The sequence below is a fragment of the Leptosomus discolor genome, chromosome 3 (genome assembly GCF_034619465.1).
Source record: "Leptosomus discolor isolate bLepDis1 chromosome 3, bLepDis1.hap2, whole genome shotgun sequence".
NCBI lineage: Eukaryota > Metazoa > Chordata > Aves > Leptosomiformes > Leptosomidae > Leptosomus > Leptosomus discolor.
Window position 1 is genome coordinate 27154481 of NC_141393.1, and position 284669 is coordinate 27439149.

The 284669-nt window shown below is 41.3% G+C and overlaps 12 protein-coding genes and 1 long non-coding RNA gene across 25 annotated transcripts; 6 read left to right on the plus strand and 7 right to left on the minus strand.

The window, feature by feature from the left end:
• Positions 1 to 2090: 2090 nt before the first annotated feature.
• On the minus strand, positions 2091 to 49170 carry LIN52 (lin-52 DREAM MuvB core complex component). The gene is made up of 6 exons (XM_086462264.1): positions 49152 to 49170; positions 48987 to 49061; positions 48821 to 48858; positions 48270 to 48336; positions 47169 to 47252; positions 2091 to 4521 (listed from the first exon to the last, which is right to left on the minus strand). Exons 1-6 carry the CDS (start codon positions 49168 to 49170, stop codon positions 4466 to 4468), a joined length of 339 nt encoding a protein of 112 aa, XP_086318390.1. The 3' UTR covers positions 2091 to 4465.
• Positions 49171 to 49558: 388 nt separating this feature from the next.
• ALDH6A1 (aldehyde dehydrogenase 6 family member A1) lies at positions 49559 to 61641 on the plus strand. Of its 2 annotated transcripts, none has more exons than XM_086463381.1 (12): positions 49559 to 49621; positions 49884 to 49949; positions 52448 to 52522; positions 53901 to 54062; positions 54650 to 54728; positions 55290 to 55592; positions 56305 to 56426; positions 56677 to 56866; positions 57575 to 57756; positions 59217 to 59396; positions 59596 to 59694; positions 60105 to 61641. In XM_086463381.1, exons 1-12 carry the CDS (start codon positions 49559 to 49561, stop codon positions 60207 to 60209), a joined length of 1626 nt encoding a protein of 541 aa, XP_086319507.1. In that variant the 3' UTR covers positions 60210 to 61641. The 2 variants fall into 2 exon arrangements, with proteins under 2 accessions (XP_086319507.1, XP_086319508.1); XM_086463382.1 differs by having other exon boundaries at positions 49574 to 49621; positions 49884 to 49946.
• Positions 61642 to 63685: 2044 nt separating this feature from the next.
• On the minus strand, positions 63686 to 66361 carry LOC147415809 (uncharacterized). Its single transcript, XR_015183430.1, has 3 exons — positions 66324 to 66361; positions 65163 to 65337; positions 63686 to 63936 (listed from the first exon to the last, which is right to left on the minus strand). It is a non-coding gene; the product is annotated as an uncharacterized LOC147415809 (long non-coding RNA).
• A 2981-nt stretch (positions 66362 to 69342) lies between these two features.
• ENTPD5 (ectonucleoside triphosphate diphosphohydrolase 5 (inactive)) lies at positions 69343 to 98873 on the plus strand. Of its 5 annotated transcripts, none has more exons than XR_015183429.1 (15): positions 70202 to 71746; positions 74721 to 74998; positions 76251 to 76330; positions 78318 to 78461; positions 78824 to 78899; positions 80529 to 80564; positions 81346 to 81434; positions 84102 to 84181; positions 85697 to 85758; positions 87015 to 87116; positions 88007 to 88147; positions 88504 to 88560; positions 90082 to 90197; positions 90384 to 90534; positions 98843 to 98873. XR_015183429.1 is itself a non-coding variant. In XM_086463385.1 (14 exons), the coding sequence occupies exons 2-14, from the start codon at positions 74782 to 74784 to the stop codon at positions 90468 to 90470; spliced, it is 1287 nt and encodes a 428-aa protein (XP_086319511.1). In that variant the 5' UTR covers positions 69343 to 69373; positions 74721 to 74781; the 3' UTR covers positions 90471 to 93976. The 5 variants fall into 5 exon arrangements, 3 of the variants coding, with proteins under 3 accessions (XP_086319511.1, XP_086319509.1, XP_086319510.1); XR_015183428.1 differs by lacking the exon at positions 98843 to 98873 and adding an exon at positions 94041 to 94438; XM_086463385.1 differs by lacking the exons at positions 70202 to 71746; positions 98843 to 98873 and adding an exon at positions 69343 to 69373 and having other exon boundaries at positions 90384 to 93976.
• COQ6 (coenzyme Q6, monooxygenase) lies at positions 94482 to 103800 on the minus strand. The gene is made up of 12 exons (XM_086463386.1): positions 103641 to 103800; positions 101838 to 101972; positions 101088 to 101146; positions 99827 to 99950; positions 99254 to 99384; positions 98775 to 98882; positions 98610 to 98672; positions 98171 to 98278; positions 97617 to 97819; positions 96371 to 96486; positions 95777 to 95943; positions 94482 to 94629 (listed from the first exon to the last, which is right to left on the minus strand). The coding sequence occupies exons 1-12, from the start codon at positions 103798 to 103800 to the stop codon at positions 94600 to 94602; spliced, it is 1404 nt and encodes a 467-aa protein (XP_086319512.1). The 3' UTR covers positions 94482 to 94599.
• A 481-nt stretch (positions 103801 to 104281) lies between these two features.
• On the plus strand, positions 104282 to 112547 carry FAM161B (FAM161 centrosomal protein B). The gene is made up of 8 exons (XM_009948139.2): positions 104282 to 104430; positions 105560 to 106122; positions 107833 to 108170; positions 108551 to 108678; positions 108945 to 109112; positions 109594 to 109693; positions 111119 to 111249; positions 111494 to 112547. Exons 1-8 carry the CDS (start codon positions 104282 to 104284, stop codon positions 111582 to 111584), a joined length of 1668 nt encoding a protein of 555 aa, XP_009946441.1. The 3' UTR covers positions 111585 to 112547.
• A 995-nt stretch (positions 112548 to 113542) lies between these two features.
• On the minus strand, positions 113543 to 132073 carry ZNF410 (zinc finger protein 410). 4 transcript variants are annotated; one of them, XM_086462260.1, is made up of 10 exons: positions 132048 to 132073; positions 130640 to 130836; positions 121764 to 121899; positions 121232 to 121465; positions 120756 to 120947; positions 119753 to 119936; positions 118749 to 118930; positions 115954 to 116043; positions 114736 to 114861; positions 113543 to 114171 (listed from the first exon to the last, which is right to left on the minus strand). In XM_086462260.1, exons 2-10 carry the CDS (start codon positions 130670 to 130672, stop codon positions 113987 to 113989), a joined length of 1362 nt encoding a protein of 453 aa, XP_086318386.1. In that variant the 5' UTR covers positions 130673 to 130836; positions 132048 to 132073; the 3' UTR covers positions 113543 to 113986. The 4 variants fall into 4 exon arrangements, with proteins under 4 accessions (XP_086318386.1, XP_086318387.1, XP_009946418.1 ...); XM_086462261.1 differs by lacking the exon at positions 132048 to 132073 and having other exon boundaries at positions 119753 to 119888; positions 130640 to 131011; XM_009948116.2 differs by lacking the exon at positions 132048 to 132073 and having other exon boundaries at positions 119753 to 119912; positions 130640 to 131011.
• Positions 132074 to 135874: 3801 nt separating this feature from the next.
• On the plus strand, positions 135875 to 156140 carry FBXO33 (F-box protein 33). The gene is made up of 4 exons (XM_086462386.1): positions 135875 to 136407; positions 143067 to 143177; positions 148998 to 149683; positions 153726 to 156140. The coding sequence occupies exons 1-4, from the start codon at positions 135875 to 135877 to the stop codon at positions 153995 to 153997; spliced, it is 1602 nt and encodes a 533-aa protein (XP_086318512.1). The 3' UTR covers positions 153998 to 156140.
• Positions 156141 to 159649: 3509 nt separating this feature from the next.
• MIA2 (MIA SH3 domain ER export factor 2) lies at positions 159650 to 199424 on the minus strand. Of its 3 annotated transcripts, none has more exons than XM_086463448.1 (30): positions 199310 to 199424; positions 197636 to 197769; positions 196248 to 196334; positions 194751 to 195903; positions 194421 to 194540; positions 190519 to 190734; positions 190295 to 190395; positions 186942 to 187073; positions 184684 to 184705; positions 184462 to 184550; positions 183997 to 184068; positions 183071 to 183181; positions 182681 to 182752; positions 182154 to 182258; positions 177985 to 178107; positions 177272 to 177395; positions 176426 to 176472; positions 176140 to 176230; positions 174710 to 174848; positions 172710 to 172811; positions 171313 to 171373; positions 170928 to 170963; positions 169908 to 169975; positions 169105 to 169187; positions 168612 to 168743; positions 166568 to 166720; positions 165084 to 165215; positions 161499 to 161575; positions 160957 to 161182; positions 159650 to 160204 (listed from the first exon to the last, which is right to left on the minus strand). In XM_086463448.1, the coding sequence occupies exons 1-30, from the start codon at positions 199422 to 199424 to the stop codon at positions 160053 to 160055; spliced, it is 4275 nt and encodes a 1424-aa protein (XP_086319574.1). In that variant the 3' UTR covers positions 159650 to 160052. The 3 variants fall into 3 exon arrangements, with proteins under 3 accessions (XP_086319574.1, XP_086319573.1, XP_086319576.1); XM_086463447.1 differs by adding an exon at positions 193500 to 193931 and having other exon boundaries at positions 190519 to 190737; positions 194493 to 195903; XM_086463450.1 differs by lacking the exon at positions 194421 to 194540 and having other exon boundaries at positions 190519 to 190737.
• Positions 199425 to 205613: 6189 nt separating this feature from the next.
• PNN (pinin, desmosome associated protein) lies at positions 205614 to 216057 on the minus strand. Its single transcript, XM_086461928.1, has 9 exons — positions 215925 to 216057; positions 215468 to 215539; positions 214568 to 214636; positions 213342 to 213414; positions 213167 to 213261; positions 211137 to 211212; positions 209280 to 209435; positions 209059 to 209197; positions 205614 to 207994 (listed from the first exon to the last, which is right to left on the minus strand). The coding sequence occupies exons 1-9, from the start codon at positions 216035 to 216037 to the stop codon at positions 206706 to 206708; spliced, it is 2082 nt and encodes a 693-aa protein (XP_086318054.1). The 5' UTR covers positions 216038 to 216057; the 3' UTR covers positions 205614 to 206705.
• Positions 216058 to 217376: 1319 nt separating this feature from the next.
• Positions 217377 to 224389, plus strand: TRAPPC6B (trafficking protein particle complex subunit 6B). Of its 2 annotated transcripts, XM_086462177.1 has the most exons (6): positions 217377 to 217457; positions 217540 to 217607; positions 218759 to 218876; positions 220331 to 220414; positions 221512 to 221605; positions 222220 to 224389. In XM_086462177.1, exons 1-6 carry the CDS (start codon positions 217377 to 217379, stop codon positions 222249 to 222251), a joined length of 477 nt encoding a protein of 158 aa, XP_086318303.1. In that variant the 3' UTR covers positions 222252 to 224389. The 2 variants fall into 2 exon arrangements, with proteins under 2 accessions (XP_086318303.1, XP_086318304.1); XM_086462178.1 differs by lacking the exon at positions 220331 to 220414.
• Positions 224390 to 224647: 258 nt separating this feature from the next.
• On the minus strand, positions 224648 to 232640 carry GEMIN2 (gem nuclear organelle associated protein 2). Its single transcript, XM_086462482.1, has 10 exons — positions 232519 to 232640; positions 232265 to 232349; positions 230991 to 231080; positions 228815 to 228874; positions 228548 to 228658; positions 227917 to 227961; positions 227111 to 227179; positions 225692 to 225802; positions 225419 to 225477; positions 224648 to 225091 (listed from the first exon to the last, which is right to left on the minus strand). Exons 1-10 carry the CDS (start codon positions 232638 to 232640, stop codon positions 225052 to 225054), a joined length of 792 nt encoding a protein of 263 aa, XP_086318608.1. The 3' UTR covers positions 224648 to 225051.
• A 3575-nt stretch (positions 232641 to 236215) lies between these two features.
• On the plus strand, positions 236216 to 266030 carry SEC23A (SEC23 homolog A, COPII component). 2 transcript variants are annotated; one of them, XM_086462070.1, is made up of 20 exons: positions 236216 to 236234; positions 240561 to 240802; positions 242598 to 242655; positions 242934 to 243020; positions 244193 to 244429; positions 244538 to 244617; positions 245520 to 245664; positions 246016 to 246174; positions 246988 to 247103; positions 249171 to 249294; positions 250456 to 250536; positions 252317 to 252406; positions 253704 to 253810; positions 254821 to 254974; positions 255683 to 255760; positions 256856 to 257017; positions 258300 to 258386; positions 260139 to 260294; positions 260951 to 261016; positions 264568 to 266030. In XM_086462070.1, the coding sequence occupies exons 2-20, from the start codon at positions 240582 to 240584 to the stop codon at positions 264655 to 264657; spliced, it is 2298 nt and encodes a 765-aa protein (XP_086318196.1). In that variant the 5' UTR covers positions 236216 to 236234; positions 240561 to 240581; the 3' UTR covers positions 264658 to 266030. The 2 variants fall into 2 exon arrangements, with proteins under 2 accessions (XP_086318196.1, XP_086318197.1); XM_086462071.1 differs by lacking the exon at positions 264568 to 266030 and having other exon boundaries at positions 260249 to 260294; positions 260951 to 260987.
• The last annotated feature ends 18639 nt before the right edge of the window (positions 266031 to 284669 follow it).

Sequence of the window (284669 nt, forward strand, 5' to 3'; positions counted from 1 at the left end):
GAATGGCATATGAAAATGAGGGTACAGCACCAAGAAGTGAGGATTATATTCACGTTGTTAAGATCGCATGCCATGTTCAGATAGTTCAAAGACATGATGCATTTCCCCATTGTGAGCACCCTTGTTGCCTGGGGTTCCTCCTTAGGAGGAACTCAGAGTGAACATGAGGATGCCTGAAATACCTCTATCCAGATCCTATTTCCAGTGTTTTGAATGACTGCCGGCTTTAGGAAAGCATAGTTATCAGTCCGTGGATTTTCTGCAATAGTAACTTGGAAGTTGTCTTTTTCTTTTGATTGCGTATGTCTAAAAATTGATATTACTTTGATATTACAGAAATGTTTATGCAATGTCACTGAACTTGTGGTAGGAGTCCAGGATTTTGGACCATATGACAAAGATGTAATATATCTTTTCTATGTACTGCACAGGCTGATGATGGAATTACCCAGTATCACTTCCTCAACATGAAGTGGTTGGTGTAAGTGTCATCATGATTTGGAAGAAGTGTTGTTTGCCTAAGACAAGTTACTGTGGGTGAAGATGAAGTGGATGAGATTAGCTCCATGCACAGACTGCAAATACAAGTGATGATCCTGTTCTTGGAGATACACAAAACAGGATTTAGCCCATGATGATGTGGGAGAAAACAGCAGAGGAGCAAGCTGTAATTCGGACTTACACATCTCCACAGTATGCTCACACTCTAAATACTCTGCAATTTTGATTATTCCATCTCAGGCTGTAACAGAAGACAGACAGTTGAACATTGTGAACATAAGGTGAACATAACCATGGAATCAAAAACATAGCAGGACCTGAAAAATCATGAGTAGTACACAGACAGCAAAGAAGAAAAAAACCAAACAACTGTTTCTCACAATAAAAGAAATGAAAGGTTCAAAATGGAATTATCAGGCAAGCAGGTTAAAAAAATCCCAATTACTTCCCCCCCCCCTTTTTTTTCCCCAAACTTTTCTTTGTATAACTGAATTATGGAACTTGCAGTCCAGAGGCATTTTAGAGGCCAGAAGTACAGACAAATTAGGACTAAGACAAATTTATGAAGGGTAGGGTCTACTATAGACCACAAGCAACTAAAAAAGATTGCTGGATGCTGTGTAAGTTACCCTAAAGCAAAATCACTCTGTGTAAGCTTTTTATTTATATCCTTCCCTATCCTTCTACAACTGTTTATAATCAAAGAGAAGATTACAGGTAAGACGGGCTTGTGATTTGACTTGTAATAGCACCTTACATTTTCATGTAATGTAAAAATCAGTAAAATAAACCAGAATAAGGTTCAAACACTATCGCCAAGTTGGATTAGTCAGTTTTCACTAATCTGTTATTTCTAGCTGACTTCCTGTGGGAAATACAAAGCGAAGTTGAGAACTGTAGGTTATAGGATTGTTCCAAAATTGTTCATTTTGTAACGGCAAAACACTGAGTTAAACGAAATACTATGCTCTTCAATTGCCAGCGCAACTAAGACTTTTGATAATGATTAACATAACAAACAAGAATTTCTTCTCAGTTGGATTAAACAGCAAAGCATTTGATACTCCAAGACTGAAGCGACTTTACAACTGAATATATGTAACACTGTCATTTAAAAGAACTAAACACATGTTGGGTTTATTTCCAAGAACCTCACAGTAACATTTAACATACCAACACATGAAAATATTTTATAAAGCAATGCATTAGCTTGATTAAAACTACCAAATCTCGATTTTCTTATACTCTTCATTCCCATAATTTAATTTATAAAAACTTTTTTGTTGTTTCAAAATACAGAAGGTTATCAGCAACAAAAAGTTACCCAGATTTTCCTGTATAGATAGATACTGCAGGGATGTCAGCAAGGACATCACTGAAGGAAAAAAATAGGGTTCAAAAGGGTATGAAAACCCTTAGTACCATTTGCATATTGCCAAATATTTATTTACTGATGGGAATAGAGCTTCCACAGGCCAAACCATGAGGTGGTGGCATGCACAAGTGTGAAGAAGAGCCTGAAGAAGAGTATTGCCTAGGTGGCTAGGCAAAATCTTTCGCACTTCAGAGGGCTATTTTGGAAACCCAGATGAATCTCCAAGCTTTACATTTTTTTATTATCAAACCACAAAGCAATAACAGACAGATTACAATTCTCCGGCTAACACACAAAAATACATATAAATACTACCATTAACAAGATACATCACTGACTCATCTCTACAGATGACAAGTACAAAGCCAATAAATACCACAATTCTAAAGCATATGTTACTGGCTGCCCTATAGAAGATAAGTACTGCATATGGTAAAAGGCATTTTTTTGTTTGGTTGGCTTTTTTAAAACATGCTTGTTACTAAAAACTACTTAAAGTTCGAAACTCCATACTGAACATGTCAGAAAATATACATATACTTCCATGCCAGGCTTTCATATCTTCTCCTATATTCCCGCTCCTTTCAGATTTCGATTCCTTAATGGACCAACGAACCTCTATAAAATACACAAACTCATATTGGTGATACAGACAAAGTATCCCATTACATCATATAGGTGTATATATATTATATATATAGTATACAAACTTAAAATTGCATTCAAAATGTATAATTTAATACTTAAAGCTACATCAACAGCAGTTTGCACCAGCAGGTTTTTTTCTCCTGTCTCTGAATTATCACTTTCAGCTTCTCTTCACATTCATCTGTCTTAACTCTCATGTTCTCAAGGGATGGAGTTCCTGTTAAGCTCAGCCCTGCCTAAACTGTGAAGTACAGAAATAAATCCATTGTTTAAAATCAGACTCCTGACATTCCTAAATAGTCAGTATTTGTGCAGGGTCTTTCCAAGATGTGGGATTTAACTGCTTAAGCTTAGTTATCAGGAGCTGTCCAAAACGAGCCTAGTTCTGACTGGTAATAACCAAGACCGCAGACTGCAAACCAACAGGCCACCAGCATTTTAGTAAAAGGTCAGAGAAGTCTATCTGATTAAAACACCTCCTCCTCTTTATTGCACACGCATCTGGAAAGAGTCTCCCTTCTCTGCAAAGACACAAAAAAGCAATGCTCTAAGGACAGCCTGTTACATGTATTATTTTCAATTCATTTCTCCTCTCACATATGACTGCAGCCTGGGAAATGACAAGTTTTGAAAAGCCTGCATGCTAAAAATAACATTTCTAAATAGAGAAAAAACCCTGCTCTTCATTCAATGATTCAATATTATGTTGTACCCTAAAAAGAATATATTTACTAATGCTTAAAATGTTGTTTTCTAGGAAAACAAAAGAAGACAAAATGAAAAATTCTTCTCTAACAAAATAAAAAGTCTGAACATGCTTCTTACCTCTTCTCAGGGGTGAACATGTAGAAGTGCATTAACAGAAGGAAAAGGCATTAAACTGTAAGACAAATAAAGCCCAAAACCATGTGCTGAAAGAGACAAGATCACAGAAAATAAAAATTCTGGGTTTGTAGGGGAAGAAAGTTTTGAGGTTGCTGGTTTATAAGTAATTAAAAATACCACAAAATGTTATTTTCAGAAACGTTAAGATCCTGTACAAAAAGTTCATGTGGCTAACAATCCTGTTGCTCCTTCTTGGAGTGCTAACTGAAAATATTACCACCTTTCAACTTCATAATGTTCTTCAGTTTCTGGCTCTGTAAGAAGCTGAGAATTGCAGTGGACTGACAGAGCTGTTTCTTTGCGTACTGGTTGAAGTTTCCATAGGGGTATTTTCGTTTATGACACAGCAACAGCTTTTACTCCCTGTGGTCTGTCAGTCTCATTTTCGCTAGAGAAGCATTTAGTGGTGAGATGAAGCTCCTGGCACACCGAAGGTCTGGAGGTTCTCCTTCTCTGAAGGCAGTGAGTATCTGGAATCTAATGCACAGACTACACTCAGCTTCTACAGTAAAAGCATATGCTCCTGCTGAACCAGTGCTATTGGTCAGTCCACACCCCAAACTCTACTCAAATCTTTTAGCACAGAAGTTGCACACAGGAAATCAATGCATCTAAGACAAAAAGACACACAAAAGGGTCAATGCGTCACGATGCACACTGGTCAGTGCCAGATCTGCTGTGTACTTCAAACAGGTGCTGCCACTGAGAGCAACTGAGTAAGGTCACTATGGCTGTTCACTTCGAAGAGCTGATTAAAACAGGTAACTCTGTCACAGCATGTCAGGACTGAGCCCTTCTGTTGGACATCTTATGGTCAGACAAAGTCCGAATTCCCATGGAACCAATGCAGTCCTTGTGACCTGTGTATGCAGTATGTCCCCCCCATAAAGAGATGAGCTGTGGAAGCAAAAAGAGATGTTTGCTTCTGAAGGTCTAGAGCAAGAGTTTTGTACTTCTTAGAAGTGCTGGGGTTCCTCTGGATCCGCACTACGTAAAATGATCTAGTTGGAGTAATTTTGTCCAAAGGTAATTTTGTCCAAACTCCAGATGTGGCAGCTACTTTTTGGGTTTCTCTAGGATGTTCAGGAATTTCCCTCGAGTCATTTCTCTAGCTGAAATCACAAGGGAGGAAGAAGAGATTAATATTTTTATAAAAGCCAAGAAACCCAAACAATTGAATAATTTACAGATTTTAACCATAGGATAAGAAGTTAATTTAGATTAGTGCTTATACCAATAGTGAGTAAGGATTATTTCATTATTTTTTTTTTTTTAAACATGGAAAACAAATAAAACTGCATTCCAGCTTGAATTCCTGACATCCTAGAAATGCAGGCAGGGCCTGGAATCTTCTAAACTCAGCAATAATTCCCACAGGCTGTCTCATTACATACAATCTATACTTTCTATTCCTACTGCATTATGCTCTTGCAGCATCTCTTTTTCTCTGTACTATCCATCTCTGAATGGTGTAATCCAGATCTCCATCACTCTATCTCAGAGCAATTGTTCCTGGATGTTATAATCCGTCAGAGATTATGGAACTCTCTCTTTCTCCATTTCAGGATTATTGGTCCCTGGATGCTATGATCTTCAGCAGAAATTAGACAGCATTTTCTCTCTCTCAGCAGTGTCAGTCCCTGGATGCTGTAATATAATGGGGTTTATATTCCTTCAATGCAGTTCATCTATGGATGGTGTAATAAAGTAAAGTTTATAGAGCTTTGGTCTTCTCTCTCTCTCTGCATTGTCAGTCCTTCGATGTTTAATACAGCAAGGCAAGGTTTATATGTATGCCTCTCACTCATGGCATCATCAATCTCTGGTAGCTGTATTACAGCAGGGTTTACACAGCCACTTTTCTGCACAAGACATTTCTGACTTGTGAGCCCATAAGCTCACAAGCTGGCAGAGCAGCCCTAATACTATCTTTGTCTTGCAATAACAATACAATGCATCAAAGACAACACAATTAGCAATTGAGTCCTGGAGAAAGACAATCTTCCCACCAGTGCTTCCCTTCATTTCTTTTAGATAACGGTGTAAGCTTTGTGCTGGACTGACAGGCATCAAAACATGGAGGTTTTTATTCACAGGATTGATGAAAGCGTGCATGTTTCCCACACCTAGCCTAGAAAGACTCTGGAAGGAGATGGGAATTAATTTTCTGTTTTATCCATTCAATTCCTGATCTCTCTACTGAGAGGAACAATGGAAATTACAATTAGCATAAAAACTGGAGGTGGGTTTGTTGCTAACGTTAGGTTTTCTGTTGCCATTACTGATTATCTGTTAGAACAGAACTAAAATGTAATAAAAACGTTCAACTTAAAATACTCAAAACACACCCTCAGGTAAAGACATTTTGTTGTTCTTTACCTAAAGGTTAGAATTTGTGCCTTAAAGCCTCTTCTTTTAATTATTACATTCTAATTTGTCTACCCAAAATTGTACCACAAGGTATTGTCATCAAGAAGATCCCTGTAAAACAATTACTGGTATTATGAACTGTCTGTACACATTGATATTCATAGGCTGCAAAGTGCAATGCCGTGAGTAGAACGTGCTTCAGACTGGCTGCAGACTGAAGCAGATCACTGCATTATTCGCTTGGTTCATGTCTCCAGCTGTGAGTTATATCATCTGGGATCCATTCCCAGCTCTGCTTCTGATTCACAGTGTGAACTACCACAAAAGTACTTATTTGTACCCCTACTTCCCCATCCGCAAGATAGCTTGTATCTTTTAAGTGCTGCTGAAGTGGCACATGGATAGAAGGTGCTGCAGAAGGGCAGAGCAGATTATTATTTTGTCAGGAACTAAGTTGTTATGCACAAAGAACATCATTAAATAAAACCACAAGTTTTTAACAATTTCAGCTAGGAATAGATTTTTGGCACTAGCTCTTTGACACCTCCCTGCCTTGCACCATCAACAACGCATGTTTTTCGAACATTCTTAAGAGAGAAAGCACAAAGCAGAACTGTAGTTGATAGAGTGGAAAGTTTTCCAGAGTGCAAGTCCCATATAGGAGATATACGAATGCATGACAATTCTGTTTCCCCAAAGAGGGCTGCACCCTATAAATCAGGCAGAGAGCATAGACTCCTTCTGTGCGCTGAGTGAAATTACTGTGGGTTGGGGGTTGCTCCAGAGCACGTGCCCTCCTGTTCACTTGTCATCGGAGATGTTAACATTTCTGATTAATTCACAGACCTCTCATTTTATTCTTCATTCCTTTATCCTTGCTATCCTGTTCCACTGCAGCTTAAAGATTCTTACCGACCTGCTACAATAATCACCGCCCGCTCTCCCCCCCCAACCTGGTGAAATTGTTTAGTGATGCCAACCGCGCTTTTAATTTGCAAGACATCAGACACAGAGGTAATTTATACCAACATCTGTTCATTTCTGACTTCTGAAACAAACTCGCACATGCTGCTACAAAATCCCATTAGGAGCAGGAGACAGCCTTCTGCTATTCTGTATTCCTCTTCTCCTCACATACTCAGGCTTGAATCAGGGCTTTATTTTTAAAGATATGATGCCAAACTGAAAGAAAGCACCTTACATCTTTGTGTATGTATGAAAACGGCCAGGAAATACATCCTCATATTACAAAAACATCACAGCCAGACTAAAGGTAAGTTTCCACAAACATCAACAGTCTTGTTTCCCCTGCTTCAGCTGCTTATCTGCCCAAGAACCACAGTTCAATGTATTCCTGGTAAACACAGGCCAAATATGTATTACATGGTACTGTGTTCAAGCATCTTGACGATTCCTTACCCTTTGTTCCTCTTTAATCTGCGCTGGAGTGATTTGAGCTTGAGTTTTGCACAGAAAAGCCTATAATATTAAACTGACTCCTCTGCTCAGTATTGCTTCTGATAAATGAATTCTTAATAATGCAAATATCTTTTCCAATTGGGCCTTTTGGAGCTTGCTGGAGTGAGGGAAGAGCTTGTGAATGAAGAAACCATCACCCACATTCTAAATATGATCGCAGTTTAAGAGAGACGCTACGACCTGCCTTAAGCAACTACCCAAGGGACCAGCAGAAGCCAGCTGCATAGTAGACAGAGGTGGATTTTTTTAATTAAAAGGTTGGTCAAAACTGTAGTGAAAAACCTTAGGGGCTTTTTCTTTAAAACGGTTGCTTAAACCACGGATTTCAAGTGAAGGGAGGGCATGAGTGCAGGTTTCATTGTATCAGGAAACAGACACTACAGAGGCTGTGCAGCATGGAACAGAAACATGAATCTCCACGTCAAGTCATGACTTACAACCTTGCCTACGCTGTGCATCTACTACAATAGAAAAATCAGCAATGGATACGATCGCAATAGCTTGGATACAAATTAATCTCACCTACTAGGGAGGAGGAAGAGGATACCGAAGACCACAGAAAAAACAAGATGTTATCAGCACTGGTTGGAAGTGCTTAAATAGATTCTTTCACAGAAATGTATTGAAAAGTGGTATCAGGCTATTGTAATTAACAGAATGCTGTACTGTATGAATTAAGTTTGCTGCCTGACAAGATCTGCCAAGCAGATCTCAAGAACAGGTATTGGATAGGAAAGGCTGGGGCTGAAAGGAGGAGATATTTCTACTTGATAGGGGAGCAGAATAAGGTTTAATATAATCTCCTCTTTAAAACTTCAATCCCTCAATCCTGCATTTAGCCTTGTTGCCTGGGGCTCCTTTTCTACTACAATTGTCCCCAAGTTGCCTCTCCGCAGTAAATTTTGTGGTTGCTGGTTGAAAAGATTCAGTAGTACAGATTGATTTCCTACAAGTGAGGAGATGAGGGATTACCAAAAGCAGTCCTGGTTAACAAGATTGGGTGCAGAATCTCCTGCTAGAGCAGCCCACTCTGCCAGTGCTTTGCATCCTTTCACTATGACATATGGGTTTCATTACAAAAAGATTTTCCTGATTTTAACTTGGAGGCGATTACATTGGAAACTCAGAGCTATCTTTACATCTGTAGCAATTTAAAGGTTAAGTAACTTTTAATCAAATGACAAAGACTCATAACGTTTTTTTCCTCGATTGAAAATGAAAACCGCTGTTCCAGATATTCCTTCCGGTGACAATTTAATTAGAAAAAAACACTGCACTGGAGATTGGGATCCAGACTGATTGCTCCCCATAAAAAGCCTTCTCACACATACGACAGCACAGGACATACTGTGTCGTAAGGTCTGGATAGCCAGGGAATAATGGAAGGATTTACTGCTATAAAATCGGTAACGAAAACAGTGATTTAAACTTACATAAGCAACTTTCATCCAGGAGAATCCATAAGCAACACACATACGTACACACTTTTTTAACATAATACATACTTAAATGCAAAAGCACAGCACACGTGGTGATAAAGTCTATGTAAAAGATATAGGTGACAAACTGTATTTACCACAATCATTACACCTTCCACTACTTACTACTTCTGGGCTTATCTAAAAATCTCAAAACAAAGCCTGTAAGCATCTTTAAATCACAGATATTTTAAAATTAAGCCACCCGCTAAAGAAGCACTTCTCTGCCTCTTGTACAACTTAGCAGACAAATTTGACTGTGCTCCTCCTCTTGACCTGAAAACGTAGCCATGTTGAAATCTAAAGGTCTTGCTACTAAAAGAACCTGGAAATACAATTAATGTCCTGTGAAGAGAACATGGTTTTAGCCCTGAAATGTCTTCTAGTATCACACTTTGAATGCTACATTCTTGACTACAAAATGGTTATTTTCGGCACTGTCATACTCGGTTAGCTGATCAGTTATTCCTCCCATTCAGTTCTATTTACGGTAACTAAAGAACTTGTTTTTCAACATTAAAGATTCCTTTAAAGTACTAATCATGCACTCTCAAACTACTGGTGTGTCTTAGGACTACACAGAAAACAAACTGAAAGGGTTTACTTCTGAAGAACTATTAGTGGAAATTACCAGTCCAGGGCAAAAAACATGAATGGCAGAGAGACAGCAGAATGCTCCTCCGGTTTTTAACCCTTCTATCACAAGGGTCTGTTGTATCAGAAATTATTTCTTTTGTCCTGAGACACAATGTTAGGACAAGAAGACACAACTATTCTTTTTCTTAGTTGGTAGGACATAAAAAAGGCCTAGAGGAATCTGCCTGTGAGTAACTGTGGGAGTCTTCCTTCACTAGACTTGGCAAAGCCAATGGCAAAGCCACATCTTTTGGCTGGGCTCAACTAGTATTGCATTTGGAAGGGAAATTAAAAAAAAAAAAAAAAAAAAATCAGCCACGGGGTGGGTGGGGGAGTGATGGCAAAAAGGCAATCTAAAAGCAGCAAAAATATTTAAGACTGACATTATTACTAAACAGCCCTCAAAGAAAAAAGAGGCTCATGTCAGACAAGACCAACAGAATATTATTACCAGTCAACATAATCTGAAATTCTATCAGAGAGAAAGATTTGTATGGACCACTTTCTATCTCAAGACCAGACCCCCAAAATCCTACCACCACCTGGATGTCTGCTGGCAGCAGGTTGCTCCTCTCCCTTCATAAAAAGAGCTCAAATTACGCTGCTAACTGCATACTTCTTTAACGTAATTGTCAAATGAACTGCTACTTGATGACTGTGGGCCTTCGACAAATAGTTATCAGTGAATGCTACACTAAGCCCGATTTCATAAAGAGCTGGAACTGCCATCTCAGGAGAGCAGTGGTTTCCAAAAGCAATGTCAGTTGCCTTTATTGAAGGTAGAACTGGCACATACAGATACTCAGACCTGTGCTTCAGGAACCGTTATATTTACACTGAAGACCAGTGTAATCATCTAGCACTCCTGAAACGCATTTTTCAGGTAAGACGACAGAATCAGCATAAACCTTCAAGTGGAATACGCTTGCATTACTGCAGCATCTTTCAATAATCAATATCAAAGCACTTGCAAAGTTTATCAAGCTTCACGATATTCTTGAGACATACGGTGATTTAATTCCCATCTTACAGATGGGGTCACAGCCTCAGTAAGGAGTGATGTACAGATGTATACTAAAGGAGTCAGCAACCATGCTAGATTCAGGCTCTGAAAGATGAGCTCTGTCAAGTCTTGCTGCAGCATTTTAAAATATGGACACCACCCTCAGTACAAAACATCACTGTCCTTCCCTTGGTGAATGAGACAGCAGAATCTGCCCTTACTTCAACTGTAGTTCACAGTCTAGCATGACCTGTTTTGAAATGCCAAAGAACATGGAGGCTTGCACGAAGCTAGGCTGTGAATCAGAGCAGGTGAGGCATATGGATCGCTCCTTCCACTGTGCCATGAAAACAGTAATCTCTGACAGAGAAGTGGTAAATAGCTGAGACTGATAAAGTTTTAAACCACTGAAACCATTTAGTGAGTGTTAGCTAGAGCCTTAAGAATTGGAATCAAATATCTAATGCTTTCCTGAATCATGAAATCCTCATGTGACCTCTTTCCACCTCATTTCTCTCCACCTACAGTAGCGGTGTTTTATCATATACCTGATAAGAGATCTCAGAGATCATTCAGGATTATCCAGAATGGTGATAACAGATCTGCTGCAGATTAAGATACCCTCAAAAATGTTATTGTTGCTATCAATAAATACTAAAATTATATCCGCTCTAAAAAAAATTAGATTCCTTCTCTGCAGAATAGTTTACCTTGTTCTCCTAATCAGATTTCCCTACCTTGCAAGGCAGTACCATTCTGTTTGCACTCCGTTGCAAACAGTGATGTTCACTGAGCTTTGAATGCAAAAACTACAAACAGTATTTGTTCACATACAGATGGGCAAAGCCAGTCAATGAAAACACTCAAAGCAAGGGGCACTGACATCCCTGCCAATGCCCAGGGAGCTACTAAACTTACATTCCAGGTCACGGATATTAAGATGTGCAGGCACTCTGTCCTGAGTGACCCCCATACTAAAGGAAGCTCCTACAGTACCTCCCTCTTCTAGGAGTCCTGCAGCCAACATCCTGTGGTGCCAAAGACCTGATCCCTTTGACCCCCAAAGCATGGAAAGAGTTACATCTTCTCTCTGTGAAGCCAATGAAAACCTCTCTTGATTATAATTTAGATAAGAGCCACTGGATTGAATAATAATGTCTGAAACTCCCCCGGCTGTCTCACCTTGAGACGTCCATCACTGGGTTAAACATGATGCTAATTGCATTTGGATTGATTAATTTCTCTCACTCCTGTCTATTCGAATAATGCTTAACAAAATAATCACAGCACCCAGAGCCAAATCTTCTCCGTCAAAGGAATGAAGCCATCAGAACCAGCAGAGATGAAAGAAATGAAGATGACCCGTAATTACTGCTACGGTGATATCATTACCATATTATAGAAAATGAGTGTACGTCGGGGGAGCGGGGGCTGTGATTATTATTTATTTTTTAATGGAACCTCACATCCCAAGAATACAGATCTGACAGTGGAGCATACAGAAATACAGAACTAAAAAAATTATTGTACATTAAATTGCAAAATACAGTGAACACTGGGACTCTAGATACACTGAGTATCCTGTACTGTGAGCTGCTGTTTATTCACTTCACTATATTTCCATTGCAATAACACTTCGTATATGACTAGCATAGAGATTTAAGATGCCTACCTTCCCAAAAAGATCCTCAAGTATCTGCAACAGAACTCACCCATAACTTTGACGCTAAAGCCACTCTCCTTTAATATCATTACAAGTCATTTTACTTCGAACATTGGCATTCAGATTTTAAACCACAAGACCTAACTTGGTGGTCAAAGAAAAGCTAACACACAAGAAATTTTTGTTCTTCAATGCCGATTCCTGTCTGAAGGCAGTTATAAATTCCATCAGCAGCCACAGCAGATTACTTTCAACCATTCATTATCCTGTTCTGTAAAGATATCAAGTCTGGAAGAATTTAACCACAACCCTAACATCCAAACGGAAGGCCTTCTGCTCCCTTTATTCTCCAAAATACACTCCCAAAGCCCCTCTCGTTTGAGAAACAAATAGCTTGGCAATTGTGTAAGATCTTCAGACACCTGTGCAGTGCAATTCTAATTGTGGTTTATACAGTTCACTTCTCTCAGTGCTGCTTATGTCTGCCCCCTAGTCTCAGACCGAAGACAAAAAACAAACACACAACTAGCAGCTTAAAATATTTATTCTGGAACAAAGCCAAGGTCAAATACACAGAAAAATTTCACACGCCAAAAATGTCAAGACCTAAGACCAGGTGCTGACTCATGAAGCTAATTAAACCCAGAAAAATGATGTTCAAGTGTTTTATAAGGCTTAAAGAAATTCAAGTTATGTTTCTAATATCAAAAGCAGTATGAAAGGCAATTTTATATCAAAGTTGAGGATATTTTCAAGTATACCTGAAAGGGACTTCACTAGTGTAAGTTATCACTGGAACAGCTACAGCTTGGGAGAGCTTTGACCACCAAATCCCACAGATGCTGGAGGCAAATAGCAGGATAGAAATGGGATATGTTTTAACAGCATGCACTCTAAAGGGTTTTTTTCCTACCTGCTTGTACTAAAAGGAAAATAAACTCCTCCTGGCCTCCCAACCCCTGTGGAGGACCAAGAATCTTGATGATTTACGTTTTCTCGCCACAGTATCTCAAAGAGGAATCTTCCTTACTGAGCAACATGGAGAAATGAGATAAAACCAGTTTGATCAAAGGACTCCTGAGCATAAAACACAGGAAGAAGCCAGGCAGTGAGGTCTGCCCTGAATATACATGCACGCAGCTGGGTATGAAAGGTTTCTGGAGGTGAACGGACCCTTCTCAGAAGGCATGCAAGCAGAAGTGCTGCCCAAGCTCCCACAAAACAGCAGACCATGATGCAGTGCCCCTGCCTATGCTGGAGAGCAGGTATTACCAGTCAGGAGCAAAGCAGGCGAACCTTGAAAGTAACAATTTTTTCAAGTCTTATCAGTGGCTGGGGCACGCAGGCCATGGCAAAATCTGAGCCCAGGAGCCAATAGAAACAAAGGGATTAAGAGTTATTAGGAGTAGAGAGAATTACATATTTACAGTACAGTTACTGAAAAATAATCGTGTAATGATTATGTAAGTCCCTATACTCCTCTTGGCTAATAATGTTGGGATACAAGCTGTGTGGTTATGCAAGCCAGGGCACACAAATCCAATAGAAGACATCAAGGCGTGTTTATGGGGAGGCTTGCAGCTCTGCTTCAAGAATGGTACAGCTTCCTTGACCTCCAAAAGGCAGAAACAAGCCTCTGTCAGTAGGTTAGCTCACACCTTGAGCTGTGAAGCAGAACTGAGTTTTTAAACTTAACTTCTATCAACAAGTTTCATGGGAAGAGATATCTGGATGAAAGAAGCTCATAGTATGGTAGTCTGTATTTGTCCAGAGGTATGTCTTTACTTTAAAAAGCAGACTAATTTTTTTTAAATGTTTTCTAATTCCAAGATTCCTTATTGAAATATTTTTCCATGTAGATGACTGCATTCCTTGATATGACAATGAGTTATCAATATTGAAGGTCTCTATGAAAAGAACATTCACACTTTTTATGACTGAACAATATTATTTAATTTACACATGAAGTAAACCAAGATTCCTTTTCTCATTAGTACAATGATACAATACATTAAATTACATAGAGGACTTTCACAATTTCCAAAAGTCTAAGTGAAAAGTCTGTATGACCAAATACAAGTAAACAATTGAAATCTCAGTGTTCCAAGGCCAAAGTCTCTAACCTTAAACTAGAATTATTGAAGAGGAGCAATACGCAGTTTGTGGGCTGCAAAAGAAAACCTTCACAACTGCCTCCATAATTCCATTCTTTCCTCCACATGAATCAAAAGCACTTTCTTTAATGACTAACCTTATCCCTACCCTCATCTTTCCCAGTATATTCACTGTTTGTTTTAGTCCAGCTTTTTCAGTTATACTACTGACTAGTTTCACATGCTCTGCCCACCACAATCCTCTTCTCCTGGCAATAATATCCTGATCTAAGGAATATTTGAAAGTCCAGAAGAGGTTTCAGGGAATTCAAAACCATCTGTACCAACTCCCAAGTTGGTCACAAGACATCTGAGGAAATGCACTGATTTAGAAACGTTACAGTTTTTACAGCGTCCACATGCTACCAGAGTAAAGTTTAAATGAATAAAGAAAAAAATAATCTGTATTTGGAAGACTTAAAAATCACGGGAAAATTGTTGTTACTCAGAGAAACTATCCCTAGTTTTAACATGACCTACTTGATAATGAAATTGTAATGCCACTCAGGGATGTTTGGAATAGATATAAAACATAAACTATGCAGGCTCTGCTACAATTATTACAATTTAGCTGTTAATGAGCAAAAAGGCAACCAGGCAAGGCCCAGTTGTAAAAGCAGATGCACCCAAAAGTAAACCCTCCCAGACTCATGAAGAAATGTTAGAACACTTTTCATAAACACCCTCACACTTCTAGTACCCATGGGTTTTGAAGAAAAGCTTAAATGTATGATTCAAATACAAGAAATACAGAGGTATCAGAGTCCACAGATATCTCCTGAGAGTAGTGGCCAGAAGAAACTTCAGTTCCTTGAAATCCAGAAACAAAGCATACTAGTCAACTATCATTCCTAAAAAACAAGCCAAAACAAACAAAACAACATTATTTTTGACTCCAAAAGGTCTACTGAGAGCAGCCTGGTAAGCTTCGGTACTCTTTTGATTCCAAAAATCTCATGTTTATTCCCAGTCCACGCATACCACTGGTCTGAGGCCATGTCTACCATAACTTTCTTCTCTTACGGAAGCTGAATACAGTGACATAGCTGTCCTTTACAAAGAACAGAGGCACTGCAGCAAAGCAGAGAGCAAATCATTTACGAGACCGCTCAGGAAGTAAAGCAGAACATGGTGATGGCCATGAGGAGTCTCCACAGATTTAGTGAGTGGTGAGTTTGCTCTGAGGGGCATTGAAGAGAACTTTGGAAGCCAGGAGAACCCAGAAGACTCCATGATCCAGTGACAACGGGACTATCAGACATATCTGGAGGTAGAAAAGCACAGCAGAGTAGAAGAGGTGTAAACAAAAAGAGGATATAAGGAAAAAGTGATGAGTGAAGAAAATTTAATCTACGAGAAGAGAACAGATCAAATGATAGAGTATGCAGTACAATATCATATGGGGAAAACTGTAGAGAATCATTCATTTGAAAGGACCTTGACAGATCTCTAGTCAACCATCTGTTCAGAACAGACAGGCTGCTCAGGGCTTTAGCCAGTCAAGTCTTAAAAACATCCATGAATGGAGACTGCACAACCTCTCTTGGCAATCCTTCCAATAATTGACTATTCCACACTGAAAAAATGTTGTCTTTAATTCTTGCGTCAACTTCTGACTGTTGTCCTCCCACCATGCAGCACTGTGCAGTGCCTGACTCCATCTTCTCAATAACCTCCTTGCAGGTACCAGCAGGCAGCTATCAGGTCCATGTGATGTCACCTCCTCTCCATGCTGAACAAGCCCCATTCCCTTGGCCACTGTTCACTAGGCAAGTGCTCCAGCCCCCTCATCATCTTGGTGGCCCTCCATTGAACTCACTTCAGTTTACCAATGTCTTCCTCATGCTAGGGAATGGAGGACACCACTGGATGTGGCATTGCAGATGCAGTCTAATGATGGCTGAGTAGAGGTGGACAATCATCTCCCTTGATTTACTGGCCATGCTCCTAGCAACAGACATATATGCAATCCTACATTCCTTTCCCAAATATTACCTACTTGCTATACCCCTAGCCTTTAACCCTCCACCTAGCCACCGCTTTGCATATTGTTCCAGGAAACCTGAGCACCACAGTCAAGTGTCTATGCATTTCATGCCCTGAGAAAGGGAAGGAACTGTTTGTTCCTACAAGTTCTATATGTATACATTAGTAAACAGAACTTTTTTTAAAAAAATAATATGCTCTGTTTTCAAATAAGCTGAGTACTAGGCATGAAAATCTTGAGGCAACCCAGAGAACTATCTGTTGAAAACCAAATGACAGCTTGGCCTGCTACCCAGAAGCATCCATCACCCAGCCCTTTACTGTTGGGATTTGTGTTGAATGACGTCTTCTGCAGGTTAACAATTAGTTTTAGCATAAGAGTCCTGTGTCATCGTCACCATCTCCCCAGGAGAGAGAAACAGGCTCAGTGGTTTTTAGATTATATGCTCTGATAAGACACAGGCTCCTGGCTGCCTGTGTGCTTGTGCAATGCAGGCCACCTGCTCTATGGAGCTGCCACCAGGGACCCTCAAAAAGGTTTAATAATAATGTTCTCTCTAGAGATGTAACTCAGAGCATGCTCTGAATTTACATTCTATATCACTGACTAAAATCTTGTATATAAAATCCTATCAATAGATAGGATCTACGACTAGTTGCTATTGTAGAAACGTTATTTCCTATTAAACAAGAACCTGTCAGGTCTGTAGTCCTAAAAATTGTAAATGAACACAGAAATTGATAGAGCAGGGCAGATCAGTGATCTGCCCAGTCAGGTATCCTGTCTGACTGCACCCAATATCAGAAGCATCACCAAAAAAAAAAAAAAAAAAAAAGGCAAGGAACCTCATTACAAAGACAAATGGAATAATGGTCTCAAAGATTCCTCCTCTTCCTAAGTGCTTGTTTTATACCCTGAAGCAGTTGATATTTCCTACTTCATTTTAGTTTATTCTGCTCTAACTGGAAGTGTTATCATCCATTTAATTGCCTGATTCCTTTTCAATAGCTGCTAAGTACTTGGTCTAAAAAAAAAAAAAAAATCCCATTGTCGTATCATTCCACATCAAATTATTCATTGTGTAAAAAACATCCCTTTTTGCTACTTTTATTCTAACTAGCTTCCATTACTTTTTTCTGAATTCCCCCTCTCTTGCTCTTTTCAGGGTTGGGAGTCAATAAGAATTTTCAATTTCTCTTCTCAATTGTAGAGATGTAAAATAACAATTGTGCTACATTTCATAATCAAAGAGATCCACTTTTTTCATGTTCTCTGAAGAAAACTCTTGATTTATAAGCAGCTCTTTGGAAGTGAATTGTGTATTTCACACTACCTCAAAATTACTCCTACCAAAAGACTGTCTGAAGTGACAGGGTGTGTGAAGTCACAAAAGAGAGAATGAGACTAACTTCCTTTCTGAAAAAAGATTATGAAGTCTTATGCAGAAATAGAAGTTGTAAAGCGCAAACAATTATTAAAGTCAAGCAGAAGAGGTAGAAAACAGCACAATAATTTGTTGTCGTGTTAGAGATTTGCTCAAGCCTGAAAACATACAGGGGTAGAACAATCCTTTCTGCTTCACCATGCTGAGGACTGTGCTTCTACCTGGCTGTTCTGGACCATCCCAGGAGCTCCAGAGGCTTGACAGATACATGCAAAACATCGTTAAATGCTGTGGCATTCACCAACTGCACACAAACTCCAATGACTTTGTGTAAGCAAGTTTAGATAGATTTGTCAAGAAAATCCTGCTAAACAGCAAGTTTTTAGTTCAGAAACATCAAAATCCTATTAAAAAAAACAACATACAGAGAAGCTAGCCCAAGTACAGATCTTTGCGTTACCACCTTCTATCCAACTCATGACGGTTATTTTGAAACCTACTCTTTACAAAAGTGACAAATCTTTGTTAAGGAAACAAACTGTATCAGTGTAGTTTACCTAAAACTTTGTGATTACAAACGCATAAAAAGATCACACTTAATTTGTTAACTTTCTCAGACTTACCTAACCAGAATTAACAACAAACTGCAGTTACTTTACAACTTCTTGAAAAAAAGATTTTGCTATGTACCCACACGACATAAAACATTTAAAGATGTTATGGCCCTTCAAGCAGCCTGCAATTTATAAGAAAGTAAAGGTCCAGAGAAAAAAATTTTACTCCATACTGTCTTCCATTTTATAATAGAAGAAAAAGCAAGGCTGCGACTAACTGTTGCCATATTTGAACTTCAAGTATGTCCTCTTCTGTTTCTGATAATAGTTCTGACTGATATTATTTTCGTTTCAGAAAGCATTCTTTCAAATACAAGAGTTGTGTTATTTATTGGTAAAGTTTTCTTTGACACATACAGTTATTGGGCTAGAATGACAGGATGCCCCTGCAGACAGCACTTCAGCCTGCAAATGGAAATCTGGTTTCTATTGCTGATGCAGTCACTGCTGCTAATGTGACTTCTCTATCCATCCCTCAGGTTCCCCCACCCATGAATTGGTATATAATTTTCTCTGTCAAATTCAAAGATTGAGGGAATGGAATTATTATGAAACAAGGAAATCCCATTTTAATCTCATGAATAGTGTTTTAGATCCAAGGCTTAGATCCATGCCAAGTAAATTAAAGTTCCAGACTGATGTGTCTAAGCTGAGAACCTCATATAAATCTACAGAAAGACACAAATGCCCCCAAAACAGCAGTTCAGCTTATTTAAGATCTGACTATATGTACAGCTTTGAATGCTTCTACTTCTTATTTGGAAAGCCCAGACAGCTGTCAAAAGGCAACAGCTGCAGACAGTGGTCCTAAACATCAAGTGCATATTTTTTGTGGCATTTCCTAGAACTGCTTTCTTAAGCAGTTGGTCAAAAGAGCCTTGAACACTCCTGCAGAAGACTGGTTTTATGTCATCAAAGCCCTTCAAGGAAGACTAGGGAAAATGTGAGCCCTCTCAAGAAGGAAATAGGACACCTGGTTATCCAGGATATAGAGAAGGCTGAGGTACGCAATGACTTCCCCCCCCAGTCTTCACTGACAAGTGCTCCAGCCACACCGCCCAAGTCGCAGAACACAAAGGCAGGGACTGGCAGAATGAAGAACTGCCCACTATAGAGGAAGATCAGGTTCAAGACCATCTAAGGAACCTGAAGGTGCACATGTCCATGGGACCTGATGAGATGCATCTGCGAGTCCTGAGGGAACTGCCAGATGAAGTGGCTAAGCCACTGTCCATCATATTTGAGACGTCGTAGCAGTTAGCGAAGATCCTGCTGACTGGAAAGGGGAAAACATAACCTCCATATTTAAAAAGGGAAAAAAGGAAGACCCAGGGAACTACAGGCCAGCCAGTCTCACTTCTGTGCCAAGCAAGACCATGGAGCGGATCCTCCTGCAAAATATGCTACGGTACATGGCCGTAAGAGATGATTGGTGACAGTTAACATGGCTTCACTAAGGGCAAATCGTGCCTGACAAATTTGGTAGCCTTCTATGATAGGGTTACAGCATTGGTGGATAAGGGAAGAGCAACTGACACCATCTACCTGGACTTGTACAAAGCATTTGACACTCCCCCCATGACATTCTTGTGTCTAAATTGCAGAGATGTGGATGTGACGGATGGACCACTCGATGGATAAGGAATTGGCTGGATGGTTGCACTCAAAGAGTTACAGTCAATGACTCGATGTCCAAGTGGAGACCAGTGACAAGTGGCATGCCTCAGGGATCAGTATCGAGACAGGTGCTGTTTAACATCTTTGTCAGTGACATGAAGAGTGGGATTGAGGACACCCTCGGCAAGTTTGTCGAGAACACCAAGCCGTGTGGTGCAGTTGACACGATGGAGGGAAGGGATGCCATCCAGAGGGACCTTGACAGGCTGGAGAGGTGGGCCTGTGCAAACCTCATGAAGTTCAACAAGGGCAAGTGCAAGGTCTTGCACCTGGGTCAGGGCAATCCCAAGCACAAATACAGGCTGGGAGATGAGTGGATTGAGAGCAGCCCTACGGAGAAGGACTTGGGCGTGCTGGTGGATGAAAAACTGAATATGAGCCAGCAAGGTATGCTCGCAGCCCAGAAAGCAAATCACATCCTGGGCTGCATCAGAAGTGCAGCCAGCAGGTCGAAGGAGGTGACTCTCTCCTTTTACTCTGCTCTGGTGAGACCCACCTGCAGTGCTGTGTTCAGCTCTGGGGCCCCCAGCGTGAGAAAGACACAGACCTGCTTGAGCGAGTCCAGAGGAGGCCATGGAGATGATCAGGGGGCTGGAGCACCTCCCCTGTGAGGACAGGCTGAGAGACTCGGGGTTGTTCAGCCTGTTGAAGGCTCTGGGGAGACCTTATAGCAGCCTTCCAGTACTTAAAGAGGGACTACATGAAAGGTGGGGAGAGAGTCTTCATTAGTGAGTGTAATGACAGAACAAGGGTAAACTGTTTCAAACTGAAAGAGAGGAGATTGAGATTAGACATTAGGAAGAAATTCCTTACTCTGTGGGTGGTGAGGCACTGAAACAGGCTGCCCCTCCCTGGCAGTGTTCAAGGCCAGGCTGGATGGGGCTTTGAGCAACCTGATGTAGTGGAAGGTGTCCCTGCCCATGGCAGGGGGGTAGGAACTAGGTGATCTTTAAGGTCCCTTCCAACCCAAACCATTCTATGATTCTATGAATACCCCACAAAGTTTATTCCATACATATCTGCTGTTAGGACATGTAATGCCAAAGTAGAGGAAGCAAACACATTCAAAAAAAGTCAACATATTGAGAAGAAAACCACCAGGATGCTAGATTGACAAATACCTTTAAATAACTACAGCTAGCTAGCAATGTTGATGTACATCTTAAATAATTATTTTGATGCCTGGAAGTTCTTGTTGTGATCAAGTACCCACTCTGTCACATTACAAACACAGGACAAATTATTTTTTCCATGAGGGGCTTAGAGATAAGCTGTATAAATACAGACAGAAAATAGAGTTACAGGGTTAAATGAGACAACACTGAAAAGTATCACACTCACAACACATCATAACAATTACCAAGATTTCTATACATACTGTATAGCAGGTGGAAGGAGGGTGAGCTAGCTCCCCGGATGTTTACAGAGTAAGCCTCCAAAGCATGTAGAGAAGTTTCTTAGAAAACACAGCAATGGCTCATAGTAATTTGCACTCTTGACAGACTTGTCTGTGGTCTTTCTATTACTAGATGTAGTATATTAGAAAAAGCATCAAAAAAAACCCAAACCCATGAAGAGAAAGAAAAGTGGTTTGACACAATACTGAAGTGTATGGAGAAATGTATGGTGATCCTGATCACAGTCAAAACTATGAGCTCATCTTTGCAAGTGAAAAAAGGATTTCTTAAGATCAGAGTAAGAGATCCTGCAAAAGGTGTAATATTATAAGAATCTGTATAAGAGCTGTGTGGATAGATAGGGAAAGTTTTATTTCATAGGTGTTACACAGAAAAATGGAAGAAGATTTAGGTTATAGCTTGGATGCCTAGACTTGCTTGAGAGTCAAGCATTATAATTGGTCACAAGGCTAAAGGAGGGACAGAACAGCAGCAGTGTTCACAATCATCAAAAGAGGGACCACAGACAATTTGTTTAGAATAGGAGGAGCAGAGAGTAAAAAGCTCCAGTTTCCACATCTACTCAGGTCCTCAGATATAATGGAAATTAAGGGGCTGGCAAAAAGCATTTTTAATCCCACAGGTTCTAGAAAGGTAGCAATGTTCATTAGCTCCCAAAGTGGTCTAAATACTCTGAAATGGGTATGCTGCTAGCTTACAGTCACAATACAGAACAATATATAAACCATATGAGGCAAACAAGGCCAGGCTACATAGTTCTGACATGGACATTCATGCTAACTCCACGTGATAGCTGTATGTAAATTTTATCATTTTTTCAAATTGTTTGGCTGCTCAGGAGTAATAAAACACTACCTTTCATGAGTACAGTAATGCTTGTACAGAAATGACATTAAACAGCCTACTTACTGAAAACAAAGAATAAAGACAAAAGAATACAGAAAAGACAGGAAACAAAGAAAGTACTAGAGAACTGACGTTCTCTTCATGCATAGTAAAGATTTTCCACTTCTCAGCTTCATTGCCATAGCCAGTTACCATTTGAATCGTTACACATCATCTTCATCCCACTGTCCTCATGATTTAATTAGAAGCTAAGTGATACTCACTCTAAATATCATCAACATGCACAATCTCTCCTCCTCCCAATGACTCACATGCAAAGGGCCTACAAACTCCTACCATCATCAGCTTAAGAAATGCCCTTCACTGGGACAGATGTTGCCATTGGCTTGGAGAACTTGTGCCTTCTCTTTGAATCCAGCAGTATGTCCGAGTACCACAGGACTACCGAAAAGGATGAATGTTTAACATTGCCTTTGGTGCTGAGCTTATGGAAAGATCACTGCTTATTTGCCCACATGACACAAATACCAAGATAACTGGCAGACAAGCAGATGGACAGACAAACAATGTAAGTCAGGAAAGAGAAGACTAGTAATAGAGCTTGCCCAAATGCTAAATGTTTGAAAGAATACTTTGAAATCCTGAAAATGGATTTTGTTGCAGGGTACAGCACAGCAGCCTATCTCATTAATCCGTGGATGTGTTGGCTTCTGTTTTACCCACTAGGCAGGGGGCACTCAAAATTCTCATCAGGAAGCGATCTGCAGCTATGCACCAGAGAAGAGGGAAGAGTATAGCCTGTAGGATTTCAGATTTCGGTTAAGGCACTGCTTAGCAGGAAGAGAAAGCAGCAGATACATTTTCAATGCCATCTGCTGGATAAGATGGACAACTCTAACAAGGTGAGAAACCACTGCTTTCCATCCATCATCAACACATACCAACAGTTCCCTCCTCTTCCTACCTTACCTAAACAGAGATCAAAACTGAAGTAGTCTTAATAAACCCAAGTTATTCCCAACCCTCTGTCAATGCAACCAAGAAAGCAAGTAAGCCAACAGTTATGAAAACATTCGGATGCGTAAAAACAACTGCGTGATACTCCTGCTGAGAATTCATGGGGTTCTGACAGTGGAAAAATATCTTAAACTAGATTTGGTGAGAAGAGTCTGATGCCTGCCCAGGTTGCAAAACACATTTCTGCACTGGGCCCATCTCATTTTCCATCCTAGAACAGCTAATACTTCTTTCTGAAGACAGCAATGAAAAAGTCACAAGACAAGAAGGTTTTTTTTCCTCTTGCCTGAGAAGTACTTTTCCCATTGGAAAGACCAACAATTGTCAGTGTTCACTCAGCTAAAGGAGTGGAAACAGACTTGTACGTCACAATAAAATGGAACAGAACACTACTCTGAACAGACATTAACTTCTCTTGCTAAGGATGTCTAACACAGAAAACATCTTAGAATCTGTGGACAGGTATTTATCAATACAGAGTGAATAAAAGGTCAGCTTGATCTTGAAAATGAGGAACAACTTTCTGACTTTTGTGAAATATAATCCATATTCTCGTTGTTCAACTTGCAAAGCTTCATTAAATGTGTCTCAGCTGTTTGCAAAAACCACTGACACTACAGATATCTATAACTTCTCATAAGGGACATCTGGACACATTCATCTTGTGAGTGTAACCAAGGAATTTCTGGAGAGGTGGAATGACCCTCTTGGTCTATCATGCCATTTAGACAGCCTACTGGATCACCCAGATTTAGTAACAAAAAAAGAGGGATAGACATGAAATGGGGTCTGGCATGAGGTTTTTATAATTCGTGTAAGAGATACAGCAACAGATTGCACTCCCAGGTCCTCAAATATGAAAATCATACTTGCTGACGTAAAAAAACAACAATTGTTAATAAACAGATATGCTGCTCTTCAACACTCCATATGGCAGTCTGATGGATTAAACACCAGCAGAGTGTTGATCACTCTAAAAGCTCATATTGAGATGATCTGGAAAATCTGTCTATCTACAATTTACGAATTCTGGTTAATTTAATTAAAATGCTGCATCACTAAGTGCCTTAATATGTGGGAAGCCATAAGCTTGTGAGGTTCCTGGCACATGCCTGCTTTCAGAAGAAGCTACAGAACAAACTAGCAAGAGTCTCCTTTTTAATTGAGGATGCACAAAGGAAGACTCCTGAGCTAGAAAATTAGTCAAGGTTTACATGCAGGGAGAAGAAAGCAGAAAAACCTCCAAAATAGGCAGAGGGACAGGTGATACAGTAAGGCTAAGGATGCCAGTAGCATGAGAGAAACAAGGACATAGGTTGCCACAGTATGGTGACATCTTTGAGAGGAGCCAGCCAAGGTTAAAGGGAACTAGATGGGTTATGAATTGTCACACTGAGAAATGGAGAGAGAGAAAGGTGTGGTTCAGAGGAGGAATTGCCCCCTTGCAAGGGGCCAAACGCCAGGAAGTCCCAAGAGAGAAGGAGCCCATGGTCAACATGCTTGGCCAAAGGTAAATCCAATGCTGTAATCTACCTTTACCAACACAGGTTTGAGAACTGGCGTCTTAAATTGAGACAGGCTACAGCACATACACAATCAATTACTGCAATTTAGCTAAGGGGTGGTACCTGTTCATTTCCAATTTAGTGTCAACACCATGAAAGAGAATCCTTGAGGCTGAGCCAGCTTAGAATTTTTTTCCTTGCTAGAAGCATGGCTGGATGAAAGAATATAGAGATCCTCAAAGCAAAAACCCTCGGACAAAAGACAAGCAAGTAAACTGCTGGGATGTGGAAGCAGATGATAGTTTGGGAATCAAATGGAAAAACCTTTTCCACGTCCCCAGTAGCTCTCAGTTAAACAGAAGCCAAGACACTCCTGGTATGCTCATTACTGTCTCTGGAATGGACCCATGTGTATTAATTCTTTTCTTACACTTAGTAATATCTACTTTCGTTCTTCCTAAACCAGAGATGATAATGCTGTGTTCAGTTCGTAGCAGCTGAAGATGCAGCACCAAGGGTTTTCCAGGCATGACTGCTAAAATTTGAGAGGAGTATGAAAAGAGGAAAATGGCGTTGTCAGGGAGATGTCATGGAAGAATAGACGAAGTCCCCATGTTACTACTGTCTCAGTCCACATAATTCAGCAAAGCATAAACACTTTTCTTCTCTTTGCATTCTCAAACCTATCTAGAGTAAAGAGAAAAATTTCTACAAGGAATGAACAGCAATTTTCCCCAGCAACACATTAGTTTAGGCTCATTTCTTGTTAAGAAACATTAGACAGAAGCAATTTTGGATTCTGTTCTGCAGAATGATCATATTTGGAAAATGAGGAGCAGTCTCTCTAGTACAGCAATTGGTCTCCTACTCGTACAGGCAGATGAGGTTCTGTCTGCAAAACCCAGGAGCATCTGTTGACTTTCTGCAACACAGGATAAGGCACGCAAAGTTGTGAAGAAGGCCTGATCACATTCTACGTCTAGCACAGTATTATAAAGGAAGACTATCACCTATTAAAGGTCACTTCAGCTGTGTTTCTACAATTCATCACATGACAAGAAAGAACACCCCAATACTAATCTTTCCTATAATGATAGAACTCAGAAAAATTGATCTGGAGTAAATAAAAAAACAAGCCCTGTGCTTAGAGAATAAAACCCATTTTCAAAAAAGCCCAATCACATTTACATTTCACTCTCCAGTTATCATCCCTATGCTTCCTCTAGACTATTTCCAGTACATATGACTGAGCATGCTGGAGCCGAAGTCAATTACTTCCATACTCAAATACAAGAGTACTGATCTTCTATACTACTACAAGCATAAAAGCCAAGAAAAAGTGCCTAAGACAGAAAGCAAGGTGGGGAAAAAAAAGCCTTCCTTCCCCTGCGTCTTCTCTGCTTCAGAGAGACCAAGCAGGCTGGTTTCAAAACAAGAGCAAGTGATATAACCAAACAAAAGCAGATCTGAAAGGTGAGCAAACCCCACAAGCCACAGAGTCATTATTACTGTGTCGACAGCACACTTGTTAAAAATGTATATTTTAATTTTCTGTATTGCTAAAGGTCCCAATTTGCCCAGGGATCTAGCTAAGCTGCCATTTTCTACCACCACAGAGTCTAATCTTTATTTAATGGATTTAGCATCTATCTTCACTAGAGTGGTCTCTAAGGGAAAGGGGAGGGGAGTATGAAGGGGCATGAAGAGATGATCAGAACCCCCCTCTCCTTCATCCATCCGGCGCTCATGTTTGTGTTCAAAATTCAATTACCTCCTTATTGATACTTCACAGAGATATTTAAGCTGCAAACATGAAGCCCTGATTTCCCAGGGGGCCATGCCCCTCTCTATTTCACTGCTCTGCTTCCCCCAGGGTGAATTCCTGAGGCGTCCATATTAATAGGTAATCAGTCACAATTCATTTATTAAACAGCTAGCAAGGTTTATCAGCCTGCCCTGATTAGCCGGAAGAAGCCACTGAATTCCTAATTTATTTATGGAAATGTAAGTGTCTTTTTGAATTCCATTCATGAAAGACAGGGGTGCTGTGGGTCTGGCACACTGAATTCTAACAGGGAAGCAGCACGCAACCCAGAGACCAGGGACTTTGCCACTTCAGCCTGGGAAATGCGCTATGGTGACCCTAGCGTGACCAATAGATTTAGGGCCAGAACCTCATACAAGCATTCACAGGCCAGCTCTTCAGAGAGTAGGCATTGCCACCCATTGCAACTAGAGAATTACCATCCTGATGGCTCAGCGTGTGGACTGGCTGAAAAAAGTTCTCTAAACAGAGCAGGTGATGCAATGAAACTGGGTCAAAATAATAAAATAAATTTTTAAAAAAAAAGAAGCATTTTTAAAAGTTCCAATAAAACACTCAGAACTGCTGAAAACAACCGCCAGGTAACACTAATATATGAATTTACATATAAAGTTCAGCTTTTTGAAAACTGCAGACTGCTACAACCTTTAAATTATTTTGCTATAATCGTTTCAACTGAATGGGTTTTAAAATGCAACAAACACTGTCACTGTACTTTCAAACTAAGACACAGAAGCTCAGTGATGCTGCTGGACTACCAGAAAATGAAAATGGCTAACAAAAAAAGAAGTCACTCCTGTACTGTTTTAAACAGAGAAACAGAGTACTTGGTAAAAAGCAGACCTTGAAGTGAAAAGACATACATACACTTAATACATCTTAAGGCAATTAGGATAAAGCTTCAGATAATATAAAGCTTATACACAGACCTCTAAAGGTTCAAGGCCACCACTGGTGAAAAACACTTTCTTTTTATCCCTTTCAGCTGTGTAGTGATCACTGAAACTCATTCACCTGAATTTTACCCACCATAGTTACTCAACCATAAAACAACAAGGAATGGAAGACTACAGAAAAATGTTTATTTCCTTTTTCTTCCCCACACAAATTTGAGCCAAGTAACTTTCACTGCATCCCCCTCTGCATTTAGTGATTTTTCTGAACATCTCAACTAGGAAGTAAACATAGGGATTTTTAAATCCTGCAAACAAGAAGGCTGTCCCTCAGGGAGATTAAACAGCCAAAAGGGCTATTTTTAATTCATTTTTTCCTAAATTATTTAGATCTCAAAACTGACAGGGTTTAACAATGCACAGTGTTATATGGAATACAGACAGAAGTATGTTTAAACATAATGAGAGCATTTCTGTAAACTAATTCTGAGACACTGAGTGATATGAGACACTTAGTTCAGTGACTTCAGTACTCTCATCTGATCATTAACCGACTAGGAAAGTATTCAAAACTAACAAGTCAAAGTATAGATAACAGAGGATGCAGATACCAGTCCACAATACTGTATCTCACAGAAATTGTTTCTGTTCAATCACAATTACTTGAAAATACATTTCAAATAACAATCCAAAATCCTATGTAGTTTAAAACTGGATACACCTATGTCTACTATCTGAACTTACAAGCACAAGCTCAATAGTTGCATACAAGGTTTTAATTTGCTTAAGATCTCATTATGCAAAAATTTCACTAGTGTATTAAAACAAATATAAAATCCCCGCTTCAACTAAACTAGTGCAATGATATGATTTCCTCTCAAATTACACTGGTCAGACACGAAAAGATGTAGTACGTGCAATAAATACATCCAAAAGGCTAGGACGAATGAGTATCTGAATTCATCTACTAACGGAACTTCTCTGTTGCAGGTGTCTGAAGTCAGGGATGCCGTGTGGAAACGAATTCTGCAAGAAACATCTTTTCACTGCCAGAAAAAGTAATCAATAACTTAACTGTTATTAGTTTGTGGTTTACGCAGACGAGGGTAATTCAGCCTATTTTTTCCTACTATGAAAAGCAGCTCCTAGAAGAGGGGGAAAAACCCCAGAATTTACAGGAAAGACTTCTCAATACCTTTTATCCACTGTATAAGGAGAATTTCCACACTGGCACAACCGGCAGACATCACAGGATTTTACAACAGGCCCAAACATCTAATCAAGATGTGGCTCTTGACAGCCAGTTTCTCCAGCCCTCATTGCTTGGGGAACTGCAAATGCTACCAATGAAAATAAAACAACCTGTTCCCTTTCTGAATCTAGCCATACTTCACCTTTTCCCCCTTCAGCAGTAAATTCACAATGGTGATTTCAAGCGAGGGCTCTGCAGAGTACGCAAGACAGAACTCACCGTGGAGCAGGCAAAGCATGACACTCATGCGTGTTCGAGCTCACCAAGCATCAAACTCAACACTATTTTCACTCCCTCAATACATAAGCTCCTTATCATATAGAAAACTGCAGCACCATCCATAATGGACATCCAACCCATGCTGCCCAATTGTGTTGGAGAACATAAGCTGTAATCACACTGCAGTTATTTCTAGTCTTCACAGATGTTATTGCTAGTCTTTACAGTTTTCGAAACACAAGCAGGTGAAAGCAACGCAGCACTAGTTTTCTGAAACTAAAGACAACTGCTCCAGGAGATGCAAACCGTTGCCATTCGTATCAGTAAATGTTTCTTCCCTGGCTATGTTTAAGACATCAGCGTTCGCACTGAAATAGTTACACACCACTGCTTATGCTACACCCAACAAAAGGGCTTACCTACTCAACTGTCTTGCATTCTTATCCGCTTGCCAACCCCCGCAAATGTCACCAGCTAGCTTCCCAAGCCATCAGCTTCCCTTATGCAATGCACTGTCAGCACAAAGCCACGTATATGGAAAAGCAAACCTACAAAACTACAGAGAATAGAACTTAGTTATTACAACAGAGAATAGATTACAATCTTAACTGCTTGACTCATTTTCAAACTACCATTTTCAAGTCCATTTTAATGTAGCCAAGTCTGATACAGAACACCCAGTCAAAGCCAACAATACCGCACATTGGCCAAGGCAGAACTGGGATTCACATCCTTGTCTAACACCCAAAGGAAGGGTTTGGAAATAAAAACCATAAGTATTATGTAGGTATTCCTTCTTTTCTAAATGCCACTTGATACAACTTGATGACAAATGCCTATTACTCTGCTGAAAACTACTGTTCATACTTTCATCCATCTTACAAATTTATTTCTAATGCTCCTATAACAATACCCATATACTTCTAAGCTCCTACAGTAATGAACTGTATGGTTACAATAGAGGCTGGGATAATTATTTCCTGTCTTTCTTGCACATATAGTCAGTGCTGATAACCTCATACTTCTAGTGACTAACACAAGAGACTTTGCAAACCACATCCACAGAAATTATTTCCTGCATTACTTAAACGCTATAACTTAAGTGACAGCCATTCACACACAGAGCAGAACACGGTTCAGAATAAAAATGAGAATCTCTAATTGACACTGGAGAAAATGAGATTCTAATTGCATGTGCTGCATTTTGCTGACAACAATGAGGTTAGCATTTGCAAAAAAAAAAAAAGTGTTATGAGTTCTTTAATGACCAACAGGTTATTAAGACCTTTGTCATATAACTCATTGGAAATGTAACATTTCCAACAGCAGAGAGCCCTCTAGAGCTACCATAGGATAACAGTTCAGCAGCCCACAGGGAGAAGGGCACCACACTGCTATTGCAACACCTGGGCTCTTCATGGATTCCCCTTCAGCTACTGACCAGACCTGATTTTATCTGGTTCAGTAGAACAGGGATTAAACCCTAGAGTGAGAAAACAGAAGTCACCTTTTAATGTGAAGGAAATGGGAGCCAGTATTTGATGAATTGCCACTGAATGCAGAAAGCTTTAAAACAATAGGTTTTAGAGACATTGTGCAAGGACTTAAAGAGAGACATTATTCATAACAGATGTTTCTAAAATATCACCAAATATCTGGAAAGCCAGATTTTACATGACAGTGTATACTGACACCAAAATAACTGCCACTTTGTGCAGTTTAAACAATATGTGGATATACGCTTTGTAGCACAGAAACTTCTCCATATGGAAATGCCCTATCAATGTAAAATAATTTCTACATGGAAAATACATTCTGCTGAACTTCATTATAATAGGCTTCACTAGCTTTCACTAAAACAGTTCTCAAAACAACACACAAGCAAAATCTGCCTATCTGTTACTAGATGCCTTTCAATTACTTCCACTCTTGTGCTTGTGCTGTAGCAACAAATCAGTAAAAATAGCTCCTCAAAATTAAATTACGAACTGAAAATCTCTACTTACACAGCATGGAGTTTCCTATTCCCATCTCCCCAATTACAGTAAAAAGTTGTAAGATAAATCACGGGAAAATAACTGAACTATATCCTTTGGCTTTACTGTCAAGACTTACAACTGTGAAAAGCAGTAAACACAACTTTATCCTCTCCTCATTGTGACCAAAAATTTCTGCAAGAATAAAACTTCTGAAAGAATAAACCCACTCACTTTCTCAGAACCAAAACCCATCAAGACATAACATTTTGGGACTGACAACTGAATTACAGCATGCCAGCCACAGGTTTGGTTCCACATTTTAAGAGCCTAAGTTAACCACTGAAAGTTACGAGTTTAACTTTCTGCGTGTTAATTCATCAGGCTTAATTACGATACGAGTTTGCAGTGTGCTCAGGGAACAACAATCTCTTGTACACTTTAAAGAATCCACAAACGGCCTTCAAACATGCTTTCATGGGCAAGTATAAAGTAATGTTTTATTACCAAAATAAATTTCTAAGAGCCAGCACTTCACTGGAGGAGGGAGGTGAAGAACAAACTTGCAATGAATATGATGACAAGAGGTAGTATGTTTACTCTGCTGGCAATAGCATTAAGCACCCTTTTTTGATCTCCAACTAGAACTCAAAAAGCCACAACAAAGCCCTCCTGCACTGATAGAGACAACTCAAAATGTCTCAGCACCCAGACAAATTCACATTAGGATCAAGAGTTGGATTTTTAAGAGACAAGTAAGAAACAGGTACGTAGCAAATTCTCCATCACTACGAATTTGTTTTAGGCTCCATTTCCTAGAGTGGCCTTTTAGAATGCTCTGAAAGACTGGAAAGAAGTGCTTTCTTTAAATTCTAGTCTTCTCAGAAGATTGCCCCTAAGCCTGAAACCAGACAGACCTACACTTACAGAGTAACATACGAGTAAGAGCAACAAACCCCTATTTTCAACACTTAAATCCATAAAGTGGCTGCAATGAATTAGTATGATCTATTTTAACTGGTCCTGAATTTACTAAGATACTTCACATTGACTTCAGAGTAGGCTGAATTGAGTCATCTAAACACAGAGATGAAACAAAAATGAGATACAGTACCAAAAAATTAGGTTCATTCCCTTCCCCGCCCTGCACATTTCTGTCTTATCACCTGATCTTGTACATCTTCTCCATAGTCCCATCACTGACCTAGTATTAAAAAACCCTACCTTCAGACAGACTATCCTTTTATCTCTCAGTGTTACACAACTGGTAGGTACCTGGTGAACATATACTTCCAAGCACCCTCAACAATTAGGACAAAGAAAATGTTTTCCATTTGGCAACATCTCCCCTTTCTAATCTCTTTTCCAAGCTCCCCATCGTGGTCACTCAGCTTTGTGAATAAATCCATTCTCTCCTCACGGTTTTCTCAAGTAGTAGCAATATGAATTTCATTCTTCCTCTGTCCAAGCCAGCACAGAGACAGAGGAGATCTATTATTTTCACTGTATACTATCAGAAAAGACCAGCCTTAAACATAGCAAAACAAGCCACAAGAGCTCTCAGTCCAGTACAACAGTATCACACCAGATCAAATTAATTCATACATGAGAAGCCCTTTTATAGCCATTAAAGTTGGATTTGTTTAATGAAAACAACCTGTATAGAAATGAATAAAAAAACCCCAGCAGAACAATAATGAAATCAGTCTAAAGAAATCCATAAGAGGAAATAAAGGCAAAACAAAATTTGCAAGGAGATAAAGTCTTACATTATTAGCCTAATGGATATAGCTGGGGGAAAATGTAAGCTTTCACACACTCAAGTTATTAGCTCTTTAGTTAAAAATTGTATGACATTATATCATTAAATTTAACACAATCCTGAAGAAGTATTACCTAAAAATGTAGAAGGAGGTATATTTTTCGATAGATAAAGCTATAGAACCTTCACATTTCAGGGAATACACCAACTGTGTTGGGGAGGGTTGGCAAGAAACCTCCCTTTGCCTGCTCTTGTGCAAATGTGCAGAACAGTGAGTAGCTCTTCACACTGACAAAGTCCACTGTTGGGGTCAAGAAACTACAAGGGTACTGGCCTGAGTATGGCAATTCTCACGGTCCTGTTAAAAATAGTTTCCTGAACTGATATAATGTTGTGATCTTTGCTAGCACTGGCAGAAAAGTTTAACTGAACCCGATCAGTTTCATCTGCCAATCCGAACACAGCACTTAAAAACCCAAAACCAACAAAAACCACAGCCCCCACACAAAAAGGCTATCCTGGAAGTCAGGAATACAGTTCCCCATTCCAGATATTTTTACCTGAAGCCCACTGTTATATTCAACAATGCAAAGGAGAAAATTTCCAGGAAAAAAAAGAACCACTCTGTTTTGTACAGATTGGTCACTTCTCCATCTTAAACCCCTAAAAGCTCACGGCAATAAACTCCAGTGCTGTTGGGGCACACTGACATGCTACAGTTTCACAAGATTTTTATTCTATCTTACATCCAGTTTTCAATACCTAACAAAATGCAAATAGCTAGCATTACTTCCATGCTATTAATACCAGTGATCCTTTGATATTCTGAAATATTCTGAAATGAAGTTATTGCCTTGTTTTATAATCAAGTACAATCTCCATGCATCAAGGCTCAGTATCACAGAAGACAGGGCTTAGACATAAAACAAAAGGTACATTCAGGTGAAATCAGTTGTATATGCCTGTGCAGAGACACCAAGCAGATCCACACCAAGACCAGACGGGAGCAAGAACACACAGCCATCCTCATTAGAAACACCTCAGGGCAGTAAACTAACATGTGTAAACCGAGGGTCATACAGTCCTCAGCTTCTTTTCCCTCCCCTCATAAAATGTGTATTTCTGCAGGAGATATATAGGAACTAGTTACGAAAGTCAAGCAATTAAAAATCATTTCTGAGGTATTCATGGGACTGGACCAGCCACAAGTGCGTGACAGCTCTACGCGTGTGCAGGTCCCTGGAGAGCCATCACACTTCAATTACTATCACTAACATTAGTCATTATCAGGCTGGCTTTGGTCCCTGGGGAAGGCAGCTTGTGATGACAATATCCAGCCTCTCCTTGTAAAACAATTCATTAGGCAAAGCGGAACAGCTGGGGCAGCCACGTGGAGGTCTGCAGAGTGGCCGCCCCACCGGGACCTCCAGCCCCTCTTTTCCTTTTGGAGAGGGGCTGCCACCGCCCCCATGACAGCTGTAAAAGCCTCTGGGGACACTTCATGTTTAATCAGTTGTCCTTATACTCAGGGGAGGCATTTGATTGCAAACTTAAACTAATGGCACTCAGAAGGTTACAACAATCATCAGATAAGAGGCTTTAGGGCATTTTTATCTTGTTCTAATGCCTACAAGTTAACGAGGCAATAAGAGACAGATACTATCAGACTTGGTCTAGCAACACTACACAGACTAGATGTTCAGAGCTGCATTTACTGGAGATGCAAGAGGTAAGTTGGCAAGTCCATTATTGATCTTACAGAAGACTCCACGCTCAGAACAACTGAAACCACTCAATAAAGCAACAACACGCTGGAGATTTTTCACACAGCCTTGTACACATTATCATCGGATACAAAATAGAGGAAACTAAAAAGGAATACAGCAGTACCCCACCAACATATGTTCAGTCTATTTGACAAATACACTGTATTTCCTTTCTCAAAGCACAATTGCTAGCTGAACAAAACAGTGAGACTGTCTCTGAGCTAGCAGGGCAAATGTGCCACCAACCAGGTAAATAATCCCTGATATTAGTATGGATATATACTAATAATTCTTAACCTTTATGCTGCTTGCAAATAGAAATACTTTTATAAATAATGTATGAAAATGGCTGAGAATAGCCTTGCTCTTCCTAGTTACCTTGCTTGGGTCCCAGGCTGAAAAGCACTTGATATCAGGATATGTTTCATCACCACACTCATTTTACTTCTACTGACGACATCCACAATATTCTAATGATGCCTTCCTCTGGCATATTATAGCAGCAAGCAGGGGACAACTACTAACAGCATACAGGATAGCATACTTAACAATAAAGGCTTTATATGCTGATTTTTTTAAAATTCTGATTTTTCCAATGTCTTGCAAAAGAAAGTTAATATGAACTCCACCTTACAGTTGGTGAAATAGGGAGGTACACATGAGAAGGCAAATAAACCAACCAAGCCGAACAGTGGTAGTGCCAGAAATGGAACCAAGGTCTCCAAAGTCATACTCTAGTGCAATTTTCACTAAGATCAGCTGCTGCTCTGCAAACAGGTCCAGCTACTCAGAACGTGGAAGAAAATTCTCTTTTGACTCCTGCCAGAAGCAGGAATTTATAGGAAAACATTTCAGACAGAGGTGATACAGGGATAACCTTTCCAATATTCGTAAATACAGAGGAAATGTTCTATTAACACAGAAGTAGAAAAGTGTTAATCAGATAAAGGTATAGATGGCAAAAGAATTTAAAATAATAAATACAGACCAGTTGCAAAGCTTTGAGAGTCCCTGCCAGAGCATCTCTTGAGATTTGTTTGGCATTTTTGTGTTTTTAAACCGTAACAGAAAAATGCACATAACCTTATGCTTGATCAAACTTTTACCCATCCTCAATTCCTCCACTGACAGTAGTCTACAAGTTATCCTGTCAGAATAAGAGTAGCAAAAAATAGGCTTCTGACAGTATAATGTAAGAACATTTTGTTTGTAGTCATGTTTCTTTCTGTGCCAAGCATGTGGCAGGTAGAAATGCTTTAATGTGACAGCCCATTCCTTTACTTTTGTGGCTAAAAGCTCTTCAGTCAAGCCCCATTGACCCCCTGCTTGTCTAGACAGATGATGGTCGTTTCATTGTTCATTCCAGTCAAGACACATAAGAACCTCTGTGCATGTTGAGGACCATTCTCTTCCTCTGCTTAAAGAATTATACTGAATGGACTGTATCTCCCTACACAGGAAAACAGGTTCCCCAACCTAAGCTGCATAGACTCATGATCAGCTCTGTGGATGGAAGTATTTGGAAGTCCATTCATCACCCCAAAAAGCATGAAAGCCATCACTGCATTACAAGAATCCTTAGGTTTCTTGTTCCTAATCAGGCCACTCACATGGAGGCAGCCCACAGAGCTGCACCTCAGATCTCCTGCTCAAAGCTCATAATCTGAACCATTTGGTGCTGTGTTCAGCTGAGACTGGGGAATGCAGGCTTTGAATTAACTTACTTCTAGAGAGTATTTTAGCATACAAATAATCCTGCAAAAGCTAATGGTGATGGATCAGATGAATGATTTCACAGTCTTCAAAGCAGTTTGGTCAGTCTCCAGATGAATCAGACCTCTTCCTCTTCTTCCCACTAACACTGAAAAGGCTCCCTTCTCTTAACCACAGGAAGTGTCTTGATCAACCTTCAGCCTATCAACATAAACTCAACAACTCTTTTCCAGAAAGGATCAAACTATTGCAGTATTTCTTCCTACTATCAAACAAACTATAGGAGCCAAAGGGGACTTTCAGAAAAGACATTTTTAGAAAAGAATACCAGGATATAACACAAACGTTTTGTATGGGGGTTTTGTTGGGGTTTTTTAGTTTGGTTTTTGTTTTAATAAAGCAACTAATATGTCCTGGTAGAAGTACCTTCCAGATGTAACCTTTGTTTTAATAAAATCAGATCCACAAACTAGGTATGGGGATGTAGATAATGAGAGGAAGAGGAGGAGAAGAGAAGGAAAAAAGATATTTCAATGAAGATCAGGTAAAAAGCATCTCATAGTAACTCAGCTTTTATTTAGAATGTTGCTGTTGCATTGAGCATCACTCATTAAAATCAACAGCAGTTTTAAGAGCATAGTTATGTGCCAGCCACTGGGCCACTTAGCACATGGTTTCCATAACTTTGGAAACTCAGATAGCAGAGCTAGATGGACACATCACTCAAAAAGCTCGCCTTTGTATTTCCAACATCAGGATCCAGAATTAACAACTACGCAACAGCAGATGCCATCTTAACATTTCTAACACTCCCTCATCTATACAACTTTAAAAGCTATCAACACAATCCCTGAATTTACGTTGTTCATGATCATCTCCCTTCTGTAAAAGGTGTCCAGCAAATTCAATCAGCTGCATTTGGGGGTCTCAAGGCATACCTGACATAATGGAAATTTGGGGGTTTATAGTCACTTTGAATATTTAAAAATAATTCTGTGAGAAAGTAATTACCCTCTTACTGTGACAAAAAATTAGTAAATCACAGACCAAAAAAACCCAACGCAAACTATCTAATCTAACAAAAGGAGATTCCACATACACAAATATCAACAGGCATCAAACAGAACATAAAAGCAATGAAAAATTGCAGAAGCTTGAACTTTTGACACATTTAGGAGAGTTTTAGAGATTTTTTTATTTTTTCAAACTCCAACAGCATACAGCTCCTTCTGCAGCAAGCAGAGTCATCAACGCCTGGAGACTAGGGTGCTGTATTAGTACTTGCCATCGAAATCCACAATAGCACTTTCCCCTCAGAGTAAGGGAGGGGGAAGAAGGCAAAGATGCAGAAATTTCTTGAAGCTTAAGGAAATATTTATTCTACTTCACCAGCAGACAGAGAACACCCTAAGGATCCATGCAGTATTTTTTCCATATATGACAGTTACCTAGATACAGCATTTGTTTTATGGTAAGAATGCACAATTTATGCATATGGGTAGGATCACATTTGATATCACCAGTAGACTGTATCTCCCTGATTTTGTATTTAAGAACAATCTGGCCCTGCTTTTTTTTTCCCTGCACATAGAGGGCAACTCAACCACACACCCACTTATTAAAAAAAACAATAGCAGCCAAGGTCCAGACTCAATTTCCACCCTCACCATCACAACCTAATCTCCTGGCAAGTTAATGCAAATCAAAGCGAACACTTCTCAACACTGGTAGCAAAGCATGTTCCTCTCCCAAGAGAGACCTGTAAAACAGGACAGTCACTGACAGCAGTACAATTACTGACACAGATACAGACTTTATGGACATGTTTATCTCTGCTGTAAATCCACACTCTCTCTCCACTCCGATTCATGAGTCATAAAGAAATTGCAGATAATGAAAAAGTTGGAGAAATTTACAGCGTGTCGGAAACCTCAGACAGCCAGAAGAAATTAAAGAGCTGACTGAGGATAAATCACACAGGTACAATTAAAACTTCCTATACCTTCTTCACTTTGAAACTGGGGCACAAGCCAATGGAGATGATGAAAAGTTGAGGTCATGACTCCTCTGACTGTAATAATTTCTTAACTACCTACATATCAAAATTAGCCAATTCACAGATCACGTATGAATGGCAATTTCAAGCCGGCATTCTGATGTCTTGCTCTTCTTCCAACAGGAGCTGCCCCAGAAAAATTCTGCCTGTAAATAAGCCACCCAGTGAGGAGTATAAGGAAAGGTGATTTCCTTGTCCCTCTGCAGATGCAGAGTATCTCTTACCATAGCACTGTGCCTTAAAATGAAGAAGCAGATCTACAGCGTGGGAGGAGGGTATAAAAAGAATCAGGAGAAAAGCCAAGGTTTCACATGGAAATCATAGCAGCATGGACATCACAGTGACAGGGCCATATAAACACCTTAACAGACAGCGTAAGCTTTCTTTTCACCTCTCTGAAACAATCAAATAAGGACCAAGAATTACTAAACTGAAAACAGCCTCCATATTTTTTCCTACTAAGGGAAACAAAAACAACTGATTGCATAGTTCCTGAAAAACTCTCCTAATCCACAAATAAACGATTCAAAATGTGAGACATTTTCAAATCGACTAACTCTGCTAAGTAAGTCCTTAAGCTAACTGCACATTACAGAAATCCAGTGTCCAAAGAGCATAATTTTGTTGTCCAGCTATAAAACTCTGCCTTCAAGCTTTGAAGCACATGAAGTATACTATTTCACATAAAGTACTTGCCAAACACAGTACTAAATAACAAAATAAGGGAGAAATATGCTTAGAGGCAAAACTGAAACAGGATGAAGATTCATTCAGCAAGGCAGGGAATGTAGAAACTAACCAAGAAAAAAAAAAAACAGTTCCTACAAAGAAAATTCTAAGCAGACCAGAAATAACCAAAGCATATGCACCTCAAACCGCTTCCTCCTATGTGGGACAGCTCACCTTGCAAGAGAAAATAAACTGTGTATTTTAAGTTCAAGGTCACACTAAAGTTCAAGACACACTAGGGCTAGAAGCAGTATACCACTGGAGGTGCCAGCTCTTACCAAAGAAAAGTGAGCATCCTCCTTACTCTTTTGTCAGCAGTCAAGGTATTAACAACATTGCTATATCTTTCTAATAACTGGCACTGAGACTCCTGCTGCGGGATCTAGATTTGGATCCACATCACTTGATGATCTTTCACTTTATTTCCTTCTTCCTTCTCTGAAAGTCCGTTCTCTTCTCCAGCTCCACCACAACACTTCAGGTAGTCTGTTTCTCCAAGGAAATAAGGAAACAGTTCATTTTCAGGAAAGAGTCTACTCTTCTACAGTTTCCAACATCTCATTTTGGCTAACAAGAAACCGTAAGAATACAGTTCACTTTTTCATGCAATTTCCCAGACTGCAGAGAGCAGACATACAGCTTTTACTAAAATGGACCAACAAGAGATTTCAGAAGATGCCATGAGACAGACACACCACTGACACCCTGAACATTAAAACACTCTTTACTTACACATACCTGTTGAGATGTTGATTTCCTACAAATGTAAGACTCTGAAACATTTTGTTACAAAGAAAGGGAATATACAAACCAGAAAAGGCACTAGGCAACTGTACTGCGGGAAGTAAGGCTTCTGAGCTTCAAAAGCCTCTGTGTTGATTGTTTCAGGACTAAAGAAAAAGCGGTTATGGTCAGGAAATAGTTTTATCTGATCAATTATATCATTGGTACAAGCCTGTTTGGGTACAAAGGCCAGGTGTTTTACAGGGAGCCTAAAGGTTGCATGTCGGTACTACATGTAGACACTCATAGAAAAGACAATCCATTACAGAAAAGGAGAGAGATGTTCCAGTAAGTAACACTGCCCTCCCTCCTTTCCTTACTTTGATTCTAATTCAACAACTTATGCAAAGTTTGAGTTTAATAACTGTCATGCCCTGTTTTTTAGCTTAACAGATAACACAAGTTCAGTCCAAAGATGGAGCCCCTGATTTAAACATATCCTACCTACAATCAGCATCAAAAAAGGAGGAAAAAAAAAAACCACACAAAACAACAACAAAACCCACCCCACCCCACCCCCCCCAAAAAAAAAAACCAACCAAAACCAACAAACCACACAACTCAATGAGTGAATTCACAATCAACCTTGTAGGGAAGAGCTATCCTACCTTTGAAGTGATCCATGTCAAGAGTAGCCTGCAAGGATCACAGGCAGAACTAAGTCTACGTGTTTCAAAATGTGCTACAGTTAAATCCTGCTGAAGGAAAGAGATGGAATTGCTCTATCCCTCCAAACCTACTAAAAAGCTGAACTTGCAGGCAAGAGATCATGCTAGACAGCATTTATCTGAGAGAAATGAAAAACCAAAGACTACCAATCCGAGAAAGAGTGGTGATCTCTAAATAGCTTGGAGTTCAGGACTCCTTCATGATTTTCCAGAAATTTCAGAGGCTGCAGAAGGCTACAATTCACAACCAAGGACAGCTTAACTTGGGAGCAAGGTAGCTGTTCCTCATTCACATGCCCATCTGTCTCCTGCTATCTCTGGAAGGGTCTCTCCATTACAGGAACACCTCAGTGATTGCTTAACTACCACGCAGTCTAGCCTATTACTAAAATAAACAAACAAATAAAAAAAAACCAGCGTCAAACAGAAGTCCTTCCAACCCATGACCCTGACTCTTGACATGCCAATGGCAAACACCTATAAAAGTGTAAGAGCAAGGAAGCACATAGCTGTACCTGCTTAGTAATCTCTCCTAGCTTTCTGCATCTCTAAGATTTCCAAGCTGCTGGTGACTTCTCTGTGGTCAGATGTCGGGGCTAGCCTGACTGAGGAAGACGAAATTGGCCTCGACAACATCCCACTATACCCGTGAGAAGATAAAAGATGTGGACGAAGAATGTTGTAACAGGTTTGAGTAAGTGCTAAGAGACTGAGAAAGAAGAGACTAAACAAGTGAATACCACAGAGCAGAAATTTGGCAAAAGAACAGTAGATGAAGTGGGAAATACAGTAGGAGCTCCAGCCAATCAGTATGTGAATAGAGGCAAATGGACAGAGTTATGGAGTGAAACGTTTTAGCAGCCTTAGTGCATGAACCGGTGGACAGATAAGAAAGGTTATAAAAGGGTATGTTTTTTCTGCTGCGCCAGCTCAGCCGTCTTGGCTTTTGTAACTTAATAAAGGCTGCCTTCTTACATAAACTCTTGTCGTGTCCCGTCCCAACCATGACAGTCAGACACCTTCGATGAATTTATTTTCCAATACTTTGTCTCATTTATTGAGTGAGATAAACTCTGTGCCCACAACGTCCAGTGGCAATGAGTTCTGACTTTAATGCACAGTGCAAGCACCTCCTTGTGTCTGGCCTGACACACTATTTTATTCTCTCTGGCTCCTGTACTATGAGAAACAGTGAAGAGTCATTCCCTGTTCAAACCCCCTCTGCATTAATCAGGTTTACAGATCTTTTTCCACATACTGCACCAGTTGTCTCTCTCCAGGCAAAAAACTCCTAGCCATTTACTCATTCTTCATATTAAGGAAAACCACCACTAACTGACTAAACCCTGGCTGTCTTTTCCTTTATCAGTCTGTGGCACTAGAAGATGGTCAACTTTTTGCTGTTCACTTGACATCTCCCAGGTCATCCAGGTCTAATTCTTAGGCTCTTCACAGCCAGCATCAAATAGCTCTTCCACTGTACACTTGGTATTTAATTTGCTTGAACATATACAGAAAATAAATCAGAATTACAAATAAAATCAGAGCAAAGCTGCTAGAGTCCAGTGAAAGCCAGGGCACACAAAAACACGTGGGACACTTGTTTGAGCGTGTTCAGTAACTGTCTCATTGCTCTCAAAAGTGTGTGAGGATTTGACATTGGATAATACAGTCATACTTACCCTCCTGATTTTACAGGAGGAAAAGCACAAAACAGCTTCAACTCCAAACAAAAATTTAATTTAACATAATGGAGTAGACTAGCAAAACAATCACTGACAGGGAAATTAGAAACGGCATTCATACCTGTGGGGTCAGTGAGCCCACATTTTCTAACATTTAAGGCAGATACTGCACAAAAGCACCATCACCTTCACAAACATATTAGGGCTTAAAGAATAGGCTTTTCAGGAAGTCTTGCACTAGCAATATCACCAAAGCTATACTGTGATAGCATAGCAGCCAGATAATCTCATCTCTCTGGCATCAGTGAGATTTTATAAAAATGGCTGTGATACCAGGTGTCTGTATGTATATATATACACACACATTTTAGAACTTTTGAACCAGTATAGCAGGTGTTATCTGAAAAATATCAGAGATTTACAGGGAAGCGATAGCATGGCCTTCAGAAAGTGCCTGGACAACTACATTCCTTCAGTGACATGCTGCTTTTTCTGCTTCCCCATCCTGCTTATCTGTTACTTTCACACAAAGGTTTGTTCTAAAGTTTGGAAAAAAAAAAAGTTTTTTATTTTACTTTTTTTTTTAAGAAAAACATTTTTCTCTGTGTATGTAGTTCTCAGATACACTTCTCTGTATACATATATTCAAAAAGATGACAAGGCAGATCTTTAAAAATAACTGCAATAGAGAATAATAAAAATCTCTTTAACACCAAGTTAAGTTTGCTTACTAGCAGTGCATGCCCTTCCCAGAGCTGCTAGGTCATGAAATCAAGAGTTTAAAAATCATCTAAAGTCAATTTTGTCTCAGTTCCTCTGAAAGCTGTAATGGGTCATATGGAAAAACAGAGCTAGGTATCTGAATTTGCAGTTATTTACACTGTTTATACTGTATTTAAACTGTTTTGAAACTTGCTTTGTGAGTCACAAACACTGAGTCAGGATCCGTGACTGGGTTCCCAGGAAAGAACTACCTCCCTCTTGCTTGCCACATCAGCTGGGGTCCCCTCATTCTGCGGTGCGCACTACCCTGCTCCAATCAAGGTAGCAGGGAAAAAGAGCCCATAGCGAGGCAATATGCCTATACCTCTTCCCTCCCCCTGCCAGACTTCTGCCAACAGCAGAAATGAGACTCACTGACTGGCTGCAGCTCAGGTTCAGCAGTGATGCTATGTCTCCCAAAGTTACCCTAACTACGTGAACAAATAAGTAGGTGTGCTCACTGAGCCCTGTTCCTCCTCCCGCCCTTACAACACCCACATTAACACAGACAGCAAAATCCATGCAAAGCTGGATTTTTAATACTAAAAATTGTTTCAATGTACTCTAACCAATCAGATGACTCTTTAACAGAAGGAAAACAGAAGCTCTAATGAGAGAACTGAAGCAAGTGGACAAGGTAGAATTTTACATAGCTTAAAAAGGAAGCAAGGAAACACAAGCAGAAACCTCAGTAGAGGTTCTGAAAAATAATTTATTTTTAAAAGATTCTATTATTGATGCCAGGTCCTGAACCTGACAGTTGCTGGAGAACTCCAGAACCACCTCACACCAAAGAACAAATACACAAACCAGAAACCTAAGGACAGCTTATCCTTTAAGAGGAGAGTGAAAATAAAATTTAAAAAAAAAAAAAAAAAAAGATAAATCATTGGTTCATGCTACAAAAATCCTGCTTCATTCAAGGAAGGTTATCCTTTAGGTGAATTCTGTGCTAAGGAAGGGAAGACTATTCTGAGAGCAACAGACCTGAATGAGCAAGAATCCACCTACGAACATGCTAGGAGGAGAGCTGAAGAGATTCCCCATGATCACCTTGGAGATTCTTTCTGACACACAAAAAAGATCTTCAGCACAAGTCATCAGCAAATTAAATGGCACAAATGAGAAATTCTGATTTATGGAAGATAGCCCATCTTTTATTGGCAGTTTAATGGCCTGCATCTTACCAAAAGGGAAATGAAAGTACAGGAGATCATGCAACCAGCAATCAGAAATATATTTTTTAAAAAGCACGCTACTCACGCATTTGGTTAAAAAAGAAAAAAAGATTACAAAGTTGCAAAATATGTGCCAAACAGAATTCTTTTTAAACTACAAAGGTAAAACATCACCAAAAATAAGCAACTAATCTTGCCTAAGTAGGAACTGCATTAGGTATCTTCTACTGAAGCTAGAAGAATCGGATACGTGGATGGACAGATCAACAGACCTTATTCAAAAAGAAGTAACTGAACCCCCAGACAAGGAGGAGGGAACCAGCATTATCAAAAACAGCATTAACCATTTCAGTTGTCAGAGGTCTCCACACTCTCAGAGAAAGCTACTGCACGCTAGACAGGCACATGCTATACTGCACAGAAATCGTAACAGCGGGTAAGATGCCTGACTCCTCAGATGCTCACATAAAATACCATAGGAAGCTCTGTTAGCATTATTCCAGCCTGAATGACATCCACACTATCTCAGACCTCTGGCAGTAAAAGGCACCTCTGAAGTTTCTAGTTGACTGTTTCTTGAACTTACTGTTACAGTCCAAACAGGGCAAGTTTGTTCAGTTTCCCCTGATACAGAAAAACTGTCACTGAACTCTGCACTAATTAAGATACAATCACTTAAATCACATGAGAATACACAGCTTAAAGTATAGACTAGTGAAACAGCAGCAACTGTAAAACTGGCTACTTCTTTTAAAAGTGGAAAAAAAATAAATCAAACCAGATGAAAAGAAAACATAAGTTATACACTAGCAAATTAATTTGATTCACAGAAGCCATGAGGCATTCAACAAAATAGCCAGGGCTACAAAAAGTAAAAGTAACCCTATGGGAAAGGGAGGGGAGAAAGTTAGTTGTAAAGAACAGAAATCTGTGAGAAGCAACCAAAAGAGGAACTCAGAAATCCATGGCCAAAAAGTTCGGACAGCAGGAATTATATATAATAAGAATGTGGAAACCAGATAACAGTATTCAATCATTCCTAGATGAAAGCAGTGAAGATGGACAAAGCATTCAATACATTTGTTCCAAATTTGTCAGAAAGTCCACTTACATAGACAAGCTAGTAAGTTCATATGAATTTAAGAAACAAGGCATGTAATTTAGTAATTATTAATTTATCAAACTACATCATGTCAAATCAATTGCTTAGATTTCAATTTTAGTGTTGCAATAGTACCTTGATGAACAAACTTTTCAAAAGGCACCCAGTCCCACATGTCACTGTGCCTAATGAACTCTAATGCAAAATCATCACTGAGCGTGCTGTGAACTGGTTCAAAAACAGATCTCACAACGTCATTACAAAGTCACTCAATAAACACATTTGTCATGCAGGGTGGCAGGAATCCCTCTGGTCCTGCACAGAATTTTATCAATAACTTGGATGAAAACAGAAGTCTCTGAAAATATACATGACTTGAGATGGGATGTAGAAGGGGAGAGTAGGAAGGAAAAGTAAGTTGTTAACACAGTAGAGCAGAACTGTTTCTCACAACACAGATAAAACGTTTGAAAATACCGTAAAAAAAAAAAACTATATTCAGAACAGGAAACATGTTACAAAAAACAATCTTGTGAAGAACTTCAAATCATGACTGAAACTATACAGTTTTACAAAAAAAGCGAAGAGTTCTCCAGGAAGCCTCCTGCTGCCATCTAGAGGGGACTGGCCAGCAGTGGGTTTAACCCTGTTTGGGCAGCCAATCAACAGTCAAGTCAAAAGGGCACTATTGAATTTCAATACACAATTCCTCTGGACCAAAATCACAAGTCCCTTAACTTTAACGAACAGATCTTTGGGATTTTTCTTCTTGTTCTCTCACTTACCTAAGTCTGTAAGAGAAAAGAACTTAAAGACAGTGTTAGGAAAAACAGTCCTAAGAAGCTCTTTTCAAACTCCACACGTAATTTTCTGCGAAAATTTTCCTACGATAAATGTATATTATGACACACAAAACATGCAAAGTAGCATAGCCTAAAGGAAAACAGACTTCAGTGACAAGAAGTAACAAACACGAGAGCTTTCATAAAGCTTGAAAATTCAAATTTCAGTTACTATAAAGGTTGTAACTGTTGGACCCCGGATATTTCCTTGTTCGCTCACTTTGTCTTCTTCCCATATTTATTTGTTCTCATAAAAAATAAATAGAAATGCATGCAACAAATATTGCTAAGGAAACAGCCACCTTGTTAGCTTTAATGTAACTCAGGCTCTGCTTAAACTCCATCTAGCAGGACAAAGCTGTCTGACACTTAGGCCTAGAGCTTAACCGAGAAAGCAAATCATCAGTCAGTCTTCGCACTTGACTCAGTTGTACACTGTTTAACTTCTACTCCACTAAATGCTTTACACAGCCTGAACAGATGTTAGCACTGAAACTAAAATAAACTTGCAGGGAGTGTGTTAAAATAGGCTTAATGATCTGATAATAAGAAAGCATCAGGATATCCTCGGTTTACAGTCAGGAAGACTCTAAAGGTAGATCTATTATTGCTTTTTGTTATCCTCTGAAAGGAAGGTGAAAGGCCTCTAAGTTTTAAAGCTTTTGGTGCTTTGTGTTGCCCAAGAGTAACTGCAACCAAGGTCTGCGCTAGTGCAAAATAAGCTGAAAAAGTGAAGTATCAATAAGGCAGCTCCTCCTTCAAAAAACTGATAAAAATTGACTGTTTGTAAGCGGGATGAAGGTCAACTTCAATGATATCACCTCCTGCCACAATTGAGTGTAGAAAAAAATAACAGCTACAGAAGCAGAAAACAGCATGAACACTAAGTGACAGGAGGATCCCATACACAAGTGAAAGTTTCACTGTGGAGGCAGCGCATGAAGTTTGACAGAAGTACTGCCACAAGTATTCTGAGAAATAGCTTTGTTTTTTTTTTTTGATTTCCGAGTGGGAAATCAAGCAAAGTGACCTGATTTATCTAAGGCAATGTTAAGTCAGGAACAGACATCTATGTGCCACTAGACAACACCAGACTGACATACAACCTCTTGTTATTTCTGCTGTTTCCCCTATGCAGGTAGGCTGTAAACGGGAGATGGAAGCTCACCCTCATCCTGTTTTGGAAGGTCACCAACTGTGACTGTCAGACATTTGCCAAATCTGCCAACACGTTCTTCTAGCTACAGATGTACCATGAGCGCACCCATTAGTGAGGTGATCTGCAGTGCAGTCAGTCACATCTGCGTACAGCACTTACATTCATCCAGTCCCAGCTGATAAGCCAGGTTCTGCAGGCCACGAACTTTTTCCATCAGGTTAGCTGTAGTGAGGCTCCCCAACTCTAAGAAGAGAAAAAACTGAATTTTAACACTGTCTATAGCCCTCTAGCGACGGTTTACCTGTTTACTACTTCACAGAGCATGTTCAAGTCATGCTTCTAACACGATCTATTTCCAGCGAACAGAGTATGTTTGAAATTCAAGCTGATGCCACCCTCAATTTTAATACTGAGAAAAGACCAGCTTTTGCTACTGAAAAAGACTGCCATAGATCTGATCCATAGTGTCATCTGCCACCATGGCAATGAGCAACTTGCCCCTAAATTTGGAAGTCAGAACTTCTAAGTTCGTACTGCTATGTGAACAAGCTACAAAAGAGGATGCAAGGGAATGGACTTACTATACATTAATAATGCGTGTTTAAGCACATTTCTCACAGCAAGTCGAAGCTAATTTGTCCCACTTTCACTTCGTAATAGTTTATCTGCATTCACATGAGAGGCAGAGCATGCTCAAAGATGTTTACTGAACACTAGCAGCTGTAACATGCAGCAAATCTACATGGTAGCTAGCCCTTCTGTAATTGCTCATACAGCCCTGTTGTTCAATTAGAGATCTTGGATCTCTGAGTGAAGACACACACATAGAGCACCTCTGCGCAAGCCAATCAACAAACCTAGGCTGCTCACCGAGTTTGATCAGCTGAGGCCCACCAAAAAATTCATGCTACTTTTCAAAATACAGCAGACCCCGCTACACTTATGTGGTGAGAGACTGGTAAGCGACATAACTGAATATATGTAATGTTACGCTGCTTCAGCTAGTTCCTGCTTGTTTTGAAAAACCATGCTGCCACTGGCATCTGGATATTCTCTTAGAGATAACTGGATTAATGAAAAATGTATATCATTAACAAGATAGACTCCCGAGCTGGAGAGTCTGCAAATGTGAAGGCAAGATATCTGAGACCACAGGGCCACCTCCAGAACATTTAAAGAACAAGTGTTTTAAGCCTTTTAAGTACTGAATTCCCATCTACTTTGGCAACCTTACTTCCTACCCGCAGTGTCCATACTCACCCTTTAACATATCAATATCATCATTTTCTAATTCAGCCATCCACTTAGGAGGAGAACTTGTAATAGGCTGTTCCGAAAAAAAAAAAACAAAAACACCATACTCAGTCAAGTGCATTTTTAGAATTACACAAAGAAGTTTGACCTCATACTGAAAACTAGTTACACTGACAGCAGAAAAATAAAAGCTCCAGGTGCTCCATAGAGATTTATTTTTATGTTTAATCTTGTTTTCTAGCTTCCCCTGGGCTTTCTAGAGTTAAAAACGGCACACTACCAACCACAAGCCAAAGTCAATATGAAAAGCAGGATTTCCTAAAGTTTAAAGCCTTGTATTTTTTCCAAGGTGTAATTCGCACCCACAGTAAATGCATAAGGTATAAAAAAAATACTAATAAAAGAGATATTAAAACCGAAAGCATTATGCTGGCACACACAGAAGCCCTAACTGAGATACGCTTTACAGCACAAAGCCGTGAAGCCCACGGGCGGGAGCAGCCGCTCGGCCGCCACAGGGGAGGGGAGGCGCGGAGGGGAAAGCAGCGATCACTCACGCTCTTGAAGGAGGCGGCGAACTCGGCAACACCGGGCACTGCGGAGAGAAAGCGAAGGGCAGCGGGGGTGAGCGCCTCCGCCGGAGTACCCCACCCCCACCCCGCCCGGCCCGCGCAGCTCCCCGCCGCCCCGGCTGACAGACGGCCGCGGGCCCGCCGCACTCACGCTGCTCGGGCCACAGGTCCGGGGAGGCGCGGTCCAGCTTCTCGAAGCTCAGCAGCGAGGCCTCCAGGTCGGCGCCTGCAACAGCGAGAGAGTGAGTGAGGCCCCGCCGGCGGGACGGGGAGGGGAGCGGAGCAGCGGCAGCGCCGCCCGGCTCTCGCGCCTTACCGTCCGTGGGAGCCGCCATCTTACCCGCCTCACGTGATGCGCCACCACTGCTCCCCGGACCCCACCCCCACGGCCGAGCCCGAGAGGGAGAGGAACAACAAACCACGCCCCAAACCCCACGTGTCGCTCTCGCCGCCACCGCCAGGAGGCGTTGCCGCGGGGCGGTGCTCGGCTGATCCTCGCGGCCAATCCACGGCTCTGCACGGGGGGTGGGGGGGTGCGATGGGCGGTGCCGACGGGTTTGCTGTCGGCGGTTGGCTGCGGACCGCGAGGGCCCCGCCGGAGCGGGGTTCGGAGAGGGCGAGGCCGGTGCGCGGGAGACCAATGACCGCGCGGGGGCGGTGCCCCTGGCGGGGGCGGGGCGAGGGGCACCGTCGGGGGGCGCGGTGCAGCGACCCTCGGCCAGGATGGCGGCGGCGGCGGCGATGGCGCGCGGCGCCTGGGGCGGGCGGCGGCGCGTGGCGCTGAGGGTGAGGCGGGGCGGCGGCGGTCCCTGGTCCCGCAGCGGCTCCCGCGGCTCGGGGGGGGGCCGCGGCGCGGGCGGCGGAGGGGGATCGCGGCCCGCCTGTCCTCGGGGCCCCGTGGGTGGGACGGTCCCGAGCGGGGAGCAGGCGATGGCGCCGCGGCGGGGGGTGGGTGGATGCTAGCCGGACTTGCGGGGGGTAAGGGTTGGCCGGGGGCGGTGCGGAGCCCTGCGGAACCGGGCCGGTCTGTGCTTCCCCTCCCTCCCAGCTGCCGCGGAGAGCCGGTGCCCCCTGGATCGCCTCAGCCACCGCCTCCTTCTCCTCCTCTTCGGTGGTGAGTGACCGTCCCGCGGAGCGGAGCCGGCGGGCGGGGGAGCCCGCGGGGCCTGTGGGGCGGCTCCGCCCGGGCTGGGGGGAGGCCGCGGGCGGGGGAGCCCGCGGGGCCTGTGGGGCGGCTCCGCCCGGGCTGGGGGGAGGCCGCGGGCGGGGGAAGGGCGCGGGAAGGCCCCGGGCGCCGCCGCTGTTCTCCGCGGCCGGCCGGAGGCTTCCCTCGTAAGGTCGTTTCTGCCAGCGCAGCGCAGCTCCGGTGCCCTCCCCGTGGCTCCGCGTTGGTGTGTCTGGAAGAGCCCTTTGGGATTGCCCGTGCCCGGGGCGCGGAGGGAAGGAGAAAAACGTTGAGCGTGGGATTTGCTCGCTGGGGCAGCTCCCTCGGCGGCCGCGGGGGAGCCGCCCGGGGGTCGCCTCGCGTTACTTCTTGTCAGTGGCTCAGCAGGGGCACCTAAAGGCGAGCTGTTAGCTCAGTTAATCGCGTCCCGACTCGTTTTCTCCGTGTTCCTTAAGTAGCACGCATTGTGCTACATGCACACCAGCCAACTTTTTTCCCGATTTTTAGATTTCTTTTACCATGTATAATATCTCTTCAGTAAGATCAGCCACAATGAATGCAGAATATATGACTAATGATAATGTGTGATAAAAGATTGTTTCAAGCTCTATGGGCTGGTTTCATGTCATCTATTCATGGCAGAGAGAGGATCCGTTTTCCTTGGGGCAGTATCAAACAACTTTAACTGTTAGAGTGCCTTTTTTCGTCCGGTATCCATGGCTGTATGCTCTCCAAGTTCTGAACAGCTAAATCATGACTCTCCAAATAGTCTGCTTTGCCGCAGTCCTTGTTCCCACAGCAGGCTCCTTCTCTACAGAATAAAGGTGGTGATCTTATGGAAGAAAGTGTGGTCAATCTTAATTCAGCATTTCCTGGCTTGCTTAAAATATTTTTTCTTTGTCTGTGCAATTTCTAGATATCTTTTTTAAGCAATTTGTAGAAACATAAATTCTGTTGCACTGAAGTCTACATGGGTCATAAAGCACTGGAGCATTGGAGCCACGGCAGATACATGGCACTTGGGCCAATGGAGTGACTGATAGCAGTAGGAGTTTGTCATTCTTTAAGCCAGCACTAGAAGACCTTTTCTGACAGTCAAGCAACTCAATCAAGGGACTTGGATTTTCTGTGCTTCCTTCCAGGCTCTAGAGGGGATTGCGTTTTCATAGGCACAGACTTCTGCCTCTCTTGCCCAAGTGTAATTCCAGCTACATAACCATATGCAGCTTTTGATTTTTGATTCACTCCTGGTGTTACCTTCCAAATCACTAGGTCTTGTTTATCCATTAACAGCCTTACTTTTCACTTCTCATCCTAGCTTTCTCATCTCCAAGCTTTCTCAGCTTGTCCCAACTCTCATTGCTGTTCACTTTTTTCACTCTCATGCACTTTTCACTGTCGTTACTTGTCCAGCCAACACCATTTATATTCCTGATTCTTCCTCTGATCTCTTTCCCTTCATTACACCTTGGATAGCATCCAAATCCTCATCTCCTTCTCATAATTCCACATCCTAATTTCTTCAAAGAGTTTCCTGATGTATTTGGGTTTATATCCCAGTTATGTTCATCTGTCCCATTTCTGCTCTTCACACAGCAGATCAGTTTCCCCTTCCTCTTATCTGTTCTCCCCAAGGCACTGTTGTGTGGCATGATTGACTGGTTCTTGCTTTCTCCTAGTTCTTTCCTTTGTACCCAATACGAACTTCTAGTTTCTTAATTTATACAGTCCCGATCTGATTTCCTGCATGATGTAATTTTTTTTCCTATCCAGAGCTAGTTACAGCTTCTGCCTCTGCTTTTCTTTCTGCCCTATGTTTGTCTGAACGCCTTATTCCGGATTTCCCTTTTCTCTTCTCTGCATCTGAGCTGGAAAGTTCTGTTTTCTGTGCTGCCTGCCAGGACAGTCACGGTGAACTCAGCAGATGCAGATGCCTTGCTTTTAGTTGTAGGACCAAGTGGGGAGTGGGAGAAGTCCAATTGTATGCCTGTAGCTGTGAGCTGGGGAGGCGAACCCACTTAGTGGCGTGGTGAGAAGGAAACACACAGTACAGTATGCACTGGGTACATGGAATTCTCACAAGGGGGATGAACTGTTCTTCTGAACATCTATGAATTGCAGTTTTTCAGTTTTCTAACTTAGTAAACTTTTGGTGATTAAATAGATTGAAATAGTTCCGGACATAAGCGTAGCAATGTATTTTTTCTATAACTGCTTTTAGAAAGAATTTTGGCCATTTTGGAGTAAAGTGAGAGGAAAATGGAGCAGAGAGCATGAAAAATTTCAACCTAAGCAGTTACCTGGGTCTTGCTGTAAATACTGGATCTAGAGTATGTAGTGGGCAGCATAGCAGTAACTGATGAAGGCTTGCATGTTGTAAGGCACACTGGTATTTAGGCACCTGGAGACAAAGAGCACTCACTGTCCAGTGGTTTTTTCCTCCACAGCCAACAACCAAACTATTCATTGATGGGAAGTTTGTTGAGTCCAAAACTACTGAATGGATTGATATCCACAACCCGGTAAGTGAAACGGTCTCAGCTTATATATTGGTGATCACTGTGGAACAAGTCTCTGTGCCTCTGTTCAAGCATTTGGCAAAAGGGGAAGGTACATACATCTCTTGAGAAAGGCTTAGACTTGGAGCTCAGGGTGGGTTTAGCGCTGTGTAATTGCTTCTCGGTTTCTTTTTTATATGGAATTGGGAAAGTGGTGACCTCCTGTATCGCCTGTGTAGCAAAACCCTGATCTCCGGAAAAGAAGCTTAAACTCTGCTTACATTTTTTTTGCTCATAGAAAGGCTCTGTGATCAGTATGCCAAATTTCTGACGGGTTTCTTTCACCCTATATGTGAAATCAACCAGGTGTGATTTGATGCCAGCTGAATGTAAAGTCTTGATAGAGACTGATTTCACTCTCAGACCAAGGTACAATATCCTGACAGCTGAAGTTCCTTTCCATTCAGAGAGCTTCTGTGTGTGAGCCACAATATTCACAGTGAATTTGGAGGTTGGGTGCTATGCAGTGCAAAATAACCTTAGATTAGTAGCACTTGTACTTGTCCGAGTCCTCCACCAAAGACAGGTGGAAATGAGGTTGCACTCAGAATTCTGAGCCTTCTGACGCCCCTGGTAAGCATTTGCACAGCAGTTTCTAAAACTTTCTCTATAAAGCCCTATTTTGATTTGCTTTGTGGAAGTGATCAGTGAGCCACATTCATGAAGCTCACTTGGTCTCTATGTGGCGACCAATGTTCTTGTTTAATTTTCTTTCTCTTGTTTTGAGTAGTTTCTCTCTTAGTGATGTACCTGATATTTTTGTGTTATCCAAACAGACTTAAATTTTTTAAGAGTGCATTAGAAGGAGGTTAAACTGATAAAGACAAGATTTTAAAGGTAAAATACTGTAGAACTAAGGTTGCTTGTAAAAATCTTCCTTTGGCCTAGTGGTCCAGGTGAACTGGCGTCAGTGCCAATTGCACAGCCACGTACCGCTTTTTCCAAAGGAACCTTGCTTCATTTAATGCACAAGAGGGACAGCAGGTGAGCCAAGATGATGCAGAGGGAAAAGACTATAGTCCACAGAAACCTTTGCCTTATGCTTTCTAGAAGCTTCAAGGTAGACAAGTCATTTCAACTACAACTCGGAATACAGCGCTGCATTTGCAGCTTTCTGGGTGCCTAATTTGAGATGGTAGAGTGCAGGTTTTCAGAACTATTCCAGTTGTAGTCCAGGCCTTTTGCGTGTACCAAGGAAGGAGTCTCTTTCGGGCTCTCCCCTCAGAAGTACAGCTCCTTGTAGAACAAGGATAAGAGGCGTGTGGTGTGAAAGGACCATTGAATGGTTGGCAGGAACAGATGGAAAAAGCTGAGTTTTGACACAGTTTGTTTTTTCCTTCAGGCCACAAATGAAGTGGTTGGCCGTGTACCAAAAGCCACAGCCAGTGAGATGGAGGCAGCTGTGGCTTCTTGCAAAAAGGCTTTTTGGAACTGGTCAGAAACATCTGTTTTGAGTCGCCAGCAAATCTTCCTGCGTTATCAACAACTCATCAAAGACAATCTGGTGAGACACCACGGCTGTGTGTGATGGCTGTTGCTGAATGCGTTGCAGATGACTTTAGGAATGAAATTGAGAGACTTGGGTTTACAGAGTTCTTGGTCAGGCATTGTTGCCATCATTGAGGAGCCAACTGAGACACTGTTGTTGAGAGGTGTAGCAAAGCATTCTCCATCAAATGGGGACAGAGAGGCAGTGCTTCTTAGGGAATATTATTCTGCATTTGTCCCGTTACGAAAAGACCACAAGAGGAACTTTCAGCCTTGATGGAGAATGTGCCAGTTGATAGAGAGAAGTGGGAGAAGTATGTTACTATGTCTTTTTCGGTGATTGCTTTTTCGGTGTGTCTGTGGTGTGATACCCGAAAGCTGTAGCATACAACCCAATCCACAGTTGTTTTTTCTAAATGTTACCTCTGTGGCTTATTGGCTTCTTGTCTACAAGGAGCAAGTCAGTCAGTGTAGGCTTTTCCAGGTTCTGCTCAGTCTGTTCAATTGTGATGTTCAACTCTGTTAAACTGTCTTACGCTTACACATTATTTCATGGGCAGACACCTTTCTAATGTTCATAAACTTCGTGTTTTCTGTTTTCAGAAAGAAATTTCAAAACTCATCACCTTTGAGCAAGGAAAGACCCTGGCTGATGCTGAGGGAGATGTGTTCCGAGGCCTCCGTAAGCTGCTGGCTCCTCCTGTTAAAAAAGGGGCTTTGAGGACCCACAGGAAGGGAGGATGTCTCCTGAGCAACTGATTGCTCTGGGAGTCTGTACATGTAGCTCCCTTCACAGCCTCCTACTGAAAGAAAAGGGGCAATTGTAACTCTAACCTGAAAAGTTCCCTTAGATAGAGTTTCCTTAAATCACTTCCAAGTTGTTAGATCCTTCCTTTTCCTAGGAGTGACTACAAATTGTTGTAGAGGGATAAGAACTTCTCACTTGTGCTCAGATGTCTAAGGCTGAGTCCCAGATGGTACAATAATACTATACTGCGCTTCTTTTACTGGGGCTGTTGTGTCTGTGCTCCTATCACAGTGGCATATAATGCACTCGAGAGAATCCATTCACTATGAGCTCACAATGCTTGTCAGAGCGAAGGGATTTTCTGGAGCACAGTGAGTTTTAAGTTGTGGGAAGCGAGTCTGGAAGAAAGACTTGGGTCAAGGCAGTGGTGAGAAGGGAGTTCAGGGACTAATTGTTAACTGATCATCCAGCGGCATATTGCCCTTTCTGCTGCAGAGGTGGTTGAACATGCTTGCAGTGTGACATCCCTCATACTGGGAGAGACCATGCCCTCCATCACTAAAGACATGGACACTTGTACCTACCGTCTGCCTCTGGGCGTGTGCGCTGGAGTTGCACCGTTCAATTTCCCAGCCATGATTCCTCTTTGGATGTTCCCCATGGCTATGGTTTGTGGAAACACCTTCTTGATGAAACCATCCGAGCGTGTACCAGGAGCACTCATGTTCCTTGCCAAGCTGTTTCAGGATGCTGGTGCCCCTGATGGGACCTTGAACATCATCCATGGACAACATGAAGGTAATAATAGTCCTTCTTGGGAGATGACCAGAGTGTATTAAGTGTTGTGGTGTATGTTCAGTGGAGGTATCATTTAGAGAGTCTGATACTGCTGCTGTTAGATAGATTTTGACAGATGTTTCAGACCTCTTGGTGGAGGTGAAGGGAGATGACTGGGAGATTCTCTGCCATCTTGCATGAAATCTTTCAGGAGATATGGTGGACAAGATTTTAGGGGCTTGGGTCAGAGTTCCTGAGGCATGTAAGTGCTCAAATTCTATTTAGCAACCTAAGCTCCAACTGAAATAAGTGGATAAATCATCTTGGTTTCCCAAGGAAGCCTGAACAAGAATTAAATGCCTCACTGAATATGCAGTGGATGCAAGTATTCTAGTTGCTAATGTGATGGTTTTTACAGCACACAAGTAGCTTCAGAACGTGAGGATACGAATAGACAAGAGTAACTTCGCTTCAGTTGCTTGGGCACTTTGGGAGATGCCCAAAACGTGAAGAGATAGCAAAGAGCCAGGTATATGAGGACAGGGGCAGGAGTACACGTGCTGAGAAATTAGTGGAGAGATGCATAGGCAGGCAGTAGGGAAACTCAGATGTAGGGAACACAGAGGCAAAAATTTCAGTAAGAAGAAAGATACATAGGTTTAGCACTGTGGGGATGGGAACAGAGGGGAGCATTTGTGCACCACAGTTATGATGTATTATTTCCTATTTGAAGCTGTGAATTTCATTTGTGACCATCCGGATATCAGAGCAATCAGCTTTGTGGGATCTAATCAGGCTGGCGAGTACATCTATGAGAGAGGATCCCGGAATGGCAAGAGAGTCCAGGCCAACATGGTAATGCCTCTGAACGGAGCACTCTTCAGCACATAGACTGCCTCTGTCTCCTGTGAATGTTAAAGAGAGACCATGCTGCTCAGCAGCAGAAGCTGATTTTGCTACTGGTAGTTAAGTGATGAGGCTGCCCTTCTTGCCAGCCTATTGGTAGCAGAGTCATAGCTACTGTGTGAAGATACTGCCAGAGAGCTAGAGAAGAAGTGGGTTGGGGTGGTTCATAATGGGAGACTGTGTATGTGTTATATTTCAGGGAGCCAAGAACCATGGTGTGGTGATGCCTGATGCCAATAAAGAGAACACCTTGAACCAGCTGGTTGGAGCTGCTTTTGGAGCCGCAGGCCAACGCTGCATGGCCCTGTCTACAGCAATTCTAGTGGGAGAAGCTCAGAAATGGCTGCCAGAGCTTGTGGACAGAGCCAAAAATCTACGTGTAAATGCAGGTACAGACCGTGATAATTTCTTACGAGGTACTTCACTTCTGTACAACTGTAGCTTTTTAGGTCAGTGTATCTGCCATACTACAGTGTGTCCCTTGGAGCTGTTGGCACCAAGGGTTTGGGGTGTAGAGGTAGGAGCTAGCAGATTGTCTGGATTGGGAAACACAGCCCTAGGCTTGGAGTTAGGAATGTGTAGGAAGGCTTGGCAGTACGACTGTGATGCACGGTTTACAAGGTCGGTCTTGTTTTAACTGGAGCTTTGAGATTATGTCCTGTGTTTAAGTCAAACCTACCATTTATATAGCAACCTCACTTAGAGATCCGTCCAATTTGTAGTAAGCATGCAATAAAAAGGAAAAATGGAAACAAGTACCTTGGAAAAACTAGATTGTTATTAATTCTAGGAGAACTATCTTTTGTTTATGTTCAATAAGTCCTGCAAAGGGGAAACGTTTCCTTTCTGAGAAGAATCTGTTGTTGAATTTTGGCTTCCTGGTGATGTAAAATTATATTTATGCTTACAATTTCTCTTATTTGTTGATTGTGAGAGTTGCAGGGTATTAGTCCTGTTTGTTAATGTCTCAAATCTTTGTTCTGTGTCTCGGAAACATCAGGATTTTCAGATTTTTCCTGCCAGAGTAGTTACCTTCATGATGCCTGTGAAGAGGAAGCTGTTAGGGTTAAAAATGTGATGAATCTGCCTCTTCACAGGAGACCAGCCTGGAGCAGATCTAGGGCCCCTAATCAGTCCCCAAGCTAAGGAACGGGTTTGCCATCTGATTGAGAAAGGAGTAAAAGAAGGTGCCAGCCTTCTTCTGGATGGACGCAACATCAAAGTGAAGGGCTATGAAAATGGCAATTTTGTTGGGCCAACAATCCTGGCCAATGTCAAGGTAAGGGGACCAAAACCAGTGCTTGATACTGTATATTGCAGGGTCAATTGAAAAATGGGTTACCCAAATCAGTCAGTAATCAATAATCACCAGGTCAAAAGTCTGTAAGTGGCTCAGCCTTCCCTTGCACAATTCCAATGAAGTGCTCATTGTAATGCTGTTGTGGGGGGGATAAAAGGATTTGCAGTAGTGCAAGGTACTCTGAACAAGGTTAATGATCTTAACTTGAATGGGTTGCAGCTAATTAAAAGAAGATATGGGCAGTTTGTACTGTGTTAAACTAAATGTCCATCAAGCGTAGTGTACTCTCTGTAGTAATGGCCAGCAGCAGGTGCCTAAGGAAGAGTATGATGAACAACCAAACTTGCAGTTTTTGTTCCTCCGTTATACATTGCTGCAGTTTGCAATTTGAGGACTTGCAGAAACAGAAGTTAATTATTTGTGGAAATCTTCACGAGAATAATATAGGATAAGATACAAAATCTCTTTGTTGTTGAATATATTCACAACTTCATTGAGTCAGCCTCTCAATAAAATGGATGGTGTGCACAGATGGACACAACTACTGGGGAGTATTCTTTGCCAGGCACACATCCACTTGAGTTTTCGTACCTAAATTCATTCTTTTATGTTTATGCAATTAACTGGTTTGATTTCCTTAATATTTAAGTATTCATGGGCCTTTTGGTGAGTGATTCCATGATAGCAAACCAATCTTGACAATGCTACTATTGTACTTCGTATTCTTGGGATTTTATTGATCTTATGCTATTATATAATTCAGGCTTTTAATCTCTCTCAGAATTTTCTTGCCTTCTTTTCATTAAATATCTTAAAATGCTTCGCTTTCCTGGGATGTGTCATAAATATTGTTAGGTATTCAAAAGTAAAAGTTTCACTGAGATTTTGTGATTCTTAGTTTTCTTATACAGTGGTTAATACTATGGTAAGGCACATAAAACTTACAACTTGTCAAATGAATATTTTGTAGCTCGCCGTATTAGCTATTAGCGATTAAAGTACTCTCCAGCTGATAGTTTTGTATTTGTCAGATGTTGCTAGTTATCAGCCATAAATCCTGGACACTGAGTTGGAAAGGCTAGCAGGTTCTAGTCACTTTGTCAACAAAGAACTGAAGTAAACTATCCTGATTTAATCCCAGTCTTGATCAGCCTTGGTCAGAGTAGACCTGTAAGTGAGGTTAGGCAGGCTGTGAAAGCAGAAGGCTCTCTGGGGATGAAAAGTGGTACCCTCTTTAGTGGACTAGGTAGATGGCAGGGCATGGGAAATGGTGAAAAGGCAAGGAGGACTGAAGGATGGCCTGTGGCAATGCACTATGATGGGTGATCCTAGGAATATCCTCAGCATTAGCGGCATGTGTGTTTATTATATCCTATTTACTAGGATATTTTTATTATGTCCTATATACAAGCTGCTTTTTCTGCTGTTTGTCTTGGCAGCCAAACATGACTTGCTACAAGGAGGAAATCTTTGGGCCCGTCTTAGTGGTTCTGGAAGCAGACACCTTGGATGATGCCATTGAGATGGTGAACAATAACCCCTATGGAAATGGAACTGCAATCTTCACCACCAATGGAGCCACAGCTCGGAAATATTCTCACTTAGTAGATGTGGGGCAGGTATGTTCAAACTAGAATTGTTGCTGTTAGTACTCACCATCTACAGTGGGTAGCCGTCCAGCTGTAGTGGCTAATCGCTGACTGCTCAGCCAGCAGTACCCGGCCTCAGATGTAAGGAAACAAAATGCAGTAGCTTTTGGAGGGTACTCTGCAATCTGCGACTTCTTGTGATTAATATGGCAGCTTTCCTTTGGTTTAGGTGGGCGTCAATGTTCCAATCCCAGTGCCTCTGCCCATGTTCTCTTTCACCGGCTCTCGTGCTTCTTTCAGAGGGGACACCAATTTCTATGGCAAGCAGGTAACCTACTGATTGAGAGTACTCTGCTGGGTTGAACTGTGATAAATTACATTACAAATGGCAATGGGGAGATGGTCGTCAGGCCTCATTAGTAAGGAGACTGAAGCTGTCTCAACCAGGAAGCTGAAGACCAGCCAGTGATTATAGCCACTGATTTTTTTCCTTAGATGTAAAAAAGCAAGGGTTTTTTTTGGAGATTTGAGAAGGGAGCAAGAACTAAGTAGCAAGCTTTCTCATAGAACCAGAATCTTTGAGGAACTGGTAAAAGGAACAGGCTGACAAGAATTGTTCCCACAGAGGAAAACTCAGCCCTCTGTAGATAAGCAAAAACTGTTTGATACACCGCTAGTGCAGACCTGAAGAATTCATAAGGCCAAACATCTTATCCTTGGGTCTCTCCTTTCCTCTAGGGAGTGCAGTTCTACACACAGCTGAAAACTATCATTTCTCAATGGAAAGAGGAAGATGCTACTGTTACCAAGCCTGCTGTGGTTATGCCAACTATGGGAAACTAAATCAGCCTTTGCAGTTGCTGTTCCTGGTGCCCTTCTTCTATGCTGCACTTCCCAGCTTTGTCCTGACTATCACCATTTCTTTGGGAATGAATAGAAAGCTCCATTTTCTCAAGGACTTCTGTGTCTGTGCAGATCAGGCAGGCTTACGTAACGCACAGTCTGGGTCTTACATTGCTGTCAGTGTTTTTTGGCTAGCTGAAATCAAGTTTTTTCCTATCACAGATGAAACAACCTTTTGTAATTGAAAGGGCAGACACTGAGATTGGTCTTAATTTCTGTCACTTTCCAGACCCTCTGAACTTGAACATTACTCTGGTCTCCACTGTAGCCTTAGTGACTCACTCCTGGCTACATCTTGTAGCAGTTTTTTTTACCTCTTTATCTTACATGTTAAGATTTCGAGTTCACGTTACTCAAAGATGAGTACTCATTTTGAGTGACATAACTGGGACCTTAGGTGTCTCATAGAAGTGACTTTACATAAACTGAAGACAGCAAGTTTGGGAATTGAAAATGTCAGTCTTTCATCTGTTGAGCAGTTTCCAAAACACTTGGGAAATAGCTTTCTAAGGATTTTTCAGGAAAGCATATGTGATTTCTTGTCTGAGGATGAAAGAAATTCCTGAACGGTACAGTGACCTTCACTGTGCCTCTGACAACTTGAAGTCTTCTGTTCCTCCTGTGCATGTGGTTTGTACTCTCCAGCTTGCCATCAATTCCCTTATACCTGGAAGTTGTTTGGTGCCTTTTTACTGTGCTAACAGATATGTATATGCCTGCAAGTCCTGTAACATAATGAAACTGTGGAAGCAGAAACATAAGCACATGTATGTTTCTTCATGTCACAGCATCATGTGGGCCTGGGTAGAAGAGAGAGTGAGTAGGCGGGTCACTGGGAAGAAGAACATTTTTTTTAATCACAGAGCAGCCAGGTCTGTTCTGTTGGTTTCTCTTCCTGACTATAGCTGCGTTGCTTGGGTTGATTGATCGACTCCTTGTCACATTTGCTCAAACACAGTCACATTCTCTAGGGACTGCAGGTCCCCTTACTAGAGAAGGGTAAGACTTGATACACCCTGGTTTTAACAATCGGTGCATCTGGAGCTGGAGAGCCTGTATTTTTATTCCTGGCTCCTGGAAGATGATGCAGCCATGAGGGATCTGCAGGGATCTCATTCAGGCACCCGTGGGAACTAGTATTATTCTAATGATTGTAACCATTAATCGTTCGAAGTTAACAACCTGAATGTGAACACTTTGTATCCTGCCTTCTGGTAAAGATGCTTTGTAACTGACAGTTATGTGTTAGTGCAATTGCGGTGCATACACTAATATTTGTATCTTGTTTTTTTCCTCTGCTGTACCCTAGAGGGAAATTCTCACCTTGCAATTTGATTACAAATTAAAAACATGCTAATGCATTTCTGCAGAATACGACCATTCCTTGATAAGACATTATATAGGTGTGATGTTGACTTTATTCCCCTCTTTGCAGAGGCTGGTCTGTGACTCCTGTAACCCATGTATACATCTTCCTTTTACAGTATTTCAGGGACCTCTGTGCGGATTTCCCCATACAGCATTTCAAGGAATGCCTTGTTTTCTGTTTCCACATACACATCATTTGATCACAAAAGCTCTTAAGCTTCACACAAATGACTATTACAAGCTGAAAACTAAATATATCTTCATCAAATTACAGCAACACATACATACAGACTTCTAACCACTAGTCCAAATCCTCTTGCTTTGTACAGGGTCATCCAAGATCCTGGCTTGGGGAAGAATAAAATCTTTACGAAGGAGGAAAATAACTGTATTTCAGATGGATTTCAAACGCATAGTCAAACCAGCAGTGCAGCAGACAGGGGATTTAGAATTCACAGCATTCCTCACAAGATAACTTCCAAAATGAAAAGTGCAGATGAGTCGGTAATTGCTGTGGCTGTGGTTCATGCACAGTGTACAGCGGCCTTACTCTGTCAGTAGTGGGGTTTACACCTGAATAGGCGGCAGGATTACTGCAGAAGATGATGAATCGGATAATTCAGCCTGCTGTGTAATGAATATTAGATTGGAGAAGAATTTTCTGTGCTGCAAGGTAAAATATTCTAGGTAAATCACCACTAAGACATTGGCATTCATTTACATACCTGGGAAAGGAATACTAATTAATTAACAGCCTCTAATATCGTCTACAGTCATTCACTTTCAAAACGCCTTAATTTTCTTCCTCATCAGGATTGCTATTCTGACTTTTGTTGTCCTATTAAAACCCATTATAGCTTTCCTTTAGAAATTCTAAAATCCAGCTTCTCCTATAACAAAAGCAGTCTTTATTATCAAGATTACCTGCTCCCTGAAGAATTGCTGGGGTATCCCTCCACTTTCTCCAGACCTGTCCTAGACACTTGCATAATCTTTTCATTTGTCTGCAAACATCTTTTCTGATTATCTGCCTTTCCAACAGCATTTTTTAAACAGATGGTTTTAAACTACGGTACTAGAAATGCAAATCTTGTACCTGCCTTTTTTAGTTAATGAAATGCCTTTTTAGATCAAGCTGCAGATGCTGACTGATCATGATGTACCTGCCTCATCTCACTGCTGTTACTGCTTTCCACCCACCTGTGTATTCTCCTTTTTATTTCAACATTCACTATAAAAAAGTAAGCTAAAGAATATATCTTCTATATTATACAAAAGTATAATTAAGTATAAAGTATCTTATAATAAATTTCTTTAGACTCTATTAAAAATTGTTTCTTGCCTAGAAGGCACTGCAGTCTAGATTCTCAAAGCTATTTGATGCCCTTAAGTCAAAAAATTATGTTAAAATGGTTTAACCTTTGAGGATTGGGCCCGGTGACTTCCACTTCTGTTTGTTTTTCCCTGTCTGTGCAAAAAAAAAAGGCTATAACTCACTTCCACTCCCATTTCTGGAAGTGGTGGTCTGCTTCTCCAAAGGTGTCTCTCATTTTTCCATATAAATCCCTCCAGGGCTCCTGCTTATGAACTTTAGCTGGTTGTTTGATGTCTGAGTATTACATTTTGTTTTGTGTGCTTGACTGCCTCGTGTCTCACATGATGGCATGCCAGAACCCCTCCCTTCTTATTCCTCCAGGGTACATTGATACTGCTTGCCTTGGGGTGTTAGAATTAGCTGTATAGTTGTATGGGAGTCTGTATCTGAAAATCAGGCATAGGAGTCTTCGTCCTGGTCCATTCTCTCTAAGTGATTCTATACTGAACACAACATCAGCTTAATAGATTTTGCCTTTTAATCAAAACTCGCTGGGCTAGCTGAAAATGCATCTCCTTGCATGATCATGGCCTTTCACAAGAGAATCCTCCAAAAATAATAAACTGCTCTTCAATAAGAGGTGGCTTTAGGGGGGGCATGAGATCAATTTTTTTTCGTGAGAGCTGAGTCTAAATGGCTGCTGCTAAAAAATCAACATGACCAGAAATTAAAATAAATTAAAACTTCCTCTCTCATCACACATACATTTATTTGTGTATAGACCCACTGATACAAATCTGCAGACAAACCACAGTATTCCAAAGTGGGAGGGATGGCACAGAGACAATTGCATCCATTTATATATAACCAGGACTGAGGAGATGTTAGATAGTGTGGTATAATTTAGTATCGTACCAAATTTTGCTTTCTTCTTTAGTATCGTCAGGAGCTGGAGCTGAAGTAGCCAAAACTCTGATGCATTTCCTGTGCAGAAGACACAAAAGCAAAGTAATCCTCATCTAACAGTGATTCACGCTCAGACAGGTTTCCATCCCACACTAAACTTGTTTTCTAAAACGAACAGCAAGCAAGAAGTGCCAGGGCACCTCAGCTACTGCAGTACACTCCAAAATCCAACACTGTGAATCAACAGGAGTTCAGTTCACTACGGAATTCTGCATTGTGTGGCAAAATAATTACAATTAAAAGGGAATAAGGAGAAACAAACAAAAAAAAAGCTTTTTTAAAAACTGAGTTTAATCATAAGTCAACTTAAAATGAAGCATTTGTATTCCATTCTTCAAGTTTTTATCCTCTACAGCTTTATGTGTGCTCTCGTATGTTGGCAAATACCGATAAAAGGAGTTAAATTCATCCATAAAAGCTGATGGATGAATCATTTAATTATACATTTCTTACTTCCATTGTAATAGCATTAACAAAACTTGCTAAAATTCCATTAATGTAACTTTTGCTAACAAAATTTTAAATTTAATTTTTAAAAAAATAAATAAAGGCTTTTAACACAGAGACTCTGATATTCCACCCTAAGCATTAGGTCTCCCCAAACTACATTAAAAATCATAGCATTTTAGATTTCCCTTTGGGCCTCTCTATCCCCATTTACAGCTTATAACATATCTTGCAATATATTGAATGCTGTTGAATTTCCAGTGTAAGCTGTATTTTAGGTACCTCTAAAGTCATGCTACCAAATTTCTTATGCAGACAGCAAAGAGCCAGAGAGTAACCACACTTTTAATAATCTGGCTGTGGATATTTGTACTTTCTAATTCTGGGCAGATTGCTTTACAGTACTGTTATTAAAAGGAAATGTATGTGGGGAGTGCTACTGTCACAATATACATTATTTGTATATTGTCACCATAAACATTACTTGTTTGGTAAAGATGGCTGGGGATTCATTAATGATCGAACAAAATTAATCCCACTGCACTGAGCGAAGTTATTCTCCTCATTTCTCCTCTCTTCCTCAGCACGACCAAAATTTACTTCCACTTGCTTTTCTTTCGATAACTGCGCACAAAGATCTAACAGTATAGTCTGGTGCACGTGCAAAATTAGTACATAGTAAGTCAACTTCTTCAAGGTTAATTCACCTTTTTTCAGAAGGGTAAAGTAACTCACACCAAGCCACACAGTTAGCTAGATCCTTATGTTACATTCAGAGTTTCTCAGAATCTCCTGACCTGAAGTTATCAGCCCAGGTCTTTAGCAGGGAAAGTTCAGCCTTCATCTCCTGAAGACACAGAGGGTCACCGTGGATTTGTGCCATTCATCTTGGCAAAAAGCAATCACAGAACACGTTCTTTTCGATCCCACGTCAACTCACTGATACCCACTTTTTCAAACTGAATTTTTTCCCTGAAAAACAAAAAAGATCAATGTATTCAAAGAAAATTTCAGAGGCATATCTCTCATGGATTCTTTATGCATACAACAGGTTTTAAATTCTCGCTCTGTATTGCTCTTATTCAGCTATTCATAGCATGTAAATTCAAAAAATAAATCCGAGCACACAGTGCTGTCTTTTCAACTTCTAAATCTATGGTTCTCTAAACTAAGCAGAACAAAGCCAGTGACTTCTGTTACAAGTGTGGTGGCTACAAATAGTGGGAAGGGGAGGGTTAGCACTAACGTGTATTAGTTTCAAGCACATTGTCCTTCCCTTGCTTCTCCTGCTCATACACAGAAGGGTCAATACGTATAACTGATTTTCATTCTCGGTTCCAGTCTCCCCCTTTTCTTGCTCCAAGGAGAAGCTTTCTTAGTAACTACTTTCACCTCTGATTTTTCATGGTGTGTTTCTGCTGTAGCATTTCTGAGATAAGATAACCTGACCTGAACAAAGCATTCTGACTGATTGTGTGTCGCCAAGTTATTCAATAGCCAATGCATACTAGGCAAACACTTTGTTTGAGAGTAGGCTGATTTTGATCCCTCACCAAGGCTGTATGCAGGCTTCAGCAATGGGGGACCTTAACTCCATGCCTTAAAATCCAAGTGCCTGGACCCTGCTGCCATTTGTAGGCACAGATTTCTAGCAGGAGTTTGGAGACCTGTAGTCCTGGCCACTGCAGCACTGGTAGCCCTAATTTAAACTAAGCTGCATCCTAATACAAATTCTGAGATATACTTATAGATCTGAGATTTCGTTTTATTTACTATAAAATGTAATTGTCAATCAGCACTGTAACTGCATGTGATCTTGGTTTTGATATGTCAGTGTCTATTTCATGTAATGACTTAATTTTTAGATTATTACGAAGCTTGAGGAAAACAGCCTTTGAAAGCACGATGCAAAGCGGGGGCTACAGAACAGTTGAAAAAAGACTGGATTTGCCACCTACTGGATGTTCCTGTTAAATGTCGTAAAGAGCTGACCCGGTGGGAAGCCCGCGCTGGAGCAGGGTCCTGGCAGGACCTGTGGCCCCACAGAGAGAGAGGAGCCCACGCTGGAGCAGGTTTGCTGGCAGGACTTGTGACCCCACGGGGGATCGTTGCTGGGGCAGTCCGTTCCTGCAGGATTGCACCCTGTGGAAAGGACCCACGCTGGAACAGTTCATGAAGAATGGCAGCCCGTAGGAAGGACTCACGTCGGAGAAGTTCTTGGAGGACTGTCTCCCGTGGGCGGGACCCCATGCTGGAGCAGGGGAAGAGTGTGAGGAGCCCTTCCCCTGAGGAGGAAGGAGCAGCAGAGACAATGTGTGATGAACTGACCACAACCCCCACTCCCTGTCCCCCTGTGCCACTAGCAGGGAGGAGGCAGAGAAATTGGGAGTGAAGTTGAACCTGTGAAGAAGAAAGGGGTGGGGGGAAGGTGTTTCAAGATTTGGTTTTATTTCTCATTATCTGAGTCTGATTTGATTGGTAATAAATTAGATTAATTTCCCCAAGTTGAGTCTGTTTTGCCCGTGACGGTGGTGTTTGCTGAGTGATCTCTCCCTGTCCCTATCTTGACCCACGAGCCTTTGTTTATATTTTCTCTCCCCTGTCCAGCTGAGGAGGGAAGTGACAGAGCGGCCTTGGTGGGCACCTGGCATCCAGCCAAGGTTAATCCACCACATCTATCATCTTACAGCCTTTTCTGCTCTTTATAATCTGAGGGTGAAAGTTCCTCATGGAGTCTGCTTGATGGGAGATAACCGTGTTTAAGCACAGATGAGCACAGTTCTGTGTTTATTATTGAAGCCAGATTAACAAATAATAATTTTCTGAGTTCTTTTCAAGAATTCTTGATTCAACAGTAATGCATGAAGAACTATAAAAGAATTCAAAGTAGTTACTGTTCATCTCAGTAAAAATGAAACATGTTTTTGCTGTGCCTCTGGCCTCACTGTTACCTAGCTGGTTCCTAATACTATTTCAGATGCTATCAAATATTCCCACTACTATTTGAAATAATACTGCAGAGTCACAGGATAACTCCCACATCATCACTGTTTTTTTCAAGTTTTTTCTTCATACAGTATTTTTGCATCAAAACCTATAACAGTTAACCACCCTAGCTCATTCCTCATACTGAAATCAGACCTACTTTTCAGCCTGCTAAGAAGATCCCACTGTTCTAAGGACAAAGAGCAAAGTTCATGCAACAGCTGCTGCTTCTCTCCTTGCACTCGCTGTTTCAAATCAATCAGCTCCTGCTTCAGTTTCTCAATCTGTGAAAAATCAAGAAACAATAACCGGGGGGGGGGGCAATAAAGTGTCCTTGTTGTGTTCTTCTCTTCAAATTTAATTATGAGAAGACACAGAAAGAGGGGAAAGGTCCCTCTTATCACTGTTAAGGTCAATTAAACCATGTTTAAAACAGTTTGATTTGTGTTAAGCATAGGAAATAATGTAAGCTTCAACTATAAAACCCCACACATATTAGATAAAAACAGACCTGTGACCCTAGTGAAGAACTAAAACTATGTGGACGGAGGGTTTTCTTCCTCACTGTTTTGGATAGTGGTGCAACGTTAAAGAAGCATTTTAGAAAAGGAGGAAAAAAAGAGAGATGCAGAGAGCAAAGCTGGAAAAAAGGTCTGAGCGAGACTTTCTGGACTGGATAGGTGAAAGAAAACAGTGGGATGTGAGCAAGAAAATTGTCTGCTACCATTTGTCCTCACCGGTGTCATGGGGGATCAGAGCTTTTTACCTTCTTAGTCAATAAAGAGGACGTTAAGATAGTTTAATTTTGGTTTTCACTTTCACTTTCTTTTTCTAACTGAAAAAGGGTTTTGCTTGGTACTTGGATTTAGAAAGGTAGGAATAGGATTAAAGCGAAATAACCTGCGACAGAAGAAATGGAAGCTACAGCATATGGCTCCTTCTTCGTTGTGTTCTGAGTAAGGTTTGGCTCTATTTTCTCTAAAACCTTCTCCAGGTACAAAAACCAGGTGATTCGCCCTTCGCTTTCTCTTTTTTCCCCAAGCTGAACAAACGCTTCAGCCTCTCGTTGTACACCACCTGCTGAAGACCCCGACCGATTCGGGGACCCGTCCCCGAACGCGCTCCGGTACATTGCCCCCTCCGGCGCACCGAGAGGGCACAAAACAAGCCGCCCGGCTCCCGCCTGCAGGAGCAGGCCTCGGGAAGGACGGGCACCGGGAGCACGGCTGCCCCTGCAGCCCGGCCCGCCTCCTCGCCGCTGCCGGCCCGCCGCGCCCCCCGCCCGGCACCGCGGCGAGGCGGGGCGGGCCCCGGCTGCGGGGAAGGGACGCCCTCCCGCCTGCGCCCCTCCGCCGCAGGCACCGGCACCCGGCGTGGGGGCGGGCAGGACCTGCCGTGAGGCGCTTTGCTACGGCCGGCTGCGCACCGGGAAGCTCCGTCCGGAGGGCGGGGGCAGAGGGGCCTGCCCGGCTGCGCGCACTCCTTCTCCCGGCCTTGCTCCGTGAGGAAAGCCGTCACGGCCGCCGCCTCCCTCCCGCGCCCAGGTGCCGCCACAGCAGCCCCGCGTTGCTCGTGGCCAGCTGGCGGGCGGTTCCGCCGTATTCGGCCCGGGACGCCCCGGTCGCTGCCGCGTCAGCCTCATCCCGCTTCTCCTCAGACACCCAGGCCGCCTGCCCCGCCGCTGCCGGCCTGCGGGAGCAGAAGGAGCCGCCGCGGCGCAGCCACGGACTCCCGCCTGCCGTGACCCCCACCGCCCCCGCGTCTCCCCGGCAACCCGCCCCGCCCGTTACGGCGGCGGCCCCGCCCCGTTGCCTCGGTTACCGGCCGCCTGCCCGCCTGGCGCGTCGCCTGCCTCGGGACCCCGCCGCCACCGAAGCCAGGAACGCGCGGAGGCCCGTTCCCATGGAAACCGGAATGCGCCCTCCCGCGACGCGCAACTCCCGCGACGGGCGCGTCACGTGTCCGCGCCGACGTGACGCGCAGGACCGGCGAGATGTGGCGCCGCCCGCGGTCCGAGCCACCGGTGAGCGCGCGCAGCGGTGGGGGCGGAGGGGAGGGTAAGGTGTGTGACAGCGCCGCGCTGCCATGGAAACCGCGCCCCCCCCCGCCGCCCCGCGCCGACGGCGGCGGGGTGAGGAGCGCGGGGGCTGCCGGAGCCCGCTCGGCGCTGCCGCCCTCCCGCCGGGCAGAGAGCCCCTCCGAGGCGGCGGGACATCCCCCGCCGCCGGCCCGCGGCTGTTCCCGGCGCCCCGGAGGGGGAGCTCCGCGCGGGGGAGATGTCGGGGAGCGGCGTGAGACCCTCGAAAGCCGAGGGCTCGGCGGCGTTTCCGTTACTCCGGCGGCTCCGCCGCCCGGGGCGGGGAGAGAGACGGCCGGTCTCGATCGCGTAACGGCTGTGGGGGCTGATGAGGGGGAAATAGGTGCTTCTGCTCGGTGGTACCGGTGCTGGCTTCGGGAGGAGCGGCGGGGTCGTGCCCGGGGAGGGGACGTGATGGGGGGGGGGGGGGCGGATGTTTTTAGGCGTGTTCAGAGTGAGGGTTTCGATCGCGGGGAAAGGGCAGGCTCGGGGGCGCGGAGGAGCCCGGAACGCTGCAGCCCGGCGGCGGGCGGGTTTGGGAAAGGGGCGCCGGGGTGCCCCGCTCCGGGCCGCGCGCGGTGAGGCGCTGGTGAGCGCCTTCGGGGCGCGCAGCGTCGGGCTGAAATCTGGAGCTCTCCCAGGCTTAGGCTGAAGCAAAGCCCCCCTGCACCCAAAGCCCCCCTGCACCCAAAGCCCCCCTGCACCCAGTCTCTTTTCCGAGGATACCGGTTGGCCCAGCAGCAGCTGCAGCCCCGGGGGAGCGGGGCGCCCGGCAGCCCCTCGGGAAGCTGCCGGGGTCTAATTAAATAGGGGAATTGAAAGCCCGCTTGGCCAGAAATGAGAATAAATAAATAATGTGTGTTTGGAGCCTCAGTGCGAGGAAAAAGATTCAAACTGCTGATAACACATGTTTGTGAGTTGGTTCTGGTTTTTTCTAGTGTTTATAGCTCTAGGTCCAGAATCTTACCGAAAATATAAGTGTCCAAATAATATTGTGCCGTTCTCTTTATGGGAGTGCTGGGGAATTCTGTCCATGAATTCAGTTATTCTTCCTATTGTGAGTTTTAAACTGTGTACTTTTAAGAAGCTTACATTTTTGTGAAAACAATCCAAGAAAGCATTTTTTTTTACTAGATAAAAATAAGTCCAGAAAAAAAAATGTAATGACTTTTTGTTTCTGGAAAAAAAGAGGTTAAAATATATTTGTCTAGCCGTGAGTGTTAAGCGTAAAAGCTGCTGCTCATCTGGGAAATAGATCTTGTTACCATAAGAGCTGCTCATCTGGAAAATAGATTTTGTTACTGGCTTAGTGCAGAAAGTACTTTCCATTCTGAATGATTTTGGTGTGCTTAAGCAATAAGTAACTCTGAATTGAATTATATATTTCATCTATTTTGTTTCCTAAAATATTTGCCGAAATATGTATGTATTGTAAATATTTCTAATTATTTTCTAATATTTTCCTTTATATCCAAATATTTCCTGATAATGACTTAGGAAACAGAAGGGAAGTGTGTCTCGGATCAGACAGGTTCCTATTGACAGGGAGATGCTCCTGTGGCTGGGGTTTGGGTCTGGCGTGGTCTTTTGTCAGAAACACTCAAGAATGTGAGTGAGACTTGCTTGTCTTGAAAATGACCAGTGTTTCTGTGCGTGGTGAACTTGAAGGAAGGTTGTGTTTTGCTGTCTTAAGGTTTCTGATTATTATTCTGGCTTTGGTTTTACTTCTGTTGTTTAAGGAGAGTTCGGCTGGGGTTTTATTTTTTTGTTTGTTTTTTTTCCTTCCTATTTATGCTTTCAGTCTTGGCAGTCTCTATGCAGCATCCCAGGATTTTTGTATCGTGCAGTCTGTGTAGCTCCCAAATCTTTGTATTGGATGTGCTTCAACTTTTTGGTTTAGTATCTAAAACCTGCCCTGTCCAGATGATACTTAGTCATGTTTCTCTGGATTGGGAAATGCGTCGCTGGACTCGGGCCAGTGCTGTTGGGGTCAGCTGTGATGTTTGTGTCAATGTTTTACCAACTTGTTGAGCTCAGTTAACTTTCAACTTCTTGAAATTTGTCCTGTGTAATTATCTGAGCGCGTTTCACTGCTTGTATTGAGCAATGACAAACTCAAATTTGAATAAAGCGACTCGACTGAAATTTCATGTGCCTCCATGACCGTATCATTTGCCTGGTACGTGGTCCACTCCCACTAGCTGAAAGCGGAGGTGAGGAAGAGAAGTGCAGGCCCAGCGTCTCTTGTCGCGGCGCTCCCAAGTGGGTTTCGTTGGGAATCTCTGCAGTGGAACAGCTGTTGCTTCCATCCTGCTTCAGGTGTGTGCCGAACGTGTTGATGATTGCTGCTCATTGACAACGGCAGTAGCTGGAGCCCGCTGACAGTGATCCTGCTGAACCGCGTGTTATATTAGTGAACTTGTGCTCATGTTACTGTTACTCTGTTTTCTCCTTTCTCTTTGTTGTTCATTTTATCTGTCCTGTTGTGTTCTGACAGCAGCTAGGATCTGAAGTTGTTTGAGAGGATCTCTTCTGGAAATATTTTTCCTTCTCAGTAGCTAATCTATTGCTATCTCTACCCTAAATTTTTTTCTCCCATTCTTTCTTCTGACTCTTTCTTTCCAAATTCCATTCCCATTGCCATTTCTGTTAATGCTATGCCAGTTTCTCCCTCGTCTCTCATTTCTTACTCTCCATATCTATTTTTGTGCTTCATGTGGACACTGTTTTGCTAGTGCGCTTGATTAAATGGTCTTCACCACTCATCAAAGAGGCTTAATGTGCTTTTTTCATTCTTAATAAGGGTGGAGAAAAATAAAAATCCCAAGATGTATTTTGGGTTTGGGTTGTTTTTTTTTTTTGTCCTTATGAGTATAAAAGTGGAAAGGAAAAAAGTCAGGAGAGAAGTGGAGAGCAGAAAGTGTGAAACAGTGGTGGATGTCTGAGAAGGGATAGAGAAGAGAAGCTTAGTGAGGGAGTGTTTCATGGGAGGCTAAGGCTCATCCACTAGCAGAGCTGGTAAGAAAAGTCTGGTTAATGATGGGAGTTGCTCAGATATTTTTGGATCATCAGAGGTGCTGAGGCTTGCGTAAGTGTTGCATGTGCCCTTCATAATAGGATTCGGGAGTTTGTCCTGAAGGCAGGTGCTTGGGTTGTATTTGTGGTGGTTCAGTAAGCAAAATCCTTATGTTGCATAAGAATAACACCACCTCTTCTGATCAGTTGGAAGTTAGTGCCCGCTGATGTGGCTTATGTTCTGTTAAACCAGCGCAGCTTCTTGGATTTTCAGTAGACCTCCTTGCCTCGATGAAGCAAACGTGGGTAACGCTGGCTGCATCTTAGTGCAAATCCGTAGCTATGAAGCTGTCAGACAGCTCAGTGCTTTTCATGAGCTCTGTTTAGGATAGGACTTTTAAGTTATCACAGGTTAGAACTAAGTTTTTACTCATTTCAACATAAAATGTGAATGCTTTAGAAACTACTACAGTTGGAGCTGATCTGTCGCAGAGGGTGGCCAGTGCCATTGCCTGTTTGTGGAATCGTAAAGTCACTTCCTCCTCTTCTCAGAGTGTGCTTCTAAGGCTGAGTGGATCAAGAGCTTGTGCTTCTGCCTGCAGCTCGCTGCATTTACAAGGAAGGGGAGGATACAAATAGAGGTCGCAGAAGACAGGCAAGGTTACCCTTCTGCAGTGAGCTATGCATTTTGATTGCCCTAAAGATAGCTGAATGCTTGGGTGGGTTAGAGAGAGGCTCGAGCAATGATGCAGTGTCATGTTGTTTACTGAGAATGGGTAGAAGTTAATCTCACTGTGCTGTAACTGGGGACAAAGGTGATGGAAGGAAATAATAAAAGTTGTACAAGGGCTAAATCTGAGGTAAAAGGTGGTGGAGGATAAGTGAGTTCTTTGGGCATGGGAGAAAGGTGTGTGAGAGTAGAGGGTATGTCAGGTTCATATAGAAGGGAAAGGAGAGAGGTTAGGACTGGGAATGAATAAATGTTAGACAGAGACAGCAAATAAAGATGTTGAGAGAATGAACATAGTGGGGCTGAGCAGATGGCTAAAATACAATCAAATGTAAGGGCTGGAGGTGGATGAGGGTCTCAGGCAGAGCAGATGAATAGGCTTACGAAATAGAATGTTCAGTGCTGTGGGTGGAGGGACGTGTTACCAAGTGTCTGGAGAACGATAAGGAGCTGTTTGCGCCTTCTGCGTGCTGAGCGCTCTGCGTGTCTGTCAACGAGGCAGTACTGCATATGGTGGGGCGTCTGGCCACACGCTCTTTTCTGCTCTTAAAATGCAGATAACAGATAGCTGTGTATATTCTCCTCCTTTTCACCTGGGCACCTAATGAACCCTATCATTTCTGTGTCCATATCTTTCCTTTATTAGCATTTCTTAGGAGAAATATATGCAAAGAGACACGTGTTAACAGAGAGGAGGTGTAGTCATACCCTGATGTCCAATACTGGGTCACACAACTTTGAGGCCTTGGCTTATTGAAGCTGTTGTTAGAAGCTGTGTAGGCAACCTGAGTGTTCAGGGCAACTGGTCTAGGTGTGAGAGCGTGGTGGGGTTTTGCTGGGTTTTTTTGTAGTTCTGAAAATGAAAGCTGTGTCAGGAGAAAATGATGAAAAAACATAATGAAGACAGAAGGAAAAGTACGAAAAATTCTAAGAGGCAGAGCCCAGGTGCACCTTACAGTTTAGTCCTTCTTGTGTAGCACAGGCCTTTCTTGGGGATGAGGATGCTACTGGAAGGATATGCCTTCACTCTCTCTGTGTGCTAATCTCTCCCAGCAGCTGTTCTTAGCCCGGGATGAAATTCTCTTTGTTTGTGACTCTGAATAACACTTGTGTTCTGCCACAGCATCTCAAGTATGTAAATGGTAGGGTAAAGTGGTTCTGCCCTGAGTTTCCCTTTGGTGATGCTTTTCAGATAACATTTGGGCTTCTTGGAGGTTCTGGGGACTCTCAATGTCGAGAACCTTCGAGCCAAATCAGAGAAAAAAAATTGTCTAAATAAAGCCAAAATCAGAAATACTGGGAGGCAACTACTTTAACTCTTCTGCGTTTGAGAAATGGAGAAACCTTTGCCCTGGAAGAACAAATCACTTAGATGTAGTTGTAGCACTAAGTGCAGTAAATCACATCTTTTGTGTGATGTCTTGAAAAGCATCTAGAAGGCAGAATATATGTGTGTACAGATTTTTTTGGTTGTTTTCTTTGTTTCCTACAGACTTTTTAAGGAGAGAGCTCTTGGTAATTTCCATTTGTGCTTTTTTTTCTCTACAGGACCTACTGCAGCTCTGTGATTGCTGACCCATGCTTGACTGCCTCAGGAGGTCCTGGCAAGATGGCATCTTCCAGACTTCCCATCCTTCTAGCATTGGCATTTTCCTCTTTGTCCTTCGTTCTTTCCCATTCCAACAGGGAGATGTGGTTTCAGGATTTCTTTCCACCTAACGTGTGCCCTATAAATGCCAAAGCCAACACTTTTTATGGCATAATGTTTGACGCAGGAAGCACTGGAACCCGGATTCACATTTACGCCTTTGTGCAGAAGAGCCCAGGTAAGACCCCCTGTCAGTCGATGCACTGGGATATGTTCACTTAGGTTCCAGCTTCCCAAATGAGGTCTTTTTACCCAACGCAACATTTGGGAACAACTGAAGATTTCTACATTTGTCCTTCAGATGGCTCTCAAACAGATGATTGTTGTCCATTTGTGGTGGTGTTTTGCTGTGAAAATTTTTTTGTAGATCTTTTGAAACTCAGAGGTTTAATTCTGGCTATACTGGAGAGTTCTGAATTTCCAAAGATTTTCACCATGTGGCTGTTTAAAGAAATGTCACATTGAGTTGGAAAGAGGCTTACACTGTTTTTTGTTACGTTGCGTGTTACCTTGAGTTGTATCAAGAGATACTTAAATTCTGTGTATGTTTATATGTCACATTTTGTAGCAAATTAAAATCAGTAAATTAAAGAGTTATAAGCACTGAAGGTCTGAGCGGTTTCCAGGAGAGCACCTGTGTGCCGATGCACCACACTCCAGTATATCTGCATCTGACATAGTGCAAAGGTATCCAAGTTGGCTGCACATGCCACAGGATCCAGGAGGGTGGCTGAGCGTGGGTACAGTGAGCCGGCAGATTTGCAAAGGTTGAAGGCTGGTTGATGGGACTCTGCTAATAAGACCTGCGGGGCCACGCGTGGTACCTGTGTAGCTTCACATGATTTCAGCCTTAGTTTGGAAGGACTAGTACAACGTCCAGCTCTGGTGGGCTCACCCTGACTTGTAATGTGCAATACTCAGGAATAGTTTCTAGACCCAAGCTGTTCTGGGAGCAATGGTCACACTTGCTTGGCTTTGCAGCCAAGTGCTTGAGCCCAGTCAGCTCTGTTCTGTGTTTGTGAGTTGGATGAATCACCTGGATAATCAGGAGTTGATTCTGTATGTCTTAATATGAATTAGTATTTCACAATTAGCTTGGGGACAGAAAGGGAAAGAAATTTTATTAAGATTAGGCAAGTCATCCTACATTGCAATAACTCATTGTAGTTCACGAATGTGAAATGAACATACTTTTAGTTGTAATGATGTGTTCTTAATAAATTGTTCATGAACTTGGAGGATACAAGGGCAACATTGTGTTAAATATGTTCCTGAAGTGAAGGAGCAGTGCTTGTTTTAGGAGGGGAATAGTATTGTTTGCAAGGGGAAAGCAAGAATAGTCACTTTACAGGGGTCGCAGACAACCTTTTTGAGACTAAAGAAAAAGGTTCAAGTTGTTGACTGTTTCTTGTAATATTCCATTTGTGCAGAAAAACTTCCAGAGTTGGAAGGGGAAATCTTTGAGTCTGTGAAGCCAGGTCTTTCTGCATATGCTGATCAGCCTGAAAAGGTAAGGCTCTCCTTCATTCCCTGTGAGTTGGTGTTGCTTCTGCTGATAGCAGTTGGACTCTACCAAGCAGGTCAAGTGTTACTAATAGTAATTGCAGAGGCAAGAAAAAAAAAGTAAATGTTCTCCTGCTGGCTCTCTAAACCTGTTGCTCTGCTTTTGTGAGTTAATTTCTACACAGTGAAATGGGAGCTGCTGCTTTATATATTTCTTCAATGGAACAATGGCTTAATTAATTGCTTAAATGCTATATATAACTATATGCCTTTAAGAATTTAAAAGACAAAGTGATTTTTCGGCTCTAGTGGAATCCATATTCAAAGTTTATTTCCCCTATAGCTACCCCAAATATGAGTAAATATATACTCCTGTTTCATTTACTAATAATTTTCTCATTTTTTCATTTTGGTTGATATTTTCCATGCTGGTCACAGTTCAAAAGGAGCATATTTTGTTTTGATTTGTTTGGTTTAGAAGTAAGGTGTTAAGACTGCAGGGGTTTTCTTTTTTAGTCATGTTACACTGACAAGCAAAGAGGGTTCATTTCCCTGACTCCTAAAAATGTTTAATTTTTTTGTGTGTTTATAGTCAGATCTACAAAAGTTAATTTCTGTTAACAAGTTATGGAGAAGGGGAAGAATAAAGATGCACTTAGCAGGTTAAGTCAAGCCTTAATATTTCTCTAAGTGTATTCTCTGTTTCTGTCATCAGACTTCCAATAATTTGTTTGGTTTAATTCTTTGCTGTTGTCTTTGGAATCATGGCTTGGAAGCCAGTGCTCAGTGATACGTAGGACTCACTTCAGCCATGCTTAGTTCAAATAGTTGATTACAGTTTTAGCTGAATGATGATTTAGGTACAGGCAGTTACTCTTCTACCGCCTCGGGACAGTTCCATCTTCCCCAATCAGATAGATTAATTAACATATAAATTCATAATTTTAATAAGAAATTGAAGTTAGGTGCCATCCTTCTTATGTTCAAAGTGGTTGTGAATTCATGCACAGTACACTTGTTCCCATGCCACTCTATTGGATCAGGAGTCAGAAATGAACAACAGAGCAGAGAGCGCTAAAATAATCCCGTTGTTGTGATACACGGGGCCAGTTCTGAAGGAAACTGCCATTTTCCAGATCCCCTGCACTGACAGTAAGCTCTTTCACAAGCTACAGGAGGTGCCAGAGAAATGAGAGATTAGATTCTCTACCTTATGTGCTTTAGCAGTCTTCGAGTTGGGGGCCTAGCGTAGGGGGAGTTGCAGGTTTCCCAGTTTGCTCAGTGTCAATTCAGTGCTACAGGAATTTGAGTGAGAAATTTTATGGAAAAGTGAATGGCTTTTAGATTTTTTTAAACTTTGATGAGATCTCCCATTATTTCACTAAATTGCCTTGTTTGTTGGATAGGAGGGGAGAAGAATTCACCCCAAAAGAAATTTCTAGATATTTCATAGGAGAATGTTTATCGCTGATGCCAAACTGTAACTGTTAGAGCAGTGTAAATAATTGAGACCCCAGTAGTGATGTCCGTACCTCGTGTGGTAACCATTCTCCAGCTGGCATTTTAATTACAGTACTTGCTATGGACGCACTTGGAATTCTTATATTGCCTTTAGTGAAATCTACAGACATCCTGCCTGACCTTTGCAGCTTCAGTCAGTAACTGTACCATTTAGTTCCGTCATACTGCAAGATGTCTGGGTTTGCCAGATACTCAGTTCCTTCGCCTCCCTCCATCGTTTCAAATAATACTTTCCACAAAGACATTTCTCTCGCCTAAGATATGTCTCTGAATATACTCGTCCTTCCAATGCAGACATTCTCTTGAAGGTTCTTACTAGATGTCTAGCACAGTTTTTATCCTTATCTTGGGTGTGGGTGAGGTAAGTTCTGCTATTGAATACTGGTTTTACTGGTGTTGAGGGGGAGTTGGGAGGCCTATTTTCTGATGGCCTGTAAGAGGAAACCGTAAAAAACCCATCTTTTTCCTTTCAGGGTGCTGAATCTGTCAAAAGATTGCTGGACATGGCCATAGATGCTGTGCCACCTCACCTCTGGAAGAAGACCCCAGTAGTGTTAAAAGCCACAGCTGGACTGCGCTTGCTGTCAGAGGAAAAAGCTCAGGCTCTGCTTTTAGAGGTAATACTAAGATCTTTTGGATGCACTAGTAATTGCTCTCCCTGTTTCATCTTTCATGACTCAGTTCTCCATTGTATTTAGCATAAGAGAATTTCAGCTGTGAAAACTGACTGTAATCCCATGATAGCATGAAACTCACGAACTTTATAGACTTGCATTGTATGGTCCTGAAATCCTCTGTCTCGATGCGGATAGAAGGTGTGGGGAGAGAGACCTACAATACTTGTTTCTTTCTTTCTTTTGTCTACTCCACACACTTGTCTTATTTTATACTGCTGTGAAAAAGAAAGCTTGTTCTGTCGCCATCAGAGTAGAACAAGACTCTTAAGACTAAGGAATATAATCCTTATTTCTTTCTTCAGGTGAGAGAAGTCTTTGAGGAATCACCATTTCTTGTTCCAGAGGACAGTGTTAGCATCATGGACGGGTCTTATGAAGGTACGTTTTAGAAGGAGGAAAAAGTGAAAGCAAAGAGGAGTGGGGAAAGAGAGGGAGATAACTTATGCATGTGAGAGGGAAAAAGAAATGGTCACTAAACTGAGGGAAAATATAATAGTTTCTAGCTCTGTCTGAAACAATTCAATCCTGCTTTTCCTAGGAGGTCTTGATTACTTGGTCATCTATTAGACTACAAATGCAGACACACAAAGAGTTTTACAAGTTAGCTAGATGAAGATTCATCCAATACCTTCTGAGGTTCCAGAAGAGAGCCTCATCTCAGAAACAAGTATGCAGACTAACCAGCTGAAGCCTGTTTTGGGGAACTGATGAAAAAAAGATGATGTCTACCTCTGAAAGGCTACGTGACAGTATATAGCAAGCTAAGAAGCTTATGGAAAGTGCCTTGTAAATTCAGCAATATCAGTATTAAAAACAATCTATTATGATTAGCTCATCAATTTACAGGTTAAGATTAGAAGCATTGTGAATATCTGAGAAGAATGAAGGATAATTGGCATGTATTAAAAAAATAGATAATGCAATACATAGTAAAATAATAAATTTTTAAAAAATATTCTGATTGGAAAAATAGGAAAGTAACCTAAAATACAAGAAAAGGTGAAATATGTTATAGGTTTGGAATGAGCAATGATTTTGCAGTGCAGAACAGAGCACTGTAACATTTTGGCTACATATCCAAACATATTACCTTGGAGAATAGGCAGGTAATAATCCTTCTGTATGGATGCCTGATAAGAGCCATCTGTGATGTTACATTCAGTTCTGAACACTTCATTATCGCAGCTATATAGCCAGTTTGGAAGGTGTTCAAGGAAAGAAAAAGAATTACCATGACGCTTAAACAACTAATAAATGGAGGAAAATTAAAGAGCAAAATCTGTCCATGTGGGCCAAGAGAAAAAGAGAAGTAACATAAAGTCTGCAAGTATTTGAAGTATGGTGCAATGCATAGTATGTCACTAGGATTAGTGGGTGAATTGTATAGGAGGGAGAAGTGTTGTATTGACAGGGAGCAGGACCGATGAGGCATAATAGAGCATAGTGTAGCCTGCCAGGGTTTATTTAAAAATCCCACCTCTGCTGCTATCACATGTTTGCCTACATTTGGGTGACAATCAAGCAAGCTGCTGGAGCCAGAGGAGTTGTTTGTGTTTTACTGGTTGCCACTGTGTCTGTAGTGTAATTGCAGAAACCACAAGATTAAAACACAGAGCGGTGTGTATGCAGTTTTCGGATTAGGAACTGAAATGCTGGGGGCAGGGGGGGAAAGTGCCCAAGGAAACTTGTGCATTGTGTCAGCTCGTTACTTCTTTGTATATTGTTGGGATAATAGACATGATTTGTGCATGCTGCAGTTGCATGGATATTACAAATGTTCTACCTATCCCAGCTTATGAGATTTTAATGAATCAATAATGCATCATATCACATAATTGTAAATTTGAATTAATCTCTGAAGTGTGAGGTGGTTGCATTAAGTTAGTAATGATTTCCAGGTAAATATATAACATGTGGAGGGGTGGTAATGCTGAGCAGGAGGTTGTGGGAGTATTCAGTGGTGACTTTTTGACTTTTTTTTTTTTTCCCCTTTTTAACTCTTTGCAGGAATTTTAGCCTGGATCACTGTGAACTTTTTGACAGGTAGTTAATTCTGGATAACTTCTCTCTAAATATGAACTTAAGTCTCTTCTGTGGAGGTGATCACCCTGAGTTCCTCTGCCTTCGTTGCTATGTCTGCTTTTCCTCCCTGCTGTGGCACCAGTGATAAAGCAGTGGATTGTCTTGGGCAGACTGTTCCAGAGGGTGAGCCACTTCTGTAGTAAGAAGGGGGCATCTTGATCCAGAAGGTGCCAGGATTTGCTCGGGTCTGGGAGGCATTGGCAAGCTGGTTTCTGTAACATACCTAGGGGAGCGGTACTGCTAATCTGTCAGAAGGCGGGAAACAAGGTTTTACAATGTTCTTCATCCCAGCGCAAACTATGCAACGGAAATGGTGTAACAGGAGCTGCACTGGTGCTTGAGCCTTAATGGCTCTAAGAACATCTGGGAATGCAATCTAATGAAGAGAAAAGAAAATCAGTACTCTAGTAGATAGATGAACAAGCAAAAAAGCTGCTGTGGGTGAAGAGAAAGGGTAACAGCTGGTCGTGCTCTTACTATTCTTCCTGTCCTACTGCTCCTGACCAGCGATGTGGTCATTGCAGAATTTAAGTATTCTCCCTGACAGCTTTTGCTGGATACCTAGATATTTATCTACTTTTGTCTCTTTGGAGGTGAAATTGGAATCAAGGATGAAAATCCTATGAATCTTTTCTGTTTGCCTACCTCTTCTCTGCGATGTTCTTTGTTTTTGAAGGCCAGCTCAGCCCTCCTGTATTGCTGTGATAACTTGGTGGCTGCCTGAACATGATGTTGTTTGCAGGGCAGCTGTCTGGCCAGAACCAGCATACTGTTGGGACTCTGGACTTGGGAGGAGCCTCAACTCAAATCACATTCCTGCCGCGGTTTGAGGTGAGGAGTGGTTAAGAGTCCATGGGTTGGGACTGCAGGGCCAGTGGAGAGACCTGAGCACTGCTGTGCTCTCTGATGTCACTTTGTCAGCACTGCCACAAGCAGAACATCTGTGGTGTACAGAACATCTGTATTTCTGTTCCCTTTGACATCAGCAGTTGGCTGATAGGCAATTGCAAACAAAGGAGCCTGGATAACAAGGAAACAAAAAGAAAGAAAGCAAATGAGTAAAACCAAAGAGAAACAGCTTTTGTTTTCTAGACCCAGGCTGAGAAAGCCCCATTAATGCAGATATTACTTTGTATTCAATAAATGTAGACCATTTCCAGGGAGTATTCTTGCATATTACAAGAAATTTAGGATCTGCTCTGAGCTTTTTTTTTTTTTTTTTTTTTCTTTCCGTTCCAGTCTGATAACAGATCCTCACTAAGTTTTGGAGAGGAGTGGAGTGTCCCATGGGGCAAACATCTTTTATAATAGCACAATCAATCCTGTTTTCTTACTGATTTCTTCTCATTTCCTTTGAGAATTTCCCTCTCTGTCCCTCAGTCCATCTCTGCTGGATTTGTCAGAAATTCTGTAGCTCTTTGGAAACAGTTTGAACTGGGACCCAAGTCTAAAGTTTGCACGGGAAAATTACATGGGTATTGGAAGGGCACTGTAGCATTCTGTATGTTGATATTATGAAGTTGGTTTTGCCAACAGAAACCAGTTGGTTTCTGAAGTTTAACATTTTTTTGTTTACAGAAATTGAGATTCTATGGGGTGTTTGGGGACCACAAAACACATGTTTTTCTTATCAGGATGTTTTAGTTTTGCAATGGTGGGTCGTGTTGAAACATGACGTGCAACCTTATCCTGTTCAGCAAAGCCTCAAGTACTCTGAGCTTGCCCTCTGTTTTGTGTTGATAACACCTGCTGAAGTGGGCACTAGACCAACAGGAAAGGGTGTTGCATGTCAGGGTTTTGGAGAATAAATAGAGCTGTGAAGTAGGCTGAAGTGCAGCTCAGGATTCAAATGACTCCTTAGAGCCTTGCAGGAAAAGGTCTCCAGGGTTTGCTGCCGACCGGGACCAATGATGAGAATTCGTAGGGCACTGTGGAAGTCAAGGATCACGCTGCCTGCTTGTACACTATGACTGCTTCTCACCTGCATTGTCAAGTTCATACAAAAAAAGCATTACGTAGCTCAGTAGGTTCTGAAAAGTTTTTCCCATTTGAAGGAATTAGCAGGGATTTCCCCCTTTGATTTGTAAAGTGGTGTTTTTCCCTTCCTGCAAACTGAGGCAGTCACATTTGCTCTTGTATTCAGTTTGAACAAAATACTCATTAATGAAATATAGAGGACAAGCAAATAGAGGACATACGATGGTAACTGCATGGAGCTGTTTAAGCTAGTGTTATGTTTTTTCATGGTATTATAAGCAACTGAAAACCAATCATAATCATTATGAAATTGTCTGGTGCCTGCCTCATTTAGGAGGGGTGTGAGGATTCCTAAATTTTTGTGAAAGCAAGGCATGAAAAAAGACAGTTTGTTTTCTCCAAATATTTTTTTTCTTTTTCAGAATTTCTCCTTTTTAAAAGATTTTGTGATGTAGGGTTTAGGAAAACTCAAAATATGGCAGGGTCTGGGTGTGTTGGGTCAAGGATGTGACTGCCATTCCAATGAAAATCTACCTGACACCCAAAACAAATTTCCGTTTGTGTTTGTTCAGGAGAAACTCAAGCTCAATACTGCCAAACCTCTTTCAGCTTTGAGCAGGTTTCTGTCTCGGGCTCTACAATTCCAAATCTGTTTGGTGGGTTTTTGCTGTATCTGGTCACTTGAGTGGAAACTCCAGGGACTTTGCAGCATCAGTCCTCTCTGAGATTCTGCTGCTTGGCCCAGAGTAACAGAGTGTCTCATATGAATGCACAGGGCCAAGGAGTGATCGGAGAATGAGGTCACTAGCAGATGAAAGACAGAAACTAGGATTGAAACAAAGGGAACACTAAATGAGCCCTAAACTGATTCAAGTTTACAAGAATATGAGAGTTACTCTAGCAAGAAGGTGGGGACTGAGTACCTGTGGGGCGGAGGTGGGCACAGAGGGAGGACTATGAAAGGCAGAAAACTGGAGGTGATGAGACAAGAGGTTAATTTAGAAGAAAGCACTTAAACCAGGAGGTGAAGCAGCCCTAAGACTGGGAGTGAGTGGTCACAGTGTTTCCTTGAATATTAGCATGACAATTAACATGGTGAAAATGTGGCCTGTACTTCACTTTGCGTTTTTAATTATTTTGAGATCCTGCACTGAGATGTCTAGTCTGACTGACAGTTCATAGTGTTTCTAGTGCAGCTGATTTTGATGGGACTCTGTGTATAAAGACTAGCACGTAAGTACTCTGAAAAATTCAGGTATCCTGAATTAGAAAGTATTTTCATCCTGATCTGTTGCACTTCCCTATTATACATTGAAGTAACACAAAGATGCATATAAATAAACTCTGTGCTAAAAGCTGCAGACCTCGCAGCAGTGGGCACCATTAGAAAAATTTGCGTTGTATTCAAAGCAGATCACATGAGTGTGCAGTAAACCCTATGGGTATATCTGTGATACTACATCAAAGCTGGTCATTCTTTATTGCATAATAGAAACTAAAATATTTCTTCTTAACTTTTAGGAAACTTTGAAGGAAACCCCTGGGGATTTTCTTACCTCATTTGAAATGTTTAATAGTACCTACAAGCTCTATACCCACAGGTGAGGAGCAAAAAGGCCGCTGTCTCCGCTGAGGAAATCAGTCTTTCTGCAGCCCCTGAGCTAACCGCCATGTCATCCCGTTACCAGCTGTTGGGACCATGACTTTTTTACTAGTTTTCTTATCTGCTTGAAACATTAGTTGAAGTGGAACATGCCATTAGTTGACTGGAAACGTTCCAGGTTCATAGTTCATATCACTGTGAAGGAATATTAGTCAGTCTGTCAAATGAAGAGAAGGCATTATGAGTCACTATATTTAAGGAGAAGAATTCTTATTACTGGATTCAAGCCAAATATGCTGGACAAAGCAGAAGGGTGGATATCGTGCCAGTCAGAACTAAACCTGATCAGAGGTTTGGAAAGAGGACCTTCCTTCTTAGTTATTAGTTCAAAGTTGTCCATCAGCAACTGGACAAAAAGTAAAACCTAGACTGATGTAAGCCAAAGAGAGACAACCACAGGCATGGAGCACAACAGATTCTCGAACCAATTGGAGGGGATACTTGGCCTGGAATAATATAGTTGTGCTTACTGCATTAAGCTGACAAGTTTCTGAAATGTCTGCAGTGAAATCCAGAGAGTTCACCTCCATGAGTTAGTCCAATGAGAACTTGACTATGTATAATAGAGTTGGTCTCAGCCTGTTACTAGTGGGGTGAAGATTATAATCTCAGTCAGTTACAGAATATGCTTACTTGACAGCAAAGCTGGTTTAGTGGTCCTCCTCTCCTACTGCTTACATTTATTGATGTAACTGATTGCTGTATTCACCATTACAGTCTGTTAGATCACTTAAAATAATGGGGATTGGAAATCATCTCCTGAAAAATGAGGGAGCTGGAGGTTAGTTTGACTCTGATTATTCTGTAAACATTCATATTGACATGACTAAAGGGGTAAGTAGCCAAACAGAGAGATGGGAATGAAAGGCCAACAGGTTTTTAATTTAGTTGTGTTGCTGAAGCCAGCAATGTGTTATTATATTCCCTTGAATGTTGTTCACATCCTAGGTTGTAATGAGTGTAGTGGTACTGTGTGGAGTCAAACAGAGATGGATTTCACACAAAGGCACAGCTCCCGTTTAGTGGGAGGTTCTGCAGTTCCCCTATTAGTTGTGCCCTAGGAGCACATAGTCTTATGTGTGTGACATAAGAATGGCCATCCTGTTCCGCATGCACTCCTCACATAGCTTTCTTTCTCCCTAGCTTTTAAGATTGTGCATTTTTGCTTTTTATGAATGCCTTGTAGAAATGTCACATCAGTTCTAATCACTTTCTGCAGTTTTACATTTATCCATTTTACAGAAGCTCTTTGTAATTCTTGGGTTTATATCACTCTTTTGATACTTGGAATCATTCTGGCAAAGGGAACCCTCTGTTTTAGAGAGGGGAGACTTGTGGGAAGCAGAGGAAGGAAGTTTGGTTTGGATGTTCCAGGATTTAGGAAAAGGCTAGGGGTGAAGCATACCAGATGTGCAAGAATTAAAAGTGCAATGTCTTTCTTCATTGTTTGCAGCTATTTGGGGTTTGGACTAAAAGCTGCCAGACTAGCAACGCTTGGAGCTTTGAATATGGAAGGTATGTTCATATGATAAAACATCCAAGATATTTGAGGAGATGGTTAGACATAGTCCTCTGTCAGCAGCTCGTTTCCCATGTCTTCTTCTGTATCCTGTGCTTTTCTGTGTTTTCACTGATATAGATCTGTCTGGAAACAGGCTACCACTTGTTAAGGAATTGTCTTGTGAGGCAGCTGCTTTTCCTTATTTCCAGGTTCAGCCAGCAGTGAGTGCAGATTCCAGAAATGCACACATGGGAACATACAAACACCATATAGACATGGCCAGCCACAAACTCACAGCTTTATGAGCATCCACAGAAACACAAACAGCATGGGTAGATCCTTTTTCTAAGTATTGCTGCTTAGGCCAAACCCACTTTATAGGTCTCTCTGGTATCTGCCTGGCCTATCTGTTCCCCTAGATCTCCTAGCTAGTCTTGCTAGAAGTCCAGGAGCGTATCGCACACTCTCACTCACTAACCTGAATGCATACTCACAGTCCCTGACCCAGATGTTAAGTCCTTCCAGTCTTTGTGTCCAGACCTTGGGCCTTTTGTCCGGTCTCTGGCCAGGACCTGGGGTCTTTCCACCTTCTGGATTCTTTTATCATCCCCTCCATTTTCCCATACTTCCGCTTCCCTAATCCCTTGATTTCCCCTTTCCCTGCGTTTGAGCCTTCCCCTAAACATCCCATAATAAATATTGCACAGTCCCACGATCCTCCTCAACCATTCTGTAAGAAGTTTGTTTTTTTCTGTGAGACCTGTGCTGGCCACAATAATCATGTTTTCTTCTCATCAGTTACAGTATTTCTGGTTGAACCCTTCAAGGGTACATTCAGTGGTTCCTGTAACGGCCACCCATCAGTGTCTTAGGAGTTTTTGTCTTCACTGCTCAGTTGCTTTGTTTGTCTCAGTTATCTGCTGTTTGTTAGGGTTTGTGTACCTCTGTGTTTAGTTTATTACCTCTCTTGTTTCTTGTCTTCTATGGTGAACAGCCGTTATCCAGCTACCCTTGTAGCGTTTATCTCTCATTAACAAATGACAAGCCCAGCTGCTCTGCAGGTTGCAGGACAAAATGGGCATAACTTCTCCAGACTGAGACTGGTCCATAATTCATAATCATGTGCAGGATCAATCAATTCGGATTTCGTTACTTTTGCTTAAAGACCTTAATGAAGGTGTTTCAGCCTTTTCTTTTCTGGTTCTGCATAATGATCGGTAACTGCACTAAATTTTATCCCTTCTGATTCTCCCCTCTGGTTTCATTCCAGCTGTGGATGGACAAATGTTCCGCAGTTCTTGTTTGCCAAAGCAGCTGGAGGCAGAGTGGCATTTTGGGGGAGTGAAATACCGGTATGGTGGCAACAAAGAAGGTAAACTAAGGGGACTTGTTGCTTCTTGTGAGATAAGTCTCATCTCCAGAATCTGAGTTTTTCCTTGGCAAATACTCCCCCAGTTACCTTGGGTTATAAGATACCTGTCCAGTCATAGATGTGGACTTTTGATAGAGCCAAAGAAAAATCTGAAGCTGTAAGAATAGCTGGCCTGTACTCTCCATACTCTGGCTGTGATCTCTTATTACAAATGCTGCATTTTATAGGAAACGTTAAGAGTTGTGCAAGTAAGAGAGCTTTTTCTGAGGCTTTGAGCTAAGCGCAAAAACTCAGGCTATGTTAGGGTACAGTAACTGGTAGGCCAACATGTATCTTACTTGTGGAACTGTTTCTTAAGATACCATCCCTAACGCTGCATACAGAGGGTAAAGCTGCTACCATCAGTGGCTAGAACAGACCCTGCTGGTGACTGGTGTTGCTTTGCTTTGCAGTGGGGAACAAGAGAGCTGAGTTGTAGATCTGGTGTGTGTGGAGTGGACTGATAAAATTACAATGTGATAGGGAGACAAAGTAAGGGTTTATCTAGCAGGTGGTAGCAAATGTAAGTGAGCTTCTGCCAACCACAGAACATAACAATGGGAGTTTCACCTGATGTGGAGGAAGCTTTTCGTGCACCTACACCAGTTTGTGCAGCATGCCTTTCAGATATTGCTATGATCTGCTCTAACCACTTCCACTTGATGATGGTGATTTAGAGTCCTTACCTGCATGCAGGTGCCACACTGGTTTACAGAAAGGATATCTAAGCTCTTCTCACCTCTTCTGATGCTTTAATCTCTCCTTCTTCCCTTTTCCATCCTATTGCCACTAATTCTTCCATCTCCTGGATGTGCCTCTTTGGCTCACCGCATCTGTGTTTGTCCTGACAGGAGAAACAGGATTCAGGCCTTGCTACTTGGAAGTACTCAAGGTTGTCAAAGGGAAACTGCACCAACCAGATGAGATTCGTGGAAGTTCCTTTTATGCTTTCTCCTATTACTATGATCGAGCAGTTGACACCGACCTAATTGGTAAATTGGTTTGGGGTACTCTACTACAGGTGAGCAGGTCAACCAGAAGGTAGACAGAGGAACCCTGGAGCCATGGGGAGCAGAGGAGCAGGAGAAAGGAATGGTGTTGAGAAAGAGGAAATACACAAAATGCTTTCAGGGAATGAATGTGTATCCATCAGTGTAGTCTGATATTCAGAGTTCAGCAGATGAGACTTGTGCTCTGAGCCCCAGTTATACTTGCAGCTCTGTCTTCTGTTACCAACAGGTCTCGCTCCTAGCTCAGCATCAGAGAGTTGCACTCTAGGGTCAGCTTAGATACAGAACTCAAATGCTTTCAGGTCTATGATGATGCTTTTTCACCTCTTCCTTTTCAGATTATGAACAGGGAGGTGTTTTGGAAGTGAGAGATTTTGAAAGAAAAGCCAAAGAAGGTAATTCTCATGAAACTTGGGAAACTGGTGTGGATGAGAAATAACAAAAATATGAATGTATAGGTAGTACCTAATGTGAGTTTGACTTAAAAAAAACACCCTAGTTTATTTAACCTTTATTCCACTTATACCTTCCCTGTCATGTTACTTTTGTTAGCCAACACCTGTAACTGTTGCAGAAGAAAGCACTGATAGAGCAGTGGGGGGAAACACAGTGTTAGTGGCTTTGCAATTCTGTTCAGGAGAGAAGGGAGATTAGTTCATAAATGGCAGTACAGAAGAAAGTGAATTTGCTGTATCAAGAGCTCCTTCTGTCAAACTGCAACTCCGAGTACAGGAGAGCACTGACTTCTCTGTCACCTTAAATCCTTTTTAATCGCTAACAAAATGGAGGGAGATAGTAGAGTTTGTTTAAGACTGACAGCCTCTTCTGCATTCCTTTCCCTCTCCCTGACTTTTTTCCTGAACGCTTGTTCTAGTTTTTTACCTCCTCCTGTGAAAAAAAGAGCTCCCACCTTGCCATGCTGCTGATGGCTAAGAGCAAGACATTACCTCTGAATTGTGATCATCCTCATGATGATTAGTAGACTCTATTTTTCACCAGAAGATGCTTAATTATGTAGTTCAGGACTGACTTTTTTCTAAAATAGGACCTAAATTCTAATGATTTTTCAGTAAAACTTAATCTCCCTAGAAACTCAGATGGTTTTGACTAGGGGGATTAGGCTCCAAAGTTTGAGTGTGGGTTGGTTGTTTTTTTTCTCCTGGATACTGTGAGAGCTTATTTCCAAAGATTCTGCTAAGATATTATCTAACACCATCAAACCATTTATTTGGCTTTAGAGCATCAGATGATCAATTCTGTCATCCTAAATTAATGCTCCTCTTTCTCGTTTCGATAGTAGGAGGATGCTGCTTATCAGTGTGAAAAAGAAGTGAACGCTGCTCTTGATGTTTCTAGAACAGGGCAATAACAACAGTAGATCTAGAAGACAACTCTTGGTGTAAATCCGTTTCCCAGTCACTGTCACCCTTACTGTGGAATCTTGACTTAGCTGCGGCAAGAGAGTGGTTGGTTGGGCAATAGCCTCTTCCATGTCCTTGGACATGTGTGGTTGGAAAAAAATAAAAGAAGCTGCCATCCTAGAAGGCAGAGTCCCTTACTGGAGCCATCCTTGGAGATTACACAAGGAAGACAAATGATGCTGTGTGTAATCTGCCAACTCCCTGCCAGTTATCAATTGAACAGAGATTCAGACTTCAAAAGAGTTATGTGGATTATGTTGCTGTAACAAAAGATGTACTTTTGATGGAGTTAAGAGAAACTGGAAGTACTATTTGGTTTATTCTCCACCATTATAGAACAGCTGTTGTAGCATGTATCATATGTACCTGTTAATAGAAGTGGGTGGGCACGTTTTAGTACCTTTTGGCTTAAGGTCAGTTCAAATGTATAATGTGGATAAAAGCTCCTTTATTTTGCTGAGATCCTTTTTTTTTTTTTTTTTCTTCCTGCTCTAGTCTGTGATAACATGGAAAGGTACAACTCAGCCAGTCCTTTCCTCTGCATGGATCTCACTTACATCACTGCTTTACTGAAGGAAGGTTTTGGATTTAGGGACAACACGCTCTTACAGGTGAGAAAAACAGTTAAATCCCAAAGCCAGCTTCCCAATTTCTGTATCTATCAACCTGCATTAGCTCATTCTTCTGGCTAATTATCTACTGAGTCTTTCCAGGGTAGCTACATGTAGTTGCTGTCATCTGTGCAACATATGAATCTAGAGAACTCTTGGGAACAACTTCTTTTTCTTCCTTTATAGTTAACAAAGAAAGTGAACAATATAGAGACAAGCTGGACTTTGGGTGCTACCTTTCACCTACTGCAGTCTCTAGGGATAACCTACTGAGCTGGGACATTCCTGTGGACTTCAGCATTTCTGAAAGGCTGAGAAAGCAAATTGAAATCTCCAGGTACGTTGTTCAGCTGGAGCTGGTCACAGAGCAGAACATGGACCAAAGCTATAGAACAGACCTTCACCCCAGATTGGCATCGTGCATAATGAGAGTTGCCACAGTATGATTTGTAGTTGTGATTGCCGTAAATGATCCAGAACCTGCCTTCTGAAAGTCAAAAGGCCTAAACTGCAGCAGAATATCTGCAAGGGGCTCAAAGCCAGCTTTCACCAGCACGTTTGTAATCGCATCCCATTGCTAGACGCACAGAGTACCTGGCACGTGGTGACAGACTACAGACACATGACTTCCCCTCCCCCTTTTATTTTAAACATACGTAACTTAAGTTTGCTTGTGAGATGTTAAATACAGAAATTAAAGATGGCATCAACAGTCATTCAGAGAAAAGTGAAAAACTCCAAGTGCTGCCAGCCTCAGTGTTCCAAGCACCCGGCTGTTAGCTTAGCTAATACATTGCAAGAAGACTCCAATCGTTCAAGAAGGGGCCTGCCAGAAGCACACTTTGGGCATGGTTTTGGGAAAGGTGTTGGCTAAAACATGGGTTGTAACTTACCAAGCATTTCTTTAGGCAGCAGTCTTTTTCTAAGCAGAACGTATGCCTGACTGTTTGTGTTCCTTTTTGCTGCCCTTTACAAGTCTGTGCAGCTATAGTACCTCTGGCTACCAAACCTGATAACTTGATTCATTTAGCATGTAGTCATAACACAGAGTTGTGCTGGCACAACTAGGCAGCAGTGCCAGCTGTTTTAAACTCCACTGCCAAAAGAAATGCTTGTCACATTACACCCACAAGGACATTAAGGGTGCAGTCTGATGAAATGGCTGATCCGTTAGCTCACTTTTCTGTGAGAGGCAGTTCTGCTTCTCTGCTCTCAGCAAGGCACTCCCAGACCCTTCTTTCCTCTGATGCTGGTGCTCCTCAGGTTCTTTGGTGAACCAATTCATGGCACCAAACTTCAGTTAAATCGGGCCAGCAAGCTGTTAGAACACCATAGCCCATTTTGTCGGAGTGAGCTAAGGTGTGGTTTCCCATCTGAAAATTTGGGCTTATTGCTTCCTGTGCTCTCCTTAGGAACATCCTCTGAATGCAGAGCTGTGGTGAAACAAGTTGTTTTTTCAGTTGTTTAGTAGATGAAAATAGGGAGAGAGCAGAATTAGCATCAGAAACAGAGAACGAGAGTAGCTTTGCTTTCTTATCTCTTGTTTGCTTATCCCTTATCCATTTTAAGTTGTTTTAAACTTCATTTCTCTTCAATATAGTGGAGTTGGACCCATAAAATGGTATATGCAGTCCTGTATTGCTCTGGAATTATTTTTAATATATACAGCAGGTCTTTAGGAACAGTGCATCCAATGAGGGGGCTGCCGCTGTTTAGGAAGCCCAAGACTCCTGTCAGGATTGTGTGAAGCTATTTGAGTAACAATTTAAAGTGAATATTACATCTTTTTCACACCAAACACATAGAAGCAATGAAAGATCAGTATTTTAAATAAAGCAACTTGTCAGATAGGCTGGAAAGCTGGGCTGTGGGATCCTGGTTTTCATGTGTAATTGGCTGTACAGAACATCAAGATTGCTCAAATACCTTGAGGCTCCCAGTACAGACCTTGCATTGTCATAAGGAGAAACAACTGTAGAGACAACTTTTTCCACCCTGTAAAACTTCTGGCAGCTAGCTCATCAAAAATTAGTTATCTTCTACTCACCGTGGAACGTGTAAGGTAAAGATTAATCTACCCCAGTCGTAAGAAGAGAGGTATTACATGCCTAAGGGAAGCTTTTATCCACTGATCTCTTGTGAGAAACACTTTCCTGTCAGGCATTTGCAGTTACCTGTTTGTTATAACACACCTTTCCCACTTCTGTAATACCAAAGACTACCCTCACGCTACCTTCTCTGCAAACTGGATTTGAAAATAATAGCAATTCACGGCAAGAGGAGGAAGTAGTGCAACTCATGCCCTTACTAATCTTGCCAAGCAGTTTGGAGACTTAGAAATTTGCCTTACTGTGAACATAAGTCTACTTCCTTTAGTCAGCAGCACAAGTTTGACTGTGGCTGATTAAGCCACCCCCTTTTCATATCTCAGGTTTTGATTGAACAAGTTCAGTCAGCAACAGGAGTGCAAGGGTGGGGATGGAGCTACCCATACTTGTGCCACCTTCACCTTGCTGTAAATTCAGGCTGTTTCTTTGAAATACGAAATGCTCATCCATACTAGAATCTGTCTTGAAATCCATGTTGGGAAATTCCTCAGTGTCACACCAAACTTCTGTTCCTTCCTCACTAGGAGCTTCTGTTTCAACACAAGAAAAGTAGTTGTGGCCTCAAACATTTCATATTCCCTTTCCCAGTGTTTTTCAAAACTTAGTATATGGTCTGGTCTGCACGACAAGGTGACTGCAAACACGTTCATTTTGTCTTCAGTTAAAAATTGTATTCACTTTTTTAGTCTCAGAGAACACAAAGTAGGGTGCAGTGGTTACCAGCCAGGCTGTGTTACACCTGAGAACTATCTAATCTAATAATCCAAAAGTCGTCTTTCAGTCTGAGCCAGTGCCATGACAAACTTTTACTAGATCTTGGGGCTAAGAGCTGTAAGCAACGAGGCTGTATTTGAAACAGGAAAGGAAGGTGGGATGTTACATGTGAGGAACAAGCAGCAGCAGTGTATCTGCCAACTGAATTGATGCTAGCCCTGAGGGGTACTTCAGGGTTTTGTCTGAAGGGAGGATGGTCTAGAACAAGACAGCTAACACACGGGGAAAGTTTCTTTTCTGTGTTCTTTGCCTCAGACTCTGGTACTACACATGCTCGGTGGGAGATCTGCTTCCCAGCACCAAAGTTGCATTAAATCTGAATGCTCAGGGCCTTCCTTTGTCAGTGGCACAATTCATTAACTGAAGCAAAACTGCTGTTCTCACTCGGGGCCCAATCCTGCAGTCATGAGAAACACAAACTCTGCTCAAAGGTTTTTGCAAGAAATTGCAGAATTGAGCCCCTGCTGTTTACATCTGAACTACTCAAGGTGGGTGGGGAATCTAGAGAAGCCAGTTAAGTCCTCACACTTACCCTAGTGCAATGAGATTTATTTATTAGCTTAACTAAAGATGAAGCAGTCTTTTTAAAAGAAGAGTTCTACTTGCAGCCCTGATTTTTATCTCCTCCTTTGTAATGTCTTTTAGCCAGTCACTAACAGGAACTGCCTAATATAAGTGACTGAAGAAGCACAAGTAATGGCTTTCAGTTCAAAACTTGTTTCATTCTTTCTGATGTTAATTCCTGATACTGGTCAACCGTATGTGTAAATCTTGCCCATAGGCAGTGCTCACTTAATTTTCCAAGTGTCAAATGTCTAATGCAGGAGGCTGGTGTTTGGAACCTAAGACAGAATATCTTCAATGTCTATTTTAGTAATTAAAGCATTTTTAACAATATTCAAGACATCGTGGTGCAGTTTTCTTTCCTAGATATTATTGTTGTCTTGCATTTTTTTTTCAGGGAGCCTTTAAGACCAGTTCCACAAGAAACACTATTATTCAATAAAGCACCAAGAGAAGTGCAGGGAAAAGGGTGAGAGAGACAGATTAGAGCTTTAAAACATGTGTGGCACCATGAGTTGTCTCCGTCTGCTGAAAACTACCCCTCCTTTCTGAGTCCAGGAAGTGCTAAGAACCCAGCCGCTATAGAAACCACATTGGAGAAAACTGAAAGTAATTAAGCAGCAAAAGCTGTAGCTGGCAAAATTCAGGACTGTGTTTTCCAAAAGACAGACAGCTGTTTCCACCTCGGTCTTCAATTCAAAAGGCCCAAATTAAAAGCATGTTGTGCAGCTAGTTCTGTGGCTGAAGACATCATGGGACTACAGGAAGAGACCCTAATCCTCTTGAGGAGAGCAAATGAGAACTTTTGCATAAACCAGTGGATGATGTAATACACAGCTCAATCCCTCAGTTTTATTGTTAAATTAAAATAGCACAATTCAAAGATTCAAGTCAGTCACAGTCCTTAGAAGGGCAATGTGTTCACTGGCAAGCTGTTGTTCCAAACTGACAACAGATCACTTGCTGGCAAAAGCCATGATTTGCTCCTAAAAGATGAGAAGAAAAAGATAAGTAATTAATAAACTGGTAATAAGTATACATTCTAGAAAGCAGCTACAGTCTCCTTCCCTTATATATATACGGACAACAGTTCTTCACCAGCCTTTCTAGCCAAGTGCAGAGCACCTACCCCTGTATGCTAGAAAATTAAAGAAGTTGCAGCATTCCTTTCCTTCCCAAGCAGCACAAAACAGAGGTGTTACCAACAAGTTCTGTGCTGAGAAAAGAGGCCATCATTTGGTTTTCTGCTTTAAACAGAAAAAAAAAATTCTGAGCGCTGACACAGCAGCATAGTCCTCTTTTTAGTGCAACTAATACAGACATCTTGCCAGTAGCAGCTACCACGCCTCAGGATTTTACTGCTTTTCAGCTCAGGTAGTGTCTTAACTGTGACCCTAACGCAAAGGAAACAGACCATGTGTGTTTAATAGGAAGAAGGTGACTTGATTTGTGGAGTAAAACATTCCAATCCAGAAACAAGGAATCTGATTTGAGCTTTGAGAGCAGGTGGCTTAAGGAACCTCACGAAAATCCAGCAACTAGGTCAAGATGGTGCAAGAGTTTAGGCAGACTGGCTCTAAAGACAGGGTCTGGCTTTAAGACTGAACCTCCTCACTGCTGCCTTCCCCAGGTAATTTCCAGTATAGAGACTTGCACTTCTGCCCTGAGGGAACAATTTCACAAAGAAAAACAGCACTGAAATGGATAACTCTTTGAGCTGCACACTGCATCTGTCAAGTCACCTGATGTCTCACTCTTAGTGAAGATGTGTCTTCATAGGGCTGGTTTTTCATAGTGCATTTCTGGAATGCAGTGCAAGGTTCCACATTTTCATTCCATAGCAAAATAAAGCCAGAAACTTCTAATGATTTCTAACTTCTGACTACTGGTACAGAGTACAGACACTTAGATCCCTCATCTTCCCTTGTGCTGCAGGAGAAAACAGCTACTACTGAGCCATCAGTTATTTAGGAACTCTTGAGGGTCATTTAGGACAGAAAACGTCAGTTTGAACAAGTAGCATTTTCCAACCAAAAATGTTTCATTTGAAAGAAAAAAATCTTCACAGTTTGTATGTGTTTCACAAATAGTTCTGGACTCTTCCTACAGCCCTCACTAAAGTGAGATTCTTACCTTGACAGGAGGTAGGGCATTTGTGGCTTGCAATCCCCATGTCCTCAGCAACACCAAGGGAGCCAGCCTCGTGGAGTAAAGCCTCTTTAGCACATCAATAGCAGCTATCAAGGAGACATTGTGCCTCTGACGTTCTGTCTCAAACTTCAAGAGATGTTTTAAGGAGCCTGGAAGAGATAATCGAATCTCTATTAAAATTTACATGCACAAACACTTGTGCATCTTATCTATATAGCAGTCTCCACTGACCACTGAAAACACAGAAAGAGAACAGAGAAATGGTCCATCTTAATAAAGGCCTCCTTCCATCTGCCAGTGGTCAGCACCTCACCACCTCTTCAACAACCATCCAGCAGAACTTTTTTTTTTTTAAAAAGCAGATTTGAGATTTGTGCAATGGAAACTGCATCCAATAATCTTTTAACTGCTCCACAGCCAACGGACATCAGAACGGTTCTGCCTCAGAGATGCTTGTGCCGTTCAAACGCAAGATAGCAGCGTGCTTAACCTGCAGCAGAGGTAATGCTTGTCCTGAGGTTAGGCAGCAAAGGCCTGTAATCATCTTACTGCCACTTCGTTGCCTTGGCTCCTTACCCAGATCGCTCCCATTGAAGGCTGCTGCACTGAGGTGATGAGCTAAACATGCGATATCACCAAAGCCCAGGTTTACACCTTGTCCTGCAAGTGGGTGGACTCTGTGTGCTGCATCCCTGGAGCAAGAGAAGACAGAAACTTATATCCCTTTTTGCAGAAAGCCACAATGGCTGACAAACCCCAGAAGGGGCCAGTATAGCACTCCTCACCTGTTTGCAATGAACACCGCCTTACAGCAGCATATACGCTTTATCCATTACCTCCTTGCACGTTATGCTGAACCACCTGACTGCCTCTCCAGTTGTAAGAAGCAAGACAAAGGGGAAATAACAAAAAGCAGTTCTCAAAGGAAAAATTACAAAGAGGTGACTAGCCAAAGTCCTCTCAGATCATGTGCAGAACAGGCCTTAATGTTTCTGTTAGTGACCTCGGCACAACAGGAGGTACATCACTGGCATATTTCACAAACGCAAAGTAGACAGACATCATGAATACAAAGAAGAAGTGGAATATCATTGAACAGAAACAAAATCGGGTTCTTTTATGAGCAGGCTTATCTGTAAAGGACAAAGCCAGACATATTGATAAGGGAGTCTTAAAGTTAGAGGAATGAAATGAAGTTTGGGTATGAAGTGTAAGATCATGCACTTTAACATGCTATAAAGCACAGAGCGCTCCCAATCACAGAGCGGCTCCCAAGTTGGAAAGCTGAAATTTAATATGGCATCCAAGAATTACTATAAGCTACCAGTATATGGCAGCTGTGGCAGAGAAAAAAAGTACATGCAAGGTCAGAATGTAAAAAATGAGGTATTTTCCTATTTCTGTAGATCACTGTACAAAACCCTATGACATCCCATCCAGAATAATTTGTAAGTTTTGTCATTTGTGTTCAAGAAAGGTGAGTTTAAAACTCAAACTGGTACACAGAATGGCTGCTACAATGTTTGGGGAAGTACAGGTCCAGCATGAGATACTGGACTGTTTCACTGGACTATACAAACAAGAAAAGGGAAATAATTATCTCACAATTTACATAGAAAGCACACAGAATGGACAGAGAGCTACTCATACAAAAGGACTTTGTTGGCACAAGAGCACATGGTACAAACTGGGCCTAGATAAAGTCAATCTGAAACTACGAATTATTTCTAACCATCTAATTTGATGACCGGGAGTCGCTATACTTGCATCATTTCTAACCACATGCCACCCACTCACACAAGGGCTACCACAGGGACCTTACCCGATAAGAGCCACACGGTGCTGGACATACTCTATGGCGTGCCCCATTCCAAGGGGGAACATGGCTCGGCTCTCTGGATCTACTTTAGCAACGCTTGGGGGCAGCTGACGGACTGCCGTCCCCGAGGGCTTCAGGAGTGAAATAGCAGATCGAAACATGGCCCCAGCAGTATCAATGAAGTCAGAGTGGTTTACGTTGCTCCACTGAAAAAACAAACAAATCTTTAGATGTTAATCCACACCAGACACAGAAAAGAATCCAGTTGGGAAAAAACTGAATGAGCTCCAAATACTGAATTTATCCACTTGGACAAAACTGTACAATAGAAGAAACTATCATTTTAGGACAACTCCCATGACTTTCAGAACTAACCGAATTCAGTCCCAAGGGGTCATTCTGTCTTTGCTAAGTGCCTTTTTAATATCATCCTCACCAGGGGAAGGAACTTGAGAATACCCCTCTCCCATTACTATCCTTTAAACTATAGGGTTCCATTTTATTTCTTGTGATTACAGTAAAGTCAGCCTCATACACACCACAAGGCTGATACTCACGAAGGCAGAGTTGATGCTATCCACAAAACTTTCCTCATCCATAGCGAGAAGTTCTGATGCATGTTCATGAGATGTAGACCAGACCAGAGAGCTGGCAGTGTCAGACAGCTAGTTTAAGAGAATGTCAAGGGTAAGTATCAAGAAAAAAAGAAGCAAAATTAAACAATCAGTGCACGGATTTCCCCACCTCCCTGGCCCACCTCAGTCCCTCTGCACATTACTCTTCCAGCCCAACTGGCTACCAGTGGCAAATACCAAGGATAAAGTGAGAGGGCAGGAAAGGAAAACAAATGCAATAACTGAAAAGTAAAAAGCAGATGGACAAATTAAGAGACAGAACCAACACAGAAGGACACAGAGAGAAATGAAGTTACTAGAAAAGAACAGACTACAAAATATTTTTTAAAAAATAAAATACAGAGACCACAAGTCATCTTACCGGAAGAAGCGCAATTGGCCCTGTGGGAAGGAACCGCTGCCATGCTACATTATTGTCTGTGGCCTACAGTGGAAAGAAGCAAGTGGATAGTTACAAACTAGTGACCTGGATGACCTGCTTAAGCTGTTCTGCTGCTTACAGAAAAGTCAATTAGCAGAATTTCACCTCAGACAAATGAAGAGTTGCCACCACAGCTGACTGGTCATACCGATGCTCAATGTTCTTAATTTCAGCTTCCTTCCGGACTACGGAGTTATGACCATCTGCACCAATCTGCAAAATGAAGAGATACAATGTCACCTCTTCAGCAGCTCCTAAGAAAGCCAAGATTCCAGTCTACAAACCTCAGCCTGCCGGTACACATTTTTTGTTTATTCAGGGGAAAAAAAAAGAAAAAAAGAAGACTCCCCAAAAACTAGAAGAGGTGGCCCCTTCTGCTCTTGTCCCATTCAGCCCAGTCTTCTTGCATCAGGTACAGAAAAGGCTATGCACCATGTCCCATAGCGTCTCTGACAGCGTTAGCCACTCACCTCACTCAAGCCCTCCACGAGGGTGGAGCGGCACACACGGAATCAGAACCAAATCCAGTGGAAAGGACTTGGGTGAGATGATGCCTGATCAACAGAAATAAGAAGTTTAGTTACCAGCAGTTTGGTCTGAAGTCTGCGTCCATCAGCTAACTCAATTTGGACCCAAGGGCTTGTGTCACAGCTGTGAGAGGGGAGGGGCCAGGTATACCCGACTGCTCTGCTCCCGTAGAAAACCTCCACCCGGTCTGATGGGAACACAAAGTACCATGGTCACAGCACGACACAGACATGAAAAAAGGAAATATCACTACAACAGCCAAGGCCACACACGTCTTAATGGCACCCTAAGAGCTGACCTTACAATTCTGAAGGCATCCTGAAAGAACAGATCTGACCAACCCTTTGTCACTGCAAGGCCTGCTCCGGATAGAAAGCTACAGATGTTTTAATTAAGTCCATTTTTGGAGAAACTATGTCGCAGAGAACGACATATGCAACTGCTTATGCGAAGGCTATGCAGGAAGACAGACTTCTCCCTCCCCCCGCAACTGAAGAAGCTGCCTATGTCTCAGAGTTACTTGTTAGATGAATTATCTTTCTCCCTCTCATAACTTAGCGCACACAACAGAAGGCAAGTATCTGAAAGCTCTCTTCAAGAAATAAAATATTAAAGAAGTTGTCCTCTACCTGCTACCGCATCTAACTGTTTTGTGAGAGCAGACATAATGACATCATTCTCCACTATGTAACCCATGTCATCTAAGTCATCTTTCTCAAAAACGATCATGGCTTCTGAACAAGCATCCCACACCTACAAAGAAAAAATACATTACATGAAGCTACATGATAAAGAAGAGCTGTTCCTTTTGGGAACTATGAATGTATCCATCTGAACAGGAAAAGGATGCAGCAATCTAGAAACACAGAACTAGAAGAAACATCCTGGATTACCGTCCATTCCCAGCTACTAAAGTACATCACATAATTCCTTTCATACAATGATCTAGCTTGATCTTAAAAACTAATTGCAAAGTTTTATATTCCTACTTCCCTGTTACATGATTAACATACAAAGCCACCCTGCCACCTTGTTCTGGGTTAACCCCAGCTGGCAGCTCAGCCCCACGCAGCTGCTCCCTCACACACTGCCCCACCCCCAGTGGGATGGGGGAGCGAATCGGAAGGGTAAAAGTGAGAAAACTTGTAGGTCGAGATAAAGACAGTTTAATAGGTAAAGCAAAAGCTGCATGTGCAAGCCAAGCAAAACAACAAATTCATTCAATGCTTCCCGTCAGCAGGCAGATGTTCAGCCATCTCCAGGAAAGCAGGGCTCCCTCATGCTTAACCTCATGCTTGGGAAGACAAACAGCACCTCTTCAAATGTCCCCCATTCCTCCTCCTTCCCCCAGCTTTATATGCTGAGCACGACATCATACGGTGTGGAATATCCCTTTGGTCAGTTGGTGTCAGCTGCCCCGCTGTGTCCCCTCCCAACCTCTCATGCACTCCCAGCCCACTCACTGGTGGGGTGGTGTGAGGAGCAGAAAAGGCCTTGGCTCTATGTAAGCACTGCTCAGCTATAGCTAAAACATCCCTGAATTATCAGCAGTTTTCATCACAAATCCAGAACACAGCCCCATACAAGCTATTAGGAAGAAAAATAACTATCCCAGCCAAAACCAATACACACTTTTACCTTTATTTCCTGACCAATACCCACGCCTCAATATCTACAGCTTCCATTAGGAATCGACCTTTCATCCTGTAACATCAAGACTCTGAGGACAGTTATTTCCAAGTAGATTGCTACCCCAAAAAAAAGTAACAGGAATCATCATAAGCATGACCTGCCCTTTGCCAAAGAAAAAAACCCTTTGGATTGTTAATGTAAGTACTTCTAAGAATTCAAATTAGACACAGGGTATATTTGCAACCCTAAGTAAGGCACCTGCATTCGCCGGAACGGTTTAAGCCTCAGGCTGCAGACATGATCCCAGGCACCAAAACCTGAAAGAGAAAAAAGACACAAATGCATAGAGATACAGGTCCACATGTGACACTGAGGCTCAAACAAAACTGAATCTCACTTGAGACTCGCCTTGCACCATCCCTAGACAGGGCCAGGTCTGTCTCAATACTTTCACAGCTCCAGCATTGCATTATTTTACTCTTAACACAAGCCAGTAGAAAAGAAACAAGAACTTTCCATGATGCTGACATTTAACAGTCAACTCTCACTGTCCTAACACTGAGTAATAACATAGACACGGAAAGGCACGGCCATCATTGTTTAGAACATTGCCTTCCCCATAAGGAATCAAGGCTCAGATCTCTCTTTAAAATGAAAATGAAACAGGATAAGTGAGTTATCAGACTAGAGAGCACTCAGTACACGCTTCTTTTTTGAACAGAACATTCCAGATGCTGTAGAGAGCACCTTACAACGTCTCACTAGCCTAACATCACAAACATTTCTGTAACAAATCAGGCCAAGATACCAGAACACAGATCCCTGTGTTATCGAGAGAAGCCCAATTTAATCACCACAATTCAGCATATAGAGCACTACAAGACAAAGGGAAATGATTCCATTGAGTTTAGGATGAAGGCAGCACACATGCAAAGGGGTTTTGTTCACACGAAATAAAAGCAGCTCAAACATACTGTTAAAAATGCAAATGATAGAAATCTTACTTACTGCTTAGGAGGGTTGCTGATCCTGGGGAGATGGAACTGACCCTGTTACTGTAACTGTCTGGCACTCGATCATATTCTTTCCTAGGACCAGCCTCCAGCAGAGCAACCTTCTTATCGTGGAAGTGGATATCATGCCCTAAAATAGACAAATAAATGCTTTGTTACAATGCTCCTGCCAAAAATTTCATTTCTTATTTCTGTATCTATAATGCCTATGCATTTTTGTAGTAAGACAGAGTAGATGCAAAACTTTATTAAGAAACATGTTTACAACACGGGGTTTGACCAGGCAGTTAAACTTTTTTATTTTAAAGCTATATGACTACAATCCTGTTACCCTTTTGCAGTTCAAGCAAGGATTAAACGCTTTCTATTTGTACGAAGTTTACATTTTTGTACAATTTTGTTCCTATTTCATTATGAAAGTCCATTGTTCAGGTATTAACGAGTGAAATTTGCAATGTTTACTCCACACACAGAACACATTTTTCAGAGCTTAAACATAAACTCACCTCTTAGAACAAGAGATCAAAACAAAACTTCTATGACACTTAGCGACTACATTAATGTTTTCTTTATCCCTATATTCTGACAGCGGAATAGCACAGGCAGTTTAGACTTCTAATTTTCAGTTAAAGAGAACTGAAAAAAAAAATAAAAATGAAGAGATGACTCAAGTAAAGAGTAAATCACACTACAGCTGAATTAGCCAGCCTTGTTGCATCTGACTGCTATGGCTGCAGAAGGTACCGACACCAGAAATTGCGTCCTTGTAACATGCAGAGTTCACTACTGCAGCAGTCCTAAGAACAGCAGGATCCTGAACATACTCTCCAGATTACGCATAACAAAACCTCATCTCTTGAAAGGTCCCTAACCTGCACGTTGGCCTTAAATACTGCTACTGGAGGGGACCCTTACACTCCCTCAATTCCACTGTGGTTTTGTTTAACAATATAAGCAGAACAATGATAACTTTGCAAGGTAAACCTTATACTTGCAAAGCACTTATTGCTCAGGATCTTTGCTCTTTTGCTCTTCTTCACACTCTTTTCTTGAGGCTTCTGTCACTATTACACCCTTCTGAATCAACATTGCCAATAAAGAGGCAGCCAGTACTCTCAGGATCTCTAGTGATACAAACCAAACACAAATCCATTTTACCTTGGTATTCCAGTGCTTAAAATAGAGGGGCAGAGAACGAAACTTAGGATCGGAAAAACATTTTCAGCTGTGGCTGAAATTATCCATCAGTGATTTAAGGGTGTCCGTGTTTGACACAAACACTACAGGTAGTCTACAGAATTCAAAGTAATGGCTACGTTAACATATATATACACACATGAACAGGACAAGGCAATCATAACGATCAGCTGTCCAAACAGCTTTAAGCCACTTCAGAGCGCTGTCACAAGAGGACGCAGGAATAAGGAAATTCCACAATAAGATCTTGAACATTAAGATCCTAAACGGTAATTACGTAGTTATCTCACACTATCGCCAACACTGATGAATAATTAAGGTCGACTTATAAAAGTACGTGACACTCCACACACTGAAACGTGAAGGTTTGGGGAAAGATCCCAGTTTTAAGTTTTTCGTGGAACAGCGAGGCCAGCGGGACACAACAGCCGGGACTCCCTGAACTCGCAAAACACGGCGCGGGAGGCCCGAAGACCCCCGAGACCTCACACCACCGCGGCAGGGAAGAGATCGCCGCCGGCTCTGCGGCCGTGACCGCAGCGGGTCGGGCCGACGGCACCTGCGAGGCGGCGCGGAGCGGACGAGGAGGTCACAGCCTTACCCAGCGCGGCGGCCATGGCGCTCCCGACCATCCCCCCCCCCGACACTACCACATCGTAGAGCGGCACGGCGGCAGCGATAGCCCGGAACGGAACCCGCGGGCCGGCCCGCAACCGCCCAGCGAGCGGAGCCAGCAACCCCCTGCCGCACACAACCGCCATCACCGCGGAAGTGACGACCCCTGCGAGCGGAAGTCGCTCCGGGAAACCATGACAACGCTGCCTGCCTGGGAGCGGGCGGCACGGAAAGCACCAATGAGCAAGCGGCCGGTGCCGCCCGCCTTAGAGTCTGACTGGCTGCTTGAGGCCGAGAAGGCGGGACTAGAGCTCTGCCACCTTCCTGATTGGTGCGAGCCGGGATCGGTGCTGTTGGAAGGGTGAGGCGGCGGCCTGCAGGTGAGGGGAGAGGCCCGGTCTCGGCCTTCTCGGCTGTGCCTCAGCCCCGCCGGCGGCCGCCGCCAGGGCTGAGGCAGAGCCGAGAAGGCTGAGACCGGGCATGGAGGTTGTGGTCGCACCCCCAAAACAAGCACTTCTCGATTTTTTTTTTTTTCCTTCCAGGTGCCACGACATCCCCTCAGGCTGTAACCGACCGACTCCTGCGTCTCCCGCCAACCGGGGGAGGAGGTGGGAGCGGTTTCTCGGGATGGGAGGCCGGCGGTCTCCGTTAGAACCGGGTTTACCGTACCAGGCAAAGTTAAAGGGTGACCTCGGGGTATGCGAAGAGGATGAGGAACTGGAGGGTTTCAGGCGGGAGGCGGCAGTCCTGCGTGACAAGCTGTGGGAGGCTCTCAGGTAGGATAGTACCCGGTAAGGGTGGCAGAATGGCATTCCTGCTGCTTCTGACCAGTGGAGCATGAAGTCCCAAGAGGCATGTATATAGTACCAAAATGCTGGCCACAAATGTATTCACAGATGGGAGGATGGGGCCAACAGGTGCCCACATAAGCAGCATTCACATAAAACATGAATGGCACGAATCCCATTCATGCTTATCAGCTAATCACACTTAAAATTTGCTAGCAGATCACACGCTTCTATCCCTCATCCAGTCTTCAGAGCTGTGGTCTCTCGGACCTTTTATCTTTCTCTGTGGTTAGTCCAGCTTGGAAGTTCACTAGCAGATCACACACACACACGTTCTTACAAAGGAAATAGTTAATTTATGAAGAACTCCAGCAATCACCAGGCAACTGTATTGACCAGGAGCCTGTTTACGCATGATCGGCACCTTCTGTTTCCCCCCTTTTTCCCAGTTTCCTGTTCCTGGTCCATCCTGATTCACCTTGATCCTTCCTTTTACCTGCATTTATTCCTTCCCTAATATCTCTTTTACTCAGTTTCACAATCACCCTCAAACATCCTCTGAGAAGTTCGCTGTTTCAATGAGACCCATGATGGCCTTGGGGTTTTTTTTGTGTTATCAATTATATGGTCTTCTTATCAGCCACAAAGCTTCCAGCTGAACCTCTTAAGGGTTGCACTAAAGCAGTTCCTTGCAATGGCCCCTCCAACAGCATCATAGGAATGTTTGTTAGGATTTGCGCATCTGTGTGCCTAATTTCTTGCCTCTCCTGAGTTTGTCTTTTATGTTGAGTAGCTATCAGCCAGATATCCCTGCAGTTGGAACTCTCTGTTTTACTTGTGGCCTTTCTGGCAATGAAGTGCTAGCAGCATAGTAAATCAAAGCTAAGTAGGCATAACCGCCATTTTATACATGGGAAATGGAAAACAAGCAAAGCTCTGCTCACAAACTTTGGTAGCAAAGCAAAATATAGAGCCCAAGAATGATAAGCCCTAGGCCTGTCTTTTAACGACCATCTCAGCCTACGGCATCTTTCTCTTAATCAACAGTGTCTCCCTTCTTTTAACTCTGTTTTTTAATAATTTCACTTATTTCCCCTTCATGATGTTTTTGTCTTAGTCATACATCTGGTAACAAAAGGCAGTCCAGTTCTTTGATCGACCTCACCTCGGACAGTACCTGGGATCAGCAAAAGCCTCACTTGCTTCCTAAATCCCACTTGAGGCCAAAAAGCGCTTCATCTCCCTGGATTCCTTCCATCACCATCCCTCAGCCTTTCAAAATGACACTGCGGGAAGCTCGCAAAAAGTCCCAGTTGATGAAGTCATACATGTTCCTTGAACTAGACGAACAGAGAGACAAAAGGCAAAGCCAGGATGAAGCTGAATGTCAGAAACAATTCCGGGCACAGCCTGTACCTGCCCATGTGTTTCTGCCCCTTTATCAGGAAATAATGGAGCAGAATGAGATCCGCAGGCAAATAGCAACACAGAAAAGAAAGGAGCTGCTGCTTTCAACCCAGCGGCCCTTCAGTTTCCTGGAGAAGGAGGAGAAAAGGAAAGAAGCTATCAGACAAAAGTTCCTGGCAGCAGCAACCTCAAATGAGAGCTCCAAACAGAAGCAAGTCAGTAAAAAAGTTCCTAAATCTACTTACGACCCACTTCTTGGAGATAAACTCAAAGGTAAAATGCCAGAGCTCTTCCTGTAAAAGCAACTCCCTGCCTGTCCCTCGCTGTCTCCATGCTAGGAGCGAGGATCATGGCCCATAGGGCGTTACTTGGAGTATAAAGCCAGTATCATTACATCCCCTGGTGTTGTCTAGTCTTCTGTGTGTCACTGATCATTACATTTCATCTAGATACCCCTACAGTCGAGTGTCTTAAATTTAGTAGTCTTGTGTCAGTGTTAGCAGCAGCAGTTCTCTACCACTGCCCAGCACACATGGGTACACTGAGCTCTTCAGACAGATTTCCATACCCCTTTTGCTGCAATTCAGTTTGGGAATCCTTCCCTGCGCTGGATTCCATACCTTTGGTTACGCTAGAGGGACTTGGATGATTTGTGGCAAAAACGGGAAGACAGATGTAGCGCCAGAAGTGTCCAAGGTCCATGCGCTATCTTGGAACTGACAATTTTATTCCCACCCAAGTGATCTGTGCTGCACAGAACCCCTAGGAGAAAAATACTTCCTAAGCCCAAACAGGCAATTAGTTCAGTTGTGATAGAGCAGTAAGTCCAGCCTCTCCTGCCGTTCTCTGATGTTTTCAGTTACCTTCCCACTCACTCTCTGCCTTCTTCAGTGCTAAAACTGGGGAAGTAGGTGGCAGCACTATTCTAGTCAGAGGGACAGCCAAGGAAGTTTTCCTGATGCTCGCTTTCTTTCAGATGGCTTAAGTTGTAAGTCTGAAATAAACAATACAGACTTCACGCTTGAATATAGGAACTAAACCAGTCCTTGATAGTTCTCATTGCTTTTCTCACCCCTTTCTTTTTTTTTGTTTCCCACTGATTTCTTCTTGAGTAGACACCAGTTCAGTTTTCATCAGAAAACATTCTGTTGTGCTGTACTAAACTATATAGATTAGAAAGAAACAAACAATGGTTTGTCCCTTGCTCTCTTTTACCTATCTGGTATATCAGAAGGGAGGAGGAATGAACATCTCATACCTCAGTCAATGCAAATTTATAAATGGACTCAAAGTCTTATTTTGCAAACAGCAATAGTGATTTTTTTTTCTAAAAGTAAAAAACGAACCCACAGCCAACTGTTTGTCTTCTGCACTTTCACAAATATTCAGGGCTGCACAGGATGCTATACCCTGAAACACATTCTTTCTATGGAAGGTTTGTCACAGAAGTCACAAGACATGATCCATCCACCAAATGCTCCTAACAAAATCTTTTCCAATATAGACAAATGTGTCTGTGGTTATTACACAGAAAAGCCCTCACCCATTACAAGTGCATTTGAACAGCCCGTTTGGATCACACAGTGAACACAATGACATCAAGTCCCAGGTGAAAAGCAGAACCTTTGTTAACAGAACACTTCTGCAAGACCTTGTGCACAAATTACCTGGTACCCCTAAGCACAGGCATAGGAGGAGAAGGCCTGTTCAGCAACTTACTTTGATATAAGTGAAAGAGATATCTAGAGATTAGTGCCTAAGAGAGACTCTACCATCTTTTTTTCTGGTATCTTTGAATTTTTTTCCCTGGGAGGCAGAGGAGAGAGAGGCTGGTAAGTGGGGAAAGAGAACACAGGATGACTGGTCTCTCCTGTATGTGTAGCTGCCATCATAAAGAAAACTTTATAGAGTTGTGCAGTAGCGATTTCACAGCCTTTTATGTTACTCATGTTCTTCTCATTGCTTTGCTTTTTGATTCATTAGAAGCTGAACTTTACAGAGAAATCCGCATTCAAATGAGAGCGAAGGATTTGCTTGAGAGCTCCATAGCTCCTATAGATACTAGCAACTGTCGGAGGGAGCCTCAGTCCCGAACTGCCACTAAAACTAAGCAGGAAAGACTTGGCTTCTTGGAGGACAAAAGTTTCAGCTTCAAGCCAAGGATTAATCCAACAATACCAGATTTTGAAAGACTTTACTGGGCATTTCAGAGGGAAGCAATAAGGAGACAAGAAATCAAAGAGCCAACTCGTAATAAGCCATTCAAGCTAAGAACCTCCAATCTCCGTGGCAGGCAGAGGCAGGCTAATGAAAAGATAAAGGTGAGATGACTGGATATTTCTCTGGTACTGCTTTCTCTGATGAAGATAGCAACTTCTTAAATTTACAGCATTTATTTATGGATGGTTAATGTCCTGAGACCTCTGCCCTTGTCTGGGGAGTGCTCCAGAATTCTAGGACAAACCAGAGAGCAAACTTCTACACAAAGAGATGAGCTATGACAGCTAAGGCTCATCCACCCATCCATACTCCTAATCACATCTCCTTGCCCTCAACCCCTCCCTGTGTAAATCCCTAATGATGGAAGGGAGAAGAATGTGCATTGCCCACATACCCCAGCTGTTCTCTTTGGTAGAAAAAGAACAGAGGAGATTCTGTACTGTGAACAAATACACTGAATGAAGTTCCATTTTTTTCCCAGGATTCTCAGCAACTTTCCAAGGTTTCAGTGCAAAAAAGTCATTCTCTGACTGGACTTTCCTCTCTCTCTTCCAACACCCTTCCAGTGCATATTACAGATGCAACTAGAAAAAGGGAATCTGCTATTAGGTAAGTAGAAAAGTTTGCCTACAAGACAATACACCAAAGGCGGTGTTTCCCCTCATCAGGTCAACTACATCGACAATACTTTTCCTAAATGTTTCTGTCTCCTTTCTTTGCTAATTCTTGCCCTGCCTCCCAGTTGACTTGGGAGCTGCACACTCGTATGTCTGAAATTTTGCTTTTCTCCTTAGAGGACTACAAAAGTGAAATTCCCTGCTAGCACGTAGTCTGGCAATCTTAAATGAGCTCATTAGTAATTTTTTTCTATATAGATACTCCCAAGATAACAAAAAGGAGGGGGACAAAGAAGGAATTTATTGGCTGGAGAAACAGAAAAAGAAATGTCAGGCTATCCGAAAGTCAGTGAACAGCCGAGCAAAAGCCCTGGATCCACACAAAAGTCTGGAGGAAACACACAAGGAGAAGTTGAAACAGAACTGGTCAGTATCCTGTTCTGCACAGAAATAATCGTTTGGTCTACTAACTGGGGATCTGATGATTCTTTAGGAGGCATTGGGTCTAAGAACATTCCTAGCCTAGCTTTTTTGTCTGTCATACCCATTCCACATTCATTTGGATTTCTTGACAATTCCACACTACTCCTTCCATACAGAACAGCTTCCTTTAGATTAACATCTGTAGAAACTAATTGTACAAACAAGCCAACTGAAACCTGTCATTTGGTAAAGCATGCGTAAGACAAGGTTTTCTAAAAATGTGAACGCTGGCTCTCTGCTCACAGTCTGGTAGTGAAGCTTTGCTATTGGGTCTGGAACTTGCCAGCAACAGGATTTTTTTACCCAGCATTCAGAATAGAGAGAATTACCAGAGGTGTTTAAAGGATGAAACAGTTATTGAGAATTCGCTCCTGATCAGCTGTAGTCAGTGGGCACGATTTGACAGGCAACTTTTCCATTTCAGGCAAAATATGAGAGAGAACACAAAGGAATACAAAAAGGAGCTGGAAGAAATGCAGCTGCGAGTCAAGAACAGACCATACCTCTTTGAACAGGTCACCAAGGTAACTGGTCAAAGTTCCAGAGTGTTTCTGGACGACGGGATACATTGTCTTTCATATAAGGCAGGCATTAAGAAATCTAGTCTCAAGTTAATTCACAGATAAGAAGGTGAAAATGGTTGCATAGTCTCTTGACTATACTCAAAATAAGACATGGAAGGGCCACCCAAGTATAATTTAAATTCCATCTCAGCACTTGAAAAAAGACTCAGACTTATTTCTTGATTGTTGAGCTTTCCAGTCCCTAGTATATATATTGCAATCAAAATATATGGTTTGATCAAAATCAAGGCCTTGTCACACCAGAAATGATATGAATACCTATTCTGCACCTGAATACCATAGCCTACAGTCTAGGAATTTTAAACCTTTTTTCTTAAAAACCTCTCTAGTTGAGCATTTTTCTTTGTACCTCTAGGGCTAATAGAAAAACATTAATGACCGTTGTTCTGCTTGTATCACTTGCAAGCTCTGCTATCTGGGGTTGTGTTCAGCACATCTCATCTATCGCACAGTACCAGCTGCAAATCTGTGTTGCACTTCAGGTGCAGATACAATCTTTATTCTCTGTAAAGTACCTTTTCCCCTGGGTTTTCTCTTTCAGTTTTGTCTCTTTGCACAGCTGATACCTGGGTTAGAGACATAGTGAGAATACATTGACAATATGCTGATTTAAGGTTTCTCAATAGAAAGTATCCTCCTGGATCAGACTTTCTCTTCAGATGAGTGGTTAATGGAGGCAGAGAAGACATTTGTATGACAAATATTGGTAACATTTCTGTTTGCCAGGTTAGTGAGAATTCACCAGTATGAATAGCATTCACTCCTGTTGAGACAAGGTTTCTATCCTTCCATGTAGAACACCTTTGTCTTTAGGAACTGGCCAGTCCCTCTGGAAAACCATCATCTCAGACTACATTAATTTGCAAGGTTTATTTGGAGGCAGTGAGGATATAGGATCCAGGATGCCTGGTTTTCAGTTTCATTAAGATGAGCTGATGATATGAAGCTATTTCACAGGTACTCTCCATTTATTGAACTCCACTGTTGTTAGTGCTTACAAATTACAAGCAAACACACTTCCAGAATTTCTTCCAACCCTTTTTTGCATGTATTCTCAATGTGAGTGTCACAGTCAGGACTCAGACACAAGTGTGCTAGTCTGGTAAGACTGGAATGCAGGAGAAAGAAGAAGGAAGAGAAAAAGAACAGAAGCAGGAAAAGGTGAGCTCTGGCTTTGAGAGATGTGGGACATTGTCGTAGTATTCCAGTTTGGCACTGTATTGTATGGGTGACAAAAATTTTGGATGGGGGCTTTGCTGTCCTCTTGTTCTCATTAGGAGTGTTAGCCATGAACTTTAAAACAACTTGACTGCTCTGGGGAAGCCCCAGTTCTACATGCTTACCCTCTGAGTTTTGATTTCATAGCATGGTGCTCGTCAAGGAGCAGAGCGTCGCTACAGACACACCCTCCAGCAGGTTGGGCTAAGTGAAGAATTTGTAAGGAAAAAAGGGAAAGATGCCACTGACGTGCTGGAAGGAGAATCTGACATTCACAGGTAATAAAAACAATGCAATACAGCTCTTTGGCCTTTGACTAAAAATATTTTCCTTGTTCATGAAAGCCTTCCAGTTTGTATCATCTAGTGTAGGCAAAATAAAATCAACTTCACTCCTCTTATTAAGATCATGGCTTCTCTATTGTAACTCCTGTGGCTGCGCTCTATTTTCTTATGCATGCGGCAAAGCAGCAAGTAAGCACTGCAAACTGTGTCTGGTGTGAGACAATCACTGTTTCTGCAGAGCACCCAAGCCTCAGGGTGAAAAGGACAACCGTACTGTACAGGAAGGAGAACCTCAAGAGGAACAGAGCAGAAAGGAAATGGCACCCTAAGATCTAGCAAAACAATCCATCGATCATCTCTTCACTTTTTTAATTCAGGATTCTCCAGGTTAATCCTCGGGAACTTTATGGTTTAGGCTGACACCTAAGAATTGCTCTGGGGTGAGATGCAAGAACTTAGTAAAGGAAAAAAAGACCAACTGTTGTTTAGAGCATGTCTTGTCCAGCCCAGCAAACCATGCAGCCTCCTTTTGTCTTCACAAGTGTTCCTCGTGTGAGCCATTTCCCTTTCTTTACAGGAAACAAAGCAAGTTAGAAAGGTTGAGGCACTATCTTTGGATAAAACTAGATAGGAAAGATTGAAGTGGTGCATCCTGTAGTGTCAGCTCCTTCCATTCATGCCACAGAAGCCCACAGAGGGAGAGAATGCCTTTCAGTGTGCTAAACCTTGATTTACACATGTATGTGTAGGATGCTTTTAAACAAGTTATTTCTAAAAAAACAAATAGCATGATTTGACCTACCTTGGGAGAAGACTCAAGAGGGAAGTCCATCTCTGGTGTTAACACTTCATTCACTCATTACCAGCTCTGCTCCTTCCTCCCATTAGGAAGAAGCCATTGTCTTTTCCCATATTTCATTATTTGAAATGGTTTTAACATCTTACCAATTTAGGTCATTAATTTGGCCTGGAAAACAACCAAGTTATGAAGGAGGTTGTAATTAAAACAGTGCATCACTTTGGACTGCTGTTGTCGTAATTCTACTATTACTGTGATATCAAAGGTGGACTTTGGTGGGAGAAAGATTAGGTATTACCTGTTGGCACGTTGCACTCAAATGCCTGGCACATCTTGAATGGTGTAGTTCACACATTAGTGGTCTTCCTTTACCTGACAGTAATAATGAGCTCAAAAATACCAACTCTCACCACCTGGAATGTTTTCTGAGAATGGTGTTATCAAAGCACTTTGAGATTAAAAGATTTTAAATGGCTGTCATGTTTCTGCATTCTCCAATTCTTTGTCAAACATCTTTTCCTCACTTTTTAAATAGAAGCTGTGTCTCTCAATCTTCATTACCTCAATTCATTTCTCCTTACACTGTAATAATGAAACCTTATCATCAAATCAGAAATACACTACGTGTAAGTAACACAGGTAAGAGCTACCACATTAGATAAAGATATAAAACTGAGATAATGACATTTCCAAGTATGTGAAGTGTAAAGGAAAACCTTAAGAAAGGAGGAGCAAAGGCTCGACTTCAAATTAATATATGATATTATGCCATATCCCATTAACAAATACTAAAGTGTCATGCATGAGTACAGTAACAGATAAATCCAAGCCTTAATATTGGTCCCTAAACAGAAATTGCTGAAATGGTGATGAAAGTAAAAGCATCAAGCTAAGTAACTGAAACTCACTAGCACCTTTCTTGCTAAACAAAGTGTTGTTCTGAAAGTAGGATTACAGTTCTGTAATCCTAAAAGAGATTTGTAATCTCTTAATGTATCTCAAAAATGGTATGGAAATAAAGAATTTCAACTTTTGCTCTTTTATGAAATTCCCATTTTTGCATTTTATGAAAATATTTTGTTATTTTTAGTTAAAAGAATTACAGCCTGTTCAGCTAACTATAAAAATACTGTAGTAAAGGAGACATCTCACTGGAGCACCCCTAATCAACTGGTGACATGATAGTCAACCCACATCAGATCTTGACTCACAGGTACCTAGTGGAGCTTCTGCAAGAACCTCCGAATTACAATACCTTTACTGACAGCAGCATTACCTTCACATTCAGCTAGGGAGCAATATAAACTCAAAGCATTCTCTTTGTGTAGGAGCTATTATAGACACATAGCATCTGCATTGTTCATAATGACAATTTTGAAGAAAGTATTTAAATTAACAAAAATTAAAAATAGCTTGATATACCAAACATATTTTGAAGGAAAAAGTGACTGGGGAAAGCAGGAAAAGAACACAGCAAATATAATTAAATGATATCAAGTAGTACATTTATTTCAGATAGTAAGTCAGCTTCTGACAGTGAGATGTATTAGAATATAGTCTCTGAAGGTAAAGGATGGAAGGAAGGCCTGTTGCTCAAGATACTGAATGTTTGTACAGTGCCTAGCACAACGAGGTCCTGGTCCTTAACTGGGGCTCCTAGGTGCTCCAGCAAAACAAACACTTTAGGCTTTGGGAGAAGGGACTGCATAAACAGTTTTGAAATGGTGTTCCACGACATGGGCTAATGACACCTAAGCAGCAGACTTCACCTTTTAAGCTCTGCAAGAGAGAAACTTGGTCCGGTAGGTCTTCTCCAACTCCAGTTTTATGATTCATTCTCCATCTACCCACCTACTCTGTGCACAGTTAAAGCAATGTTCACTCATTCCACTGCAAAATGGTGAGCCTCTAGGAGGAATGACCAATCCCACTTCAGTCACCACATATAAGAGGGCGGAAAAAAGAGCAGCTGGTCTCACCCTCCTCTACTCCAATAATAGACTCGGTGTCTGGCAGGTGCAGAGACTCAACACCAAGGCTCGGCTGAGAGTTCATGGAGATGAGATTCTTACTATGCACTGTAGACTCTTCCAGCAAACTGCTGCCCATCAGTGACTCTATTGTGAAAAAAGTGCAAAACAAAATTCCCATGATGTAATGATACAGAAACATAAGATACAATCCCTGCACGCACCGCCCCCCCCCTTCAAGTCACATAGAGTTCTTCCCTAGACACCTACTTTGTCTGTTCCTACTCTTTGGGCATCTGGCACTCCAATGGATGGTAACTCCTATATTTATTGTTTTGAGCCTCAGTATGGCAGGATCTCGTGCAGGCTTGGCTTTCTCTTTAAATAATTCACATAGCATAAAAAACCAGGCTACTTACAACAGGAATACATAACAAAGGGTACAAATTCCATGTAAAAAAGGAGATACTAGACTCATGTTGATTTTGAAAACAATAAACCTACCTGCCCCGTGACCACATTACAGAAATACACCTTTGTCTTCTACCCTAGAGAAGGGGAGGGTGAGCAATCCATCCTTACCTCCAAGAGGAAGAGCCTTTACTGGCTTGTGGTCTCGCATTTTCAGGACAAACATCTTCCCTTCTCTTTGGCCATACACTAATTCTCTCCTGTACTTCTCCCCCACAGCGAGTGCCCTCCCTTCCTTACCTGGCTGTTCTCGCTCTCTGCTGCCAGCTGTTCCAATTCGGGAGTGATGTTTCCTCATATGCACATTTCTGCTACCACTCTGGGAAAATGTCTTCCCACAAATTTGGCACTGATGGGGCTTCACTCCTTGGAGTAGAAGGGGGGAAAATATCCCAAGAATTACCAAATTGGGAATAAAGACCTCATCAACCAAGAAGCCAATAATACTATTTTGAACTGGCTGTTGACACCACTGGTGCTAATTATCAGTGAAAAAAACAAATGAGAAATATTCCCATTTCCTGGAGAGCAATAAGCTTTTAGAACAGAAGAGTTTTAGATATCAGTATTGCCAGCTGTTGGAAAACTTAAGTCTGAAGAGTAACATAAAGTCTTCAAGTCTGATTTATGACAGGAAACAAGTTATTTGGCATCTCTTACTCAGCGACATGAGAGTATCTGATGGCCCACACCTAGAATAAAATGACCAAAAGCAAGGAAGCAGAGACAAGAAAGCTACCTCCTGCCATCACACAACAAATTGCAGCATCGAGTTTACATTACTGAGCAGAGACTGGTGATGACTTGTCATTGTGAAAGGATTTCCATTTTACAGACCAGTCAATCATGTCCATACATGTGAGCTAAATAGCATGGAAGCCAAGGAGACAGGAAAGAAAGTGTGGAGAACTTGGGTAGTCCCAAAAGTTAGTACCCCAACAAAATCTCCCCTTCCCCAAACATGCCATATTCATCATGTGCTGATGATGTTTAAGATAGGTCACTCAAAACAGAAGGCAGAAGCTTTGAAACACTTGTGAAATACATTTCCATCTAATGTGTTGTCCATTTACAAGTATATAGTATTAAAAAATAAAGGCAGAACCCTACCTATGGCAGAAACACACTCGTAGGAGATTTCAGATTTGAATGGCTTTAATTAATATACAGAGGTGCTAGATTCTCTCTTTTAAATAAGAAAATGGCAGCTATGAAACAGATATCCAACTCAAGATGTTTTAGAAACAATTCTTAAAATGTAATTCGAATTTAGAAACAGAAACAACAGAAAAGATTAAGGTGTACAGGCTACAGGCACCACATAAAGGAAGCCATGAAACACTATGACCAGAAGTCCCGTAAAAAAACAGGGGATTTTTCTTAAGGAAATGAAATCAAAGTCTTGCAATAAAGATCTTTTCTCAGATAGGTCACAGAATGTCAGATGAAGACTCTTACCTGAGTGGACAACCAAATGTTTCCGAAGGCTGGAGTATTCAGCAAAAGAGCGACCACATCCCTGTGCCTCACACAGAAAGGGTTTTTCCCCTACGAGGGAAAAGTAAGTTTTTAGATTTGGGGATTACAACTTGATCTGATTGTCCAAGTCCCTGAGAACAGCCTGGAGATCTCTGCCTCATTCTCCCTTTTGGCCTTACATGCAACACAGTTCAACGGAAATTACACATACGCCTCCTAAGGCTTTTAAAACATTCTCTTAATCAGCTTTCAAGAGGAAACACTGACATTCTTACTGAAATATTCTTAGATGATCATTCACTGAAAGGGTCCACTGTTTCTAAATAGATCTTCCAATACCAAAAGAGTAATATAAAAGTACCTGGACTATGATATATCTTCTGTATGCAGTTCTTAATAACCAGCTCTCTGCTTCATGCGCTCCCACAATCCTGTTCCCTTTCTGCCTCTCAGTGCCAAAAATCCCATTAACTGTATTTCCCTTCGTATCAGATTCTATACTTTATTTCAGATCAGGCTGAACTTGCCAAAATCCCATGAGAGATGTGTCAGTCATTTATATTTATGTGTGGAGGAACAGTAATTCAAGGCACGATTTGTTCTCATAGGCTGAAATTTGTTATTTTTATATATCTCGACAGTTATTTTTGTATTTGTCTAAATGATGATAAACTGGGAGGTGACTACACTAATGCAATGCAATATAATTAACCTGTTTAAACACCCTCTTAATAAAGCCTTAAAATAAAACTAGGGGCAACTTTTGCCTCTGCAACCTCCCACTAAAATACTCAATATACCATGTTTAACACTATGATTGCAAGTCTTTAACTAGACTACTGTATCAGAGTAACAACAAGTCCACAGAAGATTAAGCAAGCTATTTTAGCTGTATTATTGTCTAACATATACATAGTTCTTTCAGAGTAAACTTGTTTTTAAAGTTGTTTGTACTGTGATTTTGCCTTTAGAAATCCTCTCCCTACAGTTAATTTCTCAGCTTCTTACTTACTAGAGCATTCAACAGATCTGAGCAAAAAGGATCAACATAGCATGTTCTGATTGATGTTACGAAACGTAGAAGATTCTCAAACACTGATTGTACCTTCTGGCTTGTTATATATATTTAAAACTTGGAAATAAGGAAGAAAAGCTACCATTGGCAAAAACAACAGCACACAATTCCATCTGTAAGAATCCCTAGATCTATTTACACCTGCAGTTTTATAACACCTTTGGTCTGACCAAACTCTTAATTGCATATTAGCAATTTGCAGTTAAGAACGTTATTATTTACTCCCCCCAGAAGCTACTACTCTGTTGGTTGCAGAACACTCACTCTTATCATGGAGGATTATGCATGTGTCAGCTGAGCCTATCAACTCTATCTGCACCTTGGCTGGGAGCTTTAAGTGTGAAAGAAAATTGCAAAAACTATGGCTGCTATTACTACACATTCAAAATTCTATTATTGGTATACATAATCTTTAACTACATCCCAACATCTGCCCCCAAACCATGTGTTCTAGCTAGACTGCAAACTCTTTAAAATAGCAACCTTTTTCCCTGCGTATCTACAAACTACATACCATACGGCAGTGCTTAAGCAAGGCAGAAGGCATAAACAGCTGCTGGCAGCCCACATAATCTGCGATTTCATTTTACTAGAGAAGCCTCCTGCTCTCATAGTTGTCAAGGTTATTTTGAACCGTTAACCAACTGTAAGGCAATGCTACCTTCCTAGGCCATCAGGGAATGCCTAACAATATTCTGAAAGACTTGAACTGGGCCATTTGTTAAGTGGTGTGATAACCCTGAGGCTTAAAAAACAAACAAACCCACCAGAATATTCATTATGAACTTTGCTAACTATTACATTGCTGATCATTTCAGCGGTAGCTTGTGTGCCTCTCTCAAACAACTTTCTAGGATAAAAACATCTAAAGCACTTTATGCAGTTATCAAGACTGGTACACCAACTTCCAAAAATACTGACAAGGCAGGATCAAACGCTCCAAAGCAGACAGCATAAACGAACCATGTATAAATACAGCACTATGAACTAAAGGTTCTTGTTTTATTTACTACAAAAAGCTGAGCATGAGTTAAGAGTACATAGGCTTCAGCATATGGTAACATCCCAAATTAGCATTAGCACAAACAGAGCAGTTATTGCCTTTTTCTATTAGGCTTTGCTACCTTGTTTTTGCTACTCATTCCACTGTATTCCTCATTTCCCTAAATTTCTCAAATGTAGTCACTGTACAAGCAGCGTAGGTAACATAAGCTAGTCAGATTCAGCAGGTGTCAGTACCGCTACGACTGCATCCAGCAGGACTCCACAATGGAGAAATATCTAAGCTATTGTGCCTTTCAGGCTTCTTTATAAAAACCAATTACAGGACAAGCAGTCGTGTTCACTAACTATTCCCTTGGGAACAGCCTTGTTTCTCCCCAAAACAACACACACCTCTCCCTCCATCAAACAACTTGAGAGGGGAAGGGAATCTTCAGAGCACGAGTCTGAGCAGAGCACAGCATCATCATATAGTATTTGAAGGGTGACACCCATGTGAAATCATACAGGATAGTAAAGGGGGTAAACAGTTGATTAATTCGACCTATAGATCAATGTGAATAGACAGAAAAGGGACATTAATGAAGGGCAGAGATAAACAACATAATATTCTCAAAAGTTTGAGGACAGAGAACAAAGTGGTTTACTCCTCACTAAAGTCCCTGCAGACCGCAAATAGGTGAGGTCTAAAACACACCAGTGTGAATTCGTAGGTGGTTCTTCAGGTTTCCAGCTGTCGTGAACTGTTTCCCACAGCCCAGCTCTGTGCACACAAAGGGTTTTTCACCATTGTGAGTTCTCATGTGCACCTTCAGCCTCTGCAAGACGTAGAAACTTTTTCCACAGCCTTCTGCTGGGCAGGTGAAGGAGCGGTCATTACTGGAAGGCAACAGAACAGCTGCTTCATTACCAGGTACTGCAATATATTTTTCACGAACACTTGACTTCTTTTTATGACTAAACAAAAAGCAGAAACATTTAAACCAAAATTAATTTTATCAGAAAATGGAGAGACTCAACCAAAGTGAGTGACCTAAATTGGCCCTAAGGAACTAGAGTCGGGGTGGTCCACTGGAAGAATTTGTTCGGATAATATCTTTGCATCATCTTACCTTGCCTATTCCCTACCCAGAATGATTCCGTAAAGCAGGGCAACAGATTATATAGGAGGGCTGTGGAATTTCAGTCACTGGAGGATCAAAAATGACTGTATGTGTAAATATAACATGCAATTACTTCTGGCCCTGTCTCAGGGCAAGATGATGGGCTCATGTCTACTGGAGTCCTTCCCAGTTTCTAAGCTTCCCATCTACAATTTACCTTAGACACTGCCAATTTCTTAGCTGAAAAAGATCAGGGTCATTTGTTAGAGTAAGCAACTTTTTTCAAGGATATATAACAACATGACAGCATCCTACAAGTTCTAGTGTTCGCAATACCACAGAAGTGATAGTGATGCTCTTTATTGAGCACTTATTAAAATACAAATATTTTGAACCAAACAGTAACAAGGACCTGCAAAAATAATCTAAATCTGGTCAAAATGTTTCAACATAAGTGACCTAAAGCAAGCAACAGGCCTAGTATTTCTAAGAGTAATATCAGGTTTTCACAGCTTCTGGATGTCAAAAACTAACACTATCCCTAAAACAGAGCACAGTTTTTCAAAGTCGTGACAACACAGAGCTTTATTCTGCTCACCGGTGTGTTTTCAGATGATACTTGAAGTGAGCTGGCCACACAAATGTCCGATCGCAGCCCTCAACTGTGCACTTCAGCTTCCTTTCCACGCGAGATAAATGAGGAATGGGGCTAGAGTCTTTCGGCTGCCCATCTCCTGAGCAAAGATGAACATTTTCACCTGGAATAAAAAGCCCACCAAGATCTAAAAGAGATACAGGTTACTATAATGTGTCAAAATTTAATAGATAAAACCAGCATCATATATCATATAGGACTGTAAAGCAGGTATGTGCCTGGCTACTAATTGTTTACCATGTCCTACATGCTGCTGCCTAGCCTGTAACAGGGATAAGACACAGATTTGCAAACCTTACCAGGCCCATAAACTATTTCCAACAAGCTATCTCTATCAGATCAGCTGCTACCAGATGAGGCTTATCACAAGAAGAACAGAAAGCCAATGGATCAAAAATTGTAAAAATGGCCTCTCATATCAATATCAACCAACCAATTTTTAAGTATCAGCCAGGATAACTTTTAAAAAACACCTTAGCTAAAAAAAGAGATTGCATTTGTTCACAATTATTTATTAAAATAATTAAGTCACAAAGCATGTGACTAAATCCAACTACGTATTCTCCAGAAAGCTGATCTCCAAACCCAGTGGAGCTAAGAAGAAAGTATGAATTACAGTATGCATTAAAAATAGACACTTGAAAGTGAAAATGAAAGTTGAAATACAAGCAGCTGCAGTCAGAAAGAAGATACTCTCTACATGTACCAGAGAACAGGTGGACTACAACAGAAATACTGGCTCCACTGAAGTTCATTCCCTGAGAAAAACTGCGGACCCTATTTATACTGCAGAAAAAATTGTTCTGTATAATTCTGTCACTGATGATTTGAAGATGTTAGAGCAGATTAAAAGCAAGTGAGAATGAAAGAGAGGAAGAAACAAGCTGAAACTAAGGGCCTTGTATGGAATATTCAACTTTTGAGACAGAATCAGGGTATTTCCTACCATTATTGCTTGCTTTGGCGTTCTTAGCGAGCTGTGCCCGAGTGGCAGCAATTAAACTGTCATGGGCCAATTCTTGCACTCGCAGGAACCATGGGGTACTGCTGTCTGTGCTATCATGAGAGAGGAAGTCATTCCCAGAATCTTCTGCTTCATCTTGAACAAACACCAAGTGCTCTGCTGGAGACCCCAGCCCTAGAAAAGACAACAACTTCATGAAACAGAAGGATAATGTAACAGACAGAAACTTCTTTTGCTTCCCAAAGGCTAGTGTTCATGTCATGTAATAGCTGCACTGAAAAGGTCTTCACTGACCTCTACATTGTAGAAAGCTGTTGATGATTAAATGCTCCTGAAATATCCAATAACCCCCAGCAATTTTTTCTTTCCCCTTCATAAGCAGCAGAGTTGTACTTGTATCTCCTGCATTCTGCTGTCTGAGACATATCCAGCCAGCTAACAAACAGAAGGAGAATTACCTGCTCTTGTTAGGTTGAGAAGAATAAATGAAGTGCTGTCACTGGGCTGGAGGTCTTGCAATAAACTGGAAGTCTCTGGAGTTGACAGAAGTTCAGATGGTTTCTGTACATTCTGTGCCCTTGTTTCCTCTCCATCAGGGCCCACATTTACCTGGAGACTTCTCAAGACAGCAGATGAAGAAACATCTTTGGAAGCATTAGTGTGACTTGGAGAAGTGAGATCTCTTTCATCATCTAATGAAGAAAGTGAAAACAGAGTAAATAAACGTATAAATACACTATGAGTAAAAGATACCTATGAAGTTATTTTTCTAGAAAAAAAGTAGAACTTGAGAGAGACTGAAGGAGGAAGGAATTTTCTAACTAGTCAGACTTCACTGTAAGATGAGAAAAGTTTCAGTCACCCTTCTGAACCTGTTCCTCCATTCCTGGAATGCCTTATCAGCAAGAGGCAGTGGGCCACAGTGGTGCAGCAGAAACAGCTGTATGAAGGGCACGCTCGCAAAGATCTGCCGCAGAGATTTTACCTTACCTGGCAACATGAGCCTGTTGCATTCTGAGGTCTCAGTAACAGGAAGGAGAGAAAGACAGGTGATATCTTTTGGTTCCGATTCCACTAGCCCTTGCCCCAGTGGAATAGAAGTATTCTGAACAAACTGAACCAGCAGCTGAAAGAAGATATTGAAGATTTGGTCAAGAGCAGCACAAATCATCTAAAAAGGTACTAAACCCAGTCCATTATCCCCTACTGTCTTGTAGGAGACACTGAATATAATCCCATGAATACAATCAAAGTAAATGGAAGGTTTTCAATTTACATTAATGACAAAGAAGGAATTGTTTGTATTTGTCATCTCTGAAGTACCTATAAAATTCTCATTTCTTTAACATACAATAAACAGCTCTGGATCATTGCAGACTACTCTGAAGGCTATCTAGGCTATATTCCTTTTTAATTAATCTTTAGCAAGATAAATTTTACCAGTATATGCCATGTTTTAAGGCATATCTTTCTTTTTAATTAATCTTTTACCACTTGATACTTTACTATGTTCTAACCTTCCAATTAAATGTCTTCCATGCTCAGTCTTTGGTTCAGGTATTTTTTTAAATGATTGTCTTTAACTACTTCACTGGAGGACAGCTGGCCTTTTTTAACTAAAAAAGCAAGCAAAAGACTGGTTGCAAAGATGTGTAGCTAATGGCTATTCAAAATAGGCAGATAATGATCAGAAGAACAAGGTTGGGATGACAAGGGGTAGAACACAGCCAGTCTTATCCATCCAAACCAGCTACTCCTAAGACCATCGAAGATGAACAATTAAAGCCATTTCCATCGTGTGAAACCCACCCACTAAGGGGATTCAACAGAAGAAACCCTCTCCAGAATACTATGTAAAATAAGGGGGACTATTGCATAAGGAGATATAGGACTTCTACTGGGATGTGTTCCCTGGGGAGGACTTTGGGACTGAATAAGAGATTTGGGGGATTGTACAGGACTTACTATGCCTTGTTTAAGGGGAAAGACAAAGGCAGGAAAAAAAGAAGGGATCAAGGTGGATCAGGGCAGAGCAAACACAGGAAAATGGAGAGGGGAGGATAAAAGAGGCCCATTACATATAAGCAGGAAGTTCATCCATTCAGTTGTCTGGTGTAGCCTAACCATTGCGGCCCATCCCATTTTCTTATTAAACTCCATTCCTAACTATTTCCTGTGTGATCCCGCTCTCTAGAGTGTCTGTGTCTTATGCTAGTGAGCTCCAAGCCAGACTAGTTGGCAAGCAGAACGAGAAGTGTGGGAACATATCCTGGAGAAACCATGAAGGCTTTCTCTAGGCACCAACCCTTGGAAACAGACTCAGGCATTTTGTGCTGCCTGTGTTTATGTGGGTAAAGCTACGAGTGCCCTGCCTGTGTTAATCCGTTTGGTGCCAGTCACATCTGCACAGCGCGCGTGTGTATGCACCTATTTGAAAATGGTGCCAAACCTCACTAGTGGCTGGATCTAAGACCAGAAGTAGGTAGCAGCCCTCATCTTGACAGGCCCAGGAGGTGAGAGATGCCTGTGTCGTTCACTACAGCAGATTTAGCTACCCTTAACATCAGTCAGCTCTGGCAACGCAAAAATTACTTCTGGCTAGCCCCTAAAAATCTTGAGTTATAAAAAAGGAACCTGACATTTGAAAAGGAACTGGAAGTCAGAGAAATGCTTTTCCTCACCCCTCAAAGTCTTCCCATATTTAACCAAGTTCAGAGCAGCAAAGCATGCGCATTGGTTACTCATTCTGTCCCCTTGACAACACCTCAAGCTTTTGTCAGACTACCAGATATAACTCGACTCTTCTTTACCTCCAAGGTACAGACACAGAAATAAGACTCTCTTTTTTCCGTTACCAGTGCCACAGCAGTTCATACTAAAATATTCTGATTCAACAAAGGAATTGCTGCTGGGATTTAGGAGATAACGCTGCCCAACTTTTGCAATGGACTGATCTAATTCTTCTGTGAACTCCACAAGCTTTATTAAGAAATATGGTCTCAAATCCCTCCCCTGTACTGAATTAAACTTCTGGAGACCAGAAAGACTGAAAGAGGTCAGTTGTAAGAGACCCAGACACATACTCCACATTTCAGAGAAAATGCCCTTCAAAAACCATATACAAGATCTATTTATTTGGCTATAAGTTCTGTTAAACAGACTTACTCCTATACTCACATTCTCAAAATATTTTGAAAAAGCACAGATGAAAGAAATACGGAAAATAACAGTAGACCAAAAACTTTAACCTTCAAGTCACTATTCCTTATCTCTAGGAAACTCCTTGACATAAAGATTCCACATTCTGCTGCTGTCTAGCAAACAACTGTATGCAACAGACTTCCTTTATCTTTGGCATTTAGAAGGAAACCGTACAAGACACATTTTAGCACGCATTCACACAGAGCCCAGACAAAGTTGTCTGTGCAGTGAGGTGGTTCAGCAGTGTCGAAAGAAACAGTAAAAATGCATGATATACCTATGGTATATTTGTGATTAAAACCCAACAGTCACTAATAATTTGATTCTTATTTTGTATGTTGTGATTGTCGTAGTATTCAATTTTCAGAACTACTGACACCCAATTCCAAATTATTTCTATAGCAGATACCAGCCTTTGGAGCCTCTCCCACATCAGGACATAGTTCATTAAACCAAAGAAACTGAAAAGAAAATTTAATAGTTTGGGCTCTGATTTCTCTATGCTTATTTCCTCTCATGAAAACACTAGAAATGCTGATGCTTCCTCAAACAGTTTTACCTGCAAGAGTTACTGCTGTCAGAGCCCTGAAGCCTTCATTGCCCTGAGTGGTCTCACCTGGGGCCCCCACCCTCTGCCCAGGGGCTCCATTTAAGCTCAGCCTGTACTCCCTAGTCCTTTCCTGAGTCCTGTTGTAGGTTTGCCAGTCTCAAGCCCTGTCTCCTGGATGGACCTCAGACTTTTACTACATCAGGGCCTCCAGCCCCATCTCCTGCTACTGACTGGACTCTCTGGGTAGACCCTAGACCTGGTTCATCACTTTGCCTTGTCTGGGGCTGTGGATGGACCCTGTCACCAGCACCCACCTCTGCCCACCGTGCTCAGGTGCTGCAGGACTGTGCCCTGGTCAGTGAGGGCAATGTCTGGGCTGGGATCACCCTTGGCTGCCAGCTCACCCTCCTTTTAGTGTCCTCGCTGACAATTATGAAGGAAAAATTAAGTCTTGAAGTCATTCAGGTGGCAATATGCCATTTGAACTAGGCCACAAGCCAGACTGCAGTTTGAAAGGTTAGCATTTTTTCTTCTTCAGTATATTATAAGATTATCCAGAGGCCCCAGTCAGAAGAGGGAACTATTTTTATGTTGTCAAAAAATTACATAGGCAATAAGAGACAGTCCTTCCCCCAAGGCCATGCATTCTAATTTAAGATTAAAAAAGAAACAGAGAATGAGGGGTAAAAAGAGAAGAGTTAGGAATAACAGAGCAAGGCAATGAGAAGGAAGAAGTTGGGAGCAAAAAATGTGAGCAGCAAGATGGTTCTAATTACTGGATTGTCTTTCATTTAAAAGCTGTTCATGATCCCTACTGCTGCCTACTCCACCATGAAACACTTGTTTTAGGGACTCTTCTATTTTTATACAGAAAGCCTTAGATAAAACTTTCCTCCTACAATAGGAAGGCTTTGCTTCAAAACCCTCCACTTCCACACAGCAACATTAAGCCACTAGGGACAAGCAAGATGCAGCAGCCACAAACAGATGCTCAGAAGAGAAGAGATCCTTTTAATTTTCTTTGTAAAGAAATAACAAGCTAGTACGGAGAATTAAAAGGGGGCAGAAAAAAACAAAAGGACATGAATCATGCTCATTATTAAAATTTGGAACAAAAAAACCCCAACGCTTCCCATAAACTAAAGCAAACCAATCACCAACTCTACATCAAATAAATCAGAGAAAATAAAAATTTTAATTTGACAGTTGTATTTTGACAGCTAAATACTTTCATAAACCTACCTTCCTGTTCAAAACCATTAAATACCTTTGGGACAACTACAGCAACTGGAATATGGGAAAAAACTCGTTACAAACACTGTGTCATGCTTTCTTAAGTTTCTTTTAATTTGGTTTTGCAGCTGAAAACAAACAGGAAATTGTAAGGGTATCTGGTAATCGGCTATTCAGCATAAAAAACAAACGAGGAACAGGAGACGTGATAAATTAAATGTGCAGACAGACAAACTCTAACAAACTGCAGATAAGAAAGAGAAACAAAGACCAGAACTCCTGGGACACTGATGGATGGGCCATTACAGGAACAACTTGAGCGTGACCTTGAAGAAATTCACGCAGAAACTTTGTAAGAAATAGGAGCAATATTATTATGGGTTACCAGAACACATCTCATAGACAAGAGCAAATTTCTTATGGGGGAAATTCTGGAACCAGGTAAAACTTATTAAAGATGTCTTAAGTAGAGGCTGTGGGAATGTGAAAACTTACGGATGGATGTTCAGGGGAAGGATCAAAGGCAGGGAAAGGGAGGGATCAAGGTGGATAGGAGAGGAACAACCATGGAGAACAGGAAAGGGGTGGGAGATAATATGGGTTGACCACGTTAGTGGGCTGCAGGTCCGTACACCACTCTGCCTCATCACTGTAGTCTATCCCATCTTCTCCTCAAATGATATTTGCTCCTAAATAGTTTCCGAGTATGTTCACCCAGTTAACTTCATGTTCGACTAGCCTGTGAATAGGAGGAAACCACAATCTGGAACGCCAAGATCCTGGCCAGTGGCTGCATTAAAAAGCCCAGGGCCTGGAGATGGATACTAGAAGGACTCAGGGTTTGGCAGAGACTGGACAGATGTGTGACTGTGAGTACGCCTGTCAGCTGAGTGAGGGTACGTGTGTGATATGCTAGCAAATTTCAGGCCTGGTTACCTGAGGAGTAGGAACAGGATTAGGCAATTTATGGCCTTCCTGTTCCATGTGAATGCCATTTGTGTTTGTGGGTGCCTCTAAAAGTACTGCCCTGCCATGTGTTAGTGTTTACAGCCATACATGTCTGTACTGGCTATGTGTGCACAGGCACATATTTGCAGTTCAGGCTCAGCCTCACTTCAGTGTGCACCTGGGAACAGCCCAGTAGTCTCTTGTGTGAAGGACCAAGAGATGATTTTAGTCCTGCTGAAACACCACGTACCTCTGAAAATCCCCTAAGTAATATAGATAGTGTATGTATTAAAAAATGTAAAATATTTCTTGACTCTTGTCACTAAAAAAATAATTGTCATCTCTGCTGGTCAACAACAGATGGCTGAACAGGATGATCCCAGGGTCTATCACCGCAAGCAGCGCAGAATGCTTGTGTTACAAAGAAGCTTGGATAATGTCCTTGACCCAAGGCGGGGGGGGGAGGCGCAGCAGGCAAACAAAAAAACCCCCCAAAAAAACCCCAAAAAATCTGTTTGAAGAACTGCGAACCCGTCCTAGAGAACCTTAAAAAAAAAAAAAAAAAAAGCACTACAGAAACAAATGAAAATATGGCCATCTGGGATGGATTGGACTGAAGTTTGTGACCCATAACAGACCCCCTTCATCAGATAACTCAAAAGCCAAGAAGTGCCAAGGCAGCTGCTTTGTTTGAGGTGGGGGTGGCTGGGAGGGACGAGGAAGATTCTCCAGTTCTAACTTTCAGATCTATCCTCCAACTGGATCCCTGGAGAGCTAGAGGAGACTCCCAGAGCAGCAGGAACCATGGTTTTAATCCATACTGTTTCTGTTCTAAATTTAACCAGTGAACTACTACAAAATAAAGAGGTCAAAAGAACATTTAGGGGAGGGGGAGGAGTGGAGGGGAAAGGAGCAGCTGGAGCTGAAGGGTGTGGAGGGCAGGAGGGTCTTAGCTAGAAACTAGGATGCTCTCCTCCCATAAAAACTCTGGGGAATTAATTCATTCACGAGAGCATCTCCTCGTGAGGAGCTCATGAGAAGAGAAAGAAGAGGCTAAAATACCTCCCTCCACCCACTTTTCAACAGCCAGTTCAATTCATAGACCAGAGCTGCAGTTCGCTTGATTGTGCTAGAGTTACCCCAAGCAGCAGAAAGCACCCTGCAATGGACCAGTGCAGTGGAAGTGGCTGGAAATATTTGCAGCTATAACAAAGCACCCTGAAGGCTTAAAGTATGCAAAATGCAGATCTAATGAGTTCCCTGAGGAATGCTGGTAATACAGCTTTGGGGGCAGGGAGTCCAGAAGAAAAAGCAGATCCATCTGTCCGTACAAACTGTCTCCAGGCAACTTTGTAACTTCCTATGAAAGGAGGATTCACCTCTACTCAAGTATTAAACATTTACCAGCACGTTTGTGGCTTCTTTAGGGATAAAACCAGTAGCAAAGAAGCTTATGCAATCCATCCATAGTGAATCTGAATAGACAAGATTATCTAGATGTTACACAAATACAGTTAGCTCTTAATTAATACCTGTGTGACATGGTAGGGGATCTGAAAGAACACTTGTGGCTGTAAGAATTACGGTGCCATAGCTCACCAGAGGATATAAAATCATGACTGGCTTTCAGAGACACTCAAACTGCTATTTGTGAAAGGTGTACAGAGGTTATCTACCAGCTTCACATCAAAGGAGTGAAAAATAGTACTAACTTAACATTCAGCTTTTACAATCAGAACCAGAAAGAGGGTGTGAATAGATTGGGTAACCCACAATGCAAATGAATCCAAATTTGTACTCTAAAATAGCCTTGATCAAGATTAAGGAACCTGGTTTAGAAGGCAGCACCTATGGAAAGGACACCCTCTGCAACCACCATAGCTGCCATGTATCAGGCCTGTTCCCACTGGAGAATGGCCTACTCTGTTCTGGGCTTGCTGGGAAGGAAATGCCACTCTGCTATGGGGAAACAGGACTATTATGTAAACATGCCCAATTAACAAATACCTTACTCAAGAAAAGACCCACTTAAGCTCCTATTTGAGGAACAAGGGAACAAGCATTCCAACTGTCCTGGTCCTTGGCTGTCAGAAATAATATATGAGAAGCCACCCACACACAGACTGAAGTAACCAACTCCCCCACCTCATCATTCAGAACTGGGAGAAAATTGGGTAGAAATAATGAGATAGCAACCACAAGGCAAGAGAAAAGAAATCCTTGCAGCCGTGCTGAGACTACTCTGGGCTACCACAAATTTGCAGTTACTTTTCCTAAATAGTGTGATTGGAAGGGCTTTGGCTGCTCCCCTAAGGAACAAATACCCTACCACATGACCTGGGCTGGGACAAATTACCAGCATGCAATCACTATTCTCTTTAGAGTACTAGTTTAAGACACCTGCTGTGTTGCATATGGACTGAGAGGGATAGAAACAGAAGGCTCAATAAAAACAATTCCATTTAAACTTGCGAACTTCTCCAAAAGGTACTTCACAGCAGTACTAAGTCCTCTACTCTAGGGCCTCAGCCTTCTGAAGAGGTAAAGCTGGGAACCAGAAAAGCAAGGACACAAAGCTCCTCTGCATTTTTAAGTGGACAGATAGCTGGCTAATGGCTCTTCAGGCTGAAAGACAAAGGCAAGAAACAGGAGAGGTAATAAATTGAACACACTGATACGATTGCGTATAATGTAACAAACTGCAGACCGCTGTATCTAGCAACCTATAGGCAAGAGTAACAACGAGCAGACCTCCTCAGACTCCGATCAATGGGCCACTGCTGAAGTGAAATCTTGAAAAGCTGCAACCAGATCTTTTCTAACTGGTAAGAAAACAAAACTGTCTTGCGTTATCTGAATGGGTCTCACAGGAAAGACCAAACTTACAATCCTACGTAACAGGGATTTCAGGCTGTGCAAAACTTACTATTAGTTAAAATTTATTAGTTAAAACTTATTAGTTTAGGGTGAGAATCAAAGTCCAGTTATATGTTTGCTGGCTGCTGGTCAGTACAGTGCTGTGTCTGATCACTGCAGTCCCTTCTATATACTTACTAAACATATTCCTAAATATTCTACCCTACTCACAAGTGAGTGCACTGCTAGTGAACTTCTAGTTGGCTAACGTGTGAGGAGGAGGCAACCATACTCTGGAAAAAAAACCACAAAATTCCAGCCAGAAACTGGCTAAAAAGCTCTAGATCAATGCGCAGATACCAGAAAGACTTTAGGCCCGGCAGAGACATCTGTGAACGTGACTATGCATGAGGGCTGAGTGATGAGGGCAGATACATTCCACTAACCAATTTAACAGTTGTTTGTGCTGTTTGTGTTTACCTCTTAAAGGTACTTGACCTGCGCACCTGTTAACCTGTCTGCGGCCAGCTGTGCACGCTCTTGTGCGTGCACACGTACATCACTGCCGTTCCCGCTCAGCCGCGCTACTGGTTGAACCTGGGAACGGTCCAGCAGCCTCACACCGAGCAACCAGGATCCCCTGGGCGCTGCTGCCTACCACTTCTGCCAACCGCTTAATGGAAACACGAGTGCTTCAAAAAACAGAACTGGCTGATGCCAGTAGAATAACCCAGACTCCCAAAAACCAATAAAGTCATTTTGATTTGAGGGAAAGAAATAGTCAATACAGGAATTTATTTTATTCTTGTAACAGAAAGAACATTATAATAGTGCAAAAAATAATGTAACCTGAGAACAGGCAAGAGTATTGGCTGACACTTGAAAGGAGGGGGGAAAAAATCTGCAATATTATTTAATCTTTTACCGTTCAAATCAAAACATGGAAGTATTAGAAGATGCCACTGATAACACTCTGATAATTAATATTTAAGCAGCAAACTGAGTAAACTCATTGAACTTTTTCTAAGTGTTGCCCATAAATGTTCCTGGGAACCAAACCCAGTTCATAATTGCTCACCTCAGGCTTGGATTCTAACTCATCCGATAACATTGATTCAAGTGTCCGATTCCTGCAGCTGTCCTCAGCAAGGCACAGATTTATTTTTTTTTTAGTTCAGAGAGAACACTCCCTGCTTATTCTCATATTTTCCTAAGTGTAAACCAGTGTGGTGGTCCTTCTGCAAGAAGCTGTGTTGCACAAATGCTCAATTTAACCTAAAACAACAAAAAAGGAAACATAAAGAGACAGGAACCAAAAAAATGAGAGCAAAGCTAAAAGAAGTGAGCAGATGTTGCATGTAACTGTAAAACATACTTTGAAGTACTGGGAAAACTCATTCACCCAGGTTCTTGCGTTTCTGTTGTCACTGAGTCAGCAAAATAACATCCTAACACTGCAAAATTAATTTTCAAAGGCTATTTACCACGTTTTCTTTGCAATAGCTCATTTTCAATGGAAAATAGAGTTGTTTGTCCTGGAAACTGAAAGTCACATAAAGCATGCAAGAGACAAGGAGGCTGAATTCCCAGTCTGCAAAACAGTGGAATGATCCAAAGTGTCGATGAACGGCAACCATATACAACCAACCTGTCACCAGCACACCTTTGGCTTTCCTGTCAGTTGTTACATTTCTGATTATGTGAAATATCTCGATGAACACAGGCTGGTTAGAACTTATTTCACAAACACCCATAGAATGTTTCTTCTTTGGGTTATAAGGGAAAATGAGAACAAGTTTGTATCTATTTTTGCCTACCGGGAAAGCACTCGGACACTAGCAATGGAAGAAGAAAGTGAACTATGTACAGTTCTTCCCCTCACTTCCATCACAACCACAAATCTATCGAATATGTTAAAAAATAACGAGAACACTGGATCAGCTACAAAGAGCAGCTTTCCTCTACACTCCTGACAGCAAGCAGCGCGGCACAAGACACTCTGCACAGCAGTTTCACCTTCTGCCGTGAAGGGACAAGACAATAAACACCGCGAAAGCCGAGTGACTCAGACCGATGCACGCAGGCCGGGACTCGGGGATGTTCCTGCTTGTCCACCCGCTGCCCGGGAGGGCGGGCCCCGAGCGACCCACGGCGACGGGAGCCGGAGCTGCCAGGCCCGGCTGCCCGCGCCTCAGCCGGGCGGGCACCGGAGCCCTGTGGCGGGGAGAGGAAGACCTTGGCGACACGGGGCAGGGCGGAGCGCCGAGGCCCGGCTACGGCCGCGCCCCTCCCCCTCGCGGGGCAGGTGCGGCGCCCCCCCTACCCCCCCGCGGGGGCCGGTCCAGCGCCGTGAGGGGCGGCCCCGGCGGTGGGGAGGGCCGGGCCGCCCACCCCCGCTCCCCGGCCCCCCACGGCTCCCGTGCCCCGCAGAGGGCGGCGAGTCCTGGAGGAGCGCCTAGGCCCCCGCCTACCCCCGCCCGCCTTACCGGCATCTCAGCCGCCCGGATGTGACGGAGGCTCGACCGGAAATGCCAAAGGCTCGCGGAGCGGTGCCACTCCTCCGGCTCTATGGTGAGCGCTGTGAGGAGCGCCGCTTCCGCCCGCCACCCCCACTTCCGGCCGCCGCCGGCGCTCAGCGGCGGCTGCGGGGTGTGCCTGTCGCCGCCTACACCGGCCTTACCGGGCGTCTGTGCCCGGCAGCGCCGCCTCCCTTGGGGACCTCCCACCCATCCCGCCATGGCGCTACCCGCTCCCGCGGCCCCCCTCCGCCGGTGCCTGCCTGGGCCCGGCCTTCCCGAGGAGCTTCCGCGGGAATGTGCGTTGCCCCGTGCGGGAACCCCCGCCTGTCCCGGGGGCAGGTTTCTTGCCGTTTCCCTCAGCCCCGAAAGACAGAACAGTAGCAGCTCGGTGCTCGGGCTTTCCCCGGTTCCATCGGGATCGTTACCAGGGGAGCAGTGTTCAGCTCCAGCCCGATTCCTCTTCAAATAGCTGTGACACGGAGAACACTTTGCAGGTGAAGCTGATGCAGGAACCTCCCGGTCAAGTTCAGTGTTTAGCCGCTCAGCTCCTCCTTCGTTCAGCATAAATCAATGTAGAAGACACGTTATTTCAGTCTGTTACAGCACATGGGGAAACGTTGGTTTCCTACTGGTATGTGGTTTCTGTTTCTGCTTTGCTCTGACCTGGTGTGTCTGTTCTTGCAGCTGGTGACGGAGAACTCCCGAGTTCACAGCAGCTCACTAATGGCATGTACCAAGTTACTGGTCCAGAAACTACATGTCTTGACAACATACGTAAAACCCAAGAAGGGACCGAGTTGCTCAAAAAGCCTGTACTTTGGGTTTTGCTGATGAGCCTTATCTCGGTATCTGCAGGGCAGCAGGACAGAGCGCCCGGCGCAGCAGGGTTGGCAGCCTCTGGTTGTGACATCGGCTGCCCAACTGGTGACCTTCAGGTCCAGGAAACTTTACCTTGGTTACGGCCAGCCCACAGCTTTGGAGCCACGTGTGACTCCCACACCAGAATGGCCACTTGTGGGACGGCGCTGGCGCTGCTGAGCAATGAGAATCCCGGCAACATGCAAGGTTGAACCCAACTGTCGAGGCCGGAAAAACCAGGTTCCCTGCGGGTCCCTGGGCGCACGGCCTGTTCTGATCCACGGTTGACTGCAAGAACCTGTGGTCACTTCCCAGGAAATGACTGTCACCTGCCTGTGAATGGCTTTGGAATGCTTTCCTCTTTGCAGCCCCTCCGAGCGTGTGGTATGGCTCCTCTGCCTTTCAGCCATTTGGAAATTTGTATTTGCATCTTAAAGATTCACAGTTACCTCCCCCGGCTTTAAATGTTCGGTGAGTGGCTTCATGGAGCGTTGTGCGCTGGAGTCATACTGACAGCCTAGGGCTTCAGCAAAATGACCATTAACCAGCTACCCGGTAACTCTGTAGTCTGCAAGCAGGTTAGGTGCACCTCTTTTCAAAGATATTATCCCATCAACTTACAGCCACTGCACTAGTATTAACAAAAGCCTGCACTGTGAAATCAACGATCTGTCAAGCTGCAGCACATTTCTGATGTCCAAGTCAGGGAAAACTGTGATTCAACACCCAGAACTGGCAGCCTCAGAGATTTGGTTGCCTCAGTGCCACACCGGCCGTGCAGATGGATTGAATCAGGGAACCTCACAAGGTCTCACATTTACCGTGTGAGACCACTTGGCCGTAGTGGTCATGACCTGAAGCCTTAGACAGACCCATTTATTCACTCAAGCCTCAAAACTGAAGGTAATACTCCCGAGATTGAGTTTTTTAACACAACCCTGATAAACTGGAGCTGAGTCAGTGACCATTTCCCTGTGTTTATTATCCCAGTACACATGTTTGCTGATCCAATACAACCCAACAAAGGCAACCAGCAATGCACAACTCCTTACTTCACAAACCACTTTTTCTTGATGCCGCTTGGGTAATCCCAGGGCACTGACTCGTAAAGCTCAATTCTGCTACATTAAGATACTCAGTAATCTCAGAAGTCCTTTGACTCATCGTCAGCCCAGCAAGGTGGAATTGTTGAGCAGGTATTAAAACACGGAGACGTGTAGGCACCCAAGTTCCCTTCATTTGTATCCTTCCAGGCCAGATGAGTTTGGCTGCCTCAGCGCTTGCATCTTGACTGCCTGGGGAGTTTTAGCCTGTTGTCGGGGAACCTGCAGCGGGAGTAGCGCAGCGCTTACCTGAGTTGTTTACGCAGGTCCAAGTCACCCGCGCAGGTGTGTGAGGGAGCACTGGTCCCTGATGACAGAGGACTTGTCTGGCTGGGAATTTCCTACAGTCTCACTTTCTCAATAACATCTGCCCCTCCAGGATCCTTCTCTCTAATCAAGGAGAAACAGAAGACTCAGTCACATTTCCTCCATGACCAGATTCAAGAGAAAAGATAAAGGGTTTTTCACCCCTGCTGTGAGACAGAGAAAACAGCTAGTCATAGGGCAAAGGGAGAGAGCCGGTTTAGATTTGGTTGTTGATACATCTGTTTATAATGGGACCATATTCTGAATGCAAAGAGGCTTTATTTCTCTTGGTTCTTTCATGTGTACATCTCTGTACACTCTGATATAACATCAGACATGTGCATTATTCCAAGACACTGGCAGCACTCAGTTTTATTTCAATAAGGTTTTTAAAACTGTGAAACCTACATGTACAATTGCAATTACCTTCACATCGATGTTGCAGAATCAGTACATAACAGATTTCTGAACTCTCTCAAAAGCCAGTACGCACAAGAGAAGTGATCTTTCCACACCTACAGCTGACGCTGGCACGGGCGCTACGAAGCGGATGGGGTTTAAGAAACTGAAAGAACGAAGAGCATTTCCTCCTGCATCCCCTCAGGCTCGCAGCCAGTTCTCTCACGTCGGGCCCTCCGTCGCGCTTCGCCTTTCTTGCCTAGTCAGCGCGTTTCCCGTAGCGACAGCTGGAACGCTGCCGGGGTCATGCCGCCGCCTGAGGCGGACGTGCGGTCGGATACGGGCCGCCCCCACCGACACCCTTCCTGAGTCTCCCCGAACACAAGGCGCCTGGGCCAGGGGCGGCCGGCGGGGGCCCTCCCGCGCCTCCCCCCGCAGCGCCCAGCGCTCCCGCAGAGCCCGGCGGGGGCTCGGCCGGCCGCGGAGCCCGCAGGGGAGCTGGTCCCAGAGCCTCGCCCTGGTCCCGGGCCTCCCGCCGCACTGCGTTAGGGCGGAGGGGCCGCGCTGCCGGGCCAGCCCCTCAGGGCACCGCGCCGGTAGGCGCCCGGACGCCCCGGGCGCCGCTGCGGGGCTGAGGCGGAGGCGCGCAGCCCCCGCCGCTGGTGTCGGGGGCTGCCGGGCTGCGCTGCGGGACGGGGCGGCGGCGGCCACTCGCTGCCGGCACGGAAGGGTTAACGGCCACCCGCGGGTCGCGCGAGCCGTTGGGCGAGCTCCGCCTCCCATTCGACCGGTGGCACGTTCCATTCCCCCCGCGGGGTAACTCCTCCTCCCTCCGCCGCGGCAGGGCGCCTCACCCCGCAGGAACAGAGCGCGGCGCCGGAGGCGTGTTCTCTCATGCACCTCCCCCGAGCTGGGTGGTAGGGCTCAGGCGGCGCCGCGCAGGCGGGGAGGGTGAGGGGGGGTCCGTCCCACCTCTCCCCCCCCCCCCCCCTCGGGCCCCTCCCAGCCGCGCTGGGCGGTGGTAGGACCCGCTCCGCCCCTCGTCCCCCCCCCCGGCGGCGGCGCGGGTGGTGCGTCCCGGCAGCAGCCGCGTCCCGGCCGGCGCCCGCCCCCTCCGCCTTGTCATTGATGTTGTTGTTTTTGTCGCAGGAGCCGGAGGCGAGGCCGGGGCCGCCGCCGCCGCCGCCTGGGGCCGCCGCCGCCGCAGCAGCAGCAGCGGGGCTCGGGCCGGCGCCAGGCATGTCGGTGTGCGGGCAGGCGGTGGGCGCCGGCTCCCTGCCCAGCGAGCTGGTGGTCCACATTTTCTCCTTCCTGGCGGGGCCCGACCGGCTGCGGGCCTCGGCCGCCTGCTCGCACTGGCGGGAGTGCCTCTTCTACCCGGCCCTCTGGCCGCGCCTCCGCCTCAGCCTCCGCGTCTCGCCGGCCGAGCGCCCGCGCCTCGAGTTCCTCATGCGCAAGTGCGGCTGGTTCGTCCGTGAGCTCCGCGTACAGTTCGCCGCCGATAACTACCCCAGCGGCGGAGGGGGGGCGGCGGCGGCGGGCGAGGGCGCCGCGGCGGCAGGCGACGGGGAGGCGCCGCCGCTGTGCCCGCGCTGGCTCGATCTGCTGAGGACGTACCTGGAGCTGGTGCTGTGCGTCCTGAGCAGCATCCGCAACAACAGGTATCGCCGCCGGGCCGGGAGAGGGCCGCGCTCCGCCCCGCCCGGCGGGAGCGTGAGGGGAGGCGGCGGGGGCAGGCCCGCGGGGGAGCTGGGGGGCGCGGGCGGAGCCCTGAGTCCCCCCTTAGCCGTGGGGGGCCGGGGGCTGGCCGGCCCGTCCGCTTCCGCGGGGCGGGACGGGGTGGGGGGGGAGCGTGACGGTCTCGGCCCGCAACGGCGCCCGTGGGTGACCCGCGCCGGCCGGTTCCTGCGGGGGCTGCGGCCCTGGAGCCCCTGGGGCGCGGTGCGGGGGGGCCTGCGCAGCCGGCTCGGGTGACCCGATGGTAGGGTGTCCCTGCGGCTGCGAGTTGAGCAGAAACGGAGGCGCGCTGCTTCAAACTACCCGGTTTTTATCATATTCTGTAGTTGAGTTGGCAAGCGGCTGGTCAAGATGCAAAACAGATAGAGCTGCACGGATAAAAAAACTCCTCTGTCCTTTTGAAGGAAGGGGGGATGCAGCTCGGAGCGAGCGACAGCTGGGAGTTTGAATTTGGTGCCTAACAAGGCGTCTCTCTCGCTTTAAAATGTAAGCCTTATTACGGACAGGCTTTAGGCCTCTTATGTGTGATTGAAAAATAATTAGTCATGAGAAATTAGTAGGGGGGTTAGGTTACAGCAATGGTGTTTTTCTGGAAGGAGAGGGATGGAGCACTGCCCTGATGAAATGCTTCCACCTCTCCAGCTATGAGGGGTTTTGCTGTTGGAGAGCTGAGCTTTCATGCTAGCACTCGTGTTACCTGCTAAACTGAGATTGGACTCAGTTTTAACTAGGAGGAGGTTTTTATGTTTATTTGTTGAAAAAAAAAATACTTCAGACATAGGACTTTCTTGACCAAATTAAATTTAAATGATAGAAATCTTTTCCTGTGGTTTGGAGTTAAGATGTGTTTACATCTGCTTTTTCATAGGCTTCCTTTGGCAGGTTAGACAATTTCCTCAGGTTGGAGTTCTTTTAAAATAAAATACATTTTCTTTGCCGTGTGTGTGTGATCAGGATAAATGTCTTCTAAAAAGGATAATAATCAGATATTCTAAGATACGGTCTCTAGTCAGCACCTAGGACAGGAAAGCAAGGACGTTACAGTCAGGTTACGATGTGTTTGGAAAGCCTTGCGGACTTTAGGATAGGAAATGGTTAATATTATTTCCCATCTGTGTGCACGTAGGTAGCTTCACTGATCAGGAAGAAAAAAAAGCTGCAAGTATTTTGGGGTATCTTTAGGATGAATTAAACCTTGTGGATGGCCTTTGGAAAACTGTCTGCACTGAATCATGGTCTAGTCATGGCCCCTCTTTGATTCCAGAGGGGTTAGAGAGCAGTTTGAGGCCTTCCTTGCTTCTTTGTTTGGAATTGTAGCAAGAGAACTTTAAATGTAATTCCTCAAATATTGGTTTGAGGTGAATGCAAATGTGGTGTGTGAAGTCTCACTTTCAGTTCCTCTGCTCTGTGGTGCCCAGCAGGTACTTCCTGCGGTGCAGCTGCGGCACTCGGGAGTTACAGACCTCGCTTCTGAAAACGGCTGGCTGGTCCCAGCTCACCTTTCTCTGAATATATTTCTTGCCCTGTGAATCCTCGGTGTGCAAATCATGATCATCTGTCTCGATCGGTCTTCTCTTGCCTTTAAGGAACTTTCACTTCTCTGTTGGATCTTTGGGAACTCCAGCTAAGTGGAGAAACTGTTGAAGTGATGTGGTAATTATCTGATCTGAGACAAATATCGCTGCACGGACTTGGAATTTTAAAATAAATAGTATCTGCAGGAGGTGTTGCCTGAGGGTTTCACTGGAAAAACTAGAATGTGTTTTGTTTTTTTTTCCTCTGTCTCGCTAAAATATGAGGCTGTCAAAATTAAATGCATTGAGAGGGCTTTTGGTACACTTTATTTTGAAAAAAATTAATTCTCCGTGGCCTTATCTGAAACTTGGACAAGGACACTTACTTTCTAAACGCCTTTATGCATTCTGTATGCACGGTGCGGCTCAGGACTGCAGTAAAATACAATGTAGGAGTAGTTGTTTCTCCAGTACCTGTTCTCTGGTAGATTAGTATCATTTCGGTGGTAAGCCAGAGGTGAGAAGTTACAAACTTGGATAGAATTTTGCATTACTGTGCTTTCTTGGTGTCTTCAAATCATTTGCACGCTGCTCTTTTGTTTTGAAATGAATGATGTATGAGTGGGGAACACAAGGTACCTGGTTGTTACAGCAGTCTTTCTTTTAGTGAGCATTTAAAAAACGGGGGGGGGGGGGAATATTTATGTTAAACGACCTTTTATTCAGATCTACTTTCAGAGTAGTCTCCTTTACTTTCTGAATAGACCCTGGAACGAGGTTTTTGGTTTATTTTGGTGTATTTTTTTTTGCAAAGTAACTGCCAGTTAGTTTGCATGTAGGACATTTGGTTTTAGCTTTTTAAGTAGAGTTTTTAAATTGAAATGAGGTGGGAAGGAGCATTAACATATGCCAAATTGCTGCCTAGTAGTTCTTCCTGTGACCGCATGTCTAAACCAGAGGCATTGTCACCTGCCTGATGCTTGGTTTTGTCTAAGGGATGGCCGCAGTCCCCTCACTTTATTTCTCTGCTTCTATTTATTCATCTGTAACTCAAGGATAATTAGCAATTCCTTCTTGTGTTTGCCTTATGTCATTGTACATGGGATAGCTATTGTAATTTCCAAAATACTGGAAAGCAGCATTTTTAACTTCTCCAGTGGCTGAATCACTGTAAATGCATTCCTTTTGGAATTAAGTTTAAAACAGGATCGTTCTTTCATAACTCCTGTCAGCCCTTAGCTTTTTGGCAGAGAAGTTCAAAGAACTTCCATCTTATATTCAGAGCTGGGGAGGAAGAACTTCACTTTTCTGAAATGGTATACTCTTTCTTAACTGTGTAATCTTGTTGTAGGCTTTTAAATCTATTATTAAACAATACAGTAACAACCCCCCCTCTTTGCAGGGAAAAAAAAAAAAAGTACTTTAGATGGCTCTAAAAGTCCTTGAGGATTTACAATACCACAGGACCTAAGAAAAGTAATGACTGAAGGTAATGCAATTTCTAGATGCTTTCTTGAGTAGAGGAGAATGATGAGTATTTTGCTAATAAATGCGTTTTCTGTACAACATAAGATCGCCAATTTCAAAGCAAATCTGCATGTTAAGTCTCTAAAAAAATATTTTGGAGCGACACTTGCTAATTCTGGTGGAATTAAGGAAATAACTACTCGTCTGCAATTTGGTTTAAAAACAACTGATAGTATTCTGACAAGTATTACTGCTGGCAATCAGTTATCCAAAAAGGTACGTTCTAGGTCTGTCTCACATTTAAGGTAGAGCTCCAAGTTGCCGTAAACTTTATTTTGTGGGTGGCAGCATATTACTCCCAAAATACTGCTTTAATAGCACTGGGACCACGATGAGTTGTAAAAATCTATAATTTATTTAATTGAAAGGTACTAAAGGAGCATTTATAGTGATCTGTAACTTTTCCATGAGCTATTATGTTTATGACAGTAAATGACGCAAAATAACAAAGGATCTTATTGTTTAAACAGTTAGCGTTCTACTTCCTATTAAAAAAAGAAAAAAGGAGGGGGCAGGTGGGCAAAATGTTCTGTAGCAGTATCAGGAGGGATAAGTTGTTTCTTAGTGGCTCTGAAGAGATCCTAATAATCTGCGCCTTCTCAAACTGATTTTTCAAAACTAAGTTCTGGAACGCAGGTGGGAGGGAGACAAACTTTCTGTGAGTCATTTCAATGCATACAGCAGCTAATAAGCAACTGCTGATCATTCAGCAGGAAAATTCTGTGGTTTTTATGTAACTCTGAAATCCCAAAGTGTGGTCTCCTCTAGCTGCTTGCAAAGGAAGAAGATAAGAAGGCAGTGATTTCCCCCCCCGTGTCTGTCCCCCCCTTTCCTCTGCAGTATGTGAATTTGTGTGACTTGTCTGATCTTTGCTGTGGAAACAAACATGCAGATATGGTATCTCGGTGGAGTACGGTATCTGTCTTGGAGTTGCCAAAAATTGGTGAGTCGCTTAAAACAGTAGACTGCATCTGTATTTGAGGTTTTCTAATGACTCTTTTCTATTGGTCTGAGCAGGCAGCTGAAACTGGCAAAACCTAGTATAACAATACAGTATGTGCCTTACTGCTTTGTTCATGTTGAACGTAAGCAAGGCCATTTTGTTCTTTTTTTCACTGACCAAAACTGAAGGTGGAACCTAGTAAGAATCTTACTACTTTTAATATGCTTTTTGAGCTAGTGGTAAATAAGTGGTTTAGAACCCCCCCCCAAAACGCATGTGTTTTCCCCAGCTGTGTGTATGGATAGTACATAGGATTAAGATGCCGTAATGACTTTTAGCAAAAGATAACAATTAACTTCTAAATGATTTTCTTTAAATAGCAATCACTTTACTAACTTGCTGAAATAAAGATGAGATGTGAGCTGAATGCCATAGAGAATATATGACATTGCGAATAGTAGCAAAAATCTAACATTGTGTTGAACCATGATCGGGTTTGTTGATGGTAATAACTGTGCTGTGAATGGGAGAATAATTGGATGTTTTCATTGCTTAAGTTTTGAGGCAGAGAACTTTGCCATGCATTTCTGTAGTGCATAAAATAGCAGTCAAGCAGATGTAGTAAAAATGTGTGGGATACTAGCAAATAGCGTTTCGTGTGTCCTGTAGTTCGGTGGCTCTAAAATTAATACCTGCATACAGTAGCATTCACTGGGGGTATGAGTAGCAGAACAAGACCTCTGTGTGATGTGAATATGCAGGTGATTCAGAATTGTTCTGAAGATTGCATTTTGTGTCTTGGCTCTCGGAATTAAGTCATCGAGATAAGAAGATAAAAGTTTAATTATAGCATTGGCTGTGAACGCTGCCTTTCACACCAGGTGGAGATTTCTGCTGCTTTCCCTGTCATACCAGACTATCTCTTACAGCTTTTGAGGAAAGAAGAGCCCAAAATCCTCTCGGTGGTGGTGCCAGAGTCTTGAGATTTCCCTGCCAAGCTTATTCTTCAGTATGACCAGGCATTATCTTAGTTTTATAGAATATTGAGCATATGGTCGGGGCTTAGTTTATATTAATGTATCATTAGTCCGGTAGTCCTGTATTTAAAAGATTGAATATTAAGTTGTTAGAATTTCTGAAACAGTTGTAAGATCTAGGTATTTTGCTGCAGTATTTGTCTGACTCAATATGAACCTTGTGGATCTTGCTATTAAGTTGTTGTTCACCTACAGAAGAAAAGTAGCAGGTGCGAGAGTGGATAGATTTCAGGAAACTAGTGTACAGTTATTGAATACAGCAACTTCAAAACAGGAAAATTATGACTTATGGTAGATACTAATGGCAGACTGCTATTCATACTTACTTAAAAATGTAAAACTTGACTACTTGGTACTTCCTGCCCTTCCTCTTGGTAGAAGACCAGCTCATACTGTGGAGGTAGTGAACTGGCACCAGAGCTTCCCTACGCTTTGAGCATTGTAATTGTATTGTATTTTCTTCAAAGGTGATCTGAAATATTAGCATATCATTTGTAAGCCAGCAGAAATAAGGATTTATGTAACTTACTTAATTGTCAGCTACAGGTTAATTGGCTTCTCCTGTTTAAGATTAATTTAACTCATGTATCCATTTGTGATGAAACTGGAGTTTCTGCCATGTTAATTATCAAGTGCAGACTAGTCCTTGCATGTTGAGAGTAAATCTAATTTACAGCGTGTATAAGTAAAAAAAAAAAAGTTGACCTGAAACTTAGTCAGTTAAAAAAATAAAAATCTTAAAAGTAAATGCCACACAGCTACTCAAAAGCTGCAGTCATTTTTGTATCTCTTGCCTGATCTTTTTTTTGGGGAATAGAAAAGGTGCAAGTCAGAGAAAGAAACTGTACTATGGAAAGGAAAACTGACTAGCACACCGAGTCATGTCCAGCATAAACTTAGAGGTGGTTCTTTCACCACTTCTTCGGTATCCCTTCTAAAAGTTAAAATTATATGTCATGGTGGACCACTAATCCTCTTCTGGTCACTGATGGGAAATACTAGAACAGCTTCCCCTGCTTTGATAGAACAGAAATTAGACACTGATTAGGGTGTGGGAAGCTTTTGTTTTTCCTCTCTTGAGGTTTGTGTTGCCTTGATTGAGGCAGGTTTGGGCTCCCGTTTGTAGCCCAGCTGCAAGACATAAGTGCTCAGACAGGGTTGTTTGTGGTTGCGTTCTACTTGGGCGTTAAATGTTAAAAGGAATAGGTGTTTGATGTTTTCATCTGTGACACTTAATACACATGTTCCAAGGATTAAAAAGTGCATGAAAGCACTGCTGAAAGTTTTCTTTATGAAAATATTCCTGTGGTGACTGAAAACTGGCATTTGCTTTTACAGCTGGATTCAGCAGTTTGTGTAGTCCTTTTCCCCTTTACACTTCAGTTTCATTTGCTGTAGTTCCATGTGTGCCTGTGTTCCAGGATGGTAGGGTGTTTCCCAAAACAGACTATGGGTTCCGTGTGATAATGTGTTCTTATTGCCTGTGTTTGTCTTATCCAGAATGATTCCTCACAGTGTTTTAATTTTGTGTACAGATTCCTTTTTATTTTGTTGTTTCACAGGAACCTACAGAAGTTAAGTCTCTTTGGGGATATAAGCATTCTGCAGCAACATGGAAGTATATCAAATACATACCTCGGCAAGGTTGACCCTGATGGCAAGAAGATTAAGCAGTAAGTTATATTTGTAAATTATCAAATACACTAAAATAATAAAAACAGATGACAGAGTACAGATTTTATCCCTGAAATACATGACTGAGAAAGCTTTAAGTTTTTTAATAGGATGAGAATCTAAATTCTTAAATTGAGTTGATTTCTGTTCCTACTGTTTACATGAAGTAATCTGGTTTTGTGCCTTTTTTTCCCCTTCTTAGCAGGGTGAGAATCCTTTCTTTCCTCTTTTCTAGAAACAATATTATGTTGATGGCACAAAAGGGGAGGAGGGATACAGGGTTGTTACCGGCACGTCTGCTTTACTGTACATGGAAAAAATTAGAAAAGGAAGTGATCTGTTGTATTACACAAGAATCAAGGACATGTAGCAAGTAAACCTGAAAGAGAACATAAACACAAACAACTTATTTCAAGTTGCATCTCAAAACTAGGTTATGTATTTGCAGAATACAAAGATCATAGCTCACAATGTACTTGTTTAGTTCAGGGGTGTATTTTAGCTTGGCTTAATTACGGTACGGTCCTTGAACGCTTAGAATAGGTAGTTCTTCTTTGGAAAAGGTTAAATAGAATGTAAAAAGCTGCTGACTTTGGAATAAATTACCACAGAGGAAGTGATGCTGAGGTAACTTTTAACAGTTCTGCTAAAACTTTCTATCTAGATAAAACCTGAATACCATAATTTTAATTTGTGTCAGTTTAAATATCTTTCTTCCAGTAGCTTGGGAATGGAGTAAGTACAGCCGCTCTAGATCTTTACTATTAGTTTTTGAGGGGTGTTAGAACTAGTGTAGGTATATTATCCTGTCAGTGTATGTTGGTGAACACAACTGTTGAACTAAATCTTTGGTCCTGAGTTAAATTTGCAAAGCAGTGCAAATACAGATGTGTGTCACATACTGTGTCTTTGTCATCCATTATGCTTAGAATGCAGAACTTGGAACAATTAAGGATTCTACTTAACATATGTACTATAGTGTAGGTAAAAGGCTGACTCAGTAAAAGCTCCTTTTTTTCATATCCTTTGTTGTGAAAACATGAATATATAATCAAATATTTGCCAAGGGGCTTGAAGAGAGCCCTCTAAGCACATTTCAGAGCCATAAACCATTCAAAACTCATTACCTAATTTGAAGGTGGTCTTTTAGGTGAATATTGACGTTTGCATGTTTTGGAATGAGCAAATAAATGCTACCTCTTTTTTGTTTAGTTGGGTGGGGGTGTTGTCAATAGAATAAAACAATGTATTTGGGACCCTCTGGTCATAGAATCATAGAATGGTTGGGGTCGGAAGGGACCTTAAAGACCATCCAGTTCCAACCCCCCTGCTGTGGGCAGGGACACCTTCCACTAGACCAGGTTGCTCCAAGCCCCATCCAACCTGGCCTTGAACACTGCCAGGGAGGGGCAGCCACAGCTTCTCTGGGCAACCTGTTCCAGTGCCTCATCACCCTCACAGTGGAGAACTTCTTCCTAATATCTAATCTAAATCTACCCCCTTTCAATTTGAAACCATTACCCCCTGTCTTATCACTATCATCCCTGATAGAGAGTCCCTCCTCATCTTTCCTGTAGCTCTTTTCTAAATTAAAGGAAAGCTGGCAGTGTTTTATTCGGTGTTCTCATGTTCATTAGCACTAGCAGCAGTTTTACTTCAGGAAGTAAATCTTTATGGCTCCTTAGTCTTGTCATTTGCACCTGGGGTTTGCATCAGTGAGGATGCAAAACATGGGTACTGATAACTAACACTGAAGGATATTGAGCAACCTTGGGAGACAGCGTTATTGGTAGTTGAGGATTTTTGGAACCCGTATGGTGATAAACCTTACTAGCTGTTTCAGGAACTTCCTGAAATTAAAGCAGTCAGGGAAGAAAATGTGACACTTCCTTAAGTCCATAGCGTTGAGTGTAACATACAGTGGGTGAAATCTCAGCTAGCACAGTACCGTTAGGATACTCCCCCAGGTTAAGGCTAAGGGTTGTTCTGAGGGAGAGGAGGCTTTGGATCATGTTTTCAAAAATGTACTTTTGCAGTGATCAGCATGGGCTTGTAATGCTTGTTCTTTTTCTGTATAGCATATGTGTCCCTGCTTACTTTCTAAAATTCGCTTTACAACTTGGTTCATTACTGTTGAGAAGCTCAGCGTAAACAATGCATTTGTCTTGAGTTGAACAAAGGGTAGTTGTTTAAAATTTTGACTTTCTGAAATCTGCTTCGCATGATTGATCCATGTGGTTCAGATAGTTTGGTTTCCAAAAGAAACCAGTTTAGCCTCTGTTATTAAGCAAAATGTTTTGATTGATAGTCTTTAATTAAACAAATGGGCTCCATATGGACCTTAGTAATATGTTTGTTTCCTGTCCAGGGCCATCGATGTGCTTCAATACTGGTCAGGACTGGTTTTGAGGCTTAAATAGTAATTCAGCTGACATGTCTAGTCAGGCTTCAGTCTGTCCTCTCGCTGAAAGTACCATTTTGGGGCATTAGTTGTGAAAGTAATTTATTTTGAGGTTTTTATATTTGAAATAGTTGCTCCAGTATGATCATTTGTAGGCTGCAGGTTGATGATGAGCATCCTATAACTGCTGTTTACAGGGAGCAAAGGGGACTGATTAAGTACACTTGTTGAGGCATCACATGTTGCTTTCTTGCATGTGCTGAGCTCTGCTTATATTTTGTGTTATACTTACTAAACTATGCTTAAACTTCAGATTTATAAGCGAGCTTTAAGATAACCGTGTGTAAGTTAGGATAAATGTACTACACAGTAGGCAAGTAAAGTTCAAGTTAGAATTATAATAAAGTTGGTGTTAATTCCCAAGAATTCACACAATGTGTCTAAATTCCTAGAATACAGGTCAAACTGTTTTTGCAAACTCCAGTTAGATGCCGTCTGTTCATGACAAATAGGATGTGCATAAGAATTTGCAGGGGATGAAAAACGCCTGTTAGAGCGTTGGAAAAATATATCTGAAATGTGTTAAAACTAATGGCATCTGGTTTATATTGTGCTTCCCGTCTGGCCTTATATAAAGCAGGTATTAAAAACAATCCCAAAATTGTCACTGTTAAATATTCTCTATTGACATGTTTGATCTCTCCATTAAATTGGCAAAGAACTAGGGGAGGGTGGCTGGAAAGTTTTCTTAGGACCTATGGGTTGGTAGACTATCAGCACAAATCTAAATACTTGTATAAATGCTTTGGGGCTTGCCTTAAAAAATTGATGTGTAGATAGCATTAAATCAGTATCTCTCTTTTAAAAGAAAGTTATTTAGTGCAATTCCCACAGGGCAGAAAACCCACTCTATATCTGCAGAGCTCTGTATCCTCTTTCTTTTCATTAAGTTGTGCAGGTTGAGTACTAGAGCAGTACTTTTCTAAGCTTAGATGTTTAGGTTGTATCGGAAGCACAATTTAAACAGATTTTTAGTGCAGTGAGGTATATAGATGGTAGTATTCTACTGAGCATCTCAATTGATTTGTCATCTTTTCAATTGTTCTGTGAAATATTATAAGCACTAATAAGATTGACTACTTGGACTATTACAAAATGAATTCTACTGTCACTGTAGCTGTTACAGCACCTTTTGTAGATGTGTATGGTGAGAGGGGGGAGGGAAGAGTCTTTGTTCATTGGAAGAAATTAGAGAGGTTCCTGTGGTAGAATCTGTTCCTTTGGGGGACTGTCAGAGAATCTGCCTTCAATTTAGACATTGGCAGGAATAATAATGAAACAAATATTGCCAGGAACAAACAGGGTCATCTGAACTGTAAAAGAATTTGGGAATAAAATAGGAAAACTACACTAACTGTGACTCTTGACATGTTGTTTAAAGCTGCATTTGTGTCACAGCTGCCAGTCCTCAGTTTAAAAAAAAAACAAAACAAAACAAAAAAACCAAAACCAAACACGTTCAGAGAAGATCTGGAAGAACTGAAGTCTTTAAACGTGATGACTACACTAGGCAAAACCTTGGGAACTATTCTGAGGTGTATAATAGATAAATACAATAACCACACCAACTTTTCCACTTACAAAGAGAAGTCAGGCCTTGCAAACCCAGTACATTCTTTGGAGAAGGAGCAAGGCACGTGCAGGCAAGGCAGAGGAAGAATAAGGGTTTGTAGAGGGAGAGGGTGAATAGGGATTGTTCTTTTAACTTTCTTTCAACAGAAGGATTATGGGGCATCAAAGGCAGTAGGTGACACTCAGAGCAAGTAAGAAGAGGGGGGAATCACACTGCAGAGATCTTTATTATTGGATGTTATAGTTGCTAAACACTTATTTGGCTCAAAGAGGAACCTGGATAAATTTGTAGACATGAGGTCCCTGAGGGTTACTAAATACAGAAAGCCGCCTTTGGCTCAGGAGGTCTGAGTTACAAATTTTTGGAAACTAGAGAGATATTTGAGAAATATCCTGATGTGCTTTCCTTGTTTAGTCATACTTCTTAAGGCGTTAGTGTTTCTCTGCTGTCAGTCAGGATACTGGACTAAATAAGCCTTTAATTTTATCTGGACATTATCTCAAAGATACATTCATGAGAATAATAACTATGTAACCTTGTTTTGCTTGGATGTATAAAAGTACACAGATATTTGTAACAATAAAGGAAAAAGTGTTCTGTGCAAACCATTACCTGATTTGAGGCAGAAAGATTTCTGCTAATTTTGGACTGGAGGTGTTTACGTCTCATTTCTTGACATTTTGTGGAACTGTCATGGCCTGGCTTAACTGCTTCCCTTAAATGCTGATCTTTCCTTCTGGCTGACCAGGGTTTGGGATCAAATGCTCAGCTACACGTGTCCTAAAATGTGTGTGCTGAAAGAGCACTTGTCATTTGGGCAGGAGGACTCTTTTGGGCCTTAGCAGCTGTTGGGATGAAGACTGGGAAAAAAATTTATTTGGAGAAATTTTGTAGAGTTTAACTATACTATTTGAATTTAGTATTCAAAATCTTATCTTAAAATACGTTTGTTGCTTTCTAGAATTAAATATTTAACTTAAAGAACATCCCTTCCTTAAAAAATAAAGGGGTAGGAGATGTGGGATGCATCAGAGTAAGTGCATAGTAATCATGCAGTGTAATAAATGGCACTGCCAGAATCCTTATGCCAGAATCATCTGGCACTGATAATCTGAAATTGAAATGTTACCAGGTCGAAGTTGTTTCAGTAAAACTTGAACGTGTTGACACTTGAAAATCCAGTTAGCTCTACATTCGGAATGATTTAAAGAATCTTGCTGTATGTTTGTTCTTTGCCCTCTAACGAGCAAAGTCAAGCAGGTAGTTTCACATCATTCTAACTTATGCTCGAAGTCAAGTTTCTGCAACCTTTCATTGAAAATGACCTTTTTTTTTCTGTATTGAATTTGCACTTCTGGAGAGGTTAGCAAATATGAAAAGCTGTTTTTAAAAACAAGAGCTGTGTTTTAAAAGCATTACAAGTTTTCTTATTTGCATAACCTTAAAATGTATGTGGGAGGGTGTTAAATATATGCTGGAAAATACATGAAATGGAAGTTCATAGCGAGCCACTGCTTTTGAAACACAAAGCGCATAATTTTTCTCAAGCTAGTTTACAGTTTTAACCTTTTAAGTGCAGTGAAGGTTAAATTGCTGTGGGAGGTCTGCAGAGTCAGGTTCTAATATTTGTAGTTCAGAAGAACCATAATAATAGCACCTTCTTGCAGAATAAGGCCATACGTGAAAGAAGAATAATAATTATTGAATAAAAAAAATAGAAAGGGATGCAACTGGTAAGACTAAACCATGTTTAATAGGATCATTGTCTGTTTTGTTTACTTGCAGAATCCAACAGCTGTTTGAAGAGATACTAGGCAATAGCAGGCAATTGAAATGGCTGTCTTGTGGGTTTATGCTGCAAATAGTAACTCCCACATCATTGTCCTCCTTGTCAAACCCCATAGCCAACACCATGGAACATCTGAGCTTGTTGGACAACCACATCCCTGGTAATACCACTCTTATCACTGCGGTCGAATTGGAGCGCTTTGTGAATCTGCGTTCGCTCGCTTTGGATTTCTGTGATTTTACAGCTGACATGGCAAGAGTCCTGGCTGACAGCAACCATGTGCCTTTGCATCGACTGTCTCTCCTGGTCCACAGTGTTTCCATAATGCACAAGTCATTGGACAGTATGCCAGAAGATGAAAATTGGAAGGCGCTGACTCGCAACAGCACTAATCTTCGGGTCTATATAATGGCTTTTGATGTCAAGAGTGATGATATGTTAAGGATTCTTAAGCCAAGTATCCCCCTAGAGAGGATTCACTTTGACAGCTACATCACTTGTGTTTCAGGGGCTGTTGTTGACCTCATATCCAGGCAGTATGACAAGTTCCTCACTCATTTTATACTAATGAATGATGTGATAGATATGTCTGGCTTCCCAGATCTTAGCGACAACCGGAATGAAGATCCACTTGTCTTACTAGCCTGGAGGTGCACAAGACTGTCTCTCCTAGCTGTTCATGGTAGGTAATACATTGCATGGGCATAGTATGTGACTTTGAAATACTTGCAACACTTCAGCCTTTCTAATCATGATGTGGTTTGGTGCAGTGGTGTTCAAAAGTCTGACGCACAGTTGCTGTGTGCGCTGCTGTACCTTATAGGGGTATTTTCATGGTTGAAAATATGAAGGTGTTTATTGTGTGCAAGTTCTAAACATAGTTGTAGCTTACTGACTTCTATGGAGAAGTCACATAGGGTTTTATTAGACTGCTCACAAAAATGAGGAAAACTAAGAAATGAGCGTTCCAGGAGGCTTACCCTGGAAGTGGTCTGCACCGTGCAAGTTCCACCAAGTGGCTGGTTATGTGAACGCTGAAAACATTTGCTGCTGTGAGCTCCTGTGCTGACAGGATTAGATGATTGTGCTTCCTGTTTGTAAATAACACAGATTAAGTCCCCCAAGGCTGAGGGGAGGGAGTCTGTTACCAGTTTGGTAAGACTTTTCCAGCAGATTAAGTCTGAAAAATATAATGTGGAGGAGGTTGCCTTGCTGAGTGCATTGATTTCACCAGTAACAACAGAGCTAGGTTTATCCCATCTATTTATTTGCCATATAATGGAAAATAACATTTTAAGAAGTGTGCATTTGTATTCAGTTTCGTCATGAGTACAGGATTTGCTAGAAGTTACAGTTGTTCGGCAAATTTTAAGACACCTGAAACTGAAATAGCACAGAGTAGTTCTTTTTGTTTGTGATGGAATCAGCTTACCAAGACCAAGTTTGCTGGTGCATGAAGGAGTTAAGTGATGACTCTGTATTGTGTTGCATAAGGATGAATTCATTTCCTCAAACTGGTTGGGGGAGTAAACCTCCAGTCATTCAGCACAAACAGGAGAGACCTTCAGCAGCAGAGGTTGTACATTCAGATTTCCATTGCTTGAAGTCAGCAGGTCCTGCTGTATTTGCTAGAATTTTTTTTCCCACTGTCTTCTACTAAAAAATCATTGGAGGGCGAAAAAAAATTCAATTCGGCTGTCTCTCCTTTATAGTTTCCAGGTCTGACAGATTTCAGACCTTACCACTCTAAATGTGGATTTTAGATGTTTCTTTTAACATCTGGTTACAAGTTTGAGGACCTATCGTGTTACTTTAAATTATCCTCTTACTACAGGGAAGTCCTCTAATCTAAATTTTAAAAGGTGGTAAAATATCTGAACATAAGCCAGCACAAGTATCATTTAGCATCAGCGCCTGTCTGTTCAGTAGCAGGTATTACTCGGTGCAGAGCGTTGGGAAAGCAAACGCCTTCTACAGTTCTGTGTAGCGAACGCTTGTTGCTGCACCTTCTCTCTTTGGAGAGGTGCTGTATATACCTGGGGAAGGAATGGCCGCGTATCACCCTTGATCTGGTGTTGCGACTTGGGTTCTTTCACCTTCTTTTCTCCCCTCCTTGCAGCAGAAGCTAAGCTGCTTATAAATGCCTCCTGATCATTTTAAGCTGTGAATATGACTCCTCTGGTACTATAGCATAAGCATCTTTCCTGTAGAGTAGGAACTGTGAGAAGACCATGACTAGGAAGAAAGATCTAGAATTCTGTGATGCTTCAGTACTGTGTCTTAGACTCATGCTTGTGTTTTCTGAACTTTACCAAATAATGGTTTCTGGCTCCACTTGCTCTATTCTTCATGATACTATTCAGGAAAAAGTGGTGATTTTGTTCAAGGTGCCATAATTTGCTTTGTATATAAGTGCTCAGGTGTCTCCTGAAGTGGTTATTCTTCAGTTTCCAATACTTCTCAGGGGTGGGTTTTTTGGTGTTTTTCTTTTTTCCATTTTCCTGCTTTTGCTACTAGTTTGCTCTGAAAAAGGCTTTGATTTACGTATAATTTTGGCTGCCACTTGTCACTGACCAAAAGAGGAGGGGGAAAACGTACGCTAAGGATACTCTTTTCCTTGGGTGCCTTGAGATTCTCTTCTGTCTTTTGTGGGAAGTCGTATCATCTTTCCACCCAGGTAGCATCTTCAGGAGCAGAGGAAAGCTGATTGAAGGAAATTAAATACATTCTTGCAGGATGAAGGAAGGGTGTGAAGAGTGTGTGGTTGTTTGGGATGGGGATGGTAGGATAGCCAGAGTGGTATGATCTGGCACTGTGAATAAAAAACACAGCCCATCTATGGGGGCTGAAGACTTTTTTTTTTCCTCATTAAGAGAAGGACACTTCACGTGGGTTTTTGAGACTTCATTTTATAAACATGTTGTGTTACCTATGAAACTCTTAGTTTTATTCTGAGCAAAAGTAAAGTTTAAATTTTCACTAGCAAGGAAAAACAAATTACGGTGCTGCCCCTGGTGAATTTGTTGTTCAGTGACACCTGTGGTGAAGTGATTGTTGCCTGTTACCTCTGAATAAATGCTTAAGATGGGCAGAGGCTTTTTGGCTGTTGGAAGATTATTGAGAAACTTCAGGCAAAACTTTTGAAAGGAGAATGAATTTAAAATGAGATTAAGTTGTGAATAAGATGATTGTTCCAGAGCATAGAGGATCTGACTGTGAAAAGTTACAGCAAGAGCTATATGCCTGAACCACAAGGATGGTACAGGGGACTCAGCTGGAGTTGGTGTTCTCTTTATTCTTGCACTTTGGAAAGGATTTCTTTAGTAAGTTCCTTTACGATTGAGATAACTGGAAGGTGGTGTGAGCTCCTTCAAATCCTGATAGGGGAGTGTTATCACACAGGTGGAATTTTCCATTTGGTTTAATGTCCTACAGCCTTATTGACAGCTTCATCTTCTGCGGACAGTCATGTTGGAGGTGAAGTAGCTGCAGATGAAAGTTGTGGGAATTTGTTCCTGATGGTTAATATACCAGCAATGAGCCATACGGGCTTCTTTGTGGAAAACCTACCATCAGCAAGCCTGAAACTTTCAACACTTCCCGACTGTTTGTCACAAGCCTAAAACCTTGGCGACAAACAGTAGGAAAAAGCAAAAGAAAACAGAATGAAAAATTCTCCTTTATTTTTTACTTTGACATCAGTTTTCCTCATTCTTTAACAATCTGTGTCATTTTGATAAATTATGATGTAGAGCACGTTAACTGCATTGTGAAGACCAAAGCAGGGTTAGTTTTTATTTCTCAGCAGGTCAGATACTGTGCAGACTGCAGCTTTGCTTGGGCATCTCACCAAGAGCCTTGCACCTGTGAGAGTGACAGTTAGGCAGAAACGGGCCTTTCCTTTCCCAATGGAAGGGCTGGCCTGGCAGAGCTCCCAAAAAGGGAAATTCCTGGATCATCTGTAGTTTGTACCTGAATAAGGAGGAGCTCAGCTTTTTGCCTTAGCCGGGGTACAGAGAGCTGATAGGTAACTGGGGAGTAGATGTTTTTAAAGAGAGATGCCAATATACACTAGTGGGAAGAGAGGGAAGATTTGTTATGTTTAAGCTTGGATAGAATAACCAGATATATGTAGGTTTTGGGTTGATTTGAGTGGTTGCTTTATATATATATACTGGTGTGACCTATTTCCTGGAGAGGCTTCTGGTTTGTGTGTGTTGGGGTTTTTTGTTTCGTTAGTTTGTTTTGGTGGGTTTTTTTGTTTTTAAGTCTCCCTCTAATGCAACAAAAGCAAACTTCAGATTTTTTTTTTTGTCTAGCACAAGCACAGTTTTAAAACAGTCCTTTTGTACATTCACTTAAAATAATTTACTTGCTTTTAAAATTCTGTCTATTTATACTACAAAGTAGATCACAGGAGGTTTGAAATTGTAGCTAAAACTTAACTTAAAGGAGTCCACTTCTCTACCACGGTAGAAGAAACTGTATCTAGATAGCCTGGTCAAACTACCTGAAACATTTTTGATACTTTGTTATTCAGAATATAAAATGGGGCTTTACTGCTTACAACCAAAAAACCTCTGTGCGGTAGGGGAATTCTGCCAGAGGGAAGATGACAAAATAGGTTGGGAAGGATGTTGAGATGCTCTGGTATTAAGTACTTCAGTTAAAAAAATGCCTTGTAGCAAAATGACAGAGCAACTTTCTTTTTCCTCCCCCCCTAGGTTACACAGTCTGGGCTCATAATCTTATAGCAATTGCTCGTCTTCGTGGCTCTGACCTGAAAGTTCTGGAAGTCACAGAAGAAAGCATTGATTTTGACCAAGGAGAACTGGCTGATCAGGATGTGGATCCAGTACACAATCTCATTGAGCAAGTATCTCTCGGATTGGGTCGACCTTGGCACGCCGTCATGGACATAGAGCTGCTCGGTGTCTTCACTGAGCCTACTCGTCACTTTTACAGAGAGATGCAAAGCTTCAGTGAAGGCATTTAGCTCCTTATTTACAATTCCTGTGGTTACATATGCAAGTAGGGTCCTATTATGTTTTTTCAGTAGCGTGAATTAACCCCTTTCGTGCTGTGTTTAATCAGTATTAGCTATATAGAATTATATATGTGTATTCTACTTCTTGATCAAAGAACGTAGTCGGGTATTGGTTTAGAAGCTGAAAGTGGCAGTGTTTAGGGCTTTCACGGTTAATGGACTTGTCTACCAAACCTTACAGAGATACAGCTAAAGGCTGTCTGAGGTTGCCGGCTAACTTTACTTTTATTGAGTAACTGCATTTGGAATGATTTTACTGTTATATCGGAGTTCTGTGCTCAGGAGCCAACTCTTTTTAATGCCCATATCCATAGCCCAGTGGATTTCTCTGCTGTCATTGTGTGCTTAATCAGGTAGCTTGCTACTTAATAGGCTTAAAGGAAGAGAAGTCTATCCGGGGCTGTCCATTGCAAGACTCTCACCTTGCTTTATTTCACGTGCAGACTCTGAAGCATGACTTAGGACCGTTCTCAGCTTTTCCCAGCTGTTAAGTGGCGGTGTGCAACACTAGCTTTTCAGGTACCTGCGCTTACGGAATCACTCCATAAGCTCTAGTCTTTTGGATTCTTTGCAAACTCCTCCTTGGTTATTCTCATGTTCTGTCATCTTCCTTAAAAGTTAGCTTTGGGCCAAAGTTTAAAAGAAAAAAGCAAGAACGTGCACTCCGATGGGGTAAAAACATAACAGTGAAGACTTCAGTACAAAGGTATACACCTGCAAACAAACATTAGTCGTGAAATCCCTAGCAACCAAGTCACTGGATTTTCTCTGTCAGCGCCTGTGTCAGCTGCCAAAGAATAGATTAAAAACGAAGAAGTGCCCACATGCTGGCAGGGGCAGGCCAACTCTTGGCCAGCCAGATACTGCTAGATTGTAATATATAAGGTCGAATTTCGACCTGTGGTACACAGCTGTGCTGTGGCTCAGTCAGCAACCTCAGAACTCTTAACAAACATGCACCTGTTTCACTGTGAATAGTGAATGTAAAGGAAGGAAAGGAAACAAATACAGAGCTTGTTCTATCACAGGTATGAGCTGCTATGATGCATGAAGAACATTCCATGAAGTATGTTTTAAAATCTTGTTATATCTGAGAGGCTTTAAAAGCCGACTTAACTGTTTCAGGGCAACCGCGGTACAGACGTGGTCTCTGTGAGACTTCCACCTGACCCCAGTTTTAAGTGGTACGAATGTTGTGCATTTAATGTTTAAAGGACAGTCTGCAATAATAAAGTAAGTGGCCAACGTGGGTGCCCAGCAGTGCTGAGACCTGGCTGCTATATTGTAAGCTTTGGAAAACACAATTTATGCAACAGATGTCCAGATATGATTCTATTTATGGAAAAAGTTTATATGTGTTTTACAAATGGTTTTACCATCTTATATTAAAATGACCTTTTGACAGGTGTGCGCTGTTTTGTCTCCAGTGAGCACATACCATGCGGATTTTATATGTACATCAGTAGAGTGAATCCACTGGCACAGTGTGTGTATATGCCAGATGTGGTGAGATTTTACCTTATAAATGTGATCAGATAAAAAAAAACTCCTGACAGAAAATGTAAGGAAACCAGCTGAATGTTTGAATTGATGACTGATGTTGTATGGTTTATGTTAAATGTATATTCTTTTAATCAATGAATAAAGCATTAAAAATTGATCGCTGTATAAAATATTTTATTGTATCAGCATGAAGATTTTTAGGATTAAAACGCAACATCGTTCATAAGCTGTGTATAACTGGTAGCTCCCGTTGTGTTTAGGTCAACAAAAGAGTCTAAAATAAGTCGTACAGTAATTTTTTTTTAATTTGGCTGAATTATGTCAATGGGTTTTTTTTTTTTTTTGAGGGGTGGAGGAAGGGGAAGGATGCTTTGCTGATCAGACGATCAGACCAGTTGGCACAAACAGTATATCATGATATGACTTATTAGACTGATACAGTAAACTGTGGATTGTAGAATATAGAAGACTATTTTTGAGAAATTCCTGCATCCATTGCAATTGCTTAAATCAAAATCTAATGTGCTCAAGCAAAATGTGTAGTACTTCTTTGGTGTCCCACTATTAAATAGATTCTGAATACCTGCAACGCTTCAGTTTGACGTTTTATCTGTACTCAGGAGTCCCCAGCTGTGCATTCTGAATGAGAGCTGCAGAGGCCTGGTGAGCTGTCGGAGGGCTGCCGGGCCCTGCAAGGGCTGGTTGTGCCGTGCGAGCTGCCGGAGTGGCTGGTCAGTGTGCGCGTGCCGAGCACGGATTTACTGGCAGCTTCTGCACCGCACTTTGTGATGGTCCAAGCCGCTACCTGGCGTGAGAGCTGCCCTGTTGGTCGGTTGCGTGGTCCCCTAGATCTGCGAGGTTTGGTAAGCAAGATCGTTTGCTAACTTACGGAAGGGCTGCTGTGGGCAATAAAGACATGGTAAATACAGTTACAGCTTTTCATATTGCGGTAAAATGAAATGACGGGACTTGGTCTTGGTGCCTTTCGGGGCTCAGTCTCAGGAGGGAGGTTTATGCAGAGTTAAATCTGGTGGGGGTTGTTCAGCATCATCTGGGCCTTAAATTTGGTCATAGTGTGATCAAGTTTTCTGACTTTTTCTGCATGACTTCCTGAAGCGAATGCTATGTCTTCTGGTTTAAACAGAGTTGCAGGGTGTTATTTTATCTCTGCAGACTAATGTGTTTCTGTGGATAACTGCCTTACTTAACACAGTTGGAAAGTAACTTGTTTACCTTTCTGTTAAATAAATGTGTTTCTCTCTTAGTCTAACCTATTTTCTGCTTTGTTTTTCATTAACTTAATCTTGAAAGGTGAGATGACGAGCAGAGAAACAGGCCACTTGACTGTGGTAGAGAGAAGCGCAGTCCCTCACCGGCTGCGGTTACGGCCGCAGGGTTTGGTGCAGGCTGCGTCAGCAGATCTGCTGTTAGTGCTCCGGGGCTGGGTTTTTTCGTGCAGTCTGAAGTCTGATCGCTGCGTATGGCTTGCGTTCCAGGTACGAAGTCAGTGTGCTGAAAACAGACAGACTTCTACAGTCTTTCCTTACAAGAATAGGGAGTCCAGTGAGGCGTGAGGGTGTGGTGAAACCCACACCTTGAGCGGTGCTGGAGAGGCACGCCTCTCGTTGTTCCGATGGCGTAGAAATAAATAAAAGTTGGTTTTGTTCTATGTTTGTATTTTTAGCAATAATCTGAATTGGTGATACCAGGATGAAGGGATTCAAGCTGAGACCATTTTAAGTCAAGTCTTAGGAATCTAAGGTGGCCCTAACGGGGGAGGTGCGCTTGGAGTGGGACCTTACAAACTGTGTGGGATTACTCTGAGTTTGCACGATCCCAGATGGGTTTTTAAATTTTTGTTTGTTTGTTTCTCTTTGTTTTTTCCTAAAAAGACAGTGATGTCAAGTTAGTCTTGCCACATTCTAGATTTAGCAGCAGGAGCTTGGAATACAAGCCCTTGATTATTAAAACTGAGTTGCTTTTTCTTTTGGGGGAACAGGGACTTCCCCGCGTACGCACTTGTGTGACCCTTCTCAGTTAAACATACTGAAATACATCTGTCGGGTTACTGCACCCTGCTTCCTATTGCAGACACCTGAGCGTGATTTTGATTTGCTTGTCTGCAAATAAAATTTTGGGCTATTGCTGGTGGAGGGGAAAAAAAAAAAGGTCTGAAATGATTCCATTCACTCTGCAGGCTCATCTAATCCATGCTTGTCCCACACTACCTCAGTCCAGGTAACTTGTGTTTGGCCTGCAGCATCACTGTGGGCATGGAGCCAATTGTTCTGGTGGGGGAAGAATCGGTTTTGCAGTCGGTTAACTTAGTTACCAGCTAGAACAAATATTTAACCTATCCAGAGAAAAGACTGTATTTGTTCAGAAAATAGTTACATTCATAAGTAGTTTGCAACCCTTAAGGTGAGCTGGAGAAAGGGTTCTTAGGGTGGTGGTATTACCGAACTGAGGACCTCAGTGCTATCCACTGGTTCTACGTACAGGGCAAGCTGATGGCTGGCAGCTCTGGTTGTTTGAGGACTGATATCAAGGGCAAGGGTAAAACTGAGTCATTCCTTTTAGGATCCTGGTGAAGTCTTTCTCAGGCAAACTTAGAACCTTCAGAAAACAACTAATTGGCTAAAAACAATGCAATCGCTGAATTAAACTCAACAGCAGTTAAACCAATTTAACATGGATGATGCTTTAAAATGTCTGTTGTTGTTGCAAGTTTTTTGTGCTGGATCCATTCAAGGATAGGCTTAGATAAAGGCTCTTGGGAGACCAAACAGGAAGTCGGAAGGAGAATAAGGCAATTGCAGGAAGGAGCCATGGAAGAGTTCTGCAGCTGCACTAGGCCTCTGGAAATAAGAGCAGGAGTACTGAGCTGTGAAAGAAAAAGCTCACTTGGCAGACTTGACCTAAGCAATTACAAAAAAAAAAAAAGTGGGCTGGAGGCTTTTTCATGGGGTGTGGTGGCTGCATTTGCAGTAAAGGCTGAACCCATGTGTGTGTGTGTGTGTGTGTGTGCATGCGCAGAGCAGGGGGATGGCAGCTGAGCTGCCTGCTGCTGCTTCTGCTAGCGGGGCCTTGTCTAGGATGGGTTCCTTCCTGTATCTTAAAGGGTCCCTGACTATTGACTGTGTTGTGGGTCACTATGGGGCTTTGGAGCCAAAGCCAAAGCGTCAGAAGAGCCGGCAGCTTCTAGCAGGAGTCTTCAGGTGGCACAGCGCTGGCAGGCGTGGCGCTAGGCTCTGCCCAGATCCCGTGCGGCACTGAAAGGCCGGGCCCTGCCTGCAGGTAAGTGCAATGTGGCCGCTGGGGTGGCCATTGCTGAGAGGGAAGCAGCACGTAGTGACCCCAGGCGAAGAGGCGGACCAGACAATGCACCAACTGCTTTTATAGGCACAAAATCATCAGTGCTGCCATTTGCCCCTGCCTTTCTGTGAAGCCTAGCGCTTGCGACAAAACATAAGTAAGGGCCTAAAATTCTGTTTGTTTGGGTTTCTTAAATGTTTGCTGTGGCAGCACGGTCTTGACTGCTTTTGTTGCTGAGTGCGGTGGGTATACTTGCTTCTGTGCTTGTTCTAGACAAGAAATAATTCTACCTTGCCTTGCAGTTTTAATTATCTGTGCTAGGTGGTGTTGGGATAAGCATGCTCACAGAAATCTCCTGCCCCAGCTTAGGTGGCCATTTTGTTGATAAATGCAGAGTGTTTTCTGACGTCAGAGTTGATGATGGAATTGGAAAGTGGTGGTTGTTTTTTTGAATTAAAAAAGCCTTAGTGTTTGCTGCAGCCATGCACCTTCAGAGGGAAGGGTCAGGGGCTGCTGAAGCATCACAGAGCTGTGACTCCTTCCTCCCATGTCATCAAAACCCCCCCATACACCTCTTTAATAAAACACAGCCCCATGCTATCGGTTTTGAAGAGCGATGGGAGAGTTGCTCTACATTTCCACTTCCCCTTCCCTCCCACTAGTGGCAGGACAGCTGCCAGTTTACCTCTGAGGTTGTTAACAGAGTATGTACGTGGTAGGGAATGACACTACTTCCTCTTCACTTCAGCTGCTTCCATCGTACCACATTAACAGTGACACTGCTTTCATTTTCAGTAGACTTTTATTAACTGTTTCAGTTTGTTTTCACATTCTATTCATAAAGCAGCAAACACCAGTTTTGGCATGCAGAGAGATCCTCTGTACAGCTAAACAAGGACCAAGCAGCTGGACTTTTAAAATACTGTTCATGACTTAATTTTATACACCTCTGAAGAGATTACTCAAGTTAGAAATACTTAATTTAAAATGACTATTGTACAATGAGAATTACTTATTCACAATATTCATAGTTACTTCATTCTTTATTTACAAAATACTATCCTGAGAATTTCCTATTAAGCTTCAATTTGAGCAAGGTAGTTTATATATACCTAAGTAACAATGGTTACTTAACAGAAGGAAAAATGCCATTAGGGGAGTTCAGCACATTGCTCAAAGGACTCTGTCAAGTCTCCTGCTGTGGTTCTGGTTGTTCTACAGCTGCTGGGTTTGACTGAGGGGGCTCAACTCTGTTTTCAGGAGGAGGTGGTGGAGGCAAAAATCCAGGTCGTTGAGGTGGATAGTGAGGATATGATCTCATTGGAAATGGATTTCTTACTGTGAGAGAAGCAGAGCAGTCCAGTTACTATCCATCACAACAGTAAACACTTACCTGCTCCTCCCACCCCCTGTGTCTTAGTGCTCCGCAACGGCCTACTGAAGCAGAAGCAGACCTAGGTTAGGTGTTATGCTGCAAAGCGACCCCTTTTCTCAGCCATTACCTGCAACAGGATCACAGCAGCAGCCAGTCACCGGCGGTTCAGGGGCTGCTGCTGCAGAGCCCTTGGCTGTCGTACCTTACAGCTAAACAGCCCTGTTCCCCACAGGTTAGTCAGAGCACAGCAGGAGGCAGAAAGAAGCCCTTCAGTCTGATACATCTCGCTCCACTAAAACCACTGAAGAGGTATGTCCCAAACGCATGCCTTGGCATGGACACTAGCACACCTCAAAGCTAAAGGACAAAACTTTAAGATTCCTGTATGATGCAACCTCTAGGGGGAAAAGGATTAAGGTAAGCATGTACTTGCTTTCCTACTCCAAAAAAGAACCTTTAAATGCTGAACAGTGTGTGTGCGTGTATTTTCCAGCCAAAGCCAGTATTTGTAAAAACATTACCTGCATGAGCAACAGTGGAAAAGGAAGCGTACAACGCAATGAACCTTAACCAGAAAAGGTGCTCCCTGCTAGCTGAATTGAGAAGCAGCAGGCACAGATGAAGATGTAAGTGTTCACCCAGCGTGGTGAGTCGCTACCTGCCCAAAGCACTCGTGTTCACCCGCTCAAAGGAAGCGCTGGCAAAAGCTACGTACTTGGCAGTGGAGGGCGCGGAAGCCCGAAGTCTCGTACTGGGAAACATTCACGTGGCCCATACATGCCAGCAGGAGGAGGGGGAGGAAAAGGAGGTCCTCGTCTCATGAAAGGTGCTCTAGGATCCACAGGCATCAACGGAGGTCGGACGGGAGGGAAAGGGGGAGGAGCAAGCCCTGAACAGACGGCTTCACTTTCGGATGCCAGCGGCTGATCAGGTAGCGAGTTCTGCAACACAATGAAATCGGGCTAAGGAGAGGGAATATCGCCAGTTCCAACTCTGCCTGGGCTCCAGCATAATCCTGAGCAAGGCTGGCTGCGTGCACTTTGCGGTCGTAATTAATTTTCAAGCAAGGATCACGTTAGTCATACATCAAAACTAACTCACAAGACACTAAGTGCTGTGATAAAAATATACGTGTAAGTTTATAATTTGGACTGCACAGGGCAACGTAACGTGACCAATGTACCAGAGACAGATTTTCCTAAATATTTCACAGGAAATTAAAGCTTCTTTAAGTCAAGTTTCTGTTTAGCTACTTACACTAAGGTTAGAATGATCTTTCATCCCATTTCCACTTGGTTCTGTTCGTGGGCTGTTTTCTGAAGATATTTGTCCATCTGTATGCAAAAGTTAAACAAGTTATTCAGTGCTGAACTCCTCCTCTCTGCCAGTTTCAGTATTTTTTCTGACATCAGGATATACAGGCAAGAAAAAAAAAAGCAGCATTGTTGTACCAAGCAACTATTCTGCAGGCAAACTGAAAGACAACTGAGCAACACAAAGCTATGCCTGAGTATTTTCTACACTTTCTGTACACATTGCATGTGACTCACAAGGTTGCAGCTTTTACCAGAGTTTCTTGTATCCAAATAAAGCTTTTTCTTCCATTTTAGTTTGTTGGGGGGTTTTTTTGTTTGTTTTTTTGTTTGTTTTTTTTTGTTGTTGGTTTTTTTTGGTTTTTTTAGAAGTGACAAGTGCATTTTCCTAATGATACATCTTAACACTACTTCATCAGTTCCCTTTTCCCCTCCCTCCTGCTAACACTTTATTTGTTTGCTAAATCCCATTCTGGCAATGACTGCGCTATGATACACTCTTGGTAGAGCTCGACAGCAATCCTAGTCAAGTCTGACAAAACCCAGCTCCTTTCTTAGTTGCTAAACATCAAGGAGACTTTCAGAATCACATCAGTTCTGGATGAGCATTCAGAAATAAGAGTAATCATCCTTGCCTTTGCTGTATGCACATTATGAATTAAGAGATAAATAGGAACTTCAGTATTTTTACCTTTGTACTTCCCTGAGAACAAGTATTTCCAGTAACAACTGCAGAAAACTATTAAAGGGAATTGTCAGAGGAGAATCTGACTGGATATAAATATATTAAATACATACACTGAACGTACTCCTTTCTTAAAAAAAAAAAAAATGCAAAAAATGGCCCCTGAAATTTGAAAAATACTGTTCTTACACTTCTGCCTGAATAAAGACAACAATACTAAAGCACTTCTAACAAGTGACAGATTTTTCATCTACACCCTGTATTTCTTCTCTTTTGAAACAAACAAACTCTTTTCTCAATGAACAGGTCTTTTCCAAACACCCAACTCATTTGCCATTTCAAGGAGGCCCTGTCTTTATTGAAGATACTGTTACTTCACAATCTGAAGCATTTCAACCGCTTGTGTCACACAGAGAGTATTCACGCCTTGATACTTAGGCTGCTTACATTTTCCATCTTAAATCTTTGTGAAGTCACTCCCAAACTCTGCCTAGCTCTAGCCCTTCTTTCTGACATAAAGTTTCCTGTTCCAGGTACCTGCCTCAGGTTGAAAGTCTCTGCAGAGTCAGCCACCCCAGCTTAGGAAAATGCACGTTATTTTGTTCACTTTTAAATAACATTCCAATCACGTTGCTGAGGAAGCATAGCACACTCACTCTTTAGAGTTGGAGCCTGGATTTCAGTCCTGTGAAACACATTGCTGTTCTGAGGTCAGATGGTAAGTGCTGGATGGGGTGGGTTTTCTTTAATTTGTTGGAGGTTTTTGGCTATTTTGACAAATACTTACCCAAGTCTAGGGAAACTATACGCCTCTAAAAAGCAATGTACACATATGCCTAATGACCTGCTAAATGCTGGCAGCAAGGTCATCCAAAACCCTGTGTACATTAAGCAGGTTTTGAATGTAAAAGCTGTATTCAGGTCTTGGGCCAAAGTTTTTTAACTGTTGCTTGCCAGCAGCTGAAGAAAAGGGTAAAAGTGGATGCAATACGTGAATGCAAAGACAGCGCACTCTCCTGCCCTTCAGTCAGTGTCCAGGTGCTAGAGGAAAGACCCCAGTGGAACACAAAGTATTAGAAAGCAAAAGTGAAACAGAGAGAGGCTTGGGAGCAGGGGTAGGAAGGTGAGTGGCTGTGCAGGAACAGAATTGTCTTCCAGTAGAGAACAAGTCCCTGTAAAACCTGAACTTTCAACCGGAAACAGGATTCAGCGTTCACGGTTCTCACATTTTGACACCAAATAACAAAGGTTCTCTCTCCTGTTGCCAGAAACCAGGCAACAAAGATGGTAACTTACCACTAACCATATGAGCACCTGCATACTGGGTGGCAAAGTTTCTGTTCTGAGTTTAATGGCTTCAGCCTAGTGATCCACTAGGCATTAAATAAGGATGAAAACTGCTTATTAAGTATTAAGGCTTTAAGCTCTTAAACTGTTTCGGTGATAAGGTTTAAGTCACCAAAACTTTGCCTCTGAGCTTCTGGCTGTTGCTAAGTATCACAAACTAGAATTTGCATAATTGGCCAATTTAAAACAAATGGCACTTGGGTTAGTGAAATGTGTGATGAATCTGGGGGCAACTGCACTGTGAACTACAAAAAGCTGCAAGTACGGTAAACAGTTTGAAGGAGGAGACCACAGGACCTGCTCCTTCAGTACGCAAAGCCAGTGGATATTTAAAAATTTTGCTGTTATTCTTTCAGTCTTACTGACTCTAACTTTACCAAATGTGGCATGGAAATGCACGTAAGGGTTTGTGGTGAGCCCCATGGGAAGGACCAAAACAGACTCAAGGCCAATCCTGAATGGTTAACATACAGAACAGTGAAGGTGGACAAAAAAACCCCCAAAAAACTCATGACTACCCTGAGGTTCAACAAGGGCAGGTGTAGGGTCCTGCACCTGGGGAGGAATAACCCCACGCACCAGTACAGGCTGCAGGTCGACCTGCTGAGAGCAGCTCTGCGGAGAAGGACCTGGGAGTCCTGGCAGACAAGTCGGCTGTGAGCCAGCAACGTGCCCTTGTGGCCAAGAAGGCCAATGGTATCCTGGGATGCACTAAGAAGAGTGTGGCCAGCAGATCGAGGGAGGTTATTCTCCCCCTCTACTCTGCCCTGGTGAGGCCACATCCAGAGTGTTGTGTCCAGTTCTGGGACCCCCGGTTCAAGAAGGACAGGGAACTACAGGAGAGAGTCCAGCAGAGGGCTACAAAGCTGATGAGGGGGCTGGAGCATCTCTCCTACGAGGAGAGGCTGAGAGACCTGGGGCTCTTTAGCCTGAGGAAGAAAAGACTGAGAGGGGACCTTATCAGCGCTTACAAATATCTAAGGAGCAGGCGTCAAGAGGATGGGGCCAGGTTCTTCTCAGTGGTGGCCAGTGACCGGACAAGGGGCAACGGGCACAAACTGTAGCGCGGGAAGTTCCGCCTCGACATGAGGAAAAACTTCTTTACATTGAGGGTGGCAGAGCCCTGGAACAGGCTGCCCAGGGGGGTTGTGGAGTCTCCTTCCCCGGAGATACTCAAAACCCGCCTGGACACCATCCTGTGCCTCCTGCTCTAGGCTAACCTGCTCTGGCAGGGGGGTTGGACTAGATCTCCCCAGAGGTCCCTTCCAATCCCTAACGTTCTGTGATTCACTGAATCCCACCCACCTGACAGAGGAGACTGCTATTGTTGATCACAGGGAAAGACTGCATCAAGGCTAGCTGGTGTTAAATTGTTTTCACACAACAAAACATCAGATCTGTGGTAGCTGTAAAGTTGTCCTCTTCCCATGGCTTACTACACATAGCCAACCTGTACTGAGATTCTCCATTTGATAGTATCATGCAAGCAATTCTCACCTGTTTTATCGAAAGATTGCATGTTGTAAATTCGTAGTTCTGCTGGTCCAGAAAGTCTTCCAGTATTTGGAGGATTAGGAAAAAATCTTTCTTGTCTTCGAGGAGGAAGAACTGGATCAGTGTAAGGCTCACCTAACATTGAAGAAATCACAAAGCAGGTCAGTGAAGATTTATTCCACCCATTCCATCCAATTTTAGACCAGCAAATTCTCTGGATATCTTACGCTCGTGTACATATCCAAAGTGACTATTAGTCAGGGTGAGAAAACAAATCTTAAAAAAACCCAAACACAGGAACTCCACCAGGTATGTACTACAGTTTATGTTTCTAAGGAGCTGCAAAAGAGAAAAGTTGACTGATTTTTGGTTTAACATACAGTAGAATTTTGAAAGTTATGATTGCCTAAGTTTTAAACAGTGGGGCCTTGAAACAAAGGTTCAGCATAACAATGAAGGTCAAAGACTATTCCTAGATAAGAGCGTGTTTTCTGTTATGTTTCATAGAGCTGTAATGTGTTTCCACCAACTTCCTTGCATCAGCCCTAGCAACCAACAAGCAGCTACAAGACCAACTGTATCAGTGAGATCCAAGTGCAAAGACGGGGTAAGAACACAGCTGAGCTCAAGGAAACAAGACCACTTCTGCAGTATTCTGCCAATACATGGACCTGGCAAATGAGAAACTGCATCCTGAGAAGACTTTGAGTTTTATCATCAGGCTTTCAGACAGATGTGCAGCAACTATGATACCACTTGCTGCATCTAACTGAGGTACTTTGATCTGTGTACTTCACCTAATTTTTTTTTTTTTTTTTTAACTTTTAACTTTATTTATCACAGGTATACTGGAAGGTCATCCTTCTCCCTGCATTGTTTACCTAAGAAATATCAATACTATCCTCTTTGACTAATCTCTGTCTTCCTGGAGTAGTAATGTGTAACACAGATGTTTAGCTGAAGTAGTGACAGTGAAGACCGATTTTGTTGTTATTATCAAAGAGGCAGCATCAACATGAAAATAGGTACTGAACAGAATGACTGTACCATGGTACTCCTGTACTATCAATATAAATGTTTTTTTGAAAAACACAGTATTTTTCAACATTAGCTAGCTTTTATTTTTTTATTTGAGGCCAATGTATCATTAAAGTTTTTTACTTTCTCAGATCTCTTACTACTTATCCAGCCCAGACAGGTCTTTTGATGCACTAAACAAACCCCCAGTGAAACGATGAAACCGAGCAGTGGATTGTACACAGCTAGTACCAGTTTATAGTTTAAAAGACAGCGCAGAACAAGCACAAGTGGACCGCATTATTCAAGAAGGGGAAAAAACTACTATTAAAAAAAATCTTTCCAGTGCAGTTGCACATGCAGTTCCAAGAAAACATTTCACATTTTTAAGCAAAAAATACTTAAATATCTACACTGCAAGTCAGTAACTTCATTTTCCATAGATGCAGTAGCTAAGAAGATTTTTATACCTGGTGGAGGCAGAATTATCCTGCGTTCTCTGTCCCAAGGAGGAGACAGGGATCCAGTATCCGACGGTGGCCTGTGGGGATCAGTTAATCTATCAGAACTCAGCTCTCCTCTCTCATTACTAGCTTCATACATGGCAGTTGGTCCTCTTGATCCTAATCAAAGAGATCAGATAGCTATTTACCCAGGTATTTTAAATCCTCTATTACGGCTTTCTTCATTAAGCCTGAAAATAGTAAAATAAACCACGGAATGCCAACACTGTCAAGATACGAGAGGCGCATGGCTCCACAGGACTCTCCAGCTGTTCGCTGATGACCAGCTATGTTTACTAGAAGTGTTTAAAAGGTTTGTTTGGAATGAAAGAGTCTCAATTCAAGAAAGTTCAATCTAGAGACCTGCAATTTTTTTAAATAATAATTTTAACTTTTGGTTATTCAAATCAGAGAAATTAGTGCCCTCACAATAAATCTTCTCAGTGCAAAAAACCTACTGCTAACCAAACTAAAAAGTAGCACACTGAAAGTTAATACCCTCATTGTAATAGAATATCCACGTTGCATTCACCTCTCTTCTGCTGCTTTCCAGTTCTTTATTCAAGCAAAAAACTTGAAAAGACTGGGTCAACACACAACCAAGTGCAAGAGAAACTGTAACAATGATTGATTTTAAGGTTGCAAGCTTCCTTTAAAATAGCTTTGGTCTGAAAAGTGACAGAAATACTGAATTCTGGTGTCATTCTCTCTTTCCTAAAATTAAACCTAAAATCTGAATCCATTTTGTGTCTTGGGCAAAGTGAGGTGAGCACTGTAACGGCTCTGTAGCTGGCATTACTTAAACACATCATTCGTTTAAACTACTCAAGTTACATTAGAGCTCCATTGTGAAATGGGCAGTAGTTACGCGTTTGCATAGTCTCCTTCCTTGGTAACGCTTCATCACGAAATCCAGTTTTTACTTTTCCTCACCAGCAACAGCCCAGCTATAGTTTAATTATACACAGTTTCATTACTTACTGACTGTACACAAATAAATTGTCAAGTATGATTTTGCTTGTGTTTGGTGTAGCTACAGTTGAATGCTCAATCTCAAGCTTCTCTGACTTAGAAAATGAATCAACTTGCATATGCACCTGGATATGCTTTTTACAAAGAATTAAAGGAAATAAATAGTCCATGCTGGTCTTTTAGAAATTGATGTTCATTAGTGAAATTCTTACAGAAGAGACATTTAGACATATTTCCCATGAAATAAGTACCGGATTCAACAGGTGTAACAGTAGTAGTAAATTAAACAGTAGCTTCTTTATGACCTGTAAGATGCTGAACTCCACTCTAGCATTTATCTACACTACTTCCATCAACACCAACAAAATACGAAGGAATAGTTTTTCTTCCTGTACAACCCATGACGCCACGGCTTGCCTTCCCCTACTCCTCAATCTCTGAATTTTACTCCCTGCATGCAAACTTCCTGGTCCTGTTTATCACTAGGGAAGAAACTATCTCCACTCATAATGACTGCCTCAAATTTAGAATAAAGGGAGAAAAACACTTTACTGAATCAGTAACTTTCTAGTTTCATGACCCCCAACAGAACTGTCTCATGTTTTTGACAATGCAGGTACCCTCTCCTCCTCTCACTGGCTGTAGACCAATGAGATGGAAGTCGCAGTATTCTTTCTTCAGAAAATTAATTGACTCTTCTTTACTTTAAAATCATAGTTTTACTTCAGCAGAACCCCATTTGTCCAAGATATAAGCCAAGACTGATTAAGTTCGGCTTTTCACTTTTCTCAATCCATGCTTCTAAAGTGAATCCACTGACCAACCTACTAGTAACAACGTAATTTTCCATTGTACTGTTACACATTAGATGGCTTTAGAAGCAAGTTGAAAAACAGGAAGAGTTTGTCCAGTTAACCATTTATATTGAATTGGTTGGTTGAATACTTTTTGTCACCAGCAAGAGGAAAAGGTGTGACAGGTTTATAGTAGAGGAGAGAGAAATCCAGAATAGATACATTTTCAAGTTTAAGAATTGTACCTCTTCCTCCTCCTCCACCTGGAAGCATAGGTGAAAGCCTTAAAGGACCCTCCAATAAAGTTGGAGGGGAAAGAAAAGCTCTTGTTTCAGATGAAGGCCGGCCCATTGGTGAGGGTCCATATGGGGAATGCTCTGGAACAGTTAAAACAAAATACTCAAGTTCACAATATTGAGCTTAGCAAACTGTATAAAGTAATTAACTTCTCAGGTGAAGTTTGAAACTAAATTGTATAAGTGAAATGAAAATGGTGCTGTAATCACCATGTGTATCATACTCCCAGTCTACTCTTATCGACACTACAAATGCTCTTAGTTTCAGCAAAATACTCAACATGACCTAGAGTCACTTATGACCCAATTACTTTTTAAAATGACTGTTACTTGTACATACACATGGCCAAGACAGTTTTCGAACAATTACATATGTGTGGTCTTGGGAAACAAACCCATAAACCAAAAGAATTAGGCTCTATTTTACAATTCAATACTGTACCTCTGCCAAATGGTCTAACTGGAACATCAAGAGCATAAGGATCTTTTTCTAAAAGGTCAAGTTTAAATTCTGTTTCAGTTAATCTGCAAATAAACAACAAAAAAGTAGTAAATAACCAAGAAGTGCCAAAGTTTTGCTGGACTGCACTGTTTACTGCCAGGCTTTCTAATTAAAGGGTTAATAAAGCAAGCTATTTATTCCCTGAACAGAAGGAGACAAAAGATGTCACAGAACTCTGAGGATTAGAATTCCTGAAAGTATTTCTCTATGCTGCTGTATTTAAACCGTAATTCAGCAGTTGAAGTGGCAGGTTAGGTTTCACAACTCCTACCATGGAGTTAACTCTCCTGAGTACTCTAAATTACATTCCAAGCATTAGTTAACTTCACACCTAAAAGTTCCATTCAACCACCACCACCTGAGCTGTCAGCTCAGTATTAACTTCCGAAACAATATAAAAATCATTAGGTAACCATGACATCTGTCTGATACATACTTATTTAAAACAAACGAAAACCAAACCCCCAAAACCTCTGAGTTCTAGTATTACATTCTGCTTCTTTCCTGGAATATTTCAATACTTTACGAAGTTCTTAAGTTCTTACTTTCTTGCATGTTATCATTACAGGAACACTCAAATGATTCCTTTTCTTTTAGAACTCCAATGGAACACTGTGCTCTCTCTGCCCTGTTTGGGCCACAACGGATTAACATAGGTCTAGAGAACACCAAACTGCATAAATGCAAAACATACCCGCATGCCAAATTGCATTTGCTTAGAATTAGATCAGGACTGCACTTACTTTTGTCTGTTATGTGCATTTTCTTTTTTTATATCATTGAGGTGTCTTTCAGCTGCTCGGGCTGTCAGCTTTGGGGAGGGACAAAAATCAGATGCTTAGATACTGCTACTTATTAATTAAATACTTCTTAAATGTGACAGGTCCTAAATCCAAGACTTTTTTTTTTTTCCTATCTGAAATGCGCAGACTGTATTTTCACAAAATATATTCACTTGTGTATAAAGCATATAAAACAGAGCCTCACCAAATGACATTAGCAGCTCTACTAACCAAATTTTTCAGGAATGATATGGCTTTCCTGCAGGTTGCTGAAACTTCAGAAATTAAATTCTTGGGCTATAGCTGCTTTGAAGCATCTGCAGAATATTCACAAGACTTAAAGTCTCAAATTTTAGGTAAGAAAGTTTTATCTTAAAACCATATAGTTAAAAACTGTAAAATTATGACCATGAAGCACCACAGCTTTTAACAGGATTCTGTCTTATATCCACCATTCTGTGAAACTGAAGAATGTACTAGTCAGGAGATATTTTAAAGTTTCCTGTTTGGAAAAAAAGGTTAAAATGGATTTTGTAGCAACATTGTTTGGAAGCTGTCAATGGAACATACTGTTCTCACAGGACATAATGTCTTCTATCAGTAGATAAAAAGGAGTGAAGCACATCCAGGGAAAATATAAAAATGGCATTGAAACAAGGCCAAAAGGTTTTATTATTAGCAAAATGTCACACGCTTGTTAAATGGTAACATGTTATTTCAGCAGATTAATTGCTATAGCAAATAATACCGTAATATCATTCTACTGTGCTCATAGGGATCCAGCTTAATTATTCCAACTATGATAGAAGTATTTTTAACATGCTTTTATGTATTTCTGCAAGAAATCTGTATGTTTAAAGGTGACAGGTTAATTTTGATCATCTGTTTTTAATAGGAAACAAAAAAGTGATAAAGAAAGCTATTCAAACCACAGAGAAAGGATACGCACAAAGTTCAGAAAATTCAGTATTTGGAACTTACCCAATTATCATGAGCTTTTTTCTCATGTGAAGTAATCTGTGAAAGAGAGATTCATTAGATCATTATTAATCTGAAGAAGAAAATTTAAGATTGAGTATATGCTCTTATTCTTAAATTTAACGTGTGTGGATAATTTATAATGAGACATGTAAATTCAAAATTTAACTTTTTATTAAAGTAATCTGGTGACCTCTGCTATGAAATTGTGTCAGTCAAAACCAGATGGCATTAAGATTGGGATTTAAAAAAAAAAAAAAAAAAGGGCAAAAAACCACCCAATGAAACCAAGCCAAATACAATACCACAACCTAGCTGAAAGTGGTATTTTGGTTGCAGTAACGTCTCTCCTACTTGGCACAGGAGGTAAGTAACACAAAGCACATACCTGATTCTGGTAAGAACGAATGGTTCTTTCTAGCTCTTCTTCAAGATCTTTTGCTCGCTGTCTGTAACAAAATTAGCATTTATGACATCATAATAAAATGGGAAGGAAAGTAACTTTTAATACAGTAAACACAAGGTATAATTACAATTTTTTTTTTATCCAAAAGACAGTATTTGTCACTTAGGCCCACGGAACACAAAAATTATAGTAGCAGTGGAAATTCTAGGCACCAGATTAGTGCAAACAGGAATGTAAAGAAAAGAACAGAACCAAAAACCCCAACATCTCCCCAGTTTCAGTGATCTGTGACACGTTTCCAACAGAAAGGATATCCCTCCACATACAGCCTAACAGCCAGCCTCCCCCAGCTCAGCAAACGTACCGATGCGGCTGGAGCATCCTGCTGTCGCAGGCTACCACAGTCAGTCCTGAGGGACAGTCACTCGCAGTAAAGTGATTTCAAGACCACAGAAAGTATAATGTCACCTTTGCTTCCAGCTGCCCTGTGCACAGCCTCTCTAGGTTCTACACTCTCTCAGCAGGTTTAGTTATACTCCATTTGCAATATTAAAATTCTCTTTAAAATTAAGGTGTCTACAAAGTTCACGTTCCAAGTAAATCAAGAAGGGTGAACTTTGTCTTCCTGTATGAATACTGAAGAAAGTCTACAGGAACTTTACACTCTGGAGAAAGCATTGATCTACTTAACTCTTCAGGAAGCACTGTTGACCAGCATAGTTCAGTTAGAGTCAATACTCCCATAAACACTGAAGGAAGATGGGGAATATACATTACAGACTGAAGCACCGTGCCATAGTTTGAGAAACCACAGAAACAAACTAGAGGTACACAGGTGGTGTAACACAAAACAGAGCAAAGCAGTTCAAAAACAACTGCAGAAAATATCCCCATATCACAGTATTTTAGTAAAGGATTTCTAAACAATAGTACTATTTGACCAGCTTAGAGATACAGAAATAGAATACTGTAACTATACCACATAAATATGTCAGGATCTATAGGAAAACTGAACATCGCATTTATTTCAATGTCGCATTTATTTCACAGCATTCTCTTAACTTTGTATTTTTATCTCTGTTCAGTAAAGGCAACTAGATTAGAGCCCCACTTCCACCATTCCATTAAAGCTAACACGTCAATATAACTAGCATTCTCACGGAAGAAAAGTTGCTAGTGATCTTCCATACCCAAATTTTTTAACAAAGCACAAAACTCTCTTAGAATGTATTATTATACGCAAACTAGCATGTAACACACACCCACACCAAAGAAACTGGAAGAAAATACATTAACTTATGCTGGTGTTTTTGTTAATTCTCTGTTGCCCTTTGTTCACTCTGGAACAAGTGATTACAGCAACTAAAATCTGTAATTACCTGTAGCTATTTAGTTCTTCAGCAGCATGATTAATTTTTTCATCTACTTTAGAAAGCTTTTCTTCCTTCTGTAGGCGTTCTCTCTCTTCTACTGTCAGCTTCCTTTAAGTAAATTCAAAGACTATGGTTAATTCTGTTTCAAGTCAACAATTTTGTAGCTGGTCTGCCAAGAAAAACTTCTCCAATTATTTAGGCGTGATGAATACATATTTTTCCAGATAGAGTTTTATAGGAAACATATGAAGCGGCATAAATAGCACCAATTTGTATCCATATTAGTTTATTCAGTTCATTAACTGTTGATACAAAACAATTAGGTTAGCACTATTCTTAAAAGGAATCTGGAAGACAATCCATATTGCCAAAGAATATTTCTACCAAGGGAGGGAAGCAGCCACAAATCAATCAAACAAACTAAAAAACAAACTACACTAACTTTCGGTGATTTGTTCTGGTACTTTTTAAATCTTAAAATAATTTTCTGGAGAAGAAAAAGGCTGTTACTAGCTATTTAAAAAACAGTTAATAAAAAAAAGTTTCCTAGGTCCCTCTTTTTTTACACCTTTTTTGGCACTACAGAAGAGAAATCCTGTATTCCAGTCCACAGATTATGCACAAGGTAATTCTGCAGAACAGAGATACTACTACTGCATACAGCCCTGAATGGATAAACTGGTAAATTTTCCTGTAAACAGCAGTTCTTAGCAATCAAACTACCTAATCACAGATCTTTTGAACACGATTTAAACTTCTTTTCTACTCAATCTTTATTTCCCACTTTTCTATTTCCCTTGTTTGAACACACCCATCTTTTTAAAAGATGCCTTGTTACTAATAGCCTCTTTCATTCTGCTATCTCATCACACCAGCTTCTCCCCACTGCTTTTTGGCTTCTTTAAAATCTTTGATAAGCAGCATACATTTGCTGAACTTCAGTGTGCTATTTTTAAATATCATCCACACAGTCTGCAAACATTTTTCCTTTCTGCTATACCCATCATAGCTTCTTTTTAATATGCTCATACCCACCCTTTTTAAAAGTAAAACGTTAGTATAGTGGATTTCTAGGTTTTGTTGCATCTACAAAGACACCAAATATCTATAAAATACATACACTACAGAGCAAATTATTAAAAGTAATACTTTAAAAAGGTCCTGCATACTGCTCAGTACAGGATCAAGACCTGCACTTCTCTTGCTGCCTTCAAGATTATGCCTGCTCCTTGAATAATTTCTGGCTAGTAAAACCATAATTTTACCTTCATGTCCTAAAACAATGCCTCCCTGCTCCATCCACGCACACTTCTGATGGTTACTACACACCCCATCCCATCCCTACTAACTTTATTTCTAGTCCTCAACACATTCCTGATTTCCATCAGTAAGTCATAATCCTTACTGTCATCCTGACTGCGAGGCAGACAGTACAGCCCTCATATTGTCTCTGTCTTGGTGAAGAAAGCCCGATTCACAGGTGTTCGGTGTTGCTTACTGGTAATAGTTAACTTGCCTACATTTCAACTCTAAGCTTAGTTTTATATATAGCATCGCTCCTCTGCTGACATTACTAGCTCTCTTTACCATATAAAAGTATACCTCATAGTTAAAGCAGCTGATTATCTTTCTTTCAGCAACTTTGATAGCTGTATTACATCATATCTGAAATCACTAAAAAAAAAAAAGAAAGAAAAAACCCAAGCTTTCCAACTGTCCCCACCTTATTTCATAGGTTACAAATTTGGTACTTCTCACTTTATCTTTGTTTCTGTACATGCTTGTGGAAAAGTCCTAAAATAATACACCACTACTTTCATGGAAACAATTTCTATAAAATTACTGTGATCACAAAGATACAAGAAGGTGTAATGTAACAGGGTCTTCACAACTCAGAAAACTCTGGAAAGCAGTATTCAAATTTTCAATAATTTTCAGCCCTCCAAATCAAAAAGGTACATTCAAATCAAATAGTAAGCATTGAATATAAAAAGAGGAACCAGCACCTGTGTAGTTTCATTTCATTTTCTTGATAAAGCTCAGTCATTACTTTAAGTTTCTGCTGAAGCTTTTGAACTTCACTTTCAAAACGTTCATTTTCAGACTGCAAGGCAGCTTGTTGACTGTGAAGGTTTTCTATACGCTCTGTCAAATTTAGAGATAACTATATTGAGACAACGCACAATTTACAAAATTAAAATATTTGCAATATTTTAGTATAAAAATGTCTGTTAGTATAAAAAGACCTCTTTGATCCTAGTTCATTTAATCATAAACAATAATATGTTAATATATTTCAACTAATTATCCAAATCGAGAAGCAATATTGCTTCTTTTGATGGGAAACCAGTAACTACATTCTCCACCTCCCACAATGTGCAGCTCTCAGCTTGCATCTAGCCTTTGCTCCAAATTGTATAGCTTCTTTGAAAACAACAGTTTTGTAATTCACAATGTAAATTTTCATTTAGGGCTCTTATTACTGCAATTTTTCTACTGAAGGAGTAAAATCAGTACCATCATACACTCTTGCAGATTCACCCAGACGAGGTCTGGCTGAGCAGCCTGAAGGGATAACTCAGATTTGTCAAACTACCTTACCTTTCCAAATCGAAATCAGTCATGCTTCGTTTCCTATTTACTACCCTTTGCCTCTCTTCAAGAAACATAGAAAGCCTCAAGTAAGTTTGAATCTCTTTAGGGGACACTGTTAAAACCAATTTGGAACACACACTAGCACAAAGAATCGTTTTAAAAGACTATCGAAAACCGAAAAATACAGTTTTACAGAGCATTTCATCAGCCAAATGACAAAGCACGGTACATTCAAATGAGATGGCTACTCTACCGGCTGTTATCTACGAAAGCAATAGCTAATTACAGGCTTTAATTTGAATTCAAGTGGCAGTGTTTTCATGTCATAAGGTTAATTTCAACATGTCCTATAAAACGAAGGAAAAAACCACAGCAAGATACTGCATTTAGAGAATTAAACCTGAAAGCATTTTCGATTTTAAGAAGTGTTTAGCTTGCACGCATTACAAACTAATTACAATTAAGCTACCATTTTTAATAGATGGTTTTAAAATTTAGATTAAAACTCCATTGCTTCATGCCCAGAAATTACATAAAGAAGGTATTACATATTTATTAACATCACATTGCCCATGTATTTTAAGATTCTGTAACTTAACAGTTATAGAATACTATACTCCAACAGAGTACAACAAAATTTGCAAATGGTGCTTTAGCAACTTCGACTGCTTTACCTCCATTTAAAATAGCTAAGCAACTTAAACAGGCATTTTAAAAATCAAGTAGACATATTAATGTAAACTTAATTCAGTTTTTAGTGGAAGTAATACTTACAGCCTGTAACACTATCTTACAAAAGCAGCATCTTATCAATCTTGAAGGTAAAACAACATTTAATTACCTGTAAGTTCTCCTTTAGCTTTATTTTCATCAGACAGTTTTGAATACATTTGATCTCTTTCTGTTTCCAGAGTCTTTAAACAAGCATTTAACTACAAACAAAATTTTTAAAAATTAGCATTTTAAGATTACCAGAAACTGTTTGCATTCAAAAACATCTAACGAAACATTAAAAGATGCTGAACTCTGTGATTCGGATATATATATGCAATTAAACTTACCATAAAAATTGCATATATTCCCTCTAGTTCCCCCCTTCCATCCACAAGTTTCTTAAAAACACATACCTTTGCAGCATAGATCAATTTCTTTACAGTTCGTTTTTGCTGATCATCTGATTGACAGAATAGAATAATAAATCACATAAAATGCACAAAAAGGGTTGTGACAGAGCTTACTACTATTATTTTGGTTTTATAAAAAAGCAATCCCCAACATTCCATGATTGGCATAGTTTGAGGAAAAAGAAAAAAAGTGGGTGGGGCGTGCTGTATTCTAGTGCTTTGTTTGTCAGTCAGACTCAGAATGCTCATGTTAAAAGTGAGATGCTGAATACACCCTGTAAGATTTACTGGGGTGTGCCCTATGGTATAATCGGCACCAGCACAAAAAGAAGCTGCAGCAAGAAAAAAGAGGAAGAAATGCTCTTCTGTGCTGTTGTTTTGAGGGGACTCACATCTAGACCCATCTGATTCCAGTGCTACCATACTGCCTGCAACAAGTAACACCTGCGCAAGGACAAGGAAGCAGAAATTAGGCTCTAAGGACCCACAGAGCTACTGATGGGAGGAGCTTCAAGAAAGCAAGGCTTCCACCTAAAAATGTTTGAGAATCACTGCTGAATCCTAACATAGGCTGAAGTCTTTCTGGAAGGGACTGAGCACTGAGTCTTTACATCTATGATAAAATGTATGCTTCAGCTATATCCACACACCGCTAAACAGTAGCATAGGTTGTTATTCCAGCAGTGTCCAAGCATCAGTTAACTGTCTGACATGAGTAACATTTGGGGAGTCTTGAAAACCCAGCTTGTACAAAGCTCATCTTTCAACTTTCCTGGAAGTTTGTCGGTTCTGTATTTCTAAAACATCTATTAAATTAGTATTTAAGATGGGAAGACATACAAACCATACCTAAGTGCTCTCCATTCTCTGTTTCACCCTTTATATCTCTGTCCCAGTGATCATCTTCAGCATTATCATCTTCTCTTATTGCTGAACTCCAGTCTTTCATCTTCAGCAAGTATTGTGTCAGTGACTAAGAAAAAGCCGCCACAAAACACCAACAGTAAAATAAATACAAGCAATGAAAATGTAGTTACTATTACAATTACTTTTTGAGGATTTCTGTCCTTTATTTAGTTCCCTTAGTAGATTAAGGAAGCCCCATATACAGGATTCTAGATCTCTTGATATTACTTTTACTATTAAAACATATACCTGCAGGTCAACAGGTGTGCCTTTGTGAAGGCTTTTCAGACAGCCAAGCAAGCATGCTTTTAGCAGGGCTTGTGTATATACGGTGCAGACACGTAAGGACACACTCCCAACTCCCACACTCCAAATCAAAAAAAAAAAAGCAAATACTCTGTCAGAACTGAAAAAGTTTTAAAGTTTTTCCTTATTTAAGTGCTGGCTTCCAAGGCTATCGCACTGCTCCGTTGTGCTGCTAAGCAGCCTGTTTTGCTTAGCAGGAAACAAGTCATTAGAGGATGGAGACAAACTAAAAACCCAAACCAGCTCAAGGCATATTAAGACAAGGAGAGGTTGTTAGACTTTCTTGGAACTCGGGGATTAGCATCAGTCTGAGTAATTTGATTCAATGCTAGCTGTCAGTCATACTTTACCTTGACTTGACTCTCTTTATTTTTCAATACTTCTTCTATATCTGCTTTAGACGATTCAAACATCTTAGTTTGTTCATTTAGTTCACTAAATCGTTCACCCCATCCTTCAGCTTCTTGTAAAAGCTAAAAAAGGAAAAACCAGATCAGTGTGATTGTTTGCTACAACCAAGAATCAAGGATGAATAGTATCTGAGCCTGTTACGTATACTATCTATACATAAGCAGAATTTTAACCTCTCGCCCATCAGTAAGAATTAACAGAGATAGATACAAGACAGTTAAACGTCAAGAGTTGAAAAATAAGACTTTATGTTATTGTCCAGTTGCTTTAGTTGCAACAGCTCTCTATTGTAAATAGGTATCAGGATATTTTTAAACATCTGTAAGAACGGTTCAGTTAATATTTCACTTGGTTTAAAAACCCTGATGTGACAATAGCAATAGATACAAAATAGTGAGAATTTGAGTAACAGCTACAAACACTGGGGAGGATGGAGAGGAGAACGTCCATTCCCCAACATACACACATGCTTCTGAAATTGTACCTGTGTCTGTTTAACCTAGAAGAGGCTGGCGAGGTAAGGGAAACCAGGAAGCTTTTTAGACAGCTATTTCAATTCATGTGACTTGCAAAACTATATTCTTTCTCCTCCTCTCCTCCATACCACTTAAAGTAATTTTTTAATTTTGTTTTTAAAAAGCTTCCCTGTTAATGAAAGTCACACCAACAATACGTAAACAAGACCCACTAGTATGTATCTTTGTAAGTTAACTGTGCTTAACTAAAGAGACAGGCGAGATTCCAAGGTTACATCTTACGGACATCCCCTAGTAAAATCCCATTTCACAAAAATACTCTACAGCAGTAAAGGGACCAGTACACTTAAGCACAGTTCATTAAAATAACCACTGCAACATATTAACTAATTAAACCATGCCTTCGTATTGTGAGAACAAAATGGAACTGATGCAAATTTCCGTTAAGACAGAACACGCAGTACAAAAACATGGGGTACAGTACAAAAAAGATTATTATCTTAAATGTCTGACAAAGGAACATCACTTAAAGTTGCGTAACAGGCAACCAATTTAAAAGCAGTGAATGTACAGAAAGGAATAACTAGGTTGAGCAACAAGAACATAACAGCCAGTTATACTAAAAATAAAACCAGAAAATGGTAGTTAAACAGGGGAACTGCCATGCAAATAGACAAGCAAGACTGAACACTATTTATGAAAGATAAACTAGAAGGCATAAAACAAAAAGGTATGTGACTAGAATTGGATGAACCCCACTTGGCACACGACTGCACCTTTCAAGCAGTAAAAGCCAGGTATGAATTTGCAGCATCATGCAAACTAAGTATTACAGATAAAACAAAAATACTCTTTATGCTAATACTGCTCAGAAGCCATACACAGGTAAGTACTTTCATCATTAATTGTCATCCTCAAAGGCAAGCTAAAGTTTAAGAGATTCCTTCTTCATGAAGCCAAAGAGAAAATAAATTGACATGACTTTATATACCTGTAAGAATTAAAATAAAGACAAATAGCAAGGATTTGCAATAAGCTAAAGTAATAGATACTTCTAATGTTCCTGCAAAAAAACAAACCACAGAAAGTTTGGAGTTCAGTAACAGTTCCCTTGTTCAAACTAAAAGGCCCAATCCTCTCTCTGACACATCATAAATCTGAGACAGCACATCCGTTATAACGTTTAAGCTATGATGTGCCAGAAGATTACGACCCATTAGTGCAAATGGACAGAGGAAGAAAGTACTCTAGTTTCTGTGAACAAGTAACACCTTTGTTACCTTTTGAGCATAAGTGAAATTCCATCTTAAAAAAAAAATAAGAAAGAAAAATAAAAACGGGGTACGGATATTCTAATAACAGCAAACTCACAGGCTTACGACAACCTCATAAAAGAGAAGACAAATAAGTAAATCAGATACTTTATCTTCTTTCCTTATAAGTTCCATCAACTCTGATCAGGTTGATCAGGTTATTTATCTACTAAAAAGCACAGCAAAATACAATATACAAAAATGTCCTCAAATTTCTAAAAGCTGCAACAAAGCTCAGTTAACAACAAAATGTAGTAATTCACCCTAAATAACGTGGTTAAGGAAATACTATACCTAGGTTATTTTATCTCAAAGGAATGCAAAAAACCTTATTTTTATCTAGGAACCTGGCAAGTTAATTACATCCTGGGAGTTGTTTTTACTCATTTTTTTTTTTCCTGGTTTTGCTTGATAGAAAATGGTTGCCTACAAAACGTAAACGTAATTGTCAGCAGTTAGTATTATCTTACTCTAAGTATTATTTTTTCATAAAAGGAAAGAAAAAGAAGGCTCTTTTCATACACACACAAATAGTCGGATTACTTCTGTTTGAACCCAAAGAAAAAAAACAAACACAAACAAAAAAACCCTCTCTGTTAGAACTTTGTGCACTGCTTCTCAAAATTTATTACGTAAGTATACTGTCACATTTGAAATACAGCACCAAGACCAGACCCTTCCTCCTCACAGGAACAGACAAAAAGGAAGTATAGATTAGACCAAAAAAAAGAGACTCTTTCATAAAAGTAATTCTCAAGCAACTTCTCCTCACAGTGCTAACTAATCTACTATTTCTCCACTCACAGCATCTAATAAAATTGTCTTCCCTTTTTTTGTAGTCACAAACTGGCTGCACTTAGCCTGTATCCAGGGCTAAACTATAGCAGTGGCTCTGTCACCCACTGACCCTTCACCAGCCAGGAAGGAGAACTGGGAAAAGGAGAGGAGACCCATGGGCTGAAGCGAAAATAGATTTAACGAACAGCATTAATACCAACAAAGGCATACAAAGCTATACTTAGCCAAATGAACAGGCAGTTGTCACAACAGACAGGAGAGCAGGCCTCAGGAGCAGGGAGATACCAGAGGAGCAGCAGGAAGAGGAGAAATCCCAGCAGGAACCCCACAGGAGCTCCCTCTCTTCAGCAAACCTTCGCCCTCTATAATGACCATGACATGATGGTATGGGCTACACCTGTAGCTAACACTCAACCTGGCTGACTCAAAACTGCTAACGGCCTGCCTAGCATGGCTGGCCTGTGATTCTATCCCAGCCAAACCAGGACACAAACATGTACTCCTTCTAAAACTAGAGAAAAACACGAAGTTTTACTGACAACAGAGTTGTGGAGAACTGAAATATTCCTACTGCAGAAAATCTTCTATTTCCAGTACCTTTTTTTTTTTTTCCTGGATCAGTTAAGTCTGGTTCATGCACAATGTTTTGATAGAGAGGACTAAAGCACTTCCCAGCTTTTTATAAGACTGCTAAAAACCAGCAGGCCTGTACTTCTACTCCTGCCCGCTGCAAGATATCTTATCAGGTTACTGTTCAGACAACAAGGACACCATCAGTCAGTCAGGAAAATAATAATGTATCCATTAAAAAAACCAAACAAAACCCAAATTCCCTCAAAACCAAAAACATTCCATGGAACATTTAATGTTCGGACAGAGTATCTTTTTGTTAAAAAAAAAAAAACAACAACAGAATAATTTCATTGTAAAACCAGTTATTGCACAGGACAACTATGGCATATGCTGAACAATTTAAAATAACCAGCATTCTTTGGGGTCTGGCTATGGTACTGAGGAAAAAAAACAGCTAAAATTTGGGAAGTAACAGTCTTTTGTGTCCTTTGTATTACTTACCTGACTTTCCATTAATTCATCCATAATGGTACTACAATAAGTTTTTTACCTGCTTTTTGCATACTCTACCATTTCTTGATTTCTTTTGTTTTCTGGATCAAGTAGAGGATCCTAGCTGTGGACTTGCTCAAATCTTTCTGCTTTCCTCCAGGTCTCAGCAAAACTGTTATTAGCCTTACACTACCATACACTCTTTTTTCTCACTGAACTCTATGCACGTTTCCCCACAAACTCCAATTCTTAAATTTCTTTCAAAACAGGACTACCTTAGACAAAGTTATTCCAACACAAAATCATTTTAAAGCCATGTCCTCTTCCTCATTCCATTTACTAGAATACACAAGGGGTATTAACAAACACCTTGACGATGAGATCCTTGGAGAAATCATATTTACATAATATCATAAGAAAATATAGTATTTCTAAAGATAACTAGGAAGAACCTACCTGTTTCTCACTTTCCTGGAGACGGCAGTTTTCATCTACTGCATCTTGAACAGATGTCTTGAGTCTCTCTGTATTAATTTGATATACTTTTAAGGTGGACTTGGCCTAAGAGAAATAAGGAAGTGTGTTGTTTAAACAGCATAGGTGAAGACGTAAGTGGGGTCATGACAGTATTCTTTGACTTATTCTTAGGTTTTCTAGCTGTGCTATATATGTATTCTCACATTTTCCCTACAATTTCAACAGTTTTTGCTGACTGGAGTTTTGCAACACTACGTATCATAGTGGCATAAGAAGACAAAGAAAAGATAAGGTAACTGTACTTCCCAATAAATGCCCATCACTATATGAAATTCAAAGTTGCTAAATCAAGTCACACGGAAGCACTAACCCTTACAAAACCTTCTGGATTACACAGAAAATTATTTCTGCACCCTTAACAGAAGAAAAAAAATAAAACAGTAACTACATAGAGAATAGAGAAATTGCAAAGATTTGAAAACAGATACCATAAAGATTGGACATACCTCATCAATTTGTGACTGGATAGATTTTGCTTCATTCTCTAAAGACTCCACTCTCTTCTGAATTTCAGCCACCTGAAAATTATTAGTTGTCATACAGCTTCTTCCACAGATTAGACTGAAAACGTCTAGGCAATTAATAAAGTTACTTTAATTTTCAAACTGAGAAGGTTCTACTGCCAAATCAGTAAAATCAGCTTTTGTTAAGTATTTTCCTTTATGGGTGTCATTTTTCTAATATGCTACAGGGAGCATGAGGGGAGACAAAACGGGAACAGTAGTTTTGGCTTAAAAAACCCAAAAAGAATAGTTTGTCTTCTCCAAGGAGAATTTTTTTGGGGAAAATTTTTTTTAAATGAATAGTAACAAAGACAGGATTCTATTTAGTCTTACCAAGTTATCATTTTCTGATTGCTTCGATTTTTCTTCTTCCAGTTCTTTTTCTAGACTCTCTATTTCTTGGTTGAGTTCCAAGTTCGACTTGTTCAGTTTTTCATGCATTTCCTAAATCAAGTTGTTTTGACAGTTAACACATTCAACATTAACGACACATGAAGACAAGCAGATTTTTAAAATGACAGAAAAATACATTTACAAATTTCACCCTATGAAGGATAAATCTCAAAGTACTCTAAAGATTCTCACATGCTAACAGAACCTGTAACAATTAGCTCTACAGGAACTGAAGGGCAGAAGGAAAGAATCTATTTGGGGTTTTTATTACATAAATTTTATAGAGCCCATTAGGTATTTCCTTCACTTTTTTAGAACTCTTTTATAAATATATTCTGAGTTTGGGTGATATGAACAATGCAGTGGTAATTTTTGTTTACAACTGTGCTCAGCAGACTATAAAATATATTTGAATTAAATCAGAATTGAGAAAAAAATCTATCATGCACTACTCTCTCTCCCCTAGAAACACGAACAATTTACTTTTTGAAAAATTAAATATTGTCTAATATGCCATTTGCTCTAGTATCAATCATTTTTAATGCAGCTGTTACAAAAACTTCTCTTAATTTAAATGCCTCACTTCTATGTAATTTTCAGTAGCCCAGGACTAAAATAACAATGCTCTCAAAAACTAAGGTTTTGGGGATTTTGGTTTGGGTTTTTCTTGTTGGTGGTTTTTTGTTGTTGTTGTTTTGGTGGATTTGGGGTTTGTTTGCTTGTTTGGGTTTTTTGGGGGGTTTTTTTGGTTGTTTTTCTGTTTGTTTGTGGGTTGTTTTTTTTTTTTTTAAATAAAAAAGGGCAGCATTTTCCTGACCTATTGTCTTAAAATTGTAGAAATAACAATTTCCATTTATCTTTTTTACCTCAAAAAAAGATGTGTCTGTTGATTCTTTCATAACATTATCATCCTTCAGAGACAATTCTAAATCTTCAAACTGAAAAGGAAATACTTTGTCAGAATGTATGTAAAGAATTCCTTAAATAATGCATTAATTTATGATGCTCTAGTCTCAAACATAGCCATCACTCAAATAATCACAAATGCATCTTGCTGGAAATCAGGAAAGCCTTAGACCTAGTATATTATCCCAGTGGCATAAAACAAATACTTTCCAAAGTTGCTTCCAGTGAAATACATCATATTAAGAGTTAAAGGCAGAACTTGCTAACATCTTAATTGCACTTAAAGGCACTGACAGGAAAAAGCATTTGAAGAATCATTTCAAAGCTTCTGAACATCTTACTTTTAGCTAAATCTAATACTTGAAACTTGATAAATTAAGCCCATTTCTGTGACACATCTGAAAGCAATAAATGAGGACCGTTACCTCCTTCTTGCAAAGGCTGAGTTTTTCAAGAATTTTGCATTTATCTTCAACTAGTTCAGCAATTTTACTGGCAAGCTGTTTTTCTCTTCCTAAAAAACAGACAGACAGTTAAATGTTGCAACATCTAAGTACCTAAAAGGAGAAAAAAAAAAAAAAAGAAAAGAAAAAAGAAGGGGAAAAGAAAGTCATATTCCAAAGAAACAGTATGAAAAATAAGCTTACCTATATAAAGTCGACTTCTAACCTGAAATAAAAAGAATAAATACTGAAAATGTCTGATCAATTACTCTTGCATAGTATCTGAAAACTAATCTTTTAAGCTGTGGTTCCATGGAACTTAAAACAAGCTGCTGTCAAAAATGGACAATTGCACCCTCTGCTTTTATCCCCTCCATGGCTTTGTGTTTGGCCTGTCCTTCTCCCACTATAATCTACCAGAAAGAAGAGGGGAAGTAGGTTAGTTTTCACTTGGATCACTTTAATAACACACCTCTGTATAGTCATCACATAACCACGACTTCCAACACAAAATGGTAGTGGACTTGCACAGCCAAAAGAGTAGGAAAGGAGAGAGGGGGAAGCTCAGACAATTTCCCATGAGGAAAAAACCCCTCATGTGAATATGTATATGTTACATATAATATATAACAGTTAGAGCTGCAGGAAGGGTACTACTCGATGGGCATCCTGCCCAGATGCAATTCAGCAAAAGGTGCCAAATCAGCAGCTGCCACGTGGGGGTCTAGTGCCCTAGAATCAAAATCTAACAAACGGTGTAACAAAATCTGTCAATGGCCTGGACAAGAGATGCAGAACTTGGCTGAACCCACAAAAACTTTACAACACAGCATTCCTCTCAAGGCTGGGCCAGGATCATGTGCCTAACATACAATGGGTCCCTCAGATCTTCCCTGTTTTCTCCTCATTCAAAGGCCATGGGATGGTCAAGGAGCCCAAGCGACAGAAAAAGGGGAATCACAGAACCATGGAATGGTTTGGGTTGGAAGGGACCTTAAAGACCATCCAGTTCCACCCCCCTGCCATGGGCAGGGACACTTTCTACTAGACTAGGTTGCTCCAAGCCCCATCCAACCTGGCCTTAAACACTGCCAGGGAGGGGCAGCCACAGCTTCTCTGGGCAACCTGCTCAGTGCCTCACGACCCTCACAGTGAAGAACTACTTCCTAATATCTAATCTAAATCTACCCTCTTTCAGTTTGAAATCATTACCCCACGTCCTATCAATAAAGTCATAAGCACACCTTATCCTGTCATCCCCCCCCAAAAAACAAACCAAACCCCACTACTTTTGAGTAAGTAATCACTAACTCGTGAAAAAGCAGTTAGTGCAGTTCTGAGTATGGATGACTGAAAAAGCTATCAATTACTCCTGTAATATATAATGCCTTAGTGACACGTGCAGGAGGAAAACAATACTAGGGTTGCTGCTTGATGGATTTCAGCTGAAACGCCTCTTTCGTACCCCCTAGAGGGATGCTGCTAGAAAACAGAAGGAATGATCTGAATTATAGATACATTAGCTTATACAAATACAGATCCTCTTCCAGACAGTCTGAATCACTGCTGCAGAATAAGGCGGCATTCTTCCAGATCTAGGTTGACATTAGAACGCTAAAAATGCAGTTGCTCATATCTGAAAAACTAAACTGCTATGCAACCTATCTTCAAACGTGAGCATCGTTACAACTAGCACCAAAATCACATTCTGTCTTTTTAAGAGTATGCAAAAACTGAGCAGAAATTTAGAATACTGAACTATGCACGCTGACTCCATTTCATTAGCAGGGAGAGTATGGCAGTTATTACTGCTGTTATTACTCAGATCCTTACTTACTCACAATAGAAGGCAACCCTTACCTCAAAAATATAATCTGATTTGTGCATTAAAAGGTTTCACTACTGTATTTCTCAAAGTCATCAGCTTAGTGCTCACAAAGAGCACACAGTAAAATTGGTTCAGTGTTCCAATAAACAGAATCAAGGCCACTGTCCAAGAAGTTTTAAAATGCCTCCCTTGATGGGAATCCATCTGGATTGCTTTTGCTTACTGTTACTTTGACGGACATGAACTGGTCTGGCTATAGCCAGTGTAGTCACAGAGGTACCAACACACATACGCCCTAGGGAAGGCCTCTATATCCCATGAAAACAATTTAAGGGCTGACTTTGAAAGTCTGGTGTAGAAGTTAAAAAGGGATGGAAAAAGAAAGCCTTACTATAGCTAGTCTCATTACGTTTCCTCTAATCACAATAGTCACTCGGTACATGTCCAAACACTTAGTGGCTTAAGAAAACCAGACTACTTCTCAACTTATTTTGGAGGAATTCTAAATTCAATCACAACAGATTTAAAACTCTGAAGCATTACATACCTTGAACAGAATAACAATTTCAAGTCAAACCATTCAATTCAAATAATTAATGCACTCTACATATCTACATGTATTTTGAATACTTACTGATCGGTAACTTCTATACAGGAATGAGAGAATTGTAAGGGCTCCAACAACGCCAGCACAAATCACTATTTCCCATGGGAAACCATACAGATCAGCACCAGGTCTCATATCTTCAGGCAGTGAAGCCACAGCCTGAAAAATAAAGTAAAAAGCTTCAAATAAAGGAGGAGAGTTTAATATTTTCCACAGAAATAGACATTACATGTTGACTCAGTTTACTTCTAAGGCTTGTACATCTATTTTTTTTCCAAAACTCTTGAGAAAACGGTTAACAGAAGCCTTTGATTTTTAAATTAAACATTTACCAAGTGAAGAAAAAAAGTATGAAAAGTTCCAACAAAATATGATGAACAGATAAAGCTCTGAAAACTTTTCCTTCTGAATCTACCAATTATGGTAAATTCTCCTTTGAGCTGTCTACACATTTCACTGCTAGAAGAACCAATACTAGTAAGTATTTTATGATTTAGTGGTAGAAAATTTGTTTGGTAGAAAAACCTACTCAACCAACTTCATGCTAAAATAACATACTGAACATAATGACTTAACACACTTTAAACACTTAAAACACACTTACAGTTTATCTGTAAAATGATGTATCACCATTGTCTCAAAGATACAACCTGCTTAATATAGTGTCACCGGTGTTTAAGAACACATTACTGCATAATAAAGTCTTAATCTCGTCTACTTTAACAAAACGGCCAGACTACCCCCGCTTCAAGCCAAGAGGGGTGGGTGTGAAACCAGAGAGCGTTCGCTTCACTGCTTTGGCTTTTTGAGACCTGTTATTCTCGAAGAAACGTCCAGCTTCTACAGGGCCCTGGCAGCCCGGGCTTCCCCCGGCCCCTCGGGCCCCGCAGCTCCCCGCAGGCTGCTGGCCCCGACGCACGCCGGCAAGGGACAGCCCGGCTCGACGCCGCGCACGGGTTGGCGTGCCGCAGCCCTGCGCTGCGGCGCCGTTTCTCTCAGACCCGAGCTCCCCTCGCCACCCCCGGCAGCGCCGTCTCCCCCAACGCCGAGGCGCCGCTGCACAAGACCCCGGCCCTCGCGGGGGTCCGCCGGAGCCCACCCCGGGCGGGTCCCGCACTCACCCTGCGCGCCCCTTCCAAGGCCAACCCGCAGTAGCGCTGCGCGCTCTCCCGCAGGCCCAGCCACAAGCTGGCGGTAGCGACGTCCGAAGCATCGCCGCGGCCGCCGGCAGCCATCTTACCGCGGGAGGCGGCGGCGCCGGCCCACCACCGCGCGGCCCCTTCCGGCTCGTCGCTTGACAACCGGCCTGTACCACTGCCGCGGGGGGGGGAACCACTACTGCCGCGGGGAACGCTGCGGGCAGAGGTGGGAGCAGCCAGGGCGGCCTGACGGGGGCCGCGGGCTGCACCACTGGGGCATGAATGGCGACGCAGCACCACTGTCGGGCGAGGTGAGGGCGCTACGGCGGCAGCGGGCCCCGGGCCTCGCCGCCCCGCCTCGGCCTAGAGCGGGGGTGCCTCGGGACCAGCGGGGCCCAGGGGCAGGTGCGCCTCGTGGGTGTCCTCTCCTCGCCCGGCCGGCCCGGGGGCCGCCCGGCCGTGCTGCGGTCCCAAGGAGCCGCAGGTCTCCGGGACCTTTCTCGCCAGAGCCTCCCCTTCGCATGACGCCCGCGGGCGGGAAGGACAGTCGGCTCCCTTCACCGCCCGCCGCCGTCCCCCAGTACTGACATGGCCCCGCTGGCCACCAACCTACTCCTGTTCCTCTTAGCGCTCCGCGCAGGGAGACTCACCTCCCCTTCGGCGGCTGCCGCCTCCATCTGCACCCGGGCGGCGGCAGGTCCTTACACAAATAAAACCCCGGCCTGGCCGCCTGGGGACAGGCCTCGTGTTCCCACAGGGGCAGCCGGGGCTGGTGCTTGCCGGGCGGGGGCGGGGGCCAACAGGTGGGTCAGCGACCGGCGGCTCCGGCGCAGGCGGGGCGGGCCTGGCGGGCCTGGCCTGGGGCCGCGGGGTGCTCGGGCGTGGTTCGGCTGAAACTAGGTTTCTTCACGGCTTAGACTAGGTTTCTTCAGCTACGTTTCTTTGTTAAGAATGGAGCGTCCTGGGGCCGCTGGTACACAAACATAAGGGAAGATGGGAGAAGCGGTAGCTGCAATGCCACGTAGCAATGGGTTCATTTTCATCTCATTCGCTAGGACTATTTTTGTATTACATTCTTTTCTTAATTTTGATATGCAGTTAACTACATTTTTTTTTTTAACGTATGCTAGCTGAATTTTCACAATGCAAGGGAGTGACTTGCCTGTGAAGGTGGTGCCACCTAAGAGACAGTGACAGGTGGAAGTGATTTTTTGAGCTGTATCAAACAATACAAGAATGAGTTTGGCCGTGAGCTATGAATAAGCATTGAAATCCAGTCTGGTTCATGAGAAAAAAAACCCAAAGCCTTAAAGTTCTTGTCTACTAGGCTGCAGTTTAGCCAGAATCTATGTAAGTACACTGGAAATCAGGAACAAATTTAGACGGTTCTTAAACTTCAGTTACCCAATCTAAACAACATTAAACCAAAGTACCAAAAGTAATGAAATTTACCATACACCTCTTTACCTGATATTACCTGTTTATATATTCTGTTTAGAGGGGACAGTGCAACACCATCTACCTTTTCTCACATTCCTCTGCCAGCACTGTTTCTTGTGCAGTTATGTCCAGTAAGGTCCACCTTTACTCTGTCCCTACATTTTGATATTTAAGACCTCCCCCATAGCAATCATAATCCTATTTTGTATTTTATATATTTGACTAGAAAAGTATTTTTAATGCAATTATGAACTATAGGAATCTTTGGGACTCAAGGCTTTGAAATTAGTTTTTAAAAACAATGGAAATGTTCTGGTTATTTTACTCATCCTAATCAAAACTTTCTAAGTCCAAGCAAATTTAATCTAGACTGTCATGGGAACTAGAGGGCGCTATGAGTTTCATTAAAAAAAAAAAAAAAACAACGAAAAAACCCCCAAAACCAAAAAACACCCCCCCCCCCCCCAAAAAAAACAACCCAAACCAAAAAGATATTTTGACCACTGAGGTCTTTCCTGGAAAAAAAAAAAAAAAAACAACAAACAAAAACCAGCACACTAAGTTCATCAGATTCTGCTGTGCAAACAACAGAGGCAGATGAAGAGCAGCTAACCTGACATTTTCTTGTTCTATCTGTATCTCATTTAGCATCAGATACCCCCAGAAGGAAGGGGACTGCAGAGAGTTTATTTGAAAGGTTCTTTTTTTCTTTCCTTTTTAGTAGCTTCATTGTGGAATAGAACCAGTAACTGGCTTAATTTTGCATTACTGTCAGCAGTGTATCACATGAAGAATTCTTACCTTTTTGATAATACTCGTAATTGCTGAAAATACAGATTTTATCAATTCGCCAATCTCAGGAGCATTCAAGCACAGAAGTATCTGATATATCCAGCCTGCATCTAGTTTGTTCATAAGGAAAAAAAGGGTTTATGTTACAATTGTCAACTTAATAGAATTCCAACTATTTGGGTTTTTAAGATTGCAAATTTATTTTCCTTAAAATTAAGAAACTTAATACTTACTATTACTTGGAATGTAGTTCTGGATGGCATCTGAGAAAGGCTTTTTGACATCAAATGGAGAGTCAACTACTGAACTCTCCATTTTTTCTTCAGAATTTACTGAAGGAATCACTATTGCTTTTGAATGTTCATCACCGTTATATTCACTGTCTACAGCTGCATTCATTTCATGTTCCTTCTCCGGTGTTTCTTCTAGTAGCTTTCTTCTGCTGCCTACTCCTGCAAATAATTGTGAAGGGAAATCATGCTTATTACCAGGGGGCTCAACTTACACACACACACACACTTTCCAAGATATTAACTTCTACAGAGATTTTGATTTTTTAAATTTTTATTTTCCTCAACTTGAAGCCAAACACTGAAGTGCTACATCAGAGTAAAATGTGCTACAGATTTATGATTTAAGAAATACTTGCTCAAATAATGGTCTCGGAACAGAGTTTGGAGGATAGAGCTTCAAGCAAAACTGACGTTGCAGTAAAGTAGTTAAAATGGATGTTCAGGAAAAAATAGGTCTGGTTTTGATAGTTAGCCTAGAGATTCCCTGTTCAGGGTTAGTAAGTCTGTTTATTATATTCTATCCAAACACAAGTGGGAAAAGCTTTACAAAAAGAACAAGTAAAAATGCCATGTAGGATTAAAGATTAACAACTTCTCCCAAGATAAAAAACTTCACTGCAAAATACAAGAAACCACAGGCATGTTCATGCAGCAGTATGGCTGAGGGCACCTAGCCGCCTCCGTTTCAGTGACTTGGAGTAAGTTTCCTGAAGCAAATAAAATACTGCTTTAAAAACACCCCACACCTTGCCTACCCATGTAGGAAAAAAAAATGCCATTTACAAATTTTTAATTCTACACTTCAAGTCAATACTGGCCAAAGGTACCCATGACAAGTAGACCAATAGTCAAAAGTCAGAAGGAGTAACTGGCTCTTAAATTGTTACCATTATATTAACTCATTCTGTGTTATGAGCGACTCAAAATATCATAAATCAGTCATTAACTACTGTGAGTTAGGCTTGCTGCCTCTTGATTTTAAATCACTAGAAGGAGACAGTGTTGTATCTGTTGTATTTTTATCCTCAAACAAAGCCTATTTTGTTCTTGCTGAATCACTGTTAGTGAAGCATTAGTCCAGTACCTTTAGCTGCAGCTTGGGCTGCACACTTAATTGTTAGAGGAGACAAAAGCTGTGGCAGCTCTACAAGAACATTCCTTTTTTCCATACATTTTTCCCTGCCCAGTGTCAAAATCATGCCCCTTTTGTGCAGACACAATCACCTGTTCCCTCTTCATAACACTGTCTTTACAAGAGTAAGCCGTGATTTCATGGCAAATCTTTTGAAATTGCTGGTGCAGCTGCATCAGTTTGCTTCCCTCACAGAGATCCTCTAAGGGTTGCTTAACGTTTTAAGTAAAGTCGTTGGAAAGTAATCAATGGGTTTGGTAAATCTGAGTGTTTGTCATGCAATATTTGCCTGGTTTTGCTTGGTTTTTGGAACATGAACTCTGCCCTACTATGATTTTGTCAAGTTCCTTGTTTTTGCTGGATTCTGCAGCAGTATTTTTTCCAAAACTAAGCTGTCCTTCCTCAAATTTCTTGCATGATTTCTGAATTAATTTCATCATTTTCTGCACATTTAGTAGGAACTTTTTCTTGTTCTGATTCTTTTTCCTTTAACTCCATCCTATTCTCCTGTACAGTATTTAATTCTAGTCCTAGTGTCATCCCTATTTTCATGTGGGGTTTTTTGACAAAACATGTATCCTCAGACTTTTTTCCACTACTACTGTTAGTTTTACTAAATGTAATTGCAAAGAATCCTGATGGTCTGGTAAAAATAATACCTGGAACCCTTTCTGTTAAAATATCATTTTTATTATTTATATTTCTGGACTTTGACTTCCTGATTTTCAGGAGAGGGAAAGAAAGACTCTATCTTGATTTAGTAGCAGCAGTTAATTTTTCAGTATCATCCTTCATTTCAGTTAAAACTGTAACTTCTTTTTCAACATATACTTTTATCAGCCAGGTTTCTGAGCAATCCCAGGTTGCCAGGATTTAATCAATCTGTTTTTTTCTGTTTGTTTGGGGGGGTTTTGTTGTTTGGTTGTTGATTTTGGGGTTTTGTTTGTTTGTTTGTTTTGTTTGTTTTTTTTTAATAGCAGTCTAGCGTTCTAGTTCGCAGATGTTAGGAGACACTAACTATTTTTTTTTTCTTTAAAATTGTCTTCTATTTTAGGGGGCTTCTAGGGTGAAAGTTCACATTCAGTCAGACTAACATCACATGACTGCTCTGTTGCTTTTATTGTCAATAAATTTTCTTTACAATTTTTTATTTAATTTGGATTCAGCTGAAGACTTTAGTGTTACTGTGCCTTTTGAAGCAGTGTTTGATGATGCCTTACAAACCTTGTATTAATTTTCTCTGGTTTGGTATCTTGCCCTATTAACAGCTTGAATTGATGGGCCTAAACCTGATGATACAGAATAATCTTTTATTTTACTGTATCACATGTGATTTTTATATTTCTTTCTAAAATGTGGATTAAGTCTGTCCTCTGACCCATTCTCTGGTACCAGAAGCTCATATTTGGAACATGAATCTTCCTGTGTTATTTCTGCTTCACTTTTCTGATAACATTGCACGTTCATAGGAATTTGTTCGGTTTGTAGCTTCTCTCCTGACAAGCTATCAGCAAGGGCGTAAAGTGTTGTCCTATCTTGCATGGATCTGGTAGGTTTTGTTTGGTTTCTTTTCCTCCACAGCCCTGTTTGTTATTTTTCACTGCCAGATGAAGAGAAAGATCATTCTCTTTGGAGGTATCCACATTACTGTTACCTCATCTATTACGTTTAACCTTCTGATTTGAGGTGCCTTCAGTTTCTTTTCCCCATAGTACATTATCAAGGCTTATACTGAGGCCTTTTTCATTATGGAAGCTGAGTTCTGTTATTCTCAGCATGCAGGTTTTACCTTCCATTCTGAAACTCCATGTGTCTTCCAAGTGGCCAATTTCTTCAGAAGTTTTGGTACCTGTTAAACTGAAGCCAGTAGATGAGGGGTGAGGAGAGAAAGGTTGGTTTGGAGGGAGTTCTTTGGAGTCCTTAGGTTTCTGATCCTGTTCATCATCAAAAATATCCTGACTGAACCCTTTGATGTTGTTTTCGTAAAAACCCAGTGGGTTGATTTTATTCTCTGGTTTGTGAGTTCTCTCTTTTACATCACCATCCATTTTGAACTGGCTTTTCAAAGCTGAATTTTGTTCTGTATCAGAGCATCCAACTGTTTTCCCTTTCTCAGGTGTTTCCAGAGTAACACTCGGTTCTCTGTCACATGGGCTCTTCTTGATGCCCAGGTGATTATCTGCAGTTCCTGGTAGTTCACCATAACTTGGTAATTCGCCGTCTGAATTTACAGATTCTTGAATAAAAGTGTTCACATTATTTTGTTCTTTTTGCACTGTTTCAGCTGTTTCCATTTTTGATTTTCCCTGCACATGAGTTCCAATTTCCACTGTATTTTCAAAATTTAATTTTGAAGGTAAATGTAGACGATCTTTGGAGACAGGGTCATTATAATAACCTTTTAGATTGGCATTTTCCTGATTTTCACTACTCTTAGAAACATGTACTTCAGCACTGAAATAACTGAAAAAGGGTACATACTGCCTTTGAGATATTTCAGGTTGCACTAGTGTTTCAACAGATAAAATTTGTGAAGCATCACTATCGCTAACTGATTTGGCAAAATGTTTTGCTTTTTCATTACTGTGTTCATTATTTTGCACAGCTAGTGCAGAAAACAGATTGCTTTCTTGGATTGTACCCTCATCATTTTCAGGCAGCTCCTCACTAACTCTCTGATTTACTTGTACTTTCATTGCTCTGTTACTACTTCCTTCTAATATTTCATCATCATTTTCAGTTTGAGGGGTTTCTTCATGAAAAAGCACATCATCTTGCAAACTCTGCACTTGCTCTTTGTTGGCTGTTGAACTCGGAAACGTCAGCATGTCTGCAAAATGACTAAAAGAGAAGAAATGGCTCTGTTCTTCAGCTATGTCAGGCTTTTCTTCTGTATTTTTTGTGTCTGAGGGATCACAATTCTGAGGTGGGCTAGGAGAAGAAAAAATCTGATCTGATGCAATTGATTCGTGTCCCTGTTCATTATCATATGTGTCCATATTATAATTAATAAAGCTATTATAGATATTTGTATACCAACCTGACTGTCCATGTTTGCTTTCTGACTCCTGATTTCTCTTTTTAGATTCAGTGTTTGTCAGCAGTTTGCTTTCTGATACCAAGTCTTGTTCTGAACTGCAAGGTTCAATTGGCCTCTCTTTGTCACCTGTTAGTATATCAAAAGATGATTCTGTGCTATTTGAGGTGCTTTTGGTGTCATTAAGAGTACGCACACCTGGTATCTCCCCAGGATTTGGCATGTTACTGTTTGAATCTATTATTTCTTTTGCATGATTCTCTTCTTCTTCATCTGCCACTGCTTTAACTGTCTCCTTTGATTCTTTGTCCACATGTGATTCTTTCTGGTCTGAAGTCTGCACTTCTTTATTCTTATTCACTTCATCCTTTGTTTCTCTGCTTTGCTGGTCTTCCATAGCAGTTGTATCTTTCTCAGCATGGCCAAAATGAAGAACATTACTTAAATCCAAATTAAACCAATTCGATTTGTATTCTTGTCTTTCACTCTCTTCTTCTGTCAATAACTCTGTGACTGCTGTTTCCTGTTCATTATTGGAATGTCCAGACACACCAGAAATATCTTGGATTTCCGGATCCTTTTTTTCTGATGCCAAACCAACATCCGTATTCTCTTCACCAAAATACAGAAAGTCCGTCAGTCCACCTTGAAACCAAACAGATGCTGGGGGTTCTTGTTGCTCCTTATCATTTGGCTCCTGTAAGTCATTTTCAGCAGCTACCACTATTTTTCTGCCTCGGAATGTATTTTCTTCTAAAGATTCAGTAATGGCTTTTAAGGGCTCTTCATTGTTTTCACTTCCTGCGGTAAACCATGCTGCAATCCAACTGGACTGTGTTGGAATGGGTTCTAGTGGGTGGCTGTTTTGCATTTGTGGCTCTTCAGTATCATCTTCTCTGTTCTCATTTCTTCTAACCAACTTTTTGCTTGCAGACTCCTCCTGAGTGTCAGATTCCTTGGAATCATTTTCAGAAACTGATTCAACTCTTTCTTCCTTTTGCGTGGAGTCTCCTGTATGTTTTAAGAGTTCATTTTCATGCAGGTTTGATTCTGCATCAGATGATGAATATTCACTTTCTTTGTTGTGATCAAGTAATGCACTGTCTTCATTTTCAAAAGCATACTTATCTCCATGAAGGCAGAGGAAATCAGTTTCCTAAAAGAACAGTATCAACTTTTAAAGTGTTTTAATGTGTAATTTTCTACAGCACTGTGTAGCACAGCACTGTATCTTTATTCTCTTTCTTTCTGTGTAGTTGTACGTATATATAACTTTACACAAAGGACTATTAAGTAATTATATTATTCCTAATGGTTCTATATAATTTATTAGATAAAAATTATTTTAGAGAACAATAAACATGCAAATGGAGCCATAATGAAAAAAAATGTTTTGAATTATCTGAAATAAAATATGCATCGCCACTTGAATTTCTAATTGGATATTAGATTTTTCAATTGCTGTGAACTACATTGGAAAATCTGGTGATGTTGGTTTACCTTAGTGAGCACTTCAACTTCTTCTGCAACAAAAACTTCCTCAACCTTCACAGCATCTTTTGGGAAATATCCAAAATCCTTTCCTTTCTGTAAAAAATATAAAGGGAATGAGAGCATTTAAACTTCAGTGATAAGTACGTCAGGTGCTTGCATATATGCTAGAAAATGAATAAACAGTAAGTTTATAGGACTGCCCCCTACCCCCTTCATTTTATTTGGTCAAAAGACTGGTTTATTTTTCCTTCACAAAAGTGTTCCATTTGCCATTTCAGAAAGCAAGGGGAAGTATGCTACTCCATACTATTATTTTCTGTATTATTTTTGTGAATGTGTGTTTGTGCAGAAGCAAACCGGTAGCCTTAACACTGCTTCAGCTGAAGACAGTGTTGTGTGCACAGATCGTCTCAGCCAGCTCCTACTAAAATTTCCCATTGACTCAAGTGGGAGAAAAATCGTGCCTTAATAACTAATGACCCATAGTAAGTTACACAAAAAGTAGGATATGAAATTCAGGTATGAGGCCAGCTGCAGCTGAAGAGAAAATAGCAATGAAGATGGCAACACTACAGAAAATAAGTTGATGATAATGCCCAAAAGAATTGAGGAAGGGTCAGTCTGACCCAGAAACCAACCACTAGCTTTACATCAAACCATTGTACATAGCCTTTAATGGAGGAATACATCTTGGAAAGCAAGGAAGAGTGAGGTACCTGCAAAGACACTCTCGGATGAAAAAGAAAGGAAGACAGAATTTCACTGTTAAACAATAAATGTGACAGATCATTTACAAACAAAAGAGTTTACCATTTTTGGTAAACTTGTCTGGTTTTGAAGCACTTGCACAGGTTTATTGGCAGCTGGATTTGGATCAATGCATCTATTCCTTCTTAGCTATTACAGAACTACATGGCTGTTCTAACTACATCACCAGTTGTTCCAACTCATTAAATATGGGTGATAACTTCTCTGGGAACCTTCCTTGAGCACCAGACTGTGCAGTCAGGTCCCAATACTGGATCAGTGATTAAGCAACTGTAAAACCTTCTTACCCACAGACCTGTAGGTAGGTACCTGACCTGATAGACCTGAATGTTTTTAAGGGAACCAGATGAAATCATTATGGCCAAATGGTTAGATGAAGGAGGCAGAAAACTTGGATTCTGATCTTGACTTTTTTCTCCATGAGTGATCTTGGCCATGGTTTGATTTTCCCTTTCTATATAAAGATAATAACAATGACCCGTCTCCCAAATACTATATTGATCCATGACTGGTTAATGTTAAAAACAGATGGAAGATCCTTAGAAGCAAGCAGACTGCAATTGTTACGTCATTATTATACTATCTAAATTATTTATGGGTAAAGTCTTTCAGGTTGAAGTACTTACACTTCCTGTCCACAAGTTTTCATTTTTCCTTGAAAGTTTGGAGTATACCATTATCTCTTCCCCTGTTTCGAAGTTAAGATACCGGCAATCAGGCCCTAAGTAGTCTGTAGTGGCTTGAACTCTGCTCATTGCCGCTGGAATAGTATGTAGAAAGAAACAAATAAGTATAGCAGCCATTTTGTCTGAAGTCAGATAGGTTACTGAAGAAGGCTGATTATATATAATACATTAAAACGTCTGTCAATACATCAATATGTGCTTCGTTATGATACTAATCCTTTTACATTATCAAGTGGAAAGCAACTAATGCAGAAAGCAGCCCTATCCTGTTTCCTTTCCTATTTACTACAGACATCGAGGAGAACAGCTCTTGTCCTGTGTGGGCATTTTCCAGTCCTCATTCAGCCAAGCTTTCAGTACTGAAATACATGTGGAGAATTAGGAAGTTCAACTACTAAAGCCAGATCTAAACAGCTAAAAAATATTTCCCAAGCATATTTTTAATTGTATATTTTAGAAATTCTAAGTTAAATCTAGTAATTACTAGATTTAAAAATTACTAATTTAAAATCTAGTAATTCAGGGATTTTGTCCTCTATTTTGAATACATTTATCTTATGAAGAAAATAGGTAAGTTTAAGCAATATAAACCTTAAACACGCCGCCAAAACCAAAGTTTCTGATTCAATTTGAATGACTTTAAATTCTCTTTGTCTCCACCCCGTCTCCCCACAGAAACCACTACTGATGTCCTCTAGTCAGTTTGGAGCCCATTCCAAACGCTGTTCCACAAAGACAGACATCTCTGAGCATCCAGAACCCACTGAAGTCAGTATGGCTCCACAGGAAAATACAGATCCATCAGCAGAGGAAATCTAAGGTCTCTTTCACTTCAGGACAAGCTGTCCGCATTGAAAATGCAACAATTAAGGCTGCCAAGCCAACGGAGACAGCTTAGGAACAGCTTCAACTACATATGATTATGACAGGTTTCACAATGGTAAGCAATGGATAATAAATGGGGCATTATTTATTGCTGCCCACTTGTGATTCAGTGGCTCTGCCTCCTGCAGAGCTATTTACTCCCCAGGAACTCCATAACTAGTTACTGCTTTTACTTCATGTTAAAGAACTAAAAATAAGTAAAGGGGATATATTAACAGGGTCTTTTGTAAGAAAGATTACAAAAACCCAAACCAAACAGTTTGCTTATAAGTAGAAAAAATAGGGTTTTGCAGAATGGGCTGTGAATATACTATAAACACAAGATATAGAGTCTTCTTTCTCAGTTTATACCCTACCATTTTTGGTTTGGTTGGTTGTTTTTTTTTTTTAATATTTCTTTTGTACCTGTAAAGAATGAGTTAAAAATATTTCAAAGCTGCTTTATACTGCCAGTTTTGAGGAACCCTGAGAAAAACTAGCTATTCAAGAGTATTTTTACAGAACTTTGATCTTTATATACTTATACAACAATCCAGCAAGTATTTTTTCTTAATTTGTTTGAAAAGTTTAAGCCTATTGCTCATAAACTTAGTATATTGACAACAAACAATTTCTATGGCTACTCATTTTCAGTCTGTTTCATTGCTAATTTCAACATTATGGTTCCTAATAGCTGCACACACCACAGACTCCTTTTGAAACAAACAAACAAACAACTTTTTTACTTACTCTCACATTCCCGATCACCACACTTCTTCCATTCTGAAAGTACCTTTGTGCTCTGCAGACTTGTTAAAAATGAAATTACTAACAGCAAAATTTTCTGATCCAAGATCCTTGACATTTTAGATTAAATCTAGAATGCACTGAAACTGTGGAAACTGCATTGATGTGCAGTTAGCAAGAATACTCCACATTGTTTTCCTTAGCCTAACAAAACATTGCAAATAAACTTATAATCCTATTTTCCTTCTCTCATCTGCTTAAACAGAAGTACACTATGCTAACCTGCTAACAATCTGCAAAGTCAGGTGTCCTGACTATACACACGTTTAATAATTAACTCTGTTCTGCTAGCTAGACTGATGTTTTGAATACAAAGAAACTAGTTCTGGTCACATAAAAAATTAGATTCTGTCAGGTATGTTCTTTTGTACTGAGTTTGTGGAAGACTCTGTTAAGGGAAATCCAACAAGAGTTCTATTAGGGTTTTTTCTGGATTATGAATGCATTTTTAATATACATCTTCCATCTGATTTTAAGATGGACTATCAATTTTATGCTTATATTGATTTGCATGTTGCCAACATAGCTGCTGCTTTCTATTTTTTTTTGTTTAATAAACTATATTTTGTGCGCACTGATACATTTTAGATTATTTATAGGTTGTCATTGGGAACTCGGAACAGAATTTTTTCCATATACTCTTTTGGAGTTTTCTCATGCACTAGATGCTAAGTACAGTCCTTTAGCATGGGGAACACTTAGTCAACTCCAAAGACTTAAAAAGGTGCTTGGCAGTTTTCGGGCTCTTAAGATAACTAGAAAATCCATATGCTATTTCTACATCATGTATCACAGACCAATATATCAAAGCTAAGCAGATGATATGTCCTGCTTTTTAAGGAATACTCTCCGTTTCTTGGTAATCTATTATCCAATGCGGAGTTAAGTTTTCTCAAATACAGGTTATGCTTTAAAGTAGTAATTACATAGGGAAGTATACACTGGTTATATAGGTATGAAGTTGTGCTACAAATGAAATCTTGCAGAGGTTTGCGTTAGAAGCAAGCTTTGCTTCAAAGGCTTCACGTCATTGTCCTGCACTTCCTTGGTGACCTAAACACAATATGTCTAATTTAACTACAAAAGGGGCTTCACTTTTCCTTTCCCACTCTCCTGCATGAGGTAGCCTCTTCTTTTGCCCTTCTTGATAGCACCCAAACAATTTGCATTCCTTCCCAACCTGGTATTTGCAGTCACATTACTTCCTAGTAAGCCTGCCCCTCCTTCCGTCCCGAGCGTGACTCACGCAGAATTTGCTCCGCTTTCCATGAACCCAAGCTGTATCCTACTTGCAGCACAGTTCCCCCTCCCTCCCGCTCTACAACTCCAACCTGCCAGACAGTGGTGCTTAGCCTGAGCTACTGAGCCAGCAAACAGATCAGCTACTGGAGGCTGGGAGAGAGGGCACAAAGCGAGCCAGGGTCACATTAACCAGCAATGTCCTGCAAACAAAAAAAAAATCACAGGAGATGACTCGTTCTCCAGTTGCAATGTAACACTTTGGCCCCTTCCTTTGCCACATGACCCGATAGTCAGACAGGCCTATCTTATGACCTAGCACACCAGCTGCCTCTGCTGTTAGGTAATCCCCCGGAGAGCTTGTGCGCCAGGGAAAACACACTGTAGATCAGCCCCTTGCCTTGCTTTGATGCAGCCCCATCCCCAGTATCAACACTCTCTCCTCTTCACTCCCCTGGATCTTGTGTGGCTTAGAGGGTCAGTGATTTTGGACCTTCCCTGGTGTCCTCTGAGTTTATCTGTAGGAGGTGAAAGGGAAGAAGCGGACTACCAAGCAGCTAAAACATTGCAAATGCAAAGAAACCTGGTGAGCAGAAAAGTAAGATGGGCCTTTTTTTTTATTTTTTTCATTCACAGTTTTCTACAGGTTAGGACAGATTGGTGAGAAGGAATATACATGAAATTTATATTGAGGGGACTCTCTTTATATACTACGTCTTGTATAAAATCAAAAAAAGGACACTGTTTTTATCCCACCAAGATTAACAACTGGTCAGAAGAGCCTTTCATAATGTTGCACACTAACCATGGAACATGGGACAAAACCCAGTATTGGGCCTAGAAAGATTAACAGTCCATTTTTGAACATCATGGAACTGATTCACCTAAAATTGGAAAAGCCAGGTATTCTGACATCTAAAATTACGTACTTCAAGTTTGTCTGGGAGAACAAACTATCAGACCCACAGCTTAAGATCTGCACATTATTACAAAACAGCTCTGAAAATGGCTCTCTGACTTCAGTTTCATACGGATACCCAAACTAATTCTCAAGTCTTTATAAGGAGATAAAATGTTACAGCTCATCTTAGCTACTCAATTTAATCTACATCTACAATTTTCAAGTTATTCTGGGCACTGCTCATTGTGTAGCTTAGTCTCAACAATAATTCTTTTAGGTTTGAAGCTGTTCAAAGGCTGATGAGCACTGCTCTGATCTCTGTTCCGTGTTATTTGTTCCTCTAGTAACTTCAATAATAAATTGTATTTATATCAAATATTCTTTTCTTCCGGGTGTAAATCTTATACTCACAGATGTTATACAAGCATAACGTCTAATCACCTTTGAACTAAAGTCAAAGATAAAGATTCATGGAGTTTATGACAGCTGGCTTCCACAGGACAAAGTTGAAAGCTTTACAGCAGATAGAATGAGACATCAGTTAATCTCTATTCTGCAGAACTGCAGCAACAAATGCAAGTACTGATACACATGCAAAGACAAACATTGCTAATGAAAAAGTAAGATCTATTTCCAACAGCTTTTGTTAGGGTGAAACTATTAGCTTTTTATTTATTATAGTAACTTTAACTACCGAGCTAGAAAGGCAGAGATCCCTTGTGATCTACCAAAATTCACAGAAGGATCAACTCAGAACTAATGGTGTGATTTAAATAACCCGAGCAGTATGGCACACTGGATGGCTCTTTTAAGACATGATTTTGTGTAAGGACAAGAGATGTTGCATTTCCTAGACTACTCAGTATCTGCATTAACCAAAGCAAATCAGAAGTTGGTGAAAGTTTTCCCAAGTACATTAAAGTCAACATCAATTTTATAGTAACAACCGTACGTACAGCTTTGGTTATATTCTTATGATAGCACCGAAAGGCTCCATGCAGAATGTAGAGTCGCACTGTGTAGGACATTGTACTAATACATGGAAGAATAGAGTCCATGGCAAGAGCACTTTAAAAATAAAATACAGTTCTCTTGACTTAGGATGTTTGGATGAAAATACAGATCAAGTTTTACATTGAATCAAATGTCATGCCAAAAATATTTTTTTAAACAAATATCTTTTAAAAATTAGTAAGTCAAAGGAAGAAAAGAAACACTAATTCACTCTCCCAGATAGACAAATCTAAACAGGTTACAGTCATTCATCAGACAGATTTAAAGCAACTTTTTCAGCCAGGTTAACAAATAGCAAGAAAAAGCCATTATTACTTCCCTATGACACAAACGGTTCCAAGCATGAGACTAAGAGTGCAGTTCTAAATATCATGGAACTTGTGACTTTTATTACTTTGAATCTTGCTAGTACCTTTCCCAGCTTTGAATGCCTCACATTTTACCATATAATAGACACTGTCACCTAACAACAAGTGCCTGAACTAGCTTTGTAGTAAAACACAGGTTTGCTATAAAAACAAGGGGAAAAAAAAGTTTGAAAGTGAGATTACACCCTCCAAAACAGATCTCTCTATATTACTCATACATCACTGCCACAGCATTTGGTCCCACAATAAATACATGTAGTCTCAGACAAATACTTCTTTGAGCAGAGAAACTCATTTTAAAGATCTGGAACATACATAAAATGAACAGGTTTGTCCTGCTGTACCACAGTAATTGCTACAAAATCAGCAGCTGAACCTCAAAATTATAACTGGGACCTAACCACAAGACCATTACGTTCCTGATAAACAAAACACGCTAAAAATTTATTTGCAAATTTACTGGGTTTGGAAGTTAATTTTGCTGGCAGGGTGGTGTTTAGTTCACTAATACCTACTTTCCACAGAAAAATTATTTTCAGATTTCCTTTGAATGCACACAATGAAGCTGTTCTAAGCACAAAGACATCACTTTAAGTAAAGAAGCAGGAATCTGAAGAGGTGTGCCTTTTATACAAAGTCATGTTTAAGCTTATAATTAACGAACAATCTGGGTGAAATCTACTCTGACAAGGTCTCCGAGTGGAGCATCATAGAAAAAACACATTCTTGGAGGCTTCCAGTCTATCTGTGCACCAGGACTGAAGAAAAAGACAAGTAAACGGGATAGAGTCAGTGCATAGTACAAAAAGCTCTAAAAAACCCCAACAACCACCTTCTAAAGTTATACTTAAAGCTAGAAAGGACCATCTGACAGAAGCCCCCCCCCCCCCCAAGACAGGCATAGAGCACACATGCTACGTTGCCCACTCACAGAAAGCATCTCAACTGCATTCTGTGTTTTTCCCCTTTTCGATCGTTCCTTTGCCACATTACTCAAGTGAAAAGAGAACAATGGTTCCTTTGCTCTCTACTCACCACTATGGGGTAGGGAAATAAGAAAGTATTTAATAATTTCCTACCCCTATGCTATCTGTACTTAACTCCCAGAAACCCTGAACTGTTGCATCAAATTGAAATTTGATGTCTTGAAATTGTCAGCTATCTGAAACAGCAGACTGGGAACCAAGGAAGAAAATTGCACCCCTGGTCTCAGCCCTGTCCACAGCTCTGAAATTATTTCAGTGTAAGAGGATGAGACCTTGAGGGTAAATGTAACAATTACTAGAAATGCCACGGCTTTATGAAGACACAGGTCTTTATGTAATACTGCCCTAATAGTATACTGTATCTTACACTATTTCTGTAGTGGAACACTGGATGGAATATGTAGCTTTTGGAAAACTTTATTCTTACGAAGTTATCACATACTGGTGTTTGTGTTGCGTTGATCTGCTTAGATTTAACAAGGCTAACTACGAACTAACAGCACAGTTTAACCACAGCAGTAAGTTTCTTCTAACAAACATTAAACTATTAAATACACCACCAGCTTTGTACCCAGTAACAAAACTCCTGTATTTTCCCCTGGTCAAAAACACATTGCTGCCTGCAATATACCCTGAAACAAGGCAATCCGTTTCCTAGTTCAGTTACCAGGACCCACCACATTGTTTTATAAATCCTATTAATGTGCTTCTCTGAAACACAGGCTTCTGACTAGCAACCTACTTTGGCTTTGCATGACTTCAGTGTCAGCCATTAAAACCTGTACAGGAAATACACTACGGCAATTGAGTCACTCAATCTTAAAATAAGAGACCTTAAAAATACACTTCAGGGAAAAAACATATAATTAATCAACAAAATTAAAATGGCTTCCAAAGGCAATTTGAAATGTGAAATTAGTTGAAACATGCAAACCAGTAACATCAACTCAGTTGCTCAGCATGAAAGCTTGTTCCTTGTGGTAAACTGCTGGTTATCACCTTCAGTAAGGCATCTGAACTTCTACTTGTCCTTCAAAAAAGGCACATTAAACCACCACATTCTTCTGAAGGGAAAGAAGTATGGTTGGAGACTACTGACAAGAACTAAAAATGATTCTCAGTTGCAGAGAAGCAGAGGCAGACAGGATACTGAAGTAGCACATGGACTGAAGAATCAAAATAAAGTATTGAACTTGTTGAGAAGGGGGAAGCCTGACAAGCTCTCCCACTGTGTCTATTTGTGCTCAAGGAACTCTCCACCTCCACTTCATCCCCTGCTAGTCACATTTGTTTGAGCCAGGAAGTTCAGCACTTCAGAACACAGAGGTCTGTCAGAACACAGAGGTCTGTCACTACTCCCAAGTTCTGATCAAAAAGCAAAAAACTGACACCCTGCCAAACCAGAACTTTGCAAAAGTCTGCTCTATGTTCCAGAAAAACGGGGTATATATGGCATTTCATACTACAGTAAGCTCACATGTCATCTCCATTCCAGAATCTTTCTAAGACTTCCTGGTCTGCGAATTAGTATACCAGAGAGGAGAATTCTCTTCCTGCCAAGACAACACAGATTGTCACAGTGTTTTATATTCAGTTAGTAGGCATTAATTAAACCCTATAAGAACAATTTTGGATACAGAGCTTCTAAGGTACAGTCACCTGCAATTATGACTCATGCTTTAAACGTAGGAAGACGAAAGTAGTACACCTGTGTTACAGAACACATCACAGGCATCAAGTAGTCTACAAAGCCACATTTATTTGCACATGTACAGAACAGAGCAACAGATACTATTGTTTTCCATACAAAATTATATAAAAACAGTATTCACCTTCATAGATAACACCATACCACTTTGAGTTGTATTAAATACATTCAGAAAGCATTCTTGCACGCACACAACATTAGCATTAGGTAGTCCCAGGTAACTCCAACACTGCAATGTAATTATTCCTAGTGGTATGAAGGGACCAAAGATTAGTCTGCAACTAAAATAAAAAGAATCCTGTGGTTGAGAAGGAAGCTGAAGTCTCTCCTCCACTGGCCAGCAAAGCAAGGAACATCATTAAACAGATTAACTGTCTCCAGAACATAGATGTAAGTACTACCAAAGCACCTGCAGAAGGCAGATAAGAGTGGTATTCCAGACTGACCTGAGCCAGCGTTAAGATTCCCATTTAATCACTGCTTGCCTATAATAGGAAATAGTTTTATAAAACTGGAAGATAGAGTTGAGTAAGAGCTTGTGATTACAGAAGAAAACAAGAAGTATAGATCCAAATCAATTACTTTCTCTTCCTACCCAGCACTGGAGAGATTACTCCCTTGACTGGGTCTTAAGACTGCCATTCTTGCAAGGAATAGAAGGGAAAAGCAAAATTTTACATTTCCTGCAACACTGCCTCCCTACATATGATCTAAAAGGGGAATTTCATTGTTAACAAGACATCTCAAACCATTTATTTAAAACGCACATTTATTTCTACAAAAAAAAAGTGTATGATACAGAAGCCATCACATCTACTTAAAGGTCTACCTATTAAAATATACAGAGTATCTTAATGAGTACAGGATATTTAAAAAAGATGCAAAGGAGTGTTAATCTTTTATTTTTACATTTTCAGGAACTCCACATAATTTTGGTAAGTAACCTTTTACAAAATTATGTAAAAAGTACAAGAATGCCTGGTAAACAGTCTGCATTTTTTCCAAAAGATTTTTTACAGCATGCAATTCTTAAGGCAGCCTTCTCCTCCTCCTTACAAGGAATCCTTTCACTCAAATAATCTTCCGCTGCAAAGATTAGGCTAAGGAAGCTTGGTCTCTTCTGTTAACGCCTTTTGTCTTTCCTGTCTGATTTACGGTCTCTTTCACTCCGTGAAGTTCTCTTGCCTGACCGACTACTTTCTGATATAGACCTCTTTCTGTCAGATCTTGAACTTTTATCCTTTGAGCTTTTGGTATCTCTACTCCCACCTTTTGAGGACTTGTGACTTCTATCTACTCCTGAAGCATCCCTTCGCTTCCTGTCCGTGCTCCTTCTGCGTTTTCTGTCTCTGTTATGCCCTCTTCCTCGGCTTCGACTCCTACTTTCACTACTGCTAGAGCTACTGCTGCTACTATCCCTGCTAGTACTTCCACTTGTAGTGCTGCTGGTGGTGGAAGTACTCCGAGTGCTACTGCTACCAGTGCTGGAACTACTTCCAGTAGTAGTACTGCTTGAAGTACTACTGCTACTACTGCTGCTGCTGCTACGGCTATGACTCTTACCAGTTTTGTTCCCTGCCCTACCCCTGCTTCTACTCCTAGTCTTACTCTTGATTTCTGCACTCGGTGTCTGACTCTGCTCTGTCTGTGCTTCAACCACCTTTACAGACACCACAGTGTTGTCATCCTTGTCTGCCTGGGGCTCTGCATCCTGAGTGGACTGAGACAACTGAGGTGACTGTGGCAGTGGCACAGACTGTGGCTGAGAGAGAGCCTCAGCCACAGCTTCCGGCTGAGCTTCAGGTGCCTTCTCCTGTTTTTCTTCAGGTTCAGCTTCAATTTCCAGTTTGATACCTTTCTCCTTCTCAGGAGAAGGAGCATTACACACTTTTTCTGGTTGAGCATCACACTCTGTTTCTGGTTCCACTTCTTTGCCATTTTCATTTTCTACAGGTTCTACGCTATCTGCCTCATTCATTTCAGCCACATCCTGCTCATTATCCACTGGCTGAATGTTTTCATTCTCCTCTTTTACAACTGGGACCTCTTCCTGCTGACCATCCTGTTGCTTGTCATTCTCCCTCACCTCAGTAGTCTCTTCTACTTTAATCTCCATTTCATGTTTCTGTTCATCCTCTTCCTGTTCTTTCTCTGCATCGCTATGCCCTGAACCTGTTTTTCCCTTTTCCTCCCCTACCTCCTCCATTTCTACATCATTGTGCTGATTACCTGTCTCCAACTCTTCCACCTGCTGAGCCACCTTACCCTCTTCCTGCTCCTTGTTCAGTTCTTGCTTCTTTTCTTCATTCTGCACCTCCTGCTGTTCTTTTTCCTTCACAGATTGTCTTCTGGGCCTGGCCTCCATTTTGTTAATCTGCTCTGCAAATTCATTTCGCCTGCTTTCAAAGATTGCTAGGGAATAAATGCATAAATAATAGTTTCAGATAATCTACAGACACTGAATTCTATTTTCCCCTTAACTATGAGCTAGTAAGCTATCAAATTGTTTTAACTTATAAATACTGCGTCCTTATTCATTTTGAAGTAGCAAGCCATTCATGCATAAAGAAGAAGACTGCTAGTTACCTTAAGAAAACAAAGCAAAGGGGATAGTCAGCTCAGCTGAGTGTCAGAACACTAAAGCCCTAAATCTAAGCTAACAAAGAGTTTTTTACTTCATTAAAATCAATCCAACCAACAGGATATCAAAGTAATACCTTAATTTCCTGGTATTTATATATTAACAAGGTTATACTTCCTAAGGTAAACAAAAGACAGTAAGAAATAGCAAAAAGCTGGTTAGGTATTAAGAAAGCTTAAATAATGTAAGCTATTCAGACAGGTGAGCTAGCTTCTCTTATCCCCCAACCCCACACAATTAAGACAAGCTCCTTAAGAACATAAAAAACCACAATACATTCTCAGTTTAATAAAAAAAGAACAGTAGGACTACCATCAACCGCAGTATTTTAAATTGCTTTCCAAAAGAAAAATATAGTCATCCTGTGAAACAGAAACGAACACACATTAAGGTAAAAACAAAAAATCATCCTAAAGTTCTAGTGCTGTGCTTAAGAAAAAACGCTTCTCAAATCCTTTATAAAAACCTGCATTTCCTTCGGCCTTCAATCCACAGAAGCTGCCTTCTCAAACACTAAGCTGCTGCACTGGCATACATCTGGGTACTAAAGCTAATACAAAGGACTACGTTTTAAACACATACCTCTGAGATTATGCACACACCTCTTTTGACTTGTAAGATAATCAAAGCACACCATAAGAGAATCAAAGCACATCCAACAGAAAAGTAAGTCACTGAAAGAGTAATGTTCACTTCTAACGAACACCCACGCAAGAACATACAGTTTGTCCCAACCGTGAAATTCATGTATTTAAGCAGAGAGACTTAAAAGAAATTTGTACAGCCAACATCAGGAGGCAAGAACGAGGGCCTTTGCATCACCAAGGCCACTTACCATTCATCTTTTTCTGTGAATCTTCCATCAACTTCTGCGTAGCAGGACACATTCTGCCAGGTATGTAGAATAAGTGGGGTTTTGTCTTCGTTCTTATGTATTTAATTATTTTAGCGTTATGTTCATTCCATTCTTCTTGCTGACAAACAAAAGAAAATAACCGTAAGACACACAAGAATAGTTTAAACAAGAGAAAGATCCAGAGCAAAACTAAAACTCACCAACTGAGCGAGCTCAACCTTTTGTTCCAGTAACCGCAGCTCTGTCTGTTTAGCACGTCTTTCTTCAAACAGTTCTCGCCTTTCGTTTTCAACTTGTTTTCTTTCTTCCTCTGCCTGCACTTCAAGTTTTTGTTCAATTTCTTGTCGTCTCTTTTGCTAAGAGAAATACATAAAGTATCTTAAGTATTTTTTCTAGATCAAGCAAGTGTTCCAGCTTGGTCCAACTAAAATTTTGAATTATTTACACCATTAAAGGCACTCCTAAAAACACATTAAGAAATATCGCCTAAATTACAGGTAACGGGAGAGTGTCACTGCTTGCTGGCACCCAATTTTTTGTGGGTTAACTATAAAATTACAGGTCCCTGTGGATTTCTGTCTGCTTTTTGGTCATTCACTTGTGATTTGAATTTTCAATACAAGCTTCAACAGGTTTGGGGTTTTTTTTCCCCACAACGGCAGAAAAAAAAAAAAAGAAGATTTCAGGTATTCCACTTGGAGTGAAAAAAAAAAAATCAACTCCCCTAGAAACAAATGGAGGACTGCAGACTGGTGTTTGTGACCAAAAAAATCAATTACATTTGGAATACTTCCGGTATATTCATGGCTAATTAGATATATTACTCTAATCCAGGAATGCCCTGTTTGTACATCCTAGACAGCCATATGCTCAGATTGTACAATACAAAAATACCATTCAGTATCTGGACAACAAAATATCCACGTCGGAAAACCCCTCAGGCCTCTACTTTGATTTATAGTAAGTTTTTATGTATGAAGAGAACAATGCCTATACAAATTCTCAGAAAAATGCTGCAAACAGCAGTAACTCCTCAAAGTCTCTTTATGCAAACTCATACAACCATAAATTAGGCAGGGACTCCATGTTTCTAGACCATCCTTTAACAATAGTTTCTTGTTCTAAAGGCAAGCAGGCAACAGAGAACTTTGGTCCTTTCTCATGTGCTACATGACAAGTTAGATAAAACAGCAGGACGTCCAAATACTGAATCTGAAAGTAATCAATACCAACACTGCAAGCCAGCTATGCGAACGCTCCACAGGAAAGATTTTAAGTTTAAAGACTTTGTATCTGCTTCCACTGGACTGCTGAAAGTAGCACTTTCAAACACTTGTTTTTAATCTAAAGGTTAATTGTATTAACTGAATACCCATTTAGGGTAACAGGATGGGAATACCATACCCTCCACAATTTAAAAGGGCACCCTAGGAATAAAATTGCCGCCATCCTATACACAAGTTTTTTTGAAGTTACCACTGAGCTATGCACAGCCTTCAGTTCAGTACAGTCACATCTCCATTTACTGAAAACAGGAATTCTCGTTATCTATACTGGGAGGAGGAAGCCATTTGTAGTCAGACAGTGTACTACAACCATACATTTCTCTATACTTGGTTGTAATTTAAACACCAGGAACACATCAAGGTGGGTACTGCTTCAGCAATCCTGAATCACCATTATTTACAGATGCAGCCTATGACCTATGAAGTAGTTACCTGATTAAATTCTATTTACTTTGAAATGATCCCCAAACAAGAAAAAAAATATATTTTGTTTTACATGTTTTAAAAACGTACACCAATTAAAGACCCACACCAACCAACAAAACATTGGCCTTTCACTTCTGCAATGGTCAGAAATAAGGTTGTACAGTCATGAAATTGTTAAGAGTCCCTTTCCTGCCTCCCACCCCAACTCCCCTAAACTAAACCAAACGAAAACATGCACTCATACCAATTTGTTGCACCTGCAACCTACACCACTCCTATTTGAAGCAGCTTAACCACACAATTTTGCTTTATTATTTACAATCTGATAGAACCAAAAATAAATACCCTCTCAGTAGCAACTGTGGACTCCTGTTTAAATTTTTGAAGAGTGCCCATCAACAAGCCAAATATACGTCGATTCCTGAATAAAAACAAAAAGAAGTTTGAGACTCAGTTCAAGTACTAAGATTTTTATTTGCATAAACAATCAGAGAAGCTTTCCGCCTGAGTGACATTTATTTTTAAAGGCTCAGTATTACTCAAGGCCGTTAGCAACAGAACACGTATTGACTGTGCCAACAGTCAGGGATATAATTTACAGTGACATATACTTCGCTTAAGAGTAAGACACAGCTCTTATCCATAACGCAGCACAGTTAGCACTGGGAAAATTTGAAGCCTGCACATTTTACATCTGGAAATCATGACACTAAGGAAATATAAAAAAAAATCCAAAAGCAGAGAGTACTGAAGAAAAGGTTGAGGAAATACAGCAGCAGCTATCAATAAGGCAGTGAACTGGAAGGTCATTGGGCTTTCTGAAAAACGTAAACCCCTGCCCCACTTGGAGGGTTAAGGAGAAATGGAGCCCGAGGGGAGTGAAAGCTTATCTGTCACAGTTTGCCTAACAACAACTTCTACAATGAGACACTGCACTGTGGGATGAAACCAGAATTGCTCTCATCCAATTAAGTGTTGTTTTGAGAAAACCTTAAATAAGCAAAATTCTTCAAGGAATTCCCTCCTTCTGAACCAGAACCAATTTCTTGAATTTCACCTCTTCTTTCTTTCCATTTAGTCCCAAATTAAGCCATTACAGGAAGAGGCAGTGTCTCTTATTCACCTTAAGCTTTTACCCAATTAAGAGAGAAAGGAAATGCTACTCTCTTCACCCAGTGCCACTCCACAACAGTGGCACAAACCTGACACAGAAAGGTAAAGGTACTTGTATACTGAACGGTAGAAATAGGAACAAATAAAGAATTGAGAGCTAGAGATTGCTCAAAGTGTATTCGTATATGAATGACATCCCAGAAGACACCGAGCAAACTCAGGAGTTCAACAGATGCTGGCTCTTAAAGAGCCTCCTTCCACTGCAAGTCACACAGATCAATACTGGTTTTCTCATCTCCCCAGAAGGCTACTCAAGTGCAAAGCAGCAGAACTACAATTCTGAGGAAACAAACTTCTAGTGCCTGAAGCTCCAGAAACTCCATTAAGAATTTTGAAAGTCTTTCTGTAAGAAAAGCAGTTGCAAACACGATGGAAGCAACAGCAGCCTGTTAGTGTGTTGTAGCTGTGAAAGAAGCAAGCGAAGTGTCTTTTCTGTGCAATCTGATCTGTGGTCCTTATCAGAGAAGCTCTCTATAGTTCCTTATTCCAGCTCTCATGCTTCTATTTATTTGAGGTGTGGGTTATTATCGCACCAGGTGAGCTACAGACTGAAGTGGTTGGAGTCCAAGAAGTTGGACACAGTTGCAAATTTGCTTTTCCAACACCTCTTTCCAATAGAACTGCATCTCAGCAAGAAATTTTATGAGCTACCCCAACACAAATACAATATAGGAAAAAGGAGATGTACATAGGAGGAATCTAAAAAGAAGCAGGCAAAAGGAAGGTCAGACTGTACACACAATAATGAGTCTGAAAGTAATAAGAGAAAAGAAATGATTAAACTACTGCATTATTAAAAAAAAACCAACAAAACCCACCCACACCCAGAAACCTCCTTCAGCCACAAAATAAATGATGTACCAAGACGCTATACCAGCCCAAAGTGTTAAGTAAGCAATGCAGCTATATATACACATTTCTCTCTTGCTCAAAGATGACCAGTTACAGCAGCACTGGCAAACCTATTCCTGTAGGTGGCCTGAGAAGCAGAACCCCCGTCTTGCGTGAAGTGACGATATGTTGTTACTGCTGTGAAATATTTTGAGAGAATATTTTTTAAAATCAATTTTATACCGTTATGGCACTTCTTCAACATCATCTTTGATACATAACAGCATCTGTACACACTTTTTAAATCTAAAGCTATTTCCCATGCTAGTTCAGAAGCACCACGTTACTGCTTAAAAGAGGTTTCTGCATACCTTTGTTTTCCTTTCTCATCCATATTTTGATCTTGTATAAGGTCTCGACGTGTTCGCTCTTTGGAGGTAGCAACAACAGAAGATGGCAACGCTGGCTACAAAGAAGAAAAAGAAGCTACTTTGTTCGTGTTCCAGGTAAGTACAGATAAGCACAGCTCCATTTATCACATATTACCTTTTTAATATCATCATCCTCTGCGTCGCTTTCTTGGCGTGATTCTCTTCTTGTCCGACGTTCTCCACCCAGCCTGAGGAAGAAAAAGCATTAGTGGCTGCTAGAGAACATACCTTTAGGACAGCATCTGTTCTAACATGAGAAGAATACAAGTCAGCATACGTAGTCAAAAGAACCAACACTTCCAGTAAAAATCTCCCCACTGTTCCAGTGACCAGTAAGCAGCATTTTACAGAGTCTACTGATAGTAAAAATCAGTGAGAGAAAACAGTTCAAGTTTATCGTGCAAGCTGTATTCAAACTGGAAGAGAACAGCCCACATTACAACCATATTTGGCTTTTTTAGAATACCTCTGGAATTTTTTTTTCTTCCATGTTTGCACTTCTCTTGTTCCAGAATCTCTAAAATGGCTACTGGTACAAGGGGATCATGAGACCCATTTAAATGCCTCAAGATATAGAGATTGGGATCATTTTTCAGACGGGAAATGCTGTTTCAGTTACCAGGTTAAATACCTAGAAAACGGGCGAGGAGGGGTAGAGCACTTAGGACCCAAGAACTTGGATGAACTGAGGCTTTAAAAAGAACAACTAAGCAATGTGTTAACAAAAAGTTATTTTCAGCTTTCAGTCCCAGCTTTGTGGCGCGGCACTTTACTGCTGGGAAAGCTGTTTCACAGTATTCATTTTGTGTTAACTCAAAAATTCAAAAGGAAGCCTTGCTTTAGTCAAGAACTACCACTGCACCTAAGTGCCATAGAATGAAGCTCACTACAATTGGTCACATCTGATAGATCTGCATCCAGACGCGAAAGCTCCAAATCTGAATCTATTGTCATGCTGTATGCATTCCATTTATTTAATGGGAGATCCCAGCCACAATTCAATTTGCGTCTACTGTAAAACAAAACTGGGCTACTAAGCAGAATATAATATAGCAGACTGTACACCAAGTAAAAGAGAGAATTCCAAGAATCTTTGTATTGCTATAACCTGCACATTGCTATAAGGTGTGAGAAAAGAAAGATTTCACCAGAGTCAATTGCTGTCACCCAAGTATATTTCCAACAAATTAAATGTATGGAAATATGTATTGAATGAAATGTATTGAAAATGTAATGTCTAAAGAAGACTGTGAAAGTCATCAGTTATTGAATCTAAGTATTTTAAGTTCACTGTTACGAATGCTGATAAAGCAAGTTCTCTGTATCAGTTTTTGTACCCACCTACTGGCTGCCCCTTCAAGATCCCTCTGTTTGGCTGGGGGTCCTCCTCCACTATCCGAGAATCCACGCCTAAAAAGAAAACACTTGTGATCTCAGAACAAGTTAGCCAACCCCCAGGTGCACCTTAAGCCTACACAATCAAACTGTATTTTGGCTTTGGGGCCATGATGTAACAACAAATTTTACTCAGCTCTATCATAATTTACTGTTACTACTGCAACAGAGTTTGAACATTCTGCTTGGGGACCAACTGATTGAAACTTGGATTTCTGCACTTATTCAACTGAGTAGCTACACTCGAACAAGGAGCTCCATTAGGTTCAAGTGTTCATATTTACAATAATTTTCAAGATGTATTGTCTTAACCAGCAGTTTAATACTGAAATTCAACAAAAAATCCATTACACAGTTCACCAAGAAAAAACCTCCTGAACAAAAACTGACCTTTTCATTCTACTTAAGATAGTGGGGGGAAGGAAAACACCAAAAAGGAAACCCCACAACAAAACACAAGTGGTTTTACCTACAACCTGTCGACTTCAACTCTTCCTATTCTTCCTGGGAAAGCTACCGGTTTCTTAATTACTGAAAGACTGATTTTGGACGATTTTAAAGGGACAAGGTCCTAGACACCACATAACACCTTCCTTAACTTTGATGTTCCCCCTTATTTTTCAGGCTAACGGCTGAACGGGTTAGGGAAAACCACCAGTTTAAACCTCAGAATGAGAAAGTACTTTAAATTTCACCCTGGGACAAAAAAAACCCTGTATGCCCTGCAGGTCACCTTTGGTGCCTGCTTACTGAAACAGCCGTACAATGACCAACGAGACCAGACGACCAACACAAAACACGCCAATGCCCGGACAAACCCCGCGGCCCGTTCCTGCCGCTCCTTACCTTAGTAATAAGCTCCCACGCCCTCTACCTCCACCAGGGCCTGTGATGGCTAACAGTCTGTTTTGAGGGGGCCTGCAAGAGACCGCGGGTGCCGTTAGCGCTTCCTGTCCCAGTCCCGCCGCAGGGAGCCCCCCCGGGGCGCTGCAGCTCGCCCAGCCAGGGCTGCCCGTGGCCGCGACCGTTCCCTCACGCACCCCACGGCTCTGCCCGCCGCCCCCACCCCGCCACGGCGGGGAGACGCCGCCAACAAACCAGGGGGACGGGGGCTCCGCCAGAGGAGCGGCGATGGGCCGGAAAAGGGCGGGGGGCGGCGACGGCCGCGAGAGCTCCTCGCCGCCCGCCCCTTAAGCCCCCCCCCGCCGCCCCGGGGCACCAGCGTGGTGCAGGCCAGCCCCTCACAACCCCCTCCCCTTCCCTCCCGGCAGGGCCATTCCTCCCGCTGGCCCCCCCGCCTCACCTCACGTCATTGGGGTCCCGTCCCGTGAGCTTGCGGATGTTCTCATCCACGTGCTTGAGGCTCTCCTTGGCCTTCTCCAGCTGCTCCTGCAGCGCACGCACCGCCACCGCCATCCCGCCCGCAGCGCGGCCTAGCCGGGGCCCAGCGCAAGGCACCGCTGGGTAACGGCGGGGAGAGGCCCCGCCCACGCGCGGCCCGCCTGGAGGCCCACCACTCCGGCAGCCGCGGGCCCGGGCGGCGCAGCCAATAGCCCCTCGGCGGTCTCCTCCGGCCGCCAATGATTGGGCACGAGGGGAAAGAGCACGCCCCGCAGGAAAGGCTCGCTGAAGGCTGTTACCAATCACAGGGCCCAGGGGCAGACTGGCATCCCGAGCGACCAACTACTGAAAGCCCCTGCCTGCCAGCCCTACGAATCACCAACGGGACCGCCGGAGTGACATCACTCAGAGCTAACGAGAACTCATGCGTCAATTTCCCGCAGCCCAATCAGAAAGCCATTTCGAGGACGTTTATCCCCACCCACTTAGGACGCGTCCTACTTCCCCACGCTCTATGTGGCCGACAAGCCAGCACGCAGGCGGCTCGGGCGAGGGCCAATCACCGCCCCGCTACAGAGGCCGCTGCGCCAGGCGAGCCAATAGGCGGGGACGTTACTGGGGGCTGGCGCGCTGCCCGCTGGCGCGCAGGCCGCGGCGGGGGATGGCAGCAGCCTCAGGGGCGGATCCGCGTTGGGGGGCGCTGCCGGCTTCGCGCCCGCCCGTCAGCCGGAGCTTCGGGTCTTGGGCTTCGCCCATGGGCGCTGTAGGTAGCGGCTGTGAAGGGCCGTTACTGGAGGTTGCTCCCGGCGCGTGCGGTGGCGAGGCTTTTAACCGCGCTCGTCCCCGCCGGACAGCCGGTGCCGCTTCTGTGGGGAGGCTGGGGCGGGTCCCCCGGCGCGGAGCTGGCTGCCGGGTCACAGCGGCAGGAAAGGGCGAACGAACGAGTGATGTTCTGAAGGCAATAAAAGCCCCACGTGTGTGTGTCGTGTTGTCCCGTCTCCCTCCACCCGATTTCAGCAGTGGGGAGCGCGAGGGACCCCCAGGTCTGTCCCCCGGCTCCCGTCCCTCTTCACGGCACTCGCTTGTGCAGCCGCCGTTGGCGCCACCGCCCGAGGCAGCGGGCTCTGCAGAGCGATCACGTAGAAGGCCCTTCCCCGCCTCAGGAGAGGGTTCGGCCGGCGCCAGCCGGCCGTGACAAGCCCTCCCCCGGCGGCGGCGGGCAGGAACGTCGGGCACTTCCCTGACGGGGAGAGCCGATCAGGCCGCCGCTGCTGGGCCGCTCCGCCTGGGCCGGGAGCACCCGAGGGTGAGGGGGCCCGAGGCCCTCACCGCATCCGGAAGGGGCGGCGCGGCGGCGGCGGGCCCCGGCGGCAGCTGGCCGTTGCCGCGGCGGGAGCCCCGCTGCGGAGCGGAGATGGCGGACGAGGCGCTTTTCCTGCTGCTGCATAACGAGATGGTGGCGGGGCTGTACCGCGCCGCCGAGCAGGGCGAAGGGGTGAGTGGGGTCGGGGCCGCTCCGGGGGCCGCCAGGCAGCAGCCGGGTTAAAGCGGCGGCGGCGGCGCCTTGTGTCTTGCAGGAGAACGGCCGCTGCACCACCAAGCTGGAGAGCATGGGCTTCCGCGTCGGGCAGGGCCTGATCGAGAGGTGAGTCCCCGCTGCGGCCTCGGCCTCTCGCAGCGTCCCCCCGTCCCGCGGCCGGCGGGCGGTGCTCGTCCTCGGGCGCTTCGCCGGCGTCTGCCCGGCGAGCGCCCCCCCCCCCGCCTTTCCCGGGCTACGGGGGCACGGAGCCTTTGCGCGCTCAGTGGAGAGCGGAGAGAGGGTTGTGCTGCTCTTCCTCTGCGTTCTGGCATCCTCGGTTGGCGTCTCATTCTTGCGGGGACCCGGGTTTGAATACCTCAGGCCAGTTTTGGAGTATGTGTTTTCCCGGTGCTTTCCGTCGTGAAAACTGAGTCAGGGTATGTGAGTACTCGTAATACTTAAAATCCTGTTTAATTGCACTTTGTGTAGACCTGCTTTTGCACATTTCCTACTTCTGGTACGTTTCGTGATTTTTCTTCTGTTAAAGATTTCTCTCTTAAACATAGTTTTATATGCTTGGCTGCTCCTGGATTTCATTTTTCTAAAGCACTCTGTCTCTCAGCCCACGGAACTTCGCGGCCGAGCTCTTTGCCCCCTCGTTTTCCCTTCGGGGATGCACGGTGACTTCTCCAACTGCAGCGCCCTCGTTCTGAGGTCGTGTGGAGACTCCTGAGCGCCTGAAGTCATGCTGTCATTGAACGAACTGGTGCTTTAGTGCCAGATAAAGATCCTCAAGGACCATAAAGGGAAAGAGTTCTGAAATAAGCAAGAGGTCCCTTTTGAGGAAACGGGAACAAGTTTTACATGTTTGCTCCTACGTGTTAGCGCTTTTTTCAATATTTGAAGGACTCCTTCCGAGCAGTAGTACAGGTGTGAGCTTTTTATCTTCTGTTTAGATATTTAGTTGAAGATAAAACTGGTGGGAGTGCCTTGTGTCTTTCTGTACTTCAACTGTCTTTAGTAATCATGCAATTAAAACTTTTTATTCTGCTGTCATGTGGCAGGTATTAAGATACCACTGTGTTGCTAAGAGTGAAGTTGAAATATCTGATGAATGCAGAGTGATGCTGGAATTGTACAATGGTTGGAAAACTGATTTCAGTAACAGCCTCAAAAGTAGTGTTGCATAGTACCATTTTTCTTAATTTTCTTTTTCTGTTTAATCGATCAAGTTGTGTGTACCTTCATTATTCATATATTTCTCATTTATCTCTTAGGTTTACAAAAGATACTGCCAGGTTCAAGGATGAATTAGATATTATGAAGTTCATTTGCAAAGATTTTTGGACGACTGTATTCAAAAAACAAATAGATAACCTAAGGACTAATCATCAGGTACTAATACTGCAGAATAAGATTTAACTTACAAAATCAGTAACAGTTTTGAGTTACTAGCACATTTTTGTTTTTCTTGGTCTAGAATTAATTACCTGATAAGAAACACAAAAACCTTATTTGTTTTGTTTTAAAAGGAGGTTTTAAAGATTCATATTAGCATGTAGCTTCAGAATTCAATTTAATAATTGCTTGAGATATCTTTATTGCCACCCTTGTTTGAAATGACCAAGTGCTTTGAATTTCATATGTGCTGTGGTGGAGTTACAAACTGTCAGGACAGTAACGGTTACAGTTGATAACACTTCAACAGGAATGTTCTTATGTACCTTCCAATAAATTTTAGTAGAAAAGTAGTGTGAGAAAGTGCTAAGTGTTGTCTTAACATCTGTTTAAATAGAATTGCTGCCTTGAAGTAATTTTTTTTTTTTATTTTGAAGAATATTTAGAATTTTCAGCAGTTGAGACAGTTGCATTCTACTGAACATACTTGTATAGGAAACAGCGGAAAAACTTCTCGGATTTGCCTGTTGGTGACGTTATGTTTTATCTATGCCCTTTCCCATTTCAACAGCCACAGTTCTTAAAGCAAGATCAAAATAATTAATAATAATAAGGAGCCATTTTACTAGAGTAAAAAAATCTTTTTCCTTTTAAAAGGCTTCATTTTCTTATGGACATTTTCCTGTTTTATCACAGTAAGAACAAGAGTATTTGTACAAAGACTGTGCCAAATAAAATGGGTTTTATTTTTCAGTGAGCTGTTTATCGAGTAATAACTTAACAGATAGTAAGTACCTTAGAAATCTGTTTTTGAATTCAAAGAAAGCTGCAGTATTTAGCTTAGGTCTCAATTGTATATGCAGCCTTAATTTAATGCCAAGGGTTCTGAAGTTCCAAAGTAGCACAGTCATTATGAAAGAAGTTTAAAACAAGAGGTGTAGATTAAGCTATACTGTGTTCATACTTAATTTATTAAAACGCATATTGTGGCACAAAATTGTAATGTAGAAAACACTGGACTTCATTTGATCATCTGCTGGGTGGTGCTGCCTGTATCACTGTTAAAGATAATTCTCACTGAATTTGAGAACAAGAATAGTGAATTGCATACCAAATGAAGATTGAGATTGGAATGGAAAAACCAGCATGCATTTGATATATTAACAAAGACTTTCTAATATGGAACTATTGTTTCTGAGCACTGGAAAGACTCTTCCAAGAAGAATGTAAATAAATTTTTTTTTAAGGTTAACAGATAATATTATTATCTAGGGGTTTTGTTGTAAACTCACAAGCATCTTTTCTTTTGTTTTGATATTTCATGTAAGTAAATAATACAGGTTAAACTTAAATCACATATGTATCTACAAATCAAATCCCTTCACATAAAATATTGATTACATATTACTGCATATTCAACTACAAAACTTTTTTTTTTTTTTTTTAAACAGGGTATTTATGTCCTTCAGGACAATAAATTTCGTCTCTTGACACAAATGTCTGCAGGAAAGCAGTATCTAGAACATGCACCAAAGGTATCCTTCTGTTTTATCTTTGGGATCTACCAGTTTGATTTGAATTATCTTGATCTATTAATAATAACTTTAAATTTTGTGATTGAATGGATACAAACTCTTCAAAGTGGCAGCTGAAGTTTAGTCTCCAAAATCTGAGCTTTTTAGAAGTGCACCTTGTTTTGGAACAGTGGATTTGATTTATGGTTCAAGAAATGGTCATAGTCATTGTGAAACTCGCAGTTGTCACGTTTGAGTTGCTTGATGGTAGGAGCTGGTCTGCCACTATCACACAAACTCTTTCTTTCTCTTTGGAAAGCTTCAGAAGCTTTTTTAAAATTTCCAAAACATATTTGGAGGATGCTATTTGTTACCTAGAACAAGCTTCTGAGATTATACGAACATTCAGAAAGATCTTCCACCCATTAAAAATAGCTTTGAGTGTTGATGCTGAGTTAGGGTCATAATTTGGGTAGGTAAAATCAGTGCCTCTGCAGAACCTCTTATAAAGCACTTTGGTTCAGGTGGATGTAAGAAATGGGGCATTCAGTTCCATTTTATGTTTTCTTAATTCTTGATCTTCTCAGTCATTACAGTTGCAGGCTACTTGGGATTTTTTTTTTGGTGTTTGGGGAGATGTTTCTTCTGTTTTGCAACATATGGTGGTGTTGAACTGATGGTTGGACTTGATGATCTTAGAGGTCTTTTCCAACCTAATGATTCTATGATATATTCTAAATATCTGCAGGCCCTTGTATGCTAAGATGTGGCCTGTGCAAGAATGCTATCTTGGACTGTTTCTCCTTCGTCTTTATTACCAGTTGCTAATTTCAGCCACGTCTTGGAAATAATTGTTTTAAGAATATTAAGTTCCTATGAGTGTAATGGAAGTAGAAACAAGTGACTCTAACAAGGGAAAGGTGTATTGTGAGCGCCACTGTACCAAATACCGGAGCTTTCATCTACTGGGGACATGACAAAGTCTCTCAAGCATGGTATCAAAACCTCCATAGTTTTATGTAGTCCAAGTGTTAAGGCTTGTTCTTGAGTACTTAGTTTCAATCTTTAGCGACAAGCTTCACTGTTGACATTTACTTAAAGTGCAACTTTATGTTTAGTATTTAGCATTTACCTGTGGACTAATCAGAGGAGGCCTATCGAATTTGGGAATAAAGAGTATTGTAACAGCTGAAGTTTCATCAATGCCTGCATGTAAGTAGTTCACATTCACATTAGCTCACTTGGTAACTTCCCTTACTGACTTCATCACCGTAGCATGTATCAAGGTGGGATTAGTTTGAAGCTGCTGGGCCATAGGAGTCAGTATGAACTTAAGGATATGGCTTGTCACTAAATGCTTTAGTGTTTAGCAAATACTGACAGAGGGTGAGCCTCCATGATACGGAGTGGAACGCGAAATTAAAAAGTTGTATTTGCGTTTGGAAGCATCAAATGCATTAAGGATGTACGTCCAGAAGTCTGTTTGAACAAGTGAGGATAAACGGATACATGGTCTTTCTCTACAGAAGTCGGCAAGAAAGTTAAGGTGGACTTAAAAATTTCCACAGACTTTGCACAAATTTGAAATTTAACTGACAAAACTGTTGTGATGTGGGACATGGATGAACTCAAAAGAAGAAAAAGCTGTTCAGCTGGAGTTAAATTTAAATGCTAAATTTAAATAATGGCTAGATTGTTCACAATGATACCATAAGATTGAAACGTTCCTTACTATCTCTTTTAACAAAATGATTACAAGAAAATAATTACTTTGAAAAATAACTCTGATGGTGATACTTTGATCTGACTCTGCTTTTCCTTTGCAGGTAAATTTCAGGTGATGATACAGAAGATGTAGAGCACGTTGAAGTCTGGGTATCTACCTTAAAAATCCTGTGTGTGGATTCAGTACCTTGGTTCAGCTTTGTATGTAGTTTGTAAATTATAGCGGTGTGCAGCACAATTCCAAAATATGTAATAAATGTTCATCAAAATAACTTAACACTATCCTTGTATCTTGGTATGAAATTTATTCGATACCAAGGTATTAATGTCCACGTGGTAAAGACTGTCTACTCAAAAGTTTTCAGCAAAATATTTCAATTACCAGAACAGCACATATGGAAGACCAGAGGCACATTTTGAGAACAGAGTAAAAGCCTGACCAAGACTAAATTGGAATAAGAAATTAATGTGTTTTGTGTCACCTAACACGAATGCCCAACTGCAGCCTTTCCCTATTCACTCCAAACTGTGATTAGCACATGAACCAACAGCCTTCATTAACGATGTTCAGTGGAGCATTAATTCCTTCCTAGGAACAATATGAGGCAGAAGAAAAGATAACTTACTTCTACATAGTTAAACCGTTTCTCCTGCCTCCCTAAAATTAGCAGCTGTTTTTTGTGTCAGAACAATTTTACAGCTGAGGTCATCTATACTGGCCAAAGAAGGAAATTTGTTTTAGCTTGTTGGGCATAAACTCAGTATTAATGTAATTGTTTTTAATTGCTAGCTACAACTCACTTCTGTAATGAGTGTGCAGGAAGATGATTAGGCCTGCAAGAAGCTATAAAGACATCACCAAGACTCTTGGACATTGGGGTTTGCTAGACACTGCTTGTTACAAGATTTGCGTAGCAATACATACCTTGCTGTAGGTAAGCATGGAAACACCTCGTTAACGCTTTATGTGAACTTTGCTGTAAGATTTCTCTGTTGGCAGGTTCAGGCCTTATCCTTTCAAATGAATCATGATAGAAACTTACTTTATTCAGAAGTGTGAGAATGCCTTGTGATAGTGTTTCTACTTTGAGACCAGTCAGTAGCAAGCTAACTAGACAAACTAATGTGCTAAAATAGCACCTTTCATTGTTGTAACTATCTTGTGTGTTGGGAGAAGTGTATGTTGTCCAGTTGCACGGTGGGCAAGAACAGTGGAAGCTGATCTTCCCAAAGCTCTAGGGAAGGCCTGACGTTTGTGATGGATCAAGCCTTTTCTAGATAGCTGCTACAAGCTGTAGATTATAAATGTAATAACCAGGGGCTTATTATACTTGAGTGTAAGATGTGACCAAATTCTGATCTTTTCAGGTACTGTGAATGCTAGTTCAGATCAGTTGTAACTGAGTAACTTGACAGTTGTAGGAAACCCCTAGAGTAGAACTTGAACTAGCAGAATGCTGTGCTACTGTTCATAGAATTAGCAAAGATGAAAGTACCTACCATAGTACTCCGTGTTTCAGTTTGACTGACTGAAAATGTTGGGTTCTTGTACTGGTAAGTTTATAGGAAGGCTGTTGTTCACCTTCCTCACTCAGATTTTTTGAAATTGTAGGGCTAGAGAATTGGCTAACAAGTATTCTTGCACTTCATGTGTTCTTCAGTTGCCAACTCATCCTGCTTTCAACATGCTCAAAACCTTACTAAACAGACTAGAAGTAACTTGCACTGTGTGTCTAATAGATGGACATTTCAATGTTGCACATTTGAGGCATCTGCAGTGTGGCAGACATTCAGTATCAGCATATACAGAATCATTGTTACTTGCCTCTCCTGAACTAAAACTCTAGTAGTTACTGTAATTCACTTCGATTTTTCACTTGACAGTTAAGACGACCATTCCAGATGCAAAAGTGCCAATCATTCAAAGACATATTAAAGGCTTATCAACAATTGGCTTTGGTTAATGATTATTTTTAATAGCAAGGGGAGGGACTTAAGTTCTATAATATGCAGAAAGCAGATGTCTGTTAATGTTGTGCATCAATTTGCTGCTATCAGCAGAATGTGTAGTTCCCTTAACATGGATTTTCAATTGTTGAAGATAATTAGAACCAGAAGGAGTCAGGTATGTACCAAGTGGATCCTGATACTCTTGGCAAAGCACTCCATGTTAAATATATAAATAAGTGAGCTAATGTAGTTGTCAAGATACTATACAGAAAGTAAATTTGTTCGTTCTGTTTAATAAATGCTCCTACTAAAAGCATTCAATCCAGCTGTGTAATTTTCACTTGTTTTTGCAACTGTTCTCTAAAAAAGAGTGTTACTACACTTTGTTACTTTGTCATGTTTATGTTTTACTAAAATAATTGTTTCAATAATTTACTTGCTATAGCTGAACAGCTTTCAGCAGTGCTTAAGCTCAGGAACCAAAGCTTCAGAAAACACGTTCAGTCCCAGTTTTGTAGATTTCTGTAGTAAGGCTGCTGTTGAACAGTATGAAGAATGAGAAAAGCCACAGTATTTAAGAACATGTTACAATGCTTCAGTTTTATTAAAAAAGCCCTCAAGGGGTGTGTGTTGGATAAAGAACAATCATTTGTAATGTAACCTCAGACTTCACCTAATAGCAGTGTCCACCGGATTACTCAGATGGTAGAAATTCCTAACCAAGACTGTAGTTTACAGACAGTAGCTTGAGAGATGATGCCAGACACTTCACTGACCATTTTACGATGACGGTGGTGATGACAGCGGAAATACTGAGAAACTCATACTAAAGCTCAGCTTAAGTTATACATAGCTGTCCCAAATGCATTACCGTGAGGGTGTTCTGAAGGGCTGTGTAGTACTTCAGGTCTGAACAGTGCAGTCTCACTGTTAATGCTGCTTGTACTACGGCAACACAAAGTACTCGATACTCTCAGAACAGTCTAGGAAGGCTCATCAGCCAGGTCACGTTGATCGAAGTACCTAGTGGGGAGAAGTAGAAATACGGTAACAAACCTCTAATGCAACGTACTCCTTACTGTGCTCAGAGTTGTTAGACCCCTGGCTTTCTAGCTCTTCTTCTAATGTTTTTATCATAATCAGAGCTTTGCAGTTCAGGGGACTCAGATGAGGAAACCAATAAGTTTACTCTTAGGTTCATCTTAAGTCCTTTTAGCTAAGTGTATTTGCTACATAGGCCCAGGTTACTTGAATTGTCTTCAACTTGTAAAAGAATCTAGGTTAGGACAAGAGCAATCACACATTTATTCTGGACATACTTTACTAGTTTAGGTATGTAAGTTGCATTACCTGCTAACTAAGCAGATTATCAGGTTCAGAGCTGATATTTGTTCTTCGTTCTTGTTCTCCTGAAAGACAAATAAATAGCCGAACAGTTCTGTTATCCATGTCAAATAGAAAAACTGTTACATGCTGTGTTATGTGCTTGTAGTCTTCCCTTCATTCTTGAGCAAACTTAAGACATGAAACATTACTTACCAAGACTTCAAGATCTGAAAAATTATCCTCCTAAAATTTGCAAAGTTCAGCAAGTCCTTTGTGCAATGTTATATTAAATCTTACCTCTAGTACTCTGACTTCTGAGCATCGTCTTGCCAGCTGTCGAATAAGGGAGTGAGCTTCAGGTAGCAAAGGTTTTTCAAGGCATGCCAACAGTGCGTAAAGCCATCTACCCTGTGTGGATTTAATTAACAAAGTTTTAATTATGAGCATTTCCTTGAAGTTTCAGACAGTTCTTGTTATACAGAGCAGGCCTGGAGTGTAGGTCATAAAATTACATTTAAGTGCTACTGCCAGAATTGAAAAGTTTGAAAGCCAAATTAGACCCTACATAATATAATTTTGTGCCTCTAGATAAGCTTCTTGTAAGCAGTACTCCAGAATTTCCTGGTATTTTCTGGAATACTGGCCAAGATAGAAATTAATACAGCTTACACTATTAAAGTCTGAGGGAAGGGTAATTTTAGTAATATCTAAAGATTATTACTCAGCTATTAATTTTGAACTTCACAAACTGTGGAAAAATATTCCTGAAGAGTGAATGTATCAAGTCAGATCTTTATGGAATTAATGATGTTAGATAAGCTGTAAGATTTGCACCACTGTGAAAACATGTCCTTCGCATTTTACTTCACTGCATTCTGACAAACACAACTTCTGTTACCAGTCTAAGTTCTTAATTCCAGTGTGCAGTGGCTTTCATTACAGGAATAAACTAAAAGTCAATGTGCACATTCTCTGCAGCATATTGGTTAAAAAGAAAGCAGTCCTACAGAAAAGGACAGCACATGAGAGGCCTTTCAGTGACTCAAAAATAGTGAAACTGTGTTCAGTATTATGGAAGCAATTTTTCATTACTTTCTTACTTTGTGGTACTGAATGAGATGAGATGCAACCACCAAGGTCTTCTGTAGATACGATGCCATTATGTAGCTAGTCAATCTAGTTGTGGCCAAACTCCGTGCTCATGTACCCTGTCAATCAATTTCTTACTAGGTTTGATTTGTCACCACAGTAACGCAGCTAAGCTTCCTGGTCTGTGCTGCACATAGAAAGACAAAACGTGTCTTTGCCAGCACACTGTGGTGCATCTCCAGACTAAAATGAAGGCGTCGGTCAATACGGTGTGCAGCACCCAACAGCATAGACTGGTCAGAACCAAAGCTGCTGCAGTCTGACCCTCTCCCCAGCGCCGATGCTCATCCAACCCTGTGGTTTAAGTTAGTGCACGGAGCAATAAAAAGGGTGGTGGTGAGCTGGCACTACTTGATAGATCTGTATCTGTTCTGTTTTGTAATTAGCCTTCCAAGAAAGTTTGGTGAATACTTATTTTATTATCTAATCAAGAAAGTTTTGAAAGTAACTGATACATGAATCTAGAGAACTCTTTAGAAATTAAAATAATTTCATAGAAAACTATGAACAATTTATCCCTTTTATAATGTGTTCATATGCAAGTAGTTAGAATAAATTAAAAATTACCAGTTCCGGAGTAAATTTTTTCTCTCCAAACCAGCTTATCAGGTATTCTAAGACACTGGTTACTGTTGCCTTCAAAAGAGGAACAGAAAAAGACAATTCAATACCTGCAGTGTTTTATTTTGCTGTCCTTCTACCCGAAGGATAATACTCTATTAAAAGGAATGTGATTTTAAAAAAAATATACACATTATGTATTTCTACTCCACTGTGATACTATAGCATATTTATTCCAGGCTGAAGTTACATATAAAGGTAAAGTAACCATCAAATCACCAGTTCCTAGAAAGAACTTTATATAAAATGAAGTCATTTTCTGTATTAATAAAAACTTACGGATAAGTAGCTACAGATTAGGAAGGAGGCATCAGACTGGTTGTTACTGTATAAAGGTGACTAGTGGGAAACATAGCAGTAAAGGAAAGGTAAGTGTGATTCTTCCAGCCTTGCAATGTACATAAGAGTTTACAATCAAGTTGGAGGACTGCACTTAAAACAATAAGAAATCTTAAAAATGCTGTCAAGCACCTGATGGGGCACTCAGCAAAAATTCAAACATTAAATGTCCTATAGGGAAATTACAAGGACAAAATACTCTTAAAACTAGTCATGATAAACGTTCACTAGTAAAGTTATTTGTAGCTGAAGGTAAGATAATGACTAGTTTTCCTTGGAAGTGTACAATGAATAGCAGTTGTAATAAACAATTGCCTACCGTAGCACAGAAAAATAAGACTTCTGCAACAGACAGAATATGAGAAATAACTATATATGCAGTGTCACTATGCGATTCTAGGAGGTAGGCTTACCTGATTCATTCTGCTTACAATACTTAGCAAAGGGGGAAAGCCCACCTGAAAAAAATCAAGTTGGAAAATGCAGACATTGTCATAAACATTTTTGTTCTAATTTAGAATGCACTAACGTTTTGATGTGATGTTCAGACATTTGTAGTGATTGGAAAGTCCGTTCTGAGCTTTCAAATCTATTAAAAAAAAATCTTCAAGTAAGTTCAAGATGAGGTCCGGTCAAATTTGGTATCAAAGAACCTTGCTTTTACTGTTGTTACAGTTTTGTCGAAATGATGCAGTGAAGAGCATGTTTGTAGGACAGCATGTGTGAGGAGCAGAAACACGTATTGATGCAACAAAACACTAAAGCAGACTATGCACAAAGCTTTCCTTTCAGTTCAGTCAGCAACAAAGTAATGCACTTTAGCTGACAACAGATGAAGAAACTCTTCAACTTTTTGACTGAAGGGACAGACTTGTTCTCTGCTTCACTCAGGTTCCACTCAAAAGGGAAGAAAAATGGGACTTTCTGGGCTCAGCAGACACCCTACTTCCTATTTAGCACAAAGCAGTAATAAACAATAGGATTGTTTCTGGCACTTATTCTTCAAAGTAGCTGCTGAAAATTAGACAGAAGTCCTATACACACCTTTATGTAATCAATTCCTAGATTTTCATTATCAGATAGTGCATCTATTTCCGAGTATACTCTTTCACCCAGGCAGAACTTCTTCCAGCCTTCTTCATCCTCTGATTTTGGCTGAAATAAATAAAAAAATGAAAACTGCTATCTTGAAGACACTGAAGAAAAGACTTGGTAATATTCACAAGTTGTTGCATGAAACTGTAAAGCAAGATTAACCATGGATTTAATGACCGGGGAAAAACGCACAGCACTGTTACGAATTCTACTCACCATAGTAACATTGCTGTCCAAATGTTGTGACCGCCAGTGATTTCTGTGCTTGTTCAGGCTCTGAGTAATTAAAATAAAGCCAAATCACAGTTTAATTTTGCAGTTATTTTATCCTAGCCATAATTGTTCTCCATTATTCTTAAAATGTATAAAAGTGTATTTTACGATGTTCTATAAATCAATAGAGGCATAAGTGCCTAAATATGCCTCTTGGTATAAAAGTAAGTTGCACAAGCTGGGTTTTTGGAAGTATGATAAAGCTGAAGGAATTTTAAAGCCTATTCCATAAAGTTGATGTAGTAAGCTTTAAAAGTCTTCCAGACTTTTCTTGGTATAACAAGCTTAAGGAAAAAAAAAAATTAGTCCAAAAGCACACATAAAGCCAACATGCTGTTTCCAACAGTGGTCTGTATCTGCATCGGATGTCTACAGAACTGTTACAAGACAGCAAGCGTGCTTTCCCAATATATTTCTTCTACCCTACAGGGGTGCCATATAAGACAAATTTGTCTGCTTGACAGTTTCCTGTCCAGAGGTGTAAACTTTTTGTAACAGAAAAAATTTTCACCCCAATCCAATTGTTACTGTAGCAGTAAAATGACCACTAAAAATGCTGTAAGAGTAGCTGATATGTAGTGTTTGACCAACTGACTTCTCATGCTGTTTTTTTTTTCCTCTTAAATACTTTTTAGGCTATTCTCATACTTGACAGTGTTAATTCTGGCACAGATGAGAGGACAATTGATTCATGTGTAAAAGAAATACCTGTAGAGCGAATATGCCCTTAGATGTCAGTTTCCTTAGTTCTACTAAAACCTTAGATTATGCCTAATATACAGTATGTGGTGTGACACCTTGTAGGAATAGGGGCTACCTCAGTTCATGTTTACAACATAGATGCAGTAGTACAGATCTCCACCTTCACTGATCTACCTCCCTGAAAAAAACAGGGCAAATGAGCTCATGCAAAGTTCAGTGCTACAGCAGCTTCAGTGCAGTTGATTTACTTCAGTGGCCTCCTACAGCGCAGTACCAATGCACTGTAAACAGGCCTTCCGCGGTACTGGGGTCGTAGATGATCTCTACCTACATCTTCACTACGTTTTGCATTTCACCCTGTTTGAACTGTGGATATAGAGAGAGACTGCTCAATTCTCCAGTTTTGTTCTGTTACTTAAGGGTACAAATGCGGTAGGAAAGATTTAAGTCTGTGCTAACACTACAACCTTAGAAATACAAAATCACAGACTCACAGAATGTCAGGGGTTGGAAGGGACCTTGAAAGATCACCTAGTCCAACCCCCCTGCCTGAGCAGGGCCCTCTAGAGTAGATCACACAGGAACACGCTCAGGCAGGTTTTGAATGTCTGTAGAGAAGGAGACTCCACAACCTCTCTGGGCAGCCTGTTCCAGCGCTCTGCCACCCTCAATGTAAAGAAGTTTTTCCTTATGTTAATGTGGAACCTCCTGTGCTCCAGCTTGCGCCCGCTGCCCCTTGTCCTGTCATTGGCCATCACTGAGAAGAGCCCAGCTCCACCCTCCTGACACTCGCCCTTTACATATTTATAAACATTGATGAGGTCACCCCTCAGTCTCCTCTCCTCTAAGCTCAAGAGACCCAGCTCCCTCAGCCTTTCATCATGAGGGAGATGTTCCACCCCCTTAATCACCTTTGTGGCTCTGCGCTGGACTCTTTCAAGTCAAAAAATACATTTTACTGAATCAATATTTCCCCTCATAATGGGTGCCACCACTATCAACAGTATCCTAAATGACAGCGTGTTCTACGTACATGAGCATCATGGTGGGTTAGAATCCACTTGTTCTTCAGTTACTGTTGAGTTCCGTAGAACATTCCTGCTAGCACTAAGTTTTAATACAACTGCATAATATCACAGGTATTTTTGTCCTCCCTCAGCTATTCTATATCATTCAATCTAAATACTGACATATTTTTGCTGAATTTATTTAAACTTGACAGGAGTTTTATCAGAAGTTTAAAAGCCACACAGTATAGACTCAGTTCTTTGTCAAGAACTGAAAACATTTGCCTACAAACATCTGTCCTACTGTAAAATCGTTAACATTTCCATACTAGATAGAAGGTTGTCCCCCGTAAAGCACAGATGTGTTCTATCTAGACAGCGCGAGTCCCCTCACACACACCATTTTGTACCTGACGAACAGCTGAGAAATTGGCCACTTGCTGCTGCTGCCACTTGAGCGTGGGAGAGTATCCTTCAGGAGCAGGCTGACATCCAGAAATCTAAGAAAACACCAGCAATAATTATAATGTAAAGAAAGCTTTATAAGAAGAATCCTAAGAACAAGAGAATCCGTAAATACTTACTATCAGGTAAACAATATCCTTTAAATCTTCATTTAAGAAATTTCATGACCACATCCAAGACTGACTTAACAGTTGGTTTAGACAAAGTTTTTTTCTGTTTGACTCTTCTCATATGCAAATAAGAATGAAAACTAAGCATTCAAAATACATTGTCAAAGAGTCATTTAAGATCATCTTTTTAGCAATTAGCAATTGTTCTGCCTTATTTCCCCATTTATTAAAACAGGATGCTGTTTCCTTATCTTGGACAGGTGCTACAAGTCTTAGGCATTCTACTTGCCAAGATAATAAGTTGAGGAAGACAGAAGATGACAAAAGTATCTTCTAGGGAATTACCTCTAACAGTTAAGTAGGTATAATCTCTTTAAAGATTAGCATAGAAGTTATTAGAAAAAAATAATCTTTCTACAAATGCTTAAAGAATGCCACTACAAAGAGAAGAGACAAAAGAATGGTCACAGAAGTTACATGGTCATGTGTCAGCACTATAAACTTTTCTTAAGCAATCTAGTAGTGAAATTTCAGATTACACAGTTTTCACTAGAGAAAGGCAAACTTGTTCTCTCGAACTGTTTGAAAGTAGATTAAAAACCAAGCTGGCAGGGAAACGTGACAACAGAAAAATCTGCTTAGGCAGCAAGGAAAAATTTCGATAGAATATTTCACCAAAACCAAAAGATGTGGTGCTAGAATTTCATCTAACTTTAGTAAAGCTTAGCTGCGCTTATTACCCTTATTCTAGAGATGTGTTTAAACCTAACTACAGGTACGGAGAGGTCTTTCTTCTAAAGTTTCTGCAGGTTTTGTGATTAAATATTTGTAAAACTTAATGCAACACGATTTCCTCAGAAATCGGTACAATAGTCTGCTGTGTATCAAATACCATGGATATCACCAGTTTGAATCAGTTACAGAGACTGTTAGCTTGCAGTTAACAGGTTTTTCTTCAAACCCAGACATTTAATCCCGTAGATGCTCTTAAAGACCAGCAGTGCTATTTAGTTATGCCAACCGCTCTCCAAAATTAGTGCAAACATTGTATTAACATCTTTCTCCGGAGTTTTGTGTCTCTCAAAACGCGTAAAAGCTCTCAGACTTACGGAAATGTTTACCGTCTGCTTCTTTCTCAATTTTTTGGGGTCTATTTGTGCCACGACCACATCTGGGCATCGAGCTGCTTCAATCCTACAAGAGAAAATCCAGTGCCGCGGCCCGCAGGTTAATGGCAGCAAGACGCAGCCGCCCTCGCCCGCCCCAACGCGAAGCTCGGCCCGGGCAGCACCGGCGGCCGCGCCGCTCTCGGCCCGGGGCGGGGCTCGGGCGGCGGGCCCGGCCCTTCCGCCCCGCCACTCACTGGACGCGCTTCAGATACTCCTGGGGCGTCCTGGGAGGCACCGCGGGGTCGAAGTCCTCGGCCAAGTCACAGTCATCCACCGGCAGCAGCCGTGGCATCAACTCCTCCGCGCCGGGCTCCATGGCCGCCCCGCTCCGCGGCGGCGGAGGCCGCCTGATCGGGCGCCACGGGGGCGGGGCGGGGCCGGCCCGGCCCGGCCCGCCGCGACGCAGGCGCAAGGCAGGCAGGCGGCGCGAGGCGCGGGCGGCGCTCGCGAGAGCGGCAGGAAGCGGGGGGCTGTGGCGGTGCCCGCTGCCTGCCCGGGAGCGGTGCCGCCGGGCCCGCCGCCTTGGAGCGCCGCTGCTGTGAACAGCCCGGGGCCTCCTGCCCCCCGCCCCCCCCCCGGCCCTTGCGCCCTGCTGGGGTGCGTTGGAGCCGCGCTCCGACGGAGGAGCGGTGCGGTGCCCGCGCGGTGCGCTTGGGGCTGCGCCAGCGAGAAACGCCGAGGCCCGGGCGCCGGCCTGCGCTGGAGGGTGTGGGTACCCCGGGAACCCAGATCCCGGGGAGTAAAGAGGGGCTCGGGTAGGAGGTGGTTGTGCCAGTTCACTGCCCCTCACGCCAGGCCTGCTTCTGCGGTGGGACGCTGTGGCCTTCAACAGCCGTGTTGATTGGGCCCTCTGCCGTCACTCAACACGTCGTTGTTTTTGCAAGTGGTTCTCTAAAACTCGTCCATTTCTATTTCCTATCCGACCTGTGGACATCCAGTAATAATAATAATAATACTTGTCCCTTCCTTGAAATGCTTTGAGATCTATGGTCAAAACCACTTACATGAAAGTTAATTGCTACAAATTTAAACAGAGTTCTCATTCCGGAAGGGTCAATTCCCAAGTTTATTTTGTTGCTGTATGGGTTTATCTAAATGCTGTTACAAGGCAGTAACCACATGTCAAATCAAAAGTAAGGCAGGGTTAGCACAAAGGGGGGTTGCTTCTCAGGATAAACAGCGGAAGGATAACGCTGTAATTATGTTGTGTATTATGAAATTTCTGTTAGCAAAATACCAATTCTGCATTATTTTTCCTATTGGTTCTGCATCCAAAGTCAGTTTAGTGCTACCCACAGTCCATCTAGTAGATCAGAGCAGCTCTAAATACTGCTGACATAAGTTCAAGAAAAGCAATGCTTTTTTCCCCTGTATTTTAGCAGCTCGGAACAAACGCCTACCCTAACTCCTCCTCTCCACTGCCTTTTGTTTGTTTTAAGGTGTTTCCAAAACCACCTATGTGTAACAGGGAGTTTTAATTCTGAAACCCGGATCTAACGTCCTATCTGAGCACGTAACCATTGCAGTCGCCACTAGAAATCACCCCTGCTTAGCCCAAACGACAGCTGTGTCCCTGGGAAGGCCGACCCATGGTCAAGGCAAACACTTTGGTGAGTCCATCTGTAAAAAGTTCTATTCTAGTACTTCAGTAATATTCAGAACTTATTTTTTCCTATTTGTCATGAAGTCAAGAACTATGATCAGAAAGAGGATCCATGGATATAAATATACTTTAAATATACTTTCTATTTTTAGGTTATTTTTTCTGGAACTTTCCATTGGTACTTTTTAAATGAAGTAACATATTTTTAGTTATTACAGGTAATCTTCCACGGATAATTAAATCATTCCTAGCAAGTTTTACTAACAGTGTTGATGCAGTGGCTAGCAAACATGATGCAGTGGAGGAAGAGGAAAAAGAAACTGGAAATGAATAGTGTTCCTCCTCAACTGCCTAGGCATTATGGAAGAGTACTTTTCCAAAGAAAGGGTGAGTTGCCATCATTGGATGAGTACTGCTGACTGAAAAAAAAATCTAACACATAAACTAAAAGTTCTGCATTAAGAAAAATGAAACACGTTCACTGTACATTCTAATACTGGGTAATATAAATAAAGTATTTTCTTACAATGAGTATACACCATGTAGGATCCCATTTTCCGTTCTATTTTTTTGCTTCTCCTTGCTTTTCTTCATGGTTTGCACCATCTTGACAGCTGGAAGGCATTTCTTGAAGCTTAGAGCATTGGGTTGAGTCATTATGTAATGAAATTTAATTGTGCTAATAACTGATTAAAAATACTGTATACATTTTATTTATTGTGAACTTTTGGAATAGTGTCCTGCTCTTCCTTCTTCCCTTTTAAGTGTCAGTTGCCTCTTTTTCTCTTATTTGTAGAGTTCATCCTGCAGTTCTGGCTTTGGGACTTGCTTCCTTACAATGTAACTTTCTGAAAATGTTTCATGCAGTATTTGGATGTTTTTGAAATTACAACACTGAATTGCTTTCTGTGCATCTATTTGAAGTTCTCTCTGTTGTGGTTTGTTTTTTTTGTGGGTTTTTTTGTGTTTTTTTTTTTTTTTTTTTTTTTTTTTTTTTTTTACAAACTGAGGACATTGCATGTCCTTGGCAAGCTCCTGCTTAATACTCCCACAACTGGCAGTGAGATTTATGGACGTGGAAGTTTAAAATCCCTCCCATTACTTCTGCTATTGTTTACCTGCTCATGTTTTTAGACTGGCAAACAATACTGGAGATTGTAATGGCATAGAAATTCTATCATAATTACATTTGACATAGAAGAAAAGCGGATAAGGGTGTTTTCGTCTTTTATATTTGGTTGGTGGTCATAGCATGTTTTCAGAGTCACAGTGAAGGAGGCCGTGGTAGTCAGCAGAACGTCTTCCAGTCTTCCTCCATGTCTGGATTGGTTGCGCTGAGGTATCTCAGGAAAGGCCAAAGTTACTGTGCCAGCCTTTTGTGGCAGCCTTGTTTGAAACCATTCTGAAGTGCCCTGCTTCCAAAGCGACATTGGAACTTGGGTTTTGGGGGAAAAAAAAGCAAAACACACTTACAAAAACCTGAACAAAGCTGTACAGTTATGGCTGTGTGAAAGCTATTGTGCAGATAGTGAAAAAACATATTATATTTCTAAATATTTATAAATGTGAGGTATTGTCTCGGGCTAAAACCGACCAGGAATATAATTTCAATGTATTTTTTCCCAGGCAGTCCGAAGAAATGTGAACAATCTTCCAGATGAAAAAGTTGCCATGAATACAGAAGGTGGAAGACGGACACAGGCAGGTGAGTTCCAGGGCTCCCAGAAGCCCTGCGGGCCCGGTCCCGGGAGTTTCCCCGAAGGAGCCGCTGGCCAGCGGAGCGGAGCTGTACCTCCGCGGGCGGGGGCGGCTTCGTTCCCTGCGGGCACAGGCGCAGCCCACGGGGAGAGAAAGCAAAGCTGCGCCCCGCGGTGGCGCCTCCGTCTCCGAAGGGTTTTAGGAACAAGACTGAGACCGACGACCTCTAGAAGAAATCTGGAAGCCCAAGGGGGAAGAAAAGACCACGCGCGCCGCGGGCAGGAGCCGTCAGGTCGGGGAAGCGAAGCTCAGCGGTGTGGGATGACCGACACCGGGCCCCTCCGCTCCGCTCAGCCGGGGAGGGCCACGGGGCTGCCCCGGCGGGAGCGGGTCCGCCGCCGGGCGCGACGAGGGCTCCCCCTGCGCCGGGGTGGCGGCGGCGGGGGGGGGGACGGACCGCGGAACTCTGCCCGCCCCCGGCCCGGCCGCTCTCTGCCCCTTGACGTGGCGCGGACTCTCCCATCAGCCATGTTGGCTGCGTCGGCAGCGCCGGGGCGGCTGCGTGCGGGCGGGGAAGAGCGAGAGAGGCGGCGGCGGCCGGTTCGCGGGGTGAGCGGGCTGGGGGGGCGCAGCGGAGAGCCGGCGGTTCGAACTGGGGGGTGCCACAGGGCGGAGAGCCCTTCGGGGGCGCCGCGGCGGGAGCCGCGCTCCCCGCGCTGCGTGGGTACGGGGGGTACCTCGGGCCGCGGGGACCCCCCCCCCCGCCTCCCCTCAGGGGGCCTCGGGCGCTCACGCCGCCCTCCGTGGTGGTTGGGGGATCCCCGGGCGGCCCTGAGGGGCCGGCGGTACCGGCAGCGGCTGGTCAGAGCTGCCCGCGGCCTCCCGGAGCAGGGGAGCGGGCGCCCCTTCTCACGAGGCGCGGAGCGGCCAGCCCGGCCGCCGCGGCGGAGCCCGGCTGGGGCGGCGAGAGCAGCCGCTGGCACTCGGGAAGGGCCGGCGGGGCACGGCCGCCGCTGCGCCGGGTGCGAAGTGCGGCTGGCTCCGGCAGCGCTGCTGCCCCGGAGCTCTTCCGTACCCGCGTCGTCCTGCCCCTGCCGGGGCTGCGACGGGGCCGCCTTGCGATAGAGGTAGCGCCACACAAAAATGGTGTTTAGGGAGGTCCTACTGCGGTTGAGTGTGTGCTTATTTTAATTTAGGGGGTCTGTTACATACGCTGGTTGTTTAAAAAAATAAGCCCTCGGTGAAGAAAACTGGGAGAGCAGGTTTGGAGGGCGGCTGTGTTTGAGTAGTGAAAATGAAATTCTCACATTGTCAGTTTGACAGCTTGCAGTTGCTTTAGATAAGCACTAAGTCATTCTTGTCGTATATTTGAGTTCCTCCTTGGAACTGAAATAGATTTATATCTGAAATGCTGATTTTGGCTAAAAAAAAATGATTAAAAGTTTATTATTAGTTTCACTTATTTTACCAGACTCTTGGTGCATAATAAGTTGAAAGAATAGGTTTGATGTAAGAAAAGGGCACAGTGAACTGTACAGATTTAGTGGTATTTAAATACATGGTCACATGAGGCACTCTGATCCATCTATGCTGGAACTCTTAAAATGCTGTGGAGAGAAATATTTTGGTTTTGTTTGTATGGGCTTCCAAGGATTAGCGGGTGTTATTTTGGTGATCTTCTGTATTGGGACATGTTTACGTGTGGTGTGTAAATGTTTAAAGGTGCTGAGATGAAGGAGGAGCTTTTAGAATAATCTATTTTGAAGAAACTATCGTTACTGTTTGCAGTTGCTTCCAGAAGCATTTCAAAACAAGGTCATTTCAAAGCAATGTATTTCAAAACCATTTATTCAGCTATAGGGTAGTTTTCTGAATGATATCTCAAACATACTTGATGTGTGATGGTTAGAAAGTGCTAACTGAACTTTTGCATGTAGTCAGAGTAATTACATGAATACTACTATTTACCTAAGAATCAAGCCTTCATAGTCAGGTATAGTCAGCCTGTGACTCTTTATGCAGTTCAGGTGTGGCTTTTTTGTGTGGCACAGAGTGAGATTGCCCTCGTGCAGGGGTGCAAGGTAAATTCAGCTTCAGCAGCGGGTGGGAGGAAGCAAGACAGGAAGGACTGCTGGTCTTGTCTGGATGTCCTGTTCTGCAGCAAAGCTAAACCAGTGACACCCCAACATGGGAGCTGTTGCTGTTCAGCTGTTCTGAAAATCACTTCTCTGTGGTTTTCTGGGGTGGGCAATATCTATGTTGTGGTATTTGGGCATATGAAGTTTGGTATGTAGCCTGTAGGTCAGGAGGGTTTGCTGTTCTGGTCTACTGTAACACATCTCCACGTATCCCAGAAAATATGCCTGCGTACCTCTAACAGTGGTATTGAAACGGAATGTAACTTGTCAGACCATGAGTTTCACGTTTGATGAATGATGAAATTCGTGTTATTGGCTCTTGGAAAGGAAGAAAAAGGTGGAAGAAAAGATGGAGGAAGATTTGATTATTATCAGGTTCTGCCTTCTGAATAGGAAATACATACTTTACTAGAAAGTAAAGTACTTAATAAATCCAACGAATCTTTTATGTACATACGTGCACTTTATTAGTCACTGCACACTGGTGTTTGTACATTGCCCTCTGAGGAGCAGTAATTGAGTGATAAAAATACTGTACGCTTAAAACCATCTCAAACATAGCTAGAGTAAAATGTGGGGAAAAGTCCAGTACCAAAAGTGGGCGTTCACGTTGCAGTGTGTGGAGATGGAGTTGGTGGACCTTGTAGCAGATGCCTATGGAAAGACTGAAATGGTCCTTAAGTTGCAATTTTCTCTATCTTCTCTGGAGGTAATTTTAAAAGGAGAAATTATTCAGTTTGTGGTTATAGCTGAGATAGTTGCCTCATGCAGATTGTTGTATCAGTACCCCATTTTTCAGGGGTGATGTCCATCTGATGGATTTTGATGTATTATTTTGATGTATTAGGAGGGAAATTTCTTAAATTCTATATCCTTTTCAAATACCAGGTGATTCTTTCCTCTCTTAGCTAGATTATCTTCTGTCTCTGATCTCTCTGTACTAATAATGATTTCCAGACATTCTCTCCCTTTGCTTTTACTTAGTTTTGTCCCCTGCCCAATGGCCTCATTCAGCCCGATGGCCTTGCAGCAATTTGAGTAAAAGTGATGGTGGAAGTGCTCTTCTGCACAAAGTCCCATATGCCTTCCTGTGACACAATTGCCAGACATGTAGATTTGCTGCTAATATCAGTAAGACCATTAAACTATTGGCAGACTAATTATCGTAGTAATTCTATTACAATGTGGAGATATGTGATAGTGAAAGCACCTGTGGAAACCTTTAGGAGCAGGGTGCTCTAGAGAATTAAGTTTGTCAGTCTGTATTTTATAGGAACAATTGGGACTGCTTTCTGTAGCTTTCATCTCCTGCTGACAGTTGATTATTTCCTGATGATACTAACTGTGAAATATGGGGCTTCTCTTTGTTTTGTGGATATTGTTAATTCCTTTTCTTAAAAGTCAGCGTTAGAATAAAACCGTTAAGTTAAACTGTAATTTAAAAGAACTTGAAGAGTTTTTGACTGTAATACAAACTAAAGGTGTGATGCCATTATAATTTTAGTAAAGAGAGCAAGGTCTTTATACATGGAGAGTTTTCCAGGAGTCTCCTTTAGTGTATGTAACTGCAGGACTAAGAAGGTCAATGAGCTTGTGGGAATTCCTGATTTAAATCCCAATTCAGGAGGATTCCAGTGTTTCAAAAAGCTGATCATTATTTTAATCCAGTCTAAACTGAGACCTAGGAATGTTTTCTCAGACTGCCTCTTAGATGGTTCATGTAGACTTTACAGTAAATTCTTAATTATTAGGCAGTGGGAGTTTAGATGTCCTGGTTGCTGGAAAACCTGTCCTATAGGTGCTATAAAATGTACTGGGAAGCGTGCAGCAGGTATTCAGGAACAGCGTGTGTATAGCTGAGGGTTTTTGGGTTGGGGGAGGGACCGCACTTCTTGCTGCTTTTCCCAGATGTTCCCAGGTACCTGTTGAGCTCTTCAGGTATGTCTGTGTTCCTCAGTGCTCCAGCTTCTGAGTAAGCATAGCTGAAAATTTTGAAAGCCTTACATTGGTGCCCAAAATGGTAAATTTGAGTTCAAACAATTGTTGAAAGGAGCGTCTTGATAGATAATGTAGTGGAATATGACCCTTGTTTTTCTTACAAAGTTATTTCCTAGCATTGCTGTAGGAATGTACTCGTGGAATATCATGTTATTCCTTTGTGTTTGCATGTAGGCTGCATCCCAACTTACCGAAAATACAGTTAGAAAACTCTTTAAAAACTTGATATAGCAGAAGGCATAAAACAAGTACACTTAGGAGAAATACTTTTTGCTATTTGATTCTTAAAAGAAGTTAGAGGATTAAACAGTTTTCAAGAATCAATGATTCTTGAATAATGAACAGAATGAATAACTAAATACATTAGTGAAAGTTCTTAAAGCAATGTGTATTTTTTTTTGTAAGCAAGTTGTTTTTTTTTTTAATAGGGTTAGTGTGCTGCATGTTCTGTACTCTGACCTACCCTAGAATTAATTGCTTTAGTTATATCATTCCTTGCCTGAGTTTGTTGCTTAAGTCAAGAAGTGATCAGGAGATGGACTGTTTTAACACTATGTATTTAACTTGAAACATGTCAAATATTTGTTATTTTGAAGAGGTTGCTGCATCCTAGGAGTCCTAATTTCTTTTGGTTTCACCTTGGAATTCTATGCATTGCTTTTAGGATTGAAGAAGCACTACTCAGTGTTTATTGATTGTATCTCAGTTACAGTTTTTGAATGTGAAAGTGCCTTCAGTATTTAGTGGTTAAAAATGTTTGCATGTCAAAATTCTGCTAACGGTTATCTTTTTATTTTAGTGATAAACAGAGAAGCTGACCATGACAACCTTCCTGGAATTTATCCAGCAGAATGAGGACAGAGATGGAGTTAGATTCAGCTGGAATGTTTGGCCTTCAAGTCGTCTTGAAGCCACAAGAATGGTAGTCCCGGTGGCTGCCCTCTTCACGCCACTGAAGGAACGGCCAGACTTGCCTCCTATTCAATATGAGCCAGTTTTGTGCAGTAGGACCACGTGTCGAGCTGTTCTGAATCCCTTATGGTAAACCTAATGCATATGTTATGTGCATGTTATTTTACCTTTCAAACAGTCCTTGGAATAGTTCCAGTTAAACTGTGCTGAAGATCTGGTGTGTGGAAGTTCAGGTACTCCTTACATGAGCATACAGCTCTAACTTCTAGATCTTAGAAGTTTCTGCACATGGATTTGCATATGTAACATATATACTTAACACATAGCTTTCATTTAACCAGTCTTTTCAACGTGCTTCATTTAATTAACGATTAGGTATGTTATTTTTCTGGAACCACACATCTTGTGAGTTAGTGTACGCTGGCATTTTGTCTTCAGAAAATTACTTGGGTAAAAAGTTACTATGTGTCTTTTTAACTACTGGACCCTGATATAATTTCATTTCTAAGTGAAATAAAGTACATTACTGACCTTAGTTCATTTGTAGGGCAAAGGAGGTTGGCTGGTTTAGTTTACCAAAAGAGAAGCTGAAAAATGTGATAGACAAATAGATAGATACATACATCGGAAGTAGGCACGGGAGAGGGTGAAAAGCTGTTTAAGCTAAAGGGTGGTATTGGCGCAAGCACAAACGGTTGTGGACTGCTCATGGCTAAGTTTAGGTGGGAAGCAGAGGAAGTGTTTTGTATGTCATTCCAATCACATAAGTATGGAAAAGAAACAGAACAGTTTCTAAGGTGGCGTGTGACAGGCATGGGAAGGGTACTGAGTGATAGTGAGAGATCAGACATGATGGAAAAGATCCTGTAGAATGAAATTTATGAACCACTTGTCCCTGCTTAGGAGAAAAGATATTTTCAATGCCGATGTAAAATTGTGTTTCAGTGGCTGATTATACTGGAAGTCAGACTTAGTAGAAGATGACTTTTTCTGAAGCATTAGCTTTTATTGAGAGCTGGAAGAAAAATAATGGAAAGACAAAGCTGTAAAGGGTCCAGTGAACTGTGAACAGTGAACTGTGTACATTCTTGCTGTATCATGTACGCAAGTCATGACTGGATTTGTTTTGGGTTTTATTTATTTTCATTTTTTTTTTTACAAGGTGTGATTAGAGACTCGATTTGGGGGGACCTTTTGAAGCCTGTGTGGCACAGTGTATCTGGCTAGATAGTCTGCAGTCCCTGAAATTGATTTCAGTAGAGCTGTGTTGTGTTTGCAGCATGCTGGGACTTACCCAAAGATTTACTGGTATTTTAAAAAGAAGTGTGCATTGGAGCCATATAAAGTTTACTTTCCCTTGAGATGCGAGTAGGACTTTGTAAGATGTCTGTGTGGCATGAAGGTACAAGTTGCATTTTTTATTTTAACTGTCTGAATACTAATTAAAGTGTAGATAAAAGGAAGTAGGCTCATCAATTGGAAAAAATTGTTTTCACTAGAGAGTTAGCTGTTAAGTTGGAACCTGTTTTTTTAAGGGCATAATACATATTCAGGATAGTCCCAGACTCTGACAGCTGATAGGCATAGGCTGAGAAAGGAGAAGAACGCAAAAGCAGGAAGAGTTAAAATGATTTCCCTAAAACCATGCAGCTAGTCTCTAATAAAGGTGCTGAGTCTGTTTTCTTCAATTTCTTGTTTGCCTCTTCCTTGAAGACTATTCTTCCTCTCTAAAGGCAATAATTTGCCTGTGTAAGACTACACTTATTTTGAATTTGTAATATGGGTATTTAGGAGAAAATGTATTAGGAGGAAGCTTTTTCAAAGTCAGTGTGTTTTTGAAAAATTAGAAGAAACGTGTCCTGGGGTCATTGGAGGAAAAGGAATTGTTCATGCTATATAAACTTTTCTTATTGTATTTTTATAGCCAAGTGGATTATCGAGCAAAACTCTGGGCTTGCAACTTTTGTTACCAGAGAAATCAGGTAAGAAAATGAAACATTCAGGATGTAGAAAATCTTTTTTTTTTTTTTTTGATAAGGTAAAAGTGAAAATCCTCATTTTTCAACTTGTAGTTGTGAACTAAAATTGACAGCAAGAGCGTGAGTGTGTTCAGCTATGTCTTCAGAGATTGCATTGAGATTTTTTTTCATTACAGCAGTAGTGAACATCTGTTGCAGAGGAAAGTAGTCCATATGCCTGTTTGTTTTCGTAGAAGTTGTAGCCTTTTATTTATACCTAATTTCTGTGGTTTTATTTGCAGTTTCCTCCTACCTATGCTGGCATATCTGAAATGAATCAGCCAGCTGAACTTTTGCCTCAGTTCTCCAGCATTGAGTATGTAGTGCAGGTAAAGTCGTTAAACAAAATCTTTAACATAGCCTTGCAATGTACGAAAAGAATTAATTTAAATTTTATTTCTTCACTGCATTTTAATGACTGTGAGTCCATATGTGCTTGTTAGTAGATTGAACATTAATGTCATCAGTTGGAAATAGAAAACAACTTTCTGAGAACATAAGGATGGCTAATAAGACTGGTTTGGAAAAAAAAAAAAAAGAAAGAAAAAGAAAAAAAAAAAGAGGTCTCTTCTAAAGGCAGTATTTAATTTCTGTTAGGTCTGTTTCTTTACCAGGAGTTTAATTTGTGTTTGTGCTGGGGGTTTGCTTACTGCTGTTCCTTGCTCAAACGATTTCAGTTCCAATTTGGCTGACACTTGATTAGTTTCTCATTAATAATTTGAATTTAAGTTTGTATATGAGTGATTATGAGTTAGTTTTAGGGCTGGCTGGTGCAGAGAAAACAGCTAATACATATTCAATTCAGATGTTCGAATTTTAATTTTTATCCTTTTTTAGGATAGAAGTTACTTGAATAGGAATAAAAAATGGACCTAAACCCCAAAATTGCAAACATTTGCAATTGCAAATTTGAAATCTCTAAATTGCATTTTTGAGGATTAAAATTTGTAAGACTTCAGTGAGACATTCAGATTGTGAAAAGATCAAAGACTGAACAGAATGTCTGCTTTTTGCCAACTCTTATAACGCAAAGCAAAGGGGGTATTTGCTTACAGTACCGCAAAATTAGTTTAGAAAGAATGAAAAAACCTGATGATCTCTAGAGTAAAATTATGAGGTGAAATGCCATGGAATGTCATCAGGTTGGAATATTTTATAACTGTGAATAGCTTTATGACTATTCCATTCACTTGAAGCAATAAAAAGCTCATTGCATATTAAAAGCTTTATATGATTGCCACAGGCTGAAAGGATTTTTTTTTTTTTTCTTCTGTAGTAAACTTTGCATTTTTGTGCAGAGTTCATTATGGTAGGGGTTTTGGTCCCCTTTGTCCCCAGATACTGATTACTACTTGAGAGGGAGCAAAGTTAGATGGAACATTGACATTATTGGTATGATTAAAATTAAAACTTTTGCAAAATGTACTTTATTTGTTCATTTTTGATCCTGTAAATATTGCAAGATTTGTTTTTCATGTGGTTATATTTGTGTTTCTTAAAGCGTGGTCCTCAGATGCCTTTGATATTTCTTTATGTTGTGGACACATGCATGGAAGATGAAGACTTGCAAGCTCTGAAGGAATCCATGCAAATGTCGCTTAGTCTCCTGCCACCAACTGCATTAGTGGGTCTCATTACCTTTGGCCGAATGGTGCAAGTTCATGAGCTTGGCTGTGAAGGAATTTCCAAGAGTTATGTCTTCAGAGGAACAAAGGACCTATCTGCAAAGCAGCTTCAGGTAATGAACAAAGGCAAACAAAAAGAAATCATCAAGGTAATTATGGTGAAGAACTTCAAATAGTCTGTAAACAAATTTTGTAATAAAATCTTATGTATTTGACTACAGGAAATGCTAGGGCTTACAAAAGTAGCTGTTTCACAAGTCGGTCGGGGTCCTCAGGTGCAGCAGCCACCACCTTGTAACAGGTAATGTGCTTAAAACTTTCAAAAGACATACCTTGACTGCACTGACTTACTGGAAAACTTCTGTTTTATGACCATGAAAACAAGCAACTGGCGGTCGAACCTTTTGATCAGGCACAAATTTACCAGAAGACTGTTGGTTATAGCCTGTTTCTTTCCTACAGTTTGTATGGGGAAGGAAAGACTTAATGGGTGATAGTAAAATCACTTTGGAAATGTTCTGAAACAGCATTATATAGGCATGTTATAGGTATGTAAATAATGATGCTTCTGTTGATTGGTATGCTGGGAACTGTTAATAGCTGCTTTACTGCCCCTTATGTGGCTGTCCAGTTTTGCCCTCCCTTTTTCTCCCTTTTCTGCTTCTCTCCCCTCGCCTTCTGTCTGTCATTTGGAAATTGTGGGTGGATGTTTGATTCTCCTGTGTATTCCACTGTGACATAAAAGAACTGATGAAATGATAAAAAATAGAGACAATTTTGCAGTCTCTGCCCTCCAGTAACTAGCTGCATTTGTAGACAGCCTGTAGCAAAGAGCATGGAAAATTATTTATACATTAAATTTTTCTTCTGATCTTTGATTTTCACTGAAGTAGTGCAACTTGAGATTCATAGGTCATCATCTGCTGTGTTCTTTTGAGTAGACGAGGTTCTTTCTGGAGATGGTGATATCTCTTAAGTCAGCAAGTTTTTGTTTTACCAGCTCTTTGCTGAACTTCTTATCCAAGTGTGCTGTGTGTGTAGTAATAACAAACTGCATTATCTTGGTGAGGCATTGCTCTGAATTGAGACTAGAATCTAGAATTAGGCATTGCTAATATATGTCTAATATATCGCTAGTGAGCAACTGATAAAATTTTTATGTAACATTTTGAATCTAAACTAATTCCATGTATTTGTTTACAGATTTTTGCAACCAGTGCAGAAAATTGATATGAATCTTACTGATCTTTTGGGTGAACTGCAACGGGATCCTTGGCCTGTTCCACAAGGAAAACGTCCCTTGCGTTCTTCTGGAGTGGCTCTTTCTATAGCTGTAGGGCTCCTTGAGGTAATAGCTTTAACTACAGGTGTGCTAATATGTAGATAGATCATTTTGTTGCAGAAAAGCTGCTACAATCAATAAGTAAAAACCTTAATAATCAATGCATGTTTGATTTATATGGTGATTCTGATGGATGTCATCGCTTACATGCCTAGAATAACTGTGTAGAATAAAATGTTTACACATTTTAATAAGGCAAATTGGAGACTTTGAATTAACAGCAGTTTTAAGTTTGGGGAGGGAAAAATTACAGTTACTGTTAGAATCCTATCAATGTGATAAATACCTGCATAGCTATTTCTTTTGTTCCATTTGTAGCAAAACCTCACGGTTTTATTTGTATTTTATTTCCTGCAGTGCACTTTTCCTAATACTGGTGCACGTATAATGATGTTCATTGGAGGACCAGCTACACAAGGGCCTGGCATGGTTGTAGGGGATGAGTTGAAGTTACCTATAAGATCGTGGCATGACATTGAAAAAGACAACGCTAAATATGTTAAAAAGGGTACTAAGGTAAGAGATTATCACGGGTGGTATTTTAGTCATCTTACCAGTAAGTAAACATTTACATTGCCTGGCACTGTAAAATAGTTAGTAGTAGCAAATGCACAAAGAGGTGGTAATTGCGTGGTTTTGTTTTCTGGTCTCTGAACAGTGGTATGTCTTCAGAAATTTCAGTCTATTGAGTTAGGACTTTGTCTTGCTCACATTAAAATTCCTTGGAGTGTTTCTTCGGTTTAAGTCAGAGAAGATTTATTTGACTAAACGGTATCTCTAGAGTAAGGGTGTCTGCTTCTAAGGCAGCTGCTCAAAAGTGTCTCTGTAGTTGGGGGAGGGTTAGGAATACAGTTTTGGCATAGTTTATTTCATCTTAAATGTACATTTGGGCAAGTGAACTACATCCAAAACCTGTTGAGTTCATCTTAACTGATTATAATGACAGCTTAAATGATTAGGTTAGTCACAGGCACCTGTCATTATAGACACTTGAGATTAGAAAGGTAAATTCAGTTCTGTGTTGGATCTAGTACTTAATGCAAAGTTTAAAAAGAAAAAATCAGGGCCATTTTCTAGTTTAAATAGCAACCACTGGTCTGTCTAGTGTGAGTGAGATTCTCATCTGGTCAGAAAACAAGCCCAAGTATTGAAAATTCCAGTCTTAATTTTAACTTCAGGAAAAAAAAGTCTTTTAGCTTGTATTAGAATATGGTGTGAATAAAGTCTGATGTTGTTTTAGTAAAATTTTGTGAGTTTAGGATTTAATATGAAGATGAGGAGAGTTCACGTCCTAAATTGCTATGAACTGTATTTTCATCTTGGATTTAGCATTTTGAAGCCCTGGCTAATCGGGCTGCAACAAATGGTCATGTTATTGACATATATGCATGTGCATTGGATCAGACTGGTCTCCTGGAGATGAAGTGTTGTCCCAACTACACTGGGTATGTGCCTGTTCATTTTTAAGTAGTATATGAAGATGCAGGTTTTTTTTTTTTTTTTTTTTTTAAATTGTTTAACAGGAAGCACTTAGCAAAAATGTTCTGCTAATTTTTTAAAAAAAGTGCCCAAACCCACTCTGAATATACTGTGATGGTTGCATTTGTACTGAAATTTTGGAATTTCTCAGCCTCTGGCAAATGTGTCACCACTATTGTGGGTTTAGTCAGAAGGGGGTTTGGTGTTGCAAATAACATGGATATCTTTTAAACGGGCAATTTATCCTGTGCACTGTTGCTATTTTTGTTTTTCAGTGTGTGTATATGTAAGCTGCAGGTTCCAGTAAAGATAAAGACCTGTCATCCTTCTTTTTCTTGCTGTGCAGAGTGGTACAAAACCCTGTGTTACTCTTTCTGTCATGTTTATTCCCATCTGTATGCTGTTGTTCATAGGTTCAAATCCTGTTTTAGGTGATTATCAGGTACGTCTTGCTCCTGATTTTTGCTCTCTCTATCAAGTTCTACATTTCAGACACGGTCTTGTATTCCATGCAGATTATCTTGCCATCAGTTCACTTTAATGTGGTGAAAGCAAGTTCTAGTCTTTCACATTCCCCTATTCTCTGTCACTGAATGACACCTTCGCTCTTCCTGTTAAGCAGATCTGCAGTCTGGGATAGCTTTTGTCTCTTGCTTGCTGAAGTACCTCATTCATTTTGTAAATCCTGCCAATACTTCCTCGGTATTTTTTCAAAAACTGTCCTTTCTCTTTCTGAAAGTCTTTTCTACACCCACAATATTTAACCTTTACTAGTATAGCCACCTGCTTTACATACTGTTTGATTTTTAGGTTAGACTTCTGTATTCAGTCTGGATTCTTTTGCCAAGCTTGTTTTTCTTGTTTTTCTGCAGTATGAACTGCAGGTAGAATTAAATGAAGCATCTTTGGTTTTCAGTTTAACAACGGGTATGTCAGTGGGTAATGGGCCTTCTTAGTTGCCTGTCCATATCTTCATACGACAGAGGATCCTAAGCACATGCTACATATCCAGGTGTACCCAGAAGAGTGAGAGATGCAGCCGCAGGTTGTGGTGAATGTGTGCTACTGAGTTGCAGGCCAACTTGGCTGTGCTAATCACTGCTGGATTGCTTCTTCTCGGAGCTGTGTGTATAGCCTTAGCTTGGGAGTTTTCACTGCTAGGGATCTTTATGTTTAAGTTTATGACTTTACCTGCACGTTTGACTCCTATTGCTTCTCTGCATCAAACTCCAGCTGTATTTTTCTATATACTACAGTGTTAATTTTGCTTTCTGTCTGTTCTTGTGACTCACCTTATGCTGTTTCTGCTCTTCCAGCAAAACTAGCGTTAATGTATAATTTGTCTGTTTCTCCTACAGCTGTGCCTATTTTCTGTTTGGTTACATACCTGCATACAGGGAGGAATTTCTGATTCTATCTATGTCTATTTGCTTCTATCTTTGACTATCCACCTGAAGACTTACAAAACTTCTTTCAGGTGTAATGTTTGACCTATTAACATGTTTTACTAATCTCCTATTACTATGTCCTAAATGCAGTGTATGGTATTTTGTGATAACTATTGCAGTTACATCCGCAGAATAATGCTAAGCATAAAAATAAACCATGCTTCTTGAGCATAGATTTAAGCCTGAGATAATGAGTGAACTACACAAAATAAAATGGTGTGGAAATAAGTCTGGAATATTGAATACTAGAAGTAAGCTGACTGTGTGAGAAGGTTGAGGCAGTGTTGAAATCTAGTGTAGTATTTTCCCAATGAAAGATTTTGTTATATATTATAATTGCAGTGACCTTAAGATGCTGATTGGGCAAGAAGCTCATTTAAAAATTTAATTGCTAACATTGTATTAAAGTAATAATTTAATGATAGTCCATTTTAAGAAGGCAAAAATGTACCTTGCAATGAACTGTCTTTAGTTTTAGCCTTTAATAGCAATAAGCTATATAAATCCCATGTGCTAAATTATTGCATAATAAGTAACTTTTTTTAACTTCAGGGTTTTTTTTTTGTTTGTTTTGTTGTTGTCTAGAGGCTACATGGTAATGGGAGACTCTTTCAATACATCTTTATTCAAACAAACCTTTCAGAGAGTATTCACGAAAGATGTGCAAGGACAATTTAAAATGGGATTTGGTGGCACATTAGAAATAAAGGTAAGAATGCAAAACTGGAGTGTTTTAGTGAAACACTGGAATAGGATGGCTATGAACTGTGGAATCTTTGTCCTTTAAGGACTTTTTAGGAACACGCTAAACGAATGTGTTAGGGTTGGCTTGGACATAGCTGTACTGCTTGGCTATCTTTTTTTTGCTGCTCCACGATTCTGTAAATGTGAGTTAGGTTTTTATGTTAAGTCCTTCTTATCCTGCATTCAACAACAGCTAAAAGGCAGACTAAAGTAAAATAAAAGTCTCTGTAGAAACTCATAATGCTGCGTGCGTAGATTTTGGTATTGGTAGTGAATGTTTCCCGGTGTTAGGTGCAGGCCCTCTACATAGTCCAGGACAGCTTTCCTTTCATTTTCCATCTTCATCAGAATCCACTCTGGCATTTTAACAGTGTCAATTTTCACATCCAGTCATATGAGAAACTTAGAGCTGAGTATGCTGTAGGTTTAGGTACTGTCTTCCATGATGTTTCTTGCAAAATACTACAAATCCTGCCTTGTGGAAGAATATGGGGCTATTTTCTTGTTCAGTAAAATTCTATTTCAGATTTTACTACTGGGACGCATAGTTGCATCCTCTTTTTTTCATGTATGTGCTCTTGTGAATTTTGTTGGAAGATCCTGAAAAATGCAAAAAGAGACCCCCAGTTCTAGAGTAATGTGCAAATTTCTACAAACAGAAAAATGACATTGGAAGAATGTAAATAATTGGATTTGGCTTTTAGCTAAATATGTTTAGGAGATAGAGTATAAATTCATTGTGGGGTCTGTACAGGCTTATCTTGCCAGTCTTCAGATTTAATCTCATCTTGTGAATATTTTAATTACTTTGCTAGAAAATAGACATTATTCAGTATACTTTCTAGGCTCTCAGGTTTGTAAATAACAGCAACTTTTCTCTGTATTTTAATTTAAGTTCATGCTGTTGTTTCAGATGTACTAATTGGTATAGCAAACATAGGTAATTAAGTGTAGAAAGTGAGCAGGTGAGAAGTTTCTTTAAACGTGTCAAGCTTGTGTATATATATAACCTTTCATAAAGGTATCAAGAGCGTATGCATTGAGGTTTTCACTAACTAGTGATAAAAGAAGACTGAATTCTTCTTAGTGTGGTATATTAATTTATGTTTTTCTTCTAAATATGAAGACTTCAAGAGAAGTAAAGATTTCTGGAGCGATTGGACCCTGTGTGTCTCTCAACTCTAAAGGACCTTGTGTCTCAGAAAATGTAAGTAAACGTTGCTGAAAATGAAGTTAATACCTTACTATGGAAAAATAGGATTTAGGATTTCTGGATTTGAAGAGAGGCTGGAACTTTTCCATAAATCGATCAAATAGCGTTCATTTTTAACCAATTTTAAATTAAATACATGCAAGGATTTTTTTGTTGTTGTTGTTGGATAAGCTCCAGTTCACTGCTAGATTAGGTTCAAGTTGTATTAGACCTTAAAGATTCCTTGTTACTTGTTTAGGTTTGTACACTAAGTGATTGCTTTAAAATTATTACAGAGGAGTTACATGCTGGCATAGCAGAAACCAAGTAGAAAGTGAGTTAGTGTGCTTTGTTGTTAAAATCAGAGTTATGTCCTTTTATCCAAAGAGAACCGTAAAAATACTTTGTTTAGAAAGACTTGAGAGAACAGGAGGACACAAGACCATGGAAACGTCCCCTTTATCTTGACCCTGTCTTGCCATCTCGATAGCTATTTCACCAAATGCACATTTAATTAATTGATTAGAATATCCCAACTGCTCCAGGCTGCTGAAGTAACTCCTTTAAATTTACATCAAACTTAAGCCATTACTTATTTTCTTATCAAATAATATTATTACAGCTTAATTTTGCATTTGATTACTAATAAAAAAAACATTCCTGCAAGTAACCAAAATGTCTTAGATTTGAAAAGTCTCACTTTTGTTCCTAACAGCCTGCATAATAAAGCACTTTGTGGTATGAAAATACTTACAAATGGCCTACTTTAATCAAGCATTTTTCATTCCTAAATTTTCCTTGTATTTATGGTTGCATCTTTGTGAACGAAAAATCTCAATATAATCAGCATTTTTTTTCTGTTTAGTTGTCTGGTGGAGACGCTTTCTTATTTCATCACCTGAAGGACCCCATGTGTTACTGTAAAAGTTTAAAAAGCCAAAAAACAATTAAGTGTGCATCTCCTTATGTAAGCTACGTATCTAAATCATAGGAGGTAATAGAAAATTTAATTGCGAATTCGTGTCTGTTGCCTTGCAATTATATCACGATTAATTTCTATTCCAAACACCTTTGTGTTGAAATTCCTGAATTAAAATTTGAGGTAAAATATATGAATAAAACATAGATGTGTACAGCTCGTTTAAGGTGATAACTGGACAATTATTCTAACCATAATGCTTTTAACGGTGAATACAAGCACAGCGACAATATTGCCAGTGTAGTTTTCCTAGAATGTTTTGTTTGGTTTTGCTGGGTCCATTGTGGATGACTGATTCTTTTAATTGGTTTCCTGGGTATTTGTGTTGTTTGGATGACAAAAAGGAATTGTCACTTGAAATACATCGTTATCTGCATACAGTTACCTTGTTGCTAGAGACTGTGTAACCCCGTACTGTGCACTACGCAAGGTCTCTACTTGGACGTTTCACTGGTGTGCCTTAGAAGAGTCATTCCACTTACATGTGCTTCTTGCCTCTTTTCTTGGGACTGTTTAAGCAAGTCTAGTGCTTCTTCCTGTTTCTGACTTGCTTTTTCCATTTTCCTAACACCATCTCCTTGTCTTTCTAATAGTTTAGTCTTTTGCAACTGTCCCCCCCCCCCCTTTTTTTTTCCTTATTATTCCTGCGTCCAATGCTGCAGTTGTTTTGCAAGTGTGTTTGAGAAGCTGACAGAGCGAGCAGGGAGAAAACTTGTGATAGTAGTCGTAAACAATTGCCTAGAATGGCCAGATATTATACTTCACAGTCAAGGTAATACTTGTGTTTTGTAAAAGTAGTATAAAATCTTTCTACAGGAGATTGGAACAGGAGGTACTTGTCAGTGGAAGATTTGTGGACTTAATCCTACTACAACACTTGCACTGTACTTTGAGGTGGTCAACCAGGTAATAAATATTTGTCTTCTTGTCTACTAAGCACAGTATTTTTACTTTATGTGACTGCTGAAGCCTCTATTTTTGTGTGGTTCCCTCAAGCACAGTAGCAGGGATACAAACAATGTTGCCATTTTGTGTTGTCGAAGTTTAGAGATGGACACCAACAGTTTAATGATGAGCTAATCTTCTTTAATATGATAATGGGAAACTGGGAAACAGAGCTCTACAAATTTTGGATACAGTGCATAATCTAAGTCCAGTTTTTCTTTTCAGGGTGTTACTTATTAAAATGTATTTCACTTGCTATATACGAAAATACTGTAATCTGTATTTTTAAAAGTGCTTTTCAGTATTTCTCTGATATTTTTGTTTACGTGGTAGTTACTCCATAATATTACATTTTAATTTATGCTTTAATTGCTCGGTATTTGCAAGTAAAGATTGGCTTCACTGAAGTGCCTCGGGGCACGTAGCTTCGTTTCCTGCTCCCTGAGGGTGTACTAGGGAAGAGGATAAAAACATGACAAGCAAATGTGCTACTTCCTTCTAATACTTTCCCTTCTTTCAGGTATTTGAATCTCAGGAACTATGTGAGCTGACTGTAGTTTCTATATATTTAGTATGCTATATTGCATACTGTATAACCTGTGCAAAGATTTGAAAACTGTAACTTACCTTAGCCGTTTTTCATTTAAGTCTTTGCATATTTATTTTGGTCTCATTTTATTAGTAGCTATAAAACTGGTCTGGTCCTGGTGTGTAATAGTTGATTTCAACTGTCGTTCTCTTTTGGAATCACTTACCTTGTTCGCAGTGTATAAATCTGTATTTCTGCTGCCCAGAGTTTTGAAATTTCAGTTTACACCTGGATTCCAAGCTTAAGTTTTCAGTGGCACTTTCTGGGATTCATTAATCAACATTTTATAGTAGTATCAGATCTTTTTGCACTGTAATTCTAGTGAATCACGTGACTAGAATCTAATGTAATCGGCAATTGTAACACAGCCCCTTTGAAAGTATTGTCTCTGTAAGGGTATGTGGAAGGAGAGAGCATTGGTTGTTTTAAGGGTATCTGGTGGAGGCAGCAACTGCTCCTAACATCCCTTAACAGTTTACAAATTTATTAGCCGTGTTTAATAAAGGTACTCAACATAATGAAAGCACCAGACAATGCATGTATATAACTGGAGCTGCCTATTGCAAAGAGTTTTATCATTTTCTAGTAATGAATTTTTAAATTTTCACATTACGCTGTAAAATCTTGAGATTTCCCTCCATCTAATTTTTTTTTTCCTCGTGTACTTAGCACAACGCTCCCATTCCTCAAGGAGGACGTGGTGCAATCCAGTTTGTGACTCAGTACCAGCATTCCAGTGGACAGAGACGTATCAGAGTGACCACAGTTGCCAGAAAGTATGTTTTACTTGTGATGAATCATTTTCAAAAAAGCAGGATATATGTTTGCCTTTTAATCTTTAGATTTTGTAACCAGTCTATTGTTCTGGGATGTGCGGTGCCACAGATGGTGAAGGCATGATCATACCCTTTGAGACAGTTGCGTCTCTTGTTCTGTGGGCTGTTTATTCTCCGAGAGGTTGCAGTGGCTGTATAATGATGTTACGGGGAGTCCTCTGGAGTAACCCAAGTGATTTTAGATGAAGAGGAAGCTTTGAGTGAAATTCTGTGGACTAAACTGAGGAGATGATCGGACTTATGAAGTGATCTTTGTCATTCCCTAACTTGAGAGTGCTAGCTGCAGTTCAGGGGGGTGTACATACTTGTTCTTCGATGTATAATCTTTACCTGCAGCTTCCTTGATTCAATTCACTTCACAGTTCTAAAAGTGTCATTTAATATTATGCAGGCATTTTTCAGTGTCCAGTGACATTTCCTTTAAGCTGAAGGAGATTATTGATTGGTTAATCTGACGGAAAATTCAGTTTATCAAAAAAAGCATTGCCCTTACTGTGAATGTCTTAGTTTAGTTAAGTGAATGTCTTAGTTACATTAGTAAAATCTTATTTGTGATGGATAAACGACAGATTAATAGTTCACCTTGTAAATTGAAAAGACCAAGCAAGGTGCACAAGAAACCTGCTAGTGTGTGGGAATGTGTGATTAGCTTCATGGATAATATTTTCTGTAATTTTCATAATTAATTTTTTAAAAATATAATAACTTTTATAAGTGGCATTATATTTTATTTCAGTGGTTGCACGGCAGCTGTACAGATAAGGAGCATTTCTAATTAAGAATGATTAACTGAGAGGCTGCTCATTTACACCCAGTAGATTTTTGAAGCTCCAGCATGAGTTTGTTGAACAGCTAACACTGCTTTCTTTGCCTTAATTTTGAAGGGATATTTCGAGGTTGGATGTCTTTCCTTTCACTGTCATACAAATACTTGTATTTTTCTTTTGCAGCTGGGCAGATGCACAGACGCAGATTCAGAACATTGCTGCATCTTTTGACCAAGAAGCTGCTGCGATTCTCATGGCTAGATTGGCAGTGTATAGGGCAGAGACAGAAGAGGGGCCTGATGTGCTTAGATGGCTGGACAGACAACTTATACGGCTGGTAAAAAGGACTATATTAAAAGAGTCAGAATGGTTTCTTGTCTCAGACATACTGTTCTTAAATGGCTAGTGTTCAGTGATTGTTTCTTTAAGAAAAAAAAATGGACTGAGTGCTTCATTTCCACAAGCAGGTATGCAGAATTAACTAAGATTTTGTATTTTAAATGGAAAAAAGAGCAGCTATGTTTTCAGTTTATTTGTTAATGTTTCCTCAGTCCTCAGCAGTTGGTAACTGCCAGCAATTGAGAGAAATTCTAGCATGAGATTAGCAGAAATTAAAGCTTTCTCTACTTTCTGCTTCCTATAATGATATTGTACATGAAATGTTTTTAGCAAAAAGTCAAAGTATCTAGAAAACCATATGGATTTCTTTTATTTTCAAAAGTTAAATTTTCTGAGTTTTTTTATTTCTTGTAAATACATAGTTCTTAATAATTTAATTTTAAATATGTTCTCCAGGGCTGTTCAATCATCTAACTCTGCTCAGTGATTTTTGAGAGGGGAAAAAAAAAAAAAGCCATTAAAGCCTCATATGAATGGAAGTCATATGAAAAGTTATGAAAAGAACTTGTCAGTGTTTTTGCTAGGTTTCTGTTAGCTTGCAAGGCTGTAAGCAGCTCAACTCATGTGTCTGTTAAACAAACTTAGAGTAATGCTCTGACTGAACAGGTATGTTTCTTAATTTAGGTAAGTTTTTCTTTTACTACAGTGTCAGAAATTCGGAGAATATCACAAGGATGATCCAAGCTCTTTCAGATTTTCAGAAACCTTTTCACTTTATCCACAGGTGAGTAGAAGGAAGGTGTATCTACAAGGCATAAAAGGAGAATGCACAGTGAAGGAAGAGGCACTGTAGCACAGAGTAAAATAAGGCTTTACACTGGGTACCACAATGAAGAGACCCCCTGCCCTCAGCTACTGTCTGGCATGTGATATTAGGCCAATCATGTCTGTTGTCTGTGGTGGTGTGTCCCCTTTTGCGCTTTGTCCTTACAGCTAAACTTACCTCTAACTGTGTGTAAGTTTTGTTTCTCCTGTAATAGAATCCTCATCTTACCTGAGTAGTTCATGTGACGACACTGTTGTGGTTTTGTTTTTTTTTTTTTTTTAAGGGCAGTTTTGAGGAAGAAATTCAGAAAATGTGAGAAAAGATACAGTTTTGCTTTGTTGTTTTCTTTCCTGCGTGATTTATAATACTGGCCTGAAAAGAAACACTTCTTTGGTGAAGTTAACTTGAGCTTGACTATATTAAACTTTGAACAGTTCCTTTACTAATAACCCATTTTGATAAATTCCTCCATTCTGATGGCTCCAGATATATTGCTTTTGGACTCTTCATAGATTTCCATGATATTTGTGTTTGAGTTACATACCAATGTGTCTCAAGGTATTAAGTGTTGTGGAGGGATTGATTCAGCATGTGGAGAGATTGATTCACCAATGAAAGGATTTCCTTTTTCTATTTTACTAACGAAGTTCAACTTTGCTGCTGTGATTAATGCTGTTTTTTCTGTTCACATGATATAACTTCTGTGTTCAAGCACAGCAGCCTCACTCATAGGAACGGTAGAACTTGCAATAAAGGAAGGGTTTGGCGATATTCAGTCATACTGTTTATCAGTTAGTACTGGAGAAGAAGAAATACTAAATTTTTCTCTTAATTCAAAGCTGCTTTGTAGGTTTATCCATTCTGATCTCTCTGTCTTACTCTCATGAGGATATATAAAAACTGGCAAGGGTGCATGTACGAGTTAGGAATGTTAAAGGACTTGGAATTCAGTTTTGTTGCAGCATTGGTCTCATGTAGTCTGTGGAAAACATTTCCTTGTACAACTCTCCTTTTTATCTGTGAAAGTTTAAACAAATGGTGTTTGTTTTGCAGTTTATGTTTCACTTGAGAAGATCTCCTTTCTTACAAGTTTTTAACAACAGTCCAGACGAGAGCTCATATTATCGTCATCACTTTATGCGTCAAGATCTAACGCAGTCACTTATCATGGTTCAGCCAATTCTTTATGCCTACTCTTTCAATGGACCTCCAGAGGTATCATTTATATATACATAATAGTAGGTTAACAAGTGCTGTTTCAAGAGAGTTGGTTGTTGTCCTCACTGTTACAAGTTATTTAAAAATTTATTGCATGAGAGAATATTTATTTAATGTAGAACGTACTATGAACAAGGCATAGCTAAGAATTCTGATGTAGTGTAGTCTTGAGAACAAAAGTCACTTTGTGAAGAGATGATGCTTTAAACTAAGGAATGCTATTTTTTTTTTTGTTAGTTTGAGAGCTATAGGAGCTTTGCTTTTGGTTTTGTAGTGCCAGAATGTAAACATCAATAAAAATGTTTTTATTTCAAAATGTACTTTTTTTGTAGAGTTTGAAAGAAAAGTTGGGTTGTGGGTTTTCTTGTTTTGTTTTGTGTTTTGTTTTTTTTTTTTTTTTTTTAATGTACAAAATTCCCTCTATCCTATCTTCTGTTAGGATTTTTTTTTTTAGACTGTCACGGGGATAAAAAAGACTTTTAAAAGTGAAGTTTAAATTAACGAGGTGGTTTGTGAAGAGCTGCTCACAGGTGAAAGATCATTTTCACATGTATGAATAACCATTAGTCACATGGGTCGTGCAAAGGAGAGGCATGATCAGGTGGGAGCTGACACGTTAGTACAGAATAAGTAATAATCTTTTCTTTTGATTCTTGGAATAGTTCATATTTTTGGTATCCCTCATAAGATTGATTCAATTAAGTCATATGGTATTGATTCAGTTAAATCGTGTAGTGCCAATATAGTGTCACTGCCCTTAAAAAGATGAATTAAACCCTTAAATATTACATTAGATTTCCTAAATCATTGCGTGCATAAGTCATAAATTTACTAGATACAGTATTGGTGCATATATATGCACAGTAGTAATAGCTGCAAGGACAAGACTAAAAAAGCCCAAACAATGCACAACCCCCAAATCTTATACTTGAATAACTGCTGAATATTTATACATTCAAATATCATTCAATTTAATAGCATAGGTAAATATGGAGGTACTTGAAAGACTAGAAAAGTGCATAATAATGAAGGAGGTTTCAGCTCTTGAATACGTTTTTTATTACTTTCATGAAGTTATATATTCAGAATCAAGCTGGATAACTTTAGAATGAGATTGTGTGGGTTGTAGATGTGTAACATGAAAACGAGCAAATATGAAGCGTTAGTAAGTGATTGAAAAGGTTCCTAAGATTCAGTGACTGATTCAAAAAGCTGATAATACCATCTGATTGCTCAGTTCTACATCAGTTGGTAATTTTTATTTATTTTTAAATCTTAGCCTGTTCTTCTGGATAGCAGCAGCATTTTACCAGACCGCATTCTCCTTATGGACACCTTTTTCCAGATCCTTATTTATCATGGAGAGGTAAGATCTGTCATTTCCTACATAAATACTCTTTTTTTTCTGTTGGAGTGCTACATTAGGAAAGTCAAGCCCCATTTCTAAAGCACTCCAATGCTTGACCTCTCATCTGCATGGCTGACACCAGACTCCTAATTCATGTTTGTAGTTTGGTAACCCAACATGCCTGTTCACAGGTACCTGACATGACTTGTTGTTTCGGTCCTGCTTGTTACAATGGTTTTAAGATGAATTAGCTTCAATATGCAGGTTATTTGTTTTAGATCAATATTTTTCCCACATTTGAGTGTGTTATTCCCTGCACCCCGCCCTGGTTTTCACCACTTGATTTTAGACCTTTAAATTAGTTCTTCGGGGATAGGGAGTCAGAACACCAAGTTTTTATAGTCACCTTTCATCTGCACTGTCCTGGAGGAATGGAACTGCTCCTGGCAGTCAGGTAGATAGACATTCCCTAGTAATATAAATCTAAATGCTTGTGGCTTGCTAGTGCTCTGCTCCCTTGGAGGAATTGAGCTGCTGCTTTTTACGGCTTTGCAACTGTAAATAGTTCACAGCTGAGAGTTTGAGAAATACTGTTCTGGATCATGTCCTCATAGCTGCACTTTTTAAAATAGTTACTGAACTTTAACGCTTCTTAAGTAGGAAAATGTTCTCTGTATTTTTATAAGAAGTTGTCAGGAAGCAGCAGGGGCAGGCTGTTCCCTGAGGGAAGGGGAACAGGGAGATGAGCATGGTTGCAAGGCAGGTGGAGGCCTCACCAATGAGGACCTGGCCCCACCATACCTGAGCAAGGCAAGCAGAGCAGTTTACAGACAGTAGCCAGGCTCAGCCTCCAGTCCAGACAGTGGATGGGGATGAGGCAGATCCCGGTTCAAGCCAGGAAGTTAAGTCCCCAGGTGAGGGTCCAGAGCAGGGGGGTACATGGCCAGGTACAGGCATGGCTGCAGTGCAGCTCAGGCAGGAGCCAGGAATGAGCCTCAGCTTAAAACAGTTGCCAAGCAAAGGAGTGGGGAAGAACCCTCCAGGTCTTCCCTAACAACAGCCTGTATCAGTGAGCTGACTTTGAGCAGGCAGCTTCCCTCCTCCTAGGAGATGGGGAGGCTGCGCTACAGGCCCTGAAAGATAAATATCAGTAAAGTTGTGCAAGGATGGACTCTGCATACCAACCAATATGGTTTCAAGCAAAAGCTGTTTATTGAACGTTTGGCTGCACCTTATATACTGTTTTATTTCCATACGTGTGATCACGCATTTTCAGATTGGCTATCCCGCTTTGTCCACCCGCCCAGCATGCAGTTACCTTACTTATGCAACAGTGTCTGTTAGTACCTACTATCCACCCCTTATTTCCTTTATGTCCATATTAGGTATACCCTCTCTCTGCTAGATAGTCTCCTACGTATCAGTATAAATATTTATTTCTTATGTGTTGTAGACAAGTATATTAGAGAACTGTAAATAGTACCCTTGACCTCATGAACTAAATATTTAGCATACAAAGGATGACCAAAAAAAGGAAATACAGAAGAACCACAAATCATTAAGAGATTTTTTTTTTTTTTTAAGAATTATTATTGGCATGTTACTTCCACATCTTGGCTCTTAAAAATTAACTTGCATGCTATAGTACAGAAAGGGGTGAGTGATAGAAAAGAGGCCAGCAATGGCGCATTCTCCTCTGAAGAGCCCTGTGTATCCTCTAAGAAAGATTAGTGAATCAGTTCTAAACTTCTTTCTTCCCCCTATCCCCAGACCATAGCTCAGTGGCGTAAATCAGGTTACCAAGATATGCCAGAGTATGAAAATTTTCACCACTTGCTGCAAGCTCCAATAGATGATGCCCAGGAAATTCTCCATTCCAGATTTCCGATGCCCAGATACATTGATACAGAGCATGGAGGAAGCCAGGTATGGTGAAGTATATATTCTATAATCTCAGAAGTGATGTGTTAGTAATGTCATGAGTTGGTTTTTTTTTTTTTGTGGTAGTAATCATGCATTTCTGTGCTAACATATATGTAAATTGCAAGTGAACATTTTGAATTTCAAAGCTTTTATAGAGCCAGATATTTAACGGTAGCTTCTTGCCTAATCTGTGAATCCTGTTATTTATTAATATTTTACCATACTGACTTGGACTCTCAGATTCCCTGTGTGAGGTGCGTAGGGTAAAAAAGATAGTACTTGCAAGGGTCTGTGGACCAATACCAGAATTATGCTTTGTGTTTTTTGTTTTTGGTTTTGGTTTTGTTTTTTTTTTTTTTTTTTTTAAACTGACTAATAAATATGTTATTGATACTAACATTTGCTTTGCTAGTGCTTTGGAAAAGACCAAGCTTACTTTCTGCTGCATTGAAACATTGTTTGCAGTTTGCATTATAGCTATAGAATCCAGGGAGTGGCTTTATTTATAGGTGCTACTTGCTTTTCTGAGTAGGTATCTGTGCACATATTTACCTCCAAATAATAGGCTTTACATATCTCATACATATGTCATTTTTTCTGAGTACAAGAAACCTCTGTTTGAGGAGATTAATTTATTGCCTGTGTTTTGTTTTTTAAAGGCTCGTTTCCTGCTTTCAAAAGTGAATCCTTCTCAGACTCATAACAATATGTATGCTTGGGGACAGGTGAGTATGAATCTTCTGATGAAGCTTGTATGCAATTTTCTTTTGCCCTATTTCAGAAATTAGGTGACACATTCTGTAACATGTAAGTAATAATGCCAAGTTTTCAAACTGAAAAAGAAAGGCAGTTTTGGGATGACACCACCAAAATTGCAAAAGTTAAGAACAATGGATTTCATTTCTTCAGATGAAAATGATCTGGTTTGCTATTTTAAGCTTCTGTTAGGCTGCGTTCATGTCTAGCCATCCTTCTTAGACAGATACCTTCAGATTCCTTAGAATGAGAGCACTTACCGCACGTAAAGACAAAGGGACCTTTTTGCAACAGGGGAAATAAATTTTGAAGTTAGTTATAAGCGAGAACTGAAAAATACACCAGTACCAGTGTACTGATGTTTTCCAGAAGTTTTGTGTCCCGGGTGACCAAGAGTCAGTTTTTTCAAATCTTGTCTTCAGGAAGGAGGTTGTGTAAAAGTTAAACTGTCTGGAGCAGCTTGTATTCTTGAATGTTGCATCCCAGTTCCACCTTCTCCTTTTGTATTCAGCCTTTATAGTGGGAAGAGAAACACTGCTGTGGTGAATGGTAGTGCAGTGTAATTTTCTCGTGAAAATGTACTGGCATCAGACAGCTGAAGCTACATATTAACTGTACTTTTAGAGTGTTTTGCTAAAGGGCATACAGGGCTCAAGCCATGAGTGAGAGCTCTGTAACAATTTTATGGCAATGATTTTTGTCAACTAAGTTTTATCAGGGTGTGTTTTCATAGGGTCATGTTGGTTCTAATGAAGCTTCTGGCAGTGAAGAGCACTGAAATCCAGAGTGAAGATACTTGAAAACTTGTACCGAGTCAGGGAAGCACGATTTGCACCCAGCTCTTTTGCCTCCAAAGTCAATAACCTAACCAGCAAACTGTTAGTGTCTCTCTTCGTTATGTTTCATCCACAACATAGACACAAATCTTGTAGTTTGAAAGGTCTTGTTTTTATCTAAACATGACCTGGAAATTTTTGAAGTTTTGACATTTCCAACAGTACAGGACAACTGTTTCCTGCTCATTCAATTAGTAAGCAAATGAAACTGTGTTTCAAATGTAAATGTAAATACAAAACAATTCTTGAACTGATCTCTAAGAAAATTGTTCATGTTGGACAAGTGAGACTCTTTGATGCATCTTAGAAAAGACAGTTTTCTCTTCTAACGTTGAAAAGAATTCAGTTCTAGGGTGCTATAAGAAATGGTGTGTTCATCTCCCCAGTGGCATTGCAGCGTGTGTGCTCAACATAATATCCCCCTGTGTTTGTGGGTTTTTTTGTGAACAAAGTTAAACCAATTACAAATTATGAAGTGAGACGTGTAACTGTTTGGTTTTGCTCTTATTTTTCTCATGAACTTCCTGGGTTGTTTCATGTAATTTTATTTTGTGCATAATTGAAAGTCTACAGAAGAATTTGCTGGTCCACATTGACCTGGAGAGGGCACCCACACACCACTGAAACCATGTTTCAGGAGGTGATGAATTCGACTAGTTTGTTTTTTGATATTGTAAGTAAAGATTTTTTTAAACTTTAGTAGGTAGGTGCCTTATATAATATAGAAAACATTTTCAGAAAATAAGGGTAAACTTTTCATACAGCTCTATGATGTCGGTTAGTATTTGAAGATGCAGTTGAAATTTTCAGATTTTGTTGGATATGACATTTGAGACTGCCTTTTTTCAGCTTTTTTTTTTTTTTTAAATCTGTTTTGTGTTGGTAACTATGGGGAATTTGCAATTTGAAATGAAAGAAAAGGTCAGTGGTACAAATCTTATCAAATGCCTGGCTAGCTGTCACCGAATTACTGTTATTACATTTAAATTCTCATTTTATGCCTTAGATCAAAATTTTGAATGAACAGAAAACAAAACTTAAGGTGGTCTGTGAAAAATCAAGGCTAATTCTCAGGTACTTTTCGGGCTTGTACATTGTGACCTTACTGGTTTTCATTTTATTCCCCAGCAAACAAAATACTCTGCTGCCTTACCTACTAGAATGAAGGGTTCCCAGTCTTCAGAGTAAAGCAACTGCTGTTGGTGGTAGTGGTGGTGACAGCAGCTGCCTGTGCACGTGTTGGATGAGGTGCTCATCTTCAGGAATAGAGTCTGTGCATTGGTTTTAATTATGGTGGATTACCACTAGCAGTTATCAGAGGGATCTCGTTTCTTAGGGGTCTGTCAGCTCCTTTGGCGATTTGTTTACTAGGGGATGATGTACTGTCCTTCTGTGTGTAAGACACAAGGTGGCAAATCGTATCCTGCACCAGAATTCAACTACTTTTAATTCCCTTGTGGCTTCTTAAATAAGAGAGCTCGGGCTTAGCATTTGGCAGGTTTGGAAGCAGAACATCCTTTATTCTCATCTTGCCACTGTCAGCTGATAGAGAATTTAGTGCGCCTCCTGAGAGTGGCTGTGTATTGTGACAGGTGTATCGTAGTGATGCAAGTAACTCTTACTGCTCCTGGATTTGTCCTGTGATCATTAACTAAGAACTGGTTTTGGCCAATTCTCAAAAACAGGCACCAGTTCTAAGTATCCTTGTTAAGACTTTCATGTCTGTGTTTTGGAAGACTTTGCAGGAATTCAGACAGCTCTGATTTCATTGGGCAATTGGGGTGCTTAGTATCTTTGAAAAGGTTGAATTGTTGAGATTTATAGGAATTCTTCCTACACCTGTAAGTGGAAGTAATGGCAGATTTGTTTCAGAGGACTTAAGAGAGTTACTATGTAACATTTGCAGAGTTGCCAACTGCTGTTTTGTTTAGACTGTAGATTTGTTTAAAAACAGTAATTAAAAGATCACCATTTTGACCTCTTGGATTTCTGAAATTACAGCTGCGATCAAAAAGTAAATTGCAAAAATCCACCCAAAAGGTGTTTTTTAATCTTCTGTGATCTGATTTTGCAGTGGCATGACCTTCAGATACGGGTTTTGGTTTTTCTCTGAGGTGGCACAGAGCTGTAGAAGAGAATTGGTCCAGCTTTCCTTGAGAGCACTAGTTGACCTTCACTCAGTGTCAAATCAGATCCTTAGTGCGTTTGTTTCCTCCTTTCCCCATTTTGATATGCCTGAGCTTTACTGACGGATAATGATTTGTTAGTTGTGTCGTTCTGCTACTCTTCCCCTTTGTCTGATCCACTGAGGTAGGAACATAGAGGAACTGTGGCAAGGAAGCTTTATTTACTTTTAAAAGTTTGTAAGTTAGTGTTTGGCAGCAGTCAAACTCTTTTGAGTTTTGTATGGTTGATGTAAGTATCTTGCTATACTGGAGCTCATTGCCGCGTGCATTAATATGGAAGAGAGTATAGTTGTGGTTTACGCCTGAATTTATGTAAACATATGAAAATTTATGTAAATGTACAGTCTGCTGTTTTTTTCTCAGAGGATTTCAGCAGTGATATGCTTCTAAGGTCTTCCTAAATTGATAAAGTGTTTAATGGAACATACTGGGCCTTAAAATGCTTTTTCTTCACAGTGCGTATAATTAATTCTCTCCTTGTTTCCTTTTATTTTACAGGAATCTGGAGCACCTATTCTTACTGATGATGTCAGCTTGCAAGTATTTATGGATCATCTGAAGAAACTTGCTGTCTCTAGTGCTGCCTGAGATTCTGCAGTGCATTAAAGGCACAGATAAGCTGTAGCCGTATTCCAGCTTTTTATCCTTTACCCTTTTCCATGTCTCTCTTGAAAGAATGCTCTGATATGCACAAGCTGCCTGACTAGATGTAAAGCAGTGTTGTTTTCAAAGAAAAGCTTTTATTATCAGCAAATGTTTTAATGTGAACTGCAGTTTGTAAAAATGACAGGTAGTAGATTAAGTTATAATTAGAGGAAAAAAGAGCAGTCATTTTGGTTACTGTGATACTATAATTACTTTGAGATCATTTATAACAACTTCAAGATGTGATTTCAGTTTTCTTTTTAAATGGTTGAGGTTGTTTCTGCTCTGCACTACAAAGGCACGTTGAACAATATAGGAAATCTTTGGTGATGTCGGGCTTTCCAGGCTGACACGTGGCTACTTTTGCTTAGTCAATTTGAGCACGAAGTGAACAAAGAAGCAACAAAAAGCGTATAAAAATAGTATTAACTCAGTCTTTTGACTTAGGCTGCCCAACTTCTCTTTCCTGCAGAGATATATTGTTCATGTGTTGTTCATTTTAGGAGTATTTAATTTCAAATATTTCTTCCCACTTAGCCTTACTTGATTCTTTGGGAACAGAGTTTTTCTTGATTTCCACATGAAGAATTTGAATTGAAAAAGTAAAAATGTTGTTGTTGCACAAAATTTAGATCCACATGTTGTATTTTTGACAAAAGTATCTGTTATCAAACACAGTAACAGCTGAATATGCTCAAAAGTTAACCCTTTTAGCTTCAGCTAAGAAGAAATCCTACACTACTAAAGTGAACTGAGAGTACAGCCTTGATTTTTTTTTTTTGTCTTGTCAAGTATAATTCTAAAAAAAATATATTCACCTTTTTTATTATTGCCTTATAGTGTATTACACTAATGCATGACACTGCACATCTGCTTTTTGTTTCTGCATCCTTTTTGTTGTGAATTCAACAGGCTGCAGTTCTTGTTGAAACAGTATTATATAGAATATGATGTAATTAATTTGATATTTAGTTCATACTTGATTTTTGGGGGGTAGATGCATTAGTAGGATTTCCCATTTACTTGTTGAAGTTTACACATAAACCAGATGTTTACATAGGTAATAGAACATTTTGGCAAGAGAAGATGTGAAAAAGTGGTAGTGGGCAATAAAAAACTGTGCCAAGACTAAAGGAAGAGAGGGAGTTTTGACATAGGAAATGCAATCATATACTGGTGTGATAAGCATGAGGTGTTTTTCTGTATTCTGTAAATTCTCAAAAACTTGGTAAAATCAGTTGCTCTCTGTTTCTTTGATTTAAATGAGAAGAGCTCCTTATGCCTCAATACAAATAAAATACAGGTTTTTCTCTCTCTTTTTGTATTTATTGTGCTGGTTTCTGTTGGTACTTGAAATGAAATGTGGAAATAAAAGTAGTAATGATAGAATTTAGAATAACTTCACCACTTTGATACCAGTCATTACATGAATAAAAGTTGTTTAACTTCCAGAACTACTGAGCTGTTCACACCAGTGGCAGTTTCAGGAGATAAAAATTCAGTAGCCCTCCTGACTTTGTTTTGTTTTAGCAAATAAACAGCTTAGATTTTTTTTCTTGTAACACTGTGTCCAGTTTATTTGGCAGTTAAATACTGTTTGACTAATAAATCGATTCATCACCAAGTTATGGTAATGGACGGGTTTCTTTGTGCTTTCATTCCTGCCCTTTAACGAGCTTTCACCTTGTAATAGGTTCTTTTATGCGATCTCCTGGCAACATTAGCTTCTTTTGTAACTTCAGGTATTTAACATTGTCAAAGACTTTTTGAAAATCCAAATATATCTGATGTATTATCTTTATCCTCCCGCTTATTCACCTCTTCCAAAGACTCTGTGGGTTAGTGAGACAGGATTTTCCTTCCCAGGTCATGCTGACTCCTTCCCAAAAGCCCATGTCTCTCCATAGGCTCTTAAGTCTTGCTCTTTATTACAGCCTCTACCGTCTTACCAGGAATAGAGGTCAGACTCCAGTCTGTAACTTGCAGGATTCCCTCAACAGCCCTTTTTGTGGTGGAGAGCGGCACGTGCAGCAGTCTGCCAGGCGTCTGGCACAGCGACTGTCTGATGATAGTTACACACGTTCTCTGGCACCTCTGCCCTTCGGTATCTCACTTCCTTCAGAACTCCTGCGTGAAGGCCATCCAGTCCTGGTGACTTGTTAATGTTTCATTCATCTACTTGATCTAATAACTCTTGCACGCTTACATAGGTCAGGTGAGCTACTGCAGGGGAAGCAAGCTGTTTGTTATGACTGAGAATTGATCAACATGTAAATCAAAAGATGTTGTAGCGTTGTGCTACAGGAGAAGGTGGTTTAAAAAAAAGATAAATTGCTGCTATTTGCTGTCTTTGCTAGCATCTGTATTACTAGGTTTCCTGGTGGAGAGATGCTACTGATCTGTGCGATATCCACGATGCACAGCCAGCTTATCACAAGGATTGACCTGTTTAGCGGACAGCAGTCTTTGCAATGATTGCTTTAAGTATTGGGTTTTGGCTGGACACAGATTGGAGATCAGAGGAAGAGTTGGCCAAATCTCTTTGTGAAAAACACAAGGCCTTAGATTTGCAAGAAGTAGCATTCTGCAGGACAAGGGATAAAACAGTTGCTGGCTGTTCTGTTAAGGACGGGGAAGTCAAAGACTGAAGATTATCCATGAGCAGTCACAGGTAGGGGAGCAAGCAGTTGGGTGCTGCTTTCTCTGCTTTGTTAGGCAGCCTGCGGGTTTTAGAACACTACGAAATCTGTTCTTGATACAAAATTCCTCACTGGTCCCATGTGTGCCTGAAGCATTGCCATCTGGGAAGTACATTTGTCTTGGAGAGCAACATGGGTGAATCTGAAGTTAATGTTTTGCCAGGATCATGAAATCAGATGGAGGCTCATAGCGATGTAACAGCTGTTCGTGTTCTTAGATATTCTTGTTGCTGGTGTTTGGATGTCGTGTAGAAAACCACATTGTGATTGGCAGTCCTTGCGTAGTGCCTGGTCTATAAGGCGCTTATTTTTAGCTTGCTGCCTTTTTCTCTGGGCAGCTTTTCAGGCTGTATGTGCTACACAAGCATCTGCGTTTTTCTTCTCTTTTCATTACCTTAAGTTCTGTACTTACAGTCCGTTTGTTACGTCCACGTGCCATCCATGTGTTTACATCAACCCACAACACAAAGCTCTGCTAGCATGTTAAAGATCAGGTAAAAGTTTGGTGGACTTCGTAAGCGTGAGAGCTGCCCTTCATTCAGGAAAAGAAATGGTATGTAAGGTCTGTTTTGGAGTGAGCCCTTTAGAGCAATAGAAGCCATCATCTAAAACATGGATGATGGTTCCATGTTTATATGTATAAAAACCTGAAAGCTCTAAATGTTTCTGACCGAACCTCAAACCCAGACTCCTTTCCATCCACACCGAGATGTAAATATGCTGGAAAGAAGGTCGGAACATCCCCTGACTGCGCTTTGCTTCTTCGCTGGCGAGACAGCAAGCCTCTGCCATTTGGTTCTTGCTGGCTGTGAGCTGCTCTGGTGAATGTGCTGGCTTGGCCTCTCTACCCCCACTTCACAGGTCTGGGACTGGCACAGCCTGTTGTGCATTAAGAACCTTTGGAAATGCTTTACAGTAATCAAATCCATGTTACATTGCAGTTTCAGGGCCTCTTTTTTTTTGAGAGTTGAGGATTTTTCTAGCTACTTTCTGTTTATTTCATCTTTTGTATTATTTAAATACTAACTGTCAATAATTTGCTTTCCTCTTGCTTGGGAAAAGGTAGCGGGTGGATAGTTAACACTATGCTGTCATCTCCTGCTTGGATGGGATAACTCACAAGGTACCAGGTTTAGACACAGATTAACAAGCTCAACCAAAAGTTGAACTTAAATTGATATAAAGGTGGGCGGATTTGCCTAGAAATACAAATATTGCCAAATTCCTAGAACCTCATAGCTTGGTCTGGGAGACTGCGACATCAATGGGTGGTCCCATGGCTGCCTCCAACACACAATGGCGCATTTGGAAAATTACATTTACCAATATTCTCTCTTTTTCTTGGTTAAAAATAATATTTGATGAACAGTGACCAAGATCCTATCCTGTTCCTCTACCAAGTCTGAGGCAAACAACTATCTTATTCCCCTGTCAGATTGTGACGCACAATAGAATTGAGCTCAGTTTAGCTTTTGGCATTTTGGGTTCATACGAAAGTTAAATGTTACATGGAAGCCAGCAAGCCTGAAGAGAGCAGATGGAAAAATTAATGAAGCTGTTTCTCTGCTCTGAGTTTAATGTAAAATCTTGTTTAAAATAGCAGATTGTGCCTAATAGTGTAAGCTCTTGTCCGAAGGAAGGACTGGGATGGTAAAAGATAAACAATTAAATCCATGTCCATAAATTGAATTTAGCAAAAATTAAGCAAAATAATCACTACATACTTTAACACTGGAGGCTGTCGCCAACACCTGCAGATTGTCCATTGCACGTGTCTTTCCATCCTCTTCCATGATTGCCTGGAGGTATACAGCTGTGTGATACGCTTGCCGTGAAGTTTGCTTGGAAGCTGATTTGTGTGGAACAAGCTATAGGCTGTCCTTTGCTTTTCTTGGGGAGAAACACCTCTGTTGTGTCACGGTCTACAGTCAGCATAATGCGTTGAACTGCACACATTCAGGGGGTGTTTCTCTAGCTAGAGAATGGCCAAAGACCAATATACCTTATTAGAAGAAGAGCCTGTGTCTCACAGAGCCCAGCACGGCAGCCCTGTAATTTTCTCCTCTTTTCCCTGATACTAGGAACAAACAACCACTCAAGGGATTAGTCACTTTCAAAGCATGCATATAAATTACGCTATTAGGGTAACTTGGAACCATAATGGTTGTTGAAGTGGGGTCAAAAGAATGTGGGGATGGCCGCTGAGGTCCCTGAACATGCACTTTCTTCTAGGTAGAACTCACCACTGTGTGGTTGCCAACCTTTCAACCTCGGGACAGATGCCAGTGACTGAGGGGCCACAGTTCATAGTCTACAGATAGCATGTGGAACTGTATTGCTTTTATTGGGTGATTAATAAAAGTTTAGCAAGGGAGTGTAGCCACCTGTGAAAAACAAGCTAGATGGAGACCCAGAAAAGTTTAGGTGACACTACATGCTGTGAAGTAGCCCATGTAATTAATAAAGTACCAAAGAAGAGGAGGTTGCATTTCTAGGCTTCAACTGTGAAGTCCTTTTCAGCTGCATTCTGGGGGCTGGTACATATTTCATTTTTCTGTAGCAGCACAGACATGTTTGAGCCTGGGCTCTGAACTGGTGTGAACCGTGTAAGACCCTATCCTGTATGACCTGAAGAGAGTGGGACAGGGATTTTTTTTCTTTTTTTTTTTCCCTTCTAGATATGTCAGCATTACAGGGTGGCTTGAATTACTAATTGAAACGTGGATGGTTTAAACTGAGCGATCCTAATGTACAGACATGTCACACCTGGCTAATGAGGTAGACTTATAAGTGATCTGTAGTACTGCTGATCTTTATTCATCCTGGAGCAAGTGTATTTTTATTAGCACTGCTTTTCAGAAGGACTTGTATTGAATTTTTCCAGAAAACTCACAGGAAGTTTATAGGTGGGCAAAATACCACCTGCATTTTTCTGGTGTGCCATGAAACAGCTAAATGAGCAGTGAATGACCCTCAGATCTGTTCTCGTTACCACAGTCGTTGTCTGCGTGGAAGCCCAGCTGCTGAGCCCCTCTCCTGTTTGTCCAAGAGCAGATGCGAAAGGCAGGCCATGAGGAGAGGCGCTGACAGCCAGGCGGGCTGGCAGGCAAAGGACCAAGCTGGCAATATTAGCAGCTGAGGAGCTCATGGTTTCAAGCAATGCTGCCAGTCTAGTTAGGATCAAAATGTGGCCCTCCCGTGCAAGTTACTATAACATATCCTCCCACTCTAGGTGTTTACACACTGCATTGAGGGGCAAAATAGCCCAGGTGGATTTAGCACTGTGGCGTGAGCCGTGCTACAGCATGAGAGCATATAACTTCTCATTTCAGACATGCTTCTACTCCCCTGCAGGAGGAGGAGGTAAATGGAGATGACACCCTTTAAATGATGGCACCGAACCACACAATGGAACAGTACCCCATTTTTGTCCCTGTAAAAGCAGAAAATGAGAGAGCTAACTTGTTACAGAACTTAACAGAGTATTTATTTTGTCCTTTAGAAAATGAGGATTTTATCACAGATTCTTTGAATCTGAAACTGTTTGCAGAAGATACGGTGTTTTTCCACTGGAGTAAAGACAGGTCTGGAAAGAGAGATTGCCATCAGAGCTAATCTCCCACAACAGTACTTGTGTAGCAGACACTTTGCTCAGGCGGGTCTAATTTGTGCCGTTTCCTCTGTGAATGAGCTGTCAGCCGCAAAAGATATTTTAACATCTGTTGCAGAACTCATATTTTCCTCACAAAAATGCAAGATGAAATTTGTGCTGTGTCATGGGAGAAAAATCAGCAGAGATCAAGAGTATGTGACAATGTCAGGGGTTCTCTGCAATAACAAAGAATTCTAAGTGAAATGCTGAGGTGACAGGAGGAGGTTGGCCACGTGAAATGCAGTAATTTGGTAGTCCCTGCCAATCTAATCTGAGCAGAAAAATCCTTGCCAGCTTCCAAAGAGGAAGCTGACTTAACCCCAGGACACTCTGGAGCTTTCGTTTGATTACGAGCACCAGTTTGGCATCCCAGAACAAGCAAGCAGTGGTTAGTGGCTGTTTCCAAGGCAGACAAAAATGCCCCAGAAGCAAAGCTGTGCAATGAGTGGGTGGAGGAGCAGACTGCTGCAGCCTTTGCAGAATAGATTATCCAGTATGCTCATGGCAGACAGATCTTTACGCAAATCTGTTTTCTGATTTTTGGCCCGTCAAAGGTAAATTGACCCAAGTACACTGTGATTGCTATTTTTATAACTTGGCTGACTAAAATGAAGAAGATGGTTGCGGTGCAATTTTAGCGTGTAAATGTTCTGCTGTTACTTCCTTTGCTTTGGTAATTGAAATTGCTTTACTTTGTACTTATCAGATGTGTTAGTCACGTGTTGACAGGATGCTTTTGAGCACAGATGCACAAACTGACAGCTGCAACTTCCAGACTGAAGTGATTGTTTAAATGACTTGAAACCTAATAACCTCTTTCTGGCTAAGGGATATGAATGATTTTTTCTTGAGAAAGCAAGAATACAACCTGATAGATAACTGTAGAAAATGAGATGGATTTGGCAATTGCATGTGATCTACCAAGACTGCGGGACAGAGAGTCCCATTGCTCAATGTGTTACTTTTGATAGACTTGCAGAAAGGTTGAGGTTGGCAGGGACCTCTGGAGGTCGTCTTGTCCGACACCCCTGTTCACACAGGGCCGCCTCGAACAGGTTGCCCAGGACCTTGTCTAGATGGCTTTTTTTGACTTAAAAAGGACTTGAAAATTGACAAATTTAAAGACAGGTCCTTGCACAGGCTACTTGTTATCCAGCAGAATTGTAGCCCTAATGGAGATAGTCCCATAAGATGGAGGAGATGGACCCAGAGCTCTCTGCTCCTTGTATCAGTCTCTGTCTTTGTGGCACTGTGCCAAACTACATGTGTGAACAGGCAAAGAATATTTTCTGAGAAGTGATTTTAACTGAAAAGATAACGTGGGCAGAACACTTCCAAAGGCTAAATCTATTTTAATCAGTAGACTGAATGCAGATTAAACAAAAAATTATCCCCTGTGTGTAAGTATCTGAAATCCAGGAAGTGACAGGTCCTCAGCATAGGCCAGTTGCATCTGAATGAAAAATATCTTTTGTGCTTGTTAAGTAATGTGTGTAAATAAGTCTGGATTTATTTTTTGAGATGATATATTTGGTAATGTATGACATAATGCCACTCTAAGCAGAGCTTGAAATAACTTGGAATTAAGCTGAACAGAATAAATAGGACATCTGTTTTAACCAGCTTTCTGCAACGTGTTAATCTTAGACACAACTGTCTTACTTGCTGATAGAAATATGTATTAAAAATATGTATTACTTGAAATACTGCATTGCACATTGCAATTGACAGTTCCCATATCCTTACAAGAAGCAAAGAATACTTTTACAGCTTCTGCCTCCGATCCCACAAAGAAATGGAATAATTTGCTTTTGCAAATTTGATCCCGATGGAATAAGTGGTTACTTTGCTGTGTGCAGATCAAACGCGCTGCTAATCCCCTGCGGGACCAGAGCTTTGTTTAAAGGAAGATGTTTTCTTCTGAGATGAGTATCAGTACTTAATGCTAACAGATAAGCCCTGCCACACTTCGGCTGCAATTCCGTGTTTTTGTAGGACCGCAGCAGCGGGCCAGCTACAGAGAAAATGGGGAGTCGCGGCTTCCCAGCGAGAGGGACTGTGTTGATTGCTGGCATTACCGCTGGCAAACCTCGAGAGGGCAGTAGATGCACGAGGCGTCTGGCCTGATTCTTGTTCCAATTATGCTGGTTACTGGCCTCGTCAAGTGTCTTTGATTATTCCTCTTTTACATCCGTATAAATGTGGGCCCAGTCAGTGTAGATTTTCAGTTAAATTCACCTTCACTTAGAAAAACAGAGCAATATTTTATTTCTTTTTTCAGTTTAAACTTTTATGATAAAAATGACAACTCTCTAAAGTAAACAACCTGTCATAAGCATTTTTGATGTTTTAAGAAATTATCTAGAAAGAAGAGCTACAAAGAACTGATTTAAAATAGTTCAATGGAATAAGATGAAACTCCCATAAGTGTAACAAAGTATCTTCTTTTTAAAAAGGTGAACTTGTAAAATAAAATGTGCACAAATAAAAACAGGAAAGGGGATTCAGCAGAATGATCATCTTTTGATCCTCATCTTCTAAAAAGAATACAAAATAAGAAGAAACTAAATGTACAGGCACTGATTTGCATGATTTTTTTTTTCCCCATCTGTAAAAAGAGTAAAGCAGGTTGTGATGGACTAAAGGAAATGAGATGTCTTGTATCTTTGTGGCTGGACAAAGACTTGCCCAAAAGGTTCACCAACTGGAACTAATGAAGAAGACAATTATCTTGGAGGTTCAGAAGAAAATTTGTTAAGTTAGCATTTTTGGTGTTGAAGGAACGCTTCTGATAACTCCAGGTTCATTTACTAATTGGGAAAAAAACCCCCATGGAATATACAAGGAATTATTGATTCAGAGAACAAGAAGATCATTGCACCTAATCACTGTCCCAGGTGTTGTACAAATGAGCTAAGCAGCTCTGCAGAATACTCAACGGGGAGCTGTCCAATGACACGGAACAGCTAAACCGAGCAAACCTGATCGAGAAGCTCCAAAGTGTCAGGAAAGAGAAGCAAATGATCTTGGAAGGCTCGAGCAGCCACAGGTGTCTTTGCAACTGAGGAAAGTTGCTTCTGACTTGTAGGCATTCCGGGAGAGGTTTTTGCAATGATAAAACTGGTGGCTTTGATGTGTGGAATCACTGAGGTCTGTGTATCATATTCACTGCTCCCTCCCTTGTCCACACAGCAAGTAATTTCATTAGAGAAAGCAACCAGATTGGTCAGGGCTGATCTGCCCTTTGTAAATCCACACTTTTCCTCACTGCCTTCCTGTCCTTCATTTGTTTGGAAATGGATCGTAAGGGGATGTGCTGCATGGTCTTTCTAGGCACTGAGTTGAAGCTGGCCAGAATTTAGTTCCTCCATCTTTCTCTGCACCCTTCTTAAAGACAACTGTAATATTTAGCCCCTTTCCATGGACCTCCCTGAATCATTGGATGTTCTGAGGATGATGTGACTTCACAATCATATCACCCAGCTTCTTCACCATCCTTCCATGGGTCCCATCTATCCCTGTAGACATGAGTACACCCAGTTTCTCTAAATAGTCCTTAACTCTCCTGCTTTTGTGTTTCCTCCTTTCTCAAACTTTGCAGGTGTGTATGGAAGTCTGGGAACTTTTTGAAGACTGAGGCAAAAAAAATCATTGAGTATTTCAGCCTTCACTGTATTGTCTGCCACCAGGTTTTCTCCCCCATTCAATGACAGCTTCACATTTCCTTTGAACCTCAGTTTGGTACTAGCATGCTTACAGAATTCTTTTCCTTTTACCCTTTATGCCCCTCAGCAGCTTGAGCTCCAACTGGACTCTGTCTTTCCTGCCATCCCTAATTGCCTAAGCAATGCTTTTATACTCCTCCTTTGTTGCCTGTCCTTGTTTCTGCTTCTTGTATGTTTTCTTTTTTTTTGCATTTTAATTCATTAACAGCTCCTTGCTTTGCCAATTGGGCCTTCTGCCGAAATTTCTGGTTGTATACAAAATCAGCTCAGCCTTTAATTAGAATTAGAGGGTATTTTGTTAGCACATCTATCTTTTTATTATTTTTAGACTAAGTTCTGCCATTGGCCAACTTGTAGATCTTGTGACCCAGTTTTTATGACAATCCTGCCCTTCAGGAACCGCTTTAATCCCCTCTGTTTCTTCTTTCAGTAATTTGGAATATTGCCTTAATGCAATGCAGATGTAGTTAAGACGACATTCACTTGTAACCTTTGCAGGAAACAAATGTAGTTCAGATCCAGCTGGCCTATCTTTATCCTGATCACTTATGCATACTTGTAATACTTCTAAGTCTGTAGTATCATACACCTTGGAATGTGTTTATCGTACATGAATATTGCATAAGGGCATGACTTTTTGTCGTCCCAGCTTTTGATAAAACAATGCTTTTCTCTTTGAACACAATACTTGAGGTACACTAATTGGGAAAAGGAAGTCTTTGTTCCACAAATCTCAGAGTGCCTAGTCAGCTTGGAAGGCTCAGGCCGCAAGAACTTCATGTTGATAGGTTTTATATATGTGAGGCCTTTAGAGACCTTGTAAAGTTCTTCCCATATCAAACAGAGTTGAATATTTTTTTGAGGTGAAAGGAGTTACTGAAGGTTAGCATGCTGAGTAGTGTGAAGGCAAGACTCGTTCTGCACCATAAGAGTAATGGGGAGAGTGGGTTCGGCAGTGAAAAAAAGATGTGGCTTTGACTGAAGTAAAAATAGATATGAACAAGGTGTTAGTGGTAACTTGTGACCACTGAATGAATTTTCATGTTCATTACTAGTAGAAAGAATATGTTGACTCTGTTCTGGGCAGACAGGAAATAGAATGGAAAGTTGCTTGCTTGTTTTTTTTGGTTTTTTTTTTTTAAGGTATCATTCAAAACAGAGAAAATGATGTAATAAAAAACCCCAACAAACCAAAACTAAGCAATGTAAAAGTACCTTCTACTACAGCACCATTCAATGATGACTTCAGTGAGGGCAGGATTTGATTTCACTTCCCAAGCAGCTATTGTATGCAAGGGTTAGACTGCAGAAGCTGCTGCAGCCATGAAGCAGCCGTTCTCACTGTGCGATTGAATTAGCTGATTTCATGAACCGTGGCTGCAAATGTAGAGGCTCAGGCTTGACTTATAGCATGAAACATCTGTTAGAGGGATTGAGCTGTGAACAACCAACAGAGCTATGGGAACAGGCAGTGAGACAGTTGCTTTGTATGATACCTCATTTCTGTTTATGATATTGCATCAGCAGCTCAGTTTGAAATTGAGCTGTTTATATGTTCCCTAGTAAAGCTTCGTTTGTCAGAGAAGGCAAGCTGACTGCAAGCTTATGGTGAATGGAAATTTCAAGACAATTGCAAGAATTTTTCTGCCTCAAGAAAGGGGAACTTCAGTGACAGACAACTGGAGATTTAATGTGTTTTTAATAATAATAAAAAAAAGGACTGTGAATTCTAGAAACCGGCCATTGCTACTGGCCTGCCTGCTAGCTTGAGCGTGCAGTGGAGCTGTCCAAGGATTTGTTCGCCAGCATCAGGCCATGGTCACTGCAACCAGCTTGCTGTGGTCAAGGCTGCCGTGCTTGGTCTCCCAGCTCGGACCTCTGTGCACCAACACCCCTGCGTGCAGCCCCCTCCTGAGGCACCGGCCCGCAGTTGCTGTCCTCCAGCCTTCACCCCCCTCGCTCCTGCCCCAGCCCCGTTACCCGTACTGCTCCTCAGGCCGGCCAGTGCAGCCTGCCCTGCGTGGGGACTGGCTACACACCCGCTGCCCACCCTCCTCCGTGGTGGGAGGGAGGCACAGGCCTGGCTGCTCTAGCTTCAGTTTCGGGTGGAAGAGGCATTCGTTGGGGCATCCCAGCAAAAACAGAGGTATATGGCTTCTTCAGCCCCTCGCGAAAGGCAGGAAACCCCAGTCCCACAGCAGACCCTGTGGTGGGTATGTCTGGCACACACTGGCTCCTGTCCCTGCTGCAAGGCTGAGTCCTGGGCTTCACTGTGGATACCACATGCACAAAAATGCCCTCCTTGTTGGAAAGCTATTGTGGTGCCATGGTAGGGGCTAAACGCCAGGTCCTCTGCTTGCTCTAGGAGGACATCTCCAGATAAAGGGCTCCTCGCTGGTGAGGTGCTGGTGCGGCCATTTTCTCCCTAGAGTGTGGTCACCAAACCAACAGTCTGCCCAGGCTTCAGGTGCTGCGTGCGTGGTGACACAATGAATGTCAAATGCACGAGGAAAGGCAAGGATGGCTGTGCATTTCTGGTGTCCCCAGACTCCCCTAAATGTACTGGCAGGACCTGAGAGAAGGTTTTATTTAAAGCTGCTGTGTAACTTTACAGTGAGGGGGAGGTTAGAAAGTGTGTCTGCAAGGTCTGTGTACGGTGCTGCTCTTATGCTGATGCTGCTGTTTTTCACCTGAGCACTGGGTAGAACCCAGCTCTTCTCTTCACGGTGATTTTTTTATTACAGAGCTCAGAAAAGAGCACTTGACATGTTATTTGCTGGAACTAAGGGCAGTGTTAGAGATTATCCTATAACCCAAGAAGGAAGGAAATAATTTGGAGAAAATTGCATGCTTTCTAAAGTACCAATAGTTTAACTTCTTTGTAGTTTTTGTACTACTGTAAAATACCTTGCAACTGTGGCCTGAAGCAGTACAGCAGATTCCTGTGCAGCATTGTGCTTCCTTCAGTGTGGCTCCCTTATTCAGTGTGACTGCATCCTCAAATGGGATTAGGTGACAGTGTGTTTGAAGTGCAATGCTGATTAAAATCAAACCCATCTATTTCCTTGTATATTGAGTATATGGCTTTGGGAATATAGCCTGACCTGACTTTTCTTTAAATTAAATAAAAAGTGAAGTCATCCAGTGGAGGTCTGAATTGCCATTATCTAGGGTTTTTGCCAGTCACAAACTACAGAAATTAAGATGCTTTTGAAATAAATGGGACAAAACATATAAAAGACAAATAAAAGCATCTAGGATACAGACCTCTTGCCTGCTTAAAGCTACTGGTCTAAGTAGGCTATGAGCTGGATATAGAGGTGATCAAAAAAGTAACAGAGATAAATGATGTTATGTTGCCTCCACACTCTTACATGGTAGAAGATAGAAGTAACTGAAAACCCACAAGATCTCAGATACAGATGGGTCAAGGCAACTGGTAGGTTGCTCCTTGATTACCTTTCTTCCTTCAAGCAGTTCAAGTATTTGCGGCCACATAGTCCATTCAGTGATGCATTATTCCCTTTGCTTTTTCAAGTGTGTGAGCAACAAAGGCAGATGTAGCTGCAAAGCCCTTAGAGACATTGTGGGCTTTGTTGGGCAACACTGTGTGGGTAAACTTTCAGCAGAATTCTGCAAATTTGTGTTGGGCAAAGCAGGCAGCAGACCTGTTTTTATGATCTGGTAAGATGTGAAACTGTTTTTTCCAGGAAGAGCGGGAAAAAGTTTATGTGAGTTTGAGTCCTAACAGGCCAAAACTTGTTATCTTAAGAACTCTGGCTTATAGATGCTGAATATCTTAGTAGATTGCCTTGGTTTGGCTGGGATAGAATCCTAGGCCAGCCATGCCATTAGCAGTTTTGCATCAGCCAGGGTGGCTGACCTGAGTTAACTACAGGTGTAGCCCATACCAGAATGTCATGCTTGCTGTAAAGGGGGAAGGTTTGCTGAGGAGAGGAAGCTCTGGTGGGGTTTCTGCTGGGCTGCTTTCTGCTCTGCCTCTGGTTTTTGCTGAGGACTGATCTCTGGTTGATTATGATGACTGGATATTCCTTTGGCTGAGTATAAACTCTGTGTGTCGCTGTTGGTATTGGTGGTGTTTCATAAACTCTGTTTCTCTTCTACCCATGGGTCTGCTCTACTCTTTCCCAATTCCCCTTCCTGGCTGGTGAGGGGTTGTTGGGTGATAGAGTGACTGTTATGGTTTAGCCCCAGGTACAGGCTAAATGTAGATGTAGGTTTGCATCACAATGGGCCTAATCTGGATATTTGTTTGTTGTGGTGGTATAGTGATTTACTGAAATGTTTAAAGGACTACAGCTCTGCAGTATAGGATTTGTTTGTTTGTTGTGTAGTCACAAGTTGGTCAGAAATATTTTGAGAGAATGTGCTGGTGAAAGTTCTTTGTTGGAGGAGAAACTTTGAATAGAGTTTCTGATTTAGGGAGCCACAACAATTCTTTAACTAAGACTAGCTCAATAACCAAGGGTACTAAATTGTCGTGAGGGAGCTGTTAATGCTCTAATGACCCAGTTTTTAGTCCTTTAGTAAGGAGTAAATGCTAACCTCAAAAGTGGTGTCCTCGTACTGATTTTCATTTTTTAATGAAATGGGTTTTCCTGTCCAGATTCAAGTTGTAGAATGTTATAAAGCACTCTCACACTGGAATAAGTGCTCAAGGGATGGATTTTCTGTTGTTTTCTGTAGTTTTACCCTGTGAGTTGAAACAGACTAAATCTTTAAAAGGTCTTATGACATATTTATTAAATCAATTCCTTCACCTGCTTGTAGGTACAAGTATTTTATATGATTAAACAGGTGAACCCTAGGGTTTATGATGTTGCCCTCTGTGTTGCATCAGTTTTCTATTTTTTTTCCCCCAGTAAATACAATGGGCTAAAACCTATCACAAACCTTTGTTAAAGGTGTCACTGTTATTGCACTGTTATATTATGTAATAAAAGCTGTTACAAAAGGAGAAAACCCCTAAATTTGATTAGGACAAAAGCTGATTATATAAAGGCTTAATTTGTACTTTGTTTTCCCCAGTAGGTTGTGGAAAGTAGCAGTAGCCCGGTCGCTTTTGTAATGTGGTAATGCTGTGCTTGGAGAGCAAAAGTCATAAGTTTAGGTGAAGCTAAATAAAATCATCAAAGGGTAGAGATATTATGAAAAAAAATATTTTCTGAGTAGTTTCTACTGCTTACTGCCTAGCTGAGTGTTTACAAGAACGACTTTTTGCAAGAGACCAAGTGCTAGTTTGTTTGTACTGTCACCATTGTCACCTAAGGAATCCTTTTGAGTTAAATGAAGTTACAGGATAGTAAGATTAGCAAAAGAACTGGGAGAGTAGGTACCTAAAATAGCAGATTAGGTGCTGTCATGGCTCAGTACTTCTGTATTTGCTGTTCTGTTTTCACTTGCAAATGCCACTTAGAAACTCTCAAAGCGATATAACTGTCTTAGTCACCAAATGACACTAGAAAGAAGGAACTCCTGAACTGTCTCACTGGTTGAATACCCAGCTGAAAGAAGTAGTGAGATTACAGCTTCCAGTTATGATCTAGGTGGGTAGTGAATAGAAAATAAAGGAAATATCAACATTTGAAGATATTACAAACACTGATTAATTTGTTGTGACTTCCTTCTGACTCTAGAAAGTGTTATCCTTCTTCTATAGATACTGGTACTAAGTGGTTAACAGGCTCAACCAGGAGTCTGTCATGTCATGGCATTGCCAGAGACTGTGTTCTCATGTCGTGAATGCTAGCCTGGTACCTTAAGAGGGTTACCCTTTCTGTGTCCTCCTGTGACCCAGTCGAAAGGCTGCAAGCAAGCCAATTCAACATATTGGTATGGAAAGTCATTTCCCTGTAGCATAAAAATTTCAGTGCCTCAGCTTAATTCTGGGTCACCACTGATTCTCTGGCTATGTTCAGTTTAAGTAGACTAATTGTGAATACGTTTCTGCAGATATGTTTCTTCTCGGGAATATGGCTCTTGCTATGCCACCTTATTTTCAGGTTAGAACAGAGTTATAATCTCATCTCTAAATAATAGTAGGGGAAGGAAAATATTTCAAAATATTTCAGACCACTGAATGTCTGCAACTAAAAGCCTTCGGGATACTAACTCTTTAAGGGTATGCTGGGTTCTTTTGCAGTCAGTGGAAGGTGAGAGTGGATACCATCTTCAGTGAGGTATTTGGGTTTCAGTAGTTTCAACGTGCACTAGGCAGGAGCCTCTCTTAGTGACTGCAGTCCACGCACTGTAATATCCTGAGGTGAGCAGTCTTATGGTGCAGTTGGATAAAAGTATAGGTGGATAACTGAGATTCTTGGTCTAAAACAATATGGATAGGTCTCTTCACAAAGTATTTTAAGGAAGATTACCTCATTTATAAACATAAGGTAGGTGTATAAACCTGTGATTTGTCTTAGTCACATTACACATGTATTTTTCATGTTGACTTCTCAGATTTAATCTTTAACTATTTAATAGGCAACTTTTATGAACCATGTTGAATGTGTGTTCCTTTAATTTCCTCTGTTAGCAATGATTTGTGCAATTATAAATTAGCAATAATGTCTTTGGAGACTATTGACTGTGCATACCAAGCTGAAAGAATCTGTCGATTTTCCATGGAGTCATGAAATAAAAAAAAAAATTGTGAAAGCTACTGTAAATGAAATGTAAAAACACAAGGTGGTAGCTATACAGATAGGTTATCTTTCATAGTATTTTGTAAATGACAGTAAATGACTTAGATGAATACAAAAATAATATTTTCAAATTACAATTTTCAACGGATATGTTTTTATCAGACTTTTTTCCTAGGATATTAAAAAGATTGTAAAACAGATAGTGATACTTTTGTTTTTGATGGTGTGATAACTTAGCTATTGTATTGGTATTAGCAAATCCAATGGCCTTCATACTGGAAGAGAGGAACAACCTTGAATAAATGGCCTGTTCGTATGAACTAGCTAAAAGAGTTTGTAACCTATTTGCATAGAGAAAGTATTTTTTAAAAAGCTTTCTAGAAAAAGATACCCCTGGTAACAGATGTGATGCTAAAAACAGACAACAAAAAGACAGTGACATAAAGGGCGAAATCTCCTGCCTGCTGACACTGACAGGAGATGTACTGACCCTGAATACTCTTAAATTACTCGGAGATAAAGAGTGACATTGACTTTGGCTTTCTTCAGTAGCTGACCACTTCAGGAATACAACAGAACTAATTGTAGTGGCTTCTTACACCTTTGGGTGATGAATCTAAAGAATATAGTAGCTACTTCTGGTGGTAAGAGTATGCTTTCAACTGCTGTAGTAAGCAGTTTTACTGTATGTCTGCTCAGACCATCTCTGGCAGCTCAGGAGCATTTATCATCTTCAAAATCTGTTTTAGACTCTCTGAGGGCATCCTGTTAACTACTAAGGGTAAGAAACAGCACCTCTTTCATCTTCTGTCTATTTAAAATGCATGGAGGGGCCTTTAGCAAATAGCAAAATATGATAAGAAGGTTTAAGCCATCAGCTTGTGTGGAGGAATGGGGAAGGAGAGGTAGCCTGTCAAATAGGGAGGTTTGAATAATAGTAATAATAGTGATGGTGATATATAGTGGGTTTCTTTGGGCTTTTTTTGAAAACATGCTAAGGGATCTATTTGGAGAAGTAGTAAAGTGCTATAAATTCTACTGGATTTGGGAGGTCAAGGGTTCATCAACAGCCAAGCACAGCTGACTTGAGGTGAAAAGCTATTGGTATGTCCAGTCATGTATCTGAAGTGAGGAAGCTTAAAGAAACAAAATCAGTAGATATAGGTTCTATTTTTAAATAGTTCCATTGTTTCTTCTTGGACTGCAGATGCTTTTACTGCTGTTTGCCAATTGATGTATTGTCAGCTTCTTGTACACTCACAAAAAAAAGAAATCCTTAAGTGCATAATGCTTCTTTATGCTGATGAGATCTTATGCTGAATTTAAACATTTCGTGTGTCACTAAAGAACACAGCTGACAAAATTAAAATGCGTACTGAGCCTTTAGCTTTGTGGTTGCTAGAATGTGCATAATAGCTGTGCTTGGAATATCATTGCTCCTAAACTGGCTGATCTGTAATTACAGCTGACCAAGTATACCCAAATCTTACCCCACTGTGGATGTTTGTGTTATGCCACGTAGCACCACAGAAAGTCTTTTGTAAAGCTGCAGCTCAGGTTACCGGGACTTCCTATGTTAATCTGCTACTATATATCAAGCCCTTTCATTTTATTTCTTTTGCCACCAGGAATTCCAGTAGTCCATCAAACCAAGCAGAGCCAGTGCAGAATCTTGTTGCTGCTGTTGAAGTGTCCCATTACTGTTTTTCATCTTTGCACAGTTAGGGCCCATCTCAAAGTCTGAACTCTGATTGTAGCTATGTGCCATAGCCTGTCTAACAGCTAATGCCAAGTACAGATGTGACTGTGGTCAAGGAATGCCCTTTCTGAAGCTCTGGTCTTTTGAAGTTGGACAGTCCTGAGCAGCAACTACTCCTTTCCTTGGCAAAATCAGGATATATTTTAATTTATTGCTGAGTTCTTAGGTGAAAACTTACCTGACAGTCTGTGCAAGGATACTGTAATTTTGCCAAGACTATTTGGCTCTTATACTTGGTAAAGCTAGCATTTGTCATATGAAGAGAGGGTTTTGAGGAACCAGAGAAACTGGTAAAATGAGAGCTGGTAAGAAGTTCAGTTAACAGTAAACCTGTGCACTGACAGAAGGTGCTATTCAAAGTGGTGTCAAACCTCTCTGACTCTAACATAGAGATGCAGTTTTGAGGAGTAGATGGTCTTGGTATGTGTCTTGAACAACTTGACAATTATGAAAGATCTTTAATTTTTCAGCAGCTTTATCAGCCTTAGCTTCTACTGAGAACTAATTAACAGTATCTATCCTCCAGTCCTTTACCTGCATTATTCTGTTTTTCAGATGCCTGGTTTATCTGTGTCTTAGGCATAAACTCCTAAAAAGCAGGAGCACTGACAGAGCTGCAAGTGTCAGCTTGACCTCAGCAAGAATGTCTGTCTTCTGGATCTTCTTGTGCAGGTGTCTGACTACTCCAAACATTGGATTTATGCTGTTAACCAAAAATAACATCAGGAATATGGAAACCTGTTCCTAAATCTATGCTCCTGCCTTCTCTAAGACTAATAGAGCTCCTGTAGGATTAAAGACTATGAACACTGTCACTCAGAATTCATCCAGTCCTATGAGACCTGTCACTCTTGATGCAGGTGAATATTGTCTCAGAACAATGAGTTCCAGGTCTGAGATTGGTGTGGTAAAGTCCTTGTAGCTCTAACTGTGCATGCATGTGTGGTTGAAGACTCTGTATACTTCAATGTGGAAAAAGATTCGTTTTCTTCTTCAGGCTGTCAGGACATGCAGATAGCTGAAGACATGTGTATGCATGAGTCTTGAGTGCCAAGTCACATCCCAGATGTTTCTACTACATAGGCAAAACAGCTGGTATTCATTTTGTCCTCCATGTAGTAATCAGTCTTCATAACACTTCTTTTCCCCAGCTGACAATCTACAAAGACTTCTGATATCCCTTTTCCCCCTGAGCTGCAAGATCAACTGGTGCTATCTTTTAGCATCAATGTGGGAAAAAATGAATGTTTTTCCCCTCCAGCATCAGAGGACAACAAAAGCTATGGGTTCACAACAGGAGTGCTGCAACGAGGAGGAGTGAGGCTGAGAGCTAGAGAACAAAAGTGTCTGTGAACTTGGGGAAATGTGTGAATATATGGGAAATGTGAGTCAAATTGCTTCATCTATCCAGGTGGGCTGGCAGGCTCGCCAGTTCAAACAGCTTTCTGATTCTGAACA

What these genes read in the sequence shown, in the direction of transcription:
- LIN52 (XM_086462264.1), bottom strand. An exon ending in TCGCCGCCTCCTTCAAGAGC is followed by an intron (nt 48,337 to 48,820) that starts GTGAGTGATCGC and finishes TTTTCGGAACAG; the next exon opens with CCTATTACAAGTTCTCCTCC. An exon ending in TGATATTGATATGTTAAAGG is followed by an intron (nt 47,253 to 48,269) that starts GTGAGTATGGAC and finishes TTCTCTTCTTAG; the next exon opens with AGTTGGGGAGCCTCACTACA.
- ALDH6A1 (XM_086463381.1), top strand. Translation starts at nt 49,559, where the DNA reads ATGGCGGCGGCGGCGGCGATGGCGCGCGGCGCCTGGGGCGGGCGGCGG. An exon ending in CCTTCTCCTCCTCTTCGGTG is followed by an intron (nt 49,950 to 52,447) that starts GTGAGTGACCGT and finishes TTTCCTCCACAG; the next exon opens with CCAACAACCAAACTATTCAT. An exon ending in ACTTAGTAGATGTGGGGCAG is followed by an intron (nt 59,397 to 59,595) that starts GTATGTTCAAAC and finishes CCTTTGGTTTAG; the next exon opens with GTGGGCGTCAATGTTCCAAT.
- ENTPD5 (XM_086463383.1), top strand. Translation starts at nt 71,577, where the DNA reads ATGTGCCTCCATGACCGTATCATTTGCCTGGTACGTGGTCCACTCCCA. An exon ending in TTGCTTCCATCCTGCTTCAG is followed by an intron (nt 71,747 to 74,720) that starts GTGTGTGCCGAA and finishes TTTTCTCTACAG; the next exon opens with GACCTACTGCAGCTCTGTGA. An exon ending in CATTCCTGCCGCGGTTTGAG is followed by an intron (nt 81,435 to 84,101) that starts GTGAGGAGTGGT and finishes CTTAACTTTTAG; the next exon opens with GAAACTTTGAAGGAAACCCC.
- COQ6 (XM_086463386.1), bottom strand. Translation starts at nt 103,800, where the DNA reads ATGGCGGTTGTGTGCGGCAGGGGGTTGCTGGCTCCGCTCGCTGGGCGG. An exon ending in CGCCATGGCCGCCGCGCTGG is followed by an intron (nt 101,973 to 103,640) that starts GTAAGGCTGTGA and finishes TGTCTATTTTAG; the next exon opens with GGCATGATATCCACTTCCAC. An exon ending in GGCCAATTGCGCTTCTTCCG is followed by an intron (nt 98,279 to 98,609) that starts GTAAGATGACTT and finishes CTCTTAAACTAG; the next exon opens with CTGTCTGACACTGCCAGCTC.
- FAM161B (XM_009948139.2), top strand. Translation starts at nt 104,282, where the DNA reads ATGGGAGGCCGGCGGTCTCCGTTAGAACCGGGTTTACCGTACCAGGCA. An exon ending in AGGCTAATGAAAAGATAAAG is followed by an intron (nt 108,171 to 108,550) that starts GTGAGATGACTG and finishes TTTTTTTCCCAG; the next exon opens with GATTCTCAGCAACTTTCCAA. An exon ending in GAGAAGTTGAAACAGAACTG is followed by an intron (nt 109,113 to 109,593) that starts GTCAGTATCCTG and finishes TTTCCATTTCAG; the next exon opens with GCAAAATATGAGAGAGAACA.
- ZNF410 (XM_086462260.1), bottom strand. Translation starts at nt 130,672, where the DNA reads ATGTTATCGGATGAGTTAGAATCCAAGCCTGAG. An exon ending in CGCCAAAGCAAGCAATAATG is followed by an intron (nt 119,937 to 120,755) that starts GTAGGAAATACC and finishes TATCTCTTTTAG; the next exon opens with ATCTTGGTGGGCTTTTTATT. An exon ending in ACATTTGGTTGTCCACTCAG is followed by an intron (nt 114,862 to 115,953) that starts GTAAGAGTCTTC and finishes TTCTACTCCAAG; the next exon opens with GAGTGAAGCCCCATCAGTGC.
- FBXO33 (XM_086462386.1), top strand. Translation starts at nt 135,875, where the DNA reads ATGTTGTTGTTTTTGTCGCAGGAGCCGGAGGCGAGGCCGGGGCCGCCG. An exon ending in AGCAGCATCCGCAACAACAG is followed by an intron (nt 136,408 to 143,066) that starts GTATCGCCGCCG and finishes GTTGTTTCACAG; the next exon opens with GAACCTACAGAAGTTAAGTC. An exon ending in GTCTCTCCTAGCTGTTCATG is followed by an intron (nt 149,684 to 153,725) that starts GTAGGTAATACA and finishes CTCCCCCCCTAG; the next exon opens with GTTACACAGTCTGGGCTCAT.
- MIA2 (XM_086463447.1), bottom strand. Translation starts at nt 199,424, where the DNA reads ATGTCAAGGATCTTGGATCAGAAAATTTTGCTGTTAGTAATTTCATTT. An exon ending in AGAGAATGGAGAGCACTTAG is followed by an intron (nt 176,473 to 177,271) that starts GTATGGTTTGTA and finishes TCTGTCAATCAG; the next exon opens with ATGATCAGCAAAAACGAACT. An exon ending in GCAATCTTTCGATAAAACAG is followed by an intron (nt 161,576 to 165,083) that starts GTGAGAATTGCT and finishes TTTTGCATACAG; the next exon opens with ATGGACAAATATCTTCAGAA.
- PNN (XM_086461928.1), bottom strand. Translation starts at nt 216,037, where the DNA reads ATGGCGGTGGCGGTGCGTGCGCTGCAGGAGCAGCTGGAGAAGGCCAAG. An exon ending in AGGATGATGATATTAAAAAG is followed by an intron (nt 213,262 to 213,341) that starts GTAATATGTGAT and finishes TCTTCTTTGTAG; the next exon opens with CCAGCGTTGCCATCTTCTGT. An exon ending in CCACAGTTGCTACTGAGAGG is followed by an intron (nt 209,436 to 211,136) that starts GTATTTATTTTT and finishes TATTTCTCTTAG; the next exon opens with CAAAAGAGACGACAAGAAAT.
- TRAPPC6B (XM_086462177.1), top strand. Translation starts at nt 217,377, where the DNA reads ATGGCGGACGAGGCGCTTTTCCTGCTGCTGCATAACGAGATGGTGGCG. An exon ending in ACCTAAGGACTAATCATCAG is followed by an intron (nt 218,877 to 220,330) that starts GTACTAATACTG and finishes TTTTTTAAACAG; the next exon opens with GGTATTTATGTCCTTCAGGA. An exon ending in ATCTAGAACATGCACCAAAG is followed by an intron (nt 220,415 to 221,511) that starts GTATCCTTCTGT and finishes CTTTATGTTTAG; the next exon opens with TATTTAGCATTTACCTGTGG.
- GEMIN2 (XM_086462482.1), bottom strand. Translation starts at nt 232,640, where the DNA reads ATGGAGCCCGGCGCGGAGGAGTTGATGCCACGGCTGCTGCCGGTGGAT. An exon ending in TTGTAAGCAGAATGAATCAG is followed by an intron (nt 227,180 to 227,916) that starts GTAAGCCTACCT and finishes CCTCTTTTGAAG; the next exon opens with GCAACAGTAACCAGTGTCTT. An exon ending in AAAAATTTACTCCGGAACTG is followed by an intron (nt 225,803 to 227,110) that starts GTAATTTTTAAT and finishes AAATCCACACAG; the next exon opens with GGTAGATGGCTTTACGCACT.
- SEC23A (XM_086462070.1), top strand. Translation starts at nt 240,582, where the DNA reads ATGACAACCTTCCTGGAATTTATCCAGCAGAATGAGGACAGAGATGGA. An exon ending in TAGCTGTAGGGCTCCTTGAG is followed by an intron (nt 245,665 to 246,015) that starts GTAATAGCTTTA and finishes TATTTCCTGCAG; the next exon opens with TGCACTTTTCCTAATACTGG. An exon ending in TCCTTATTTATCATGGAGAG is followed by an intron (nt 258,387 to 260,138) that starts GTAAGATCTGTC and finishes CCCTATCCCCAG; the next exon opens with ACCATAGCTCAGTGGCGTAA.